This window comes from Leguminivora glycinivorella, chromosome 2, assembly GCF_023078275.1.
Source record: "Leguminivora glycinivorella isolate SPB_JAAS2020 chromosome 2, LegGlyc_1.1, whole genome shotgun sequence".
NCBI classification, from domain to species: domain Eukaryota; kingdom Metazoa; phylum Arthropoda; class Insecta; order Lepidoptera; family Tortricidae; genus Leguminivora; species Leguminivora glycinivorella.
In genome coordinates this window covers 11127712-11416069 of record NC_062972.1, presented here as the reverse complement: position 1 = coordinate 11416069, position 288358 = coordinate 11127712, and the positions used below count along the sequence as shown (strand labels likewise).

Below are 288358 nucleotides of genomic sequence, written 5' to 3'. Positions count from 1 at the left end.
CATTTGGTCTGTGTACCTATCATTGAAGGGTAATGCCCTAATCGCCACGCTGGGCAGGCGGGTTGGCGATCGCAGTGAGTTGCTAAGAGAACCAGAAAATGCTGCTGCCCATTTCCTGGTTTACGGAAGCTTCAGATCTTTTACCTCTTATATTATTAGTCGCCTTGTACGACACCCGAAGTGTGATGGGTTGGTGCTATTCTACTCTGCCGGACACCACACAGCAAACTTAAAGTCGCCACAAGCTTAAAGTCGCTCAACGTGCTATGGAAAGAGCTATGCTTGGAGTGTCTCTGAGGGACAAAATTCGGAACGAAGTGATCCGCCAGAGAACCAAGGTGACCGACATAGCTCTGAAAGTTAGTAGGTTGAAGTGGCAATGGGCTGGCCACATATGTCGCAGAACCGATAACCGCTGGAGCAAGCGTGTTCTGGAGTGGAGACCGCGTCTTGGTAAACGTAGTGTGGGACACCCTCTGGCTAGATGGCGGGATGATTTGCATAGGGGGGCCGGCGGAAACTGGATGCATAAAGCAGCAGACCGGGCTCTGTGGCGTACCTTGGGGGAGGCCTATGTCCAGCAGTGGACTGCAGCGGGCTGATGATGACACATCACAGTGAATTGGTGGTTTACTTTAACGCTAGTGACTGTCAATGATTACTCACGTAAAGTATTGTTTTCACTAGAGACTGTCAAATAGTTCTGGTTCTATTGACTTCATACAATCAGAAAGAGAGCGCCTTAGCTGTAAAGTTAGGAACGTATTGAAAACTCGGAGTAAACACGTTAATAACTTATGGTACCGATGAAAATTTTAGTACGTGAGCGTTTCCGCTTGGAGCGCTGTTCAGTTTTTCCATACATTTTCCGTAACTCTCACTGAAAACGTAACGTATTTTTTAACTCAAAAAAGTCATGGTAAGGCTACAGAATTATAATAAGACACGAACGTCGTTAAAATCAGCGATTCGATTAGCGATTCCGGGCTTTACGTACGTGAAAAAAACTGTCACAATAAAATAAAACTTATAATTATCCTTATAAAGTTGAGCGTTATGTATTCCAAACTTGAAAAATATAGATATTAAAAAGTTTTACTTAAAAAGGTTTTTTTACAACTGCTGGCATTTATTTATTTTGATATGTCGTAGGTACCAAATAAAATGATCGGGGCCGATTTTTGAGTCTCACGGCGTTCGAATTCAGAAAATTGTCACTGAAAATAATAGGCAATTCACCGTTTTCAACCGGTATTTTAGTGACAGCGTGACAGTGAGACTCAAAAATCGGCCCCCTGCCGTTGGACGGTGAAATTGTTCGGTGCTCGCCCAGCCGTAGAGCGTGGACGTCGTGAAGAATACAAAACAAGTCGGGAGAAATTTCCACTAATGCTTACGGAGTTATGCTTTTATTTCTTTTTTCTTATAGTTCTGAAGTGCTCTTGACTATGCCCTAAGAATTGATTATGATGGAGTATGCATCTATTTCATTTTCTTGAAGTATTTTCGAGAGGTTAGTCAAAATTGTCTACAATACTATTTAGAAGAAAAGCTGTTTTATTCATACATATATATTAAGTGGATTCAATTATTCGCTTTATTAATTTACAAAATACTTCATATCACGGCACCAAAATATGTAAATATATCTTACCTACGTGTAAACGTATGAGATAGGATTAAGAAAGTTCTCTTATCCACATGGAAAGCCCCGCGGCACGTAAAGCAGTTCATCTTCAATCCGGATATATTCTTGCAGTGGACATATAGCGCTGTATACGACAACTATAAACGCTTATTACTAACTACAATTGCAATGTAATTGAGGCAAACTGTTTCGTATTAGTCTTCATCTACATAAATAAAGTCGGTCACCCGATCTGCGCCTTGAGAAGGTTTAGCTAAATTTACGAAACATTTATTCATTGTGTTACATTAGTAAGGAAAAGGATTTATTTCGGTTTGCATGGCGTAGTAAAATATTCACAATATAAAGGTCAAAAGGTCGATAGTAAGTAAACATTTCGTTAGAAGTCTAAAAGCATTAATTCCTTGAAATACCCAAGTAAAATGAAATATTGAAATATTTAAAGTCACATACGAACAGGTCAGGTCGAACGCGATTAATTAACATTATTTTCACCACACCAACTGTTAAAGACTCACTTTGCTATTCGAAAACAGATAGCAAAATTGCATTTTATCCACGAGTGCAAAGTAATTTCATACAAATTTTAACTTGATGTCATAAACGAGCTGGTAGATTTTAGATGTAAATGATGATTTTGAATCATAAATATTTATGATAAATTCATTATACGCGATTTAATCCGTTTCCATAGTTTTATTTCATGAGTAACTATCGCGGTAACCGAGGTCATAAATATTTAATAATTTGATGCATTTGATTTAGTTTCATGTTTTTTTTTAATCAGTATTTTGTTTCTGTTGATGTGGTGAAAAAAATTGTGTTTCACTCGGTGGCAAAGTTTTGTTTAACCTACGTGCCTTAAAACCCTCGCAGCGCTCAAGATTCCACTTTTTGAACCATTCGCTACGCTTGCGGTTCAATATTGGAATCTGTCGCTTGCTAGGGTATCAATATTGGCACGTGCGGATAAACAACAACTTTGCCCTCTTGTATAACAAATAATTGTATACCTTCCGCGACCGCGGCCAGTGCAACCTGGCCGAAACGTTGGGAAAAAAACCGGTCAAGTGCGAGTCGGACTCGCTCACCGAGGGTTCCGTACAAACTTTAGTTAAATCATCAAAATAGTTGAATCATCAAAATGATATTCATAGAACTCTACAGACTTGATTCAATCCCTCAAGACTCAATTTCACACATAACATGTATATTTTATTACTATACAATGTTATTGTTAGACAACGTTCAAATAAAATCAAGACTATTCGACTTCAATAGTTTACGACTTACGACATATCGCAAGGACGCTCTTGAACCGAACTCTCATTGTATCAGGAAAAACGCGATGTAGGTAATGAGCGTTCAACGTATAGCGACATCTATCGGCAAATTTAGTAAACTAATGCGCGCGAGCTAGTATGGAAGATGATTTTTATGGGATAATTGTTTATTGCGTGAACCGATTTTAACCATTTTGCCTCTGTTTGAAAGCAGGTAATTTCATTGTTTGAAAAAATACAGGTATAATTTCATTGTTATTTACGAGCCTGTTAAAAAATAAATAAGGTATAATAAACAATAATTCCATGAAAAATAATTATGCTAACTAAATTACCTTAGGGTGTTGAAATTGAAAATGTAAATCTGAAAGGTTTTTATAAATAAAATAAAAAGTTTTCAAGATACGTGCACAATTTAATTTTTCCTGTAATATTCATTATAATAGCCATGTTTGTGAAAATTTCATAAACGTATGTTGGTAAACTTCGGAGATAAGGAGGGAGAACGGTATTTTTTTTACATTTTCGTTTAAAAACAATTTTTTTCCACAACCAAAAAAATATAAAAAATAGTTTTGATATGTACAGTTTGAGCTCTTTGTAACGATACCCCACTTCACCAAGTTACTTGAAGTTTACAGTTTGCCCCCCTTTCGTTTTGGCCATTTTCTGTAATGAATATTAATAAATTCAAAAAAATAATACTTTCAATTTGTAGAGGTTAACGATGTTTATAAGTATTCCAAATTTCAAAGCGATAGCATAAGTAGTTCTCGAGATATTTAATAATGTGACAGACAGACAGATAGACAGACGGACAGAGCGCCGCCATAAGGGTTCATTTTGTACCTTTTTGGTACGGAACCCTAAAAAGGTAAAATATTGTTTATTAATCTTGTTCTACCTGTATGTGACTTTAAATATGTGTACAAAGCGCGAGAACTTAAAGTGTCATATTGAAATATGTCATTTAAAAAGCATTTACTAATATTTTACTAACATGGACGATGTTATCAGTACTACAAATAGAAGCTAGAAGTGGGAGTCACTAAGCAGTATGTTCAAGAAAATTCTACGAGATCAATAAGTTTTTATGTTACCATATCGAAGGTAAAGAGAAAAGTGGAGAATGATAGTTATAAAAATGTGGACAGCAGTGTTATCAAAACTAATTTGTAGTGAAAAGTGACGAAATGTTGAAACGGACATTCATGTCCACCATTATTGTGCGATACCGATGAGAAAGTGAAAAGTGCGAACGTAATAGTTTCATAGAGGATAGTAGGGTAAAGACTGGTGAAATGGACTCCGATATAGACATACAGACGTTTATAAACTGCACGCAACAAGTGCTGCGGCGGAACCGAGCGTGGGACGCGCTCAACGTAACGCAGCTGCTGGATCTCCTGCCCAGCCAGCTGCAGGAGGACGACACACTCAAGTAAGTCCATGTTACGTATTATCTCTCGGTGCGTGAGCTTCAAAAGGGCCTTCGTATTTTAGAACGATTACGGCAATAGGCTCTCACACACTTCGCAGATAGATTCGGCCCGCGTTAATGGTTAGAAATGATGATTATCAAATCCTTACAGTCTTTTCTAACACGTAGGTTTATAAAAACCAGCCTTGAGAATTTAAGGAAAGTTAGTTTTTAATAAAAACTTTATAGCAAAAAAATGGCCCACGGGCCGAACCAGGTAATATACAGACACTAGCTTTTACCCGCGGCTTCGCCCGCGTAATAAAAGTATTCATTAAGATTTTCATTTGAATCCTTAGGTTTCTCTGTAGGTATATTTATCTGCGATTATTTCGATTGCACATAATACTTTTGCTTGCAATGATTGTAGAAATATTACACATCGACCACAGCGTAGGTAATTCTATATACGCTGGGGAAACCTTTATAAACATCCCACATAGCCCGTATTTCGACACTATGATCGGTGGGTAAAAAGTACTTTTTTCTATTATCCCTATCGCTATCGCTATCGCAATCGCTATCGCTATCGCTATCGCTATCCCTATCGCTATCCCTATCCCTATCGCTATCCCTATCGCTATCCCTATCCCTATCCCTTATCAAGATGTTTAATGATATAACACTTTAAGTTCTCGCGCTTTGTACACATATTTAAAGTCACATACAGGTCGAACGCGATTAATTAACATTATTTTTACCTTTTTTCCCAACGTTTCGGCCAGGTTGCACTGGCCGTGGTCGCGGAAGACTGACGTCCCAGCAAAATGTCACCGGAGATGTAAACAACACAAAACTACCCGATATTAATTTATATAAATGTTCGGGGTAGACAAATAAATATAATCTACCCGCTTTTAGTTAATGTTTATTTCCCACCATGTTTATTTTAAAGGTAAAAATAATGTTAATTAATCGCGTTCGACCTGTATGTGACTTTAAATATATGTTTAATGATTTCTTATCAAGTGCTAAAATATAAAGTTTCATGGTTTTATCTTTTAAAATTAAGAAATCCCATAGAAACTTTCAACCTCTTTTTCAACCCCTTCATCCCTTTTTTTCGAAATAAAAAGTAGCCTATGTTTTGTCTCAGGGTCTAAAGATTGTCTGTTCCAAATTTCATCAAAATCGGCTGCGTAGTTTAACCGGGAAAGCGTAACAGACAGACAGACAGACAGACAGACAGAGTTACTTTCGCATTTATAATATTAGTATGGATAGTATGGATTAAGACGGGAGCGAAAATGATAAAATGGAAAGGAGTCCCCCCTTTCAATTTGGGAATTTCAGTTAAATATACTAGTGTTATTAACTAGATTTATCGAAAAAACAATGTCCATTAAGAACAACTCAGTTAAAAGATATTGCGAAAAAATCTTTAAAATCGAGGTTCCGCTCTCGACTGTTTCCTCCTTCAAAACTAATGTAAACGGAACGAAATTTGAGAATCTGAATAACAATGAAATAATCTGTGTCGAACCGTTTAGATTTTTTGGCTGATTGTTACCGATCTTGAATATCACACCTTTTTTTAAGCCATGTTGAAAAAGGCCGTTTTTAGAAATTTGGCTCTAGCGTCTTTTAAAATAAAAATAGCAAAAAAATCAAAACGGTCTGACACAGATATAAATAATTATAATATGTGTTGAAAAAATCATTGCTCTATCTTCAAAAACCAGGGAGGAAATAGTCGAGAGCGTTAAGTGGTTGGTGCAAGTGGGCCTAAGAGAGATAATAGAATGGGCTTGGCAGAACGTGCTTTTGTTCCATTTCTACAGCTACTAAATAAATATCGTGAAACAAGAAAGACATTTGAAATACCTAATAAAACTATGAAAAACATAAAAGAGGAAATTAGACATTGATATTTTCTATGAGAGCGTATTTTATTGTGGCATTTTCGGGGATGCTCAAATAGAAAAAGTAGTTTAATTTGATGACTGATGACCTATTTAATATATGTTTATTGACTTGCATCAGTTTTAGTATATAAATAAATTTGCAATTAATCAAAACCAGCTCTAGAGCAAAACCTAGAGCGGTGGGCTTGTTTTGATAAGGTAAATACAGAATCAAATATAGGAAAAGGAAAATGAAAAGGACTATACCAAATATTAAGAAAGACTTAAATTAAAGACCTAAATAATTAGATAAGTTAGTAACGCGAACGTGGTAGACACGTTGTAATTATGTTGTATTATGTTATGCCCGGGTGGTGTCACGTCAAGACGTTCAATGTCAAACTTTTCGAAGAACTTCAGTCTGTTTTTTTAACAGATTACATTTCCTCTTGAGACGTCTCTAGTAGGTGTAAAGAACACAATGTAATGCGAGGAAAAATATCGAGCACCAAGAGAGTTGGCTTTTATCCTAATCAAACAGGTGGGCCACAAATTGCCTTCAAGTTTTGTGGCTCTTTTACTGCCTTTTCATGAGACGATGCGTTGTTCGAACTCCGGGTGCTACACAAAGAAATCCCTTAGAGGTCACTCGAAGGGCGAGCCACTCCTTGGTACCTATAGCGTAACTTGTTTGAATATCGCCTTCTCTAGGTCAGTCAAATTTTTCAGAGCAAAATTCCTCTTCTTGGTTGTATTATGAAAGCAATTGCTGTTCTAACTGTTCTTGTTAGTTAAGCCTCTGTAATTTATCTTTAAAACATTACGCGCTTAATAATAATATAGTACATTACGATACAAGTGCGTAAAAAAGGAAGTTCGAATCGAAACGAGTGGCGATAAATTAAAACACGACCGAAGGGAGTGTTTTAAATCGACACGAGTTACGAATTTCCTTTTCGCACGTGTATCGTACGACGTTTTTCAGTACAGATGAGCCTCCGAAGTTTCGACTTGGCATAGGTATAATGAACCACTTCTCGCACTAGTGCGTAAAAAAACACCATCTGTACTGAAAACGTTTTCACACGGTTTTCTACTACGTTGCTCTTCCATGATTATTAACATTATGCTGGACTAGTGTCCAGTATGCTGGTGTAGTTACCAGACATAGTATATATACCTAACTAAAAATGGATTACGCATTAAGGTGTTTAGTATAGTGTCTACCAACGTGTTAAACATATGACATTATATTTTGTTTTTCGACCAAGCTAAAGGTGAAGTATATGCCTAAGTACTTAAATAATCATTAAAAAAAGAAAACACAGTACCAGTAAACACAGTAGCTCATACATAACACTCCGAAACATTTGTTAGTAGAGTTTCTTGACATTCCAGGTCTTTTCTTTAGTACTGAACATGTGGAGGAATTTACGAATGGTCCGTAGAAAAAATGCCACCCTTTTTTACGGTTTGTCTCTGCCAGCCGCAGCGTTTATAAAAGACCTCAGAATTTTCAAAGCTATATTATAATGCTCTTTTGAAGTACGGATCCTATCTTTTAAAATATTTCCGCAAAGTATTAAAATATAATTACAATCTCAAGTGCCTACAAAGTTAGGTAATTGAAATCTCAATATAAGAAAGAGGATCACTATATTATATTCATATCGTACTAGTTACATATCTACTTGCCCACTCTTTTCAATAAATTAAATTAGATTTACCATAAATTAAACTTTGAAACAACTTTCTTATTAAGTCAACATACACACGACACGTGGAATTGAACAACTTCAAATTGAAGAGAACATGAGAAGGTCGAAAGATTTTAATCACTCATTTGTGAGGTTAAAAGAATTAAGGAACAAATGATAAATGAGTTGCAGTAAATTTCGGGGAAAAAATTATTATTTTTATTAGTTGAATGTATATTCACTTAAAGAGTAAATATCATTCGTAAACTTTGCACGTTAAATAATTTTTTGTCATTTCTTTTCTATATATCTCAAAAACCATGACCATGACATTTCGTCACTACTTTAAAAAAAACTTGTATCTTCGTCTGTCAATGAAAAGAAAACTGTAGTAAGTATGTATGGAATGCATATAGACTTACTGCGTTTTTACTTTGAGGAACAGAGTGAGATACGAGATTTTTTAAAAGTAGTGACGATTTGCATTAACATTTGATTGATTTGATTTGTTATTACCAGAGGGCGGAATTGCTCATGGCAAAAATCAAACGTCAATAGAGTTGGAATGTTAAATTTTATCGATTGATTTGATTATTTATAATTACAATTACCATTTCTGTCACTTTTGAAAAAAATGGTTAATCCAAAACGAAAAAACGTCAACAAATGGATAAAGAAGTACGTCGAAAACAACTCAACAATGTACTGATAATTTCAGTGTAATCGATAGTCGATAGAATTTAACGTTCCAACTCTATTGACGTTTGATTTTTGCCATGAGCAATTCCGCCCTCTGGTTATTACAGACTAATTCAGTTAATGTCATAGCTAACTAGTATGATTTTCCTCGTTTTCAGTTTGGCATTGGTTTTAGGGACATCTGATATAGACTTCTAATTACATAAAAACCAAAAAACAAAGTTCTATACCTTTGCTTCTTGTAATAATTAATTCTTTATTCAAGTAATTAATTAACGTGTATAATTCTTTATTTTTATTTATTTATTCCTTAAATTAACACTAACGCCTAAACATGCCAATCATACAGTAGGGTATAAACATGATATTTAAAGTCACATACAGGTCGAACGCGATTAATTAACATTATTTTACCTCTTTTTCCCAACGTTTCGGCCAGGTTGCACTGGCCATGGTCGCGGAAGACTGACACGTCCCAGCAAAGTGTCACCGGAGATGTAAACACCACAAAACTACCTGATATTCATTTATATAAAAGTTCGGGGTAGACAAATAAATATAATCTACCCGCTTTTATACTCCTATTTTTAATTAGCCGGAATTATTGTAAACAAAAGTGTGGCCGGTGCTATAAAAAATTTGCACCATTCGAGGTATTAAAATTGCCGATATTTTACAGGTTTAATAAAAATCTTTACATGTTCCACTACACAAATAGTGACTCTTTTTAAACGAAAATAAATTGAAACACTAAACGTTTTGGTATATTTATTGAAATTAAAAAGCCGTTTTTGTCGGGTAGTTTGTATATTGCACTGATATTACTGTGGAAATGTACCTGGGCGACCAAGTAGCGGGCCGCTAAACATTATTTTTTAGCAACTTTTGAGACTAGGTGGCAGTGATTCTTAATTACTAATTAAAACCGTCTTCTTCAAATGCGATGGTGGTAATAAGGTGGTTATAAATTAAATTATTGGTTTTGTGAGTATCTGATATGACAGGACATCGTCTATTTTGGACCGATTTCTATATTGACTTGCATTGGATCATAACATAATATAACAGTCATTGTGTTCGATCGCTTCACGATTTTTTAGTATGTAATAGAGTGATCGTTAATAACTAGTTGAAAGTAATTTGATTTTCTCTCGGCCCTTACTTTGAGAACCCCTGACTTGAGCTGCACGTGTTACTTTGACAGTGACAGCAGTTTGTTTACGTTTATTCCGTTCAATTCGTAATGGGACTATAACTAGTATACTTATAAAACATATCAAAGTTTATTTCCCTAAAACTGACTCTACCTTTTTTGCATCGCATCTTACACCGCGTACACTCATGCACTCATAGTTGCAACATCTTCCTTTCGCACTTTCGTCTATCTTCTTCCAATGAAGTTATGATCTTTTCTTCCATGTTTGAACATTTGAATCACTGGTCCCGTCATGTTGGCGATAATCTATACCCGACTTCCGCGCACTGTTAAACTTTTCACTGGTCCCCAGGATATTTTTTAATTTTTAGGATATTTTTTAATTTCGATCGCCTCCCTTACAATTATTGCGTATTTGCGTTGCAAATAGTGTGTTCGACCTGTATGTGATTTTAAATATGTGTACAAACCGCGAGAACTTAAAGTGTTATATAAACAATATAAACATGATACTTATATACTTAATTGGATTGAACTTGGGGTCGCGATAGACTCCAAGTAACGAGCGCTGAGCGTAAGGAATTGCGACTGCGTGCTGTGAAACATATCTGTAAAGAATATATTTGTGAATGATTACTTTTTTATAAGGGCAATGTGGGTAATTGTTGCCCAAAAGTAAAGGGCGTAGTGTCGATATGAACGCATGTAAGTATTAAATTCACGTGTTTGCGCAAATAGTAATAATAGTGAGTGCTTGCATTCGCCAACAAACTGTCATACAGTTTGGCGAAAATACTATAATTAGAAGAATACTGTGTAACCTTTTTTGAGTAAATAAATTAAAAAAAAAAATCAGTTAATCACACCTAGACACTCTTACACATAACTCCGACCGTGTTTCGTTGCTTATTTTGCAATTTAAGTGTAAGTTTAATAAAAATCAAGACCGAATAATTTCAGAAACTTCTAGGATGGTAAAATAATCTGAGGAGTATACCTCGTTTTTATTTTAAGGGCAATAGGATCGATACAAATCGTTATTTTTTTCTTGTGTTAGTAAATAGCTCGTAATCTCATATATTATGATTTCCTAGAATATCTTTAACATAAGTCGTACGTTAGATAGAACATTTAAAAAACATTAAACAAAAACACAAATAACGAGGACAATCGTGATGGGGTCAAAGTCGCACCCAGTATTAACATTAACAAATTAAGCGACACTGACCGATATCAGGTTCTTTGTTTATTTTAGCTACATCTACATACCCGGGTACATAGCCATATGCACAAACGCTTTCTTTATCGCTTTTCCGTATTAGCGCGGTGCGACGACAGAGCCAGACAGCATTTCGATCGACGTCTATCGTCAACGATTGTTATTTTGGCTAGGCACTCTGACCGATATGCAACGACATTTCCCTTTATCAACGGCATCGATCGTAGCGCGTAGCGTTGGGACCGAATGTGTTAATCTTTTTGCTGACATTTGGCTTGACATAAAGTCAGTAAAGCTCGTACCGCGGCCGGATGTATTGTGTTAATAAGCGTTGTTTTGCGTGCAATTGATTAAGTAACTCATCAATTGCCATATAAATGTACCCTAAAGCTAGACAATAAATGTTAGAAGAACAAGTCCAAGAACTTGCCATGAGAACATTCGCAATTAGGAAGATTCTCTTGGGTGCATTAGTAAGTACTAAGTAACGTGATTTTTTATTTTGAACAGGGAAACACTCGGCAACTGCATGGGGCTGGGCGAGCGACCCTACAGCCCGCCCTGGTGGGGGCAGCTGGCCTGGCTAACGGTGTTCGCGGTCATGCTCATGCTAGCCGTACTTGGAAATACTTTAGTCATATGGATTGTACTCGGTAAGTCAGATAAGTACTCATTGAACCCAATAGAAAATGAGATGAGCTTAAACCTCACTCTCCATCCTTTATTTCCTGCAATGATTCGCTGACGAGACCAAAGTGCGCTCGGAGCCATAATATTAGGGTAACACGTACCTACAGCTACACACTCTTGGCATTATTTTAAAATGTCTGCTCCAGAACATTACAGTCGTTGTGGCGGAAATCGGTCAGGACAACATCATCTTCACTCGGTCAGTCGGTAGGTATTCTACTTATTTGCATAATATGTTTTTTCTACTCGTCCACTTTAATCTGTCAATTAGGACACCACAGACTAAACTACAAGTGCTGACTTTTCGGTGTTAGATAGTCTTTGACACTTAGTCAACTATAATATTTCATTACAGTTCACTTTTAGTTAACTGTAATAATTTCAAAAATAGAACTTCATACAAGTTCTTTACTAATTTGCGATACCTGGCAAATTTTTCTGCATCTGAAACATGTTTTTTTTATCTATCGCGTTATCGACCAATCAGAGACGGTTATTACAAACAATTGGTTGCCAGGTAATTCGATGTTGATACAACGGTGAACGACGCTATTAACATTAATTTTAACTTGAATGATGATATTTTTCGTCCATTGATGATGAAGATGATGACTCATAGAAAAAGTATTGTATAAAATAGTGATATAATTAAGCTTTTCACTCTCGTACCGTACTATTAGGCCACTCAGCAAGCTTCGTGGCCTAAACATGGTACTCGACTGAAAAGCTTTGTATTATATCACGATTGTATAAAATACTATTGTAGCTTTTCAAAACGCAAGACTCCATGACCTTATGCTTCAATTGCGATGAAGATAGCGTATAAGACATTTTGACTATGTCACTAAAAAGATCCTTCTGTACTCTATTTATATGAGAGCTAAAATGTGGTTATCCATTAGTTTAGCTCTCATATAAATAAAGTTAACAAGGAAATAGAATTACTGTTCCAGCTCCAGTTATTATCATTAAGCCAAAGCCAAGCCACGGTTTTCTCTTTGAGGGTACATGGTTGTAACTAGGTACATTTTCTCATTAGTTTTGTATAGCAGTAGGTAGTTGGGTTAGATTTATGTTTTCTGATATATCTTGCACATATTTTTTTAGGAAGGTTGAACGTTCTGACATGAAATCTGTTATACTTTTCATTAAGCACACAGCTACGTTTGTATTTTATTTAAAACCGCTCGGTATTGGTACAGGTACAATTAACTGTGGTATAGGTACAATTAAGGAACAAAGGTACAATTAACAATGGCCACAGCTACTGACAGCATTCTCTAATTGTTTCCCAAAAACTGAATAAGAAGTAACTTTTTCAAATAATTAATGAAGGTGTTTTTTCTTCCTGGTACACGACATCGACACTTAGTGCCTCATTAAAGAAACTTTGAGCACCTACTGCCCACGTGTCTGAGTATCAGAGGGCGGAATTGCTCATGGCAAAAATCAAACGTCAATAGAGTTGGAATGTTAAATTTTATCGACATTTTCAGCTATCGATAAATTCAGTCTCCTTTTACATTTCTGACTTTAAACCTCTTTAATTAGCTATTCGACCATTTGATTTTGACCTCTTTGATTAGATTAAAAGTAAATTGTATGACATATAATTACAATTACCATTTCTGTCACTAGTCCTTTTGAAACTAATTCACGTTTGAAAAAAATGGTTAATCCAAAACGAAAAAACGTCAACAAATGGATAAAGAAGTACGTCGAAAACAACTCAACAATGTACTGATAATTTCAGTGTAATCGATAGTCGATAGAATTTAACGTTCCAACTCTATTGACGTTTGATTTTTGCCATGAGCAATTCCGCCCTCTGCTGAGTATACACGTGGGCAGTAGGTGCTCAAAGTTTCTTTAACCTCAGTGGGCAATTACTCAGTACTAATTAACATTATATTAAAGGCATGCTATTAAAGCACTGAAGGCAGACGAATTTAACTTGAACTGAACTTAAATACATAATTTTGTGTAGGTATATACAGAGTGGGGCCTGTAACAAAGGCGAAGAATTTAACTGTAGGCTATTCTCCTTATACTGATCAACATTTGTTCAGTGACTTTTAAAAATTATGAAGTCTTTAAATTTTTAATTTTTCATACAAAATAAATATTAGCTTCAATGTACGCCATTATTGTTGTCATTGACGTTGTCTGTCACACTTTAGACTTAACAGAATTCGCAATACATTACCTCTTAGAAAAAACTTTCAAGGGTGATAAAAATCAAAATATAAGTTATTTTTAAAAGTCGCCGAACAAATGTTGATCAGTATAAGGAGAATAGCCTAGAGTTCAATTCTTCGCCTTTGTTACAGGCCCCACTCTGTATAGGTATATTATTTATTTATTGATTGCCTAGATCATTATTAAGTTATTCTGTAAAAATGCCATAGGAATAAATAAATAAAATAGCGTGAAACTACGTCTAACCTAAACTACGACGAAACCTAAAATACAGGGTGTAATCGTTAAATGTAGATTGACCAGCCGATTATTCAAATTTTAATACGCATAAATCCTATAAATCCTATCCTGGTTTCACTTAAAAATTACATCCTGTATACCCGGCTAGTCTTTTATAAAAAATGTTGTATTCTATATAGTCGTCTAACCTATCTTCTGACTCATTACCTACATCGACCGTCCCCATTGTAATATTTTCTGCAAACTACACGTTTCGTTTTCCTCACAGCTCACCGACGAATGCGGACAGTGACGAACTGTTTCCTCGTGAACCTAGCCATCGCCGACCTCCTCATGGCTACGCTGAACGGCGCGCCTAACTTCGTGTTCCTGGTGACCGCGCACTGGCCGTTCGGCGCCGCCACATGCACGGCCAGCAACTTCACGGCGAACCTCACGGTCTCCGCTGGCGTGTTCACGCTAGTAGCGATTACGGTGGACAGGTAACGGTTGACTTTTAATAAACAAACTGTTTCCTCGTGAACCTAACCATCGCCGACCTCCTCTCCTCATGGCTACGCTGAACGGCGCGCCTAACTTCGTGTTCCTGGTGACCGCGCACTGGCCGTTCGGCGCCGCCACATGCACGGCCAGCAACTTCACGGCGAACCTCATTGCACGGTCTCCGCTGGTGTGTTCACGCTAGTAGCTATTACGGTGGACAGGTAACTGTTGACTTTTAATAAACAAACTGTTTCCTCGTGAACCTAACCATCGCCGACCTCCTCATGGCTACGCTGAACGGCGCGCCTAACTTCGTGTTCCTGGTGACCGCGCACTGGCCGTTCGGCGCCGCCACATGCACGGCCAGTAACTTGACGGCGAACCTCACGGTCTCCGCTGGCGTGTTCACGCTAGTGGCGATTACATTGGACAGGTAAGGGTTGACTTCTAATGAACAGAATGTTCATTGTAATAAGCTGAAAATATTTGTGTTGGCATATTAGTATAGTTGATAAAGCGACTACATATAATTATTTTAACTAGGTACTTTTCTACAACTAGGGAACAAATCAAATTATTTTACTGATTTTTTTTTATTTGTTCTTTTTTCAAGTAGTCACACTACTATATATAGATTATAAATTGAAATAGGTATCATATATGAAAGAAAGTTGCCTCGTAAGCTGAAGACCCGGGTTCGATTCCCGGCTCGGCCACCAGTGGGCCTTGCCGTTTTTTCTTTCGTGTATGATATCTATTTCAATTTAGGTACTTTTCTGTTATTGTGAGCAACTGTACGAATATTTAAGACATAAACGTAATATACCTCGGTCAGTCAATCTGAATCTGAATTAGTACCTGTCTATCGGCATTGAAATTCAGAACCTATTTTTATTTTTCCAAATTCTCCTTAGGTTTTGTTTTTGGTGTTATATTTTCTTCTTATAAATATGCGAGTGTTACCAATAGCGTAACTCTATTCCATTTTTTCTACAATAAATGAGGCATGATAAAAATATTCATTTTCTTGCCTTTTGTTCGTAGCGCGTGACTTGGAATATTTCAGAGTACATTTAGACACAAAACACGTGTCATTTTGAACAAACAGCGCCAATTTATTGGGATGTGTCGAGTTCCAATACAGTTCCCGCGATCTAAGAACAAATTAAATTACTTTCATAGAAAATATTTTAACTTGTTATTTTAGGGGGTTAGTTCAAGGATGGCCAGAGGGCGCCACGAGCCTTCGGAAATGTCATATACTTAGAAATTTCGACCCTTGCTTTCGTGGACCGATAGCCGAGTGGTTCTGGCATTCGCCCGGTAAGCGGAGTACGCTGGTTCGATTCCAGCTCGGAGCACTGGAGGCTTTGGTCACTTTTTCTTTGTATATGACATTTATTTAATGTTTAGTTCCCGCGATATGACTTCAATTGCCCTGACATCTCGTAAATACATATGGTAGGTACGGTTTTGTGCCCGTCGTTGTCTATAAATTATACCGAGTTCGACCTGTAACTCGACTATAAATTTAATGGCACGTATTTAACCGGGCGACTAAATAACCATAGAAATGGGTATCAAAAATAATAGTTTGGCGACTAAAATGGGGCCTCAAATTATTTAAATATGAGGTAGCATTTTAATGTCATTACGGCTACGGTTTTAATCAGACGCGAGTACCAAGTATTTATTTGGCAACTGAATTATTATATTGGAAACAATTTAAGAGATACAGTTTAATCGGAAAACGGCTATCTGTTAATATTAAATATACAGTTCTTTTAAAATATTTATATACCAAATTAACATAAAAAGTACATTTAAAATTTATACATCGGCACTCATCACCTGAGCTGTCATTTTAATAAAAAAAAGAATTCTTATAAAATATAATGGTCGACAAAATATTATACTTATGGGTAAGAAATTAGGTGTTTGGGAGTGCTGGCAACCTCGACTCTATACAATGAATTTAACTTTTCATGACGTTTACTCTATCGAATCTAAGGTCGGTCTTACGCAGTCTTAACATCACTCTGAAAGATTCATTTTTTGGCAGGAAAACCTTACTCAGAATATGCCTTTTCATAAATCGTTCCGCAGATTTTATAATATCGAATCTTATGCTGGCATAATGTTAATGAGCAAAATAATCTTCTAAATTAAGAAAATTTCCGTAGATTTTTGTTTGCATAATATTTAGGCAGTAAAAAGTTGTCCATCTTCTTCCTATTTTTGTTTTGATAATGAGGCTTGCAAAATACCTAACACTTTCCTCGCTTCGCTCGTCGTCGTACCTAACGGTGCCTCTGGGACTGTATTTCATTTCCTTTTTGCTATCGTTGTTTTGTTCATACAAAGTAGCTATAAGAATTATGCCATAGCAAATTTGGTAGGACTTAATATATTGTACTAAAAAAATAATCTAACCCTAACCCACTTTTCTGCTAGCAGAAAATAATTCTGCTCTTGTACCTCTAATATTATACTACACGATTATCACGGTATTTTTTTAAATACCATGTCGGTGTTAAACAAGCATACGATCAGCCTGATGGAAAGTGGTCACCTTAGCCTATGGATGCCTGCAACTCAAGGGATATCATATGCTTACCGACCCATTAGAAGGTTATACACTCCTTTTTGCTGTGTACTTATTATAAAATGATATGGTACGCGTTCCCTTATAGAGATATTTAAATACTACTCGTGGTTTACGGGTCGCAAATACGATGTTTGAATAGAATAGAATAAATTCCATAGGATCTAGAAATTATGGTGTGTTTAAACGTCCCATATAAAATCCCCATAGAGTAATTAAGCACACCATAATTTCTAGATCCTATGGAATTGCTTAATGCAATAATTATGGCATATAGGGAAGCTAATCACCTTTCAGTAAAAAAATAAAAAAAATGCTAATATACAGGAACTTTCGAGAAAAAAAATCAAAATCGAAAATGACTAATTTGGTTCTAATACCGATATGAATGATGTTAGGACTGTGGTGATTATTCCATACGATAGTATATTGCTAGTTCTATAAGTTCTCTTAAAAGTGTTTTTTGATAATCGATACCGTTCTCAGGATATTTTGAGTTTTAGTCAATTTTCGGGTACATTTACCCTAAATTTCAAAAAATAATTTCTCGTAAACTAGTCATATTTGACATTCGGGAGTTTTAGTCGTAGCATTGTTTTGGTCTAGGTTACCGGTTTTTACAATAAAAAGACCATGGTCAAGAATGAGGTCTGATCCCACACTGTGGGCGGGTGTCATTAATTTCTTAAATATTTCTGGAGTTCAAAGAGCACATTGCTCGAATTTTGGCGCACATTTGGCACATTGCTAGCACTAACTCCTGACGTATACCACACCAGGATTGCTTGATGTACACCCGCCATTCTGACGCTCACGCCAATTATTATTTTAGTCGCCAAAGTATTGTTTAATGTTCCTCGGAAATATTTTTGTCGCTTGAAATTTGCTGCCGTTTTTTCAATAATAATGATGCTTAATATTTGAGGCTCATATATTTTTTTTGTCGCCACAATATTAAAACACAGCCAAATTATATTATTGTATGCCCGACTTCACTTCCCGTTTAATATTTTAGTTGCCCGGTTAATTATATGCCAAATTTAATTGTGTGCTGTACCTACTCCTCAAACCGCCCAACAGTCGTACAGTAAATTCAAAAACACTCTAGATTGTGTACCAAAATCCACATAATATTGAAAATAATAAATGAGTAAGGTGCATTAGGGTAATTCCGAATGATAGAAATGTTCGGGTAATTAATTTCGAAAGGGAATCTTGATATGGGAAATAATGGTGATTTTTATGCAACTTTCGAAATTAGACGACTTTCGGAATTACCCTTATGCACCTTATATAACTCATTACATTTATTAGATAATAGAAAATATAAATCGTAATATCATCTCGTCAAATCATTTAAAGTTTATAAAATACAAGATTAGTTATACTTGCAGTGAACAAAAAGTTTGCTAACTTTTTCTATTCTCCAAAAAAGTTAAAAGGCTTTGATTATATGACATAGTAATATCACGAAAATGTTTGCTCCTTTTATTTACACATATCATGAAGGTTTTCATTTCAGCCCCAATGACAGGATAAGCTGGTATCACACCTCGTGGCCGTCAATTGAGGCTGTACTAAGTATTAAATATGACAGTCGATATTTTTGACGTAACTGTGAGGTATTGGCATTTCACGAGTAGAATTAAATTTCTGACCAAAAGGTAAACAGGAAACCTTCCATTGCTTGACAATGTATTTTTAATTAGATGAGAGCCCCTTAGCCACCATGCAGAAAATTAAGATTAGGGGCAATTATTAGATCTTTGAAGGAGAAATTCCATTAATCTAGGAATCCATTTTCATAGCATTCATAGGGAATGCTATGAAAATGGATTCCTGGATTTTAAAATAGTCAAATGTTTGATTCTTCATCCGAAATATTTGTATAACGTCATACTATGCATGGCTGCCATCTTAGATTCCAAAATAGTCGTCTCTTCCGAATTTCGGAATCCCGAATAGTTTTTAAACGTCATCAATGACCATTTATATTACAGAGTAACTAAGTGGCCTTTCAGAAAAATCAACGTTTTCGAATTCCTTAGAGACATTTATTTATGATAATCACAAATACGTTGTTATATCCTACTTCCACGCCGACGAAGCTGCGGCAAAAGCTAAGTATTTCATAATAATACTTTGTGCCTGAGCGCTCATGTTTGCATTCTTAGTAACGCTTGGTTTACGCCTTCGAGTTTTGGGGGGACTTAAACCTTCAAAATGCCCGAATTCCTAGAGCTCTTTCTAAAGCCCGAGTCTTAAAGGCTAACTTTTAAGACCTCATTTAAAGCTTGAGTCAAACCTTTAAGGCTCGGGTTTTAAAAGCTTTAACATTAAAGGTCGCATACCTTAAGTTTCTAGGGTTCTATTTTTACATTAAGTACTCAAATATTGTGAATGTGTGCATCAGTTTACCTAGATAACAGGGTTTCATAGCAGACCAAATATAATGTACCACCTGTATAACCTATGAAAGCAATAAACATACTGATTATTGATTACTGATTAATATCTCAACCACAGTCGTTACCAGTAAGGAAGCAATCATTTGCCAAAAAAAATAAGACAAACTCTTATGTGTCACAGTCAAGTCACGACAGTTTATATACGATCTGGGCACTCAAGCCCTTTATGGCAATTTCTGCATTTGGCAAAATTTCCAAAAACTGGATATGATAGCAGGTATTACTTGCATGGTGAAGATCATAAGTATTTGATACTTATGATACCTGCTACGATATCATTAATATCATAATTCATGAATGTGCACGGGAAAACGTCCCACTTTGTCGATTGTTATAAAGCCGCTTTGTCAGTGCTTTGTTTATTCATACAAGTAAATCTCGCCTTAATGGTAACCGACAAAGTGGGACGTTTTACTAAACATACTCACATTCTTGAAGGTAATAGTAAAATTATTGCGTAGTACGGCCATTTAAAGTCCGAAAAACCGGTTAAACCGGTTTTGAAGGTAAAGGTTCGGTTCTTAACTGGTTTTTAAAGTTAACCGTTTTTTGCATTCCCTACTTATGAAATTACTCTACAAATATTCCACTTTATATCTTTGCGGCCTTTATTCTGTAACATATTTTTACAGATGACTGTACCAAGTCAAAAGCTTTAAACTTAAAAAAAGGTGTAGATAGGTTTAAGGTGTTCTCAGAATTTTCACAATATCCTTCTGTTAAGCTCATTATCCGAATTTCCGTGAACATTACATATGCATATACACATATTCTACTTCAGAAGTTTTCCAGGTTTGTTTATTACATATTTGGGTCAAAAAAATTTATACATATAACTTTAATATACTTAACTTATAAACATACATATAACTTAATCCAGTGACGTAGTGTCAAAAAGTGGTGTTTCTTAGAATACGACTCGAGAAGAATATATCGCTGCCTGGCTTTCTTATATCACTGTTCAGAAGGAATCATGGGACCATAGTTAGTTAAAGTAGAATCATAGTTAGTTAGCTTGAAATAAACCGTTCAACATAAAAAAAAACTTTTTTACCTTAATTCTATTTGCTCGTGTTACTCGTTCAGCTCGTACTATATCAACAACTACAAACCTGTGAGTTATATGCCTCATTTATTATATTATATTTAAATAATTTTGATAAAATATATAAAATTAAAACATATACAACTGACGATCTTAGCAGAATGTTTACGTTAGTACTAAATTAGTATATATTATGAAGTAGCTCCTTTCAAAGGTCTATGTGACATGAAAGAAAGTTGATGACTTCGTATCACAGAAAAGCGTCCAGCCGAAATTTCTCAATTCGAAACGCCGCGCCAGTTGACATTCAATTGCAAGAAGAGATAGATATCTACTATTTCGTTTCGTGAGTTTCGTGATTTGTGCCATTCGGCTTTTTCTTGATTGGATTTTCTAGGATGCTTTTCTTCTTCTAATGATCGTATAATCCTTCCGGGAGTGAAGATATTTATACATACATGTATACTTCTCAAGGCGACACGAGATATTGAGCAGAGTTGGTACTATGAATCAATTACCTTACTCGATAAAAGTAAAGTTTTGGAAAATGTATTGGAATTTATAGTTCTAGGTGCTGGTTTCTGGCTACTTAATTTAGATGTTAAGCCAGTGGTGTACAAACTTTTTTCATTGCGGGCCAAAATCTGAAGGTATTTTACACCAAAAATGCAATATTACTACAATAGTTAGCCCCATATCACACAATTTTTAAGCAGTAGCAGGACCTGTGGAGGGCTTAATAATAATGTCCGGCGGGACGGACTTTGCCCATCACTGTGTTAAATTGTAATAAAATTATTCCTTTGTATTTGTAAACTAAATAATTTAATTTATCAGGAATAAAGGCATACGACATAATAATACTCGTAATAGTCCGTCTGGGGATGCCGTTCCCTATTTCTTTACATTTTCATGCCGATCTCGCTATCGAGAAACATATTATCCTCATGGTAGTTACACGGTTTATGGTTTATATGAGTTATGTGTACGCGCCCACAAAATTGTGATTACCTACGATGGATTAGGGAGCTTAAGACTTATGGTTTATGTTCTTCTATGCTTCCTTGACAAACATATAATGTTCCTGTTACATTGTATATGTACATTGTAATAAGTATAGTTATTATAACATGGAAACCGTTACGATTTGGTCAAATATGACAAGGTAACCTTTTAACATGATTCGTCCAGTATTAGTATCAATAGATTAACTGGACCTCTTTTTGACATTAATGTAAAATACCCTATAATGGACGGTGATACCATTATGGACAAAAACACAACTCCTTAAAAATAAGTATCTAATATTAGTTTCTAAAACTGACGGCAATGTACCATAAACTAGAGTCATGGAGCTGTTTAATTTTGAAGTTTCATTTAATTCGGTTATTTCTGAAAGATTTGGCGGCAAGATAAAGTCATCAGTTTACTGAAAAACATATCAAGACGAATTCTTAGTAATGTTGCTAAGAGAGTTGAGTTCATGTATAAAATAATACTCGGTGTAAACTTGAATGAGTTTTACTTACTGTATTAACCATGAGAAAAGGTATAAAACATACTAGTTTGTTGCTTCAAAGATATAAAGAAATAGTGTTATTTTGCGAGTGTCCATTACTGGAACCGGAAAATTGCATACCTCCTATGATGGACAAGGAACAATTTACGAAACCGAAATTTACAAGAAACAATCCCATGTTAAAATAACCCAAAGTAATTTTATTTGGGGTATATAGAATTGACTCATTGAGTATCAGTTGGCTTTAAAAGTAAAATTTTAAACTTATTTCACTGTCCATCCATGATTGGAGAAAAAACACATAGTTTTAATTTGTTAACTATGAAGAAACCAATAGGATTATCTATTCTTCAATACGCTTGAAATGTAAAAGAAGGACAAGACATTCACAAGACAAACACGCTTAGCGGTAGAAATTTTACACGTATCAGTGAAATATCAAAAATAGGCAAAATTGTATCTTAAACTGTCCATGATTGGGTCCGTTACCTTACATGACAAGTACAATAATAATTTATTTGGTAATAAAACTAAATATCAAATAAATAAGCTAACTCCAAAAATAAAATAAAAAACTTAAAATTAAATACATATTAGCCCCCCGCGGCATTGTGCCAAGGATGCTGGCGCCATTCCCTCGCTGAATAAGGATAAATTATATTGAGTTATTCAGTTTACTAATTTGTTATTAATTTATGCTACTTGATATTTATATAAATTTCTATGTATTTCGTAAAATTAGGCAAATTAACCGAAACTCCCGTGTCAAAAATTTTGACATAATTTTTTTATTTTGTTACAAGCAAAGTTGATAATTTGTATTTATTAGATATATTGTATTGGTTGTGGTTCAAAATTAAAAGTGATGTTTAATTGGCTAACTACTTACCTAACCTTTGTATTTTATCGAATTGCACTGAATCGATGACATTAAGGAAGCACGTACACGTACAGCTGCACTTCCAGGCTGCGAAACAGCGCCATCTAGTTTTAAGGCTAAAAGGACCATACATTTCAGGGGTACGTTATTTTGTATGGGCTTTGCCTCCCAGTATTATGTATGGACCTTTTGTTATTAATGAATTCATATATTAATCGCCATGCACTTTTGCAGCTCACTGTACATATCGCTGCTGTACGTACATTGATTAGACCCACGACACGAATTTCACCAGAAAACAGTACCTATCTATATGTATGTACCTAATGTTATTACATAGTATATGATAATATAATTATGTTAATGTGTTTATACAGATACGTGGCTATAGTGAAGCCCCTTCAGCACCGGCTCAGCCGAAGCGTCGCGCGCGCGGCGCTCCTCACCGTATGGTGTGCTAGCGCCTTGCTGGCCCTACCGAGCCTGCTGTACTCGGACACCTACAAGAAGAAGTAAGTTTACAATACCTGCAGGGCTAGCACATGATAGACACGATTAAATCGCCGCATATTGACATATCCGCCCTTATATCATTAATAAACACAATAAAGGTGAGCAAATAAAGGTGCTGAGTCGGGACCATTTCGTGGCAATTATTATGTATGTACCTATATTTTTGTGTTGTGTAAATAATTTCTGTTTTCACTTGTCACGAATAAATGATTTCTATTCTATTCTATTCTATTCAAATCATGTGACTGCGAAATACTGTCGCGCCAATCATGTGCTAGCCTAGCTGCGCAGGCCAATAATAGTTCAGTTTTACGCACTAGTGAGAGAAGTGGTTCAGTTCTTGTCAGGTCGAAACTTCGGAAGGCCATCTGTACTGAAAAACGTCGTACGACACACGTGCGAAAAGGAAATTCGTAACTCGTGCCGCTTTAAAACACTCCTTTCGGTCGTGTTTTAATTTATCGCCACTCGTTTCGAAGTTCCTTTTTTCGCACTTGTATCGTAATAGGTATACTATATTAATCGTACTGGTATGCACTGATAGTATTTTATTTGTATAAAGTGAAACCCAAAGTTGTTGGCAACACCATTTATATTGAGAAAATGAAAGAAAGAAATTCCAAAGTTGACAACCGAATTTTGTGAAATTAATATATAGTGACTCGCCAGCATTTAATTTCGAAAATCCGCTTGCCTTTTTAGGGATCCGTAGTCAACTAGGAAACCTTATAGTTTCGCCATGTCTGTCTGTCCGTCCGTCCGTCCGTCCGTCCGTCCGATAATCTCAGTAACTGTTAGCACTAGAAAGCTGAAATTTGGTACCAATATGTATATCAATCACGCCAACAAAGTGCAAAAATAAAAAATGGAAAAAAATGTTTTATTAGGGTACCCCCCCCTACATGTAAAGTGGAGGCTGACATTTTTTTTCATTCCAACCCCAACGTGTGATATATTGTTGGATAGGTATTTAAAAATGAATAAGGGTTTACTAATATTGTTTTTTGATAATATTTATATTTTCGGAAATAATCGCTCCTAAAGGAAAAAAAAGTGCGTCCCCCCCCCTCTAACTTTTGAACCATATGTTTAAAAAATATGAAAAAAATCACAAAAGTAGAACTTTATAAAGACTTTCTAGGAAAATTATTTTGAACTTGATAGGTTCAGTAGTTTTTGAGAAAAATACGAAAAACTACGGAACCCTACACTGAGCGTGGCCCGACACGTTCTTGGCCGATTTTTTTAAATAAAATTGCTTTTGTGTGAATAAACATGACATTGATCTGATATCCAAGTGACCTTGAAAAGATTTTCCTACTTTGAATGAGCGCTCGTGCAAATGAGGCCTAAAGGTATCTCAATATCGCGTCGTGCAACGTTGTCTACTGCCAAATTCATGATTTCCTTATTGTTACACTCGAGCTCACAGAGTAGTAATAGAACAGAGGGAGTCTCACTGAAGACCGGCTGTGACCCAACAATGGCGGACTTTTTTTTTTTAATTTTATTTTATGGCTTGGTGGCGACCTTTCAAGCCAGCAATGGCAGACGGTTTGCGATGTGCAAACACGATTTAAAATCAAAATAATTATAATTCAGGTCAAAAGAAAATCAATTCTTCACTTAATTTATCAAAAATTAATTATTTTACTTGAAACTTAGAAATATCTTGTTTTTAATAAATAATAATGACTCAGTGCGCCGTGTGCAAACACTATTTAAAAAAAATACTGGTCACACTCTTGTTTTGCAGTTTGTTGGTTTACGATTATGAACATTAATTAATATTGTGATTTGATTTTACGCATAATAACGTGATAAAGTATTAAATTACGCATGAAAAGTTGCTCCGTATTTTTTTTTCTTTCGATTGTTGTCATTTTTACACAATTTGACAACGGATGTAGGCATATTTTCTTATTTTTCTGGAGATGTTTTCGCCACGGACACCTCGATCCGACTGACGGGAGATTAGTGGATGAGGTCATAGACAAAGCTATCAATGTGGATGATGGAATCACAAGTTTTTCTTCGGAGTTATCCGTCCTTAGAATTGTAGGTTCATGCTCGAGCTATAAAGATTCTTTATTAAAAAATCGACCATAACTCCAGAAGTATTAGTCCGATTTCATTTTTATTTTTTTTAAACGAAAGCTCTTTTTGTGTACCTAAATACTTGTCATATTCATTGTTTCGCTAAATTCAACCATTGGTTAGTAATTAACGAAAAATATAAAAAAAATCTCTTTTTTCTAAGACTTTTTGTCAAAAATCATGTTTCTACAAAATACCTTGCATATTCTAATAAACATTTAAATGCAGAAAAATACTCATTAATAACCTTTAATTTGATGTATAAAAGATACAGATTTAATTTACAAAAACACATAGAGGCTTAAATTTAAAGCTGCCTTCGTTGAAATTCACCGTTGCGCATACAGTACTAAAAGCTTAAGGTTGGAGTGCATACAGTACTAAAAGATGTGTGCAGCTGGGGTGCATACAGTACTAAAAGATGTTATAGGTACAAATATACTGTTTTTAGTTTGTTTTAGCAATTGTACAATTAGAATAATAGTTTTGAACATGATAGTATGTAGATATTCGAGAGTACTAGGATAAAATTTGTTTAGATACCATATTGTGCAACACACCTCAATGATAAAAATTAAGTATTTAAGTGTACTAGGTATATGACTATGACTAACATGTGTCGAGACTGTCAAGATAGAACCATTAACCTTTTGACCGCCACGGACGGCCACGGTGGTCACCGGAAATTCTTGCCAAGGACGCCAACGATACGGACATACGGACGGATAATTTCGCTCATATATTCGCGAATTCGCAATGCAATTCTATTGCGATTGTGCCTGGGAGACGGAATACTCCGTCATCATCTTGCGTTTAAGGGTTAAGATCGTATTCCGGATTGAAAATCGTTCTGCATTCAAGGACTCTCAGATATGAAAAAAAAAACCTACGCACGAGCGGGTTAGTGAAGAGCACCCCCAGAATTCGGGCAAACTTTGGAAATGTTCTTTAGTACAGCATTCCTCACCTATATTTCATTCAGCAGCATTCATTCCTTACCTATATTTTACCGATTACTAAACAACGAAGTCGTGAAATACCGGATGGACAAACTTTGAGACATTTATCACCGCTTAAAGTAGAGCCAAATATTATTAACATGACTGTATTGTTGGTCATTACCGAACGAAAAACGTTAGAAGACGTTAATAACAGACGTTTTAATTACCCACGTGAGTTGAATTTTCATAAAAGGTGTACCAAAATGCGAATGTTTCTATGCAACCTGCTATTGAATCAGAAGAAAAGTTAGCACCCGTATCGACGAATCTCAATTAGTAGAGAGTAACTCCGGGGTTATGCAATCTGGCCAAGTTTTTAAACAGTAAGGCATTTATTAAAAGCCTCAATAGGGATAATAGATGTATGAATGTATGCCTCAATTATCTTCGATATGCGGATAACATCGTCATCTTCAAAGAAGCACATGTTTCCCGTCAGATGCTGGAGGAACTGTATGCCGTCGGTGAGTGTTGGGTTAAAGTAGTTAAACATATATGTACAAATTGAAAGTTACGGCAAGGACAGGCTTATCCAAAGCTCCATATTTCAGCCTTTATAATAAGTAACAGAGGACAAGTTATCTGGAACAACAAATAAAGCTTGGGTTAAGGAATGCCATAAACGACTAACGGAGGTAAGTCATAATAACAAAATCATCCAATGGACCAAAGGACACAGTGGATCTCGAGATGATGATGCGGCCTACGAGCTGGCCAGGCAGCTGGGGTCGACTGCCGATTCTCCCGATGCCCTTCAGCAAGGTATGCTCAATAGGAAACTATACACAACACACTGGCAAAACCAGATCAAATGCTGCAGTCAAACAAGCCGAGCCTAGCATCAATGGAAAACTCACAAAGACGCTCCTTCAACTAGGGAAAGTTATTTAACAAACATATTTTCATAACAGATGCTATGAACATTCCCCTGTGACGAGGGTGCCTCTCACCTGGTGATGGAGTGAGCAGAGTGGCTCCATACAGGAAAAAAACATCTCGGATCCCCGAGAGACCTCTCCAAAGTTCTCCTACTCAGCATTAAAGGTCTAATAGGATTTCTCGAGGAGATAAGCTGGCAGGACTAGCTAAATCCCCCACATCACGCAAAATAGGCACAAAACGTCGGGTTGTGGCGAACCATAACACAATACAGAGACTTGGGTCGGCCTCGCTGCCGGCGGAGATCACACGGAGGACTTGGATGCTTTTTGTAGGCTAAAGGACGTATTAAGGGCAAGGATACCAGTCACTGAAGACCAACATGTTTGATCAGTGTGTAACTGGGTACTTCCCACCGGGACATAAGCTTGCGAGACGTGGACACTAACAATGTACTAAATGAAGAGGATAAAAGTTGCATATAGAGCACAACACGTTCGGTATGTCTTTCTACGATGGAAGCGAAATGAGATGATGCTGATGCGGCGACGGGCCAGAGTTATAGAGATCGCATTGCTTCTCTAAAATGGGCTTGGGCCGGGCCAGGGCACGTAAGTCGTTATTGAAGGTGGAATATGCGTGTATTGTTTTGGAAACATCGCTCAGAAACAAGACCTGTTATAAAAGTTAGGAAAATTAGGAGAAAATTAATCTGTTACCTGTGATTGTCTTGAAGGCTTGATATTGGTGGTATTGGCTCTACAATCTACATTAGCGGTAATAAGTAATATATTTATATGCTTAAATTAAGGTTTATTCGGTAGGTACCTATATCACGTTGTTTAGTAGTCGGATACTTCATAGATATGCCTTATTAATGCATTATAGTGCATTTCTCAAGACTATTTTTCTTTTGGGGTGTGTTCTTCACCTTTTGTATGCAAGGATTACTTTAACTAAATATAAGTTTTCTCGAATACGGATCAGAGTTTCTGCATTCGAGGCTTAACTTTTAAACGCCAAATAGTGAAAAAGAATATGTCGTGCCCCGGACACCAGACAGACGTGGATCGCGATTATTTGAGCAAAATTAGGCGTTAAGAAGGCCCGCACGGGTCCCCAATGTAATTGGCAAAACTGATGGCCGTGGTTGGCGTCCTTAGGAAGCATTTCCAGCGACGGCCATATCCGCCCATGGTGGTCAAAAGGTTAATGTGATGAGATAGGACCTCAACTATGTCTAGTTTATTTATTTTGTATTATCTCGGTTGGTTGGCGCTGCATCACTAAAGAAATTTTATACAAATATCTAAAACTGTACTTTACCTATGACATATTTTATTATATTCTTAAAGCTAATGGATTTCGGATACTATAATGTTCAGTTCTTTTCTTAATTTGTAAGTACAATTGCAGTAATATACTAAAAACAGCATATTAGTAAACTACAACTTCGACCTGAAGCTTTTAGTACTGTATGCACAACGGTGAATTTCAACGAAGACAGAATTAAAATTAAGCCTCTATGTGTTTGTGTAAATTAAGTCTGTATCTTTTATACATCAAATTAAAGGTGATTAATGGCACTATTTTTCTGCATTTAAATAATAATTAGAATATGCAAGGTATTTTGTAGAAATATGATTTTTGACAAAAAGTCTTAGAAAAAAAGAAATTTTTTTTATATTTTTCGTTAATTACTAACTAATGGTTGAATTTATCGAAACAATGAATATGACAAGTATTTGAGTACACAAAAAGACCCTTCGTTTAAAAAAACAAAAATGAAATCGGACCAATGCTTCTGGAGTTATGGTCGATTTTTTAAAACTCAATATCCGCCATCTTGGATTGGCGGCCATTTTGTTTAGCTACCATTTTGAGATGGCAATCATGGTTTTTTAACATCCTTATAAGCCTACCTAACTGCTGTAAAAAGGAAACTTAGTACCCCCAAATTATACCGACTTCTTCACTGGCCCATGGACTATTATGAGCACCTCCTATGTATTCATAAACATTTAGAATGGAAAACGGATCTAAGGGCGTTCCCTGCGCCTATGAACTTCGATTTGAATTTGGATTGATATTATGATAGTTTCTAAAGCCTATCATATTAACAAGATCTTCTTTTAACAAAATAGTTTCTCAAAATATTTGGCATCAACGTTGGACAATTTTGGGGTCAAAAACTGGTTTTTTGGTCATGACTTTTCAATTATGTACTTACCTAGTTTAAAATTAAAATCTCTCTTAAATTTTTAGAAAAGTCAAAGGTAAATCCAAACATGTTGATTTATTTATTAAGATAGTGTTTCCGAACATCCTAGTGCAGCCATGCCAAGTGCGAATTTTTTTCGCACTAGTTTGTGTGATTGTGTCCGAACGGCCCTCGCAGTACTCAATTTAAAGTCGTTCTAGAAACATCTCCCGAAAAAAAAAATTTGAGAGTAATATGGTAGTTTGTGTCGAGAATGGATGTTATAACACAACATATAATAAAAAGAAACCGCCCGATATTACATTCCACGTGAATGTATAGAGTTTAAGGTGATATTTTTACGAAATAGTAAATACTAAAATTGAAATTTTCGTCGTTCGCCATTTCTTATAAATGTTGCCAGTCCAATGATTTTTTTTCCGCCAAATGATGTTTAAAATATAAGTAACAACAATTTTAGGTTCTTTGTATGTATATTTAATGAAATAAATTTTGAAATGAAAAAATGTTTTTCTAAGTTTAAAGACAAACATTTTGTTGTTTTATCGAAATTCTAATTCTAGCTAAGAATTATAGCATAATAGCACTATAATAACACTCCCAATTCGTAGATGGTAAAAACAAATCGATAGCATAAGTAGAACAGTTCTTAAGATATTTAGAAATGTGACAGACAGACAGACGGCCAGAGTCGCACCATACCAAAAGGGTTCCTGTTGTACCTAGTTACTTTATATACCTAACAGGTAACCAACCAGAAATGTATCTGTATAGGCACTCAATAAATTAATTTCAACCATTACTTACAGCATTTCCATGGAATACGCACTAAAATTAGTAATTAATTATTATAACCAAGTACAACGACTTTTTAAAAATCCCAACTTCGAGCGAAATCCTTTTTCTCTGGCAACATTTTTTATATGCATGTGTGCGTGGGGTGAACGTAAAACAGGAGCGTTCCACGCACACATCGATCGGGTTTTGGCTTCATTGTTGGCCGATGAGTTGTATAGAAACTATATTTCTATGGTAACACCCTTCACTAAAATTAAATTTCGATAAAAGCTGTTTTTTGAACCATGTTTAAAAAACTCATATAATAAAAAATATTGTGTGCTACTCTGCGGCGGCGCCAACTTAATGAAATTCAACTAATTATATGTTAAAATGATGTTCGTAAGACGTACAGTGTGCTTCCGCGCTCGGCGCGATTTGCTCTGGGTTTCAATAATTATTATTAAATTTATGCCCCTGTTGTACACTCCGCTTTTCACTTCGATTGCGAGGAATTAATTATATTTTTCTCGGCAATTTACACCACGAAATTATCGTAAAGCGAATGAACATAATACATTAACCAACTCCCGCCAACTTTTTTTTTTCAACATGTGATCAGAGTTTCAGACGCTTGGTTTTTTTTGCCAAGTCAAACATTTTTTTAGCGATAAGTAATCGAATCCTATTTTATTTGATTTACTAAATTTAATGAAAGAAAATACGGAAATCTAATAAATTGTAGCAAAAATAAAATTTTGCAATATTTTTTAACTGTTTGTCTCTTGAGACCTTAGTCTTAGGCCGGTAACAGACAGTCTTAAAATTCATAATTTGATAAAATCATAATCAGTACAAAAATCAAATCGAGTGCACGGAGTTCCATACAATTTCGCGACTGTCCACAAACACTCTTGTTTTTTAAGATTATGAATTTTAAGACTGTCTGTTGCCGGCCTTAGGCAACAGACAAGAAAAGAACGGCTTAGAAAAGATTTGTATGCAAACTGACACTGACAGATCTGTCAGTGTCAGTTTGAACTGTCAGTTTGCATACAAATCTTTTTTAAGATTATGAATTTTTAAGACTGTCTGTTGCCGGCCTTTGACTAAGGAAATCGGTCTCAAGAGACAAACAGTTAAAACATATTGCGCAATTTTATTTTTGCTACAATTTATTAGAATTCCGTATTTTCTGTCATTAAATTTAGTAAATCAAATAAAATAGGATTCGATTACTTATCGTTAAAAAACTGTTTGACTTGGCAAAAAACCAAGCGTCTGAAACTCTGATCACATGTTGAAAAAAAAAGTTGGCGGGAGTTGGTTAATGTATTATGTTCATTCGCTTTACGATAATTTCGTGGTGTAAATTGCCGAGAAAAATATAATTAATTCCCAGAGCAAATCGCGCCGAGCGCGGAAGCGCGGGAAGGAATATATCTCCCTCTGGCTTACCCATAGGTACACCTCCTTACATACTATCTCATACCGTTCAGGCGGAATGCGGAATTACTGAAAGTACATAAATTTACTAAGTTAGAGTGATTTTTTCAATACGTACATAATAAACAGCATTGGTACATCAATCTCCATAAGAAAAAAGTAGATGATGTAATTTCTATCTATGAGAACTGAGAGCATGCTCTGCAGCGGCGCCACAATAAAAGCCCATTATTTCATTTCCTGCTATAGGTACAGTCATAACATTACACGTACATACTGTACGTCTTACGAACATCATTTTAACATATAATTAGTTGAATTTCATTAAGGTGGCGCCGCCGCAGAGTAGCACACAAAATATTTTTCTTATTTTTAAGTATGGGACATTACGTTTTTTTTTTGTTAGCCTATTTGAGTGTCCCACTGCTGGGCAAAGGCCTCTCCCCTGGCTCTCCATGACTCCCTGTTCTCTGTTTCTTCCGGCCAGTTCTTCAGAAAGGCGTCAAGATCGTTTTGGCCATCTTTGCCTGGGCCTGCCCGGCCCTCGCTTCTTCGTCGGCATCCACTTGGTGGCTATGTTAGCCCACCTATCCGGATGCATGCGATAGACGTGGCCGGCCCAGTTCCATTTAAGCCTGGCGGTTTTTTTGCCAACATCAGCAATGCGAGTTTTGGAGCGCAGCGTAGTGTTTCGGACTCGATCGGTCCTTACGTATAGGAATAAATTGAAGAACCGATGGCCATTGGACTTATCTATCTGTAGTGCAAATTTTGGAGTTTCAACCCAAAACTTGTCAAAAATCGATGAAAACCGTGTGGAGCCCCTTAACATGTTACATACTAAAATGGGGAGAAACATGACTATATCTACACGTGTCCCCTTTTAAATAAAGTACCTTGTACCTACCCTATCTCCAATTTCCACTGGATAATTATTCGGAACAATTTATAATATAACAATAGCGGTTGAATTGTGCATAGGTACAGTCAACGTCAAAAGTAAGCGATCAAAATCAACGTTTCAAAACATCTTCTAGTATGACGTGCTAGATGTAACAAGTTATACCAACGTGTCAGTTTAAAATGATGTTTTAATTAGTCAAAAGAAAATGATCATAACAGCACCGACACACAGAAACGAAGTGACAAGTCAATGTTTCAAATCGATATAATAATACACAATGTCATATCAGTCGAATGAGGAGGCACACTGACAATTTATTTCCATTCGGCGCCTGTGCAAGTGTCTAGGCATGTCACTGTCATTCATAGATAGATAGATAGATAGAATACTCTTTATTGGCACACCTCAGCAAAAGATACAGTGGAGACAAAACAAATGATTATAAATAGAGGCAGACAACAGGCGGTCTTATCGCTAAAGAGCGATCTCTACCAGACAACCTTTGGGTAGCGGAAATAACAAACATAATCAAAAAGAGTAGGTGCTTCGAAATAAAAATCATAATTATCATATGTGTGAGAGAGAAAAAACATATCATCTTCTCGCTCTTACGTATGAAATGCATTATCAGAGCAATGGACTAATAGAGTTGCGCCATCTGTCATAACTTTTGAGTGTGGCTCCTCATTGTCAAACATTCTGAATGAAAGTTCGATAAAAAAAGGATTTATTTTCAATTTAGCCAAAAATCATAATTATGTAACCTTATTTGAAAACCTTAGCGGACATGAGAGGTGTCATAGTCGTGTATCACGTTTGTCTCACGAATGTAACTGATATAGACCGACCGAACATCTGACTTGTACTCCGAGGTGTCGCGTAAATCTGTATTTTATAGATATTATGTAATCATAATCACTAGTCACTTTAATTTGAAACACTCACAAATTACTTTAACAGTTTGAATGGCATGCCACTTAATTTTCTAGAATCAAAATAATTGTGGTCGCTTACTTGTGACACTTTATTGCTAATAAACTATAATAGTCAGTAACATTTGACTTAAATTATTTTATAATATATTATTTTGGGACCCTATTTCATCAGTTTCTTTTGCTGTTGACTGTACATAGAGAAGGTCTTTTGTCCGATTTAGTAACATATAGATTTATAAATGATTGGAGCTATTGCTTTCCAACGATGTGGCTTAATGGACTATTATTTACTACTTATTTTGTTGTTTTCGTGTATACTCCTATTGTGTGTCGCTGCGTTGGTGACTGATGATCTGACATGTTAATTATTTTACGTACCCACCTATGTAGCTGCATAAGTTACTTTACAAATAATCAGAATTTAAAAAGTGTAATGTAAATCTTAACTAGCTAATTTATTAAAAGTTTGAAATATTATTACTGTCGTGTAGACGCTTCTTATTTTCGATTTTATAAAAAGACTGAAGAGCTGCTACAAATAATAAACGATAATTTCAGATTTTTGGTAATGTCAGGTTAATTGAAACAACCATAGAATAATCTTAAGTAGCCTATCTCAACAAAAATAACTAATAATCTACGGAAATTGAATATCCTTGTTATTGAGCAAAAAGTTATTTGAACAAGAATCCACTTAAGCGACTAAGCTTACAACAGGCTTTGCAGTAATAAATGAAAAAGCTTTCCTTCCGAGGCGTCCAACTTTAAACAAGCTTTCACTCTAATTTGACTGTTCAAGTTAAAATGTCGAATAAAATTTAAAAGTAAGTATTTGGTTGTTTTGTTTCTGAATGAGGAAAAGTGTTAAATTAGATCACTTAGACCTTCGATGGGACTGGGACTGTACAAGCGTACAGTGCACGCCGTGCACGGTGTACGTTTGTGTAAAATACGAGTATCATATAAATATGGTACGTTCAAAATTATTACATTTAAAATTATTCAAAATAATTTAATGTAAATTACTAAAAAATACATTTTTCACAATGTTTCCTTTATCTGTGCTATAAAACGTTGCTCGCGTATATTTAGAGTGGAAAAAGAAAAAACATACATAATTATAAATCTTTTGGCCGCTTGTATGCCGCCCCGGGTAAACTTTCTAGTGTGTGGGGTATAACCTATTAAAACTAGGTACCTACTATAATTCCTTGCATATGGGTTCTAGAGGCGTGGTGTATAATTTAATGTAAATATCGGAATAGATTGAATAATTTTAATTTTTATGTTTTTTGACTTTTATTTAATACTAGCTTTTACCCGCGGCTTCGCCCGCGTAATAAAAGTATTCATTAAGATTTTCATTTGGATCCGTAGGGACCGTAGGTTTCTCTGTAGAAAAAAAAAAAAAAAATCAAAATAATTTATTCAGCAAATAGGCCACAGGGGCACTTTTACACGTCACAAGTACATAGGTATTTAAAAAAATATTTAAAATTGAGTTGAAATTACAATTGATACTATTATATACTAATTCTAAGTTCTAACTAAAGTTAACTCTATACAATTAATTAGAGATGTAGAAGGTCTCTAAATGTCGAATTACAACCAAGAACTACACTAAATTTTAATATAAAAAGTACAAATACAAAAAAAAAAAAAGTCTAAAATTACTTTAGAGGTGCAAATGACTCTAAATGTCACAACTAAAAATAAAATGTATATCTACTTAATCTAATTCTCCTTAGAGATGTATATGGTCTCCATGAGTCAAAATCATATATTTAAAATATTCACTAAAAGAAAGGAAACAAACGACAACCGAACAAAGTGTCCTAATTTAATAAAAATTAGAATTAAAGTTACTAAGTTATAACAGCCCCAGTAAGCTTAAACAGACCGGTCTTCACAGACGGCACCCGTTCACGAGTATGACGCGTATCTCAGCCATCGCCTCCCTCAACCTTTATTCGGGAAGGTGGCGACCCGATCAACGACGCCACCGAAGCAAAGACTTTTAAGTGTGCATGACATGTTCAAGCTGCCAGGCTAAATTAAATATTCAAATAATAAAACATAGCTGTAAGACACTATATTCTGTGCTCGTATGTTACAAAGGAAGGAAATATAGATTTATACAATAAAATTAAAGTAAGATAAACATTAAACATTAAACACATAATCTTGTGTAGGTATATTTATCTGCGATTATTTCGATTGCACATAATACTTTTGCTTGCAATGATTGTAGAAATATTACACATCGACCACAGCGAAGGTAATTCTATATACGCTGGGGAAACCTTTATAAACATCCCACATAGCCCGTATTTCGACACTATGATTGGTGGGTAAAAAGTACTTTTTTCTATTATCCCTTACAATTTTTTACATTTTGCTTATACTTATCGCAAACGTAATCTTCAAGCAAGCAAACAACGATCGTCTTAGAGCACATTGATTGTAAGAGACCGCCGACCGATTATCCGTATCCCTCTAACGATACCCATATTATCCGTATCCGTATCCGTATCCATATCCGTATCCGTATCCGTATCCGTATCCGTATCCGTATCCGTATCCGTATCGCTATCGCTAACGCTATCGCTATCGCTATCGCTATCGCTATCGCTATCCCTATCGCTATCCCTATCGCTATCCCTATCGCTTTCCCTATCGCTATCCCTATCGCTATCCCTATCCCTATCCCTTATCAAGATGTTTAATGATATAACACTTTAAGTTCTCGCGCTTTGTACACATATTTAAAGTCACATACAGGTCGAACGCGATTAATTAACATTATTTTCACCTTTTTTCCCAACGTTTCGGCCAGGTTGCACTGGCCGTGGTCGCGGAAGACTGACGTCCCAGCAAAATGTCACCGGAGATGTAAACAACACAAAACTACCCGATATTAATTTATATAAATGTTCGGGGTAGACAAATAAATATAATCTACCCGCTTTTAGTTAATGTTTATTTCCCACCATGTTTATTTTAAAGGTAAAAATAATGTTAATTAATCGCGTTCGACCTGTATTTGACTTTAAATATATGTTTTATGATTTCTTATCAAGTGCTAAAATATAAAGTTTCATGGTTTTATCATGTAAAATTAAGAAATCCCATACAAACTTTCAACCTCTTTTTCAACCCCTTCATCCCTTTTTTTCGAAATAAAAAGTAGCCTATGTTCTGTCTCAGGGTCTAAAGATTGTCTGTTCCAAATTTCATCAAAATCGGTTGCGTTGTTTAAGCGGGAAAGCGTAACAGACAGACAGACAGACAGACAGACAGACAGACAGACAGACAGACAGACAGACAGACAGAGTTACTTTCGCATTTATAATATTAGTATGGAAGTATGGAAGTATGGATTATGAATTTTATTTTTATTTAATTTTTAATTTTTATTGACGATTTTTAATGTTTAAATTCTGTTGCTTTTATTATATTTAATTGTATTCTTTTACCTATGGGTTTTACCTGAAATAAAATTTTTGAATAGAATTGAATTGAATAAACATATGGATCATTCTTCAGTTAATTCACTTTTTCATTGTCTTAATACTTTTAAAATAGCGCAATATGATAGTATCGTCTTTGTGCCCACGCATTACAAAAAGAAATAAATTAGAAGTCCTTTTTTTATATTTTCTTTGCTTAACGAGCAATGGTTAAGAAGTTAGAAGAAAGATGCCCTTGAAAACATTTGGCTATTTGAAGCTGCAAAAACGCAGTCAGTGTGAACCTTTAGAATGACGCACAGACTTTTGACAAAATGTTCATGAGATGGGCGTACTGTAAGGCCCACTTGCACCAACCGCTTAACTCAGGGTTAGTGGGCTGTCAACTGTCAAATTCCACAAAAAAACGGTTGGTTAACCCTCGGGTTAACTCTCCATTTTCGTTGGTGCAAGTGGCCCTAGGGGTACTAATGGCCACTTGCACCAACGAAAAAGAAGAGTTAACCTGAGGGTTAACCCACCATTTTATATGGAATTTGACAGATGCCAGCCCACTAACCCTGAGTTAAGTGGTTGGTGCAAGTGGACCTAATAGTATTTGAAGAACGATTATGTAAAAGTGGGAGTCGGACATCGGGGAGGGTTCTTATAACTAGATAACATTGCTGTAGAACATAAAGTATAAAAATACCGAAAAGGGTAAACTGGATTGTGGTAGGTACAAACAAAACTTTTCCGCTGAATAACTGGACGTAGTTACGCAATAACGTTCCAATCCATCTGAAATTGTCATTGAAATGAGAGACTTTTGTTTTTCATACAAGGTCTAAAACTTAATGACAATTTTATGTGGATTGGAACGTTATTGCGTAACTACGTCCATTATTTACTGTTACCCGAATATATTATAGGTAGGTAGGTCCAACAACCGCAAATAAGATTGTTACAAATAATATTTCTTTTGTGATGTAAATTTAGGTATACCTTTTTACCGTTTTTAGAAAGTTTTGTTAACTTTGTTTATTTTGCTTTTAATACTAACTTAAAACAGTGTTAGAAGTATATTTTGCTTTGACTATAAAATATACTTTTCCCCTCACTAGCTCGGAAACACGTGTTTTGTCCTTTAATACCAGCGGGTAAAAACGTATTTTATCCACTAGTGGGTAAAGTAATTTGACCTTGAATAAAGTCAAATTAATTGCTTTAAAATTGATAAAAGTAGGTGAATCTAGTAATAAAGATGATTTACCACCTGTGGAACTACTGGAAGCAGTGATAAACGCATTTTTTGCGTTGTAGTTTCCTCGCTATAGTGAGAGGAAAAGTTTTGTGCTACACTCGGGTGCAAATGTATTTTACTTCTCGTGTGTTAAAAAACTCGCAAGTTCAGGATTCTATTCTCGAACCACTCGCTTCGCTTGTGGTTCAACTATAGAATCCTTTCACTTGCTCGTTTTTCAATTCCACACTCGGCGTTAAAATACAACTTTGCCCCCTTGTATAACAAATAACTATTGCTTCTTGGCACTAACTGAAATCATAGAATGTTATGTATGTGTGCTTCCTTATATGACTTTTAAAAGTAAAGTTAAAAAACTATTTTATTTTCTTACACGTAGGTATAATATAAGGTATTCTTTTTTTTCTATAACTTCATTTTTTATATGTATGATAATGATAATATTGATAATATACGTAACAAGATATTTTTATCACCATTGATTTTTATAGGCAATTTTGCGTCCCACTGCTGGGGGCCGATGTTTGAGTCTCACGCGTTCGAATTCAGAAAATTGTCACTGAAAATAATAAGCAAGTCACCGTTTTCAACCGGTATTTCAGTGACAAAATCCCGTATGCGAGATTCAAAAATCGCCCCCCTGGTCAAGTGTCTCCCTTTATTCGGGTTGCATTACGGTTTCATACATATTCGAGGCCGTCCTGCTATCTCCTTTTTTGCATATGAACGTAAATATTTATTTTTATAGCGTAAGCAGCGTAACCAAATTTTGTTCAATTTCATGTTATGAGTTACAATGTACACCACAGATGTCATATATACCATAGATCAAGCAAACGTATCTACTTAGCGTGTCAAATGAACTCAGTGAAATCCACTGAGTTGTCCGTCTTTACTCGCAGCTTGCAGCTTTCGGGCGTCAATTTTTGTAAGTTGAAGTCAACCAAAACATAAAAAATGCCTCGTTACGTGATATTCAATTGCAACAACACAAAAATTATGAACAATCAAGAGCCTGAGACATATTTAAAATTACAGGCAAGAATCAACTTCAGTACAAAATTTGACACGCTCGGCCCCTATACAAATATATGAATTTGTTTCTTCTATCTAAATTAAGTTCTGTGATGTACACGCAATTTAAAGGACTACGTCGCAGTAGTAAAAAATACTATAGGTATTCTTTTTTTCTTAATACCTGGTGATTTCTCTTCACCAATCAATTCAAGCGAAGAGAGATGAATATCTATCTATAGAAAGAAAATCAAATCATATGTATTTTATTGTACTGTCCCCTACTCTGACTACGTGGGCCGAACGATGATGGATAAAAGTTATTATAGTCTCAAACTCTCAACTTTGTTGATCTTTAACCATAACATTGCATATAATACGATTCAGAGATTGATAACAAATTTGAACTTGAAAATATCACAGATTACTATAGAAGCCAGTTTAAAACCTACTTGGCATTTATTTAACAAATTAAGCAACCATCTAGGATAAAATGGAACTGAATACCTATTTATAGGTCTCTGGGCGGCCAAAAGATATCACAAACAAAATATGTTTTCTCCTTTTGTAAATTTAATACTAACGCTAGTTTTGGGAAAAGGATATAAATAATATTCCCTGTTGCATTTAAGGTCAGAGTTTTGGCTAGCTCCACATTTTTATGCTAGGAGTTTTACCTATACTATACCTAATCTGCGTTGAAAACATGTTTCTGAGTATGTAGTATTGTAATAATTAAGACATACGAGTAGTTAACAACTTTCCTCTTGAATCACTATATATATAATATTTTTTAAGAAAAAAAAAAAACCGCCACTTTTGTGGTTCTGGTGAAAGGTCCTTTCGAATGTTGGATTATGTAGAAATGTGTAGGTATTTTTTAAAACTGCTTTTATCTTTGATTATTTGATGGAAACACAAATGAATATACGTAAACCGTTAAGGTTTGAAGAGTTTCCGCAATTCCTCATGAATCCGATATCCGATTATAAGAAATCGAGCTTGACAAAATTTGAAAACTCAATATGTAAGCTTAACAAAGAGAACAAATCTCCTAACAAATAAATGTCACTGTTCTGAACTTAAATGCAAGCTGTTCTTATAAAAATACCAAAGTCATTATAAGCGTGCCGTTCAGATTTGAGGAGTTCCGTTCTGCCTATCATCAGCAGTTCCACTGCACCAAATGTCACTGTTTCGTACGTAAATGCATACTGTTTTAATAAAAACACAAAAATCACCATATGTATGCCTTTCAGATTTGAGGATTTACCTCGATTTCTCCAGGATCCCATCATCAGAACGGGGTTCTGGTAAAAATGGGACAAATCTCTATGCATACAAATTCAATAAAAAAAATCTAAATCGATCCAGTAACGAAGGAGATATCGTGGAACAAACGTTAAAAAAAACAAAAAAAAAACATACAGACGAATTGAGAACCACCTTGCTTGAGATTTGGGGTGGCGGTTAAAAAATTCGCATCAAAATCTGTTGCGTAGTGTTAAAGATACAAGCATACATAGCGACAGACAAACAGCAGCGGGATGCAGCGCTGTTTAAAAATATGTAGGGACTAACATATTGCTAGTAATTTAGAAAGAAAGAAAGAAAGAAAATAATTTTATTCAGGACGTTAACAATATTCCCTACGTCTATGATACACATGGTTTCCCCTCAGCATTTTGTCAAGTTACCTACCAGGTAACTTGACGCTGGTCTTCCGTGGAGACCTGTCCAAGCGATCGCGTCAGTACATATTTATAACAAAAATTAAACTTATGAGATCTGCAAATTTAAGATGTAATTTTCGTATTTAACTTTAAAAGACAACATAGACATATTGGTGGTGGACAAATTGGAACTAAAATATTATTAAAATAAAAAAGCGTTTTATTTCTTGCAAAAGTAAATACATCTAGTGTTACAGTTTTTCCTTTAATGGTTCGGTTCTGTTGCAAGAACCCCAGTTTGGGTATAGGCCTCCTCCAAACGGTTCCATCTCTCTCTGTCTTGGGCCACTTGCATCCACGAAGGGCCAGCGATTTTGATGATGTCGTCTACCCACCAGTGTGTGAGGTCGTGCCCTGCGACGTTTACGAAAATATTATTAAAGGTACTTAAATAATTGCACGCATCAAAGGATTTTATATTATTACCACACAACCGAGTTCTATTCCTAACAGGAAAAAAGATAAAAATGTTTATTATGTTAATTTAAGGGTAAGTACCTACGTAACTTTGAACTTAGCGGTGAAAGGGCTCATTAAAAGTTTATAAACTCCAAACGTGCTCCAAACAAATTACTCACGCCTGTAGACACGAGAAAAGTGTTTTGCTGAGACTATTTTTAAAGCCTTTATTTAAAGTTTCTTCGATATAACTAGAAGATAATACAATTTTTTTTGAGTAGACGTCCAGTTTTATATTTCAAAGGAATGTATGTAGACCCTACTGAGATGGCAACCCATATTCCACATACGTGAATACGTGCTTTACTAAGTAGTTATAAATAGGTGATTAAAATTGCCATCGGTTAAAAGTAATAAATTTAAAATGGCTAGCCGAAAAAAAAAGGGCGGCAATAAAAGTAGAAAGCAGGCTGTTTCCCATTCTCGGATTGCTCAATATTTTAGTTAAAAGATATTCTATAGAAATTTAAAAACAAAACCCATTATAAGATTTATTTATGAGTTTACTGGAACAACAGAAAAACCGCTATCGCACAATGCACACCGTACGCCAAACCTATAACGTAAGCATATTCTAATATGGTATATTATTCCATACAAAGTCTACTCTCCTTGGTAAACTGTTTCCAGGACATCTGGAGCCCATGTGTCAAGGCATTTGACCATGACCGTACCACTCGTTGCAAAAGTGACAGCGGGGGGTCCCTCAAGCCCCTGACCACGCCAAACGAGACAACGTGCACCGCTGCAGTAAGAGAGAGCGAGACAGCGCACCAATCAGAGCCTTGGAAGGGACAAGATCCCATTGAAGAAACGTGTACGCAATCGGATAATTGTAGCGACGAAAACCTTATATTATTGTTAATAAGGTTGACATTATCGTAACTAGAAGTAAGACCCAAGTCTTTCCAGCTTTGTTAAAATTTGTTCCCTGATCATATATAATTGTAATAATTGTTAAAGATTAATTTAGTAGTTCTTTATAGTAGAAAATAAAGCCAGTGGTTCCGGATCCGGCGATAAACGAGCTAAGTACCTCTTTTATCAAAACAGCGTCTCAAATTGTATTTTAAGTAACACAACATATTTTAATTATCTTTGTTCAAGTGCAAGGCAAGTTCAATTCTTGCGTTATAATCTGGATTTATTGTTGGGACAAATTCTATAACCTCGTAGTGGTTAATTAGTATTTTAAAGTAACTGTATAATGTTTCTTCAGTTTCTTTCAGCTTTGTGTTACATATCTTGTATGACATTTTATTGATGAATATTAGTGCGAGTTCGAGCCTCGCCACTATGTTAAATATATTCCATATATATTTGTTGAAACCAGGATTCGAGTTCCTGGGATATCTAATGTACCTAAATACATTTCGTAAAGGATTGAAACGAGACGACCGATATTATATTGTTATATCCTACAGGTTAAACAACATGTGCATTTATTATAACTCAAACTGTGTTTAGAGTAAACTGTCTTGGAAATTCTGTTATTACAATTCCTAATGAATTATTGTATTGTTGTATTAACTAGAACATATAGATGTTATGTAGACATTGTATGTAGACGTTACATTAATAAGGCGAAGTAAGGGTTTTAGCGGGTTTTCCCTTACTTCATGAGCCATTGACTTAATAGATTGTCCCCGCAAAGGTATGGGCTATAGGTTGACTTGTATTGTATACACTTTTGGTTATTAGTTTATATAAATATTTCAAGTGAAAAAGGCCTAAATTGTTTTGCTCACTTACGTATTTCTGTAGTGTATTCAAGTTTGCATTCATAGATTATTGATTTCATTTTATATAACGAATGCCTTATAGATTTCTTTGATAGGAACGCCCATACCTTAATAAATTTGCGATAATATATTTCAATTTTATAAATCGCCATGTGCCTTTCCTTACAACTACCCCATATAGTAAGCTCAGACTCCTTAGATTCATCTACACCTTAATCAATCTAATTTATTTAATTCTCTAAAGCCTTCAGCATGGTATTTTAGGTCCCCCAATACCATTACACGTGGCGCTCGTGACGCAGGATCTAGTGCTTGTGTCTTAAATAATTTACAAAAGACACAACTAGAAAAGAACTTCTAACTTTTAAAAATTAAACACAACGTAGGAAACCTTCAATTTTATAAACTTAATATGACGATCACTTCGATTACCTATGAAGAGTCTGAGAGGGGTGTTAAGTTGCTGTATAAAGTGCTATAATGATTTGCAGTTTTAACAATATTTGTGTATGTAGTTTGCTGTAATGTTTTACAACCAGAAATTCCAAGACAGTATACCTACTTTTATTCCGTTGAATTTTATTGTATATCTTTGTGTGTTTTGTGTGCAATAGCGTGTTTTGTGCTGATATTTAAATAGCAGGAGTCAGTTGTTCCCGCGATTTATATAACTTAAAATCAGTAATCTAGTATCAGTTTTAGAAATATGTTTAGTTGTAACTAAAATGTAAATGACGGTCAATAATCGGGATAATGTTACCTGGGCAGTTCGAGATTATATGGCAGGTTATTATATAACAAAGCGTGTCGGAAAAAAAAAAATTGACCGTATATCGGAATACATATAATAAAATAATACTAATTTTGTCAAGACTGGCGTGGTATATTATTTTCACTCTTGGTGATACAGATTATGATTTAATATTGGCGATTAATATTATAATAAATATAGCTTGCAGTTAGTGAATTCGAACAAGCTACATTAGCAGATAAACCTATCTACTCGTAGTTCAGTTAAAGGAAAATTTGATGATACATATTATGGAGGCTTGTGACAATAAAGAGAATGTCAAATCGGTGATTTGTGATGATAGATAGGTAATTACCAAGGTATATTTCTAGTACCTACATATATAGATGTCGTAAATAGTAACGTTCAAATGTTAATGCTTTTATTAAAGTTTGGAGAAACTAAGAGATGATGACCAATCAAATGGCAGTAGGTACTATATAAACATTTTCCGTTTACGAATCTAGATTTGATGACATTGAGGTGGATTATAATTTCATTTGCAGCTTACCTATAAATTATTCCAACAATGTAAAATCCCAAGTAACAATTTCTGGTCCTATAGTGGTCGAGAGCACCAAATTAAATCACATTAAATAGTCCTATAAATAGTCTATATTGGTACTGTAGAGCCGATTTGGCGCAATTATGCAGCCATATAGTGATATAATAGGGCTATAGCAGTATCATCCGTGACGTTTAAGGTCTATAATGGTGATGTGATGATGACTATTGTGCTAATTTGTTGACATAGAGGACACAGTAACGCTATTATAGTATCAATTTATGCTATAGTAGCATTTGAGATTCCGTTATACAGGTTTTTTGTTCTGTAATAGCAGTTGCCGTCCCTTTTAATGCGAATGAATGAAATTTCTAAAATAATTTAATGTGTGTAATATTTAACAAACGAGGAACTTTATGAAAAGTGGCGTGTGAACTTGTGAAGTTTAGTGTCAATCAAAATAATTTGGATTTCGTATAATTCCATCATTACTGCAAAAAGGTATGCGATGGAAATTTTACCGTTAAAAGAATATTAGTTTAATGGAGTATTTTAAGTGGGCCCTCGATTTATACCTGTTTTGAATAAAATAAATAAATATAATTTTATACAATAAAATTATTGGCACCATAGTTTCTACTATGGATCCAAGAAGTAAAACATACGCTTTTATAGTTCGACTATGTCACTTATCATACGCATTCACTGCCATAAGCCCGCCATTGTGGATTCAATTAGGGTTGCATGAGACTTTAACTATGATCCAGTTTAACTTATAAGTTCTTTATATAGAAAACAATACTTGTTTTCAATGTTTTAGTATAGAAAGATCTTCTAAACAATTTTTTTTTATAAAACATATAGTAAACTCAGCTATAGCGCTATTGTGTTTTAAAAGAGATACCGAAACCATTATTCCACAGTTCTGTGATATAAAAGAGTAATTGTGACGTATACGGCGATGAGATATAAAAGGCATTAGAAAACGACTATTAACGCTTTTCAAAGCTATATAAACGTATCCTGAAAACTTCATTATACAGCAAAATAGCTCTATAATGGTATTCATATCACTACTACAGTGTTAAATACTGTAGCAGTGTTTTCCAAAGCCACTATATCCCAAAATAGTGGTATATTTAGGTTTTAATTTCTGTTAAAATACGACTACTAAAAATACTATAAGCGGCTTGTTGGGAACCTTAATAGCGCAAATTGATAGCATAACAGTGATTCCTAACACTATTATACAATAATATTGTTCTTTAGTAGGTTATTTGATCCTGTTATAGACCAGGCCTATAGCGGCTGTATAAAATGGTGATATAAACGTTTACATCACTTCCTAATAACACCTTTTAGCTGTATAACACAACAACTATAGCGGCTTGTCGGGTATTTTAAGTGGGCCCTCGATTTATACCTGTTTTGAATAAAATAAATAAATATAATTTTATACAATAAAATTATTGGCACCATAGTTTCTACTATGGATCCAAGAAGTAAAACATACGCTTTTATAGTTCGACTATGTCACTTATCATACGCATTCACTGCCATAAGCCCGCCATTGTGGATTCAATTAGGGTTGCATGAGACTTTAACTATGATCCAGTTTAACTTATAAGTTCTTTATATAGAAAACAATACTTGTTTTCAATGTTTTAGTATAGAAAGATCTTCTAAACAATTTTTTTTTATAAAACATATAGTAAACTCAGCTATAGCGCTATTGTGTTTTAAAAGAGATACCGAAACCATTATTCCACAGTTCTGTGATATAAAAGAGTAATTGTGACGTATACGGCGATGAGATATAAAAGGCATTAGAAAACGACTATTAACGCTTTTCAAAGCTATATAAACGTATCCTGAAAACTTCATTATACAGCAAAATAGCTCTATAATGGTATTCATATCACTACTACAGTGTTAAATACTGTAGCAGTGTTTTCCAAAGCCACTATATCCCAAAATAGTGGTATATTTAGGTTTTAATTTCTGTTAAAATACGACTACTAAAAATACTATAAGCGGCTTGTTGGGAACCTTAATAGCGCAAATTGATAGCATAACAGTGATTCCTAACACTATTATACAATAATATTGTTCTTTAGTAGGTTATTTGATCCTGTTATAGACCAGGCCTATAGCGGCTGTATAAAATGGTGATATAAACGTTTACATCACTTCCTAATAACACCTTTTAGCTGTATAACACAACAACTATAGCGGCTTGTCGGGAACCTTAATAGCGTAAATTGATTGCATAACAGTGATTTCTAACACCATTATATAATAATATTGTTCTATAGTAGTCATATTTGATCCTGTTATACATCAGGCCTATAGCTGCTCTATAAAATGGTGATATAAACGTTTACATCACTTCCTAATAACACCTTTTAGCTGTATAACGCAACAACTATAGCGGCTTGTCGGGAACCTTAATAGCGCAAATTGATTGCATAACAGTGATTTCTAACACCATTATATAATAATATTGTTATATAGTAGTCATATTTGATCCTGTTATAGACCAGGCCTATAGCGGCTCTATAAAATGGTGATATAAACGTTTACATCACTTCCTAATAACACCTTTTAGCTGTATAACGCAACAACTATAGCGGCTTGTCGGGAACCTTAATAGCGCAAATTGATTGCATAGCAGTGATTCCTAACACTATTATACAATAATATAGATCTATAGTAGTCATATTTGATCCTGTTATAGACCAGGCCTATAGCGGCTCTATAAAATGGTGATATAAACGTTTACATCACTTCCTAATAACACCTTTTAGCGGTATAAGCTTATAGAGCTAAAAGGTGTTACTGGAGGCTTTTATACGACAAGCGGTCACGCCGAAAACCTTTATACGACATCTATAGTAGCTTTTGGCGTCGAAAACCAAAATTATAGCACTAAAATGTTACTTGGGAATATACTATGTATGAATGTATTTTGCGTAGAGATATAGATATGAAGTTATTTCAAATATAAAATATGTAGTATGTATGTTTGTCGTAAAGATTTTGTTTGAGATACACGATATTGTTTCAATCGTCAGTTACCGATATTTATCGATACTAGTTAATGGAACGAAGCATTTTAAAAAGCAGGTAGAATATTATTAGTTATAACCATGCATTGTTTATCACAATAGATAAAACAAGAAAAAAAAAGAACAAGTGTTCGGACGGTTTACTTGGTTCCACATTACCTGGTTTGTTGCAAGTTAATGTTGCAGCTCGATTTTCGATTGTTTATGTTATCACGAAAGAATTTCCAATTTAATAATTAAAGTCCTAAAAGTTTGGTTCTCTTAATATACATATAAATAAATAACACATTTAGAACAAATAAGTGTAGAAACACGCGATGTTTCAGTTGTATACCTATACCTATTTATGCACTCAGTACCTATAACGTTGTTGTACCTCTCGACCTGAAATGAAAGATGCGATAAATACTCGTTTCGAAATAAAAGAGTAAAACCTTATAAAACACATTTTAGGAACAAAAATAAATAAGTACATAAATATTTTGTCTAAAGTGTTGTATTTCAGGCAGAATGCGTATTAATAATGATGAGGACAATTATTACTAATCGTGCAGGTTTCAATGGTTACTGTAAAAACAAAATAAAAGGTATACCATGTTTTGCATTTTAAAATTGAATTTGCAATTATTTTATGAAAAGACTTGAAAAGAAAAAGTACATAAATCTTGCAGTTATTGGTTGGACAGACAAAAGATATTTTGTTGCAGGATAGTTTCAGTATACCTAACATACCTGGCTTTAATAGGCGACTAAGACCGATCCTAGGAAAAGACTGGTGTGAATTGTGGTAGTTTTGACGCGTCTAGAGGCAAGACACGACGCCGCTGTATAGCCGACTGTGGACGGTCTCGACAACGCCATTTGGGTTGACACAACTTACGAGATTGATTCGAGAACCACTGATTTATTTTATCGTTTCCTTATAACTTTCTTTTCCGTGGTTCAATTTCTTAAGCTTAGAGTTTGTGGGTATTAGTTTGGGGTTAAATTAATATTATTATACTCAAGCGGTTAGGAACAAGATTAATTGCCAGGTCACACCTCTGTTATATGACTTGCGTAGAACAACCTGACTTCACCATACCAGAGGCGCCGGGGTTAGCCATAGTGGCCACTCAAAAAAAAAAAAAATCACTGGTATACCGCCTAACATCTATGCAAGAAAAAAAAAACACATAGTGCGCTTGCGCACTTGCTAACCCCCATGCGATACGATGCTACGTAGCCATACACACATTTATTGAACTCAGGCTCTACGTGGGTAGCAGACGGGATCAGTTTTAGAAGCTTTGGCACCTCAGGGCTGCCCTGAGTAGTACATCTCACTTACGCTTAGGAAGGACTGTTTCTACGCCTCCGCTCACGCTGGACGCAGTGTGACCCGAGAATTAATTCTCTCGTCTCAGACGAACGCGTTTTATAGTAGATCAGGCTCTGTCCGTGAGGAAGTGACTCTGAGGTGTGTGGCTGAGGTATTTGTCTGTCCAAACTTTACTAAATAGGGCCATAATACCATTACATGACGTAGGTATGGTCAGGCCATTGTCTGTTCAAATCATTATTTCATAACAAAAGTTCAATTGCATCACTTATTAACAAAAGTTAAAGTGAATTTTCATTTAGCTGGCATCACTATCATAATACTATCTAAATACCCTAAAGAACAGAGATGACAAAGGGTTTTATTTTATGACAGCTATACTCAACAAATTTAATGATGTAAATAAATGTCCCTAAATAGAAAATAGACATTTATTATGCCACAATATAAATTATATGACACAAAATTATTTTGATCAGTGTAATTTGAGATGCGAGATCTCTTGACGACAACATAGGTGTTATTTACATATGTAATAATCTACTACAAGCTATCAAGTATTATTGAAAGTTGATTGTAAATTGTAATCAATAAACTAGAGGTCTTATGTGTGAACTTTGTGTGGAAAATCCCTGGCCAGGGTAATGCGTGGTTGTGAAAGGAGATGTGTGATTGTAACTTATTAGTGTCTTGAGAAGGTGACGATGTGTCGATTACGAAGATTGTATGGTGATGTATGAGTCAAGAGATCTTGTTAACACAAACTGAAGTCTACTCGGTTAACGTGAACTTTAGATAATTTTATGAAAACGCATAAAGCTTGAAATACAAGATACAAAATTAATTCAATTTCATTAAGCAAATAACGTTCTAAGATAGGCTATCATTTGTGCAAAGAGACATATTATTATGGTTAATCAGTAAGAGGCAGTAATTGTAACGGTCTAAATGCAAACAATAAGATACTATAAAAATTGTTATATTTTAAAATATTAAATTCATTATTATTTTATTATCCGTGCCCAAACGTCAGGTAGTTCCTTCAGAAGTATAGGCGCCAGCGCTAAGATATTATTGTTATTGGTTTATTGCCCATTACAAGTCTCATAGTGTGGTTTTGTTAGAGAAGAAAGAAGCATAATTAACTTATTTAAAGCTAGCTTCCGTTTTGTAAATATTGGGACAAAGACGCGAGTAACTATAGCAGGTTAGCACTATAGACAAATGCGCTACCATTTCGCGGATTAAAAAGTAATTATCAAGATTTTGAGTGTCATGAATGTCCGTAAAGCAACGTCTGGATTCATGCATAACTATTGAGCTACCTATTCCTATAAAATATGTAGTGACAAATGTTTACATTTTTTCAAGTTCTCGTATTCATGTTATATAGGTTACGTAGAAGACGGGGTAATTTTGTTCGACTAACCAGAGAGGGGCGTGAGATGGCAACCCATATTCCACATACGTGAATACGTGCTTTACTAAGTAGTTATAAATAGGTGATTAAAATTGCCATCGGTTAAAAGTAATAAATTTAAAATGGCTAGCCGAAAAAAAAGGGCGGCAATAAAAGTAGAAAGCAGGCTGTTTCCCATTCTCGGATTGCTCAATATTTTAGTTAAAAGATATTCTATAGAAATTTAAAAACAAAACCCATTATAAGATTTATTTATGAGTTTACTGGAACAACAGAAAAACCGCTATCGCACAATGCACACCGTACGCCAAACCTATAACGTAAGCATATTCTAATATGGTATATTATTCCATACAAAGTCTACTCTCCTTGGTAAACTGTTTCCAGGACATCTGGAGCCCATGTGTCAAGGCATTTGACCATGACCGTACCACTCGTTGCAAAAGTGACAGCGGGGGGTCCCTCAAGCCCCTGACCACGCCAAACGAGACAACGTGCACCGCTGCAGTAAGAGAGAGCGAGACAGCGCACCAATCAGAGCCTTGGAAGGGACAAGATCCCATTGAAGAAACGTGTACGCAATCGGATAATTGTAGCGACGAAAACCTTATATTATTGTTAATAAGGTTGACATTATCGTAACTAGAAGTAAGTTGGTTTAGTAGGGATTTCAGTCAACACGAGGGATGAGAGTAGCAGGACACTCTGATTTTAGACTCGAAGGGAGACCCAAGTCTTTCCAGCTTTGTTAAAATTTGTTCCCTGATCATATATAATTGTAATAATTGTTAAAGATTAATTTAGTAGTTCTTTATAGTAGAAAATAAAGCCAGTGGTTCCGGATCCGGCGATAAACGAGCTAAGTACCTCTTTTATCAAAACAGCGTCTCAAATTGTATTTTAAGTAACACAACATATTTTAATTATCTTTGTTCAAGTGCAAGGCAAGTTCAATTCTTGCGTTATAATCTGGATTTATTGTTGGGACAAATTCTATAACCTCGTAGTGGTTAATTAGTATTTTAAAGTAACTGTATAATGTTTCTTCAGTTTCTTTCAGCTTTGTGTTACATATCTTGTATGACATTTTATTGATGAATATTAGTGCGAGTTCGAGCCTCGCCACTATGTTAAATATATTCCATATATATTTGTTGAAACCAGGATTCGAGTTCCTGAGATATCTAATGTACCTAAATACATTTCGTAAAGGATTGAAACGAGACGACCGATATTATATTGTTATATCCTACAGGTTAAACAACATGTGCATTTATTATAACTCAAACTGTGTTTAGAGTAAACTGTCTTGGAAATTCTGTTATTACAATTCCTAATGAATTATTGTATTGTTGTATTAACTAGAACATATAGATGTTATGTAGACATTGTATGTAGACGTTACATTAATAAGGCGAAGTAAGGGTTTTAGCGGGTTTTCCCTTACTTCATGAGCCATTGACTTAATAGATTGTCCCCGCAAAGGTATGGGCTATAGGTTGACTTGTATTGTATACACTTTTGGTTATTAGTTTATATAAATATTTCAAGTGAAAAAGGCCTAAATTGTTTTGCTCACTTACGTATTTCTGTAGTGTATTCAAGTTTGCATTCATAGATTATTGATTTCATTTTATATAACGAATGCCTTATAGATTTCTTTGATAGGAACGCCCATACCTTAATAAATTTGCGATAATATATTTCAATTTTATAAATCGCCATGTGCCTTTCCTTACAACTACCCCATATAGTAAGCTCAGACTCCTTAGATTCATCTACACCTTAATCAATCTAATTTATTTAATTCTCTAAAGCCTTCAGCATGGTATTTTAGGTCCCCCAATACCATTACACTACTCACAAAATACAGTTTTACAAACTTGTTACCTCCATGTGTTCTAAGGGTATTTAAAGACAGAGCGACAACTAAGTGATCCAAGAGTGTTCCTATTTCAATAAAATCTTGTCATTAAGTGGAGTAGGTAACATTATTTTACTCCTATCATTCATGCCTAAAATCTTCATGTTCTTCATGTGTTTGTTTGTGATAGGAACCTGCTTGAGACTGAAATTCTGAAACATCTTTTTGTCAAAATCCTAATTGTTGATATCACGTTGATACGATTGTTCGTTTCCTAATAACAAATGTTTTACAGGTATATCAATGGTGAAAGAGAAATATGCTTCATTAAATGGCCAGACGGTAGCTATCCAACATCAAAGACGGATTATTGGTAAGAAAATAAAATATTTATATAACTTAATTTATTCATAGACGCAAATACCTACATTGTTTGTTTTGTTGTACCTAGAAGCAAACGCGAACACTGCCAAGTCAGCTAGACTCCTGCGGGTAATAAATTCATTCAAGTGACATTGAAAATCTTTTGTTTATGGCCAGTGTCTCCTAAAATGGTTTTATTTTGAGATAAAAAACGTATAATTTACAAAAATATAGTGCTTAGTAAAGGTAACGTTATAGGTTCTATCGAACATTCCCTATACATATAATTATGTTCGTATGATTTCGCCCCTTTAACGCCCGTTAAACGTATAAATATTTTTCACACTGGAACTCACTGTATTAGAATACATTTCACTATGACACATAATGCATTAATGTTGCACATCTATTAATTTGTATTAATCATATAATCGCGCGCCGTGTCAACTCTTAAGTATCTCCTAATTAACAATTTGGTGCTAGGTGACGGCGCCCTTATGCTCGTTTATATTCAGATCGTTTTATTTACACATGTAATACTAGTAATAATCAAGTCCGTAATTATTATTTAATGGTACTTTATCACGTATCACCTTACACGTGAATAAAGTCACACGTGTAAGGATTTATTGGTTGCTAAAAGGTTATTGCTCAAATGCTCATATGAATTGATTTGCTGTGCCCTTGCAGGGCGTCACACACGTAAGCTCTGATATACATATTAATATGTAATGTTATGAAATAAATAATTAGATTTAACCTAATACAATTTTCACTCATAATTTTATAGAGTAATTTTGTACGTGGCTGGCATGCCAGTAGTGCAAGCTACGGGTACGGGTATGTGTATCGCAGACCTAATACGTTTTATGGCCTTGGGCTCGGTGGAGTCTGTCCCATTTGAGCTTAAGACTTATGTTAGTTAGTAGTGTTAACGCTCATGTTCTTCTACAGCTACAACTTAGTGTTCCTGGGCGTGACGTACGTGCTGCCTATGATCGTGATGGTGTGGGCGTACGCACGCATGAGCGCGGCGCTGCGTGGGCGCGCCATCGGCGAGTGCACGCACCACCAGATGCAGGTGGTCAGAGCAAAGCGGAAGGTTAGTTGTCATTCAATGTTGCTATATATCTGTAACCTAGTGTTCCTGGGCATGACGTATGCGCTGCCTATGTTTGTGATGGTGTGAGCGTACGCACTACACGCGGCGCTGCGCGGGCGCGCCATCGGCGAGTGCACGCACCATCAGATGCAGGAGGTCAGAGCCAAGCGGAAGGTTAGTTGTGATTCCACCATATTCTACAGCTATACATATAACCTAGAGCTCATGGGAGTGACGTAAGTGGTACCTATGTTTATGATGGTGTGAGCGTACCTATGCACTACGCACACATGAGTGCGGCGTAGCCCGGACGCGCGCAATCGGCACGCATCACCAGAGGCAGGTGGTCAGAGCCAAACGGATGGTTAGTTGTAATTTATCTTTTACCTACACCAAGAACCTACAGCTCTTGGGCGTAACATACGTGTACGTGCTACCTATGTATGAATGTAATGGTGTGGGCGTCGGCGCACGCACACACAGATGCAGGCGGTCAGAACCAATCGGAATGTTCGTTATCATTAAATTATTTGAATTTAATTGAACCCCTGTTTTTTGTTTTCTATTATTTGGTAACCTACTACGTGAAAATGCTTGATAACCCTTTAATGTTTACTGTAGTCAAATGGCTACAACTGAAATGGCATATAAGTCAATGTCAATTATAGACTGACGCATCAACTCAAAGTCTTATAAGTATGCGATGTTTATATTTTGCACATTAGACATTTCAGAACTAAAATAAAGGGTACCATATGCATTTAGGACGATACGGTAGGGGTCAATTCTCCATACAAACGCTCTCGACTATTTCCTCCCTGGTTTTTGAAGATAGAGCAATGATTTTTTCAACACAGATTGTTTTTATTTTTATCTGTGTCGGACCGTTTTGATTTTTTTGATATTATGCTTTTTGAAGACTCTAGAGCCAATCAAAAATTTCCAAAAACGGCCTTTTTCATTGTGGCGCAAAAAAGGTGTGATACTCAAGATTGGTAACAATTAACCAAAAAAGCTAAACGGTCCGACATAAATTATTTCATTGTTATTCAGATTCTCAAATTTCGTTCCGATTGATTAAGTTTTGAAGGAGGAAAGAGTCGAGAGCGGAACCTCGATTTTAAAGATTTTTTTTAAATATCTTTTGGCTGAGTTGTTCTTAATGGACAATTTTTTTTCAATAAATCTAGTTAATAACACTTGTATTTATTTAACATTATTTAACTAAAATTCCTAAGTTGAAAGGGGGGCTCCTTTCCATTTTAGCATTTTCGCTACCGTATCCTCTTAAGGGTTATAGTTTTGAAACCTGACATGATACCTATTACATTCCAAAACAAAGAATCTTCAAGAAAGTTATTCATTTCGTAGACAGTTATGGTAGTTATGTGACTTAGACCTTAATCAAACTTTGATTAAACTATTAATAAATGAGAATGACAGACCTTCATCCCATATTAATTTGAATTTAATCATAACATTCATAACTACATTAATATCAATGTAAGATTCTGTAATATATGCTCCTAAGTATTTCTTGGTTCAAAGTAAACACGGCAAACGAAGACTGGCACTTCGTAGAAATAAATGTCCTTCCCAAGAAAATGGCTGTGAGGGCCATAAGCAGTGCTTAATATATAGTAAATATTTGATCTGCCTTAACGGTGTTTAGATTGGAAGAAATCTAAAAACACGATCACTTAATAATTGAATTGAATACCCTTCAGTACCTACTTAAATCGACATTTGTCTAAAAATTTCACGCGGAACATCCATATCAAAAAGGAACTAGTTTAATCCACTAACCACTGAAGCTCTATTTCCAATGACAATCAAAGCTCTTTCGTGGTTCAATACTGTTCAGACCGTTCATAACTCACGCACAACATCACGCTTTCCGTCCTGCTTCAACTTGCCCCGCTCTCCCCAACTTTTTTTGCCAGGCTAAAGAGACAGCGGATCTAAAGAATAAAGCTCGATACCTTTTCAAAATGTTATTCACAAATGACTGGACTATCAATGAACAGACAGAAGCAGGATCTGATATTTTTCTTTTTACCTAAGGGAATTTTTAAAACGTTCTTAGGTAACTTTCTTAAATAACTAGTCATTAATAATTCAATGTCACGCTCACCCTACTCTAATTTAAATTCCGGTTGAATGGTGTCCTGAACTTTAGCGGTCTACAATCACGGCAATGAAGTCTGTAAAGTCCCGTTACTTTATTTACTCGTACTAAGTAAAACTTTGCCGAACGAATAAGATCAGTCGAACCTACGCAGTCGAAGATTTGCTGCTGAAGTTTTGAGAAAGAATCTCAATAGGTTATCGGAAGGTTATGGCTATATTGTTATTAAAATTCAATTGTTATAGCCAATTGTTATAGCCACTGTATCATTTTTTATAAATATCACCAGTTTCTTTTAGACCCAATATAGCCAAATTTATGATAATATTTAGGGTGCCGGTGCTGCGGTTACAGAACCGTCAAGTTTTATCTTTTGTATAAAATGGGGTGAAATTTGGCAACAGGAACTGAAAAACGAAGTGATTTCCTATCTTCCTAAACAAATACAAAAAAAGGAAAATACTTTACTGCGATGGAAACCTTTGTCACACAAATACGGATTCTCTGATGCGAAAAATTACAGTATCGGCCCTGTGATAGGTTTTATAATAACTTCTCAAGCTAGCCGAAGATAATGGGTATAGAGGATTTTACAAAGAGAAAAATTCAAATCAAAAGTAGGGTAAAATTAAAAAAAATAAACAAAAGGTAAAATTTATAATAAAATTGTATTGACTGCTACCTCTTTGCCCAGGCACAGGGTTAAAATATTTAGAATCTCAATTTTAACAGCAGACTGCAGACCCATATTCTTTAGGCCCACTTGCACCAACCACTTAACTCAGGGTTAGTGGGCTGTCGGATTACCATTATCTTGCATAATTTTCTTTGTCATATTTTACCTTCGCATAATAACGCTTGGCAGAATCCTCTTTTCGCAGAATGACTTTTTGCATAAATTTCTTGGCATACTGTCATTTTGCAGAATTATTTAACCCTTAAATGCATGGTGATGTATATATGCATCATATATTTGATGGCCCGTGGCTCGATATGTAGCTATCCAAAATCACATTTATTTCTTAATTATTATTCATTATTTATTACTATTTAATATAAATTTTTTTTTATAGCCTACTGTAGTGTCCCACTGCTGGGCAAAGGCCTCCCCTCGCTTCTTCCACTCAACCCTGTCATGTGCGTAATTTTGCCAGCTTGGATAAAATGCGTTCAAGTCGTCCCGCCATCTCTTTTTCGGTCTGCCTGAACCCCGGCCTGCACCCTCCACGGTGTTCCGTGGGTCCCACTCGGTAACCATTTTGGCCCACCATTCAGGGTGCATGCGGCAGACATGTCCAGCCCAAATTAAATAAATTAAATAATATAATGATTTACTATTTATTATTTGAGGATTAAGATGAAATGGCGGAAAAGTGTGAAAAAACAGGACGATGGCGATTTTTAGTATGTGATTTAGGCTGATTTTTTCGGAGTTAACTTAATTAGTTTATGTTTAAACATTTTATCATAAAGGTTTCACAAATAGTTAATAGTAGTAATTTTTTTAAAATAAAACTTACCAATTACGATATATTTATATAAATAAGATTTGGCCTATTTAACTTCTAACACTAATTTAGTATAAAAATCGATCATAAATATTTTTTTTATTATTTATCCCAGAGTCACAAAACTATTGTCTATCACATATATTAATATCTCGTTAAAAGAAAAATTCATGCATTTAAGGGTTAAAGCAGAGTAATACAATAGCATAATGGTAAATAGTATAATAGTCGTATTTATAATCGATTAATTGTTTTGTCGAAAATTGTGTCGCATTCTATTGGCTTCATTCTGTCATTTCGCACAATTGTCTTAGGCAGAATAATACATTGGCATAATGTTGATGCGCAGAATAATGCCACTTATGTTTTATTTATTTTTTACATTAAAAAGGAGTTTCTGGTTTACTCACTGTCAACCTAACACGCTCCTCCTCGCTTCGCTCGTCGTCGCACCTAAACCGACTCTGTGACATATAAGATTTCTGTGCCGTGTGAGTATTTTGTCTGGATAGGGATTCTAACCTAATCTACATTTCTGGCAACATGTCAAAATAAATTCGGCGGATCGTCTATTCGGTGCAAAATAAAATTACAGTCAACAACATGAGTTGGTATTATGCGACATAAAATGCTGCAAAAGTAAAGTCGACGATATTAACAGTATGCTATTACTAATTCGGTGAAATGTAATGTATACTATATACAATGCTGCTATATTAAAATCGACAATATTAGTATTCTGCTATCCAGAATTCTGCCATTCAGAATGCGATGCGATGCGATATGGCAGTTATGCTATTTATACAATTATGCAAAAGTATCATTCGGGTAAAAATGTTTCTGCGAAAACTGCTATGCCAAATGTATTTCGGACAATCGATATTCTGCAAGATAAAGGTGTTAGGTTGACAGTGAGTAAACCAGAAACTCCTTTTTAATGTAAAAAATAAATAAAACATAAGTGGCATTATTCTGCGCATCAACATTATGCCAATGTATTATTCTGTCTAAGACAATTGTGCGAAATGACAGAATGAAGTTAATAGAATGCGACACAATTTTCGACAAAACAAGGCGCAACATTACTGCAGAAGACGTAGCAACCACCGGAAATAATTCCCATAAAATGTTTATTAATGAGCGTCTGACATATGAAAATAAACAACTTTTTCGTGCGGCAAGACAACATTCCAAGGCATGTAATCATAAATACTGCTGGACATCTGCAGGATCCGTGTACGTCAGAAAACACGACGGCGCGGCTGCCATTCGCATCCGCAACCATCGCGACTTGGATCGTGTCACCGGAACCTCTAACAAAGAATCCAAGAGTACGTATGAACCTCCTGATATCGGATACACCCTGGACGATACGGGATTTCCTAAGGCGACGACAACAGACCCTACAGTTCAATCCGAAGAGTAATTCGTATAATTATACTAATTTCGTCTACTTTAGTTTTCTAGTTATACTTAACACAATATGTCGGCAAACTATGCCATTTTTATTTATTATCTGCATAATATGCGTATTGATTACACAAATATATACACACTCACATTTATTTAAACACTCACTACACTCTTTCACGCATACTCACACATCACACATACACTACAATAGACAAATACATATTGAATGTCATAGATTACAATATTTTTCTGCAAACACTTCCGCCGCAGCAACACCACACTAGTCACGCTCTTGCTCGCCGCTTTATACAGCCATGGCCGGACTAGACCTAGGAAATGAACTTGACAACTCCTTCCCTGTAAACTGTTACGTTGCTGATTCTGCGGAGCATTGCCTAAACATCATAAAGCCTAACTTCTCTATGAAATTTCTTACATTGAATATTAGAAGCCTTCAGCATAATTTTGATCAATTCATTGTGACGTTCAACCGGCTAAAGATAGATTTTGACGTGGTAATTTTGACAGAATGCTGGCTGAAGGAGGGCTCAGTTGTAGGCCACCTCGATGGATATACTGCACATCGCACTACGAGATCCCACAATCAAGCTAGCGGAGTAGTAGCTTATGTAAGGAAAACCCTTAACGCGACTGTCACCGAACCAATTATACAAGATTCAGATAGCCTTTTCATTGATGTTTCGAACCGTTTTTCTTTGCTAGGTTTATATCGTTCTCCTTCTTTTATAAATCCTACCCCATTTATAGACTCTTTGGATAATTTTATAAAAAATGAAACTCACCGCTCTAACTGTTTTATAGTTACGGGTGATATTAACATTAACATCAACTCTCCCTGTTCTGATACATATGCTTCCGAGTACTTATGCATGTTTGCTAGTCTGGGATTTTCTCCTGCAATTGATAAACCAACAAGGAAAAACTCTTGTCTGGATCACTTCTTTGTGAGGTCAGCTAAGGAATTTACATCAGTGGTCTGTGTTTCTGATATAACAGACCATGACCTTATTATGATCGGTGTTTCGCCCCATAATAAGGTCAATATTAATAAACCATCTAGAATAGTCATTAGTCATGACATTGAAGCCATCAGAGTGCAACTTCAAGAAGAAAACTGGCAAGCGGTCACCAGTAAAACATCTGCTACCGAAGCTGCAGAAGCGTTTTTCTCCAAATTATCTTACTTAATTTCAAAGCATTCCTCACAAAGAAGAGTAAGTAATTCAAAACTAATTTTAAAACCCTGGATGACACCAGGTCTGATCAAATGCTCTAAATTAAAGGACAAACTACATGTCGATTGCAGAAAAAACCCCGACAGTGAAATTGCTAAAATAACTTACAGTAGATACAGGAATTTCTATATTAGTATACTACGAAAAACCAAGGACGATTATGACCGGAAACAACTTTTAGAAAATAAGAATACTCCAAGAAAACTCTGGAGCACTATTAGAAACATAGCTCACCTTAATCGGGACAAGCACACACCTCATGAATTAACTACAATCAAACCTAATATAGCGGACTCGCTAAATCACACCAATGAGTTCTTCTCATCTGTAGGTAAAAACTTAGCAAATGTTATACTCTGTGAAAAAAACACGACGGAGGCCACCCTTGCGTCCGAAGTTGCGTTACCCAACTCCCCCCTTAGGTCTATGTTTTTACATCCTACCGACGATTCTGAAGTAGAGAAATTAATCATGTCACTAAAACATGACTGCGCATCCGGTATTGATAAAATTAGCGCTAGTATGTTAAAACATCTAAAGGACTATGTTGTCAAGCCCCTCGTTCACATCTTTAACCTCAGCATCTCAACGGGCATATTCCCGGAAGGCTGGAAAGTAGCAGCAGTAGTTCCTGTTCACAAAGGTGGTGACAAGTACAGCCCTGGGAATTACCGTCCTATTTCTCTCCTCAGTAGTATGTCAAAAATGCTAGAAAAAATAGTAAATAATCAACTTGTAAATTTTCTTGAATCAGAAAAACTGCTCTCCCAAAGACAATTTGGTTTTCGGAAGAGCAGATCTTCTGAACAAGTAGCCACCCTACTAGTTAACCTTGTGTCGTCGTATCTTGACAGAGGCGAATCTTGCGTTGGAGTTTTTCTAGATCTGGCTAAGGCGTTTGACACTGTCTCAATCCCAATACTACTTAAGAAGCTAGAACTGCTGGGCATTCGTGGTATAGCATGGAATTGGTTTAAAAGCTACATTACAAGCCGGAGACAGTGTGTGAGACTCGGCACCCTACTTAGTGACTCAACTCCGATAACCTTTGGTGTACCACAAGGCAGCATCCTCGGCCCAACCCTATTCCTAATTTACCTCAATGATTTAATCTCCTTACCGCTCAGCCACGCTGAAATTATCTGCTACGCAGACGATACTGCTCTGCTGTTCCACGATATCTCCTGGGAGCGTTGCTTTGCTGTAGCTGAGGCAGGTTTATCTTTGATCGCCAAATGGCTTGCAGACAACCTGCTCTCTCTTAATACTTCAAAAACGAAATATTTATGTTTCCATAAAACGGCTTCTTCTGCCCCCAGTACTCGACGAAACCTCACGCTTTACTGTGACAATTCTACTACTCTCTCTCAAAGGACACGCGATGTAGTCAGTAACAGCAGAACCATAAAGTACCTAGGCATTACACTCGATGAAAACCTAAATTTCAAAAAACACATCGATGTCCTGTCGTCAAGAGTCAGAAAAGTCGTTTTTATTATGAAGCTATTGCGAAATTCTGCTTCAAAGAAGCTGCTAAAGCTCATTTACATATCCATTTGTGAATCGATCCTATCGTACTGCATTGGCGTATGGGGTGGTTGCTCTAGCTCTGCGCTACTACCCCTTGAAAGGGCCCAAAGGTTTGTGCTTAAAGTCATGCTTGGAAAGCCCCGATGGTTTCCAACGGTCACTCTTTATAAGGATGCGGACGTCCTCAGTGTGAGGAAATTACTAATACTTCGCGTCTCAATTCACACACATCGAAAAACTATAAATTCTGAAGAATACACCTCATTAATCCGTAATAGAACCTTTAAAATTCCTATTCCCACCACAAAAACAGTGTTCGCTAGACGTTTCCCTAATGGTTAAAAGATCTTAACTATAGGCAAATTGAAATGCTGCTGAAAGTCAGCACCTGACCGCTCACAAATGTACACACACCCACACACACACACACACACACACACACACACACACACACACACACACACACACACACACACACACACACACACACACACACACACACACACACACACACACACACACACACACACACACACACACACACACATACACACAGACACACACACCCACACTCGCACACAGTCACACACAACTATCTTATTGTTAACGCATAATTTTAATATTACTAGAATACCAAAATGTTATGTTCACCTTATTTTGGCTGCCACGTGACAGGCTTAGCCTAGTGTGGGGCCACGGGACAAATAATGTACGATTGTATTAATTTCTTTTAACAATAAACTATTCTATTCTATTCTATTCTATAAAGGGAACCCGTCAATCTGTCAAGTTGTTATCTGTCAAGTTCCATTCGTTGGTACAAGTGGCCCTTACATATGTAAGTACTTACTTAATATGTTAAACTTGTTCAATATTAGCTTGTTCTCTATTAGCGTCACGTGCATGAAACCTGTATCACAATGTATCAAAAACTATCTTCTAAATATGTCTGATAAAAGCGAGATAAAAGTGCAGTGTGATACTATACAGCACGACCACGGATGATTTTATTAATTCTGATGTGGTACAAATTCACGAAAAAAAATGTACTTTTTTGTACTGACATTTAAAAAAAATGTACCCTTATGATTTTAAAGTTTCGACATAGGGCCCGTGGTCGTGCTAGGTAGGTACTTCCTGGCACGACCACACTATATTTAATGAGATTTTAAATTTCTGTTGCAGTAGAAATTCACGAAAAAAAATTTACTTTTTTGTACTTACCTTTTAAAAAAAAATACCCTTATGGTTTCGGAGTTTTGACATGGGGTGTGGTCGTGCTGGATAGGTGGTACTTCCTGGCACGACCACACTATATTTAATGATTTTTTTAATTTCTGTAGTGGTACAAATTCACGAAAAAAAATGTACTTTTCTGTACTTACCTTTTTATAAAAAGTACCCTTTTTCGGAGTTTCGACATGGGTTGTGGTCGTGCTAGATAGGTACTTAGACCGCACTAAGTTTTTGAAGTAATTTACATAGTACAATTTCAAAACAGTTTAGTATTCATTTCAAAATTAAACATAAATATAGTGTGGTCGTGCCAGGTAGTACCACCTATCTAGCACGACCACACCCCATGTCAAAACTCCGAAACCATGAGGGTATTTTTTTTAAAAGGTAAGTACAAAAAAGTAAATTTTGTTTCGTGAATTTGTACTGCAACAGAAATTTAAAATCTCATTAAATATAGTGTGGTCGTGCCAGGGAGTACCTACCTAGCACGACCCCGGGCCCTATGTCAAAACTCCAAAATCATAAGGGTACATTTTTTTTAAACGTCAGTACTAAAAAGTACATTTTTTTTCGTGAATTTGTACCGCATCAGAATTAATAAAATCATCCGTGGTCATGCTGTATAGTATCACACAAAGTGCAGACGAAAAAGTATTTGGATAGGTTCACTCAAGCGGCCATTTCCGGTGTTTTCCCATGAACACACATCAAATGTTTCGAGCAGTTCCGGGCATATCTGCCATCCAATTGATACGATAGAAATATCCATACTATATTATAAATGGGAAAGTGTGTGTGTCTGTTTGTTTGTCCGTCTTTCACGGCAAAACGGAGCGATGAATTGACGTGATTTTTTAAGTGGAGATATTTGAAGGGATGGAGAGTGACATAGGATACTTTTTGTCTCTTTCTAACGCGAGCGAAGCCGCGGGCAAAAGCTAGTATGTATATATTTTGAAACTAATAAAAACGCGTCAATTACATTTCCTTTAACTGGCAAATAAATATCTCTTAACTATATAAGTACAAATGAATGTATATGCGTAAGTAGATGCCTACACTCTAAAAAAAATTTGGTTGCTCCTATCAATATTTTGATAGTCGTAGTCAAGCATCTTGATTCCATACGAGCCTGATAAGATCTTAGACAAATCGAATAAGGTAATTTTGATTGCTCTTACTTTTGCAACGTAACTGAATCGATTAAGATCTTGTTCAATAATTCCATGAAAAATAATTATGTTAACTAAATTACCTTAGTAAGTTCAACTAAGGATTGAATCAACCTATGTTACATAGTTATGCCTAACAAGTTCATAATTGATTCAAGGTGTACAATGGTTAGGAATAACAAAACACCTAAGTTATTAGTTCAATCATACATTCCCTTGTTGTTTTTAGTAATTTGAATTATATAAGATCGTAATTGTAGTAATTAACTTAACGTCAACTAGGAGAAAACTGCTCTTAGTTGGTCTTCATTTTTTAGAGTGTAGGAACAGAAATATATTTTCCATCTGCATTATTTTTGTCTTCATCACAATTATTACGAATTCATTCGCAAGAAATACATATGTGTATACAAAGTCGTTTTTATGATTATGTACGTTTACCTATTTAGTGCCTACACGAGAGCAGTTACTTTATATTTAGAACGCGCATTAGAAAATTTATAGCTTTCGTCTGTAAAAGACACATTTATATAATGTATTTAATATCTGATTGTATTAATAATACGTTGAATTCGCAAAAGGATTTAATTAAGTGCCTAAAAAAATGTAGGTGTGTCATTCTCTGTTAATATTGCCTGCATTTGGGTGTAATCGCCAGGACTCTTTTGATATTGTCGCAACCATTTTGTATGGGTTGCGGCAATATGGCAGGCATAATTACAACGACCATGTACAACGTATATACATGTATGTTACGGTGCGTGTTATATCTTAAGAAAAATATTTAGAATTATCTGCTGATAATTGATAAAAACGTTAGATACTATCCACTGATTTTTTTACAACAATATTTAACATTTTTTTATAACAACGTAGGTACATAATTTTAATTCAGCACGATGTAACCCGTAGCACGCTCTTTAAACACCGTCTCATAGTTTCTCTTTCTCAGGTGGTACGAATGTTCGTTCTGGTGGTGATGGTGTTCGCGCTGTGCTGGCTGCCGTACCACGCCTACTTCGTGTTGGTGTACCACCACCAGCGCCTGGCCTCGGCCCCGGTAGCGCAGCACGTGTATCTGCTATTCTACTGGCTCGCTATGGCCAACTCCATGTTCAACCCTCTTATCTACTACTGGATGAGTAATAAGTAAGTTCCTCAGCATATAATACCAGCCCCTCTCTAGTACCGCGGACGTGTCGCAGCCTCATTTCAGATACAGTTGTCGTTGTGTGCGTGCATGATGACACGATTCGCTCTTCGTTCGCATGTACAGTCAATCAATTGAAATCCTAGGCCACTGTAGAACTATGTCATAGTGACGTTATAAATCAGATTGTAAGAAATAACTTACTGGTTGTAGTGGCCTAGGGTTCCAATTGGTTGAATGTACCTTCAGCATGGAAATTATGCGAGTGTATTGCGCAATAAGAGCGACTTACAAGTCCGTGGTTTCAAGGACTTACGTCAAGCATATTCAATACAAATCGCCCGGTATGTCAGATTGCCTTCTATATATATGGTAAGTACTTACCTACCTACCTCAGTGCTCATTTACACGGTGCTCAACTCGCACGCGATTTTACTTACATCGCGGACTGTTGAGTTTACATTGAGTTCAGCCAGCCGATCAAACACCACACTGTGATGAACCTCTCGTGCGAGATCTTGTACCGTGTAAATCAGCCCTAAATGCACATTTATTCGTGTTTGATCTTCAACAAGGTGAACACCGTGGGCGGGTTAAGTATGACCGAAATTGCAATAAATGACGAGTAATAAAATTGTGCTATATTGTAAATGTATTGCTCGGTAGCTTTTGAAATCAAGTTGCCTGTTACCCACATAGGTACTTGTAAATGGGTTATTATTAGCACGCCAGCTTTATTTTCATATATAAATTAAAATTCAAGCTCTTATCGCAACTTAAACAATTGTTTATTTTAGTTATATAATTATAAGGTTTACCTAAATCAAAGTTATTAACGGTTTTTTGTTTATTATCAAACCGTATTCTATTTGTTCCAACACGTGATACAGTATGCTTATATTGCTCTCCAATACTTCTTTTACCGTCGACTGACTTGATAAATGGTAATCCTTGATGATGCCTCCGACGTCGACGTATTGGAAATAGCTAATAATACAATATTGTATTGAATCTCATAATGTTTTCTTATTAATTTGATGCGAAGATAGTACTGGCCAATATGGAGGTATATTTTAAGATAAAAGGCTTGAATATAAAAAGGGCAGAATATATCTAATGTTTTCTAAGAATATAACTAAAAGACGTACTATAATACGTGAGTAAGTATGAGTTTATCACTCAAATATGAAATATTTACTTTGAGACTTTTGTTTAACATGCAACTTTTAGCAAGTCGATATTTACTCCTGGCCAATCTGCCTACAAGGGACCGGTTTGATAAGGGTAAGGTCTTATTGGTTTGAAGATTAAAATAGTCCATAGGAGATAATATTATTTGACCGAGATAAATATTAACTTTGGTTCAATATTAATAAAGTTTAAATTATTCAATTAGTTTACCGTTGTTCACCAAACGTTGTTTACTACCTATCTTAGAACAATTCATTGAGAGATTTTATTAATGTTCATATGCAAAATGAGTATGTACACGTACAGTTAAGTGTAAAAATATGGGTGTACACGTCTTACTCAAAAATATGTCCCATAGTATCTTAGTCTGGTGTAATTAGAGCGTAGTACCATATTTATGAGACGATTTTTTCGGTACATATTTTTGCACTTGACTGTACCTACGTACCATGGTCTGAGGTAACAAACTGCAACATAGCGAAGTTGTTTTGTTACAAAACTGCATTTTAAAAATATAAACGTCTTCCTGCGATTCAGTAGTTTAGAGCCGGAAATCATTTTCGATATAGGTTACTAACTATCTGAAACTGCTGAGAGAAAGCGACGACAAACCCTTTATAGGGCACTGGTCTCAAAAAAGACCACCCTGTATGACTATCTTTTTGTATTTTTTTCTTGTACAGAATTTTTAGGACTACAGGATGGCGATGATGTTTGAACTCACGATTTTTTTGAGTCTTGCCCGTTAAAGGGTTAAATAATATACAAAACCCTTTTTTAAATCATATTAAAATGTCTTTCAAATAAATTTCTCCTAACAGATTCCGGATTTACTTTCGGGTGGTACTTTGTTGGTGCTGTTCTTCAAAAACCAAGACGCCGCCAGAAATGAGTAAACAACTCGAAATGAACAAGTCGTTTTCAGGTAAGAAAACATTTTTGGAGCATTATATATTTTGCTGTATTAAATTAATATATATTGCTATGAAAGAAAATAATATAAGTATATTTAAAAATATGTAATGATGGGACCGACCTCACTGGATATATATGTATATTTCGGTTTACTTGTTTTGGGGAGGGCGGCTTCTCTTCTCTGTATAAATAAATATTTATCTCATTTCCTGTCACTCACAAATTATTTAATCTAATTAAATTACTTTATCATATAAGCATATTTTGCACATTGACATTTTAGCGGATTGACGGATATTTTTAAATTGATACTTCTTTAGATATCTGTGTCATTAGGTCGGCAAAACAATTATATATTAAGGTTGAATGCCTATTATTACCTAAATAAGAGCGAGTTATTTGCCAAGAGTGGCACTGAAGCTTTAGTAGTTTCATGTGTTCTGCCTACCCCTTTATGGGATACAGGCGTGATTGTATGTATGTATGTATAAGAGCGAGCGAGATGGATGGACATGCATTATTGAAATGTATTTCTTACCTAATATTTATTCGTGTGAGGACTCATAAAGTCAAATTAGATGCAGGTTACTTACGGCATTACATAATTAATGTATTTTTTTTTTCTTTTAAATTTACGATATATGTACATACACTATCATAATTGTTAATGACGATGTAAGTAATCATGTTTTAAACGTAACAAAAGTAGTAAAACACAATAAAAGTTGTCGAATATTTATGGTTGTTTAATGTATTATATTACAGGCACGGCATACTATACTATAAGTATACCGTGCCTACTAAGTACTTAGTACAGTCACCAGCAATTAATATTACACTCGTATTACTCTTCGAAGTTCGCAAAAAATATGTGACACGCTCTGTACAAATATAATCGTGTCAGATATTGTAGAGGCCTTCGTTGTTTAACATATTATGTTGGTGACTACTTGTACCTACCTACCTCTATACCTGTACCTGGTGTTGGTACCTACGGAGGTGTTAACCCTTAAATGCATGGTGATGTATATGTCGCAGTAAGATAGATAAAGCCGTTATATAGTTATAACCCTAGGAATATAATTATACGTCGTAACATAGTTAAACGAAAGCGATTAATTGCTATCTTACTAGGAATATAACTATGATACGTTACTAGTTTAGTCATATACTTATATGACTGGATTAAGTTTAGTGAAATGATTGTAGGTAGGAGTGCGGCGGTGCGGCGGAGGTATAGTTATAACCCTAGGGATATAATTATATGCCGTAACATAGCTAAACAAAAGCGATTACCATCTTACTAGGAATATAATTATAATACGGTATTTAAAATTGCAAACGGGACGTAATCGCGTATTACTATGTATTAAGTCCCGTTTGCAATTTTAAATATGTGTAGAAATCGTGAAAGTTTAAATCAGTGTTTTATAATACGTATAGCGGGACGATTTGGAATAACAACACCGCCACTGACGTTAGAACAAAGTTTATTTGGATCGAACATAGTACACAAGGTTTGGTTACTAAACAAACGAATCCAAGCTATAGGTATTAGTTAAAACGTAACAGTTAGGGCATGCTCCCGGTATTTCCCGGTTCTTGATTTTCCGGGAAATACCGGTAATTTTATGGTGGCGAAAGAACCGGGACAAAAATTTAGGAACCGGTGCTCCCGGTTCTTTTCAAAATATCCGATTTATTCATTTTTTAAATTGTATCTGCATTTGGATTTGTGCGATGGCAGTTTTAATTTAATCTGACAAGATAAACATGATATTTATCGCAAATAGTGCAATTTGCAGCACTACACTGCTACAATTATACTACTGAACTTAATCCAGTAATATAACTATATTACTTAACTAGAGACGTATTATAATTATATAACTAAACTAGTAACGTATTATAATTATATTCCTAGTAAGATGGTTATGAATCGCTTTTGTTTAGCTATGTTACGGCATATAATTATATCCCTAGGGTTATAACTATACCTCCGCCGCACCGCCGCACTCCTGCCTACAATCATTTCACTACACTTAATCCAGTCATATAATTATATGACTAAACTAGTAACGTATTATAGTTATATTACTAGTAAGATAGCAATTAATCGCTTTCGATTAACTATGTTACGACGTATAATTATATCCCTAGGGTTATAACTATATAACGGCTTTATCTATCTTACTGCGACATATATATGCATCATATATTTGATGTCCTGTGGCTCAATATGTAGCTATCCAAAATCACATTTATAGCTTAATTATTATTATTTAATAAATAATTAAATAAATTAAACAATATAATGATTTATGCGTTTATGAATTACCCCTTTTAACAACCGTGCAATAAGCCTAAATAGTTGTTTAACTAAAACGTAGATCATCAACGATTTAAGGATTTTTTATGAATAAGGCCGTTACTATTTATTATTTAAGGATAAAGATGAAATGGCGGAAAAGGGTGAAAAAACAGGATGATGGCGATTTTTAGTATGTGATTTAGGCAGATTTTTTCGGAATTAGTAATTAGTTTATGTTTAAACATTTTATCATGGGGGTTTCACAAATAGTGTACCTTTCTAATAGTAGTAAAACTTACAAATAAAACTTACCAATAATTATATATTTATATAAATAAGTTTTGGCCTATTTAACTTCTAACACTGATTTAGTATTAAAATCGGTATTAAATATTTTTTGTATTATTTTTCCCAGAGTCAGAAAACCGTTGTCTATCACATATATTATTAATATCTCGTTAAAAGAAAAATTCATGCATTTAAGGGTTAAATAAGTATGACCACTTTCAGCATCTGTGCCACTGCGGCACTCAATATTTACAACTAGTTACTGAATAAATAAATAAAAATCCGTTTTGCTGTTAAATGTTTGCCAATATAATTATATTACTCGTACCATAAATATATATTCAGCCAAAGTATTTGATACAACCACATTTTAAACCGAAGTGTTTGTTTTCCATCATATTGGGAACTTGTGTACCCAGTCTCACTGGTTCATTATTATATCGCTCAAAACATAATTTTGTTTGCGCAGTATAAACAAACCCTCTTCCCTTGAGTGTGTTTGCCATAAAAATGGTTTTTTATTGCGTCAGCTTTGTTCTCATTTAATTATCTACAATTTATTCGTGTTTCACTACAAAATTCTCAGAATACCTAGATAACAGCTTAAATAAATAAATACTTATACGCCTTTGTTATAGTGATTTTTTTTTACAAATCTGGTATTCATTTATCTAAAGTATCAAAAAACTATTCAAAATAACAAATTATTTTTTAAATAACCATGAATCCGACATTTAAAACTGTTAACACAATTTGTTGTTTTTCTTTGTTACTACAAAACAGTTAATGTGGTTTTCAATTCGTCTGTATGTTTTTTTTTTTAATATATTTTTTTAATGTTTGTTCCACGATATCTCCGTCGTTACTGGACCGATTTTAAAAATTTTTTTTGATTGATATGATACAGATTGGTGCCATTTTTCTCAGAACCCATTTCTGATGATGGGCTCCTGGAGAAATCGAGGGAACTCCTCGAATCTGAAAGGCACACATATGGTGATTTTTGTATTTTTTAAGGAACAGCATACATTTACGTACGGAACATTGACATTTGGTGCAGTGGAACTGCTGATGATGGTCAGAACGGAACTCCTCAAATCTGAACAGCACGCTTATAGTGACTTTGGTATTTTTATAAGAACAGCATGCACTTACGTCCAGAACAGTGACATTTGGTGCAGTGGAACTGCTGATGATGGTCAGAACCGAACTCCTCAAATCTGAACGGCACACCTATAGTGACTTTGGTATTTTTATAAGAACAGCATGCACTTACGTCCAGAACAGTGACATTTATTTAGTTATGTTTGTTAAGAATATTGAGTTTTCAAGTCAAATTTTATCAAGCTTCGATTTATTATAATCGGATTCATGAGGAATTGAGGAAACTCCTCAAACCTTAACGGTATACGTATATTCATTTGTGTTGCCATCAAATAATTAAAGTATTAAAAGCAGTTTTAAAAAATACCTACACATTTCTACATAATAATCCAACATTCGCAAGTAGCTTTCACCAGAACCCCAAAGGCGGCGGTATTTTTTTCTTAAAATATTAAATAATATCTACTTAAGTATTAGTATAATTGTGTACCTACAATCCCACGCGAGTAAATAAACATTACGGTACAAGTCCGGAAAAGAGGAAGTTCAGTATGAGTTGCGATAAATTAAAACAACCGAAGGGATAATGCTGGTTACGAATTTCCTCTTCGCGCGTATATCGTACGACGCTTTACAGTACATAATTATGGCCATTTATATTTTTGACATACCTAGTTGCGTAATGAGCTTCTTACTTAACTAGTACGGAAATACAGCGCCATATGTACTGCAAATTGACATATGAGTATGAGCTTAAAAGCGGTTTAATAAAATCCTTGCAAGTGCATTGAAAAAAAAGGTTTGTCTTTAAATTCGTCGCTGCGCGTGCAAATTTCGCTATGTGTTTTAACCTACTTTACAGGAGACACAAAAAACTGTTTATTTCGGCAATTATTTAACATAAATAAATCAATATTTTTATGGCATAAGTATTTTCACTTTTGCATACATTAAGAAATTACTTGAAATTATATTTTAGTTATTATAAGGTTAAAAAAATATTTTTTTATAAATATGATACATAGCGATTATAATTTGAGTCGTAAATAACCGGTATGTATCTTACAATCACATAACTAGATTTTATTCTTAAGGAACAAAATACAATTTGTGCACTTTATCGTCACATAGTTATTTAATCATATGATTTGAATTAACTATGTTGTTGTTTATTTGTAATTTATCAATTCGTTTTCGAATAAATTATTTCAGAAAAACCACGATTTAATACTATAAGCTACACAATACTATAATAAAAAACTCGATTTAATTAATATATTACTTTACTACCAATATATTACAACTATAATAATATATTTATTCCATTAATTTTTTATGAATGGAGGTTATTTCAGTTACAAAGTTGCTCAATGTGGTATTATGTAAACATTTACGTATTGAATAAGTTTTCATTATGCATGTTTAACTTGAAAAAACCGGATAATGCTAGTCTGGCCCGAACACCGAAGGTTACGTGTACATTTTACTATTTTTTTCTTACAACTATACATTAATAATCATGTACTGATGTATGGTGTAATACGATTTATTTTCCAAATTTTATAGTTTAGGTCAACCGGAAGAACCCTATTAATTTTGACTTCCTTGAGAGTGTAGATTTTTTTTCAACTCAATTAACCTACGTTGTATTTACTTAGAAATAAGGTTTTTTCAAGCTTCAAGGAACGGTACAGTACACTTGAGTATAGGGTTTTTCCGAAATAAAGAATATTGACAAATAGATAAACGGATAGACAAGAAAGTACATAATTGTAAAAGGGTTCCATTTTTCCCTTTTGATCCGAAAAAGATAAAAAATCTTTGTCATTCAAAACTTTATGTGATTTCTCAATTCAGCTTTTTTTCATTTATTAAACATTTCATTTTCATTAATTTATTGTAAAATGTTTCCAGAAAGGATAGGTAGATCTTATCACACAAAATTTCATACAAAACGATGTCTTGCCACTTCAAGGCAATGATAAATTACTTGCTATTTTTTTGAGTTACTTAGCATAAATTTATCTTATTTCGATAGTTTGTAATATACGTTTACACACACTGAACCCTACACGAAATTTGTCAGTATACTAAACACTATAAATTTCTGACAGTTAATCTTAAAAATCAATTTGAAATGATTTATTTTTAACTAATATTAAAAAATAACTATTCGGTCAGAGTGAGTACTTTCAGACATAGTCTCAATAAAAAGGGAAACTACACTCTGTCTCATTTATAGAGGTTATACTTGACGACAAACCCAGCTACCATACACCATTTAAACAAGTTTTAAGAGATTTTTATAAGAAAAGCCTGCTATGTGACGCAAAACACACGATCTGGAAACATATACGATTTCTACAAACAGTACTAAATTATCGCTATGTATGAGATTGTACAAATCGGGCACAAACATCTAACACATCTTATTATACAATATTTCCAAAAATATAGCTAATGTGTCATAATTCACATAGCAGGCGCAATTCCAAAACTGCTGTTATAATATGTAACTATATTATTATAGGTGTCAATTTTAACTCTATCGGATTATCGTCCATTACGGCCAAAGTGCAGTAATATGATAAAAAGGGCACACGAGTGTTATTTATTGACTTATGAGCTTAAAATTGGTTTAATAAGATGCCTGTTACGAGCAAACGTGTTTAAATCCATACTAATATTATAAATGCGAAAGCAACTCTGTCTGTCTGTCTGTCTGTCTGTCTGTCTGTCTGTTGTTACGCTTTCCCGCTTAAACCACGCAACCGATTTTGATGAAATTTGGAACAGACAATCTTTAGACCCTGAGACATAACATAGGCTACTTTTTATTTCGAAAAAAAGGGATGAAGGGGTTGAAAAAGAGGTTGAAAGTTTGTATGGGATTTCTTAATTTTAAAAGATAAAACCATGAAACTTTATATTTTAGCACTTGATAAGAAATCATTGAACATCTTGATAACGGATAGGGATAGGGATAGGGATAGGGATAGGGATTGGGATAGGGATAGGGATAGGGATAGGGATAGGGATAGGGAAAGGGATAGCGATAGCGATAGCGATAGCGATAGCGATAGCGATAGCGATAGCGATAGCGATAGCGATAGCGATAGCGATAGCGATAGCGATAGCGATAGCGATAGCGATACGGATACGGATACGGATACGGATAATATGGGTATCGTTAGAGGGATACGGATAATCGGTCGGCGGTCTCTTACAATCAATGTGCTCTAAGACGATCGTTGTTTGCTTGCTTGAAGATTACGTTTGCGATAAGTATAAGCAAAATGTAAAAAAATTTAAGGGATAATAGAAAAAAGTACTTTTTACCCACCGATCATAGTGTCGAAATACGGGCTATGTGGGATGTTTATAAAGGTTTCCCCAGCGTATATAGAATTACCTACGCTGTGGTCGATGTGTAATATTTCTACAATCATTGCAAGCAAAAGTATTACGTGCAATCGAAATAATCGCAGATAAATATACCTGCAGAGAAACCTAAGGATCCAAATGAAAATCTTAATGAATACTTTTATTACGCGGGCGAAGCCGCGGGTAAAAGCTAGTATATAATATATTCAAAGTCTACTACGTACTTACAGTATATTTTAAATAAAATACTTTACAGATGAATTTTAAGTTTTCAAGATCTTCTGAGACTTCGTTATTTTATTTGCTGTTGTAATATAACAAGTTAGTGTCAGCAGTTTTTAATTGGATTTAAACTGGGAGGTTTAATCTTGTGTCGGTTAAGCAAATTACTCGGTTAGTTATTACTCAGGTACAATTTGTAATTTCGTAGGTACAACACGGTGCTGGGGTAATTAAAATTCTCCTCCGCAGCTTGCTCAAAATGTATCTTAATAATTATGACCCGAGCAAACCTAAGTCTGGCTGAACTTGTTAATACCTACCAAGTTTGTTATTGAAGGCAGCGCACCTTAGAATATTGTAGAAAGTTATGTAATGGAATCTCTTCTGGTGCATGAAGCAACTTTATGAATTCACACGTTAGTAAGCCTTTCTTAAGGTAGTGTTAAGATTGCAACTGCTGCACGGAAACGAGTGTTTATACCAGGTTTTTACTAAATTTTCCTTATTAAAATTACTTGAACCTTCTAATAGTGACAGCTATGCAGTTATTGTACCTATGTCATAGCAGTTAATAGAAATTTGACAGCTTAGTAATCAATGTATCAAAAGTTGATGCAATCACTGGAAACGAAACGGTCAATTACATAGATAATTGAACCGTTGTGTTTCTTAAAATTGTAACAACGAATATCTAATTTATTCACAAGTTTGAAACACTTGATTTACGCAACACAAACGCTCGCTCTTTAAAAATTAGATTATGAATATCTAATTTTTTCACAAGTTTGAAACATTGATTTACGCCACACAAACGCTCGCTCTTTAGAAATTAGATTATGAGAATGAGAGTATATGGATTTCCATCGAGTTACAATCACTCTCAAATACTCCGTCCTTGTCACGTTTAAATAGTTACCTAACTTGCTACCAATCTCAATATACATAGGTACTCATTTAGTAAACAACCTAAATTATCAGACTTAGAGGTATAGTTGTAATAAGCTTTCCATACTTGTTCCGTACAAAACTCGTGCGAAGAGGAAACTCGAAACTCGTTTCGTCGTGTCTTGATTTATCGCCACTCGTTTCGAACTTCCTCTTTTTCGCACTTGTATCATAATTTTGAATAACATTGTTGTAGGTTTATTTACTCGCGTGAGATTGTACCAGCACTGTTTAGGCTGCAGTCGCTGCATTATGCAATAGCACTAGTTCAAAATATTTCAAGCTGAAATTCACCCCCTTGTTCTCATTCACGTACTACTCTCGTTTTGAACAGCTGCCTCGGCCGTTTGGCAGTGTATGTTAGGCTTTAATAAGCTTTTAACGAAACCGTACAACTGCTAAATACCTGTAATGGTTAATTTGATATTCGCATGTAATATTAGGTTTAATAACCATTCCCCAATTTCCCATATTATATAATAGGTATTAAATATGTTCCTTGTAAGAATGGGTTTTAATAATCTGAACCATTTTACCTCGGTACCTCGGTAGGTGTATACAATAAATATAATATTTACTACTGATATAAATTTAGTAGATGTAATAAATCCCGCAAATGCCAGGATCCCGCGGGACTAAAAGTATCAATTCAGTAGAATACCAAGTTGTATTCCTCACGCGGGATTGCATTCCCTAATGTCATTGCAAGTTAAGATTGGCTTTTACTTTTACAAAATGTACAAAATTATGAAAAACACAATCTATTGGTATGCCAACACCCGAGTGTGACCTACTTGCGTGGCGATGGACGGATGTGTGTAAGGTATGCCTGAGATTTTGTGATTTTAATTTTGAATTTTAATTTTATTTTTAGTTTTATGTACTTATAGTAGTATGTCATCGTATCGTTTAAAGTGTATTTAGTCTTGTAACTGTAATACTGTGTAAATATTGAATAAATGAAATGAAATGAAATGTATAAATAGGTACGTACATCACCAAGATCGGTATTGTAACCAAGCCAAAAATCATCTTTACGTACCCTATAAAAGCGAATAGGTACTATTAGGATTTTTACTTTTATTGCCCTATAAATTGATTTCGTTTGGCATTTCCGAGGCGTGAAATGAAATACTTAGAAGGGGCTAGTCGCGACCGGGTCACGCCTGCCTCAGAACGTGTCATAAGCTCCTAAGTGTGGTGAAATAGAAAATTAACCCTGTGACCAGATGGTCACCCAGACGGGTATTATACTTATCTCATTACTTTTCACGTCACTGCTTATCAAAGACATACCTATGTAACTCCGTATAGACGGATTTTTTATTATATTATATTATATGAGCCTCTTCCTCAGCACATTTGTGTGCGTGTGGATTGAGTGAGCACCTTCCAAAAATAAAATAAAATAAAATATGCTGATCATTTAGTAAAAGTTCTAAAACAATTGTAAAACGAATCTCTGAATTTGTAAAAAGATAAATCAAAGTTCTCACAAACCACCAATGAAAACAGTGAATGTATTCATTTAACATATAATATTTATATACTAACATTTAGTAAAAAATATGCCAACCTACCTCTATAAATTTTAGATTACCTAGTGACGTATTTAATTTTTTACAAATAGTTTCTTATGCTCACTCAATCCTCACACTTTTGAAAAGCCGAATTTTGATGAAAAACATAAGATTTAGACCGCTATTATATGTGTATAGTTTAGTAAAAGTGAAATGGGAATTTGTAAAATACAAAACGAACCACTAACGGGTCAGGTTTTTTTATAATAAATTTTTGTACGAGTAAGTGAGTGAGCACGTTAGTCCACACGTTTTGAGAAAGTTAAAAATGTAAATATCTTAAGATTTATAGCACCACAGACACTCGAAAGTACTTCAACATTTAGTAAAATTTTTACTAAATATCCACCATCTAATATTTCATATCCGTTGTCTGGTTTTAAAGATATTCAGATATAACTTTTCTCGTACAAATGTATCAAGTAGGGTGACCACACTATGTCGGCTCCTGATTTTCCCCGCTTTCCCATTGTCATATTGAGATCTGGGGAGTTTCGTTCAATTTTGATAATAGTTTACCGGATTTGTAAGTGGGAGCGAGAAAAGAATAACTATTTCTCGCTCCCACTTACAAATCCGGTACGCTCATCTGTTAGCGCGATTAGATTACCAGGTTCTGGTTTCTTACTAGTGAAGATGAAGAATATTCTTTGTTTCTTACCAATTATCATTCATGTCCTTTTTAATGCATGAATGTCGATATGGTTATTATCCTGACGTGGATAAAAATTACACAATACACATCATCATTAGGCCAAGAACATAACCTAAAAACAGTTTGCAGATGGAGAATTAATATGGTATTAGTTTAATATAAACTATTATCAAAATTGAACGAAACTCCCCAATCTCAATATGACAATGGGAAGGCGGGGAAAATCAGGAGCCGACATAGTGTGGTCACCCTACATGATACATTTGTATGAGAAAAGTTATGTCTGAATATCTTTAAAACCAGACAACGAATATAAAATATTAGATGGCGGATATTTAGTAAAAATTTTTACTAAATGTTGAAGTAAACTAGAACTTTCCTTTGCTAATCCGCGAATAGATAACGTGCAAGTCAATCAGTGCTAACCTGTTATAATTACTTGCGTATTTTTTACATGCAATTAATTTTCCCACCCTCCCACCGCAAAAATAAAAATAAATACGCAAATAAATATAACAACCCACCACCAAATATACAAAACTCGACACGTGTTTCGCCTCTCTACGAGGCATCCTCAGGAGCTGATGTTGACGGTCCGAAGTCCCGCAACTGACTGATCGTCCCCAGAATGGTCGGCCATATTTATACTTTGTCCACCCCCCCTACCAAGCAAGTTAGATGGAAAAATTCGTAATAACGGCGATGACGCAACATTCAACTGCTCATTAAGGATTAACCCCCTATTGTTGTACCTAATTATCTCCAACTGTTCTAGAACCCCCAAACGCAGCCCTTTCTCACATACATGTAAAACATCAAAAGAATGATTCTCTGATACAGTATGGTCACTCTCTATCAAATGCTTTGCAAAATTGGATCTCTCTGGATGGTTGTGCCTGTATGATGCCATATGCTCCTTATACCTAGTAGTGAAATTGCGGCCCGTTTGGCCCACGTACACTTTGTTACAAACATCACAGCTCAACTTATAAACCCCAGATTTTTTCCCTTTCTCGATCCTATCTTTGCCGTTACAAAGCTTGGAGCGCAAAGTGTTATTTGTCCTAAAGGCCACAGGAATGCCGTTTGACTTCAAAATCTTATAAATGTCCTCTGACACTTTGCCAACATAAGTAATGCTCGCTTGACACCTCTTAACCGGTTCAGAAGGACGTGCCGCATACAACATATTGTTAACCATAACCATTCGCTTCTTTCTGATGATGCCATCAACGATTGATTTATCATAACCGTTCGAAACTGCCAAGTGGTAAATATTGTCCAATTCGGCTCGATAGTGTTCTTCAGAAAGAGGCACAGACAACATCCTATGCACATAACAGTGAAAAGCGAAAGCGAAAAAGCGAAGCGAAGCGAGTGAAAGCGATCAGTCAGTTGCGGGACTTCGGACCGTCAACATCAGCTCCTGAGGATGCCTCGTAGAGAGGCGAAACACGTGTCGAGTTTTGTATATTTGGTGGTGGGTTGTTATATTTATTTGCGTATTTATTTTTATTTTTGCGGTGGGAGGGTGGGAAAATTAATTGCATGTAAAAAATACGCAAGTAATTATAACAGGTTAGCACTGATTGACTTGCACGTTATCTATTCGCGGATTAGCAAAGGAAAGTTCTAGTTTACGATTAACATGGATTTCCGCAAAGTAACGCCTGATTCCATCGATTAAATGTTGAAGTACTTTCGAGTGTCGGTGGTGCTACAAATCTTAAGATATTTACATTTTTAACTTTCTCAAAACGTGTGGACTGGGTGAGCACTTACAAAAATTTATTATAAAAAAACCTGACACGTTAGTGGTTCGTTTTGTATTTTACAAATTCCCATTTCACTTTTACTAAACTATACACATATAATAGCGGTCTAAATCTTATGTTTTTCATCAAAATTCGGCTTTTCAAAAGTGTGAGGATTGAGTGAGCCATAAGAAACTATTTGTAAAAAATTAAATACGTCACTAGGTAATCTAAAATTTATAGAGGTAGGTTGGCATATTTTTTACTAAATGTTAGTATATAAATTATTATATGTTAAATGAATACATTCACTGTTTTCGTTGGTAGTTTGTGAGAACTGAGTGAGCACATGTTAATGATTGTATCTTTTGATTTATCTTTTTACAAATTCAGAGATTCGTTTTACAATTGTTTTAGAACTTTTACTAAATGATCAGCATATTTTTTTTTATTTTCGGAAGGTGCTCACTCAATCCACACGCACACGCACATTTCAGATGGATATAGTTTTAGTATTCTAATATATCTCTCTTTCTTATCATCTGAAAGTCTGTTTGCCAGTCGGCAAAGGCCTCCTCCAGCCGCCAGTATAGACGGATAAAGTCTAAGAAAGAAACGTACCTCAAAGTCATAGAGAAAAAGGTACGGTGGCCTAGATGGCGTTACACCTTTGGGGAACGCTCGGCTAGATGGCTCTAATATTAATATTTGTCATTTTAACACATATCAAGCTAACAATATGGGCCAAATTGTCAAAACTGAGGTTCAAAAGTTTTAAGCTTGTGTCGAGAGATGGCAGTCTTTGCACTGTGATTACATGTTTTACTTTGACAGTAACTCTCTATAATATTCGATCATCTTTGCTGCTTATAAATGTGGCGATTGCGTAGGGACGTAGGCCTATACACCTATACAGGTTCTTTGACAACACTCATCTAATTCTGCACAAAATAATCTGACCCCTATATCTTTATATTATGTACCTACACTACGTCACTTGACCAGTGTAAAAATGATTTCAAAATCCTAAATTGCATGATTTTCACATTTTTTTAAGTATACAAATGCACGTAAAACGATTATGGAACAGAATCTGCGAGGATAATTAATTTTCTTGCAATAGTCGTTAAAAGTTTTATATAATGCCTCGGTCGGATGTGGTAGTAGGGAAGGAATCTTGGGTCAGCTTCCAACTAAAACTGACTTGTCTATTTATAGCAGACTTTCCAGCTTTTTCAAGTATCTAATATTGTAGTATCAACTATATTGTTATTTTAATATTGATTCTAAGAGCTCACTGCTTTAATATGACCCATCTATTTAGAGGTATTATTGCCAAAAGTCACAGTACTCATAAAATACTTGTAAGATGGATGTTAGGTATGTACCTATGTACATTCATCTTTATTTTAGTAATTAAGTACCTAACATTAAAAACGTATTTTTGGACATTGGCAGATAACAATAATAACAATAACAATAACAATAACAATATTTATTTTCAAGAAGTACATAATCAAGAAACATATGCAATGGCCCCCACACTAGGCACAGCCTGTATCGTGGGGACCTGAACCTCAAGAGAGTAAGTAATAGCTAGGACAACGAAAGTATTAACATAAATATGTTTACTATAACAAAAAAAAAAAAAAGAAGAAGATATTCTGTAGGTACTCAGTTTGTGTGTGTGTGTGTGTGTGTGTGTGTGTGTGTGTGTGTGTGTGTGTGTGTGTGTGTGTGTGTGTGTGTGTGTGTGTGTGTGTGTGTGTGTGTGTGTGTGTGTGTGTGTGTGTGTGTGTGTGTGTGTGTGTGTGTGTGTGTGTGTGTGTGTGTGTGTGTGTGTGTGTGTGTGTGTGTGTGTGTGTGTGTGTGTGTGTGTGTGTGTGTGTGTGTGTGTGTGTGTGTGTGTGTGTGTGTGTGTGTGTGTGTGTGTGTGTGTGTGTGTGTGTGTGTGTGTGTGTGTGTGTGTGTGTGTGTGTGTGTGTGTGTGTGTGTGTGTGTGTGTGTGTGTGTGTGTGTGTGTGTGTGTGTGTGTGTGTGTGTGTGTGTGTGTGTGTGTGTGTGTGTGTGTGTGTGTGTGTGTGTGTGTGTGTGTGTGTGTGTGTGTGTGTGTGTGTGTGTGTGTGTGTGTGTGTGTGTGTGTGTGTGTGTGTGTGTGTGTGTGTGTGTGTGTGTGTGTGTGTGTGTGTGTGTGTGTGTGTGTGTGTGTGTGTGTGTGTGTGTGTGTGTGTGTGTGTGTGTGTGTGTGTGTGGTGTGTGTGTGTGTGTGTGTGTGCGTATGTGAATAAAGAAAATCATTTTAGAATGTTCTCTGTTTCTACATAATCCAACGAGAATAGCTTCCTTTGGATATGCCTTTTTGCTTCAGATGGGTTGCAGTGTCTTATATCGCAGTTTTTTATTAAATTATTATATATATGCGGAAAGAGGAAACCTGAGAATCTCATCGCAAAAGTAGATCTAACAAGAGGTATAGGGATTTGGTAGACTCTCTTTTGGGACAAAGCTAATTTGTCAGAAACAGACTCATGACAGACCATCGAGTGTACATATAGGGAAGCACGCAGTAAGAATAACCTACGAACGCTTAGTACGTGTGCTTTTGTGAAAAGTTCTGTAGTAGAAAATCGGCGGGGCAATCCCAAAGATACCTTCAGAACAGCCCTTTGAGCTCGCTCTAAAGTAATCATGAGCCACCCCATGCGAGTATGCAATAGTTTAAAACAGTCTGGCATAGAGCCATGTACATCATTCGAATCAGGTGAAAATCCCCAACCTCTCGTAAGATTTTCAGGGTATATATTAGTTTGCGAACCCTACCAGCCGTCACTAAAATATGTTTTTTAAAATTAAGGTTTTCGTCAATTATAACGCCCAAATATCTGAGTGAACTGGTTCTATTTATAGTGGCACAAGGACAGACGGAAAGATGAGAGTTAGGTGATGCTATGCAAGAGTGGCTGTGGATTTTAAGACATGAAAAGGCGGAAGGAGGATATGATGCAGCTGTTTTATGAAATCCTATGAATTTAGTTTTGTCAGCGTTCAGAGTTAAAAGATTTTGGTTTAGCCAAACAAATAGCTGTTGCAAACCTGCCGAAGCCAATTCATAAGTATCTCGCCACGAGTCAGCATGAAACACCAAGGCTGTGTCATCGGCATAACAGAAAAAATCACAGTTTTTGAGCTTTAGGGACATGATGTCGTTAATGTAAGAAATAAATAATGTAGGTCCTAGTATGCTGCCCTGAGGAACGCCGAATGATACAGGTTTCACAGTGCTCACGACGTTACTGATTCTTATGTGCTGGCTTCTACCCGTAAGATAGCTAGAAAACCAATCCAAAGATTTGCCACGGATCCCAAAGGCTTCCAGTTTTCTTAGTAGTATTGGGATTGACACCGTGTCAAAAGCTTTCGCCAAATCGAGAAATATACCTATACAACCTTTGCCGTCATCAAGATGTGAGACGACAGTATCGGTCAATTTTTTTACAGCTTCCTCGGTAGATTTCCTTGTCGAAAGCCAAATTGACGGTCGGAGAGGAGTTGATTTTTTTCTAAGAATTTGACAAGACGCTTGTTTACCAGACGTTCGAGTATTTTGGAATAAGCTCCAAGAAGTGAGATCGGACGGTAATTGTTCGGAGTATTAGTAGGCCCTCCTTTATGTACTGGAACTACTGCCGCAGTTTTCCAATCCTGGGGGAACGAGCCAGATGCGAAACTAAGGTTGAATATCGACGAAAGTGGGAGAGATACAATATCACCAATATATCTCAAAAGTAAGTTACTAACACCATCTTGACCAGCGGCACTGTTAATGTCCAGTCTGTCTATAAGACTTTGAACTTCGTTCGGGTCAGTAGGTTCAATACAAAAGGAGCCAGAGAAGCTATTATTTTTCGCAGTGACTACTTTCGACGCTAGGTTTTCTTGACTGGTGTTTAGTTTCTGAAGTATAACCTCAGCTAGTTTTGAGCCGACTGTTGAGAACTGCGTGTTACATACGTCAAGGGACTCGGAAATTGTGGGTTTCATTTTAAGGAGATCGTCAGAGGACTTAAAGGTTGCATTGCTATGTGTGATACGTCTAATTGAGTTCCAGATCTTTTTAGGGCAGTTTTTATGCTTGGCTAATTCTTGATTGTCATATTCAGACTTTAATTTTCTGAGAAGGGATCTATGAAAGTTTCGGTAGCGAGTATATACTAACAATTTGTACTTATTAAAAGGGTCTTCTTTATTAGATGGTTACAATTTTTTGTTTTATTATATGTACCTACTTGTAAGAGGGATAACAGTATCACATCGTCATCATCATCATATTCGTAGATTTCACGGTACTTTTTTATTTTATTTCATAATTATACACCGTTATGATTGAATATATCTTGGAAGTACCGTCAAATCTTGGGATTAGTTGTCAAAGCGGACCCCAGGCTCCCATGAGCCGTGGCAAATGCCGGGATAAGGCAAGGTGGATGATGATAATTTAATGTATCTAACTATTATTAGCACCGCGTTGAGCCTCTGAAACAACACACAATTTGTCATTTTTTGTGTAAAACAGCGTTTCTTAAAACGAGCTTGGCAGTGAATCATTTTCGTCGCACAATTTTTTACTGGCTAGTTAGCAAATAACGTTTCTAGAATAAATTTCACGGCGATTGTCCCTTGTTTCCATTTTGTGTTTCATATGCACTTTCCTTCGTTTTTACTAATTACTTTGTAATTACTTACTACCCTGTAGGTACCGAAAATGAAGGGAGCAGTTGCGTTGCGAATAGACCATGAGACCACACGTTCTGTGGATGCGAATCAAAAAAATATTAATATATTTATTTCAGGCGAAGGATATTCTTAATGTAAAGTTATCATACCAATGTGCTAAAATTGTACATTCCTACAAATCCAACAAGCCCTTAATAATACACTTTTGCCTGTAGGTACTTACCTATGTAGGTAAGTTAAAACGACAACCTAAGTAACAACTATATAGAATAGGTACAAATTCCAAATCTTTATTAAACATAATATTGGGTAACACTTTACATCCCATGTCGTGTGTATATTCCTTTGGGATCGTTTACTCAAGTTTTGTTTCAGTCAGCCAGAGGCACTTTCGCGACGCCTCGTTCTTCAGCCGCGTATGACACTCGCCCCGGCGGAGCAACCTGTCTCGGTCGGTTACTCCACGCGGTATGTATCTGACATGATTTTGCTTTTTTGTGGCTTTTGTAGAATCATGTATGCCGTCGCTTGTTTTATTGTTTGTAAGGCAAATCATGTATAGCAGGGCCAATCTCGACTGCGGCGGCCGTAACTGATCCATTTTTTCCATTATTAGACTAATGATGTTGAGTTCTACATGTATCCACTAAACACGCCTACCATTTAGAACCGGTGGACACTCTATTTAATAATGATAATTTTTAAGGAAAAAAGCCGCCGCCTTTGCGAATGTTGGATTATGTAGAAATATGTATATATGTTTTATCATTTATCGCGCGACCATGCTTCCCGTGCTGAAGTGGATAGGAAGTAGGCATTAGTACTCTTGAATATTATGATTTCCACATACATATTCAAACATAACATTAAAGAATAATTATTGGATTATATTGGGTTGGTAAGAAAGTAATGAGCGAATCATAACCAATATTGTAATTTTTATTTAATTTATTATTTTAATCATTTATCAAAAATTTAACGGCCTTCGTTATCTACTACTTGTCTCCATCGTTCTGGTAAAGAATGAATAGTATCGGCGAAGAAGTTCTTAGGTTTAGATTCAAAAAACTCAGCTATATACTGTCGTAGATGGGCTTGATCATCGAACTTTTTTTCATTCAAGGCATTGCTTAGCGATCTGAACAATGCGTAATCCGTAGGTGCCAAGTCTAGAGAGTACGGTGGATGAGGTATCACTTTCCAACCTAGCTCCAATAGCTTTAGCCGAGTCACTTTTGCAATGTGTGGGCGAGCATTGTCGTGTAAGAAAAAAACTTTAGCATGCTGTTAACGATTCTGACAGATTTTTTGGTTTAAATTTTCAAGCTGATTACAGTATACTGATGCGGTAACAGTCATTCCACTTGGTAGGAGTTCCCAGTGAATAATACCATGAATATCCCATCAAACGGACAGCATAACTTTTTTCGGGTGAGGCTCTGTTTTTGGTGCCTCTATTCCTTTTTCGTTTGGAGCTAGCCACTGACGTTTGCGTGTGTGATTTATATATAAGACCCATTTTCCATCTCCAGTGATAAGATGGTCCAACCAGTTGAATGTGCGGCGAAAAGACAGAAGTTGTATGCAGATATCGGCACGGCGGTTTAGTTGATCTCTATCAAGTTCGTGCGGTATCCAAACACTGTATTTGTAGTTTTTTCCCAACTCGTGTAAATCTGTTTCTATAGTGACATGAGAGCAGCCTAACTCGATAGCAAGAGTACGACTCGTTAGCCTCGGATCTCCTTCAATTAAGGTTTTTAATTTGGCTACATCAATCTTCACCGGTCGACCAGACTTAGGTTGATCTGATAATGAAAAGTCGCCACTACGAAACCGCTGGAACCATCGTTTCGCCGTGGCCTCAGACACAACTTCAGGAGCAACACGCTGACATATATTACGCACTGCTTCGGCGGCTGAATGGCCAGACTGAAATTCGTATAGTAAGCAATGCCTTACATGCACTTTTAATTCGTCCATTTTCTTCCTTTTATTAGCTCGGCGACAGCTAGTGAATGACTGACGAGAAACTGCGCGACTCGCCCTTTATATACTTTCGACCATAGAAGATTTTAGAACTCTCTCAAAATTTTTATGTGGAATTCAATCGATCGCTCATTACTTTCTTACCAACCCAATAGGATTTTTTTAAAACTACTTTTAATGCTTTAATTATTTGATGGCAACACAAATGAATATACGTGTACCGTTAAGGTTTGAGGAGTTTCCTCAATTCCTCATGAATCCGATAAATCGAAGCTTGACAAAATTTGACTTGAAAACTCAATATGCTTAACAACCATCACTACAATAGTATAAAACAAAGTCGCTTTCTCTGTCCCTATGTATGCTTAAATCTTTAAAACTACGCAACGGATTTTGATGCGGTTTTTTTTAATAGATAGAGTGATTGTAGAGGAAGGTTTACATGTAGGTTTACTGTTCAGATTTAAGGAGTTCCGTTCTGATCTTCATCAGCAGTTCCACTGCACCAAATGTCACTGTTCTGGACGTAAGTGCATGCTGTTCTTATAAAAATACCAAAGTCACTATAAGTGTGCCGTTCAGATTTGAGGAGTTCCGTTCTGACCATCATCAGCAGTTCCACTGCACCAAATGTCACTGTTCCGTACGTAAATACATGCGGTTCCTTTAAAAACACAAAAATCACCATATGCCTTTAAGATTTGAGGAGTTCCCTCGGTTTCTGCAGAATCCTATCATTAGAATTGGGTTCTGAGAAAAATGGGACCAATCTGTATGCATATACATTCAATCAAAAACATTTTTTTTAAATCGGTTCAGTAACGACGGAGATATCGTGGAACAAACATAAAAAAAATTAAAAAGAAACAGACGAATTGATAACCACCTTCCTTGAGAGATTTGAGGCGGCGGTTAAAAAACATACAGACGAATTGAGAACCACCTTCGTTGAGAAATTTGAGGCGGTGGTTAAAAACATCGTACAAGAAGGAAAAAATGGATCAGTTATACATATTTGCCTCCCAGTCGTGATTTGCCCCGCTGTACCTTACATAGGATTTATCTTTCTTATACCTTTAAAGGAGCAATTCTTGTATATTTATTTATCTATATATATTTACCGAAGATCTCGGAAACCGCTCTAACGATTTCGTTGAAATTTGTTATGTGGGGATTATCGGGGGTGAAAAATCAATCTAGCTCAGCCTTAGATCGCGGAAAACGCGAATTTTCGAGTTTTCATGCGTTATTCTTTCGAGTTAGTAAACGCAAAATATGATCGTTAATTTTGCCGGCCGACATCGGTCGTCAGAGGTTGGTCTAATGTTCGCAGGCTCATCGCGGGTGTCAGGGTTTCGAATCCCGGCCAGAAATAAAGTTTTTGTTTTTTTTGTATTTATAAGAGTTTTTTTATCTTAAGATGTGATGAAATAGAACTTTTTTGATTAATATGGCCAAACTGAAAAAAGTTAAAACTTGAACCACAACACAAGCCTTCCTGAGCTTACCGTGGGGCTCAATCAATATGTGTAAGAATGTCCTATAATATTTATTTATTTATTTATTTTATATGTATTAAACTTTTTATCAACAAGTTGATACATACATACCTACACGTTTGATTTAATTATATGTAACCCGCATAAAATAATTGAGATAAATATTTAAAAATAAATAGGTATTTACTATTTATCTACCTAAATTGTGGGCTCAAGTAGCGCGACAACATTATCATAATGTTGATATACCACTTGAAAAGACAAGACTGGAATTGACCCTTTTGTACCTGGTTGAACAAAATAACGGTATTTCTTAGACGTACAAAAAGATGGCATGAAATGATGTTTTGTAGATTACATTGCAAGAAATTGACAAGAAAAAGGGATAAAAGCTACGTTTTATCCTGACAAAAACATTAATTTGTCAAACAATGGTTGAAGTCCTTAGGGTGCTTAGGGATTACTGATTTTTTTAACATTCTGCTTGTGTATTTTGCTCAACATAAATACCTCGTTAAGAAAATAAATTTTTTTTTTTTTTTTATTGTTTTATCAAAAATTACAATTTGGGTACCTTACATTAATGTTTCGCCAAACTGCGGAGCAGTTTGTTGGCGTTGCGCTCAATCTATTTCTATAAAGTAAAGGTATGTAGGTACACTATTTGTCCAGTAACAGGTTACTTTATGTTAAGTAATGACAAATTACATTTAAAATACTTACTTATGCTTTCATATCTTAATCTTATCATGCGAGACAGCGTAGCTGTAAACTTAGGTAGATACAATAATAAACAAAAACAGAAAAATAAAATAAAATAAAAAAATTAATCTTATGCGACGAGTCATTGGAAGACTCAGTTAGGTATACTTATTTTTACAATTATAGGTAGGCACTAGCTAACATCCGAAAATAAGTAAGGTGCTTAATAGTTAACTTTCATATTTTTGCAGTAAAATTTCTTTCAATTTTGATTTTAAACTACCTATACTGATTTTAGGCGTTCTCAATAGAAAAGAATATTCATTATAAATCTTGGGTATCATATATTCTTTTGCTCTTTTCCCATAATAATTTTTTGCTGATGGTTGTATTAGACTCGGCTTCATAGCAGACCTAGTATTCCTTTTACTTATTTTCGGCAATTTATAATCATTAGTGTAATAACTATTTAATACATTTAGGTATATAGCTTTACAGTGTACGGGAAGAATCTTGCATGTTGAGAATAGTACATCATAATTATGCCTGTGTTTTTTCCTAGTTTTATAACTGACTAAATATTTCAACAATCTTATCTGAAGCAGCTTTATTTGATCCAAATATGTTTTAAAAGTAAGTCCGTAGCAGCTGAGTCCATAGCTTATTAATGCGTCAGCGAGTGCGTGGTAGACAATGCGCAAAGTGCGTTTGTTTACAACTAGATTTAGATGGTAAAACTGACCTAGAATTGACCTGAGCCTATTGCATAGTTGATTAATGTGAGGTTTCCAATTGAAGTGCTTGTCAATTAACAATCCTAAATACTTAAATTTATCTACTACTTCTAATTTCTTACATGTACAATTAAAGTTGTTATTATGAAAACATTCATATGAATGCCCTATGACATTAATATCTCTATCTGTTACATTTTTTGCTACTCTGTTATATGGTGAAAATATATGCATACATTTTGTTTTATTTAAGTTTAATATTATTCCATTGTCATGGGCCCATTTCGTGACATTATCAAAATCCCTCTGCACTTTGTCCACCATTTCAATAACGTCCTTGCCGGCGAACAACAGGCACATATCGTCCGCATACATGTAGACCGTGCAGTTTTGCACCACGTTGGCCACGCTGTTCACATGCATGATGTACCCGACCGGCCCATATACAGAACCGGTCGGCACGCCGAGCGTGACGTCAGCGTCCGCCCCGGACTCCCCGTTTATGGCCGTGCGTAGGGTCCTATTGCTTAGGTACTCACGCAGCCATGCGTTCGTAGGCCCCCTTATGCCACACTCATCCATCGCCTGCAACAGCTGCTCGTGATCCAAAGTGTCGAATGCTTTTTTGTAGTCAATAAATAAAGCAATTACCTGTTGTCCGCCGCCAAGGCTTTTGTTAACATAATTAGAGAACTGGGTCAAGGCCGTCGCGGTACTCCTTCCCCTCCTAAAGCCATGCTGAGCTTGCGATATTATATTAAAATGTTCTAAAAAAGAGCTCACTTGTTCTACGACAGCTTTTTCTACAATTTTATTTATAACAGGTAGGATAGCAATTGGCCTATAGTTCGCATAATCTAAATGAGAGCCCTGCTTGAAAATTGGCCTAATTAAGGATTTCTTTAATTGTTCTGGATATAAACCTTTTGACATACAGAGATTAATAAATTTGGCTAAAACTACGCTTAAGTCCTTTTTAACATATTTAATGTCCTGTACTCTAATCTTATCAATACCAGGTGCTTTGCCATAACTCAATTTATCAATAATTTTTTCGACATCGCTGCCATTTACATTTTTAAATCTAAAAGACACATTACTCTGGTTTACATACGAATTCCTATCTAGGAACTTGTGATTACAATTATGCTTTAAATTTACAATTTCCTGGGTAAATGTCCTTGAAAAGTGGTTACAGATATTTTCAATATTATCAGTTTTCCCTAAATATTTCATAATCGTGCTGTCTACATTTCCCTTATTTCGACCCATCCAATTATTAATTTTGCCCCATATTTTTCGAAAGTCACCCTCACACTTCATAATTTCATTTTGCCTAAACTTGTTCTTAGCAGCATTTATAATTTTATTTAATTTATTTCTGTACCGCGTGTACTCAAGTCTTAAATTCATATTTTTAGGGTTGCGTTTCCAAATTCTAAATAATTTATCTCTCTGGTCAATCATACTTTCTAGCCCTTTATTTATCCATGGTTGAGATTCTCGTTTATTTTCCTGTTTACATTGTGTTAATGCCTTATTATAAATGTTGCTAAAAACAATACATATTTTCTCATACAGCATTAATGGACAATCTATTGTTAACATGTCAGACCAGTTAATTATTTTCAGCTGATCTACTATTTTACGGTTATTTAACATATAACGGCACTCGCGCACATTCGGGTCATTATTGCTTGCAACTATATCCAGACGTATACCTATCATGTGGTGGTCGGATAACTTACAGGTGAGCATGTGTGCGGCGGCGCGCGTTACACTGCGCCTTCGCACCCATGCATGGTCGATGCACGACGACTGTAGCATTCCATCAACTATCGCCTCGCGCGTTATCTCTGTTGACGGAATAGCGCACTGGAGACCGTATTCACACAACATGGTTTTGTATTTTGTAACAATGGTATTCATGTCGTTTGATAGATCTAGATTCATATCCCCGATAACGATTACGTCCTCATTTGGGGTGATCTGCTTGAGTAGGTCTCTTACTTCTTCCACAAACCTTAGCTTGTTAGAACTAGGCGGTCTATAAAAAGAGAACACATGAACTATTTTATCCTTGATCCTTAACTTTCCATGTAACATTTCCGACGATATGGTATGCTTTTTATCCGCAGTAAAATCAAGGTTGTTTTTTGCATATATTAATAATCCCCCTCCTCTACTTTCTTCTCTCGTGTTAGAATGCAAATTATATCCTGGTATAGAATAAAATGACAGTTCTTCCTCCCTCACATTTACTTCAGATAATATAACTAAGTCTATTTTGTCGTCACATTGTTTCAATAAGACAAGGAGCTCACCAAACTGCTTTCTGAGTGACCTAATATTCAAGTGTATTATATCCAACTCCTCTGTTTTATTCGTGATATTATAACTCCATAGCGTTCTGCTATCGTATCTAATATATTCCATCTCCTCATCTAAAAAATCGAAAGTTCTGTTCATCACAAAATAAATATTAATACCTATTGAAAATAAAGTAGTGTGTAAGCGCTCAGTAATACTGTTTACTCTGCGGTATTTTCAATGTTATCAATTAGGACTTTAATGTCCTCTTCAGACTTTATATTATAAATTTTCTTTTCTGACTCACTCTTCCTCACTAATATGTTAGACTTCTGGAACCACACATAACTATATGTAGGCTTTAGCTGGTTCTTGGCGGACCAAAATAATTGGCGTTTGAACTTAGTCATATCCTCATTGATGTAGATCCTTTTTGTATTATTATTTCCAAATACTGCACCGTTAGTGAGATGGGTCTTGCGCTTGTTTATCCATTGGTCGCGGGCCGCCTTGGTGCGCATAGTAACAACTATCGGCCGCGCGCGGGCCTGTTTATCGCTGTGTTCTGCGTCTACCTTCTTCTTCGGGGCACCCACTCTACGGATTTGCTCGATGTCGTCGGTTTTAAGCTCCAACTTTTGGGCAATGGATGCTACTACGCCTTCCAGCTTTTCATTTTCGACCTCATCAACGCAGGCCAACTCAATTACTTTCTCCTTCTCTTTTTGTTCTAGTATTTCTACTCTCTCCTCCAGTGCGGCATTACACTTTTGTAGATATACATTTTTTCTCTCTAGCGCGATAATTTTATTTTCTGCTTTTTCTTTGAACTCCATTAGCTCCCCATAACGTTCGGAGTACAAATCTATCTGCTCCGACATCTCTTTCAACTTATTTTCAATGTTGAAGACTACCTCTAGCTTTTGGTTTACCTCCTTCAGTAAGGTCTCCACCGTGAGGTTTCCAGGTTCCAAAGAAATTCTGGGTATTATAGGTGAGCCTCTATTTACACACTCTTTACACATATCTTTTGGGCCCACCTTCTTCGCACATTTCTTATGCAAATATCCATCACATCCTCCTTTGCACTTGATGGTATCTTCCTTCGAAGTTGACACAAACGCTTTACACTCTTTACACTGCACCATTACGTATAATTTACCGTGCACCGTAAACAAACTAATAGCAATTATCAATGCGTCCACACTCAGAGCGCTTCGAGCGAGTACTTTCAACGGCCTTTTGCATGATGCCATAAAAAACATGTGTGCAAAGTGCCCTTCATACATATTGATACCAAGCGTCATCTTTTCGCAAAGTTCTTACTTGAGTGAAGCATAAAAATAAATCAATGATGGTAGAAGTAGAAAGTATTCGAAATTGTAAATGTATAGGATAATTAAATAACCCGCTTCACTAGACTCATTCGATTATAATAATGTCAACTTAATTTGATAACTAACTATATTGATTTGAATATCCACAAGCGAAATGCATTACTGCAGTTTTAATCAAATTTGAATTGCCATCAGAAATGTACAGTACAGTTATTCACTATCTGATTTTATTAAAATGAAAATCTGATACTAGTAATAATAATATCTGACGTTTTTGGATCCAGTGATTCTCGTAAAATAGTATAAAAATGTGCTTTTTTGATATTAAAGGCTGAAAATGGAACTGGAAATAACGAAGGTTATTTAAGAGTCGTCAGTATTGCGGAGTTTTAAAAAAGTGAATTTTAGAAGTTATTTTTGGATTTACTAAAATCATTTCAGTGTTAAAACTTTTTCAGAGAATAGCGATAGAAAGGTACTATATAACTTATCATATACTCAAGCACTGTAGGTATTATAAGTACCTATGTTGTCTCTCTTTCTCTATCTCTGTTTTGTAATGCCGTTAAATATAATAGCAACAACTGAAAATCTTAATCCAAATGTGTTTTTTTTTATACATATAGGAACGATTCCTTACAAAATTCGATTTTTGTTTTGAATAGAATATGTATAAATTATTCTCACGTGAATAGTACGACATTTTTCAGTATCTATGACCCTTTAAAGTTTCGGACGGACAAAAAAATTGCGAACTAGTGCGGGTAAAAAAAAACTTATTAATCTATCATAAAAATAAAATGTTATTACATCTATCAATGCGGATATTTAGACAACGTCCCAAAATCGCCATCAAACAGGCGCTTTGCTCTGAGTAAAGATATTTTTTGAATTAAGTATATTTACATTATTAAAATCATATTACCAAGGGCCAACATCGGCAGCGTCACGCAGTTTACTTTGCATAATCTTTTCTCTTTTATGAAACCTTCGTCAAGCAACGTTCCCCTCTACCTCATCACCATCAATCAGCACATTTTTTGCCTGGCCTACAATAAAGATACTTACCGTTTTTAATTATTACAGATTTTCTTAAATGATCGTACCGTTTCAACCGTCCCCGCGGCCTTCCCCATCATTTAAATTTTCTTTCTAAGGTGACATCCTTGAAGGATAACTCTCATTAAACCGGGCTGTGACCGAGCCGGAGTGCCCTTTGCTTCATTTTCCATATAAAGCACCTCATGACCACCGAAGCCCCATTAGGCCTGAAATACACAAGCGACGCACGACATAAGACGTGGAACGGACGCGCTTGCGTGTCTGCGCCGCGTCGCTTGAGTGTAATTTAAGAAACGTCTCCTCAGTACATTTTGTATAGGGAAGGCTTAAGACTCAAACATAAGACGTCTTACATCTTATAAGGCGTAAGACGTTAGACGCGTCTTACGTCTTATAAGGCGTGAGTCGTAAGACGCGTCTTATGTCTTGCGTCTTACGTTTTCCTATACAAAATGTACTGAGGAGACGTTTTTTAAATTACACTCAATCAGCGCGGTGCAGGTACGCGTCCGTTCCACGTCTTACGTCGCTTGTGTGTATTTCACGCCTTATGTAAGTAACGAAGTGTTGGACAGTCCGACCCGCGTCCGGGCTGTTTGAACAAGAATCATTCTTGAACAGCGTATTTGTGTCGCCAGGGCTCTCAAGAGACACAGCAGTGGTGACCGCAACCAACGGCAACGCTGTGAGGATGAACCCAACTGGCGCGCGAGATGCCGACAGCGTTTGCGACGACCCCCTGTAAAGACTTGTAGTGCAGTGCCTAGCTTAGGTGACAATCGTTGACGCTACGTGGCGATAGAAATGCTAACTACGAAATGCTAGCTAAGCTAGCTACGATACGCTTACGATAAGCGTAAGTAAAATTTTATTGTGACTTTTAGCTAGGGTACCTAGCCTGTTAACAATACTGATGGTCTACCACGAACCACGTTGGATGTGTTTTCTGTAAATTTAATTCATTTTTAACTGAACAGGGAGGCAACACCCCGAACGTGGTTCACGGCAGGCCCTTTGCTACATTCTACGTTATTTGATACGCGCGATTATATTTTCGTGTTTTTATTTTATAATTCCATGATAAATAACGAGCCTTTGGACACAGTATAAAGCCGACTCAGTAGTTAATCTACCGCGATCGGTATTTGGCTCTGTCGCACGCGCCAAGCGCGACCTTGGCAGCGCCACGCAGCGCTGCGCTTACTGACGCGACCGGCATCATCCGGTTCTGCATGTACTCTCTGCACCTCGCTCGCGCAGAGCGCTACTCAAGAACTAACCGCGCGGCGCAAAATTTGTTAGAAGAATTATTACTGAGTCGTCCTTATACTGTGCTTTGGACTAATGACCATTTGACTCATATTAACTGTCAAAGTTTCATTATTTTAAAATCAACCGTGGCTATAATATATATATTATATAATAAGTTGCGCAATATTTCATATATTTTGAGTTGATTTCTTTGGAATGACTGTTTGCACTCGTTGTAGTAGGTACTCGTACATATGCTTAAACGAGAAGAACAAGCAATATCAAAACAAACCATTAAAATTAATTTCTAACATGTTATTTCATTTCAAGGCGTAACGATGTAAGTTGTCATTCAATGTTACCAGCTGTCGCTTACCAAATTTCCATTAGATTACTTTGCACACAAAAGGACAAAGTGCTACTTTTCTCACGGTTGTCAAATAAAGTAGGACATTTTTGAGTGAACACGATATTCTCATAGCAATCTGTAAAATATAGAATAATATTTTTACACATGTACACAACTGCCTATGTATAACTTTCAAATTACATCTAAAATCTCAGTTCTATAACTAGTATAGGTACCTCTTCGTTAGGTATCTACCTACATCAATTGACAAATTGAATAAGCAGCAACGAGTAGATAGACAAACAGGCACATAAGTTCAGAATGTATTGAATGGCAGATGGTATATCAATATTGGCACGTGCAGTTAAACAAAAATTTTTCCCCTTTAGAAAACAAATAACTACTTCGCTACGCTCGGGTTCGTCTGAAGAATTCTGCGCTAAGTTCAGAAGAAAACGTGGGCGTAACGCCGTAAACATGGAAAATTTGTTCCCTTATGATACAATTAATCTGCCGATATAATTATACCTTCATTTGGAAACGATTTAAAATGGATATCTATTTTAGAGCACATAACAATCGCATTATGAAACTTGTCCGCCTCGTGAAATAAATGAAACCTAGATAAATCTGTGTAACGATGTGATATAAAAGATGTCTACAAAGTAGATGTGCAACCACAGTGCAAATGGATGTTCTTATTTAAATATAAATCATTACATATTTTGCATACTGACCAACGATTGTTGACTTCTATATTTTGTACAATATTTGTAATAAGGTGTTACCTATATTGTACCTAGTCGCGTAATCAAATTATATTAACAGATCCGATTACGATTTACTCGGTACGATTAGAATACGCCTCCTGTATATTTTTTTAACATCATTAGATAATCATAATAGTTTTAAGACTAGAGAATATGCAAGTTATAAATGTGATACATAAATTCTTCATGAATGGTTATTGTATTATACTGTATCAGCTGCAAAAGTGCATGGTGAATTTATCAATGAATTCATTCATAATTTCTCCATACAATTTTGCAACTTACTTCATTGGTGATTAGAATTAAGTAAAGATTTAACGTTTCAATACTCACACTTAACCGTTAAAACGCAAAGACAATATAATTATTATGGATGCGCAGAACTCGCCATGATGTAAAATATATGTGTAATTTATTTGATATAATAGTTACATAATTATAAGTTAGTAAGTAATTATCTAAACATATATTTACGTGACATAATTTTATTATTTAATACATTGTTGTTCCATTTCCAGTCTTTTTATTGAAAGTTTATTGCTTTAATGAGTTCCTATTATGCGGACGACTGAGGCAATTTACCCCTATTCTAGGTTCCCCGAACTATTTAGGTATGATACGTGGTGTGTCCCATAATGAATTGGCCTGAACCAGGTACTATTATGCTAGCGAAATGAAACTGATATTAATTTTCAATAGAGTAATTTAAAATTAATATAATGTAAAACAACTTAAAATGTATTTGAATAAGCAACTCTACTCACTTATAGAGAAGTAGCATGAAGTTTGGTCTTCAAAATTACCGAAAACTGCCGCCTCTAGGTTTTTGACGTGTATATAGATATCGAAGAACAAACATTAAAAAATATACAGACGAATTGATAACAGAAGTCCATTTATTTATAAACAACATAAAAATAATATAATAAACACTTAAATTAAAACTTACAATAAAACTTATAAATAAAATATTTGGCCCAGGTCTTGCTCGTTGGGTAAGGTGCCCAGAAGGCTGGCCGCATTGCCCCGCTGGATAGCAATGCTGATCCGCTGAGCAAGGTATTGACCAGCCCTCTGGTCACCAGAAGCGTCTATAAGGCGCTTAGATAGCTCCTTGTAGAGGCAAAACGCACTTGGCCCCCACGGCCCCATTGATAACATAATCCAACATTTGAAAGTATTTATCACCAGAACCACAAAGGAAGGCGGTTTTTTTTCTTAAAAATTATAGTCAAATCAGCTTCTTTTAATAACTGTCAAAACGAATTTGAACGGTTTGCTAATATGAAATTAAATATGAAATCGAGTTGAGTGACGGTACAGTCACCTCATTTAATTTATTATTATTTTATTTAAGAATGTCTGAATTAAGGACGAATTTCAGTTGGAATTTCTGACGAAAACTAATACTATTCATCTATTCTATAGAGATTCTTCCATTGTGTCTGACGTTGCGTCCACGAAGCGAACGCTCGAACAGCTGAAGTAAGTACCTACACCAGGTGTTGGAAAGTTCTACACGTAATACGAATAATATTTCTGTCTGTGGCGCAGATATCAGTTAGGCCATTCATATCGTTTGATTAATGATAGCCCATTTTCAATTGGCTAGAACACTCGTAAACTTTACTTACTATGCAAACTGAATACATACATTAATAAATCTCAATATATAATTTCGGAATTGCACATAACGAAACGCTACTAATTAAGGCAGTGGAAGACCACGAACAAGAAAGATAGGCACAGATGTAGGTACTGCAAAAAGATTTGCCTTCGTATTGTTACAAAAACGTACGAACGTGTCAGTACGAGACATTGACTGAACTAGCGTGACAAATAAGAAAGTTTTCGGAAAAATACGATGGAAACCCTTTTCGCACTACATATGTATTTATGTAATACTGTTATACTAATTCTGTCACGAGATAGAAATATATTAACTACAGATATAGTGCGAAATGTTTTTCATACTGCAGTGTTGTTGTTGTAATACAGTGGTTGCATGAGAATTTATTAAAAGAAGACAAGATATAAAATTGCCTGAATTTTTAAACGAGATTCTGATTAACTTTTTAGCTATTTCATACAATATCTTGGTAAGTAGCACAGCAAACGGTGAACACACTCAAAATGCAGAAAGGTAAGCAAGTTATTTAAGACATATTGATATAATACTACCGACAAAAAATAATAATATTTGTAACTTTTGTAAAGGAAGAACTTACGAGTTAATACCTCTACATAATATATTTAAATACAAAGCCCTTCATTACATGGAAGTAACGAACCAGCAGGAGAATTTATAATACGAGTATCCTCCCAAGTAAAGCAAAATATTTATTATTTTGTTACTCTGTATTAAATAACTGATTTGAATGAATATGAAATAAACTATGTAAGATAAAAAGAAAAAGAGAATATAACAAAAAATAGGTCAATTGTATTGTACATAGAAGAGTTATATTATAAAATAAAACGTATCTTATCTACGTCTACCACATATTTAATACACAGATTCTACACGTCGTCGTCGGCCTCATTCACTGTTAGGGCCTATTTACTTACACGAATGCAACAACTGGCATGCCAGTTTCATCATATTGCGGTAATATGCGTAGTACGTGTTACTCTCTCATAGCATCTACCCAGCTACGCTGTGCTTACGTTGTTTCATGCAGTTAGGGCTATTTACGTGAAGTGAAAATTCGCATACAAGTTTCATTACTTCGAAGCATTTGATTGGTGCGCTGAATTTCATGTAACCGCAACAGTCCGCAATGTACCTAAAATCGTGTTAGAATTTACGCGCCGTCTAAATGAGCCTATTACATCTCCGTGTTCAACGGGCTTAGGACACACCGGACAGTGGGATTATTCTGGTAGCAATGGACGTTGACAGCGGATAGGTCATATCAATAACGGATTCAAAACAATCATAATACCCCTCGGGTTCTAAATTTAGCCCATTTACTTCTTATTGTTATGACACTACCTTGACACCAAGACCAACATCCACAACCGCATCCGCAGTGCATTTAACGCGTGCCAAAATGCTATGTTATGACAAATGGTTGTTCGTTTGGCACACACCAATAAACTCGACTGGGTAGCCATGAAATTATTGTTACATAAATAACATGTACCTTTTAAGAAATCAATAATGAGATTATTTTGAAAACTATCATAAATATCAAACACTCAAGCGTTTTGGTGTCAACTGTAGGTAAGCTTACAAGAGATAAATATTAACTACAAAAAAGTATTCTCTAAAGGTTCCATTAATATTAAAAGCCGTAAATTTCAGTTTGTTTCTTATGTATACGTTTACCGTTCCGCGATCCCTGATGAATATTCATTACAATATGCAGCACAAAAGGCGCAGAAATAGAATAAAGATACTAAAGCAAACAACATGAAACATAATGTAAGACCTATTTTACAGCCATCTTACTTTTTAATTCTCTTAAGTTTAGAATAATTCGACGTTTAGGTACCTAAATTTCAAGAGCAGTGTACAGGCAGAATAAGCTATTTCTGCATGAAATTTGCAATGCCAAATTGCCATCATTAATGCCAGACGCTCGCTCACTTTGTTCTGTTCAAGCGGCTACAAAGATATTTCACTTAGATGGTTTCTATCTATTATGTTTATCTTAATCTATTGTAAAAGGTCGGTGATCTATTTTACCTCTAAGAATATTTTTTGTGGATACATTGTACATTTTCTATACGGATTCCATTCTTCATTCTTACCTTGGTGAAGTACTCTTAACAGATTTTACGAAGGTTCGAGAAGCAAAACGACTATTATGGTACCATTAATCTTTCTTAGCGACGTGCAAGAATGTCACAAACTGGCGGATAGCCATTCCACTTGGCACGCATCTGGAATAGTGCGCAGTGATACTGATCTACATGGCATTTAATACAATTAATCGGGCAAACAAAGTGTTATTCTTTATTTAGTATTATTAAAACTAAGTTGTCTCTCTAATCTTATGTACCCACCTGAGAAACTAAGATTTATTGATGTGTAATATTTAATTTCCAGCAATAAAGCCTGCTCAGACCGTAAAAAAATAGATCGTAGATCTCAAGAGAGATAGAAAATATATTCGATTTAATGGAATTAAGAGTCAATAGAAGACGGACTGCAAACGTATTTTTAGGGTTCCGTATTTTGCGACTCTGTCCGTCTGTCTGTCCGTCTGTCACATACTCATTAGAATTTGACAAACGATACGTCATTCGAATTGTCTTAATCGTCCGCTGGTTATAGGCTATATGACGTCACCGAAAAGGAAACATGGCGCCCTCTAGAGGTCATAAAGTAACGAAGCAAAAAAATAAAATGAAGTTAGGATGACATGTTGTATATCATTTGAAAGGTCTTGATTAGCACATTTCAAATATGTATATATTATTAGCTTTTATTCCCAGCTTTACTTGATTACACCTGATAATTCATTGATTTCTCGGAAAAATTTACTATTTGCAAATCCGCAACGCCGACTGCGTTTACACAAGAAGGCTTTTGCCAAAGAAACAAATTTGCCTGCTTTGTATATTAATTTTATTAAAGATTTGCAATATTTTTTCGACCTAAAGCTCAATTTCGTACAGCAAATTGTCATGATAAGAACTAGATGAAGTTTGACGCTGTTTTGACATTCTGACGTGTATCATAGACTGCAGGAAACCCTAGACGAATGGTATGTTACGTCATCGTGCCAGAATGACTTTCTACTACGACCATATATTATTGAAAGCTAGTTAATCATCTAAAGTTATTATAATTTTCACAAAGAGAGAAAATACGGTACCACGATACTGATTGCCAGCTATAACTGTCTCTATCAGTATACGGTATGCTTTATGAGGTTGTACATACCGTAGACGCGGTCCTAAATCTACTTAAAGAGTCCTTACAGAGTTACGTCCTAAACCAACTTAAAGAGGCCTTCGGCGCCCTCATAGGCTCATATTTAATGTGTCACGCAGTCCTAAGCTCTAACTTAAAGTGTCAGGCGAAGCCCGGCGCACGCGCACCTAAGCCGGGCGCCTTCGGCGCCCTCTAACTTAAAGTATCGGGCGAAGCCCGACGCACTCGCGCCCAAGCCGGGCGCCTTCGGCGCCCTCTAACTTAAAGTGTCGGGCGAAGCCCGACGCACTCGCTCCCAAGCCGGGCGCCTTCGGCGCCCTCAAACATAAAGTGTCGGGCGAAGCCCGACGCACGCGGTCCTAAGCCGGGCGCCTTCGGCGCCCTCAAATTTAAAGTGTCGGGCGAAGCCCGACGCACTCGCTCCCAAGCCGGGCGCCTTCGGCGCCCTCTAACTTAATGTGTCGGGCGAAGCCCGACGCACGCGGTCCTAAGCCGGGCGCCGAAGGCGCCCTCAAACTTAAAGTGTCAGGGAAAGCCCGACGCACGCGGTCCTAAGCCGGGCGCCGAAGGCGCCCTCTAACAAAGTGTCGGGCGAAGCCCGACGCACTCGCTCCCAAGCCGGGCGCCTTCGGCGCCCTCTAACTTAAAGTGTCGGGCGAAGCCCGGCGCACGCGGTCCTAAGTCGGGCGCCGAAGGCGCCTCAAACTTAAAGTGTCAGGGAAAGCCCGACGCACGCGGTCCTAAGCCGGGCGCCGAAGGCGCCCTCAAACTTAAAGTGTCGGGCGAAGCCCGACGCACTCGCTCCCAAGCCGGGCGCCTTCGGCGCCTTCGGCGCCCTCTAACTTAAAGTGTCGGGCGAAGCCCGACGCACTCGCTGCCAAGCCGGGTGCCTTCGGCGCCCTCTAACTTAAAGTGTCGGGCGAAGCCCGACGCACGCGGTCCTAAGCCAGGCGCCGAAGGTGCCCTCAAACTTAAAGTGTCAGGGAAAGCCCGACGCACGCGGTCCTAAGCCGGGCGCCGAAGGCGCCCTCTAACTTAAAGTGTCGGGTGAAGCCCTACGCACTCGCTTCCAAGCCGGGCGCCTTGGGCGCCCTCTAACTTAAAGTGTCGGGCGAAGCCCGACGCACTCGCTCCCAAGCCGGGCGCCTTCGGCGCCCTCTAACTTAAAGTGTCGGGCGAAGCCCGACGCACGCGGTCCTAAGTCGGGCGCCGAAGGCGCCCTCAAACTTAAAGTGTCAGGGAAAGCCCGACGCACGCGGTCCTAAGCCGGGCGCCGAAGGCGCCCTGAAACTTAAAGTGTCGGGCGAAGCCCGACGCACTCGCTCCCAAGCCGGGCGCCTTCGGCGCCCTCTAACTTAAAGTGTCGGGCGAAGCCCGACGCACTCGCTGCCAAGCCGGGTGCCTTCGGCGCCCTCAAACATAAAGTGTCGGGCGAAGCCCGACGCACGCGGTCCTAAGCCGGGCGCCTTCGGCGCCCTCAAATTTAAAGTGTCGGGCGAAGCCCGACGCACTCGCTCCCAAGCCGGGCGCCTTCGGCGCCCTCTAACTTAAAGTGTCGGGCGAAGCCCGACGCACGCGGTCCTAAGCCGGGCGCCGAAGGCGCCCTCAAACTTAAAGTGTCAGGGAAAGCCCGACGCACGCGGTCCTAAGCCGGGCGCCGAAGGCGCCCTCTCTTAAAGTGTCGGGCGAAGCCCGACGCACTCGCTCCCAAGCCGGGCGCCTTCGGCGCCCTCTAACTTAAAGTGTCGGGCGAAGCCCGACGCACGCGGTCCTAAGTCGGGCGCCGAAGGCGCCTCAAACTTAAAGTGTCAGGGAAAGCCCGACGCACGCGGTCCTAAGCCGGGCGCCGAAGGCGCCCTCAAACTTAAAGTGTCGGGCGAAGCCCGACGCACTCGCTCCCAAGCCGGGCGCCTTCGGCGCCCTCTAACAAAGTGTCGGGCGAAGCCCGACGCACTCGCTGCCAAGCCGGGTGCCTTCGGCGCCCTCTAACTTAAAGTGTCGGGCGAAGCCCGACGCACGCGGTCCTAAGCCAGGCGCCGAAGGTGCCCTCAAACTTAAAGTGTCAGGGAAAGCCCGACGCACGCGGTCCTAAGCCGGGCGCCGAAGGCGCCCTCTAACTTAAAGTGTCGGGTGAAGCCCTACGCACTCGCTTCCAAGCCGGGCGCCTTGGGCGCCCTCTAACTTAAAGTGTCGGGCGAAGCCCGACGCACTCGCTCCCAAGCCGGGCGCCTTCGGCGCCCTCTAACAAAGTGTCGGGCGAAGCCCGACGCACGCGGTCCTAAGTCGGGCGCCGAAGGCGCCCTCAAACTTAAAGTGTCAGGGAAAGCCCGACGCACGCGGTCCTAAGCCGGGCGCCGAAGGCGCCCTGAAACTTAAAGTGTCGGGCGAAGCCCGACGCACTCGCTCCCAAGCCGGGCGCCTTCGGCGCCCTCTAACTTAAAGTGTCGGGCGAAGCCCGGCGCACTCGCTGCCAAGCCGGGTGCCTTCGGCGCCCTCTAACTTAAAGTGTCGGGCGAAGCCCGGCGCACGCGGTCCTAAGCCGGGCGCCGAAGGCGCCTCAAACTTAAAGGTCAGGGAAAGCCCGACGCACGCGGTCCTAAGCCGGCCGCCGAAGGCGCCCTCTAACTTAAAGTGTCGGGTGAAGCCCTTAGCACTCGCTTCCAAGCCGGGCGCCTTCGGCGCCCTCTAACTTAAAGTGTCGGGCGAAGCCCGACGCACGCGGTCTAAGCCGGGCGCCAAAGGCGCCCTCAAACTTAAAGTGTCGGGCGTAGCCCGGCGCACGCGCTCCTAAGCCGGGCGCCTTCGACACCCTATAACTTAAAGTGGCGGGCAAAGCCCGACGCACGCGGTCCTGAGCTGGGCGCCTTGGCGCCCTCCATCCTAAAGAGTCGGGCGAAGCCCGACGCACTCGCTTCCAAGCCGGGCGCCTTCGGCGCCCTCTAACTTAAAGTGTCGGGCGAAGCCCGACGCACGCGGTCTAAGTCGGGCGCCGAAGGCGCCCTCAAACTTAAAGTGTCAGGGAAAGCCCGACGCACGCGGTCCTAAGCCGGGCGCCGAAGGCGCCCTCAAACTTAAAGTGTCGGGCGAAGCCCGACGCACTCGCTCCCAAGCCGGGCGCCTTCGGCGCCCGCTAACTTAAAGTGTCGGGCGAAGCCCGGCGCACTCGCTGCCAAGCCGGGTGCCTTCGGCGCCCTCTAACTTAAAGTGTCGGGCGAAGCCCGACGCACGCGGTCCTAAGCCGGGCGCCGAAGGCGCCCTCAAACTTAAAGTGTCAGGGAAAGCCCGACGCACGCGGTCCTAAGCCGGGCGCCGAAGGCGCCCTCTAACTTAAAGTGTCGGGTGAAGCCCTACGCACTCGCTTCCAAGCCGGGCGCAGAAGGCGCCCTCAAACTTAAAGTGTCGGGCGTAGCCCGACGCACGCGCTCCTAAGCCGGGCGCCTTCGACACCCTATAACTTAAAGTGGCGGGTAAAGCCCGACGCACGCGGTCCTGAGCTGGGCGCCAAAGGCACCCTCCATCCTAAAGAGTCGGGCGAAGCCCGACGCACTCGCTCTCAAGCCGGGCACCGAAGGCGCCCTCAAACTTAAAGTGTCGGGCGAAGCCCGACGCACTCGCTCCCAAGCCGGGCGCCTTCGGCGCCCTCTAACTAAAAGTGTCGGGCGAGGCCCGACGCACGCGGTCCTAAGCCAGGCGCCTTCGGCACCCTCTAACTTACAGTGTCGGGCGAAGCCCGGCTGCGCACGCGGTCCTAAACCGGGCGCCTTCGGCGCCCTCAAACTTAAAGTGTCGGCCTGTCGGGCTTCGCCCGACGCACGCGGTCTTAAGCCGGCCGCCTTCATTTTTTTTTTTGCAGTCCATCTTAAAAAAGTATATTCAGAGAAAACACACTTATCTGCACAAACACCTTCAAGGCTATGGCTTTATGAAAATGTTGATTGTTTCTTAAGCGGATTCCAGCTCAGAACTAAATGCAATTTCATTAGGGTCTTGGCAATGGCTGTGCCAATGGAGAACTTATATAAACCTTTGCCAAGAATAGAACGTTGAGTCTCAAGCCTCAATTTTAATGTCGCTAGGTACCAATTATTTTAGAGGTTTAACCTAACCCACCTTTTGCTGTGAAGGTAATCGTTGTGTTCTTATCTAGCCTAATCCATTTATGTTACACAAAGCGAGTAAGCACCCTCCAAACATACTTATTTCTAAAACAACGTTCTAAAAGGTCCCGATTTAAAAAGATGGAAGTGTTCTGTGGAACTGTGGAAGTGACGCTTTTTATCATTAAGTATTCCTATTGTGCAGCCAAAGATGATTTATAGAGGATTTACTATCTTCTTACTAAGAATCGTACCTCATTTTTTTAGTGCCACCTATTAAATACTATCATAACTACACTGATGATGCTTACAAGTTTTGTTTTAATGTGTATTGACGTAATATCATGATATTAAAATAAAGAAGCACGTGTTCTAAAAAATAAAAACACGCAACTATATATGGGGAAAATATGATTTTGGCCACTTCTAGGCTGCGAAACAGCGCCATCTAGTTTGTTGCCTAAAAGTCCCATATGTTTCAGGGGTACGCTTTTTTGTATGGGCTTTGTTTTTCCCGGTATTATATCGTCCTTGTGTGCAGCTTAAAACGTTATACTTAATAATAACTTAATAAAATTACGGTACATTACCCATATTGTGCAGATTCCGGCGGACCCTTGCCCTTGATCTTGTGCTCATCTCAAAACTCAATCGATTGTGTGATGCTAAAGTAAAATCAAGTAACTACCTAAGGGCAGTTTTGTTTGGTGTATGACGTAGGTGTTAGGTAGATACTGTGAGCCCTGTTTCTGAGATCAGTTTTGAGATATGACGTGGGGTTCATATGTCCTTATCCGTCAAACACAGCTGGGAAATTGTAGTTCAAGATAATTATTTCAATAGATTGTGTTCATGTGTTCAAATATTTTCATATTAGTTGAGAAAGGGTTTATTAGGGGGGGGGGTATTAGGGGTTTAAGGGTTTTAACGACCGGTCTGGCCTAGCGCGTAGTGACCCTGCCTGCTACGCCGCGGTCCCGGGTTCGAATCCCGGTAAGGGCATTTATTTGTGTGATGAGCACAGATATTTGTTCCTGAGTCATGGATGTTTTCTATGTATATAAGTATTTGTATATTATATATATCGTTGTCTGAGTACCCACAACACAAGCCTTCTTGAGCTTACCGTGGAACTCGGTCAATCTGTGTAAGAATGTCCTGTAATATTTATTTATTTATTTTTTATTTTTTTATTCGAATTATTGTGAAGACTTAAAGAGTAAAATAAATATCGTGACTGACAAATGATCATTTTGAATCATAAATATTTAATAAATTGATGGATTTGAGTGTATGTTTTATAGTCAGTATTTTGTTCGTGTTGGTGTGGTGAAAAATGTTTTGTTTCACTCGGTGGCAAAGTTTGTTTAACCTTAGTGCTTTGAAACCCACCACTTGGATTCCACTTTTTTAACCACTCGCTACACTCGCGGTTAAACAACTTTACCCCCTTGTAAAACAAATAACTGTAAACAAATTGATGAACGCAAATTTCTATAAATTATTATAGTAATGTTCCTGGGTCGGTATTTGATTCTATGGTACTTCATTGTTTAAAGACATTTCTCTATTAACGATCGAACCTATCGTAGGGTTATTAATATATTAACCTGTTCTATTGTTGGTTTTCATGTCAAAATAAATGTAGCGTTCGTTTTCGAACGAATGAATATTGTCAATACATTTTGTTAGTATTAAATACCCTATCTTCATCCACTTTATAAAACAATATACGACGGATATAATCCTTTTAAGTTTAAATTGTAAATTGTTAAAATAAATCACGACATGGAAATAATGGGCGCCATATGTAAACACACAGTCTGTATGTTTAATTAATAAATTGGGTAAATGTGTAAGAGGTCAATATTTTAATTTAACATCATATATTTTAATTGTAGACAAAGGAAAACTTCATAAGGAAACAGAAGTAATCCCAATAAAAGCTAATTTCTTTTCTGGGCTGAAAGGTCAAATTGCAGGTGCTTTCAGGAAAACTAATGCCTCAGTAGTGGGTAGACCATTTCTTGGGATTAGGTTGTCAGACCTCGAACTATTTTAGAGAATCTTAGCTATTACCAAGAACGTTTAATACTGCACGGGAAGCATGGTCGTGCGATAGACGATAAAATATCAGGCCGTCCCTATCGCACTTACAAATAGTGCGATAGGGACGGCCTGCTATTTTATCGTCTATCGCGCGACCATGCTTCCCGTGCTGGACTGACAAAGCCCATACAAGCCTTAAAACTAGATGGCGCTGTTCGCAGCCTGGAAGTGGCCAAAATCATATTTTCCCCAAATATTTTTGCGCGTTTTTATGTTTTATAAAAATGACATATTTCTTTTTTTTTAATCATGATATCACGTCAATACACATTTTGAAAAAAATAAATTTGTAGGCATCATAAGTGTAGTTATGATAGTATTAAATAGGTGGCGCTAAAAAATCGAGGTACTACGATTCTTTGTATGAAGTATGTCAATCCTGTATAAATAATCCTTACTATTACGCTGACGCAAAAGGTGGATGTAGAGATATTGCTAAAAAATATATGTTATACCAATGGTACAATGCCTAAAAGTAGGTATATTAGTAGTTATATGATATCTTTTAGGTTATTTTCTTACTCTATTACTCGTACTTCTCGCTCCTTCTCTAATCTCGTTGTCTAATAACCTAACAACAAAATTAAAATGTTGAAAGAACTCCGACATACTGGACCGATTTTCATCAATCATGGCTTCTTAGCCTTGTGAGTGTTCTTACACTCCCGACTAATTCAGCTTTCAAACAAACAAAACTAAATCTAAATCGGTTCATCCGTTCGGGAGCTAAAATGCCACAGACAGACACACACACAAACAGACAGACAGACAGACAAACGAACAGACAGACACGTGAAACTTATAAAACCCCGCCGTTTTTACGTCGGGGGTTAAAAATAAAATAAACTTTGGTGTTTCGGGGTTCCAGTTATTGCTTATAATCAGGCGACCTGTCTGTTCATTTGCCTGCCATCGCATAAATTAACGTGTTTTCCCCGCAACCTGAGTGGTGATTCGTTAAGAATATTACCCCTGCCATTTCTTGTCGTAAATGTCGTAAAATTAGGTATTTTGGTTCAATTAGGTATTTTTCCCTCACTAGCTCGGAAACACGTGTTTTGTCCTTTAATACCAGCGGGTAAAAACTCATTTTATCCACTAGTGGGTAAAGTAATTTGACCTTGAATAAAGTCAAATTATAACTGCTTTAAAATTGATAAAAGTAGGTGAATCTAGTAATAAAGATGATTTACCACCTGTGGAACTACTGGAAGCAGTGATAAACGTATTTTTTGCGTTGTAGTTTCCTCGCTGTAGTGAGGGGAAAAGTTTTGTGTTACACTCGGGTGCAAATGTATTTTACTTCTCGTGTGTTAAAAAACTCGCAAGTTCAGGATTCTATTCTCGAACCACTCGCTTCGCTCGTGGTTCAACTATAGAATCCTTTCACTTGCTCGTTTTTCAATTCCACACTCGGCGTTAAAATACAACTTTGCCCCCTTGTATAACAAATAACTATTGTTAAACGCGACCATTCATTTCAACTCAATATCACTTCTTCTTTAGCCTCAATCACTATCGTGATTGTAATATATCATTTCACTGTTTGAGCAATTTCATATCCTCTACTTACACGCTTTCGGAATACAAACGTATTATGTATGTATATATGACTTGTGTTACATATTATAAATGACGTAGACAAAACAGTGTACTACTAATATACCTAAACTAAAATTTGAATAGTGTAGCACGCAAGTTTCCCACGCGTAACGCAGGTAGAAGGTTCCGCCGGCCCTTCCGATTCCAACGGTACCGCACCATTTTTTCTACATTGCGATGGCCGGCCACTGCAGATGCGCGGGTCCAGCGTCCCGTTACTCCCGTTACACCCCCTCCACGCGGGGTGACGCCACGCCGCAGGAAGGAAGGAAGCGTCGCTTTCACCCACGCCGTCGGGTGGTATAAAAGCCCGCCGGGACACATCCCAAGTCAGTTGACATCCCAGTCTGCTCCTAACTAGGACCTTACTCTAGGCCTAAGATAGCTCCTTGCTAAGTACGGAGAAAGCCCGTTCCGATCACACATTGCGTAAACCCCTGCGTTTGGCGTAAGGTCGCAATTCCGATCACACACGGAGAGTCTTCTACTAGCAAGGCGTGAGCCCGGTTCGGAGTACGTCTCGTCACGTCACCTCTTTTCGGTACACCCGCTACCGTCGCGTCCATAGTCAAAGTGAAGTTCAGTGAAAGCAACAGTGTACAGTGCTAGATATACCACTCACGGCATTCGTGTTACTTAGTGTTACTAGACTACATTGTATAAGACTATTTGTGTAAACTTGCGTGTAACTCTTGTGTTGTCTAAATAAATCCAATTGGAATCGTTGTTGTTGTTCTGTTAAGCCAGGCCTGAACCCTCACCATCTTATAAGAGTGTCGACTTATTGGGACCCTCAACCCAATTAGTCTGCGCTCGGTAAAGGGAACAACATCACCCCTTTACCGCCTGTCACAACTGGCGCCCAACTAAGTGGCCCTGGCTTCAGAACCTAGAACACGAGCACAACACAGAGCAAAGATGGCCATCAGCATGACCGAAGAACAGCTCCAGCGCATCATCGCAACTCTAGCACCGGCAAGCAGACAAGGTTCATTCGCACGATGCAACGCAGTATACGACGGGACCGGCGATAACGAGACTGTAGAGACGTTTCTCTCAGCCATCAAGGTGTACAAGAAAATCGAGAACATTGACGACGAGAACGCTCTCGAAGGGCTTACCCTCCTATTAAAAGGAGATGCCGCTGTCTGGTGGGAAGGCGCTAAGTCAGACGTCAAATCCTGGACGGATTTTGAAGATCGGCTTCGGCACGCGTTCGCACCGAAGATACCAGCGGACATCCTGTATCAGAGGATAATAGAACTCAAGCAGGATGCGAAAACCCCCACTGAGAAGTTCGTCGCAAAGAAGAGGGCACTCATAGCCCAGCTGCCTGCACCAATCCCACCGGAGACCCATCAACTCCATATGATTTATGGTCAGCTCCACTTGAATATACGGGAAATGGTGCCAAGAAGCGCTTTCAAATCGATCGACGAACTTCTGAAACTCGCACGGAGCGCTGAAGAAATCCTATTGGAAAAGAAGACGAGCTGGGAAGAAAATGTTGCCTCAGTACCTTCAAACAATGAACGGAACACTTCAGGCCGACAACGCTGCGAGTACTGCGATAAAAACGGGCACGCCGAAGAAGATTGTCGCACAAAGAAGCGGCAACAACAAGAGATGAGCTCAACTGCAGGGGGAGATGCGAGCAAGGTTGCTCCATCAGCACCGGTTGGCATCATTTGCTACGGATGCGGCAGACCTGGCGTCGTTCGCAGCAAGTGTCCTAATTGCTGCAGAAATGCAAATCCAGGAGACCAGAGCGTCGGTCTATGTTCTTGGGCCCCAAGCGTCCCTGGTGAAATAGGGCCAAGCCCTACAAAAGTTGAATTAGGCTACACGCTAATTCCCTCAACGGAAGAAAGAAAAGAAGCATTAGACAAGAATAGTCAGGAAGCTTTGAAGTTGCAGCCACGTGATCCAGCAGTGGTCATTCCAGCTCATGCTGAGCGTGCTAAACTTGCACCAAAACAAGATAGCTCTGACGTAAAGTCACAACGTCAGCTCGCATCATGCATAGTCACTCGGAATAGTGACTGTCCGGAAAAGATTAAACCTCCCCAAGATGCAGCGTTTGCGCTATATCATGAAGAGGTGGTGGCCCCTACGGAACCACCACTCCAGCCACTCAAAAACTTCAAGAAGAAGACTAAGAAGCCCAAGGGGCATGTAAAAGCAAAATCGATGGAAAAGAAGAAGTGCTACCTCGTGCTGGCTCCTCGCCGGGACGTCGTCGGATCCAGAGGGGGAGACTGTAGCACGCAAGTTTCCCACGCGTAACGCAGGTAGAAGGTTCCGCCGGCCCTTCCGATTCCAACGGTACCGCACCATTTTTTCTACATTGCGATGGCCGGCCACTGCAGATGCGCGGGTCCAGCGTCCCGTTACTCCCGTTACTCAGGAAGGAAGCGTCGCTTTCACCCACGCCGTCGGGTGGTATAAAAGCCCGCCGGGACACATCCCAAATCAGTTGACATCCCAGTCTGCTCCTAACTAGGACCTTACTCTAGGCCTAAGATAGCTCCTTGCTAAGTACGGAGAAAGCCCGTTCCGATCACACATTGCGTAAACCCCTGCGTTTGGCGTAAGGTCGCAATTCCGATCACACACGGAGAGTCTTCTACTAGCAAGGCGTGAGCCCGGTTCGGAGTACGTCTCGTCACGTCACCTCTTTTCGGTACACCCGCTACCGTCGCGTCCATAGTCAAAGTGAAGTTCAGTGAAAGCAACAGTGTACAGTGCTAGATATACCACTCACGGCATTCGTGTTACTTAGTGTTACTAGACTACATTGTATAAGACTATTTGTGTAAACTTGCGTGTAACTCTTGTGTTGTCTAAATAAATCCAATTGGAATCGTTGTTGTTGTTCTGTTAAGCCAGGCCTGAACCCTCACCATCTTATAAGAGTGTCGACTTATTGGGACCCTCAACCCAATTAGTCTGCGCTCGGTAAAGGGAACAACATCACCCCTTTTACCGCCTTTCACAATGTAGAAAATTAAACATTTGCTTTCATTTAAATGTTTAGTCTGTAAAAATATTAATGGAGTATTTTGGACCAAATTTCAATTATTTATTTGTACAACAAGGAGTACCACCAAGAAGTGAAATTTTCTACAATATAACAAACAATAAATATGTGGACGTCCGTCCCGTGTGATGGATTAAGAATTAGAGCAGCCTCTTTCCTGCCGTGGACGTCGATCACCGGCGAGCGATGAGCTGGCAACCTGTGACTGTACTGTATATACTATCACTGTAATATCACAATTTCATGCGCGGATCCAGACCACGTGACCCCCCCCCCTGAGGCCTGGGCCTTTACCACGTGATCCCCCCCCCCCCCCTGGGCACGAAGCTGGATCCGCGCTTGCACAATTTCGTATACTGACATCCCCTTAATTACCAAGAGTGTCGCGGAATCTTGAGCAGTTTCATGGACGGCTTATCCCGTTTGGAAATTCAGGCGTGAGTTCATGTACGTATGTATATAAATATATGAAGGAGCACGCATACAGTAAATAGTTTATCACTCTGTTTTTTTTTTCAGTAAGCGTGCCTCTTGAGAAATAAATAAATAACATAGGTACATTAAATATACACAGCATATTTATTGTGGCACCAGCTAGGACAATCATTACTATTACATAATGGAGAAAGGTCCCAGGCAGACAGACATTTATATGCGAGAGGTATCGTTTCAAAGCTAATTAAACCTACTATATTTTTTTTAAAACAACTATAATCATAAAGGTAGCTGTTTAGAAAATATTTGAAAATATGTGTTTTATAGACCATGAGTCGCACAAGTACCTACTGGTAAAAAATGCTTCTTAATCAATAAACAACAACTTTTCCGGAATTGATGTTAGTATAAGATTTACGCGGAATTTCGTGCGCTTTCTAATAACATAAGTTTTATTGGTGTATGATATTATATAACCAAGTAATTACAAATATGGTTAAGTAGGGGCCACAGCGCCCGGTCACGTATGGATGCTGACCGTCGCCAAATTTTCTATATTTTTCAGATCCTGTTTTATTTAACAGGAATCTTTTGAAAGCATATTATGCGTACTATCATTAGTTCTCAATAATTTTAGTTGTAACTGTAGTAGCTAACAAAATATTTGAAAATATGCAATGGAACCGATGTGAGTAAAACATGCTTCTAGCTCAATGAATTATATTTTTTCCGCAATTCATATAATAACAAAATAAACGGCGAAATGTATGACCTTTTCAAATAATAAGTTTTGTCAGTATTGCATAAACAATTAATGTTAATTTATCCATCATACTCACTGCGCACCGTCATATACATGGATGACCATTTTCGTTGCCGTTTTCATAATTTTTAAGATTGTATCTTGGTGCATGACCAATAAACAATAACTTTACCGCAAATAATGTTATGATAAGATTTACAGGACATTTCATATACTTTCTAAAAATATAAGTTTTATTGATGTATGATATTATACAACCAAGTAATTACGAATTTGGTTTAGCAGGTGTCACTGCACTAACCGTCGCCTAATTTTATGTATTTCTCAGATCCTATTTTAGCGATCAATTTGTGAGAGGTATCATTTGAAAGCATATTATGCGTACTATCGTTACTTTTTGATAATTTTAGTCGTAATTGTAGAAGTTTACAAAATATTTGACAATATGTGTATTTTTACTGTATATGAATAGCATTCGCACTGATACGAGTGAAACATGCTTCTAGCTCAATAAATTATATTTTTCCGCAATTGATATAATAACGAAATGAACCGCAAAATGTATGGCCTTTACAAAAAATGAGTTTTGTTAGTTTTGCTTAAACAATTAATGTTAATTTGTCCACCATACCCACTGCGCACGGTCAGTCGTCATATAAACGGATGTCCACCGCCGTTGCCTTAATTTTTTCATCATGTTACAGATTTTATTTTACTGATCAATTATATTATGAATATACGATTTATAGTGAAATAAAATCTGGAAAATCATGAAAAAAGGCAACGACGGTGGACATCCATTTATATGATGGTGCGCAGTAGGTGAGCTGAACAAATTCAAATTAATTGTTTATGCAATACAAACCAAACTTATTTTTTGTGTAAGTCATACATTTTCCGTTTATTTTGTTATTATTTCAATTGCGGAAAACTATAATTTATTGAGCTAGAAGCGTGTCTTATCAATGCCAATGCTATTCATGCACAGTAAAATACACATATTAATAATCAAATATTTTGTAAATTTCTACAGTTTTGACTTGAAATATTAGAAATAAAGATAGTACGCATAATATGCTTTCAAATGATACCTCTCACAAATTTATCAGTAAAATAGGATCTGAGTAACGTAGAAAATTTGGCGACGGTCAGTCAGCACCCAATATCGTGACAGGGCGCAGTGACCCCTGCTAAACCAAATTCGTAATTACTTGGTCATATATTATCATACACCAATAAAACTTATATTTTTAGAAAGCGCATGAAATTTCGCGTAAATTTTATAATAACATTAATTGCGGTAAGGTAATGGTTTATTAAGTTAGAAGCATTTTTTATTTGTATATGTGCAACTCGTGCTCGAAAAAAAAACTCATGTTTTCAAATATTTTGTAAACAGCTACCTTTATAACTATAGTTATTTAAAAATAATTATAGTAGGTTTAATTTCCTTTCAAATGATACCTCTTACATATGGATCCGTAAAATAAGAACTTAAAAATATTGAATACTTTACTACGGTCAGCGCTCATTTTTATGCGACCGGCGGAGTGACCACTACGAAACAAAATTCGTAATTTAATGGTTATAATATCACTTACCAATAAAATTTATATTTTTAGAAAACTCATGAATAGTCGCGTAAATTTTATAATAACATCCATTGCGGTAACGTTATTGTTTATTGACTTAGAAGCATTTTTTACCAGTACTTGTGCGATTCATGCTCGATAAAAAACACATATTTTCAAATATTATGTAAACAGCTACCTTTAATACTATAGTTATGTGTAAACAATTATAGTAGGTTTAATTATCTTTCAAACGATACCTCTCACATATGGATCCGTAAAATAAGACCTCAAAAATATTGAATACTTTACTACGGTCAGCGCCCGTTTATGTGTCCTGGAGGATAACCCTTGCCAAACAATATTCTTAATTACATGGTTCAATTAAAGTAGGTTTAATAAGCTTTCATGACACCTACTTAGTTTCTCACGAATAAAATGTCCTGTACGGTCACGGACTTTAATTGTTGATCCACTTTTAGCTCATTTTATGCTGGACAAGTCATAGTTAAACATAGTTAAGTTATGACGTTCCAGTATAAAATGACCTAGACGTGGATCAACATCAACAATTAAAGTCCGTGAGTTTACCTACGACATTTGACTTACGTATAAGTGTTACCAGGCACTAAAATTGGTAGGTATTACCTAAACGTAATAGTAATCTTTCATGTTGATATTTATATGCTATATACAAGTAACAACAGCTAACTTTTAAATCTGAAATAGTCCGTTGAAGCATTGTACAAAGATTTCTGGAGGTATTTCTGATGTGTTCATGCGAGGAACTTGTCAATGACTAAATAAAACGGAACTATTAATTATTATACTTATGACGAGAGTACTCCATCCGTCCTTGCGTAGATAGCAGGTATTTTACTCTAATAGGTAATTTATCATAACACATATTCACTGAAATTTATGGCGTGCGAGCTCGTGTAGTGGCGGTTCAAGAAAGTAGGTGTCGTAGAAGTTGACTGTGAGATATGGGTAAAATTCGTTAATTCGTTTTACGTCGAAGAAAGTCGTCAGTTAGTTTTATGAGTGAAATTTAAAACTGAAACATTATCTCTAACCAATTCCGGAATATATTCTAAAACGAATGACGAGGTTCACTGACAATTAATCCCGCCAGGCGGCGCCTGTGCAAGTGTCTAGGCACTCATTCATATGTGAGAGAGAGAAAAAACATATCATCTTCCCGCTCTCACCTATGAAATTCTTTATCTGTGCATTGGACTAAAGGGTGGCGCCATCTGTCATAACCTTTGAGTGTGCCTCCCAATCCCAAGCCTCCTCAATAATCCTACCAATAATCAAAACGTAGTGATACAATACTCTTTGCATTGTAACCAATGGTCAATTTAAAATTTGAAAGAATATTGTTTGACATGGTGACATCAATCTATAAATAAACATGTCAAATTAAAATTAAAATAATATTTAAGTACTTACTTATTTTGGTGCAATATACAAAGATAATCAATCGAAAATGGTTGGAAACTAATAAGGTATGTTTTCAAACGGACCAGGACTGTATTTGGTAAAGGTAGGAGAATTTAGAATGAAGTGCTAACAGTGAGAAATAAAATTACAGATTACAAAGGTTTTGAAGAAAAAAGGAGAAAATGCAAATACACTACAGAAGATAAATAAAGGAACAAGGAATATACTTACAAGCAAATCGTTAAAGTGGAAGCGAGGTAAGGGCTGTATGTGCTTAATTATTACATATTAGCTAAGTGTATTTTTCTACAAAGCGATTTCTATTAAACATTCCTATAGTGATCTACGTATCTACTATGACTACAACTTTTCAAATACCTACAATGGGCTATGGCAGGCGGTCGGACTAGTAATGTGATCCTATAAACGTTCTGTTTCACCTAGTCTTTCTTCGTAAAATTGAAAATCAATTTAGATCGCCGTTGCTGATATTGACAGCTTAGAATTATTATTCCAAGCGGAGTGTACCTATTTTAAAACGAGGTCACTGGGAAAAATGTTACACGTTGGCTACACGTGTGAATGAGTGACACACAGTCATTTGTATGTATTCTATTTTTTTTTTAATATGTATATATTAAAATTTATGTCACTTTCACCGTCATGAAGGTATATTCGAGCATAATACGTGAGATACATATCATATTGCTATTATATAAGGACTTATACGGCATAACTATCGAGACGGTCTATACTCCAATTGCTAATTCGAGTCCAAAAAAACTACTACGATGTTGCCACTGCAATAAAATGTTTGTAAAATAGTATAATCCTTTTTTATAAAAACACACGCCAAGATAAATTATTTATTATTTATTTCAATCCTTTGATTTATATATTTAATAGTCTTTTATTATTTACATAAATACTAGGTCGCTCGATTTTTTTTCTTTTTTTCCGTGATTTTTAGTTGTAAAGGTGGTATTGCGCTTGTATCGCTTCAGGTATCAATAACATGAAAAGTATTTTGACAGTGACATAAGTGACATTGACGTATATGTCGTAGTTTTTTGGACTCGAATTAGCAATTGGAGTATAGGTTGTTACTCGGTTTTCAACTGAAAACAATTAACAGAATCATAAATAACATTTAATTCATTTGACAATTCGTTTTTTAACTTGGTACTAAAGTACCTTTTAAAACAGAAAACCTTCTTTTCAAGGGCTGATAATCTTTAAAATCACTTTCATTAATTTTCGGTATAGCATTTGTCTGATCAGCGATATCCATAATGCTGGTATCGTTATGACGAATCTCGTTATCCGGAACTGTAGCGTTATTAATTATATTAAGTTCGTCCAAAGTGTCAGCCAGCTCATCTTCGCTCACTTTTCCACTATAATTTTTGTTGTCAATTTCTAACTTAATGTCTTCTGGCGACTGAGTGGTGGTACCTTCTGTGGTAGGAGTCACTCCATTGTTAGATAAGATATCATCCTCGGGGTGATATGGATTATTGTAATCGGAAGCAGACTTTCTGAAGTCGTTTGCAATGCTTTTAAATACAGGAGACATTACGAATGTCTTCAAAATTTTAATAGCGTCATCTGCTTCTATTCTTATTTCAATTCCGGTACAAATGGTATATTGAATAAAGTAGATAAATACTGTAACAAACATCAACCACGAATAATACATATTAGCATTAGTTAAGGTGAGTTTTAAGACCCAGCAGATACAATACATGTAAAATTTCAAATAGGATAAATAAGTTTAATAGTAGTCATTACATATTACTCAATACTCTCACAGGAAATTTTATTAAAAGTCAGTTCAAAAATACTTACGTAATTGAATTAATTTTATCATGGCTTGGCACGAAACGACACCGTCATGAAATACTTTATTTTATGGACAACCGTAAACGCTCGTCGATACGTAGGTATATCATTATTTGCATTGAAAGTACGAAGAAAGAATCCAATGGGTATTTAAAATGTTTATATATAATAATTGTCAAAACGTGATTTGTTTTAAATGCTTACACCAAGTCCCAACTTTACTATTTTTGTTGTATTTCTTCTTTTTCTACGCGTCACATAACATCATAAGGCTAGGATCACAAGGAGAAACTTTTTTCCGTACAACTGGTTGGTTTCTTAATTTTTTATACTGCCAGTATCCAATCTATAACACATCGAGGACGCAATTTTACCATTTGATACTCAAAATGTGTCTCCGATAGCAGTGCATTAGTATTTTGCTTGTTGTCATAAAATCGCCGTTCGATTAAATCTTATACGTATACGGTGCACATACGAGATAAGATGAAGCCGTGTAAGCCTAGCCTAAAAAATCTATTTCAAGCACAATCGTTTTCATCTAAAGTAATAAACTCGAAAAGGGTGACCAACAGTGTTTTCAACTTGAAATACATATACATATGTAAATAGTATTACCTGTTTCAACTACTAACTTAACGTAACTTTAAGCGCTGGTGGCCCAGCGGTAAGAGCGTGCGACTTTCAATCCGGAGGAAGTCGCGGGTACGATCCCCGGCTCGTACCAATGAGTTTTTCGGAACTTATGTGCGAAATGTCATTGGATATTTGCCAGTCGCTTTTCGGTGAAGGAATAAATCGTGAGGAAACCGGACTAATTCCAATAAGGCCTAGTTACCCTTCGGGTTGAAAGGTCAGATGGCAGTCGCTTTCGTAAAACTAGTACCTATTGACAAAACGGACCCCAGGCTCCCATGAGCCGCGGCGAATGCCGGGATAACGCAAGGAGGATGATGACCGGTTTCCACTTATAAGTATTTTTATTTATCGGTCTTTTGATCCCTAATCAACAGCGTAACGGTTGGTTGATGATTTTTAAGACCAATTTAGTCTTACGCCTCAAGAGTACCGAGCCGTATTATTCCCTTTTAAAGGGTATAATAATAATACAAAGGGATACTCTACCAAGTGTAATACGGTCCAATGCCACAAGCCAAAGGAAACCTAATGGATGTAGAGATAAATCCCCCGCCGTTTCCAACTTTCCAATATCCCCGTATTGATTATGTAATAACCACTTTCCTGTTTTCATTCACGAATTTCTTAGACATATTGTTTTCATGTTGGTCACACGAAGTTAATCGGTATAGGTTTAATAGTGTGCACGTGACAAATATCAGAGCAGCCATAAAAGAGAAATCCAATTCCGCACGTGTGTATGAACAAACAAAGTAGAAAAGTTCTCTGGACGTAATAACTACTTTGAGGGAGGAAACAACATAGGTATATAGCGCATCGGGTGAAGTTAGCGTTAGAAGATGTATTATGGCCATTGTGCGGGTTTTTACCTTGTATTCAAATATTGTAACTCAATGATCTTACCCATTGCGTTTTATCTTAGTTTGTTCAGTGTGTAAATTAAATAAATATGACTCTTCCCAGAACATAAAAAGTACACATGGGTATGGGATTATTGATTTACATTTTGTTTATCAAGACAATGAGAACATTGACCATACGAGTTTAATATAATTCCGCCCGCATTGTAATGTAGCACACGAGTAACTTTATTCCTTATTTTCCTTGATTTCTTTTTTCTTAAATACTTTATTTTTTTTAAATTCTGTATTTTTTTTGACGTAGGTAAAAACGTATTTATTTTTTTACAAGATCAACTTGAATAAATACATAAACAGGCCAAATACATCAACACGCACGAGTGATCCCTTAAAGGGTCTCATTTTTGCTTCTAAACGTGCGACGGCAAACCCGCCAGTTATTTCATCGGAAAACCATTTACTTGGAGTAAGGGTCACATATTATATTTAATCAAAACGAACGTTTCTGGGAGATCGTTTACAGAAGGTTTGTTCAAACGTTCACATAATAGGCCCTCATTACTGAAACGGGAATGTACCCAACTGTACCTGGATTGATCAACTTTTTGCTTTTATTCTATGTTTACATGTGGCTAGGGGTCCAATTTGTATGGTATAAATATAAAGAGTCGCTAATTAACAGATACAAAACACATAAAAGCCCAAACTACAGGATAACAATTAATAAAGTACGAATCCTAACAAAATTTAAGTAGCAGGTTGCCCGTATCTTCAGAGGGAACCTCAAACCTAAGAATGTCCAGCGGTCGCCCGTATCCCTCGCGAGGGCCGTTGGTACTTAAATCAGATATTATTTAAAAAATAAAAAAAGTAGGTTCTTGATGTTGTAGTTGGCAAAGAGCTGGAGTATCGATCTAGAGAATGTTGGATATAAGTACCGACCAAGGCAGTATTTTTTTAATTTTAGTTTTTAAGCATCGGTCCTAGACATTTTTGCTTGTTCACTCTTCATTAATTCCGTCTCGTTCGCCAGACCACAACAATAACATCATAATATTCATAATTCATCCGGTATTTAATGTCATTGGTTTGTAATGAACTTTTTTGTAGGTACTTACGAGTACTTACTAATACTCGTACTAATTATGCTTAAGTTGAATGGTTTAAAACTGCAGTAAAATGTGTCTTTAGATATGATTAACCAAAAAAACACTGGTACCGTAACCATGGCAACGTGTACAGAGAAACAGTAGAGTAATCCACCACGACAATATTGCACTCAGATTACATGTCTCCGCAACTGAAATCACAAATAGTCATACTTGTTATGGAGAATTTTTGGCCAAAAGATGCACTTTTGGATGGAAGCAAGCCGCTTTGCATGGTGATAGTAGACATCATAGTAAACGATTTTTTCCGAGGATATCGAAATTTCATCCCTTAGGAAGCCGAGCGTAGCGAGGTGTTTTATGAAAATGAAAAAAATTCTATCTTTTTATTGTATCGTCCGATTTTGACAAAACGTATCTCAAATGAAAGGTATTGATTTGTGTAATTAAAAAAAAATACAAAGAAAAAAAATTTGAAAGAAAAGTAAGAAAAAAATAAAAAAAGTAAATTTACGTCTCGCACTGAATAACTTCAAACAATGACAGACAAAATGTACAATGTCGATATACGAGTTTTTTTTAATCGAAGACAAATAAATTTTTAGTTGAAAACTGAAGACCGCATCGAAATCAGATAAGCATTTTTAAAGATACAAGTTGCCAAAGTTGGGAAAGATCGCTTTATATGGCCACTTTGAAATTCCTTTGCCAGAAAGTCAGAAATAATATGTTTTTCTGACACAGAAAAATACATAGTAACAGTACACATCAAAATAAAATTAAAAATTCCGAGGATATTATAATTTCATCCCTTAGAACGACGAGCGTAGCGAGGTCGGTTACGAAAACCGAAAAAAAAAATCTCATGTTTTGTACGTCGTCCGATTTTGACAAAACATGTTTCATTTGAAAGGTATTGCTTTATGTAACTTAAAAAAAATATTGAAAAAAAATGGGAAAAAAATGAAAGATTTTTTAAAAAAAAACCTTAATTTTCGTATCACACTGAATAACCGCAAAAAATGGTAGACACGGTGTATAATTTCGACATATGATTTTTTAAAATTAAAGACAAATAAATGCATGATTATAAACTAAAATCCGAATCGAAATCGAATCATTAGTTTTTAAGATGCAAGTTGTCAAAGTTGGCTTAGTTTGTTTATATGGTCGCTTATAAATTCCTTAGCCAGAAAGTCAGAAACATTATATTTTTCTTACAGTTAAAAGTATGCATAGGTAATAGATATCATTATAAACATTTTTTTACAAGGATATAAAAATTTCATTCCTTAGAAACCCTAAGAAAGACGATCCAATAAAAAAAACTGCCTTTTTTTTGTTTTTCGTAACAGACATCGCTACGCTCGGCTTTCCAAGGGATGAATTTTTTATATCCTCGTAAAAAATTGTTTATTATGATGTCTATTACCTATGCATACTTTTAACTGTAAGAAAAATATAATGTTTCTGACTTTCTGCCTAAGGAATTTATAAGCGACCATATAAACAAACTAAGCCAACTTTGACAACTTGCATCTTAAAAACTACTGATTCGATTTCGATTCGGTTTTTATTTTATAATCATGCATTTATTTGTCTTTAATTTTAAAAAATCATATATCGAAATTATACACCGTGTTTACCGTTTTTTGCGGTTATTCAGTGTGATACTAAAATTAAGGTTTTTTTTTTAAAAAATCTTACATTTTTTTTCCAATTTTTTTCAATATTTTTTTTTAAGTTACATAAAGCAATACCTTTCAAATGAAACATGTTTTGTCAAAATCGGGTGACGTACAAAAAAATGAGATTTTTTTTCGGTTTTCGTAACCGACCTCGCTACGCTCGTCGTTCTAAGGGATGAAATTATAATATCCTCGGAATTTTTAATTTTATTTTGATGTCTACTGTTACTATGTATTTTTCTGTGTCAGAAAAACATATTATTTCTGACTTTCTGGCAAACGAATTTCAAAGTGGCCATATAAAGCGATCTTTCCCAACTTTGGCAACTTGTATCTTAAAAAATGCTAATCTAATTTCGATGCGGTCTTCAGTTTTCAACTATAAATTTATCTGTCTTCGATTAAAAAAATCTCGTATATCGACATTGTACATTTTGTCTGTCATTCTTTGAGTGAACGGTTTATACCTTCACAATTTAATTTATTCAGGATATTTTTCATATTTATTAGACTCATGATTCAAAAGTTATAGGGGAGGGCACAATCTTCACAGTCGACTACTTGGCCTGGAATGCTGGAAATGTTTAGGATACAATTTAGTAGGTAGGTACTTGAGATATTTTTTCTTTATATCAACCAATTTTATGTACAATTGGGTATCTATAAATTATTGATCTACACAACCTTCAGTGAATCATATTGTAAACAGAAAAAAATACCAAAATAAGATGAAACAGATGACTGAAACATAGATATATTAGATTGAAATTTAACGTGCACCTGGGCTAGTTTAGGCAGACGTTCGTGTTATGTCAAAAAATATCTGCAGAAGATGATGATGATTTAATTCATCAAAAGTATCGTAGAAAACTTGAAAAGATATTCTTGGGATAGACTTAGTTATGTACAAACATAAAGTTTGTAAAAAAAACTGTAAATTGCTCGGCAGTTTACTTCAAAATTTGAACACGAGTTTTTGCATACTTTAGTAAGTTGGGCAAGAATCTACTAATGTTATTATAACTTTGTCGCTCTACAATTTTAACAAATGAAAAGAGTCTTTTACTCGTTATTGCTTTAGAAATCACATACTTACTTACCTAAGTTGACATAATAACTATTATAGATTTAGATTTCGTTATTTCATGATAAAAATACACTATAAATTTGCTACATGTCAAAATTATATTTTCACCACACCAACTGGTAAAGGCATTCTTTGCTATTCGAAAACAGATAGCAAAATTGCATTTTATCCACAAGGGGGCAAAGTAATTTCATGCAAATTTTAACCCGATGTCTTAATATGTCTGCTAGATTTTACCCTATAAATGATGATTTTGAATCAAAAATATTGAATAAATTGATGAATTTGATTTATTTTGATGTTTTATAGTCAGTATTTTGTTCGTGTTGGTGTGGTGAAAAATTTTGTGTTTCACTCGGTGGCAAAGTTTGTTTAACCTTCGTGCCTTGATACCCTCGCAACGCTCAAGATTCCACTTTTTGAACCACTCGCTACGCTCGCGGTTCAATATTGGAATCTTTCGCTTGCTCAGGTATCAATATTGGCACGTGCGGTTAAACAACTACTTTGCCCCCTTGTAAAACAAATAACTATTATCTTCTCATCATGGCCGTCAAAAATTACATAATAAATTCTAAAGAAAAATATTTGTGTCTCCCAATAGGGATCGTCATTTCCAAAGAAAGAAAATACACATGCCAAGCTAAATAAATTAAGTTACAATATCATAAAAATATCACACAGCAAGAAAATATTATAACAGAGAAAAATATCATAATGTCATCGGTCATTAAAAATTCAAATCCATGTACTCATTTACAGAGTACAGGGGGTTATCTAACAAAAGGTTTCTCAATTTGCGCTTAAATGCTTCGTCTCATGGCTCATTTCTCAGATCGGCAGGTAAATGCTCGTAGTAAGTAGGGCCGATGACTCGAGGGTTCTTTCTTAAAAGTGCCATGCGACAGGGGACTGTTCTCAGACGCCCTGTAGATCGAGCTGTTTGCCCGGAAAGTCAATGCGTGCAAATTGGGATATATTATGTCTAAAATACAGTAGTACGTCGAACAGATATTGTGAGTACCTAGTGCGTCATTACCTATACGTTGAGAACCGAAGAGCTCTCTACAAGGGTACCTGTCTCTTACACCGGCAAGTGTACGTATTGCGCGTTTCTGCATTACAAGGACTCTTTTTGCATCAGTTGAGTTGCCCCAGAGCAGTGAGCCGTATGCCATGATAGAATGGAAATGCGCAAAGTACACCTGCTTTAAGGCTTCTGCCAAAATAAGAGCCTCAGTTTTCTCAACGCAAACGACGCACCACCCAACCGATCACAAAGATTGTCTACATGGCACTTCCAATTTAGAGTATTGTCAATCAGGAACCCTAGAAACTTACTCTCTTCGCACATGGGCATTGGAAAGCCATGTAAGGTGGTGGTTGAACCTTTCGACCAGAGAAATTTGGAATAGTTAAGTAACAGTCCATTTGCTGAGAACCATGACTGCAATTGGTGGCAAGCGTCAACGTCATTAATTTCTATTGCCAGCTGGTCATAAAAACTTGCACTAACCAATACAGTCGTATCATCCGCAAACAATACAGGCAAGCCAGCTTCAATGTTCGACGGTAGGTCATTTACAAATAACAAAAACAAGGTATTTCCAAGGGACGAACCCTGTGGAATACCTATATTTATGTTAGCTATGTCAGACTGAATTCACTTGCCGTCATTGACTAATTTCACGACTTGTTTGCGGTCTGACAAAAAAGAGGTAAACAGCTCATGAGCTGTACTATTTATTCCGTACATCTTCAATTTCATAAGAGTTATACTAGGCACTGCCTTCTACCGACCGATTTCATTGATCATACATTCAATATACCTAGGTCTCTCTCACACACAGACACTAGACAGGCAGAAAGAGACACAGAAGTAAGAACAGAAGTAAAAATAATTGAAAATACAGCAAGTAAGTAAGGTATTCCTATTTATTTAATACTATTTTTTTGTCAAAACAATCCTGAATGCACATTCGTAATCATAGAAACATGTATATAAACTTATGTACAGTAACAAACATACACGCAAATATGGAGCCTCCTCTTCTTGAGGTTCGTTTAAAAGAATAACATTCAATTCAATACCTATTGTCTAAATATGTACAAATTGAAGGAGTCTAATAATATCATTTTTGAATGTACATAAAACAGATATTTAATTTTAACATATAATTAATAAATATGGCGTGCAATGAACTTTTATATTTTTTATAGGCCACTCAAATTCAATGTATTCCAAGTTGAAAGCATTAAAATTGGAGAATGGAAATATGGCTAATAGCACGTTTGCAAGTCATCCTTATGAGATATATATTTATGTTCATTAGTATAGTGTATTCACAATGCACGTACTTTTTGTACTTAAGTAGCACCTTTTTCACAAAAATGTAAGTAGCAAAAAACATTTACACCAATAAATTAAAAATATCAAATGGCTCACTTAACACACATAACGTCTATATGTACATAACGTCTATATTTTTAAATTATCTGTATGGACTTAATGTATTTTATTATTAAAAGCAATATTGTTATAAATATCAAAAATAATCTCGGTATTTGAAAGTACCACTATGAATGCAACAATAATATCAAACTTATTTATTATAACAAAATTTCGTAGGTAAACATGTAGGTACTTTTTTCTTCGAAAAAAACAATGATTAAGGTAACATATTTTGAGGATCGGACCAATTACTTAAAACTATTGGGTGGTACTCCCAAACGTCGACAGTTGATTTGTTTTGTCAAAAAAATAATCACAACCATTAGGTAACTTAGCGTTTCAATAAATCTAGGCACATTGTATCCCTTAATAGGAAAAAGTTCAATGAGGTCTATTGGCATGTTATTATTATATTTCAACTAACAATATATATTATTTAGTGCAATGAGCTGCTTCGTCTTAGAAAAAATATTAATCAAGTTTTCATTTGAACGATCCAGTGGCATCCTTCCATAATGAGAGATCGATAGCTGGCAAGTGGTCGCACGGCACTAGAGGGTTCCTGCGGAAACACAAAGTAAAAAATAATTGTAAAGTATGCACCTAGGTGTATACATACACAGGTGTGTTATTATGATCAACAAAATATCGTCATTCGCCTGCCCATTAATTTGGGATCGGCGCATCACGTCTTCCGCTCCCATACCTTCCTATCGTCCGTCATATTCACTTGCATTCACTTACTTTATGTTATTATTATCTTTGAATACTAGGTATGTGTAATATACCTGTACGCATGTGTCTGTAAAATATTTAGATCGATATAAGTATACTCTATAATATGAAACATTATCTATCTACTTCCCACGTACCTAAACAAATCGATAGGCAGTACCAAACAGTTTCATTTGTTTATTCGGGCCTTCAACATAACAATAACTGAGGCATAAGAGTTTTATTTAGTATCGTGAATTTGCTTAAAGATTCCATCGGTCTATACACGATTATATTACAACAATTGAAGTTAACGGTGATAATTTTCAAGCAGAACTTAACATAAATGTAATTATGTTAAGTTCTGCTTGAAAAATGTACCTATGTAGATATTTTTTGGCAAATAAACGATTTGTGATTTGTGAATTGGATAAATATGTAAATCGTATTGTCATATGATCAGTCTAATACTAACCGTTTGAGAACTTTAAATACGCAACGCAATAATGATTTATACAAACCCGCTTTTCTCTCCGTTTTCTTTAACAAAACTAAACACTTCAATACATTATGAAAGACTTATAAATGTATAAAAATTATTGGCTTCTGAAACCCGGAAAATGGCGGTACAACCTTAATAAATTCTTGTAACCTTAGATCGCTTTAGATAAAAACGAGCAAAAACACAAAGATCTAGCTGTTGGTTGAGTACTGTTGGATATAAAAGTGGTCCAAATATCATCCCTTTATCATCACGATTTTGAAGAAATATATATTACTTAAGTATATTCTTCTTCGTCTCACGTCTCCAAGTTTGGTTCTTAACGTCAACAAACTAAATCCAATATATAAACAATTTAAGACTGAGGTTTATTGTGAACGCACGCGCACAAATTTTCTATTGAATTGAAAAGTCGCACGGTGAAACATTTCTATTCTCCGTCTCTGGAATTTGTTTTGAACTTTAAACATTTCTAAACGAATACGAGACTTCAAAAACTGCAACGAAACAAGGATTAGATACAACCGGGTTTTAACTTGCTGCAAAATAGAGATTAAATTGCAATACAAAAAACGATATTAACTAATACATGAAACCCGTCGTTAGTTTCGCTTTTGACGCATAATCAAAGAAACATCTTATTAGGGATAAACTAATCATTATGTGAGTAGTTTTAATGTGTTAAGTTCCTATACTTAATTACTAAACTTTTAAAATAATGTTGCGTGTACCTGACTTCTTTAGAACCTCTCCTGACAACGATTTTCTACCTATATTTAAAATTATAATAATTGTTATTTTTATCGCCAATGTAAAAAGTGCTATAACTAAGAAAGAAAAATATCTACTTATTATTATTGAAGTTCAGAACTTGGTTAGAGACTCCAGTCACGCTACGTTATACCTCCGAGTATTACTGAAGTATCGGCTTGATTCAAACTTTCTGTCAAGAGTTATGTTTACTAGGTACAATACGATACGGATTGGATATTTTAGTGTCAAACGTGATGTTTTTCCAATCCATGTCGTGATCAATGCAAGGAACTTGAAATAGCAGTGCCAAATTTCTATTATATTATGACGTTTTATTACACTGCCTCCCTTAGCCCTATTCAACTCGTTTAAAAAAAAAGTTTGCTAACATTGACTCTAAAGATTATTTCAATACTTTCATTAGAAAATTTAATACGGAACCCTAAAAAACCTTAAAATCAAGCATCGATATTCGATTTCCCCTATTTAACAAAGCAAACAAAATAATGCTTTAAAAATACAAAAGTGGTGTATAATTACCCAGTATAACCTTAGCCTATCCAACCGGTGACACTATATATTGACCTGCACGGGAAGCATGGTCGCGCGATAGACGATAAAATATCAGGCCGTCCTTATCGCACTTACAAATAGTGCGATAGGGACGGCCTGCTATTTTATCGTCTATCGCGCGATCATGCTTCCCGTGCTGGGGACCTCAGTGGGTTTTTAATTCGTAACTTGCAAAAAAAATCGTATGTCCTTTGTCCTGCACATTGGACTAGATGAGGTTATGTAGCTTGTAAGATAAATTGCCAAGAAAAGTGGCAATCTCATAATAGTCATAGTAAAACTGACCCGATTTTGATCAGTTCGAAGGCCTTGGGCTGCATGATGTGGATACCGTCGACGTTGTCGCATAGCACCCGCGCCATCGAGGCTCCGTGGCGAATGCTCTCCAGCTGACCTGTTACAGGGAAACATAATTTCATTTAATAATTTTTTGATTCAAATAAGCATGCCCTAGTGCACAAAATTAGTGTTTTTATTTATATGTTTGTGAAAAAATACTCATAATTAAAATTGACACTGATCATGTTCATGGGCTTAGAAACATGGGCTGGTTACTGCTACTCAGCAAAGGCGCAGTGCTAAATACATTTGTCCGAATAATACGGGTCGTTAGACTAATCGAGCAATTTACTAATAGGTATATGTCCCCCCTAGGGGACCCCCCAATTAGGGAAAGTTGTTAACAAAAATTAACTCACTGTCAGTTTTGTGACGATAATTAATTCAAGTTTACACAGAGTATTATTTTTTTATTATTTTATACATGAACTCAACTCTCTTAGCAACATTACTAAGAATTCGTCCTGATATTTTTTTCAGTAAACTGATGACTTTTATCTTGCCGTCAAATCCTTCAGAAATAACCGAATTAAATGAAACTTCAAAATTAAGCTGCTCTATGACTCCTGTTTTTGGTACAATTTTGGTTCTAAGTCTTGTAGGGTGGTTGGAATAAGACGCCAAGTAGGAACCAGTTGTTTATTGGTTTAACTTCCAATATTACAAATAATCATCATACAAGTGGAGTACCTAGCTAAACATGAGTTGAAGGTCCTCAGGGACGACTACTGCAAGACCAAAGGCCAACCGATTATGAAGCTTATGGGCGGTCCGTGTAGACGGTCTCGACCCGTGCTTCATTTGTTGGTTGGACTTGGGGCATAGCAGAGGCCGTCTCCCAAGCTAGACCACTAGCTAACAACTGACTGATCGGCGGCCGCGCGGCGCCTTTTATTACGGTTTCCCCGCCGCCTGCGCTGCCTGCGCCGCTCGGAGTACTTCGCGCGCGCTCGGGCCGGTCGATCCGCTGAGCGCGACGGGTGATGGTGTGCGAGCGAGAAAGTATTCGAGCCCGCGCACTCGTGCGTGGTAATGTTATTCTGTCTCGCTACATTCTCCCCCTCTGGTACTCTTTAACGTCCCGTAAGAGTACCAGGAATAGCAGGAGTTGTTGTCTCTCCCTCTGGTACGTGAGTAGAACAAATTCTTCAGTTTCGTCATGTTACAGAACTGCTTGATAAGGTTTTCTTCGGAACCCTCCCCCTGGAGTGAAGCTGGTCCGATAGTGTCCATAGTGCAATTCAACTCTGTATTGATGTATCTGAAGATTCTTCCGTTGCTACCTCCTTTGTAAATAATTCGCCACTTACAGCCTTATTGTAGGGTAAGAGCGACTTTTTTTTTCGAGTGCGGGTAGTTTCCATTGTCGCAGGTCCGACAGTACATTTCATTCATGGGCCCTACTTGGGCGAAAGTTATGATCGGGGGCGGTACGCATCGGCATTCTCACCCCTTACTTTGTCGATAGACTAACGGCTAACCGAATATGAGCTTATGGGCGGTCCGTGTAGACGGTCTCGACCCGTCGTGATCATTTGGTGGTTAGGCTTGAGGCATAGCATGGGCCGTCTCTCATGCTTGACCGGTAGGTCACAACTGAATTAGTTTGTCTTGCTGCATTCTCCCCCTCTGGTACTCTGTGACGTCCCGTAAGAGTACCAGGAATAATAGGATCCATGTAGAGCGAATTGTCTTCCAGTTTCTCTGAGTTGACGCAGCATTGCTAGTGAGGGTGTTCGCCAGAACCCTCCCCCTGCACCAAAACTATACTCGTAGAAATTGCGTAGTTTTTGCCTCTTGTAGTGATTTTGTTCCCTCTTGACTTTTCCATTGTCCTACTTGTTTTTAAGTTGGGCGCCAGAATGTAGGTTGGTTGGAATAAGACGCCAAGTAGGAACCAGTTGTTTATTGGTTTAACTTCCAATATTACAAATAATCATCATACAAGTGGAGTACCTAGCTAAACATGAGTTGAAGGTCCTCAGGGACGACTACTGCAAGACCAAAGGCCAACCGATTATGAAGCTTATGGGCGGTCCGTGTAGACGGTCTCGACCCGTGCTTCATTTGTTGGTTGGACTTGGGGCATAGCAGAGGCCGTCTCCCAAGCTAGACCACTAGCTAACAACTGACTGATCGGCGGCCGCGCGGCGCCTTTTATTACGGTTTCCCCGCCGCCTGCGCTGCCTGCGCCGCTCGGAGTACTTCGCGCGCGCTCGGGCCGGTCGATCCGCTGAGCGCGACGGGTGATGGTGTGCGAGCGAGAAAGTATTCGAGCCCGCGCGCTCGTGCGTGGTAATGTTATTCTGTCTCGCTACAGTCTACATTTAGTACACCTACCTACAAGGTTAAATTTTATTATATTCCACTACCTAGGTTGTCTGGAAGAGATCGCTCTTTAGCGATAAGACCGCCTCTTGTTTTACCTCTTAAGTTGTTGTGTATACTTACTATATTGTTTCCTGTATTGGGGTGTGCAATAAAGAGTATTTGTGTTGTATTGTATTGTATTGTACAATGCCGTCAGTTTTTATAAACTAATTTTAGATCATTATTTTTAAGAATTTGTGTTTTTTCTGTCCATAATAGCATCATCGTCCATTATAGCATAGTTTACATTATATGTATCTCCGTAAACTTTACAATAATATTGTAACTCTGTGATAAGAATAACAAGTAGCCAAGTAAACCGTTAAGCAAAAAGTTGCCCCTTTTTTGAGTGAAGTGCTGAAGTGTACGGACAGCCCTTGTTCGAATCGCTAGGCCATGAAATAGCTAAGTACTTATCATAAAGTCTAATATGGTAGTTTGACCGCGTTTTGTCCTTTTTCTTTGTCGAGTTATAAGAAAGGTGAAATAATTTACCTTTTCATTAAATAATTCATGGAATTTTGGAATTTTAAGTTAATTTTAATAATTATTTACCTATTATATAGGATTGTTGAATTTAAAATATTTATTGAAGCCTTAGTGTCCTAATATTATCATTAGAAATGAATTGTTACTATATTATAAGCAAGGTTTATAATACTAATAAAATGAAAGATTATTCAAATTAAACAAAGTTAAACAAGTCATTAAGTTAGAAACCTTAGAAAGGTATTCCAATGTTATTGAAATTGTTTGCAAAGCCCTAGCTGATAGAAATAAATGATATTTTTCTGGTAAATATCACAGTCATAACTATCTTTACAAGTTTTTATCTAATTTCTGTGAGTTAAATGTATATACATCATTGACCGTCTATACAAACATTTTCTTTAGATGGCCTAACTGATAAAGACAAGTTAACTTCTAGGGCAAGGGTTACAAGCCTCATATCGCGGTTGGCGGCGCGTATTAAGATCACTTCGTTTGCTTCTAAGTAGGGTCGATGTTTACTATCCGCGAAATAAGTTTTGTTATCCTTTCACCCTTTTTAATTTAATATGTTTATTATGTTGAGTTGAGACTAAAATTATATTTGGTAATACATAGAAGCGGGGTATTTGATGTTTTATAGTAAATCAAGGGCCAGTAAGCTCCGAGCTTTGAAGAAATATCTTCGTTGGTCTTTTTATATTAACCCGAGCCGACTGAAGTACTTTTCCAGACTGATACAATCTAGTAGGTACTTCAAATTTGATCCAATTGAAGCTCTTACTTACTTATCTTCATTTGATAGCACAACCTTTTATGCGACGCACTTTTTCCTGCGTTAAAACGAAATCTTTAAAAACCAGTTTTAGTCAAACATGCCTATTCTATTACAAAGATAAAAGTAATTTTCGGCATTGCCTCAGTAATCATTCAGTCATTAAAAACTGGTTCTTTTATTTTTATCGTTATTTGTTTTGTTACCGTCATGGTTTATAATATAAGTACCTAAACAAACATTCATCATATTTCTAATATGTACTAGTTGTCACGGTATCCCAAAACAGTTGAAAGATAGGTAAGTAAATCTTTTGTGCGATAACAAGCGAAGCGAGAAGAAACATATTAAGTTAACCATGAATTGATTTAAGTTATTATTGTAGCACATTCTTTACTGAAAGAGCACTGAAATATTAATTTCAATCATCAGTTTCTTGCAAATAGCCTTGAGTAACAGAAAACTGTTAAAACTAATTTTCACCGAGACCATAAAGGAAAACTAGTTTTTAAGAACCCGTCACACGTAGGATAACATATCACAAAGTTTAATAAAAATAACTGAATTTCATATATCGAAATCTGAATTGACAATCTCATTTTATCGCAGACAATCGTTCTTAGTTTATGCTGTACATATTGGTACAAGAATTTTGCGTTGACTACAATTGTATCTACCTATTTGTATTTTTCAGTGACCGAACTTTTTAAAGGTCCCAGCGGTCATTGAGTTCATAATACATTTAAATGAAGAATGAATGAATGCAGTCATACTACTCAATCGAGTGAAACTAATGGGATTACGGCTGACCATGTGGGATTCCCTAGGTTGATGATGATGAAACCTATGGTTTATACACTAAGATCCCTCTGTCGTGGTCTCCTCGTTAATAGGCACGTCGTAGGTCACGGGTACGCTGAAGTACTCTTCCGCAATCTTGTTTTAATTACCATTACTAATGTAGGTACACTCATAATTAGTAGGTAAATAGCTAACGAGTTTTTTAAGCGGCTGTGTGGAAATGTATGAATTCTATTCTTCTCTTCCTGAATAGGGTACACATGCAGCCAAATGCACAAACGCTCACGATAATATCTGTTTCGTAAAAAATATCTATCTCTATCGCTATTGCGTATTGGCGCAAGAGAGCCAGACTGCATTTCTGTCGGCGTCTGGCGTCGATGATTGCCATTCGGCTACACCGGCTGACTATAAGATTTGCACCGAAATACCTAACAGGGGTTCCTTAACTCGGTTTAAATAGTAATATTAGACAATCAAGAACATAACCGACTTCTAGTAAATTATTCTGAAACCCGACACTGGCAGTTTAATTGAATCTTTTGTTTAATTTGATCAGCGTCAAGTCAAAGCACTGAGATAGATATTATTTATTTCACTGCCTATCAAGGGAAACACTTTGCGTCAATTGGATTTAAAGTTTCCAAACTCAATTTTGTAACTTTCAGATAAGTTTTTATCTTATTCCAGAGTACATTATCTCAAAGCTGCTAAGATCTGCCCGAATGTCACGTTTTTATTTAATTTAAGTACTAATTTCAAGTTTAGTACCTACTATCGCCGGTAAGAATTTGGTGAAATATCTGAGTGAACTCGGAGAAAGCATAAGTTAGCGATAAATTGCGAAGCGACGACCGTGACCTTGTGTGGGAGTAAAGACTGGCTGGATTTGTGTCGTACAATAAATTATATTTTACAACTCTGTTAAGTTCCATAAACACATACTTAGCTACATTTTATTGGCTTATATATTATTCGTAAGGACGCGGTACGGGCACAAAAATAGTGCCAGCACAGCGGAGCCAGTAGGTAGGTCCAGACAACCAAGCGTGCAATGTGACCAACTGGCGCTCAGGATTCAAACTCATCAACTCATAGCGTTGTATTCATCCCCTAAAGCATTAAACGATAACGTCAAGTCAAGACTTTGAGAATTGCCTTTTGAAATTTTTGGTTATGAGTTCACACAGCTGTTCCTAATTGCTCGTTCTGAAAGGGCACATCATACAGTTGTGCTTACTAGGGGTCAAAGCGGTGACGGGGTCAGCGCCATTTTCGTCGAAGTAGCGGTCTCCGACGCGCGTGCGTTAAAACTGCTCAGTCAGGATACAGAGGCAGGTGGGTCCGGCATGGCAAAGCGTGTTACAGCAGTAGCACGCTTTGAAAAGGCCCATCAAATATTTGTGCTTACTTGGCGTGAAGACGGTGACGGGGTCAGCGCCGTTTTCATAGTAGTAGTGGTCTCCGACGCGCGTACGGTAAAACTGCTCAGTGAGGATACAGAGGAAGGTCGGGCCGGCCTGCGCGCCTGGCACGTTACGTTCCAGTGAGCCTGCCACCACCATATCTGCAGGTCTCGTTTACAGCTGTCACAGTACTAGCACGCTTTGAAAAGGCCCATCACATATTTGTACTTACTGGGGGTGAAGGCGGTGACGGGGTCAGCGCCGTTCTCGTAGAAGTATCGGTCTCCGACGCGCGTGCGGTAGAACTGCTCAGTCAGGATACAGAGGAAGGTGGGGCCAGCCAGGGCGCCCGGCACGTTGCGCTCCAGCGAGCCCGCAACTACCACGTCCACGTCCGCGGGAGACGCGTACAGATGTTTCAGAATTAATACATTCTGAAACAAAAAGAAACTGAATCACAGAAAAAAGTACAGCCTATTTATTACGTCTCACTGAAGGGAAAGGAATCAACGCGGAACATTGGATTAAGTATAATATGTTTTCCTTAGACATTAAACGAGTCATACCAAGAAAACATGTCAGCGATGTTGGCAGCCCCGCCGATACAAATTTTATTTACTTATTAAAATTGGCATAGCATGTTTCCCCTTAAAAGCTTTGATGTTCCTTTGAGTCAGATAGTTGGCAATTAACTTTTTCAGTACCTATGCATATAAGATAAAAATTTTATTAATGTAAATACTTCGCGTGGAAAATACTGATTAAAATATTTCACTGAAGATTTTAAGGCGTTTTCTGACTAATTACTATTACATAGGTCATCATCATCATCATCATTTCAGCCATTAATCGCCCACTGCTGAGCATAGGCCTCCCTTCGTGTACGCCACTCATCCCGGTCCTGGGCTAATCTCATCCAGAAGTGCCCCTCAGTTTTTCGAATGTCGTCCACCCAACGAGCCAACGGATGCCAGGCGCTTCTTACATCCGATAGCGGCCACCATTCGGTCAACATTTTGGTCCACCTGCCATCACTCTGCCTGGCAACATGCCCCGCCCAATTCCATTTGAGTTTGGAAATGACGTCACCCACGTCCCGCACCTTGGTGCGGCGTCGGATCTCGACATTCCTCACTCGATCTTGGAGTTTAATGCCGAGCATGGTGCGCTCCATCGCTCTCTGTGCTATAGATAAATAAAATAACATAAATAACTAAACAAACCGTAAACCGTATTTATAACAAAACATAATAATGGCGGTCAGATTGAAAAACCTTATCAGTGTTTATTGTCACTTTGCGATGACACCTTAAGGTGCCAGGTGCTTATCAACCTTTTAATCTGGCAGTTTCGCTGTTTAAACATGTTATTTTTATTATACAGACTGACATATTACCGATGATTATTATAACTATATGTACTATACTTACACCTTCAAGTATCAAAGTATTAGAAGCGCTGTATTTTCGCACCTATAGCGGTGTGGTCTATCGCTTCACATTTCCAAAATAATCTATCTCAAATTTGCTGCTGTACAGATTTGAACCTTACAATTATCAGGATACAGTTGCTTCTTGTTGTCTTAGCGCGTGCAAATACAGAAGCTCCCGCTCAACACAAAAGGAACAATACCTTTGTTTAGAAACGTTCGTTTCAAAAAATTCATACTATACCCGTATCTTATGCACAGTCTTTTTATTGAGCGTCCATGTCTCGGCACCATATGTCATGGTAGGCAGGACAAACTGGTTTAAGAGACGAGTCTTCAGGCATTGTGAAACATTATTTGACTTAAGGATGTCCGCTAGTTTGTACATAGGTAATAGTTTATTACACTGTACAGTGTACATTGCACAGGGAGGAGAATAGGGACTATATTTTTTTGGCACAGCGGTTGTTTACTATCTTCTGAGCAAAGATCAAATGTATGAGGGTTTGCCCAGATTATATTTAAGAATAGCTACCTTATTCTGTGTACGGATAAAGCAAACATACGTAAATACCAACTTTTTATTTATAGCGTTTCGTCGTAAAATACAATGCCAGCCACATTGTTACCATATTGTTATGAAGCTTTATCTGAACCAACATGTTCAGCCCATTACAATTATGGATTCAAAGCGACGGTGGCGTGGAGATATTCCAATGTAAGAAAAAAAGGGGTTTTTCCTGAAAATAAACCAACCTATGTATTTACAATGGCTCCAATAAAAATTGCCTCACTTAGATATTTGGAAATAAATGTTTACTGAAATAACTTACGTTAGGTACTTAAAAACGATCGCAATAATAAAATCTGTACTTATAATCTACCTACCTCTCGACTGAGACCCTTCACACTGTGGAGTGTGGGGTGTAAGATACCTTTAATGAGGCAAAAGTGCTGATCTTCTCGAACGTAAGTAACTCGATTTTGCGTAAATTGTCGCTTCAATCTTTTTCCATTCTTCAGTCGCTTTTGCAGGTTTTTTATTTAGGGCGTGTTTAATCCAATTATGGAGATTGGAATGACATTTTGTTTGATTTGGTAGCTACATAATATCAATTTTGCCGTTGTAAATTTGTTTTTTCCTTAAACTGTATTGCCACTGAAGATTCAGAATTTCAGAATGAAAGTCAAACAACTGAAGGCCATTTGTCCGTGTAACACCAGACAAGCTCATTATACTCGAGTGAAAATGTAAAATGTATTTTTATTCAAAAATGGGAATCTGCAGATGATTCACACGTTTACAGCAGACTGCTCCCGTCTCGGTGCCTTCTGTTGGCTAAACGTGCTCGAAGCGGCGATCGAATTCATTTCAACAAGATTTTTAGCTATAAATTATTTTTCACCTCACCAACCGGTAAAGGCTCTCTTTGCTATTCGAAAACAGATAGCAAAATTGCATTTTATCCACAAGAGTGCAAAGTAATTTCATACAAATGTTAACTTGATGTGTTAAGCTGGCTGTTAGAATTTACTTATAAATGATGATTTTGTAATCCTAAATAGTCAGATGTTCGTGTTGGTGTGGTGAAAAATTTTGTGTTGCACTCGGGGGCAAAGTTTGTTTAACCTTCGTGCCTTGAAACCCTTGCAACGCTCAAGATTCCACTTTTTTAACCACTCGCTACGCTCGCGGTTCAATATTGGAATCTTTCGCTAGCTCGGGTATCAATATTGGCACGTGCGGTTAAACAACAACTTTGCCCCCTTGTAAAACAAATAACTATTTCACTTGAAACCTATAAAATTCATTATACTTAATAGCTTTAATAATGCTTGCACAAATAATATAAATTTAAAAGACTTAATTAAAAGAGAGTCAAGATTAAAGTATACAGGGCGTTTTCTGAAATACTGATTCTCACTATATCTTGATTTATTGCGTTAGTCGAGCTTATAATCACTTACAAATTCAATCCTGGAGGGCGATTTTTGAATCTCGTAAACGAGATTTTGTCACTAAAATACCGGTTGAAAACGGTGACTTGCTTATTATTTTCAGTGACAATTTCTGAATTCGAACGCGTGAGACTCAAAAATCGGCCCCCTGGTGCTAAATATTGAGATGGATAGTTTTGTTGATTTAGCATAGAATGTGCCCGGGAACACCAGGTTGTGGTGGATTTAAATATTTTATTATGAAAACGCATAGCTTTGACCGCAAATGACCCATAAATACGAATTATACCACGTAGCTGGCAAGTCCGCGAGGTTGCGGCCGCGCTGGATGTTGGTCGCGCGGAGGTCGCCTGCGACCGTGTTGTTACATCTAACAATGCGTTTAGTACAGCCGATATAGAAATCTTACCTTCGGGGATATATAGTCAGTCATATCGTGGAAGGTGCGGGGCACGGGGAGCCCGCACGCGGCGCGCGTGGCCACGTAGCTGGCGAGCCCGTGGTCGCGGCCGCGCTGGATGTCGGTCGCGCGGAGGTCGCCTCCGACCGTGTTGTTACGTCTGAATAACATTTGTTTAGTAAATAAATGTGAATTATACATACATAATAATAAATAATTACATTTAAAACTCGAACTAAACAAAACCTTACATTTGAACATTATAAATTCGCCTAAACCAGTCTCCATCGACATGGTACAGAGGATGTTGCCCCTATGGACCGCCAGACAGTTTCTAGGCAAAGAAATCTCTCACCCTATAAGTAATAATCGTCTGAACCGCCTATCATATGGACCGTTCTTTGACAAATACTCACTGAGACAAAAACGCATATTTGAGGCTCTTAAATGTTTGTAAAGACTCTTAGAAACGAGAAACGTTACTGTTCATTATGATTCTTAAGACAGGCAGAACACTTGATGTTGGGACATTGCAGCAATTTATTTAGCCCTTCAGATAGTATAGTATCATCATTATTTTAAGCGTACCTACTTGTAATCACACAGTACCATTTCTATACGACTCGTGTTTCGTAGCAACACGTGTTTTCCTCCCCGCCAAATTGTATTTTCATTAATATGGGGCACGGGTTTATTTACTTAGGCACTATCAATTTGCATTGCAAGGAGAGTGTTTGTCGTAAATGGAGAGATCGGGTTGATAGGCCCTTCGCTAAAAATTTTGGCCCAATTAAAAGTTACCGAGCGTTTTTATATATAGGTTACACAACCCTCTAATTTGTCAATTGTTTAATTAAAAAGTTTTCAGGGCATGTTTCCAATTAGCTGAGTAATGGAGAAACGGTGAAGATATCTGAAATTGATCGGCAACTCCTTTATCAAATTGGACTCGAATTGCGGGTTGTTCAGACATAGGATAAAGGGGTAATGGAATTATCGGTTAGCACCTCGCTAAGCGTCTTTGGGATTGAAAATGAAAATGAAAATGAAATATTTATTTTTCAAGTAGGCATATTACAATGCGCATATGAACGTCAAATAAAGCTACGCCGGCTCTAACCCTACGCCTCAGCCTCGAGAAGATTTCAGTCCCTCCTCAGTTGGGAGGGGGGTATCCACTATGGGACCGGCAAGAAACTCGGCGGGCAACTTCTTTTCAAAACATTACATCTTATAACTAACATGCATTAAATAACAAGATACAATTTAACCTGCAAAAGTATTCATCAAAGAATATGAACAGACTAGGTACTCTATGGAAATTAATTTCAATAAATTATATTATTGCTTAATAATACGTCGTTCTTCTTCAGAGAAAACATATCAAATTGTCACAGAAGAAAAAGATAATATGAATCTCAATGTCATTAATTATGTAATTTACCTACACAACATAAAATATAAAATATTTGATGTGCTTTCTTATTTGAACTGTGTCCTCTATACATAATACAATTATTTTAATTGCTATTCGTTTTTTGTAGTTTCTGGTTCGGGCCATGCATGTTTGTCTGTCAAATAGTCCTCGACTCTGTAATAAGCCTTTAACATCAATGATTTTTTTAAGTAGTTCTTAAGAGCTGGGAGGGGTAATCTCAAAGCAGTGTCAGGTAACTTATTATAAAAATGAATGCATTGCCCAACAAATGACTTCTGTACTTTACGGACACGAAACTTCTTTATGGCAAGCTTATTTTTGTTTCTAGTGTTATAATTATGGATATCAGAATTCTTAGTGAAACAGTCTAAATTCTTAACAACATAAATTATACTATCATAAATGTATTGGGAAGCTACAGTTAAGATATTAATTTCTTTGAAGAGTTCTCTTACTGATTCACGTGTTCCTAAGTTGTAAATAGAACGAATGGCTCTCTTTTGTAATACAAAGATAGTCTGTATGTCAGCTGCTTTGCCCCAAACCAGAATACCGTATGACATTACACTGTGAAAATAACTATGATACACTAGGCGAGCTGTCTCAACATTAGTCAGTTGCCTGATTCTCCTAACGGCGTATGCGGCTGAACTTAATTTGCTTGCTAGTTTCCTTATATGAGGACTCCATTGTAGATTTTTGTCCAATGTTAAGATTATTCGGTTTATTTGAAAATTATGCTGGTAACGTACAGTAGGCACCTTAATACTCATTTTGTGAATGAAATTTCACCAGACCAGACAAAGGAACCAGAATGTCTTAAACTTAGGTAACTTAATTTAATACTTCTTAATAATGGTGTAATTGTCATGGCATTTTGCTGAAAATGTGTGACTAGTGTGGATAATTAATTCCAAGTTTCCAGCGCTATTTTATTTCAATCCAATTCTAGAAACTCAGACTCAAGCTGAATTAAATGATGATGACTGATGATGATGATGATGATGACTGCTTTCTTGTCACAAAATCCTACTCGTCGGAGTGTTCGTTGTTCGAGCAATTATGTGGCCCTGGTAAAAAGGGTTATAAGTCTCTCGGAGCTCAGATGAAAAAGGATATAAGATCCACATAACACTTACGCCCTTTTACACCTGAATTGCGGGAGACTTGTACAGCTTTTACAAGGTCTATAAAATTAGACTCTGATTCACACTATTGGTATAACAATATAAGCGATTCACGATTACAGGTCAGAGGTTCTACTATAGTAAGTAGATCCTCTGACCTCCAATAGACTTACTATTCTATGACTGTCTATTTCACCGAACATTGTCCTTAAATGTAATCAGGAATATACTGTTTAAATCTTTCGGTTACCTCAAGTTGTGTGTGATACATACACGGTGGTGTATGTATCACAAAGCAAGTAAGCAGGGCCGAAAATAGATATACAATTTTGAGAGCCGGAAGGCCCTCTGTAATAATACCCTTAATACTAGACCCGGGCGTCCGCCAGAGTTTATCGATGGAATCTGAAGCGATTAGGTACCTAATAGGTAGAGTTTTGTAAGATCTGCTATACATAGCCTCCTAAGATCCAAAGTCCTGCATGTAGTACCTACGTATAAAATTTAGTTCGGTTAAATAGGTGTCCTAAACTTTGAATGCTTTCTTCTTTCATCGTGTTTATTCTACGAGTACATTAGGGCGTAGGGCTCGAATCATACTCTTCCACAGACTTCGGTCCGGCTTGGGAAACTTCGTCCTATTCCATTCCCAATACACTCAATTATAACAATAAATTCAGGGCGACCATGTTTGAAACTTCGAATATGGTCCCGTAAAAATTGGTAAGTCTAGCCAGTTAGCAGCATTACTTAGTATCGATTATGGTCCAACTCTTAGACGCCGAGAACAATATTTATAAGACCGTAAGACATATTAATGTCAAACATAACATGAGATCACGACAAGGCGTAGTGTAAGTTGTTACCCTTGCAATTCTAATACTTAGGTTATACATATAAATCAATAATGTAATAAACTCGGCACTTACTTGAATAAGAACTGTGTAATCTCACTGGTCCAGTACTGGTCGCTGAAATCCTGCGGTTGCGTCGTCAAACCCCGAGCCAAGTCCTCGAAAGTATGGCCGACTTCCAGAATCAGGGGACGGTTGAACCAGTCGCTCAACCGTACTGCGCCTAGTAGTTTTCGGCTTTCAGATATTAACCTGCATGATAATAGAAGAATTTATAGAAGCGCTGGTGGCCTAGCGGTAAGAGCGTGCGACTTTCAATCCAGGTCACGGGTTCGATGGCCGGCTCGTACCAGTTTTTCTCAACTAAATGTGCGAAATGTCATTTGATATTTGCCAGTCGCTTTTCGGTCCCCAGGCTTCCATGAGCCGTGGCAAATGATGGGATAACGCAAGGAGGATGATGAATATTAAAAAGATCGTGCTAAATTTGGAACTGTAAGTTTTATAAATAAACTATTATTTTATTACACTGTTATAATAATAAGGTTTCGTTAAACTGCTTGGCGGTTTATTAGCCAAACACCAATAAAATGCGCTGTTTACTGAAAAGGCCTAGTTTTGGTAATTTATTGTTTTCGTAGGTAGTGTTTAAGCACGGATTCGGGGCCAAGAAGCTATAAAACTGTACTGTTATAGTCCAAGATGTGAGCAAAGCAGTAAAAAGGGCTTATTTGGTATATCCTATACAACTACCCATTAATAATAGGCCAAATTTAAAATAATTATATAAACTAAATTAAATAAATGAAACGCGATAATATCTATTTTGAAAAAAAAAACACGTATCTTCTTCCGTCATTGAAAAAACAAAAGTGGGCATTTTCGCGAAAAAAGATTCAAAACCTTTTTTTTTTTTCAAATTAAGTGAATTTGTTGTTTTTCCCGCTCAGAACCACAAGCCCATTTCAATTCTACTAGGTAAAAATAAGCTTCCCAAATTAAATTTTTCCACTTCGTTACCATTTTTCAAACACTTAGTACAGCGGTTACAAAGTGGAAAGTATGCGAAATAATAGACAAGTTTGGGACCATTTTTTGTCTCTTGTTTTTTGTCCCGGATCGAAAGGGCTCGTGATTCTGAGTGGGAAAGGCATAAAATTTACCTACCTTAGAAAATAGTTATTTGTTTTAAGACTGGGCAAAGTTGTTGTTTATAACCGTACGTGCCAAAATTGATACCCGAGCAAGCGAAAGATTCCAATATTGAACCTCGAGCGTAGCGAGTGGTTCGGAATGTGGAATCTTGAGCGTTGCGAGGGTTTCAAGGCACGTATTAGGTTGAACAAAATTTGCCAATGAGTGAAACACAATTTTTCACCACACCAACACTATGAAATCATTTACTGTAAAACATCAAAATAAACAGAAACCATCAATTTATTTAACATTTATGATTCAAAATTATCATTTTTACGTGAATTCCAACACCCAGCTTTGGACATGAAGTTAAAATTTACATATAAATTACTTTGCACTCTTGTGGATAAAAAGCATTTTTTCTATCCGTTTTCGAATAGCAAAGAGAGCCTTTACCAGTTGGTGTGGGTGAAATAGTTATTTGTTATACAAGGTATTTTAATGCCGAGTGTGGAATTGAAAAACGAGCAAGTGAAAGGATTCTATACTCGCTTCGCTCGTGGTTCGAGAATAGAATCCTGAACTTGCGAGTTTTTTAACACACGAGAAGTAAAATACATTTGCACCCGAGTGTAACACAAAACTTTTCCCCTCACTACAGCGAGGAAACTACAACGCAAAAAATGCATTTATCACTGCTTCCAGTAGTTCCACAGGTGGTAAATCATCTTTATTACTAGATTCACCTACTTTTATCAATTTTAAAGCAGTTAATTTGACTTTATTCAAGGTCAAATTACTTTACCCACTAGTGGATAAAATGCGTTTTTACCCGCTGGTATTAAAGGACAAAACACGTGTTTCCGAGCTAGTGAGTGGAAAAATATTTTTGGTGATTGTTCTCGCGAAAATGCCCACGTAGTAACTATACGTACTGTAAATAGCCGCGGATGAGCGTGTGGAAATGCCTGAAGGCGGCGGTTGCGTGCTCGTCGAGGACGGACGGGTCCACGTTGTGGTTGTAGTCGTTCACGTACCCTTGCACGCCCGGGTAGATCAACTTGTTCTTTATCATGTTCTCGTGTCCTGTAGAAAAATACTTGTCATTACAAATTGCATAGCAGATCGTTGACGCTAGGCATAGCTGGGCATTAACTCGTTAATCCGTTAATCGTTAATTAACGAAGTTAACATTTCGGATTAACTTTAAGTTAACTTGAAAAAATGTTAACGGACTCGTTAACTTCCGTTAAATTTCTCCGAGTCCGTTAATCGTTAATCTAGTAGGGCACAGGCGCCATCTGCGCTGCGAAAAACACGTTCTGAACGCTACTATAAAAGCCCAAAGTACGGCAAATCTTATGATTTGCCGGTAAATCCTAGGTTTTACCGATGTCGATTGCTAAAAGTCCGAAATATTACCTAAATGAAGTCGGTTAAAAAGTATTCTTCACGTGGATTTGCTTTTACTAACTTTGATTCGGTGAAACCTAAGCTTTACCATGGCGACTGTTGTAGTGATGGGGCAGCAAATTCGAGCCCTATTTACGACCACATTCGCTTCCCTAGCCTCTACCGCCCAAAGTGCCACAACAGTCCCGTCACCGCCAGCATCTCTCCTGACACAGCTCTTGGCAGTAGCTCAGGCGATCACTGCCTTCCACGTGCAGCCTAGAGTTCAATAGGCTAGCTGTACTTCGGCCTTTTACAGAAATATAATACGTTATAGTGGATACTGATGCAACTAAATATTTAAATAAAGAAAAGTTCTTTTTTTTTCACGTGTTAACGGATTAACGATTGACTTTAACTTTCGTTAAATTTGTCGAAATGTATCGCTTTAACGATTAACGAAGTTAACTATTTTTAACCGACTTCAAAAAAGGAGGAGGTTCTCAATTCGACTGAATGTTTTTTTTTTTTTTTATTATTTTTTTTTTGTATGTATGTTACTCGATATCTCCGAGAATCGTGGACCGATTTTCAAAATTTTTTTTTTGATCGAACCGGTATAACCCCGAGATGGTCCCATTGGCACCAAGTCAGGGTCTGATGATGGGATCCTGGAGAAATCGAGGGAACTCTTCAAATGTTATAGGCACATGTAATGTTTTTAGTCTATTTTTCAAAGGTACACCAGTATTTTCGTCTGATGGTAATAATTTTATGTGGCTGAGCTGATGATGGAAGGTCAACTCCTCAATGGTTAGGAGTTAAAGGATAATTCTTTCACTACTGTACATGTATTCGGACTGATACATATAATATCACTAGGAACCACTAAAAATCAACAAATAAATAAACTTTTTAACAAAAAATAAAACCGCCTTCAAAAATAAGCGCGTTACAAAACACGGAGAAACTAAAAAGCCAAAAATAATAAACTTTTCAATTCAGATTTCTTATCGTATTGCAATAAGCTAAACATCCAAATTATAAACAAATCAATTCTTTTTGGAGTCGGTACCAGCCTGTGTATGGTTGGGTAGGGCAAACAGGCAATAGCAAGGCGACGAACAGGTCTGGTACCGACTCCAAAAATAATTGATTTGTTTATAATTTGGATGTTTAGCTTATTGCAATACGATAAGAAATCTGAATTGAAAGGTTTATTATTTTTGGCTTTTTAGTTTCTCCGTGTTTTGTAACGCGCTTATTTTTTTGTTTATTTGTTAAAAATTAAACTGTACATTATGCAAAGTAGTACGAAAAACAAAGCTCTATCCCAATTAAATAAAGTGCCCGGTTGTTTTCATATGATCGACGCAGCCTTGAACGCATTGAACAGAATGGAAGGAAAATTACATTTGAAATGAATTAATTTAATAAAATAGATAGGTACGTGTATTGTTTTACATGGTGAACGCAGCCGGAAGCAAATTATTTGTTTCCATTCCGTGATCGTATTCATTCATCGCTGCAAGTATCGTAGGAAAAAACGGGGCGCATACTTAGGTAATAGTGATTAGGCTTGGTCATTAGGCCATATAATTTATTCATTCGCATTATTTGAAAAAGTACAGTACGCTAAATAATTTCGGACAGTGAAAAGAATGGCCCATAGGCTAGTTTACTAGTCAAATCAATTTCTTTTTAATAAATGTCAAAACCATAATATGAAATCGTGAAGAGTGTGAATGAACGCCACGGTCAATTCATTTACTTTATATCTTTCTCTTTGACTTATTAAATAGAAATTATGTTTAAAAATAACTACTGTCCATGTTTTTCTTTGGCATTTTTGCGAAAAAAGATTCAAAAACTTTTTAACTAGCCCTTTCGATCTACTAGGCGGAAAAAAGCGTCTCAAATAAAATTTTTCCACTTCGTTACTATTTTTCAAACACCTTGCACAGCGGTTACAAAGTGGAAAGTATGCAAAATAATAGAAAATTTTAGGACCATTTTTTTGTCTCCCGTTTTTTATCCTAGATTGAACGGGCTCGTGATTCTGAGTAGGAAACACATAAAATTTACCTACAATAAAAAAATTCTTTTGGTGATATCTTGCGAAGATACCCAGTAGGTACGCAAAATAAGTTCGTAACTTCGTACAATGTACAAAATGTCACAGCTTACCAAGGAAGATTGGCAGATATTCATAGTAGTTGATATGCTGGTATTGGGCGACGTTGATGCGGCGGGCCTCCTGGAAGATGGTCTCGTCGCTCCAGTGCGGGTTGAGGTGCGCCAGCGCGTCCGCGATGCGGTTGTGCTCGCGCAGCAGCACGATCTGCAGCACCGTCAGCTGCGGGTTCTGGTTCATTCGGATGTCACCTGGTAACAAGGCGAGTATTCGTAATGTGTCAATTTTATAATGTCTTGTGAAAGTTATATTATGCGCCTCAAAGCGGAAAGTATTTATGTACCTATAAATAAATGGTTGGCTATTAGGTCATTGACGATGACATCACAATATCACATTATAGTATATAGCTACAATTTTAATACTAACTTAACCCAGCTAGTGGGTATTAACGTGAAAACTCGTATGTGTATGATAACTCTAACCAAAATTGGCCATTATCGGGACTCGTTGTGTAACTGCTCGGACTCACGGCCTCCACCCAGCACCGTCAGCATGCGCTCCTAACCCTCATACTGGTACATAACTGCCAAGTAGCATAGCTCATTCTGACCCACATGCTTCACATACCGGCCACGTAGCAGGGCTCGTTGGGAGACTGCGCGGGAGGTGACCGTCACGTTGGGGCCTGCGGGGGGTACTCGCGGGTTCCACTCAGCACCGTCACCATGAGCTCCTGACCCACACACTGACACATACCGGCCAAGTAGCAGGGCTCGTTGGGTGACTGGGCGGACTCGCAGGTGACCGTCACATTGGGGCCTGCGGGGGGTACTCGCGGGTTCCACTCAGCACCGTCACCATGAGCTCCTGACCCACACACTGACACATACCGGCCAAGTAGCAGGGCTCGTTGGGTGACTGGGCGGACTCGCAGGTGACCGTCACGTTGGGGCCTGCGGGGGGTACTCGCGGGTTCCACTCAGCACCGTCACCATGAGCTCCTGACCCACACACTGACACATACCGGCCAAGTAGCAGGGCTCGTTGGGTGACTGGGCGGACTCGCAGGTGACCGTCACGTTGGGGCCTGCGGGGGGTACTCGCGGGCTCCACTCAGCACCGTCACCATGAGCTCCTGACCCACACACTGACACATACCGGCCAAGTAGCAGGGCTCGTTGGGTGACTGGGCGGACTCGCAGGTGACCGTCACGTTGGGGCCTGCGGGGGGTACTCGCGGGCTCCACTCAGCACCATCACCATGAGCTCCTGACCCACACACTGACACATACCGGCCAAGTAGCAGGGCTCGTTGGGTGACTGGGCGGACTCGCAGGTGACCGTCACGTTGGGGCCTGCGGGGGGTACTCGCGGGCTCCACTCAGCACCGTCACCATGAGCTCCTGACCCACACACTGACACATACCGGCCAAGTAGCAGGGCTCGTTGGGTGACTGGGCGGACTCGCAGGTGACCGTCACGTTGGGGCCTGCGGGGGTACTCGCGGGCTCCACTCAGCACCGTCACCATGAGCTCCTGACCCACACACTGACACATACCGGCCAAGTAGCAGGGCTCGTTGGGTGACTGGGCGGACTCGCAGGTGACCGTCACGTTGGGGTCCTGCGGGGGGTACTCGCGGCCTCCACGCTTCAACGTCGCCATGCGGCCCCCGCGGTTCTCCCGCAGCGGCGCCGCCTGACCCACGCTGCTGCCGTATATTTGAGACAGGTCCATGTACGCCGTCACTACTGATAACTAAACAAATAAACAAAAAAAAGTAAGTACATATATGTATTATTCATATTTAACCTAAATATGACTAAACTAGCTTTTCCCCGCGGCTTCGCTCGCGTTAGAAAGAGACAAAAAGTAGCCTATGTCACTCTCCATCCCTTCAACTATCACCACTTAAAAAATCACGTCAATTCGTCGCTCCGTTTTGCCGTGAAAGACGAACAAAGAAACAGACACACACACTTTTCCATTTATAATATTAGTATGGATACGAGAATACATATATGCCTTTCAATTCATAATCGTGTAACATATCACCGTAATTAATTAGATTAAATTTAATCTAGATTCCTAGACATAAAATAGACATTAAAATAATTGTTAATGTAACATTGAAATAAATGTATTTTGATTCATTTCTAAAATTAAGTCGAATATTACTCAAGAGCTCTCGCTTTTCGACGGTGATGTTTAAATATATGATATTCATTATATTCTGTGATATTCATAGCAAATCAGCATTCGCACGTGTCATTCATACGAATACACCTATAGCTACATATTTATACATTGCTTGAAGGTTCAATTCCCTGCTATGAATTAATTGTTTCAAGTTTATTGACATGTATTTCGGATCTACCGCAAAAACATATGTAGCTTTTCAACAAACAAAGTACTTAAGCTTTAACCTGAGTATGAAAATCTGGCAAAATCATACGGCTTCGTTAGGGATAACAACACTAAATCCGCTTACAGACGGATTTGATAAATATTTTAAATAAGCCACGAAGTTTTAGAAACCGCATCTAAGTCCAAGTGAAAGCTAAGTTAAGCCTAAAAGATATGTTTTCAATATCAATATTGTTATCAATATCATTTTTATATTATGTTTTAATAATTAAATGTTTGTATTTTTAATACCTATTGTAATTTACCACGAATAAACGATTTCTATTCTATTATATTCTATTCTATTAGTTCAAATCATTATTTATTATCAAAAATACTTAAATAATATACGGTACATTAAAACTCGCAGTACAATTTACATTTAGTCGCAATTAGAAATTATATTATTTGTAAATCAATTCAGCTCTAATCTCGTCTGTCATTAGTAACTTCTCGCACAGGTATAGGAATAATTTGGATTCATTAAGGAATATTCATTAATGAACCGCACCATTATCATTTTGCCCTCGCATTTATACCTGTCATTACTTGAAACTGTCATATCTAAATACTAGATACTAGGTGGAGTATAAGTATCGCGCAGAATTCTGCGTAATTAGAGATCACCACTGGCTTATCTTGACGGCTTTCGTGACCTACAAAAATCTAAATTTCGCTATCTATCGCTATCCGCTACTCTATCCATATTGTAATAGAGGGGCAGACAACGAAACTCCAATTTTAGCTTTTCGCGTCAAGCCTCTGTAAACAAACCACCTTGATGCTTCAATGTCATAGTGAAAATTCAATGATCTGTTTTAGGCATATCTGTAAGTTACTCTATGACTTAATATAATATATGTGCCTGTGCTACACTCTGGCGGCATGACAGTTATACAATAAGTATTATAATTAGTGTAAGTAGCAGGATTGGATAATGCCAGCCAGCCATGGTCTCTTGTGGAAGAAGTTCATACACTGCGTGCCGTAGGGCGCATGCCATACCCATACTCATACAGCAGGGCGATCCCGTCCCTGCGGTATGAGTATGGGCCGGCACTGCGGGTTGGTAGCTTGTAAAACATTTGATAATGTACTACCGGGGTGGCAGGGGCATTTGGAAGCGTGCAGCTGCGGGCTCTCGGGGAGATAGTGCGCACGAAGGTCATGCACTGCGTGCCGTAGGGCGTTTGCACGGGGTCGCCCCGCGAGATGAGGATGAGCCGACACTGCGATTGGTAGCGTGTAAAGGGTTTGATATTGTCTTACCGGGGCGGCAGGGGCATTAGGAGGCATGCAGCCACGGTCTCTGGTGGAGGTGGTGCGCACGAAGTTCATGTACTGCGTGCCGTAGGGAGCGTTGCCGGGGTCGCCCCGCGGGATGAGGATGAGCCGGCGCTGCGGATTGGTAGCTTGTAAAGGATTTGATATTGTATTACCGGGGCGGCAGGGGCATTAAGAGGCGTGCAGCCACGGTCTCTGGAGGAAGTGGTGCGCACGAAGTTCATGCACTGTGTGCCGTAGGGCGCGTGCACGGGGTCGCCCCGCGGGATGAGGATAGGCCGGCACTGCGGGTTGGTGGCCGAGTCGGGCGCGAGCCGCCCGTTGTCGTCGCAACACGTCACAGGTTCTTTGTCTGAAACATTTGTTAATATAATGAATTTCTAATTATAGGATTAGGCGGACATTTGTGATGTCATCTCTCGCTATGTAAGGGATACGAAAGAGACGCTATCACGCATTTCGCCTATATCTGTGGACGCAACATAATACCAGATCTTCCGTTTCAAAGAAAAGCAAAAACACAAACTCAGTAAAAAAAACTTCACAGCAACAAAAACAACAACAACGCTTTTATAACAAACACGAATGGAAGTTTAGGTGTACCTACGACAGACCATTTGTAAATAATTATTTTAATTTTATCAGTTACAAATGTTTGTCTTATAGCTTCTAAGTAAACAGAAGCTTACTTAAGTATTTAATAAAAGTCAGGAGGACAGAAAAATGTACACAGTGTAAGGTAGTATATATGCACACAAATAATGTTAATGATAAATGAAACTGTTTAATATCTACGCTATCAAACCTTCAAAATCGAATTAAGAAGTACCTAATACATATATAACAGCTCAGCATTTCTTCGGTCATACTTTCGCCGTTATAATTCAATGATTTAAAATATACACAAAAGTCAAGTAAATATTCAATGCGTAATCATTCAAACGAACCTAAACAAATAAAGAAGCTGCGGAAGCGAACGAACTGGAAGTCAATTAATTTGCAATCAGAGGCGGCGCCTAATCCCGGGCCGATACAGACCCACTACTATGAATTTTCGACTTTGGAAAATACGTTCATTGTATGGAGAAAGCGAACAGCGCACTCAAACAGTTCATAGAACCTAAATTTGTAAATTACATACACTTTCCGTGATATGTAGGTACTTACGTTAACAATTTTGTTCCAATCCGCACTGGGCTAGTAGGGACTATAGCCCGAGCCACAGATTATTATTATGTTACTAACGTAACAGATCCTTCACTTGCCCGCAAAATGACAAATACCAACGGTTTTTTTTTTACTAATACCAATAAGTTACTACATAAAACTCAGAAGAATAGTAGGCACGTGTCACGCTCACGCTACTGCACAGGCGGGCGCGTGGCGGCCCTCGGCCATTTGTTACCTCCAAGCAACTGCTAGCGGGTAGGTAGGTACTTAACGCGCGTCCGCGAGCGAGTGACGTAGGCCTGCCCGCGTCCTCAGCGTGACAAGAGGCCTGTGCCCAGCAGAGGGACGTATTTAGGATCATTTTTTTTACGCTAAAGCGTAACTTGTTCTATAACATGAAAAGCTCATAGTAGCGGGGCGCTGAGCCCCTATCGGGCGACAGCCCTAAGACGCCGGGTAAAAGAAAAGCTACCAAATTAGGGCACATTTACACAGAGCGTGAACTCGCATGCGAATTTCATTAAATTGCGGCATTTGACTGTTAATGTAGGTAAAATCGCTTGTAAGTTCGCGTGACGTATAAATGGGCCCATAATCAAGGCACACACACACAAAAAAACACACGATCACACATAATTACTGTTAGATGTTGTATTGGAGTTTCTTGTATCGTTGCCGGGTTCTGAAATATAAATACAAAATCAATTGTCACAGTAAGAGCTTCGCGCGAGTTTATCTATTGGTGGAAATGTACGTATGAATTCGCATTTAACAATATTAAAGTGTAAATACGTTTTTTTGTCGTTTTATCTACCGTATACCTACTGACAATGACGGTACTGTATTTATTAGATGATCTTTTCTACATAGATATTGCCCGCTATCCTGGCTCGAGTAACAGATCGAGTTGTCATTATTATATGTCTCTCCAGAGGATGGAGATATTTCGAAGAAGATTTTATCTTCATAATTTACCATCATTTAAGGAACTTTTGTTTATCTACGCATTTATAATAACCATTTTCAGAGAACGTTCCTCTTAAAATTTGTATGAGCACGCCTGCTGACGATGTTTATAAATTATACTTAATTCATAAAATAAGCACATGCCATTCCATGATTCTGACAGCTTAATCTGCCACTAATAATTCTATGAATATATTTTACCACTATGCAAAGAACTTCGTAAGAATCATGTTCAATTTATTTGGCAAATATTGCTAAAGATAAATCAAAAGGCGCTTCTAAATCTTATGAATAATTAAGCAGTTAATGTTTGTAAAATAAGTTTACCTAGTCTACTAAGTTCTCTTTTTGTTGTGTGTTATGTGTGTTTGTTTTTGTAAAATGTACCTAGCCATGATACGAAAACTTGTTGTAAATAAAATGTAAATATACTTGGTTTAAAATGTAAACCACATTTTTTTAATTACTATGTAGGACAGAATTATCTCAGAGCGTATTAGCATAATAATAATTATATTTATTTTTTGTTAGATGCGGATACGTGCCTGAAGAATTATACTTCAGAATAATTTTAAAGAAAAAAATCGCCGCTTTTGGGGTTCTAGTGAAAAATACTTGCGAATGCTGGATTATGTAGAAATGTGTAGGTATTTTTAATGTAAATCTTTGATTACTGGTGGAAATACAAATGAATATATACCGTATACCGTTAAGGTTTGAGGAGTTTCCTCAATTCCTGATGAATCCAATATTCGATTTATAAGAAATAGAGATTGACAAAATTTAACTTGAAAACTCAAGATTCTTATAACATAACAAAGAGAACAAATCTCTTAACAAATAAATGTCAATGTTCTGAACTTAAATGCACGCTGTTCTTATAAAAATACCAAAGTCGATATAAGTGTGACGTTCAGATTTGAGGAGTTCCGTCCTGATCATCATCAGAAGTTCCACTGCACCAAATGTCACTGTTCTGAACGTAAATGCAAGCTGTTCTTATAAAAATACCAAAGTCATTATAAGCGTGCCGTTCGGATTTGAGGAGTTCCGTTCTGATCTTCATCAGCAGTTCCACTGCACCAAATGTCACTGTTCCGTATGTAATTGCATGCTGTTTTTGTAAAAACACAAAAATCACCATATCTCCTTTCAATTTGAGGAGTTCCCTCGATTTCTCCAGGATCACATCATCAGAACTGGGTTTTGATAAAAATGGGATCAATCTGTATATATGTCGCAGTAAGATAGATAAAGCAGTTATATAGTTATAACCCTAGGAATATAATTATACGTCGTAACATAGTTAAACGAAAGCGATTAATTGCTATCTTACTAGGAATATAATTTAAAACCGAAATAAATTACACATATGAAAGAAAAAGTGACCAAGTCCTCTGGTGCCTGAGGCTGGAAACGAACCAGCGTACTTTCCAATCGCGGGAAATGCCTCTTAATCCGCTCGGCCACCCAGGTCACAGCTGTCGAGGTCGAAATTATCTCTCATATGAGTAATCTATACAAGGACTCGTAGCGCCCTCTGTCCACCCCTAGGGCAGAACGGTATGGTTCTTGCCCCCCGTGTAAACCAAACTCAGGTTGGTTTCGACACAGCTCGAGAGAGCCTCAGGCACCAGAGGACTTGGTCACTTTTTCTTTCATATGTGTAATTTATTTCGGTTTTAATTTATATACATAGTAGTGTGACTACTTTAAGACAGCACAGGTTGAAATATTTTCAATAGATTATAATTTAACTTGTGTTTATTAGAAAGGAATATAATTATAATACTAAACTAGTTTAGTCATATAGTTATATGACTGGATTCAGTTTAGTGAAATGATTGTAGGCAGGAGTGCGGCGGTGCGGCGGAGGTATAGTTATAACCCTAGGGATATAATTATATGCCGTAACATAGCTAAACGAAAGCGATTCCTTACCATCTTACTAGGAATATAATTATAATACGTTACTAGTTTAGTTACATAATTATATCACTGGATTAAACTTAGTCTAGGGATATAATTATAATACGTCTCTAGTTAAGTAATATAGTTATATAACTGGATTAAGTTCAGTAGTATAATTGTAGCAGTGTAGTGCGGGGGTGCAGTGGAGACGGGGGCGGGGGCTTACCCGCTACCACAAGGCAGTCGTTCGGCATCAGTTGTCGTTCATGTCACGGTTGCGTTTTCGTGCATAAATTATTTATTGAATTTTCGAACTATTTTTATAGTTCTAAGTATACCAAAAAAATTCAAAAACACCCTTATGTCGCGACTCTATCCGTCCATCTGTGTGTTTTGAGAGAATAAGCACATTGAATTGGAAATAATTAACAAATTCTTGCCCTAAACAATTGTTCACTGTGGTTTGTTTACGTTATATAAGGAAATAAATAGTACCATGGTTTCAAGCAATGTTGCAAATTACAGTAGGTATTTGCGATAAATATCATGTTTATCTTGTCAGATTAAATTAAAACTGCCATCGCACAAATCCAAATGCAGATACAATTCAAAAAATGAATAAATCGGATATTTTGAAAAGAACCGGGAGCACCGGTTCCTAAATTTTTGTCCCGGTTCTTTCGCCACCATAAATTTCCCGGGAAATCAAGAACCGGGAGCATGCCCTAACTGTTACGTTTTAACTAATATAGCTTGGATTCGTTTGTTTAGTAACCAAACCTTGTGTACTATGTTCGGATCGATACAAAATAAACTTTGTTCTAACGTCAGTGACGGTGTTGTTATTCCAAATCGTCCCGCTATACGTATTATAAAACACTGATTTAAACTTTCACGATTTTTACACATATTTAAAATTGCAAACGGGACTTAATACATAGTAATACGCGATTAAGTCCCGTTTGCAATTTTAAATACCGTATTATAATTATATTCCTAGTAAGATGGTTCTGAATCGCTCCCTTATATCCCTAGGGTTATAACTATACCTCCGCCGCACCGCTGCACTCCTGCCTACAATCATTTCACTAAACTGAATCCAGTCATATAACTATATGACTAAACTAGTTTAGTATTATAGTTATATTCCTAGTAAGATAGCAATTAATCGCTTTCGTTTAACTATGTTACGACGTATAATTATATTCCTAGGGTTATAACTATATAACGGCTTTATCTATCTTACTGCGACATATATATGTCGCAGTAAGATAGATAAAGCCGTTATATAGTTATAACCCTAGGGATATAATTATTTGTCGTAACATAGTTAAACGAAAGCGATTAATTGCTATCTTACTAGGAATATAACTATAATACGTTACTAGTTTAGTGATATAATTATATGACTGGATTCAGTTTAGTGAAATTATTGTAGCCATGGATTACGGCGGTGCGGCGGAGGTATAGTTATAACCCTAGTTATATAATTATATCACTGGATTAAACTTAGTCTAGGGATATAATTATAATACGTCTCTAGTTAAGTAATAAGTTCAGTAGTATAATTGTAGCAGTGTAGTGCGGGGGTGCAGTGGAGACGGGGGCGGGAGCTTACCGGTCCGCTACCACAAGTAAGTCGTTCGGCATCAGTTGTCGTTCCCGTCACGGTTGAGTTTTCGTGCATAATTATTTATTGAATTTTAGCCACTTTTTCTGTGATATCGTTATGTTACGGCATATAATTATATCCCTAGGGTTATAACTATACCTCCGCCGCACGGCCGCACTCCTGCCTACAATCATTTCACTAAACTGAATCCAGTCATATAATTATATCACTAAACTAGTAACGTATTATAGTTATATTCCTAGTAAGATAGCAATTAATCGCTTTCGTTTAACTATGTTACGACATATAATTATATCCCTAGGGTTATAACTATATAACGGCTTTATCTATCTTACTGCGACATCTATATAGATTCAATCGAAAAAAAAATTCTAAATCGGTCCAGTAACGACGGATATATCGTGGAACAAACATAAAAAAAATAAAAATACAGACGAATTGACAACCACCTTACTTGAGATTTGGAGGCGGCGGTTAAAAAGGGCGTAGTAATATGTTTTGCCACTGTTACCTTACTGTTATTAAAGCTACATCGAATTGTTTTGGGAATATAAGATAGGTACCTGACGAACACACACAAAATACGTGAAGCCTTAGTTGACTAATTACAGGTAATCCATAACAGTATTTTCTGACACATACATACATACAAATCTGCCTTGAGAATTTAAGGAAACTTAGTGTAACAATGTTTACCTAGTGGCCGAAAAATAGTCGTCGGGCCGAACTATCAAATATGCAGATATTAAAATGCCAATACCAACTCTACATTATCCCAAAGTTGTGAAAATAAGGAAGGTCTGGCAGCTTGGGGATCTGGTCCATTACACACACGATACGTTAATGGATTGGACATGCCATCAAGGAAACGTATGTCATGTTGATATTTACGAAAGATAACGCTCAACGTGCCTATCCAAGATGCCAATGAAATCGTTTGCGTCGTAGCAAACGAAACAGTAATCTTCAAGAACAAGAGACTAGCATTTTTAAATTTGTTTTGGACCGTAAAGGCGATGACAAAATAGAATGCAGGAAATGAAATGCTATAAGTATAAACGTGAATAATGTATGGACATGTTGTTTACCTTTCTGCAAAGTTTTATCGTGTTATTGGCCCCCAGGTATACCAACAGTTTAATATCTCTTGCAATAACATATTGCAACTATTGCAAGCAACTGTTAATGAGTAATAAAGGCAACGTTATATCATTTAATAAAGACCGAAAACAAAATTATAAACGTCATTTTAAAGTTTTCTTTATTTCATCTGCGAAATTATTAGATATCGTTTATTATATTTGACGTCGTCTGAGATTATTACACGTATAATACCTAAATAGCTACTTAAATCCAGCTTTATTAAAAGCTTCATGTTCGACATAAGGTACTTTCGAGGATTATTTTTGTCGATACAAAGTTAATTAACTGGTATCATGGAACAAATGTAACTTTGCCAATCATCATTAATCCATTTTTAATCTAGATTTAACATAATTAACTTATGTATAATCGTATTATCCTCGTTGATATTTTTACTTTAAACACAAAGAAATGCATGTCAATCGGCCAATCAACGCGCACCAGAAGAAGCTCAGTTACCATTCTGTCCCAATAGGCTGCCTTGGACCGGTTCAATTCAGGTAGAGTAGCTACACTACAAGCAAACGCATTTGCTTTGTTTTTTTACTAAGAATTTTATTTTCGATAGCACCTAAGTAATAATAACTTAGACAAATGATGCTCACTACAGCCTTGACTGAATAATACATACTGAAGTATCTACCTGCCAGTTTTTTGTAACTGTTATTTTCTACTGCTCAAAAGTTAAAAGGATGTTATAAGAAGTTGAGAAAAGTTTAGATGTTCACTGTATTTTACCATAGTCGTGAAAGTTGCTTATTTTCTTCTAGAGGTCTCCGAGACCCTAATTCGCTTTAACTATACCGAGTAAACTGATACCACTAAAAGTACCTAAACTTACCTTTCTTTTTCCGACGGACACGGCGAAACTATAATAGTTCCTAGTTGACCCTCAAAATAATTCTTTTGAAGATAATAATTATACCCTATGTAGAAGGTATACGTACCTTAAAGTTCAAGCACACAAGCTCACTTAATTGAAATAGAGTAAGTATAAGTACGTAATATACTTACGAGTCTGAGTAACTCCAGCCGTAAGTGACATGTCGTGCGTGATGATCTGGCCCCACTGCTGGGAATTCAAGGTCCACACTGGGTCCACGAGGTTCTTGTCGGGGAACAGTGTCAGACTGATCGTACGAGGGTTCGGAAGCGGCTGCCCTGTTGTGGACACCGGCCAAGCGCTTATACCTGCAAATAAATTTAGTAGGTAATCTTTTTAATAATAAAAAATATTGCATTATAAACGCATACTTAAACATAATTATACCGTGTACAGGCGTATAAACATGGTCGCGCGATAAATGATAAAACATCTGGGGCCCATTTCTCGAAGCTACAAGTCACAATTTACAAGTGGTTGTGAATGTCTAATATGACAAGTTGGAAAGATACTTCCGCTTGTAACTTGTAACTTTCAGTTTTGAGAAATGAGCTCCTGGCCGTCCCCATCGCACTTAGAAATAGTGCGATAGGGACGGCCTGATGTTTTATCATTTATCGCGCGACCATGCTTGCCTGCCTGAATACATATATAGGTGAAAGGTAGAGCTGGAAAGTGGAAATCAGACACCCAACAACGGTCTGTTTCACGGACGGCTCGAGGAGAAGCTCGACAAAACTAGCAGGAGCGGGGATAGTCGTACCCAAAACAGGAGATAAGGTCTCAATACCGTTGGGAAGATACGCAAGCGTGTTCCAAGCAGAGGTGTATGCAATAACGCAATGTGCGACGCTGATCAAAGAAAAACGACAAGAAGGTGATGTAGCCAGGCCGCATTAAACAGAACATCTGTTACGTCCTCGCTGGTGAGAGAATGCAGGGAAGAGCTTAATGCGGTAGGGGAGAAGATAGAGGTCACGGTAGCATGGGTGCCGGGACATCAGGGAGTTGTAGGCAACGAGAAGGCTGACGAACTGGCAAGGGCGGGGGCGGGAATGGAATATATATTGCCTGAACCGGCATTGCCCATGTCAGCGGAAGTCACGAAAGGAGTAATAGACAAGGTCAACGAAGCAAAGGCACAAAGGGAATGGGAGAACGAGACTGGATGCCGACAGTCGAAGATGATGATCAAAGGCATGGATCATAGAAGAACCAGGTATCTGCTGAATCTAGGTAAGAGCAGTCTGAGAATGTTGACAGGTATAATCACTGGGCACAACACTCTCAACAGACACCTCAAGGTAATAGGAATAAGAGATGACGAATCCTGTCCACACTGTGGTATGGAGGAAACTAGCCTACACTTGTTAGCGGAATGAATTATGTATGCGGCACCGCGATACTCAAGGATGTCGAACTAAAAGATGTCCTTTCCTTCTGCAGGAAAACAAGAAGATTTGAAGAAGAAAGTGTGGGAATGCTGCCGGAACAGTAACCTGTAGCTCCAACTCCAGGGAATTGGGCTGAATGAACACAACAAGTGATCGACAGCCCGCCTGCTTCCGGCCGGGCGTCCCTACACTACATCTACTACATCTACATCCTTGCCTGCCAGTATACATTCATTATGTTAGGTATTTTTTCCAATCAGTGTAAATTGGGCAAAGACGGCGGAGAAGATTAATAAAATAAATTGGCATTAAGGTACAGCGGGGCAAATCTCAACTGGGGGGCCAATGTAGCTGGTCCATTTTTTTCCATGTTTTACAATGTTTGCATTATTAAATAGAGTGTCCACCGGTTATATGGTAGGCGTGTTCAGTGGATATATGTACGACCATCATGGTGCAGGACACCGTCGTGAGTGCAGACTTCTGGCCGAAGGGCGTCGTCTTTCGGCGGTTCCGGGGCAACCTGCCGAACCCTACGCCGTGTCAGACGACGCAACGGAGCCACGCTGTTACGTCGTCGCCTAAATAGAATATTGTTATTTTTTTCGTCTGCTTATGATGTGTTTATTTTTTCTTACTTTTTAACCGACTTCAAAAAAGGAGGAGGTTCTCAATTCGACTGAATGTTTTTTTTTTTTATTATTTTTTTGTATGTATGTTACTCGATATCTCCGAGAATCGTGGACCGATTTTCAAAATTTTTTTTTTGATCGAACCGGTATAACCCCGAGATGGTCCCATTGGCACCAAGTCAGGGTCTGATGATGGGATCCTGGAGAAATCGAGGGAACTCTTCAAATGTTATAGGCACATGTAATGTTTTTAGTATATTTTTCAAAGGTACACCAGTATTTACGTCTGATGGTAATAATTTTATGTGGCTGAGCTGATGATGGAAGGTCAACTCCTCAATGGTTAGGAGTTTAAGGATAATTATTTCACTACTGTACATGTATTCGGACTGATACATATAATATCACTAGGAACCACTAAAAATCAACTGAGCTGATGATGGAAGGTCAACTCCTCAATGGTTAGGAGTTAAAGGATAATTCTTTCACTACTGTACATGTATTCGGACTGATACATATAATATCACTAGGAACCACTAAAAATCAACAAATAAATAAACTTTTTAACAAAAAATAAAACCGCCTTCAAAAATAAGCGCGTTACAAAACACGGAGAAACTAAAAAGCCAAAAATAATAAACCTTTCAATTCAGATTTCTTATCGTATTGCAATAAGCTAAACATCCAAATTATAAACAATTCAATTATTTTTGGAGTCGGTACCAGCCTGTGTATGGTTGGGTGGGTCAAACAGGCAATAGCAAGGCGACGAACAGGTCTGGTACCGACTACAAAAATAATTGAATTGTTTATAATTTGGATGTTTAGCTTATTGCAATACGATAAGAAATCTGAATTGAAAGGTTTATTATTTTTGGCTTTTTAGTTTCTCCGTGTTTTGTAACGCGCTTATTTTTGAAGGCGGTTTTATTTTTTGTTAAAAAGTTTATGTATTTTTATGCTTTTATGTATTTTTAGTTACACAGTGCTTTAGTTTTTACTGTCATGGTATGTAACGTATTTGAAATAAATAAAATAAATCATAGTGTAATAATGGATTAGTTACAATTGCCCCCAGTCGAGATTTGCCCCGCTGTACTTTATGAATATATACTCTGTTTCGGAATGTTCACAAATTACACGTGTATTTAGTAAAATACATTCAATATTTCGATAATAATCGTTAGAATTCCAATATTTGTACCTATTACGCTTTAGCGAACACGCAAAAGATGAAAGACTTACACGCGGATACCCGACGCATATGTACGGCTTTCTCATTAAAGTGTACGAGTAGTGTACCTATACCTACATAAGAACCCGTCTACTAGTAATAAAGGCTTGGTAAGGTAAATTTCCTACACACTCTTGACCTATTTCACTTGAGAGATTGTTCTTCATTAAGGGAAACCAACAATTGTGCGTAGTTTGCTAACTATTCAGAACATTTTCATATTATCATGTGAAGAACTTCCTTCAAGAAAAGTGTTAGTTTAGGTATTACTGTAGCTAATCCGTTTCAAATTTTATTAAGAAATGTAGGTTACGTTGACCGCTTTCCATCAAGCGGGCCGTATACCTGTTTGCCACCGACGTGATATAAAAAAAACCTATTATGTGTTAAAAAGATACCCAAACTATGTTTTACCAACTATTTGGGATATTTAATATTTATTCAATGGCAAAACAATTATATACATTGCTGAAATAATAACAATATAAAACTTTAAAAATACTTAGAAATAACTAAACAAAACTAAATTAATATTACAACTAAATATACTTAACCGCTTAAAAATAAACCCATTTATAAAAAGAAAATTCCATCTAAAAGTTCCGCCTGCGGCATGGTGCCCATTATGCTGGCGGCATTTCCTTTCTGTATCGCCAGGGAGGGATATGGGATATGTAGACCAGACCATATAAGCAACTTTACTGGTACCGATTCGTACCTACTGTATTTATCTTAGGTGTAGGTATCAGTCGAACATTCAACATTGACTTTCACAAAATAATTTAATTAAGCCTGCGATAAAAAAGATACGATTCAATAAATACAACCATTTCAGTCGCAAAATCTTCAAATCAGTAACTAACTGTCAAATGTGACATAACGCGTGGTAACGTCGTGCAAACAATGCGACCGTATTGTTACAGTAACAAAATGTAGTCGTCGTGTGCACTCGTTACGGTAACAAAATGTGTACGAATTTGTGGCTGTCAATGTCACTGTCAGAATGACTTTTAAGGACACTTTATTAGTCGACGTTTGCACACATAACGGTAACAACATGTGGACGAATTTGTGGCTGTCATTGTCACTGTCAGAACGGTTTCTGACAGTGACATTGACAGAATTTGTACACACATGTGTAGGTCTGATTACCGAACTGCTCCTAAACCAATGTAACCGCAAATGACAATCTGAAATACGAAGGTTTCTCAAACTTTCTTGTGAAGTTGTGGACTGGTTGCTTTGAATCATTTAAATATGAGCGAATTAAATAATAATAAACGACGACGACCATTTAAGCACTCTTCGACATTTTATAGAAATGTGGGAAAGTTAAGAAAAGTGCAGAATGATAATACATATATAATTTTTAATTCTTATTGATAAAAATGAAGTGCAGTGTTGCTTTACACAATAAAAGTAGGAATCAAATGAAATAGAGTATTTACTGTGATATTAATAGAATTTCTGTTGCGCAATGATAGTTTTTTTTCAGTACAGATGCTGCTTTTTACACGCAGACTCACGCAGTAGTGCGAGCAAATCAAGCAATGATTCATTTCTTGTCTGGTCGAAACTCTTAGCTTAGATTTAGGTACTGAAAATCGTCATACGATACACGTGCGAAAAGGACATTCACAACTCGTGTCGATTTAAAACACTCCCTTCGTTCGTGTATTTATTTATCGCTACTCGTATCTACAAGTATTTTGTTTGGGTTACAAAAAAAAAAACACATTATTTACTCTACTACGTTTTATTTATGTCTCTTTAACATTACAAATTTGTAGACACTTATCTATACAAAAATCTTGACAAAAGAAGTACAGATCGCTGAAATTAATGTTGATAGTAATATTAATGACGACTACTTCAACAAGTGTCAATTGTGAAATGCCGCAAAATACTAGTTGCTTTATAGAAGACCATAATAATATGATCCCCGATCCTTTACAACCCAGCAGCTCGGTACGCACGTTACGTTTTTTTTTTATCTTCTTTAGTGAGGGCAACTGAGTACGACGGCATATTTAATTGTTTATAAAGTTTGAGGATACCTGGAAAAAATTAATACAAGAACTAAGCCATTTTGAAAATAGCTTTCGGTCACGCGTGTACGCTGCGACCATTTTGCGACCGTTTGTCGACCGTTTGGTGACCGTTTGGCGACTGTTTTTTACATGGAATATTACCATCTTAATCCATATTTTAACAACTTTATTGGTTTTCTAGGCATTATTTTTAATATTTCAGTATAGTATATGCACCGGAGCACTAAAACTTCACCAATCAATATACATAACACGCAAACACCGAGTAGTCAATAATATTATTACTGGTTAAACTGAGGTAAATTGATGGCGCGTTGATAAATTTAGACTTATTTTATGAAATCACTCGAGCAATTTAATTGGCCATGGTAATTAGCCCACATTATATTACAAATGCAAACAATATTTATCTTTAACAAATTCTTACGCCATTACATTTTAATGTCAAATGGTTTTATTTCTTTTTTACTTTGACGTCTCTGACAGTCGCCATTTGAAAAGAATGAAATGAACGAATGATTTTGGGAAAGTAGTCGCCAAACGGTAACAACGTGTGCACGCGTAGTGCACACTTCTGTCACTTCTGTTACCATTTGTGCCTGTTACCAATCGTCCCCATTTGGGTCGCCGCGACTAAACGTCGACCGTACTGCGACTAAACATTGAGACCCGAAGACCTGTGTGTACACAAAATAGGAGGATTTGCGTAGGAACGGCGACCGATTATGGTTATATGGGTAAACGTACACTAAAGTATCCAGCCGATAAAGTTCATTTGTCCCTTTCTATCACACCAATACGTCGGAAAGGGACAAACGAAATTTATCGGCTTGATAACTTTAGTGTACGTTTATGAATAACGGGGTAAGTAAGTATGGTAAACATCAGAAAGGGTGAGTAAAACAATCTGCAAGGTTCTAAGTTTTACTTAAAGGTTTTTTTAATCTAATCCAAATTTGGTTATGGTAGCTGAAAAAGTATACCTACAGAATAGTATAACGCAAGTTTCTAGCGGGAAATTACTAAATAAATATTATTTAGTAAATACATTATCTATTGTTGTATTTAGGATTTACCGAACCAACGTCGGTGTAAGTCCAAAGAGAACAATATTTATTAACATTTCGCTATTACCAATTGGCAGCTGGGATTTTTCAAGAGATTTTGGCGAACTTCGGTCTTTTACAGTAACATAATAAACTTACCCAAAAAATTAATAGTTGATAACTGATGCAACTAGCTACAGTAAAATTATTTTTTATCATGATTAACGGATTATCGATTATAAAGTTAACTATTTGATTAACGGTGCCCAGCTATGAGTATAATTAATACACTTAATTGTAAAAATGTAATGTATACGGATTAATGAATTTAATATAGATAAGTAATTATTGATATATGGCAAAACGAAGGAAATTGTTTACACCTCCGCAAATAAGTATCTAATGATAATTTTTAATTTACCATGTTACTTCACGTACCTAGGTACTTATTTTAAAAACCCTAAAAATGTGTAATGAGTTTCTGCCACAGACCACCATGTGGTTTCTGCATATATTGCAGAGACATTGCAGAGAGCGCACGCGGACACCGGCGCGGCGCCAGTGGACGCGTCTGTGTGCGTGAGCTAGGTATGCATACAACTACAACTGCTGTAGGCACCGCCCCCCTCAGTAGATCAATGCGATAACATCGATTTAAACTTCCCTAGCATCGTGGCGCCCACAATACAAAATTTTTGCTAGGGAATTTTGATTCTTATTGTACTTGAGATTGAATTCAATTTCAGTTATTCGAAAAATTTTAGAAACAAAAGAAATTATATTTTATTTGTTTACATGAGAGTTAAAATTCCATTGAAACCATTATGTACTTTAGAAAGTACATTCGGCGCCACGAGGCTAGATACACTGTCACCTACAGTCCGATCGCTTAGTTGCAAATGTGTGCGTCTAGTTGACAAACGAAAACTTCGCAATGTAGTAAAAACTACTTTCATTTTTTTACAAAAACAACGTTATTTCTTAGTAATTAAAGTTCAATTTCAAATGCAAGCAATTGGCGTGCACACTTACGCCGTGTCTTGCGTGGGCGACGGTCGCGCGACCGTCGCCGTCACGTCTCATCGCATCGTCTACTTCCATATCGATAAGGTTTGATTTCGTATGCGTCGCATCGCCGTCGCGCGACCGTCGCCCACGCAAGCCATCGGCTTATCAGTCGCGGTCGTCAGACGCGTCCCATAATTTGTTTCAAGCTTTATACACAAGTTTTCCTTTCAATAGCAATAGCTAACGTAACGCTTGGCTTGAGTAATAAAAACTGTATAGTTAAATTAATAAAATATGTATAAGTAGGATATTGAAATCTTCTTTCTTCGTTGAGCCATCACAGCTAACTTTAACTTACAAACGGTCTTAAGCACCTGCACTTCTGAAGGCGCTTAAGTCATTTTTGCTAATAAAAAAAAACCACAACGTTCTATGAACATTGGTCAAGTGCGAGTCGGTTTTCGACTTTTCCATACAAAGAACTCATGAGCGCCTGAACGACTATAATGGCAAAGTTAACGTTTCGCACTTTCAAGACTTTACGTATATATCTCGGAAACGATAAGAGATAGAGCAAAATGGACTTCAGATTTGGGCTTTCGGTGGCACAAATTTTATGTTTTCGTCAACAGACACCTATTTTTGGACCGATTTGAATAAAATTTTGCTCAGTCAATTTATAAACAGTCTTAAGCGCCTCCTTTTTAGTAGGAACTTAAGTCATTTTGTACAAATGAAAAAAAAATTGAACAAGTTCTAAAAAGAAAAAGACAGAAATGAATTTCTTTATACCTGTCCAACTCGCTTACACAATTTTAAGACGTTTAGTAACTACTTGCAGCGGCAGTGAGTGAAATTCGTAATCTGAGTTTTTTTCTCTTAAGTCCGACTTACGATTGACTGTAGATTTCTAATAGGTTTTCCTGTAATCTACAGGGAGAGGGCTATCTCGTGTATTTTTTTGAAAATTTTACGCTAAGTAGTTTCGGAGATAAGGGGGGGGGGAATGGTAATTTTTTGCTTATTTTCTTAAATTACTTCTAAATTACCAAAACAAAAAATATAAAAAAAATATATTTCAGATGCTGATAAAATGCTCTTTCATTTGATATGTAACACAATATAGTTTTAATAACTTTGATTTTTAATTTTCAATTTTACCCCCCAAAAGTGACCCCTGTGATTAAATTTCATTTAATTAAATTACATGTCCGTCTTTATCCTATAAGGGTTCCGTTTTTCCTCTTTGAGGTACGGAACCCTAACAAAAATACTGTTTTGGAATATTCAGATCAAATCAATTCAGATGCAAATTAATGCTCGTTTTAACGTTAATTTGGCTATTTAAAATTTGCAAATGTTTCTGGGAAAAATAGGTGAGATATTGATTTCGATGGCAAAATTGACGAACGACGAAGAACGATTATGAGGACAATTGTCTTATTATTTCATTATACGGATTATACCGAATCGAGTTAATGTAGCAAATATTTTTGGACATATTTTTTTTTAATATTTATAAAAGATTATTTTTCTTTATAGTTCCTACAGTAATTAACCAATCACGAAATGTCCATGTCAGTAATATCTACTATTAGTATATTACGAGTTATTTACATTCATTTGCAATATAAATTTAGGTGTAAATTTGGCACAAATATAATAAAATTATACTTAAATTCCGCACAAAGCACTGGTGGCTTAGCAGAAAGAGCTCGGCTCGTTACGACTTTCAACCTTGGAGGCCGCGAGTTCAACCCCGGCTTTTCGAACTAATCGAGTTTTACGGAACTTTGTAATAAATCAAATTAGATATTATTGTCAGTCACTCTTCGGTGAAGGTATCCGTCGCGAGGAAACCGAACTAAATTCAAAAAGGCTTAAATTTCTCTCTAGGTGGGAAAATCAGATGGCAGTTGCTTTGATCAAAAACTATCAGCTAGGTCAGATCGTCGAATTGCCAAAGCGAATAATAAAATGTATATGAAATTATTTTGCACTCTTGTGCTGAATGCAAATTTCTCATCCGTTTTTGAAGAATCAAGAGAGCCTTTTACCAGTTGGTTTGGTGAAATTCCATGTCTGTTTTTACTTACCGTCAGCGTAATTGAAAGGCAGTAGTCGTCCATAGGGGGTCTGGGGCATGCCCCACACAGGACGCTCGAGGTTATTGCAGGAGCCGTCGATGCTTCGGTACCGGGACTTTTCACAAAACGGCGGCGCGAGCCCACATGTCTGCCCTGACACATCCACGCCATTTCCCAGAGGAGGTGGCGGATTGTTGAACCTGTATGTACATCAACAACGTTTTAATAAAAATACATCAATTACCTCTTAGTACTCCATTATTTTTACTAAAAGCGTAAATAGCGAAAGAAAATTCAATTCCAAAAAACCTTCTCACATCACTCAGTCAAGCTACCTAAGTGGAATTATGTACCTAGAAAGCTCGGTGCTCAAAACATAATCTTTTAGAAAAATCAAAGTTAGTTCAATAAGAAATGGATCGAACTACCAATACATCTTCACTTTCCACTTCCGCAATCTCGAAGTACGAGAGCAAACTCAATTGTAAAGTAAGAACTGTAAGAAGCGACTCTGCAAAGCGAAGGAACCACTCGCAATTCCAAAGTATACTTGAACATTTAAAAGTTGTAATTTAATTAATTACAGAACTACTGATTAACTTGTTTGTTAGGTGTCTGCGACTTACGAGCAAGGGACGTTTAATTGTTTAAAACTTAATAGCGTATTTTGCTCGTGCCAAAAATTTCACTGTATACCTACATAATACCATGCACTTACTAAAATATATGAGTCAAGTTTTGACATAATAGGCGAGGGTGTGCCTGTGAGCTTAATAAAATATCCCTCATGTTAACCTAGTAGGTCTTAAAATGCCAGACCACGTCTTTCGTAATGCAAAACATTTGTTTTATTTAGAACAATGGTCATGCTACATGCTGTGAGAAGTGTTTCCATAATGTACCTAATTGCTTTAAACATCTGGTTCCCTTTTGAAATTTCTGCATTCCATACAATAACTCGTATGGTACCTGCAATACAGCCACGTGAACGTGAATTGTGGCATAAGGGAGCAAAATCAGATTTTAATGAAGCGGACTAGCATTGGATTCTGAACGGGATGAAAGACTCAAAAATATAATTCTGAGATGACGATCGGTTTTAGATCGGTCAAGGAAGAAATAATGTTGCGGCTATGTTTCAAATTAAAATTAATATTCACGGTAAGTTTTTTACGCATCTACTTATTTGATCAATCATATCAAAATTGTAGTCGGTTATCGACATAATAATAATCATATTTCGTTGTATGATACTTGTCCTTATTTAAAAAAATAATATATTAATCTCTACCTAAGCATCATAAATTTTAAGATTCCGTACTTCAGGTCTCATAAGATGTAGCACGCAACATGCATCTTACCTACGTTGGTCTAACATAGGTACAGTCAACCAATTTGAATCATAGGCCACTGTAGAACCATTGCACATTAAACGTCAATGTGACTTCTTATGGCAAATAGAACACGACTTAAATGAGAGAGGGTTCTATAGTGGCCTAGGATTCAAATTGGTTGACTGTACCTATAAATAGGACACAATACAAAACATGAGTTTAAATATTTAACTTGTTATCAAAGCTGAGTTCATTTAAGTCGAGGAATCCGCACCACTCGAAATCCACCATATGTTTTATTCAATAGGTATAGATATCCCTGAAAGGGTACACAAAAACTATTTCCGGTTACATCCCGAGGGGTTTCAAGGAAATAAGTCGTTGCACAGTGAAACATTTTCCGTGTGAATTATTTATAGGGAACATCTTGCAAGTGTATTTACGTTTTAGTGCAGTGAGGAGGCACTGAAAGGTTAACATGTCGCCACTACAACCGCAGGACATAGTAGTAACTCTTCTAACAAACGTACGCTGCGCGGTATGTGTACAGTGAGCTGCAAATTAGCATGGAAAATTATGAATTAATTCATCGATAAATTCGCCATGCACTTTTGCAGCTAAAAGTACCTAAGCGAACAAGAATGAATTTTCTCATCCACTTGCATGTGTCGCGTACGTACATGACGCGCATAAATATATGCGCACCGCGCGGCTTGCTGTTTTGCTAGTCTTAATGCGCAGGAGTTCAAAGAAAGAAAAAATCTTCGACAAAATGTGTTCTGACATTGAAAGCAGGCGGTTATCGTGGCGCCACCTGGCGTCAGTTTTCCTCCTCATAGGGTTAGTTACAAAGGTACAAAAAGGGATTATTAACCTGCTTCGTGGAGTGCTGGCCTGATATCCTGACGAGGCTGATCCGCTGTTGACAGAAGGGAGTTAACAACACATCACATGCAATACCCAGTTAAAGGAAAGTGCAGTATTTATAGGATCAATATGAAACCTGTTGCAGACACAATTATCATATGTTTTTTTGTAAATTTTAGTGATTGATTATGTAGCTCTAGGATTCATGACTCGATTCAAACATTAACGTACGTCAAAATTAGCTCTAGGTATGATGTCGATCGACTATGTCAATATCAAAAATGACGTTGCTTCGCACTAATAAATATTCACTTTTGACACAGATTTATAAAATCCATATCGGATCTAGAGCTGGTTAAATTATGTATCTTAAACTTCGAACCGGGTCGTCGATATTAGGAAAAAATAATCGATTTTCTAATATACCCAACATTAAACTTGATATTTTAAATACATATGTGAGTACACATAAAACAAACAACACAACTATTCCCTGCTTGATTTATTTATATAACGCGGCAGCGGAACTATTTAGCATCGACATTAAATTTGTTTTATTTCACAAAATTAAAGCACAAAGCTTACTTATTTCGATGTTTTGAGTATAATTGTTATATAATCTTCCAATGTACTAAGAAAACAATCTTGTTTGTCTTTTAACATAGCCTTCGTTTTGACTGCCGTAATTAAGTACACGACTTTATATGAGTGTATCTTATTCCGGTATGCCTATATAAAGTATATTAAAATATAAAAACACAAAATAAGGTATAGAGATCCGACTATTATGTTTTTCAACTTCCTTAGTTAGCTAAAAATCTTTATACCGCATATTGGTTTGTCCGTCAGCCCGTCTGTCCGTCTACGATTTAGCTCAATCATTATTAGTACTAGAAAGCTAAAATTTACATGAGGATAATACATAATAGGATAGACATACATAAATATAAAATAGTAAAAATTAGTCAGACAGTCAATCTGTGTAAGAACGGCCTATAATATTTATTTATTGAGTACTATTTACTTATATATACATACTTGAATAACGTATCACCACCATATATGTATACGGTGTAGCTCAGTGATCACCAGTACCAAAAAACTGAAATTTTCACGAGTGCCGTGCAGTTTTTATATCCGGCAATAGCTTCTGGATTGAAATTAAATTTTGAAAAAAAAAACCCCGACATTGTTAAGCGTTTTTCATCAAACATGGCTAAGAATACTCTCGACTAATTCAGCTTTCAAACTAAAAAAACTAATCTAAATCGGTTCATCCATTCGAAAGCGATGCCTTAGACAGACAGTAAAACTTATAACACCCTGTCATTATATCATACAATAGTTATACCGTAAAATATCATATTAATTTCCCATCCCACCCCAACCCATCAAAACATTGCCAATTATAAAAAATACACTCTGTATAAGCATCTATCAAAACGATATGAGCATTTATATATTTACGTAAACAATATTTTTAATTCGTTTTTTACATTATGCTTCAACAACGTGGACTTTAAAGGTATCCCGTATTAATTTCGCTAGATAAATTGCTGCATCAAAATAATTGTGTCCACAACGTGGCGAGAGAGAGAACGTTGGTCCTTCACAACGTTTAAAGAATGTTAAAGTACATTTTGTCGGTCATTCTTTTAACATTCGGTGCTCATGTACGTATCACTTGTACGTAATTTCATTTACACAGTACAGTGAGTATATTGTATTTATAATATAATGTATTAGTAAGGACAACTTTAGTTGACACCTAGTGTAAATCTCATTCGAAAACGCAACGTAACGTAAATTAACGTAATGCTTTTTCTTATGCCTAATTTGAGTTTTTTGTATCGGAGTTTGTTTTGTTTTGAAATCACAGCGTGTTTATAAAAATAAATTCGATGATAAAACTTTTCGAGTGAAATATACACTTAGGAGCTCTGATTGTGGCGAAATTACATTTACGATTCTGGAGAGCTTACCACTTTCTTGATACTGTTTGACTAACGACCCAATTTATCCAATTGTAACAATTTTTCAATACATATTTATTTGATCAAAAACGTCACTCATGACATTGACAGACTAGTATTGTATTGTAGCCTGTGCCCTCTTAGTATAGAATCATTCTTCGTTTTTTTTTAGAATTTACATTTCTACCTTATCCTAAATTGTGTATTTCGTATATTTTACACTGTACATACACATTTTAGGTGTAGCAAAATCCCGAACTTATGATTAGTCAACATATTAAAATGTACATTATTTACAATATAAAGATGTTATGTACCTTAAGTCGGTTTGTTTAACACCCAGTAGCAGCCACCTGTTATAATGTGTTTTCTGTTCCGTGGCGTAAACAGCTAACAAATCGATTTCACCGATGCTTGAACAATACCTACAGATAAAGTTCTATTTCGCACCGGACAAATTAAAGTTTGAGCTTAAAATAAGGCAAACTTACACCCTGGTCCTTTTGAATAGTAATTAAACCTATACTTAAATACCTAATTATACTTTTTTATATTGTCGGTTTTTCTCACCCATATCCGTTTACAGGCAACCTAGCCAGCAAAGGGGTGTCCTGCAGGTAAAGCACTCGCCCATCCCCTGCCGAGGCTCCGCTGTAGCCCTGGCCGCGCGCAGCGCTGCATAGCGCCAGAACTATGGCGAAGACCCTCGCCATTGTAACTAAAACAAAAAGGAACGTAACTTAGTAAAAGGGAACAAACTTACCAACTAAACTTAACTTAAAAATATTCTCCTTCAGAAGCAAACAAATGGGATTCCATTCGGGTACTTGGTTGCAGATTTCAGAATATAATCTGGTGGGAACAGTAGTCAGACTAGGCTGTTAGTGTTAATGTTAAAGTCGCAAGTATGTAACTTGCGACTTTAACATTAACACTATCCAGAAAACATCACACGATATGGACATAACATTCACACTATACACTTTACACTTGTTTCCGTTTTAACGTTATATAAATCGTAATTATATAAGTAATTATTTAATTAATCTATTGTGATTGTGATCTGGGTTCCTGCAGAAAATCAGTGCTTCGGTCGAAAGAGCGAAGCGTATCACTGAGCCGCGACCCTTTTGTCCTGCTGCAACGCACACAGTTCGTATTTTCTTTTTTATTTTCTCTTTTTATTTTTTTTACTGTTATTGTTTTTACTGTTATTCTTTTTTACTGTCTCAATTGTATTTGTATTGTATTGTGTGTGTTTGCACTGTTCTGTCTATCTATCTATCTTACCGCCAAACATTTTATGCTACACAACTAATATCTAAAATATTGACATGTTTTCAGACTTTTGAAAGCAGCTTCAATTTTCTATAAAAGTGTCGACCTGAATGAATGTCACGTGGCGTAACTGGGTTAAAAAGGAAAATGTATTTCGTAACTAACATTTTATACTTAAAACAATTTCAATAGTTCGTATTACGTTTAAACAAAAAAATGTAACTAATTAATAAATTCCCTTAAATAATAATAATATGGTGTTGCGGCAGCTTGGGCCCTGCCCCGCTGCTGGCGGCACAGGTACACTGGTACAGGTTAGGTTTTTATATTGTGTTTATATATTTTGTAAGTTGGTTTTGTATTTTACTTTTATAATCATATTATAAAATACCCTAGCCTAAGAGTTAAAATAAATAGATAATTCAAATATGGTGTTGCATATATTTAAAAGCAATTTTCATAATTACCTTATTATGTTTTTACATAATAATATTTGTAAAAAAGTTTTAAGAACATTCAAATCAATATAATTAGTTAAGTAGGTATAGCTTTTCGACAAAGACCTTTAATATCACATTTTTGGCAGCCATAACGTAATTAAAAAAAAAACTGCGATAAAAACTGCTCTTTTAGCAGCTTAACCAGTTATTTATCTGAATAAGTTTTAGCGTTATTTTGTATTTTGAATAAGTATTTGACAGGAGACTAATACCTATGGTTTGATTTTGCATGATTTTTAAAATTTGTATATAAATTCGCTTAGCTTGTCAAGTTGCTGAATATTCTCGAAATGATTACTTTCACTTGTTGTTTTTATTTGTGATGTTAGTTATGTGTGTGAATAATTCACTGTTGTTGATCTGTATTTGTGTGTGTCTTTTTTTGTATTATTTTGCCATGAATAAAAAATATTTATATTTCTATATTAATTTGTGACGAGAATTAATGTATTATTTTCATAATATTTAGTCTCAGTCTTATAATTTTCCTTTTGTCCCCATCCCAAAATGCTAAATTAAAATTAAAGTTCAATAAAACAAACGATCTACGGTTAAAATGTAAACCCGTCGTAAAATTCAAAGTTTAGCGGTTAAAGCCGGGCGTTAATGAGTCGGTGGGGACCGGGGACGATTCTCGGCGCAGGTACCCATATAAAACGGTTGGCTGCAATTCCTAGTTAGCTCCCGTAATGAAATTTGCAGGCATTGTGTTTGGAGCGTTGAGCGTTCGGACGTAGACCCCTTTCAGCGATCAATAAATGCGTAGCACGTTAAACATTTTACAGTGAAAAGCTCTGTAAACAATTGAATTGAGAAACATATCTTTTTCCCCAACTGAAATGAAATGTTGACCATGACACCGTACGTAATAACAATAGTCTTCAAAGTCTCGCGTTTCAGGCGGAACAAAACTTCGTTATGTTTAGCCGTGAAAACTGTTACTTCCTTCCCTGCCTCAGCAATAATGTACTTTTGTAGTCAGATGAATATGAATACTGTCTCAGCTTTAATATTGTGGAGCCTTGCTGAGGATTTTAGTATGAAAATAGTAACGACATTGACTCCGTAGATAAAAAAGTAACTTTAGATCAAAGAAGACTATTCTTATGAATATATTTATGTAAACGCAAAAAGATCATTTTAAAGCATAAGAAAATTTCAAAACGTGACGATATTATGGCTGTTGTAGCTAAAGCTAAAGCTAAAGAATTCCCCTAAATAAATAATAACAAAATAGCTAGTTATCGTTTTACCGGACATTACCAAACCTTTTAACACATGCAATGAACACAATCTGATTAAGACATACGAGTAGGTAAGTAGTTGTTACTGTAGTGGGAGAATGTTGGGCAACTTAGATTACCTTTATATATTTATACACGAACTAACATTAACAAACCAAAGAGACGTGTCATCATATTAATAGCGGTTATACAGTGTACATTTATAAGTATACATATAGTATAGGTATACCGTTATATATATAGTGGGTCTGTAAGGGCAACTACCATATTTCAAGCTGCTACGCGTAAACGGTCTTAGAAGACTTTCCTTTGTTTTCATCTTAGATCAGCATTGATTGCAATGTGTTACAAATGATTTACCTATTGTTAATATGAATTGGAAATAAAATGTTTTATTTATTAAGTTACCTATAACAAACAGCACAACTTATAAAAGTTATATTTTAAAGATCGCTTACATTTTACTGTAAAATTGTTAAGCTTGACTATAAAATTAAACAACGTAATAAAATTTTGTACTTACCTTCTGCTCTGAGTATAAACAAAATTTACCTAATTGTTCAAAAATGGATCGTAACCGTAAATTATTTGTTACCACACCACATCCTACATAAGTACTCTGTTTACTCTTGATCAACTGATATACGAAACATGCAGTTTGTTAACAAGGCTGGCAAAGTAATAGCTGTTTAAGTGTTAAGTGTTTCTACAATAGGATTTGTTTAGACTGTTTCACGAAGTTTTTTTAAAGATAATCTTAGGAAGGTTAATATTTACTTTTGTCTTTTAGGAGTTGTGAACAAATTAGAGTACTTAAATTATTAATTCAATGCCGGAAGGGTTAGGGAACATATTGTGAAGTTGTTCACTTCCGGGATCCGGCCCACGCATAACACATGGAGCCGACTCTAAAACATCAATCAAACCAAATTCCAAACCGTGTACGTTAAGTTAATCAATATTTTGATGGAAGTGATTTCAGGAAGTAGGTAGGCATTTCACTGACTTTTGATGGATGAAGGGAATTACACAAGGTCTAGTTCGACAAAGTTTCTGAAATGTGACATGTGATAATAACTTAATTTTCTGCCTCCTACCTGTTACTTTGAGTATGATAAATGACTAGTGGGTTGTACCTCTATATTGTACTCGCAAGAAATTACAATATTTTTTGTAGTACAAAGTGAGTTGTTTTTTTTTTCAACAAGGTATGCAAGGCACGAATACAACATGTTTTTATTGAATTCCGTTAACTTTAAGGGAAGGTTCTTTAGATCAAATGCAATTAATTTCTCCAAGAAACTAGCGTCTTAACTCTTAAGGTTATCGAGTTATTAAATAAATAAAGATTATTACTGAACAACCTTTACCAGTTCCTAATGTTATTTGTTTTGACATGTGCCGTCAATCACTTGACACTAACTTGGATGTTATTCTTAAGGGTCTCTCACACTAATAAATTCATTTATTATGTATGAAAATAATGAAAAAATATTTTTGCGAAAGTTATATACAGGTTGGTTCCTGATAATGAATAATGAATTCCTGATAGCTACGTGTCGAATTTAACGGAAAACAAAAACAACACGGTGTATAGTAAAAAAAAAAACTTTTTATATATCATCATCCTCTGTGAACATGCAAATTGTAGTCCCTTATTTAGCAACCGGTGTTAAATATTTTAAACATATGTTACGACCAAATATCCAACGAAATCCCCCTATACATATAAATAATAATAATAAATATTTATTGGGGTGACCCCGCAGATCAACAGACCCAAACTAAGGATGTCTGGTACTATGGGTGCTTAGACGACGATATACATACCTCTACTTAATATATACATACTACTTATATAGATAAATACATAGAAAACAAATATCTACGTTCTTCACACAAATAAATGCCCTTACCGGGATTCGAACCCAGAACCACGGCTTAGTTAGCAGACAGGGTCACTACCGACTAGACCAGACCGAAATTTAAGTGCTGGTATCTTTAAATGCACCTCAGTATGGTGCAAATAATCAGGAAATAGGTATTGCCCAACAGTCTTGCTTTAATCTAATTTTCATACACGGGCCACACCGGTCTCCCGGTAGACCAAGTTACTGACGTAGTAACTTTACTAATTTAAATGTGTTCAACTGGTTGAACTGGTGACAGGGTTGTGCTCCATGTTATCCTAGTAATTACGACGTATATGAAGCTTTATAAGTACGACTGCGAGAGTGCCATAGTGCTCTCACTAAATACTCGTGCGAGATGCTAATTGAGCGTTAGAAAGGTCTAATTCTTAATCGACTCATTTACACTTCAGTAATACAGGTACATAAATCCTTTTGAGGCATATCGAATTTCCTATAGTGTGGAGTCAACGTGCACTCTAAATATTAAATAATAATAGAATTCTCGGCGTAACATTCGCTTCGACGCGACGAGGAATTAAAAAATATTTTCAGTAATATAATAATACTTTTATATAAGCCAATTAAAAGTTTAAACAGTTTTATGTTCAGTGCCCTCTTAGTAGGTACCTATAGGATATATTTATTTTATAGTTGACAGCTGTCAAATGTTATTTATTAGGATATCGTCCCACAAAGTTCACTATAACTGGTTTTGCACCGTGCGTTGTTGTTTATCCCACTACTCCCTTCGCACCTAGCCAATCATATCCCCCACCCACATCAATCTCAATTTTTCATCCGGCATTACCCAACCATCGTGTTTGCACAATATTAAACAATCTTAATCTTACTTTGTCATTCAAGCCTAATGCGAACAGCAAAGTTGTATTCAAATGGGATGTAACTGACAGCAATCAGAACTTAGAATGATTTAAGACAGACGTCTACACCGTGTTTCACTTAACACTAAAAACCTGAAAACAGTTTGTTCAGAATCGAGAGTAGAATCGATTGATCTATATCTTGATGGGGGTAATATTTTTATTTAAATTAGTATTATTAGTTATTTTTTACGTGCCCATTCTATTGTACTCGTAATACAACATTGTGTATATCGCATTGCTAGAGGTTGTTTACCTTTTTTCAGTATTTAGGGGTATTAATACTGGCTGGTTACTTGGACGATTATTTTTTCCGCTACTAGTTTGACATTGTTTGTCAGTTTAATCTTAATGTTTATCATAAGTCATAACAAATTGAACTCGTACCTAATTACAACCTTGTCATTTTGAATATTGAGTTTATTTGCTTACTTCGATTACTTGTCCAATTTGAAGTTTACTGTGACAAAGATTTAAAGTGTTTTGCAGTGACATCTTAGCTGTCTATTGGTAAACCTTATGTCGTTGCAGTAACGTACACAAATAAATAGTCTTATGGTTTATGATGGTAGTTAGCAATTATTTTATTGAGTGTAGAGCTAAAAGTCAAGTAGAGCTGTACAGAAAATTAAAAATTCAATTTAAAAAAAAGTAACGATCAGATTAAAAGATGAATACTCTAGATGAGTTTAAAAAAATAAAAATCAGTTGGGGTGTCTGAGGTTTTGAGTGATACCGGAAACACCGTGTATAGAAGAACCCAGATTCTGCTTAGATAACTGGTAATTAATGAAACGCACTGTCAGTGAAAATTCATTACATGAATGGATTCTATTTACTAAAGGGACTTGCGTTCAAAATAGATTTGTAGTAGACTAAAAATACGTAAGTTGAATATTCATGCTCTTAATGTACCTACCTTTGTACCTACGGTATTGACTCTAAAAACTAACTACCTTTAGACATGAAATATTTGGCATGCATTATTCTATAGTTAAGTAACTACTAAAACTCTAGATAGAATGAAGTAAAAATAACCCATCATATTTGTATTCATTGACTGACTTTTGACAAACCTTTTTCTTACAGTCTAAATCAATAATAGCGGATGAAACAGCACCAAAAGTTTCTGACATCCTGAATATCTTTTCTAACTACAGGGCCCTGGTGGGAAACTACCTTAAATCTTTAAGCTGGCTCATTTTACTTAAAGAAGACATTTCTTTATTTTTTAAAAGAAATAAAACTGCTTTCTGCATGTACCTACAGTTCGCGGCCGGAATTTTTTAAGTACGTCCCTTTTTATTTAGAGGTTACAAACTGGTAGTTACTGATTTTTATGAAGCGTTATTTGATCCGCTGTACCGTCAACTACAAAGAGATGTATCCACGTTAGTCTTACAAAATGCAGGAACTTTTAGTATGCAAAAAATATTTACCCTTTCTTCGTGACATTTTCAGTATCTATGTCATTACAAATATAAGTCATATTTCAATATTCTAAAGAAATATATCCATTTTAAATAGTTTGCCAGACGCCAACAAAGAAGTATTATTTCTCCAATAACATGAGATAGATGTATGCAATGACAAGTCTGCACTGCTTTCGTGAGTTGTCAGTGTCATTCAGACCTCAAAGCGATCATTGTAATCGCACATAGGTCAAATCTTCTTTATAACAGGTTACGGCACAGACATAGACTAAGAGCTGGCTACGGAAAAAGGCATGAAATTTATAGAGCCATGAAATCCGTCTCGTTAATACCCCTTACTATCATTATCAATAAATCCGGGCGCCTGGCAGCTGTTTAGTGATTTTTGTGGAAGCTACGTAGGAAAATAGGTTTGCAATTTAAATTGCAATTCAAGAAACTAACTAAAGGAATTTCTTGGCTATATAAATTGCATACTTATTTTCGTAGCTAGCTCATACGCCCACCGCTGAATGTATTAATAATTTTACACTTACTAGACAGATTCCATGATTCTATAAATTGCATACCTTTTCCGTAGCTAGTTCTCCGTCTATACGTTTTTTTTTAACGAATTGAAATGGCGAACAGAATTAAGACGCAAGAGGAGTGGTTAATTCTCCACTTACAAACGCTACTATTTCCTCCCTGGGTTTTGAAACTAGAGCAATGATTTTTTTTAACACAGAATATTATTATTTTGAATATCGGTGTATCGGACAGTTTTGATTTTTTTGATATTTTTATTTTGAAAGACCCACATTTTCAAAAACGGCCTTATTGATTATGGCGGAAAAAAAGGTGTGTTATCACAGAATATATAATAGTACAAGTACAGAAGGCCCACTGCTTTGATGTTCACGAAATGCCGCCTTTTTAAATGCCTACAAAATTCTAACAAAGAAACGAGCCGCACGTGCGCAGCGTCGGATGATAGGGTTGCCTATGGATTAAAACGAATTAATTCTCAGATAAAATGTTATACTATTTATTCAAGTCTTGACTACATTCTAAGTATATATACAGTATTTATATATTTTTGTTTAAGCCTTCAGCATCACAGGCCTTATTGAACATTTACGTGGGACTTAATCAATAAGATATGTGTAAGATTGTCCTATTTTATTTATTCATGATGTCTATTTAACTAAGCATTATTAGCCATTCCACACGTGGACATCGCATATGAACCTTAAAAAAAACTCGCGACGTAAAGTAACAATAGAAAGTGCGAACGTGCGTTCCGTGAGAACGCGCGCCACCCATGATTAGGCCGCGAACTCGCGGCCGCTAGCATGTACTTGTAGCGCGGCGATAGAATCGCGGAGTGAGCCGCCCCTGGTGTTATTCAAATTTAACGGAGGGGCCTTTGCTTGTGACCTTTCCATTTTAGCACTTTAGCTCCTGATGCTTCTTAACAAACTACGCAAAGAAGACATTAATTTTTTGTTTTCAAATTTGAAAATGTCTTGTTTGGATTCTGTTCTGAATTTAAAGATATTGGCTACTTTTTTTTGTAACATTTGGAGTTTATCTTCATTTGTCATTACGCTGAGATAGGCAATAAAAGAGGTTTATAAGTGTAAATTAAGAGGAAACGTAGTCGTATACATCATTGTGGCATATTAAACGAATCGATGATTGTGTAAGCTTTGTTGGATACCGAAAATGTCATGAAACATGGGTAAATATTTTGATTTCATTTTCCTAAAAAAAATTAATTATAATTTCGTCTAAAAAAAATCATCATGTGCATTATCACATGTCACAATAACACTCTGTCATGTCAACAATTGTTTGTTGTAAATGTCGTAAAGGTTCGGCGGGAAAACTGCACATGTCATTTATTTTCAAACTGCATCTAATAAATTAGGACCTTATATATCTATAAATCAATTGTTTAGTTATAATACTTTTATTCTTTGTAATGTTTTTTTTTAATGTTCTTATTTACTGTTTTTTTTTTTATTATTTAATTTCATGACGCACTGGATTTATCTGTAATGTCATTAAAATATGTTTTCAAATAAATAAATAGGTATAACAGACTCAGATTGAATTTTATTTAGGTTTGTATGGTTACAAATATTTATCAACTCATAATCACGAGTGTGACAGATTAAACTACTCATAATTTTATTATAGTTTATGCAACTTTACTAACGAACTTCAATGCCGTCACAAGTCGCATGGCGGCACTCGTATCTAAGCAAATCAGCTAGGGAGCTAGAAATACCTAAGCAATTAAAGCTTACGAAAGTGGATGTGCAGTGGTATGAGTGCATGAACAATATGGGTTCCTGCACACTAATTATTAGCTAATTTAATAAATGAATTAGTGGTTAGGGCAAAGTTACCGTCAACAATGTTCTTAAAATGGAGATACTCATCTTTATTCTTTGGGCTGCTCCAAATTCCGGCATGATGACATTTCAACGTAGGTAATTTTACTGTGTTTATATGTATAGATATTATAGCGCTATGGTTGGTTAGCCCTTTGAGTAAAATCGTGAAAGTAAATCTTCGTTGCAAATTAGCATATTATTGGGACATAGATTCGGGGTAAATATAAACTAGTCTAGCAGAATGTTGTGCCGATTCCGTCTCGCTGCGAGTACGGCATTACAATATCCAGATATAGATATTGCAAGCGCGAGCTGGAAGCCAGTGTTCTCGATTTAGTCACAAGTGAATGCAGTTAAATTCCCACAGTTATAGCTAACTACACGGTTACCTAAAGGTATCGTAAAGTGATGCCAGATTTTACTTTCTAATGAAATAACAAAATTAATTTAATTTCGTAAATTAATTTGAATAACAAACTCCATCTTTTTAATACTTTTATAAGGTAACAGTCGAAGTAAAACTGGCTATCCCCCTTTTCTTACTCATCACTCATCAATTCCTTGATACTTTGTAAGACTCTTGTAAAATACACACTTACACTTTTTTCAATTAAATTAATGCTTCAGCGATTTATTATTGAGAGGAAAATTACGTAAAGATGAGATAAAATAACAGTACGTAAAAAAGTCAGTAGTTTATTTTAGATCTGTTAATTAGTTAAACAATTTTTACCGTGGGGGCTGTTTTAGCCCAGTTATATGTATCTTAGCTTTATTAAGCTTGATTAAAATCATTAAGCCATTTCTCTTATAATATATTCATAAATTCGCACCTTTATTCCCTACATACATAAATTATATACATACAACCTATATACATACATAAATTCGCACCTTTACTCTCTAAAGGTGTAGGCTGAGCAGCCTGAGCATATCAAACGTGACTAGTCGTGGTGCAACTATAGATAGAAAAGGAAATAGTGATTGCAAGTCACTAATCCATCACCCACATCGCAATGAAACCTCACTCACAGTCGACTTCTATGATATTCTTATCCCTTAACCACACGAGGTTTTCCATAATCAGTCCAATAATTGCACATTTGATATGAGAAAATAATCCATTCATGTACAGGGTGTAAACCTAATACGGGAGAACCTCTTAACGGTGGTGAGTATAGGACATAAAAAATGGAATTAGATAAGTTTTACTTAAAATTGAAATATTTTTTTTAGCCATACAAAATAATTCGGCCCGCAACGTAATGCAAACACACTCGCGTTAAACGCTCGTTGACAGTTGTCACTGATTGTCATCGCAACCACATTTACAGTACATTGCTGCTGGGAAATTTTTCAAAAATTCATTATGGGGTGAAAATTAAGAGTAACTCAAAAACACCTCTTAATTAATGATAACAATATTGAATTATATGCCTGGTTTCATTTATCGCCCTTATTAGGTTTACGCGCTGTATATTTCATATCTTTCACCAGCCTATGTCAAACGTGAAACCGCGCCAAGATCTAATCTGTAATCTGTTGGCCGTTTGTCAGGGATGTTTTTGAAAGCACCGTGTAATTATTCTTGCACGAAATTGTCTGGAACCCACACAGCTCTGCCGAGCCAAAAGCGTAAACAACAAACAAGGTCCCAGAGAACTGTAAACGCCATTTAAATTAGTGTATTCTAAGGTTTGAAATAGCGTTGTCGGAGAATAGACTTTCTAATATATTTCAGTATATTTTTAGAAATACGAGGGTCTAAGTAGATACAATGCCCGCATTCAATATTTTCAGCTTTTATTTCTACTGCATAATGAATTAATGATTAATAGGTACCCCCACCCCCATGCATACAAATTTGTATGCAAGGAGGTCTACTTTTCTCTGCAGCTGACTGTACCTACGGTAGGGCTTGTCATATTAAATATATTTTATAGTATATGTATAAAAAAATATAAATGTTATATGTAATTATAATATGATTGAAAAGCATGTTGCAAATTACATTATAACTTATTAATTATTATTTTAATGTCTGGGGGCTCGGCATAATGTTGCATTAGTCCAACACGCACTTTTTGTTGTACAATAGTTCTTGGAATATAATATAACGAAACCGTTTAACCACATAGTTTTCCCGAAACTGTTGGGTTTGTGAAGTTAGGGCTTTTAGAGTTAAAAGCCTGGCTTAGCATGAGATCTTTTAACTTTTTGAGAGGGCGAACCTCGGTTTCGTTTCAGCAACATGTTACCTACATGAATAAATGAACCGCCTTTAACATCGTCACATAAAAAGGCCATGAAATTATTATTTTACTCGTACTTCATAAGTAGCAATCATTTTCCGAGTTCCAAATTTTATCTAGCAGTTTTTTTAGTTTACAACTAAAATATGACTGTGACATGACATAGGTACGGACACATAATTAAGTAGACGGAAGACGGACAAACATAAAAAACTAAATTTTGATCAAACACAGTTAGTAAATGGCGACACTGAATCCTAATAAGTGAAACAAGTAAATAATGAATTTATTTGATTGATGATTGTAATTAATCATTCATGATAACTAATAATAGTTTATTTTAATATTTGTTATGACCTTATATATGGACTATATATTGATTTAGACTAACACGATTTGCACTCATAATTTTAGAACAAAACGGGACTTAATCGCGTAAACTGTTTACGCGATTAAGTCCCGTTTTGTTCTAAAATTATATATGGACTGTTTAGCCGCAATAAACGTTAAACAATAATTAATCATTTACAATGTTACTATGTTGTGTAATTTATTAGGTAGATACTAAGCTAGAGTTCAGAAAGAGAAGAACTTGTGAAATGTATGGGACTCTATAACATTCTGTAGCTCTCCTCTTTCCGCAGAGACATCCACTTTGACATTAGGTACCATTGAAAGTATTTTCAGTGTTAAATTCCAAAACTGCAAAAAATTAAGTTATTTATATATCTCTCTATACACGTATGAACCTCTAATATATATTTGAGAATTGTTTTCTCTACCAATCCAAATGAAAATGACTTCAAATTTTTTACTTAGAACTTTTATACTTTATTACATCACAAAAACGAAATACGGTCTTAAATCTGTCCTTACTCGACATCTGCAATTTCAAACACAAGAACTTTTTAAAGTAAAAGTTTTCGCTAACGAAATTAATTTATCCCATACGTTTTATATGAATATACTTTCGGTAAACTTTTTAAATAAAACTCACCATTCGGCTCTCTAAGCAAAGCACAGAGAAACGTTGCAATGACATCGATGTTTTACGTATATTATTTTAACTATCTTTCATAAAATCAGGAAACAATTGCCTATCACGTGTACTTTTGCAAAAAGGAAACATACTTTAAGAGTTATTAAATCTTAATTCGAACACATTTATTTTTAAACTAGCTTCAAATATAATTATACTTATATCTATAATATTTAACCCTTTAACGCTCATTTTTTTTTCTGGTTTTAACATTCTTTCCCTCTGATTCTATACATCCATACTAATATTATAAATGGGAAAGTGTGTGTGTCTGTTTGTTTGTCCGTTCTTCACGGCAAAACGGAGCGACGAATTGTCGTGATTTTTTATGTGGAGATAGTTTAAGGGATGGAGATTCGAGTGACATAGGCTACTTTTTGTCTCTTTCTAACGCGAGCAGAGCCGCGGGGAAAAGCTAGTATACTAATATAAACTTACAACTAATATACCTAATACAAATATTTTCGCAGTTTTTCCACCACCTTTAACATTAATTTATAGTGTTCGAGGAAATGGCGGGATTTAGCGAGCTATGTTAGAATTCCTTTACTCTAAAAGCGTGACGATAAGAGCGTTTTCACATTATCCGATCCGATATCGGAAGTAGGAAAGATGTGGTGTGGCGTAGGGGTGCGGCAAAGATGGCGTCTTTAATATATACATATAGGAAAAAAACTAATATACAAAAAATAAATAAATATTATAGGACTTCTTACACAGATTAACTGAGTCAAACGCTAAGCTCAAGAAGGCTTGTATTGTAAGTAATCAGACAACGATATAATATAATATACAAATACTTATTAACATAGAAAACATCCATGACTCAGGAACAAAGATCTCTGCTCATTACACAAATAAATGCCCTTACCGGGACTCAAACCCGGGACCGCGACTTAGCAGGCAGGGTACTATGCGCTAGGCCAGACCGGCCGTAACAATACGAAGGATATCGGTTTTACATCCGACATCTGGCTGGATATTATGTGAAAACGCTCTAACAAATTCTTCATGAACAGATTTATTGGCTATTTTATTAGACCAAGAACAAAGCGGAAAGTTGTTTGTGGCATATACGACCATTGTTGCCGCGGATAAGCGACAGCGTCATGATCGCAGGAGCCTTCGAGAGGCGATTGTTTTATGACCTTACAGTTATATCACGCAAATTATATGATAACTGGTTACTTACAATTTGCTTTAATTGGCGAGATTTTAGGGTAAGTTATTATAGTTTGATTACAGTGAAGGTTAAAGTTTTATCGTGAATAAAATGGTGTATTGGGACACAACTTTTTAAGGCCTGATCGGAAATATATGATTATTGTCAAGAGTGTGCTGTTATTCTGATGTACCTTTGCGGTGACAGTTCTGGTTAGAATGAAGAGCTTACTATACTGTAGACGAGTTTCTTTGTGGAGTCAATTAATTGTCTTGTGTGCTCTATTATGCTTAGGTTCTAAATTAAATTTTAATTTGTTATGATTGTAAATGTAATTTATTAAAAATGTGTAAGCTTTTTACCTTGTAAATAGGTATTTTTAGTATTTAATTTTATTGTGTATTATTGTTTATAAGATTGACCTGAAAATATTTTTATCAATAAATAAATAAATCAATCAATCAATCAAAGAACTAATAAAATCTACGATGTTTGTTGAAGTACCGTTTCGTATTTAAGCATCACACATACCACCTTAATTACCTTAGTTAAAACGAGACCGTTTCATTTAGCTAAAATACTTTATTTACTAAAAAACAATGGGTATAAATTGCCTATAAATGAGTCAGATTTTTGCAAATGCCTATTACGCCTACTCAAGAAGTGTTGATGTAATACATCAGGAATACCAGAAATATCGTCAAAATGTTTTGTGGAACAACTTTGCCCATTGTCATTTAGGTTATTTCCTATCACGGCGCGTGCTGCCAATGACCATTATATTTACTGCACCATTCTCCGGCATTGATATTATTTCACAGACACAATCAAAACGATACTAAACGATGTTTGTGCCATTTGTTATTTGTTTGCGTGTTATAAAAGACACAACGCTGTGAAAAACAAAAATTAAGGCCATGCATCGATAAATATTAGGATTTTAGATTCACTGGTGTGCTTAGCCCCGGAAACCTAGAGATCTGATTTTTGGATATGTATATCTTGACTATATGATTGAAATTTTTGTACAGCTCGAAACACGAATGCTTACAATTTTCTCGATAGAAATTTAATCCAAAGTAAGGCCTTAATTTTTCGTTTAACTAACATTGTGAAAAAAATATGCAACTTTAATCAGTCTAACCTACTTTAAAGTGAAGGTTTCCAAATTATCTAGTCTCTCGTAGAAGGAAATATTTTTTATTATCGTATATACAAAGATTTATCATCATTTACGATATCATGAATTCAACAGAAAACGGCCATTTTATGCGGTTTCGTTTCTCTTTCTTTCATACGTCAATCGTATACATGTGTCCTTATTGTCAAAAATGTCAGACGGCCGGCGGGCCTCGAGGAGGCAAGACCTATGTCAAATCGCGCAGCGTTTTTGACAATTTATAATTACGAAAATTTGGACGTAGTTTAGCGAAAAGGATTTATCTCCATAAAATTGCCATTGAAATGAATGACTATTGTTATTGTCAGAAAGTTTAAATTCTATTGGCAATGTTTGTGGGTTAGATCCTTTTCCATAAACTACGTTCATTTTGTATATTTATTATATATACGCATGTGTGCGTATTGCCAAAGCTACGTCAAACTCTATACTATTTGAGTTACAAGATGCTATGAAATTTCGACAGGAACCATAATGTGTCCGTGGCCCTGTGGTACCAGCCATCAGCTAAATATGCTAACTTCTAGGTGATTTTTTTCCATTTTATTTCGAAATTTCTACTTTTTGTTTTTTTTTTTTTCTTTCTTATTATACCAAATAAATTATAAAATAAAGAAATTAATATTAATTCATCTTCAAAAGAAGAAAACCTTTTCTGAGGGAGCCTAACCTAATGTATACAATGTTGTTTTGTGTGTTGTACATAATTTACACAATTATAAGTGAAATAAAATAAAACAAAAATAAAAAAATACATTCATTGAAAAATAAGAATAGATATTGCAATAAAAAAAAATTACAATGTTTAAGTTGGTTGGCCACGCAACGGGATTTGAACCCACAACTCTGGAGTGAAATCCTTGTACATATTGGATTGGACTGGCCCTGCCGGCCTGCTAAAGCTGATGTCCCTTGTTCGAATCCCGCCAAGGGTATTTATTAGTGTGAGGAGTACTTACAGATATTTATTTGGCTCATTTTCTCATTTCATCATCTCCAAGGCCATTTACATAAACGACTCATGGTTTTATACGTACTGATAAGTTGGATGTGTTTCAGTACAATTTTAAAATGTTAAATCTGCCGTTTCGGCTTGGCTATTAAAACATAAGTAATTATGTCGTTCTCTGCTATAATTCTTTGATATTTTCTACTTAGTACGTACTTCGCTATCAAACAACCTGTATGGTCTGTGCAGTGATCTTTCTGTTCTGCGGTTGTCTGTGATTAAAACTCGTTGACGTTGGTATGTCAAAATATTTTCTGTAGCTTATGCTAAAAATACAAAAGATACAAAAACAATGGTATAAGAAAGGGAAAAGACAGACTCCAGGTACATGGTTATTTTTTAAATACATCCAGCAGCGGGGCAGGCAGGGCCCAAGGTGACCGACCTACGCGCCGTGTACAGGAGTACCGCCTTCTGCATCTCACCCCTAGCGAGTGTCGCTCACTTTTGCCTATGAGATCGTTCGCCGAAACGACGATGATCGTCGAATCAACCAAGTATCTCGACCATTTTCGAGAACTGGCGCAGGTAAGTACCTACTTGTAGTACGGTACTTCGCGGTCCACAAGATTGTATGGAAAATACTAACTGCTGGTGAATTATCCTAGTTATGAGGTCATGTCTGTGCAATGTGCCCGAGTGACTCACCGGGATAGTGTCCGACAAATGTTATTATTATTGTTTATATATAGCTAAACTCAAGCTTAATCCAGAACTGTAAAATAAACCTAAGAATTGGCTTTCTCTTTTTTAGGGTTTCATACCAAACATAGGCACAAAAGGAACCTTTCTGGTGCGGTTCGGCCCGTCTATTTTCTGCGTGTCCGGCAAAATACTCGATGACTCTATGTCTCTTACATAGTTTCTCTTAGTGCGTTTTCACATCATCCGTTCCGATATCGGATGTCGGACCCATCCCATGTCCCGTATATTTACGCCACCATCTTTGATTTTTTTATTTTGAAATCTTTCCTACATCCGATATCGGATCGGATAATGTGAAAACGCACTTACACACTACTTTACTTTTTAAGTAAGTAAATAAGTTAATCTTCTTTATTGCCCCACAAAGATAACAGGTTTACAAATTTAATAACAGAATTACATTGAAAATAAAGGCAGCAACAGGCGGTCTTATCGATGTATGCGATCACTACCAGAATTCCTTATTAGGGTAGCACGAAATAAAGCATAGTTTTGGTATTTCCGATGAACTACAGTATGGATTCTTCCAAAAAGGAGTGTACTTAGTTTCTAATGGGTCGGCAACGCGCATGTGACACCCCTTGAGTTGCAGGTGTCCATAGTTTCCGGTGACCTCTTTTCCTCTTACCTGCCGCCGACGTGGTATAAAAAAAATTGTAAAAGGTAATTTAAATAATATAAGGTACCTAGTTTTAATTATCAATTTTAAAAACTTGTGTTTTTAACCAACTTCCAAATTTCGAGGAGGTTATCATTTATCAATTCGTGTGTAATGTTTGATGTTTGTTACTAAGTAGACAGGTTTCGATTTTTTTTAGTGTATGTACAATTGTACATATTATTGAAAGCCAGTTCTGATAATTGGATTCTGGAGAAATCGAGAAAACTCCTAAAGTCTGAAAGGCGCATAATATATAGTGATTTTTGTGTTTTATTAGAACATCATGCATTTCCATTCAAAACAGTCACATATGGTGAAGTGGAACAGTTTATGATGATCAGAGCGGAACTCTTCAACGACAAATTTAACGAGTTAAGTTTTTTAAGCACTTTGAGGTTTCAAGTCAGATTTCGATCATGCTGGAGTTTTGCTGATCTCTTTTGGATACCAATCCATGAAAGATCAAGGGAACTTCTCAAATTTGAACGGCACACTTGTAGTGACTTTTGTATTATCACCAAAGTCTCTCTAATGTTTTGGATTATGAATAAGGACAAGGGCTTACATTTGACGAAGTGGAACTGATGATGATCAGAACGGAACTCCTCAAAAACGCATAGCTCGTGTTAAGAGATTGATGAAAGAACTGCTGATGATGATCCGATTAGGAGCCCTTCAGTGACACATAGCTCATGTTAGGGATTTGCTCATTTTCTCATTTATGCGTTTGTGTGTATGTAAATAAATAAATAAATAATAAATATTAGGAGATACCTTAATACACAGATCAACCTGGCCCCAAACTAAGCAAAGCTTGTACTATGGGTGCTAGGCGACGACGATATACTTAATTATCCATACTATCCATCCATCCATCCATACTATCCATACTAGTCCATACTAATCCATACTAATATTATAAATGCGAAAGTAACTCTGTCTGTCTGTCTGTTACGCTTTCCCGCTTAAACCACGCAACCGATGTTGATAAAATTTGGAACAGACAATCTTTAGACCCTGAGACAGAACATAGGCTACTTTTTATTTCGAAAAAAAGGGATGAAGGGGTTGAAAAAGAGGTTGAAAGTTTGTATGGGATTTCTTAATTTTAAAAGATAAAACCATGAAACTTTATATTTTAGCACTTGATAAGAAATCATTAAACATCTTGATAAGGTCGAACGCGATTAATTAACATTATTTTTACCTTTTTTTTTTGTGTGTCGTGCGGTGGGAAGTAAACATTAACTAAAAGCGGGTAGATTATATTTATTTGTCTACCCCGAACATTTATATAAATTAATATCGGGTAGTTTTGTGTTGTTTACATCTCCGGTGACATTTTGCTGGGACGTCAGTCTTCCGCGACCACGGCCAGTGCAACCTGGCCGAAACGTTGGGAAAAAAGGTAAAAATAATGTTAATTAATCGCGTTCGACCTGTATGTGACTTTAAATATGTGTACAAAGCGCGAGAACTTAAAGTGTTATCTTGATAAGGGATAGGGATAGGGATAGGGATAGCGATAGGGATAGGGATAGGGATAGGGATAGGGATAGGGATAGGGATAGGGATAGGGATAGGGATAGGGATAGCGATAGGGATAGCGATAGCGATAGCGATAGCGATAGCGATAGCGATAGCGATAGGGATAGAGATAGGGATAGGGATACGGATACGGATACGGATAATATGGGTATCGTTAGAGGGATACGGATAATCGGTCGGCGGTCTCTTACAATCAATGTGCTCTAAGACGATCGTTGTTTGCTTGCTTGAAGATTACGTTTGCGATAAGTATAAGCAAAATGTAAAAAATTGTAAGGGATAATAGAAAAAAGTACTTTTTACCCACCGATCATAGTGTCGAAATACGGGCTATGTGGGATGTTTATAAAGGTTTCCCCAGCATATATAGAATTACCTACGCTGTGGTCGATGTGTAATATTTCTACAATCATTGCAAGCAAAAGTATTATGTGCAATCGAAATAATCGCAGATAAATATACCTACAGAGAAACCTACGGATCCAAATGAAAATGTTAATGAATACTTTTATTACGCGGGCGAAGCCGCGGGTAAAAGCTAGTATAAATATATACATAGAAAACATCCATGACTCAGGAACAAATATCTGTGTTCATTACACAAATAAATGCCCTTATCGGGATTCGAACCCGGGACCGCGGCGTAGCAGGGTCACTACGCGCTAGGCCAGACCGGTCGTCATCATTTCATGTGTCTCTAAACATTAAAGTTTATTATTTCTTCAGTATCGATCGCAGTCGCATGTGCGTTTCGTGTATGAGGTGCCTGGCTCGCTTTTATGTAGTGTTATATAAATCCGGATTTGTGGCTAGGTCCGTGTTATCAAGGTCCGGGTACCCAAGTTTAATATGTCCGGATTCACGGATTCTAAGTACAGTCCAGTTTGCTTTCTACGTACAGTAGAATGGATGCGTTTTTAATTTTATAACAGTGAGGAATGTAAATCATTCTGTAAAGGACGGGTTCGGTACCTCGGCAACTTAGCACTGCCGGGACTACACGAATACACAAGCAGACATTTAGAACGGGTACCTTTTTCTTTTGACAGAGAACAGGTCTTGGTAATCATAACTATCTAGGAGGCAAACGTTAATTAGTTTTCTTACTTTCATTTGATAATCCGGTAAATTTTTTTTGCAAGGTTCAGGTGTTCCGAAATAGAATATTCATTTATTTTCGAACAATACTATAAGGCCCAGAAACTTCAAGCTACTACGTCTTTTAATATACACATAGTTTTAAGTAGAGGAGTTGAGTAGTTTTATGTGCTCTGCCTACCCCTTCATGGGATACAGGCGTGATTGTATGTATGTTGTATGTATGTATAGTTTTAAGTTTATAGTTTTAAGCACAATGTTAAAAGCATGGAGTAGAAGAAGCTCATGTGTTAAAGAATGGTACTTATGTGGTAGCTTTTACATGTGATTAGAAGACTGTAATCAGGTCCGACTAAACAGGTTCGTCCTTGCCACTAAAAAGCGCCGTGATGTCATCGGATAGTGACGGATGAGAGAGTGTTTAGAAAAATGCAATAAAAAGTGTAGAGACTTGAATATCGACCTGTGGTATACTGACGTATGTGATATCTGCTGATTCCCGAACCGTTACCACTTTTTATTTATTTGTTAGGTAGATAAGCGACCAATTATATATACCTACTGCATTTTTTTCTATATAGAGGTATATAGAAATAGGAATCGAAGATGGTATGGAAAATATCCTTGTACTGCATTAACCGTCATCTTCATAACTAAAACATAAATCATGTCTGTAAAAGTATGTAAGTAAGAGGAATCTCTGGGCAACTTGCCCGGTGAAAAACCAAAAAGCTATTTATTCTATAGTGCGTTTTTAAATAGTTAAGAGACAAATATTTACATGTTAATAAATATTTTTAAGAAATTTCACAAACAACGAATGGGTTTGTTTCTACAGGACGACGTGTAACCATCATCATTTCTTAGCATAAGGAGTATACGATAAGGCATAACATCGCTTCTGGTATTTGATAGGTACTAGTACTACTTAGAAGGATTGATCATTACTAATATGTAGTAGACTAGACTGGTATGGTGAAGTTAGAGAGTTACTTCAGATAATCCTCCTTCCAAGAGAAGGTCCTCTTCGATAGTACTAGGAAACCTTAGGCTTGGTCCATTCCTTGGCCAAAGAATTTAGCGAGTAATATTGATGTAATAGGCATAGTTGACTAATTACTCGTACTTCCCGTGGGAATTCATTTTGGTGGATTATTTGGTTATTTTTAAGTTAGTCTATATTTACTGTGTACCTAAGTTTTTATTTCAGATACCATCAGTTAAAGGATTTTATACAAATAATGCATAATATTTATTAGTTCATTATATCCAGTACACGTCATGCTAAACGAGCATAAGGTACAAAGTAAGCGTAGGTATATATAAGTCTGTATTATGATAAACTTTTATTTCATATATTAATTTCCACTAATTTTTAGCCACTATTTATAAAACTGAACAGTGTAGTTCCTCTAGGTTATGATACACATCTCACAATATAAAAAAAAAACTAAACAAAATTTCTACCTTGGTTATCAATTTAACTAAATAATTTAGGTTTTTTTTATTTATTTTTTTATACTATGTCGGTGGCAAACAAGCATACGGTCCGCCTGATGGAAAGCGGTTACCGTAACCTATGGACGCCTGCAACTCAAAGAGTGTCGCATGCGCGTTGCCACCCCATTACAAACTTGTACACTCCCCTAAATCATACTATACTAAAGATTAAAAAATAACTTTGCTAAAAAACCTTAGTTAACGTTCTATATTTCAAAAACTTTAATTTTGTTTTATATTACATCAGTTTTATTCTAAATATGATGGTTTTGTTAGGTTATTTTTACAGCTTCAGGTTTTTTACTAATCTATCACATAAAACTTGTCAGTAAATAAGTTCGAATTTTGTACTTTTTTAATGAATTATGCAATAATTAATTGAAATACGGTTGTACTCACGTTATTATATCGCTATTGCTGCGACATGTTTCGGGCCAATTCGGAGGCCCCTCTTCAGGCGTATAGGAGTTCACGCGACGGCTAGACTCCGCAAACTGAACGCGCCGCTCGCCGCTCCGCCCGCTGCGCGCGCGCTGATAGGACGGGGGAGGGGGGCGCAGAGCAGTCTGCTGCTGTAGTTGTTGTGCGCAGCGGGCGGAGCGGCGAGCGGCGCGTTCAGTTTGCGGAGTCTAGCCGTCGCGTGAACTCCTATACGCCTGAAGAGGGGCCTCCGAATTGGCCCGAAACATGTCGCAGCAATAGCGATATAATAACGTGAGTACAACCGTATTTCAATTAATTATTTGAATATGTCTCACGGAAGTTTAACGTGTAGAATTATGCAATAAAGTTTACATAAAATAATATTTACAAATATACATACAATCAGCCTGTATCCCATAAAGAGGTAGGCAGAGCGCATGAAACTACTCATGTTTCTATGCCAGACTTGGCAAATAAGGGGTTGAAAGGAAACGAAACTCTGACAAAATGTAAAATAAAATAATCATCAGTTGATTTACCTTGTACGTTAGTTTGAGCTAGCCAGTGCGTTTATGTTTAATTAACAGTTTTAAATTAGTCTTGACTAAACTGAGCTTGGCTTAAAATAATAAATAAAATTAATACCTTTCTGATGGATTGGACTTTGACTAAGGGGATTCTAATGTCAGCAGAGATAGGTACTCTATACGTACTACATAGGTACTACCTAGCTGTGAAAATTGATGAACATAATATGTTAATGACTAAGGATCTATCTACAGCTTCAACTACAGACAGTTTTTGAATGAAAGGGTTCATAATACCTAGATTTTTTACTATGTTTATGGGACAACATACGTATTGTCTGAAACCAGTTCTGGTAACAATAGGCTAGTTTCCTATACTCAAAATAAAATATTTTATGCAGTGCACGAAATAAAGCACCACATAATTAGAAGAAAAATATGGACAGTAGTTTTGTTACAACATAATTTCTATTTAATAAGTCAAAAAGAAAGATATAAAGTAAATGAATTGACCGTGACGTCACTCCTCAGTATTTCATAGTAATTCCATATTAGCAAATCGTTTTGACAGTTCTTAAAAAGAAGCTGATTTGACTAGTAGGAAACTAGCCTATTAGCATTCATAAGTCATAACTACTTATTAATTTGGGCCTCAATCCTCTGTTCTTGAAATTATCGTCCAGTCGTATCGAATTCCTCAATAATTTCACACCCTATTTTTGTTGTTATAAAGCCTCTCTCTCTTTCAGTTCGATTAAAGATATTTTTTTATGTTCAGCTGTTTACCTGATTTGACATCTTTGTTTTAAAAACGTGATTTTTCTACCTACTAAATTTCTTTAAACTTTCAGTTAAATGTCAACAATCAGGACAAGGTTTCGCTTTCATCTTAGCTGCAGAAAGAGGAACCGCCGGACTACCCGAGACGTGTTGAAGATCCACCTTCTGAGTGAGAAAAACTGAGAGAGATACAGATTCTCTCAAGACATATGAATATTCTACACGGTGTTTTCTTAGTTACGTTAATTTTAAGGATGCATTCCTATTATTCCTAATCTTATAATATCATTTACTTGGCACCCGAGCTTGCCTACGATTTTAATTGGATTCCAGACCATTGAGGTCAAATGGATTCTTGCAATTAAAAATCATCAAAAAAGAAATTTGCACATAGCATACCTGTATTCTTCATCTCCTTGAATACATATAAAATAAAACAACATAACTACCAAATTGTTTATTTCAATCACTTAGTTTCAGAATTACATCCTTATTTGGTTATGCTTGGCATAGTTTGTATTATACATTATACACAGTAATATATTTTATCTTGTACAGGTACTGTATGTATACCTCCAACGACTGAGACAATACCGCCATTTAATCGTTATTCTTTATTTAAAATGTATATTGATTCACGGTGTCCTCATAAGTGTACACAATCAAGATACTTAGCCCCATTGAGTGAGTGTTTTTTGTGAAATCCAATGTTTGTAGTTCTTTAAATATATCTATGGTTTATTTGACTAAAGGTAACAATATTTGAGTAAAAAAATGTGTGACCTTCGGTTTTTGGAATGATTGCTGGTACCACATGAGACCGCTAGCCTCGCACAGAGGTAAAAGCACAGAATGTATAATAGTACAAGTACAGAAGGCTCACTCCTTTGATGTCCACAAAATGCCGCCATTCTATTTTTTTACCTACATTAACAAACGGACCGCACGCGAGCAGGCGACATTGAATTTTATTGCGCGGCGCGAAAGTCGTCACCAATGAATGGGCCGCGAATTCGCGGCCGCCGACATGTACTTGTAGCGCGGCGATAAAAGCGCGGAGTGAGCCGCCCCTGGTAAAAGTAAGAAAATACTATAAAAATCTGTTATAATTATTTATTAACAAACAGACCTTTTCAACATAATAATATGTAATAGGTAGACATATTAGACTACATTTATTAAAACCGGCCAAGAGCGTGTCGGGCCACGCTCAGTGTAGGGTTCCGTAGTTTTTCGTATTTTTCTCAAAAACCACTGAACCTATCAAGTTCAAAATAATTTTCCTACAAAGTATTTATAAAGTTGTACTTTTGTGATTTTTTTCATATTTTTTAAACATATGGTTCAAAAGTTAGAGGGGGGGGGACGCACTTTATTTTCCTTTAGGAGCGATTATTTCCGAAAATATTAATATTATCAAAAAACCATCTTAGTAAACCCTAATTTATTTTTAAATACCTATCCAACAATATATCACACGTTGGAGTTGGAATGAAAAAAAATATCAGCCCCCACTTTACATGTAGGGGGGGTACCCTAATAAAACATTTTTTTTTCCATTTTTTATTTTTGCACTTTGTTGGCGTGATTGATATACATATTGGTACCAAATTTCAGCTTTCTAGTGCTAACGGTTACTGAGATTATCCGCGGACGGACGGACAGACAGACATGGCGAAACTATAAGGGTTCCTAGTTGACTACGGAACCCTAAAAAGTAGGTTAGGGGAGACCGGGGATAGTTGACTAACTTTTGGCTTCAGCTCATATATCTTTGATGTTTGAATCAATTTAATGAAAATAATTGTTGTTACAGATAGAAGAACTATTCGGGTCTCTAAACCCTTTATTTTTGACGCAGGTATTTATTTGCAATTATAACACGTATCTATTCGATTTTCTAAACTCCAGACTCTTAGTTAACCTACCCCATCTTCGGAGTAAGTAGGCTAGGATAATTAATGTAAATAAAGAAATTATAAATTTAAATAAAATTTAAATATAGCCGGGGGCGCCACCCGGGGGCGGGCGAGTGGTCTAGTGGTAAGGACGTTAGCCGCGTAAGCTGAAGACCCGGGTTCGATTCCCGGCTCAGCCACCAGTGGCCCCTGGTGGGCCCTGTCGTTTTTTCTTTCGTGTATGATATCTATTTAAATTTATAATTTATATATAGTAGTGTGAACTAGTGTGACTACTTGAAAAAAAAAACAAATCGAAAAATATTCAATAAAATAATTTGATTTGTTCCCTAATTGTAATGTAAATTGTAAATACAGAAAATTTATAATTTACAATAAAACAAAGTGTACGTAATGTTAGTAGCTTTTATCGAATTACAAGACACACAACACAACCTTCAATCAATTCAATCAAATGAATTTAAGTGATACCATACGGGACCGCTAGTCTAAAATGGGTATATCTGTTATAATCATAGTACCAGGTAAGGTACAGAGAGGCAAATCTTGACTGGGGTGAAATTGTAACTGATCCATTTTATATTATGATAAAAAAAAATCTGTGTATTTCTAAGAAACGTTTATTTATTACATACATGATGATGAGTTCTACATAGATCCACTGCACACGCCTACCATATATGTATAAGCAGCGGGCCGGCTTTTGAGTCTCACGCGTTCGAATTCAGAAAATTCTTATTTTCAACCGGTATTTTAGTGACAAAATCCCGTATCGCCCCCAGTGGACACTCTAATTAATAATTCAAGCATTGTAAAACATGAAAAAAATGGACCAGTTACATTTGCCCCCAGTCGAGATTTGCCCCGCTGTACCTTACATTAAAAAATCATAACAGTAAGCGCATGATTGCATAATTAATCCATACTTCCATACTCCATACTTATATACTTATATACTTATAATACTTATATACTTATAATATTATAAATGCGAAAGTAACTCTGTCTGTCTGTCTGTTACGCTTTCCCGCTTAAACCACGCAACCGATTTTGATGAAATTTGGAACAGACAATCTTTAGACCCTGAGACAGAACATAGGCTACTTTTATTTCGAAAAAAAGGGATGAAGGGGTTGAAAAAGAGGTTGAAAGTTTGTATGGGATTTCTTAATTTTAAAAGATAAAACCATGAAACTTTATATTTTAGCACTTGATAAGAAATCATTAAACATCTTGATAAGGTCGAACGCGATTAATTAACATTATTTTTACCTTTTTTTTTGTGTGTCGTGCGGTGGGAAGTAAACATTAACTAAAAGCGGGTAGATTATATTTATTTGTCTACCCCGAACATTTATATAAATTAATATCGGGTAGTTTTGTGTTGTTTACATCTCCGGTGACATTTTGCTGGGACGTCAGTCTTCCGCGACCACGGCCAGTGCAACCTGGCCGAAACGTTGGGGGAAAAGGTAAAAATAATGTTAATTAATCGCGTTCGACCTGTATGTGACTTTAAATATGTGTACAAAGCGCGAGAACTTAAAGTGTTATCTTGATAAGGGATAGGGATAGCGATAGGGATAGCGATAGGGATAGCGATAGCGATAGCGATAGCGATAGGGATAGAGATAGGGATACGGATACGGATACGGATAATATGGGTATCGTTAGAGGGATACGGATAATCGGTCGGCGGTCTCTTACAATCAATGTGCTCTAAGACGATCGTTGTTTGCTTGCTTGAAGATTACGTTTGCGATAAGTATAAGCAAAATGTAAAAAATTGTAAGGGATAATAGAAAAAAGTACTTTTTACCCACCGATCATAGTGTCGAAATACGGGCTATGTGGGATGTTTATAAAGGTTTCCCCAGCGTATATAGAATTACCTACGCTGTGGTCGATGTGTAATATTTCTACAATCATTGCAAGCAAAAGTATTATGTGCAATCGAAATAATCGCAGATAAATATACCTACAGAGAAACCTACGGTTCCAAATAAAAATCTTAATGAATACTTTTATTACGCGGGCGAAGCCGCGGGTAAAAGCTAGTAATATTATAAATGCGAAAGTAACTCTGTCTGTCTGTCTGTCTGTCTGTCTGTTACGCTTTCCCGCTTAAACCACGCAACCGATTTTGATGAAATTTGGAACAGACAATCTTTAGACCCTGAGACAGAACATAGGCTACTTTTTATTTCGAAAAAAAAAGGGATGAAGGGGTTGAAAAAGAGGTTGAAAGTTTGTATGGGATTTCTTAATTTTAAAAGATAAAACCATGAAACTTTATATTTTAGCACTTGATAAAAAATCATTAAACATCTTGATAAGGTCGAACGCGATTAATTAACATTATTTTTACCTTTTTTCTTTTTTTTTTGTGTGTCGTGCGGTGGGAAATAAACATTAACTAAAAGCGGGTAGATTATATTTATTTGTCTACCCCGAACATTTATATAAATTAATATCGGGTAGTTTTGTGTTGTTTACATCTCCGGTGACATTTTGCTGGGACGTCAGTCTTCCGCGACCACGGCCAGTGCAATCTGGACGAAACGTTGGGAAAAAAGATAAAAATAATGTTAATTAATCGCGTTCGACCTGTATGTGACTTTAAATATGTGTACAAAGCGCGAGAACTTAAAGTGTTACCTTAATAAGGGATAGCGATAGGGATAGCGATAGCGATAGGGATAGCGATAGGGATAGCGATAGGGATAGCGATAGGGATAGCGATAGCGATAGCGTTAGCGATAGCGATAGGGATAGGGATACGGATGCGGATAGCGATAGGGATAGCGATAGGGATAGCGATAGGGATAGCGATAGGGATAGCGATAGGGATAGCGATAGCCATAGCGATAGCGATAGCGATACCGATAGCGATAGCGATAGCGATAGGGATAGGGATATAGGGATACGGATACGGATTCGGATAATATGGGTATCGTTAGATACGGATAATCGGTCGGCGGTCTCTTACAATCAATGTGCTCTAAGACGATCGTTGTTTGCTTGCTTGAAGATTACGTTTGCGATAAGTATAAGCAAAATGTAAAAAATTGTAAGGGATAATAGAAAAAAGTACTTTTTACCCACCGATCATAGTGTCGAAATACGGGCTATGTGGGATGTTTATAAAGGTTTCCCCAGCGTATATAGAATTACCTACGCTGTGGTCGATGTGTAATATTTCTACAATCATTGCAAGCAAAAGTATTATGTGCAATCGAAATAATCGCAGATAAATATACCTACAGAGAAACCTAAGGATCCAAATGAAAATCTTAATGAATACTTTTATTACGCGGGCGAAGCCGCGGGTAAAAGCTAGTTAATTATAAAAGCTATTACTTCTTCTTCCTGCCAACTTCCATCCCTGCCATATTTATTGTTAATAATAAGCAATTATCATCTTTTTTTTTTTAATATTACAGCAATTTATTGTTGTGATTAGCAATATTCATTTCAAAATTAAATTCCATGAATTTGGACATACGACGTAACACGGGTACACGGACGTTCATTACATGGACCCTAATTCGGATCCGTGTAACAATGAAGGGACCGCAAACTCAACGTTCTTTCTAAGAATGAAAAGAGATTAAATCGCGTATAATTAATTTACTTATAAATATATCCTGATGTTTTCCGACGACGACATTAAAAGCTAGTTTTATTTCATGAGTAATAAATAACTATCGTCCTAACCGAAGACAATATAATTATAATCTAATGTAAGTCTATGTTGATTGGTCTTCGCGTAGTATCTGAGGTGCCAGTGAGTTGAGGTGGTGTCCAGCCAGAAGTTGAATTTCTGAAATGTTGCATTTGCAAAAAAAAAGTATTTGCAGCATGTTGTGTTAAAATGACGAATTTGCATACCTAAAGATGAATTTTCTTAAATTTCAATTGGCATGAAGTGGCATTTGCAGCTTGTTGAATTTGCAAAAAAAAACTTAATTTTTCCCACTTCGTTACCATTTTTCAAACACTTTGTGCTGCGGTTACAAAGTGAAAAGTATGCGAAATAATAGAAAGTTTCGGGACCATTTTTTTATCTCTTGTTTTTTGCCCCAGATCGAAAGGGCTCGTGATTCTGAGTAGGAAAACCATAAATTTTACCTACCTTAGAAAAAATATTTTTGGTGATTATTCTCGCGAAAATGCCAAATGTTAATAATGTACCTACTATTTCAGTTCTTACATGTATGGTGTTTTTCAGAACAAGTTCGCATACCAGGCTATTTCTGTCAGGTCGAAATTTCAAAGGGTCATATGTAGGGTAAGCACTGAAAAACATCGTACGATACACGTGCGAAGAGGAAATCCTAAACAAGCTGTCAAAAAATCGACACGAGTTTCTGTACTTGTATCGTAATGTAGGTAGAAATATGATGGGAGCCCTGAAGTCTTCGATGTAGATGCTGGAGACTGCCTTGTCACCACAAGGCGGCGGTTGCTCGTAGAGGCGGTGGAGATGCGGCGACCGACAGTAGCCCGTAGAACGGCTACGGTGAGGACAAGATGTCCCGCGAGGAACGAACTATATACCATTCAGAAATAAAACATAAGGGACAACTGTTCGAGAAACATGAACATTTTGAATTAAAATTTTATTAAGTCTGATAAAAATATGTAAAGTAAATAAATGAGTTGGCCGTGGCGTCAGTAGCTACTCAGTTGCTTTTGGCAACTCTAGTTACTAGCTGTCACCTTTAATTTGACAATAGAGTCCATTGATCATTTTAGAACAATTGAGTGAGACTCAATTTCATATTAATTCCGTATCAGCAAAAAGTTCAGAAAATTAATTTTGACAGTTATTAAAATGAAGTGTTTTTTTCTTGCAAAATCTGTAAATTACGCCAATTTTCATTAATTTCAAATCTAGAGGTTTCCTTAGATCGTTTCCGTATAGCATCACCTGTATTCGCATAGTGGCATAGCGAGATCTGCCGTCGTATCATGCTGCCAATTTTATCACTTATCCACGTGGATAAAGCATCCGTCACGCTTTAGCAAGTATGTCAGTGTGAGAGTGACAGATGTCTTATCCACGTGGATAAGTGATAAAATTGGCAGCATGATACGCCGGCTGGTAGCTGCTGCGCCACGGGTGTGAAAAATAGAACTAAAAAATGGTGAAGAGGCCGGCTGTGCAATTCCCATTAAGTTTGTACAGTTGGATCACGTCTCCGATTTGGATAAAAATTGGTAGGCTGATAGAGTCCATGATGCTGAGCAAGAACCTTCCTTTGTTGTTACCAGATTTCTATGCATTTTCGGTAACAAAAAAGGAAAGTTTCATACAATCAATCTAGGACATTTTGGGAAACCTAGTGAATCTTGCTCAGCATCATGGACTATCAGCCTACCAATTTTTATCCAAATCAGAGACGTGATCCAAATGTACAAACTAAACGGGAATTGCGGGGCTAGTGACTCGCTGTAGGTACGTAGTGCGTTTTCACATTATCCAATCTGACATCGGATATATGTAGGAAAGAAGTACAAGGAAAAATTTAAAGATGACGGCGTAAATATATGGGATATCGGTCCTACATGTGATATCGGATAGGATAATGTGAAAACGCACTTACCTACATCACGGGTCTAGCAGTGTTGCAGAACGTATGGTATATTCCAAAGGGTAAGTAAAGTAAGTATTGCAAAACAATAAAAAAAATACAACGCGATTTAGATACCTAGGTAGCAAGGAAATGTCATTTGTAAGAGGGGTTAAATAAACTACTTAAACCTATACCCAAGAATAATTCGTTAATATAGATATTATAGCTGTCTCTATAAATCTCCTAAGGCGCATAATATGGAGTGTAGAAAAAACTCCATAAGCTATAGTAACAAAATATTCATTATCTTATTAAAGAAGGACCTAAATGAAATTTTCTTCTGAAGAGCAAGGTCACATGCTGAAAAAAAATATGAACATGCACAAGTAACATCATTTCAGTTGCAGAAATCAATAATAGCAGGCTGCGGTGACTGCTTACTATCAGAAGGGCCACAGTGTCGTGGTTTTTGCGTTATAAAATTATTTTTTATACCTATTATTCTTGCCGGGTCAGCAATTGAATGGTCTAAAATTTCTGTTTCTGCGCGAATCGGGATCAAGGTCCGTTCGTTTAGGTGGGCGTCGACGGACACACTGCGTTAATTAATTGCAGCAAAAACAACATTTCGGCTGTTCTTATTGGAGCCGATTATTTGCGCAATCTAGACAATTGATTTAAACCTTTCGTGAAGATCATATTATTATGAAAATGAGCCAATACTACAAATATTGAATTAATCGGAAAGGTATTTCGATGTTTAAAATTCCCAGACGGTAAAATTAGGCAAACTAAAATTAATACTTTTCACCTCACTAGCTCGGAAAGGACTTTTTTATTCTTTAAAAACACATAGCAAAATCGCATTTTATCCACAAGAGTGCAAAGAATATTTGAAATCAGAACGTATCATTAGTTACTTTTTTAACTTTAATTTCTTGTAAAGGCATGTCCTAGATAGGACAATTTTCTCCCTGTGCTTAAATTTTCTTAACATATCATGTGATGCGAACGTAAAAACAATTTCATATCGGATTGTATCCGACTAAAAACATAAAATTCAAACAATTTTAAAACATGATTTTACCATAAGACACTTGAAATCGTACAAGAAATTGTATTTTTGACTCTTCCATTGTACTTATTCAGAACGCACCTTAAGTAACATTGCAGTCTCAAAACGCGTGAAACGGAACGCACCCAAATATATTTGTCTTCTTGATTCTTAATTTGAAACTTTTGTGGTGTCGGTCGGTGCTTCGTGTAAATTGTAATAAACGCAAATTGACTTATTTCTGTGCAATTATGTTCCAGTTGTTTTTATTGCGTGTTTCCTCGCTTTAGTGAGGTGAAAAGTTATGTGTTACACACGGGATGCAAAGTTATTTTACCTCGTGTGTATTGCAACACTTTCTACGCTCAGGATTCTATTTTTGAACTACTCGCTTCGCTCAGGATTCTATTTTCGAACCACTCGCTTTGCTCGTGGTTCAACCATAGGATCCATTCGCTGGCTCGTAGTTCAACCCTAGAATCCATTCGCTAGTTCGTGTTGCAATTCCACACTCCGTTAAAATACAACTTTGCTCCCTTGTATAACAAATAACTATTAAAGCTCTTCGTTGTAATGTGAGTTTCATTTCTACATTCAACATCAGTAACATCATACAGTGATGGTAGTGACAAGACTAATGAGTATAGATATGTTAGTGAAACATCTACTCTTCAAATTAAATTTTCAGGTGTTCATTGAATCATAAAGGTACTCTACTAACCCAATTTATTTGATTAGTAATTTTAATTGTATAATCAAAGGCAAGATCAAGAACATTGTCAAGTTTATAAACGATCTATTAGATTTTCTTTGACTCTAGAAATAAAAAAGTAAGAGTAATTATTAGTAATAAATAATAATTACTTCATTCTTTAGTCTTCCTTAATTTATATTACATTTTAATGGTAACATCGTTCTAACCAGATATTGAAAATTTTCTGTATGTATATCAGAAGAAAATACGAGTATGAATCTTAATCTAACCAGTAACGTAACATCGTTCTAACCAGTAAGTAAGTAATATTCTAAATTTTCTGTATGTATAACAGAAGAAAATACGAGTATGAATCTTAATTGATCATCTTCCGTCCTAGAAAATGCTTTTATAAAATTCCTGTATTTTTGCTATGCTGCAACGAAAATCTTAGAAAATTTCCGATTTCGATAACGCGATTGCAAAAAGTTATCCCAATAGACAATCGAATCAAAAGTTTGACATATCGGCCTCGGTTCAACTCACCTTAATGGTTTGCCGCTTGCACAATAATAAAGTTTAATAACTGCATGTGAGTACATGATAACACTCTATAACGATTATATTTCATGTTGGTCATTACCTTTAATGGAATTACTTTATCTCGTTACAAGTTTAAATTGTTCTCTTGTTGATCTTTTTTTTCTATTTCGTCAATGTGGGATTATATAATAATTTGGTCATCTTTGCTTTAGACAGGGAAATTGTAGAATATAAGTACATAGTTTGACTGTGTTAATCTAATTGGATAAAGATAATGAAGTAGAAATGTCATTTTACTGAACGCAATACAATATTTAAATAACTGAAATAAAAAAAACGAAGTCCTTGTCGCTCGGCAGGGTGCCCAGAAGGCTGGTCGCATAGCTAAGTAAAATAAAGGCCAGCCCTTTAGTAACCCTGTGTATTAGGCGGTGTGGTTTAAGCCAGTTTCAATGCCAAACGTCGCTAAGTAGTATACTTTTAAAGGCAAGTATTTATAATAAACTTGCGACGTTGACGACAACGAGGCTTTTGACTGAGTTGGAATATGGGGGCAAGAGGTATTGGTATCCATGCAGGTCGAGTCCCCCCAGATAAGTGACGCGCGTATATAAATTATATATCATATTTTTAAATGGTTACCTATTTATCTCAATAGGTACTTCGCAAAACATTAGACTAGAATATTACACATTTATCAGGTTACCTGGAAGAGATCTCTTACAGAGATAAGTTCGTTTGTACGTCAATTTTGTAACCCTACTTTCGTACAATATAGTCGAAATGAGTACTACTGAGTTATGTACTACAGTCATTTTCAAATGACCTTATCTGGTCCGTAGCACGTTGCCCTAGCAAGGCCAATAAATAAGGATCTAACTAGGTTCTGTTTATTATACAAAATGCTTAGTTGCGTCGCTTAATACCCTAGAATTAGTACCCACAACCCAACACAAATCTCTTGTCGCGTTTTAAGCTCATAGTACAAAATATCGTTTACACTTTAGATACATTATAGTTTACATTATACATATATAATTCTATATATACAAGTAACTCTTAAATACTTGTTACTGAAATTCGGGTTCAATATTTGCAATATAAGAATTGATCTATACAATAAGCTTGGATACCTAATAGAATTTCATTTGTTCAATGTTTGATAGAGGTAGGTACATACTCGTATCTAAATGGCATGAATAGATAGTACTAATGTACTCGTAGGCCCGAATACACGTTGACAAGGAATCTTTATGACTTTTATCTTTTTTTATCGTAGGTATTTTAGAAAATGCCATTATAATAAACATTACAATTATTTACTAAAACAATAACATTCACAATACGTTTATTTAGCTGACACACTGAGTCACAAATGCATACGTTTAAAGGAAAAAATAACAAAAAATATTTAATTAATATTTGTTTGATTAACGTGTATTAATTATTTATTATAATTCCCACCTTTAGTTTCGTGTTTGTAATACAGACAAAACACGTTTTTCCGAGCTAGTGAGGGGAAAAGATATTTACTAGGTACTATAAGCGAAATGTAATTAGCTGACTACTAAGATTGAATACTTCAATCATTTAAAACTTACACAAATATAAATTCGGCTTGAGAGTAATGATCTAATGATACTAATGAAAGAAGAGTAATCAAGTAAAACCATGCCATTGGCAAAGTGTACCTAAACGATAAAATGAAATCGGATCACGTTAACTAAGCATTCTTGTCTCCATATCGTGACCGTGCCATTATAAAGGTCACCGCTCACTGAACCCGCAGTGTGAACCCTTTGTTACGCCACGTAGCAGTTGCTTTAGTTTTAATTGGACGCGGATATGGGAACCAAACCGGTTCTGATACGCTCGGAACTGTTGCTTTCATTCATTAGCTAGGCTACGATACTAGTTTTACTACAAATTGCAATGTGAGTCAAGGCCGCTTTTTATAGGCTCCATCGTGTGGAAATATTACACGCACGAATAAACTAATGTACCTACATACACCTACCCCTGAGAATACAGTTGACGACGTGACCGGTTGACAAAATAATGTCATTATTTGGGGTCCGTGGGGAAAAGTAAAGTAACTATTCCATATTGTTAATAAATACGAATAAATGTACATATCAACATACTGCCATAATGATACACGATACTTATATAAAATAAATATTTCAGTCGTTATAAAACGTAACGTAAAGTCTTTAAAAATGAACGTTTAATGTAATTTGCTGCTTATTAACTGCATACAGCGTTAGAAGTATTAGAACCCATTTCCACCGCGCGCGGTCGCGTACTCGTATGCGAGTTCTCACACCGTACAAATGGGCACTTGCATTATATATGTATATTATGACTGCAACTTTTCTTTACAATGGAATGGAATGCTGTACACACACAGAGACCGACGATTTCGATGAAAATTAAATAATAATGTGTTTTCAACGATTTTAATCCAAGAAAGAGGTTTGCACGAACAAACAAATTATAATGTAAATGTACTAGTAAAACGACAGGAAAAATTATTGAAAATAATCTGCGTTCTGATAAACGTTGGTGATTCTTATTGTTCTTTTATAGTCGTTTTTTCCGTTCTGAGTTTTCCTTCGGGTCAAGGATTTTTTCAAGGGTCCAGGTCACTGACCAGGTTACTGCAAAAGGCACCTTTATTATTATGTATGTATACCTACGTAGGTAATTAGGTACATTTTGTACCTACTTTTTATAACAAATCAAAATATATGAGTATATCACAATACATTGCAATATATTAAAATCGGGTCAGCTGTTTCAGACAGACGGATAAGCCTCATTGTGCTCTTATAAGAGTTTCGTATTTATTTTCCAGTCTGTTCGAATGATTTCTAGATAAAGTAGGTTAGTTATAGGTACTTATATATTACAACAGTTGTTCTATGTAATTAGCACAAAAATTAAATTTTTAAGTTACAACTTAATTTTAGGTTTACATTTCTTGTTTTCCTCTCTCAGAAAACTGGATTTCACCATTTTGTGAAGTCGAGTACAATAGAAGTCGGCACGCCAATTGTTGGGTTAATTTATGAAGATAGGGTAGAAAACATTCGATTGTTTACGAAAGGATTCCAGGTTGTTTATGGTCTGCAGTGTATGGTTTGTGTTTCGTATTTCCAAGGAAGTAAGTGTTAGTTATAGATACAAAATAGTACCTACATTACGATACAAGTGCGAAAAAAGGTAGTCGGAAACGAGTGGCGACAAATTAAAACACGACAGAAGGGAGTGTTTTAAATCGACACGAGTTACAAATTTCCTTTTCGCGCGTGTATCGTACGACGTTTTTTCAGTACAGATGGCCCTCCGAAGTTTCGACCTGACAAGAAATGAACCACTTCTCGCACTAGTGCATAAAAAAGCACCATCTGTACTGATAACAATGTTTTAACATCGTATTTAGGTATATAATCCGTGAAGACAGCTTTAAATATCCCAACAAAACCCCGTGGCAGAGGTAGTTCACTTTCTACCTGGTGGACTAGAATCGAGAAGGATCTAAAAGCCCGGAACATCTCACCAACGACAACCCAGGACAGACGGTCCTGGCGCCTACGTACAAGGAGGCCCGACCCCAATTGAAAATGGGAATGTGGCAGGAAGAAGAAGAAGTATTTAGGTATATAATCCGATCGTAATACCCAGCAGATCGTATAGTTCCTGTGGTTCCTTAGACGGTCTCATACTTAATCAATAGTTATGATAGGTTCATTGAGTTGCTTCAGATCAGATGCTCAAAACAGGGCAATAGGAGACTCGCGTATCGATTCAAGGAAACCCTAAATACCTATAATTTGAATACCTGCCGAATCGTGTGATTAGAAGTTTCCATCATTACATACATAAGGTATAGTATAGCCTGACAAGATTTTATTTGACCCTGAAAGAGTGTCGCTACAAACCGCTTTCATATGGCAATAATATGCGGACGTCATATATAATGGGGACAGCGTGTACTGGTTTCGCGTTAATATTTGTAGAAAATGAAAACAGGGTTTTGAGAATCAAAGTTTAATAAGCAAGCAGAGAATATGTAAATATGTAAATATTCGCTGCTTATTTCCGCACAGCCTATCTATGAATCTTGTGCCTTTATCGAAGTCGTCGATGTTTATTTTCTTTTTGCGTGGGATCTTGTTTTATACTGGTGTCAATGATGGAACGGCCTTCTTATTTCTATAAATATGTTTTCACGGCAGAGCTACAGACACCTTAAATAAGAACAAAAAATATATTAAGCTAAATCGAAACCAAATAATCAGTACAGGAGAACCGTACTATAAATTGTCAGTACCGGACATGTCAACAACCGATTTCGGAACATTGTCGTCGAAATACTGTGAAATCCTTCATCCTTTTTTGTTGTTAGCTTAAGTATGATTATTTTCATATTTTTAAATATTATTTTGGGCATATTTGCGATGAAACCGTTAGAAAATTTCAAATATTTACCTTCTCGTTTACATCACTGACATTCAATGACTTTTGACGACGGGTGTCAAATATTAATCCTTGTCAGTAAAAGAAATTAGTTCAGCTGAAAATCCGCAACGTGGCGAGGGTCAAATGAAAACTTGTCAGGCTATAGGTACACTCACATTTATGTAGCACCAATGGATTAGTGGTGAAAAGGGGTCATCTATAAATAGAGTATTTATTATCTGAATCTGAACTCGGATCCCATTTCATTTAGGTAGGTACCTAACTCGTATTTAAAAGAAATGTAAAAATAATTGTTGAAAGTGGAGCCTCGCGTGTAAGTATCACAAGCATATGACTAATAAAATATCATCATTCGCATGCCCTTATCCCATTTCTTTGGGGTCGGCGTAGCATGTCATTCTCTTCCATACCTCTGTATAACCCGTCATCTTATCATCCACTTGCTGCCGTTTCATATCATCTTTCACACAGTCCTCCATCTTTTCTTTGGTTTTCCTCTCCCGTTTGTTCCTTCCACATATGACTAAAAAAATAATTACAGGTAATAAGTAAAAGAAAATTACAACATACAACTTCGGTAGTAGGTACTTGAGTCATTGTGACTTTCAAATTCAGTAAAAGGTAGGTTTTTATATAAACTACTCAATTGTGTATCTATAGATAAGAACTTGCACCCAACCTTCGGCGTAGCGGAAGCGATCATGACATTCGACACGGCCTTTTTGTATAGATTCGAACCTAGTCATGTTTAAAAGAACAATTCATTATTTTTGGACTAGCATTTACCCAATTATTTTTAGCCCAAATACGTTTTAATTATAGTACTTTTCAGGGCTACCTTCTTTATTCATGTCATACCTACCTTGTATTCAATACCTATATTAAAGAATGCATGTTAAGGCCAGTTTGCCTTTCATTTTACTTAAATTTTAACAAACATGTACAAAAATGTAGGGTGAATAAGTAATTAAGTACCCTATACTTGCCAGAAAGTCAAAGAGCAAGGAACCCTTTGCCTGGCTGCACGGATTACCTATAGTTTTATATCTGCAGGTGCCTCTAGATTTACTACTAACTAGCTACCATTGTAACAATAATGGATTGGTTCTACAATTTAGCTTCACGAATTTGGTAGTGCCCACACAATATCCGAAGCCCTTGTCAGTGAATATGTATTTAATATCAAGATCACGTGCCTATTTTAAATTACGTGGTACGATAACTTGCATAAGAGTTTCCTTACATTGCGGAATGCTATTTTGTACCTACTGAATGTTATTTAAGGTCAACAACAGTCCGCAATGTACTATAAATTCGCATGAGAGTTCGCGCGCCGTTTTACTATAGTAACTTTTTAAGAAAATAAAAGCGACTTATATTGGGGAGGCAGGTGATAGATGCTTGAAAATGTTGGATTATGTACAAATTTAATATTTTTTTCTATTTAAAAAAATGCAGACGAATTGATAACCTCCTCCAGCTCCTCCTTTTGAAATTTGGACGCGGCGGGATGTCAGTTAAAAACTTTTCCCCTCACTAGCTCGGAAACGCGTGTTTTGTCCTTTAATACCAGCGGGTAAAAACTCATTTTATCCACTAGTGGGTAAAGTAATTTGACCTTGAATAAAGTCAAATTAACTGCTTTAAAATTGATAAAAGTAGGTGAATCTAGTAATAAAGATGATTTACCACCTGTGGAACTACTGGAAGCAGTGATAAACGCATTTTTTGCGTTGTGGTTTCCTCGCTATAGTGAGGGGAAAAGTTTTGTGTTACACTCGGGGGCAAATGTATTTTACTTCTCGTGTGTTAAAAAACTCGCAAGTTCAGGATTCTATTCTCGAACCACTCGCTTCGCTCGTGGTTCAACTATAGACTCCTTTCACTTGCTCGTTTTTCAATTCCACACTCGGCGTTAAAATACAACTTTGCCCCCTTGTATAACAAATAACTATTAAGAGAAGGGCTAGATATGACGGCTGCGGCTGTCTTAATGTTATTTATCTTGTCTAAATTTATGCTGTTTGCCCTTTTCATAATTTCCGGGCGCTCTTGGAACAGGAAACTGCTAGAAAAATCGAACTATGCAGCGCTTATTAAAGATTCCTAAGTAGTCCGCTGCTGTGCAATCGATATGATATTACCTATGGATATCGTCTGCACTGTGTCTGAAGGTATCTAAGCGTGCTCACGTGCTGACTTCTATTTCTTTTTACTAGGCAAACGTGGATATAGTGTGACCATGTGAATTTGACCATAACTGTAACGCCAATTAATTTTTTCGCAAACTTGAAATTACTGAATTGAAATGATTGGAGCAAGGACGATATATACCGGGACTGACAAAACCCATACTTAAAAGTGAGAGATGGCGCTGTTTCGCAGCCCGGGAGTGGCAAAAATCATATTTCCCCAAATATTTTTAGCAGGTATTTTCATTTTTTATAAAGAACAAATGACATATTTTTTTATTTTAATATCATGATATCACGTCAATATACACTTTGAAAAGAAGAAATTTGTAGGCATCATCTGTGTGCATGATAGTATTTTATAGGTGGCGCTAAAAAAGTGAGGTACGATTCTTAGTTTAAGATTGTCAACCAATTCTATATAGATAATGAATAGTTAGTAAATCATCCTTGGATCGATTGGTATATTAATTTTCATAACTTAGTCCAAACTTAAGTGAATAACGGCGTTCGTATCCGTAAGACCTACAATATCCGTCAAACCTTGATTCTTGGCGAGAAACAGATAAATATTTATATCAGAAGGACAAAGTGCCCTTGCAACAGAAGGATAAGGTTGTGTACACATGCGCGTCGATTCCTAGAAACACTTGTAAGTAGTGACAAGTTTAAGTTAGATTTCTATTGGAAAAGTTTACACGCCACGTGTAATACGTGGGATGCGTTTAAAGGCCTTTTTCTGATACCTATTTTCTGATTATGAGTAAATCTTTTATATCGAATATGCTATCAAACGACTCGGCTCTAATTTTATTACGTCTTGTATCAAAAACATTTTGTTTAGAAATAATGAGTCAACTTGGATCTTGAAATACAAGAAATACAAGAGTAGAGATTCTTGATTTTTAATTTAAAATGATATTATGGAACTCCCATTTTAGAACTCATAAACCAAAGAAATTAAATGTTCTAAGATTAATTTACTTTGACTTTCCAAGTTAAATGATATGCTAACGCCGTGTCTTGCGTGGGCGACGGTCGCGTCTCATCGCATCGTCTACTTCCATATCGATAAGGTTTGATTTCGTATGCGTCGCATCGCCGTCGCGCGACCATCGCGCGACCGTCGCCTACGCAAGCCACGCCGTAAGCCTTTTGATGCGATTATTACATGTATCACATGGGATTACTCTACCCAGGGATGCGTTGTGCTATTTAATAGGCTTACAGCAATAGTTTAATCAAAAGGTAAGTCCTAAGAAGGTTTTTAATACCAGAATTTTATACCTACAAAGGTAATCATTTTAGAATATATTTCATAATCACATCACTCGTAATAATATGCGTACGTATGCCAAGAACACCAGAAAACAGTTTTTTTACAACATAATGATATTAATGATGTTGTAAATGTTGTAATGGCATAAAAATGTTATAATTAAAAAAAGTCCACTTAGAAAAAAGGATAAATTAAATAACTGAAGTATAACTAAAGTATATTAGTATAAATTAAAAAAACGTAATTTTTAAGACGATACAGGAGGGGTCAATTTTCCATACAAACGCTCTCGACTATTTCCTTCCTGGTTTTTGAAGATAAAGCAATGATTTTTTTTTTCAACACAGATTATTATTATTTTTATCTGCGTCGGACCGTTCTGATTTTTTTGATATTTTTATTTTTTAAAGGCGCTAGAGCCAACGAAAAATTTCCAAAAACGGTTATGGCGCAAAAAAGCTGTGATACTCAAGATTGGTAACAATTAGCCAAAAAAACTATACGGTTCAACACAAACTATTTCATTATTATTCAGATTCTCAAATTTCGTTCCGATTGATTAAGTTTTGAAGGAGGAAACAGTCGAGAGCGGAACCTCGATTTTAAAGATTTTTTTCTACTCCGTGTTGTTATTCGTCATTTACAGTGTCGTGCATAGATCGTTAAAACCCTACATAAAAGATGCCCGACCCCGCCCGGCGACCCGCGCACCCACGCATACGTTATAGCTCTTAAAGCATTGTTAGGAAGCCTTTAAGGGATATAGCGTGGGTGCGCGGGGCGCCGGGGGCTGGCGACGTCGCGGGGGAGTACGAGCGACAGGGTGAGTGCTGAACCGAGTGGAGGCCGACGCGTCAAAATACAGGAAATAGTGCGAATTTCACGAAAGTTATTCCAGGAAACTATTAAAAAGTAATTATTTTTAAAAACCGGGGCTTAATCGCGTATAACTACATATTAAACTGACCTCCAACGTTTCAAGGACGGCGTTGTCCCCGTGGTCTCGGAGAAGACTGGCTTGAAATGACATCAACACCTTCTGACAGCCGCGTGAGTTTTTCGAACTACCCGCACTTGGTTTTTATTATCAACTTGAACTGTTATCGCACTAGGGATGTTACTCTGTCGACATACAACACTGACGATATTCGATTTAACGACTGTCGATATTATTTTCGGCTTACACTTATTAATGACAGGATTCCATGTGGATGAGATCCTAAAACCTTCGTCCCGATTGAAATTGCGATGTTTTTTGATTTCAATGGCTTCACGCAATTTTCTACTGTAGAAATGGCGTTCCGTGGAAAGGACTTTAGGGTCAGTTGTCTCATCGCTGGTGAATAGAGCGTATGATCTGTGTGACCCTGAATATTTGAAGGATGAGTTGTCACATATTCAGGAGGTGCTTAGAAGGAACGGGTACAAGAATAAAAAGTGGCAACCTAGACGGAAGGCAAGGGGGAAACGTCCTGAGGTGTCCAGACAACCGGCATTTCTGCCGTATGTTAAAGGTGTGACGGATAAGGTTGGTACAGTACTTGGAAAGTACTCTATAAAGACGGTGTACACGCCATTATCCAAAGTTGCAGGAAGCCTAAGATCACCTAAGGACGTTATACCGTTTCAATCACCTGGCGTTTATAAAATTGATTGCAGTTGTGGTAGCTCCTACATTGGAGAAACTAAGCGCACCATAGGAAGAAAGGGTAAAGGAGCACATCGCGGCTGTGAAAAATCGTCAGGTCAACAAGTCTGCCGTGGCTGAACATTTGTTAGAGTCAGGGCCAAACCACTGGATCGAACTACATGACCCTAAAGTCCTTTCCACGGAACGCCATTTCTACAGTATAAAAGTGCGTGAAGCCATTGAAATCAAAAAACATCGCAATTTCAATCGGGACGAAGGTTTTAGGATCTCATCCACATGGAATCCTGTCATTAATAAGTGTAAGCCGAAAATAATATCGACAGTCGTTAAATCGAATATCGTCAGTGTTGTATGTCGACAGAGTAACATCCCTAGTGCGATAACAGTTCAAGTTGATAATCAAAACCAAGTGCGGGTAGTTCGAAAAACTCGCGCGGCTGTCAGAAGGTGTTGATGTCATTTCAAGCCAGTCTTCTCCGAGACCACGGGGACAACGCCGTCCTTGAAACGTTGGAGGTCAGTTTAATATGTAGTTATACGCGATTAAGTCCCGGTTTTTAAAAATAATTATGTGTAATAATCGTGAAAGTTTAAATCAGTATTAAAAAGTAAGTGCATGGTCGTAGAAAAAGTATTGTATGCAACGGTGTTTAACTGAGTCAAAAAATACTCGTGGCGTCTTTATTAACAATTTTCGGCTTCGCCTCAAATTGTTACTCGCACCACTCGTCTTTTTAGGGTTCCGTAGTCAACTAGAAACCCTTATAGTTTCGCCATGTCTGTCTGTCCGTCCGTCCGTCCGTCCGTCCGTCCGTCCGTCCGTCCGTCCGTCCGTCCGTCCGTCCGTCCGTCCGTCCGTCCGTCCGTCCGTCCGTCCGTCCGCGGATAATCTCAGTAACCGTTAGCACTAGACAGCTGAAATTTGGTACCAATATGTATATCAATCACGCCAACAAAGTGCAAAAATAAAAAATGGAAAAAAATGTTTTATTGGGGTACCCCCCCTACATGTAAAGTGGGGGCTGAATTTTTTTTTTATTCCAACCCCAACGTGTGATATATTGTTGGATAGGTATTTAAAAATGAATAAGGGTTTACTAAGATCGTTTCTTGATAATATTAATATTTTCGGAAATAATCGCTCCTAAAGGAAAAAAAGTGCGTCCCCCCCCCTCTAACTTTTGAACCATATGTTTAAAAAATATGAAAAAAATCACAAAAGTAGAACTTTATAAAGACTTTCTAGGAAAATCGTTTTGAACTTGATAGGTTCAGTAGTTTTTGAGAAAAATACGGAAAACTAAGGAACCCTACACTGAGCGTGGCCCGACACGCTCTTGGCCGGTTTTTTGACCTCACTTAAATGCCAGTTGCATAAAATACTATTTCGCAATATCTTTTAACTGAGTTGTTCTTAATGAACAATTTTTTTTCGATAAATCTAGTTAATAACACTAGTATATTTAACTAAAATTCCCAAATTGAAAGGAGCCCCCCCTTTTCATTTTAGCATTTTCGGTGGTATAAGTTTGACGTGTCTGTCTGTCTGTCTGTCTGTTTATCTGTGTGCGTCTGTCTGTCTCTGTCTTCCAAACGGATGAACCGATTTAGATTTCGTTTTTTTTTAAACTGAATTAGTCGGAAGTGTTCTTAGCCATGTTTCATGAAAATCGGTCCACTATGTCGGGGTTTTTTTCAAAATTTTTATTTCTACAACAAAGATAAAATTTATTTCCAAATTATATGCCATGGATGGTGTAAGCGATAAATATATCGGGAATAAATTACGGACACATTAGGCTCGATCCAAACTTTAAGGTACGTCAAACATTCGCTCTAGGCACATCTCGGACACTGGCGATCAAATATATGAAAGAGGCGCGTTCCTAGCACACAGTCTAAGCTCGTGTAGGTGAACGCGTACTATGCTTGTATGAGTGACATATGACAGGTCGACTGTTCGCGTTTTTGACAGGCGGTAACTGTCAGGTAACCGAGAGGGGGTGGGCGGCACTTTCAGTGGGGAGCGGAAGTGGCCATACTGTATGATAATACTCTTTATTATACTGTGCTCTAGGTATGATAGGAATCATACAGTGCGTAAACGTAATAAGGGCGATAAATGAAACCAGGCATATAATTCAATATTGTTATCATTAATTAAGAGGTTTTTTGAGTTACTCTTAAGTTTCAGCCCATAATTAATTTTTGAAAAATTTCCCAGCAGCAATGTACTGTAAACGTGGTTGCGATGACAATCAATGACAACTTTCAACGAGCGTTTAACGCGAGTGTGTTTGCATTACGTTGCGGGCCGAATTAATTTGTATGGATAAAAAAAATATTTCAATTTTAAGTAAAAGTTATCTAATTCCATTGTTTATGTCCTATACTCACCACCGTTAAGAGGTTCGCCCGTATTAGGTTTACACCCTGTATACGGCATAAGAGTTTGCAAGTAACGGCATTTTTGACACTAACATATCCGATTCAATTGTATCTAGAGATAATATTTGACGTTATTAGGTACGTCTAAGATTTTGAATTGGGCCGACTGACGGTGCACATGATCATATTCAAATAAGACGCTCTTACTCAAGACCAGCGTCATGTTACCTGGTAGGTAACTTGACAAAATGCTGAGGGGAGACCTTTTAGTGACGTTAATATAATACCTATTAATGTGTATCATAGACATAAGGAGTATTGTTAACGTCCTGAATAAATTTATTTTCTTTCTTTCTTTTCTTACTATTTCTCGCTTAAAGAGAAGACTCTTGCCTTGCCTAAATATACTTACCCTTATTAGTTATTTAAACCACAAAAAATGGCGAGCAATCAAGCGCTTCATGGCTATCGACATACATTGTGATTGTGGAATAGTGAGGTGTACGTTTTCTGATATAAATGGGCAGTGGCATTATTGGCCGACATAAGCAGCATTAATTATGTACTAACAATAAGTACGAGTATAATATTATCATAGTATATTTAATTTACTACCGCAGTGAACGTGTCAGCTTGCCACCATTTAATACGTGAACTTTATTTTAGCACTATTTTACTGCTCTATTACAAATAATGTTTATACCGATCTTGTCACTCAGTGAAACAGCTAGTACCTGATGTACTTAATTACTTACATACTTTTTGGTTGCATGATTTCAATTCCTAACTATGCTCATTTTCATTAAAATTATCATTTTTGGCCCCTACTCGACCAAAAATAGTAGAAATTAAAAAGTGGTAACATTGTAGTGGCATCCCTTTCAAATCAATATGTGTGAGAAAACGGCACGACACTACGATGTTGCCACTTGTATTACGTCCACCCAAAGTTCTGTATCGCGAAGAAACGCTGAACGTTTCGGGTGACATTATCTCCACTTCCCATTCCGGACAAAATTTATGATGGTTCCACGCAGTCATCACGCTGATGAATATTCATGAGGGCTTGCTGCAGCGATGCACACGAGCGTGCCAGGGTGCTATACCGTCGCGTTGCGAATTCTATGACTAAACCGAGGTAAAAACCACTTATTTTTCCTCATTTTCTTAAGTCTGCTTCATAAATACCAGCCAAATATGAAATCGCTCACGGAAACTTCCTTAAAATTTGAAAATAAGCTTCTATTATTCCTTCTCATTAGTAGAATTTTGAAAACATTGAATATTTTCACTGCAATAGCACTTTTACAGCTGATAGTACATTTATTAGCCTTGATAACTAAATTATTTTACATTTTCGTTTTTGGACTTCATGGGTAGGCCTTGTACCAAACACTCCAAAATAGGCCTAATATTTTGGGCTAGTCCACCTACTCGTATTGCCAAACTTTATCAACTCAATCAATGCTTTTATTGGCAAAATAGAGAGTAGGCATTAAAATGGCTTAGTCACTCAATAAAGGGAAATTGCAAACTGCGATATATGCGGATTTCGACAGATTTTATTGACGAGCAAATGGCGTTCATATGGTTTGCATGTATGGAAAAGGAAATGTTAACTTCTGAATGGCTTTTGATTTCATTTCGTAACACTTTTTTTTATAACATTATGTAATTCTGAGTCACATGTATAAGAGTACAATAATATTCTGGTGACATCATTGCCCATGTTACAGATTTCTCTTATGTATTCATTTTTGTTTTTTTATTTTATAAACAAGCATCAAGCAAACACTAAAAGAATTTTAGTACCTATACATAGGTAGGTCATAGGTAAATCATTTTAATAGTACCTATCAAAGAAAATATCACACAAAGTAAACATACCTACTTTGCTCCCCTCTGGGCAACTATGCTCCAATTCAGTAAAATTACTTAACGATGAATATAGGTAAGTATTGCCATTCTTCACAACTATCTTAGTCTCGTGTTAGCCAGAGTAGGCTAAACTCGACACGTAGTGGTGTTTCCCACACTCACCGCTGGTCTCGCGCACGTTCTTACCCCTAGTTTTAATTTATTTCTTTGTTATTATTTAGAACTCGTAAACCGAATTAAATATTAAATTTAAATAATCTTAAATTTTGGCGGAACCTCTTAATTATTTGGAGCAAAGGAAGGTATCAATGCGCCCTTTAGTAAACCGTGGGTAAAGCAAAGATACCCCAAACAAAAGGTCTCATTGTGTCATTTTTCATTGTTTCAGATATATCTAAAAGCAATAATTTATTTTCGCGAAAAAAATTTGACCAATACGAGTAAATATCAACTTATCAATATTTTATAGGTAACTAATGAACAGTTTAAAAAATATTAGTATTTTCCTAAACGTGGAGCAAATATTGGTGCAAAGTAGGCACGTTTTACGTTCCTCTTTGATAAAGCCTGTAATATTTTATTTTTACTTTACTTGGCTTGTGTCTTTGTGAAACCTATAGTACAACTTTTGTTAGAAAAGTATCGCCCACCTATTTCATGCTGGCAGCTGGAATCATGTATGCACGGCCAAATTGAGTCGATTCTTTATTTGACTCGTACGGAATCCACACTATCCACTGGGAATAAAATGTTTTTCACCACACCAACTGGTTAGAGGCTCTCTTGATTCTCGTAAACTTATGAGAAAATTGTATTTTATCCACAAGTGCAAAATAATTTCAATCAATTTTTTGCTCCATATCAAGGATGATTTATATAGGATTTACGGTCTTCAGCTTCTAGCGCCACCTATTAAATAACTACACTGATGATGCCTACATTTTTTTTTTAATGTGTATTGACGTGATATCTTATTAAAATAAAGAAATATGTCATTTGTTCATAAAAGAAATAAAAACTCGCAAAAATATTTGGGGAAAATATGATTTTTGCCACTTCCAGGCTGCGAAACAGCGCCATCTAATTTTATGCCTAATAGCTCTATACATTTCAGTGGTACACTTTTTTGTATGGGCTTTGTCAGTCAGTATAAGAGTACAATAATATTCTGGTGACATCATTGCCCATGTTACAGATTTCTCTTATGTATTCATTTTTGTTTTTTTATTTTATAAACAAGCATCAAGCAAACACTAAAAGAATTTTAGTACCTATACATAGGTAGGTCATAGGTAAATCATTTTAATAGTACCTATCAAAGAAAATATCACACAAAGTAAACATACCTACTTTGCTCCCCTCTGGGCAACTATGCTCCAATTCAGTAAAATTACTTAACGATGAATATAGGTAAGTATTGCCATTCTTCACAACTATCTTAGTCTCGTGTTAGCCAGAGTAGGCTAAACTCGACACGTAGTGGTGTTTCCCACACTCACCGCTGGTCTCGCGCACGTTCTTACCCCTAGTTTTAATTTATTTCTTTGTTATTATTTAGAACTCGTAAACCGAATTAAATATTAAATTTAAATAATCTTAAATTTTGGCGGAACCTCTTAATTATTTGGAGCAAAGGAAGGTATCAATGCGCCCTTTAGTAAACCGTGGGTAAAGCAAAGATACCCCAAACAAAAGGTCTCATTGTGTCATTTTTCATTGTTTCAGATATATCTAAAAGCAATAATTTATTTTCGCGAAAAAATTTGACCAATACGAGTAAATATCAACTTATCAATATTTTATAGGTAACTAATGAACAGTTTAAAAAATATTAGTATTTTCCTAAACGTGGAGCAAATATTGGTGCAAAGTAGGCACGTTTTACGTTCCTCTTTGATAAAGCCTGTAATATTTTATTTTTACTTTACTTGGCTTGTGTCTTTGTGAAACCTATAGTACAACTTTTGTTAGAAAAGTATCGCCCACCTATTTCATGCTGGCAGCTGGAATCATGTATGCACGGCCAAATTGAGTCGATTCTTTATTTGACTCGTACGGAATCCACACTATCCACTGGGAATAAAATGTTTTTCACCACACCAACTGGTTAGAGGCTCTCTTGATTCTCGTAAACTTATGAGAAAATTGTATTTTATCCACAAGTGCAAAATAATTTCAATCAATTTTTTGCTCCATATCAAGGATGATTTATATAGGATTTACGGTCTTCAGCTTCTAGCGCCACCTATTAAATAACTACACTGATGATGCCTACATTTTTTTTTAATGTGTATTGACGTGATATCTTATTAAAATAAAGAAATATGTCATTTGTTCATAAAAGAAATAAAAACTCGCAAAAATATTTGGGGAAAATATGATTTTTGCCACTTCCAGGCTGCGAAACAGCGCCATCTAATTTTATGCCTAATAGCTCTATACATTTCAGTGGTACACTTTTTTGTATGGGCTTTGTCAGTCCCGGTATATATCGCCCTTGCTTCATAGCGAGGCATCAATTATCACACGTGCGGCAAAGCAACGAATTTGCCCCCATGTAAAACAAACACATAACTATTATTTAATATAACGGGAGTGTCGAATAAGATATCACGATACGGTATTATTGTAGGTAATCCGGCGAGTTGTACGCACGAGACTTTACACGCGAAATCACTGCACAATATCGAAGCTGCGAACGCGTTCCGTAAGTACGAGTACGTCGGTGAAATTGAAATGACTAGACTTTGATCTAACTAAAGTACCAAGTACCAACTTTATCACACTTTGGACTCGATATTAAAATTACTTTGACGTTGTAATTTATAAGTGTGCAAGTGTGTGTGTGGTAGGTATAGGATACAGACGCCCTTCCGAATGTGGCTGCGGTTTTGGTAAAGGTACGTGACGGGATATCTGAGGCAATTTGATTATAGCTTCGCATTTCGATACTCCGGCTTACGAAGGTGGTAACGAACTCTAGTAATGAATTTGGTAACCAAGCACAATTAGACTAGGCATTGCTGAACAAACAATTCAGTTCTGATCTGAGAGTCACGCGAGTGTGATGAAAAGTTAGAGAACTTTTTATGAGACACAGAACACCCACCAGATTGGACCCCATCAGATGACTCTGAGCATTCCGATCAAGGTCATTGCAAGATCCGGGACGTCTTCTTTGACGAAAATGACTTCGAGCACATCTCACAAATTGCGAAATCTAGAATCAACTAAATGAGTTCACCTTCTGTGTAAGAAGCTTGGTTTCGCGTGCCGATGCTATTCACTTCGTTCGAGCCCTAATTAAGGTTACACAACCATCATTAGAATAAAGACACTGTGCCTTTGATATTTATTGTCTCTGTGTAGACTTATCCTACCTATTATTCATTCATTGTTGTGATATAAGTAATTCTGATCTTTCTTTAAAAGTTGAGAATGATAGTTATGGAGACGCTTAAAATAATAAAAACACATATTTGAAATCACCGCTTCTTCTATATTAATAAGATTATATAAATATAAATAAACTATCAATGGCAATGGCAGTCTGGCGAAACTATCAATGACAATTTCAACCATCAAATGATATTTTTTATACGATATTTATTAAGACTTCAGCCAAAATCCAAGGTTTCAGTTATATTGAATCACATAATATTTGGTGTGAATTGAGAAATTTGTGATACTTCTAACACATCACACACTAACACTTTTTTGTTTTCCATTAAATTCGACAAATCGTTAGATTCCCATACTTTAAGTTAAATCCGAAAAAATAAATTTCTCATCGTTTTCATACATAATAAATTAATTAAATAACTGTGAGAGACCCTTAAAATTCCATTAAAGTCAGTGTAAAGTATCTGATGGCACATGTCATAATAACACTATGAAATTATAAAGGTACGTACTACACGTTGAACCATTAAATTTATTTTTTTAATAACTCAATAACAGTAAGAGTCACGACACTCGTTTGTTAAAGAAATTAATTGTAATTGAGAACCTTCCCTTAAAGTTAACGGACATCAATAAAAACAAGTTGTATAATCAATCAATCAAACAAACAATTATTTATTCGTGATAACTACAAAAAAATACACAAGTAAGAAAACAGAAACAGCAAATAAAAGAAATTAAACATATACGTTACCACGAAATGGTCTCGACTCAGCATAAATGCTAACCCGAGGGTCAGCGCGCAGCGTTGGTCTTCCGTTGGGACCATAAATACTTTTCTCTTCACAATTTTTTATATATGATAATAAACAGCAATAGAGTTGGTACACTTGGTACATATATTATATAGCTTCCGATGTATGGATGATATACTACTTACTTATACCTATTTACTTATACATTCAATGGTTACCGATTATTTTATTACGTCTTGCCCGGTTAAGTAACGATCTTGTCAGAATTACATCTAATTTAATGGGTACCTGAGTACGTGCCTACCTTTAATTAGTTATTTCTCGGGTAATTACCTTCGATCATTAAATCTACGTATTGAAACTACCTACATAGTTTATACATATATTGATTGAAACTAACATTATTTTGACATAGTCATTATTTAATTAAAACGGTACTTAATCGCACAACACTTACGTTTATATTTGGCCCGACGTTTCGGAAGTGACATTTTTTTTATAATACTTAACTAGGTATCTGACGATGACGGTACATTTCATACACTTATTCAGCCATTACATTTATTCTTTAAATAATTTAATAACAGTAAGTGTTAAAACATTAGTTCCTCAATGGAATTAATTGTATAAGACCTAAAACCTTCCCTTAAGATAAATGGAAATCATTAAAAAGAGGGTGTATATAATAGTCCACTTTTAACACTTCCGATATCGGGGCCTCAGTAAATTATGGATGCTTTTACTTTTATGGGCTCTCGTGTGGCTAGCTCGACCGAAGTTACAATAGATTTGGAAAGACGCATTAAATCTTTGTGTTGCTGGTATTTGGTACCCAACGTTTTCATAACTTACTTAAATAAGAAGAAGGATCGATAATTAAGCTAATTGATGTGAGAGCTCACTGAAACTTTAATAAGCCGCCCGCTGAAATCTGTTGTCGGATTACATCCTATGATAATAGTCCCGAGAAACGCACCCACACCTGCCGGCCTAGCCGAAGAGTTAACGCGTCGTGTCGTGGCGATCGAAACGTTGTCTCTGTCATGCCATTAGGCCATTACAGACGAGCGATAGGGAGAGTTAGCTACGAAACGCTTAGGTACGGAATTTAAGCAATTATGACGCCGGTTAGATTCTGGCAACGGATTTCATAAGTTTATACAGACAATGACATAATATCAATCAAGGATGATTTATATAGGATTGACAATCTTCATACTAAGAAACGTACCTCAATTTATAGGACCACCTTTTAAATATTATCATAACTACACTGATGATGCCTAAAATTTTTTTAAGTGTGTATTGACGTGATATCATGATATTCAGAAAAAATAAATATTTGTTCTAGTAATATATTGGGTTGGCACAAAAGTAATGAGACACTTGGTTTACGTTTTATATTTTTTATTATTATTACAATACAAAAAGCTTAGTCGATGATGTAATCACCATTAGCATCTATGACTTCTTGCCAACGATCCGGCAAAGTTTGGATGCCTTTCGCCCAGAACTCTGATGGCTGTGCCTCGAAAAAGTTGTTCAACTCCACCTGTACATCATGGAAATCATTGAATTGTTTACCCCGCAAATGTCGTTTCAGGGCTCTAAACAAATGAAAGTCTGATGGTGCGAGGTCTGGAGAATCTGGAGGCATAAGGTGGGTGGGGTATAGTCTCCCAGCCCGTGGAAGGTGGTCGACACCGTGATGTCGGAGCTGAACACCAGGCGCATCGTTCTGATGGACCAGGTGTCAGCTGACGTCATCAGGGAGGCCGGCTACGTTCTTCACTCGGGGCTCGACACCAGCCACTTCAAGCTCCTGGAGACGGGGAAGGAGCGTGAGCATGAAGAGGCTGGGGTGGAGCCCGGCGCGGACGGGGGGAGGGGGACTCGGTGGCCAATGAGGCTGCGGGCGCCGCGGGGGCGGCGACGGGGAGGCCCCGGAGCGGGACGCGCCGCCTGGCGCTCCTGCGGAGGTGGCTCGGGACCGGTCAGAGGCGGGGGAAGTGGTGCTAGTCGGGGAGAGTTTCGCCGGGCTGCGCTGGACCCGAGAGTCGTCACCGATCCTATCGGTGACGGGCTCGGAGGACCTGCGCGGTCTGGAGGAACTCTACCTGGAGGGCACCACTTCGCCCATGTCCTGCGACAACACGGTCCAGGAGGCGGCCGCTGATCTCAGCACCGCCAAACACTAACCGCCGTAATGGAGGGGCTAAGGTGTGTACAAATAAACTTACAACACAATAAGGCCGCCACTGCCCTTCTGGCTAGGCAGCTAAAAAGCGACAAGTTCGACATTGCTCTTATTCAAGAACCATATATTTACAAGGGAGAGATAAGAGGCTTAAATGGTACTGGCGGGACGATACTGTATATCTGCCCCGAGAGTAATATGAGGACATGTATTTATGTTAAAACCGGCATTGATGCTATGCTTCTAAATGCTTTCTGTTCCAGGGATCTGACCACGGTCAAGATCCTGAATAAAGGGGGGTAAGGCACTAGTCATCTCATCAGCCTACCTTCCCTACGAGGCGGCGGATCCCATCACCACACAACTGCGGGATCTTGCTGACTACGGCAGCCGGGCGAACACTGACCTGATCATCGGCTGCGATGCGAACGCACACCACGTCATCTGGGGAAGCTCGGATGTCAACAGAAGAGGAGAGAAGGTACTGGAATTCCTGGTAAGCTCTTCACTACAACTCTTAAATAAAGGCAATGAGCCGACATTCGTCAATGCTAGGCGAGGTGAGGTCATTGATATAACGCTAGCGTCCAACAACGCAAGTAATAAAGTTAGTTCATGGCATGTCTCTGGGGAGATTTCTTTATCGGACCATAGATATATATGCTTTAGGTATACCACTAAAATCAAAGTAGAAGTTATACTAAAACGGAATCCCAGGAATACCAACTGGTTATCGTTCAAGGATGACCTTAAGGCGGACCTGGGAAACCCCAATGGTAAGCTAAACTCTATTATTGACATAGAACTTGAAGCTGACAAAATAGGGCAAGCCGTCCATACGGCTTGGACAAATAACTGCCCGGAAAAGAAAATCCTGGCGAAGAAGGTACCCTGGTGGAATCCGGAGATAGCAAAACTCAGGAAAGAAACTAGGGCTGTCTTCAACGATGCCAAAAGAAGTAATGATTTTGAGCTCTACGCGCGAAAACTCACAGAGTATATAGATCAAGAGCCCAGGCCCGCCAGACCTTCCTCAAATTCTCAAGGATGAAACTTTGGGACAATGTAGAGTTCACATCGGCGTTTAATGTGTGCATATTTTCTAGTTCGGCCCATCGGCCAATTTTTTGCTATCAAGTGATGAAGGTGAAAAAAAAAAGTGCTTACTTTCCTTAAATTCTCAAGGCTGATTTTTATATATGTGTTAGAGCACGTTGTTAGAAATTGGTTATCATCAATGCCAGACCGTTTCCGCCGGCCATAACTTTTGCCAGACGCGACAAAGTTGGCAAAAAACGACTCTAACTTACCTCATTTTCTCAAGCCTGATTTTGATATATGATACGCAGGGACCTATAACTAGACCGTTTGTAAGCAGCCAGACCAATCGGATGGACCCAACCATCCGCCAGACCGACTTAAAGTTTCGATATGAGCATTAGTAGAATTGAAATATTCCGGGTCTATAAAAGCTAAAAACTTGAATTTTCTACATTAAGCTACGTGTATATTGTATACTTGACGTAATAAGCGACTTTCAAAAATTTTACTTCTAAGGAAATAAAAATATGAAAGTTTATATGTGGTACAAGATTAATTTTAAGCTATGAATTTTATTTACACTGCGTAAGTACATGTGTATTTTATTATAAATATAACTTTTACCAGACGCGACAAAGTTGGCAAAAAACGATTCTAACTTACCTCATTTTCTCAAGCCTGATTTTGATATATGATACGCAGGGACCTGTAACTAGACCGTTTGTAAGCAGCCAGACCAATCGGATGGACCCAACCATCCGCCAGACCGACTTAAAGTTTCGATATGAGCATTAGTAGAATTGAAATATTCCGGGTCTATAAAAGCTAAAAACTTGAATTTTCTACATTAAGCTACGTGTATATTGTATACTTGACGTAATAAGCGACTTTAAAAAATTTTACTTCTAAGGAAATAAAAAAATGAAAGTTTATATGTGGTGCAAGATTAATTTTTTTAAGCTATGAATTTTATTTACACTGCGTAAGTACATGTGTATTTTATTATAAATATAACTTTTACCAGACGCGACAAAGTTGGCAAAAAACGACTCTAACTTACCTCATTTTCTCAAGCCTGATTTTGATATATGATACGCAGGGACCTGTAACTAGACCATTTGTAAGCAGCCAGACCAATCGGATGGACCCAACCATCCGCCAGACCGACTTAAAGTTTCGATATGAGCATTAGTAGAATTGAAATATTCCCGGTCTATAAAAGCTAAAAACTTGAATAACGAATTGAATTTTATATTATAAATAACGTAAACAAGGAAAAAACAAATTGGTGCAGTGCATTATAAATTAAATATTCAATTCAAAGAAGTAAACAATCAATGTTACAACGGTATATAACTAAACGAATTTCCTTTCTCCTACAAAACATGGTAACATACCTAAGTGACGAACTTTAGAATTACAAGTTTAGGAAGTTTAAACATTTGTACTCAATACGAACATCATCAACCCCGTTATAACCCATGTCGGAGATGCTGAATTTTCAGACACGAATAAATTTTTGGCATTCTTCAAATACATGTATGCCGTTATAAAAAGTTTAGAATACTTTACGTGTGTACACAACATATACACTTATACTTTCCACCTCATTTTAACTGAACTTATATAAAAGCTTAAATAACTTTTGTAGTATGCGAGGGATTTGACATTATATGCAACATACACATAGTGCCTTTATACATAGTGTGAGGTCCCTCGCCCACAAATTAAAAAGGATCGATCTTAAAACTAATTTTAAACCACCTTGTTCGACGACCGAAAAAAAGTTTAATTTACTTTTCTTCTTTAAATTTATAATAAAATACACATGTACTTACGCAGTGTAAATAAAATTCATAGCTTAAAATTAATCTTGCACCACATATAAACTTTCATTTTTTTATTTTCTTAGAAGTAAAATTTTTGAAAGTCGCTTATTACGTCAAGTATATACAATATACACGTAGCTTAATGTAGAAAATTCAAGTCTTTAGCTTTTATAGACCCGGAATATTTCAATTCTACTAATGCTCATATCGAAACTTTAAGTCGGTCTGGCGGATGGTTGGGTCCATCCGATTGGTCTGGCTGCTTACAAACGGTCTGGTTACAGGTCCCTGCGTATCATATACCAAAATCAGGCTTGAGAAAATGAGGTAAGTTAGAGTCGTTTTTTGCCAACTTTGTCGCGTCTGGTAAAAGTTATATTTATAATAAAATACACATGTACTTACGCAGTGTAAATAAAATTCATAGCTTAAAATTAATCTTGCACCACATATAAACTTTCATTTTTTTATTTCCTTGGAAGTAAAATTTTTGAAAGTCGCTTATAACGTCAAGTATACAATATACACGTAGCTTAATGTAGAAAATTCAAGTTTTTAGCTTTTATAGACCCGGAATATTTCAATTCTACTAATGCTCATATCGAAACTTTAAGTCGGTCTGGCGGATGGTTGGGTCCATCCGATTGGTCTGGCTGCTTACAAACGGTCTAGTTATAGGTCCCTGCGTATCATATATCAAAATCAGGCTTGAGAAAATGAGGTAAGTTAGAGTCGTTTTTTGCCAACTTTGTCGCGTCTGGCAAAAGTTATGGCCGGCGGAAACGGTCTGGCATTGATTAAAACCAATTTCTAACAACGTGCTTTAACACATATATAAAAATCAGCCTTGAGAATTTAAGGAAAGTAAGCACTTTTTTTTTTCACCTTCATCACTTGATAGCAAAAAATTGGCCGATGGGCCGAACTAGAAAATATGCACACATTAACCGCCGATATGAACTCTACATTGTCCCAAAGTTTCATCCTTGAGAATTTGAGGAAGGTCTGGCGGGCCTGGGCTCTGGGTCTAATAGCAAGGCAGTGAGGAAAGCGAAAAGGAAAGCGTGGAAAAACCACTGCGATCAAATCGGTTCCATTCCGGAAGGCATGAGACTCACGAAGGCACTAGCCACAACGAAGTCAGTCCCACTCACCTCTATTAGAAGGAGTGATGGTGGAATGACTGAAACGGGGCTAGAGACCCTCAAGGTGATGTGTGCCACACATTTTCCAGGCTCGATAATAAATCAGAGTGTACCAGACGACGAACCAATTAGTGTTACGGAACAGTGCACTCGCACGACCAGGCATAATTGGGACACGTCGAAAAAGGTAGTAGACCACAACAAAATACAATGGGCATTATCGACATTTCAGCCATATAAAGCCCCGGGGCCAGATGGAATCTACCCCATACTACTACGAGAAGGCGCTAACGTACTTATACCCCACTTGAGTAGACTGTACAAAGCGTGTATTGCCTTCGGACATGTACCACGTGCATGGAGGTTAGTAAAGGTAACATACTTGCCCAAACCAGGCAAAGAGGATTACACAGAAGCCAAATCATATAGGCCCATAAGTCTATCATCATTTCTCCTTAAAACTTTGGAGAAACTGGTGGACAGACACATCAGGGATGGTCCGCTCAAGAGACATCCACTACACCGCTTGCAATGTGCATACCAGCCGGGCAAGTCCACGGAGACAGCACTACACCTGGTGACAACTAGAGCGGAGCAGGCCATAGAAAACAAAGAACTATGTCTTGCTGCATTTCTGGATGTCGAAGGTGCCTTTGATCGCACCACATATGGTGCAATCAATAATGCTGCACTCAAACATGGCATAGAACCTACCATCTGCCGCTGGATAGGTAATATGTTGAACAGCCGGCTAATTAAGTCCTCCCTCATGGGGGAAGAATTACTAGCCACAGCAACAAAAGGTTGTCCACAAGGTGGGGTTCTCTCTCCGACTCTATGGAGCCTGGTAGTGAACTCACTTTTGGAAGAACTAAATAGGGGCCCAGTATATACAGTGGGTTATGCAGATGATTTAGTGATACTCATAAACGGGAAATTCCCGGGAACGGTGTCAGAAATCATGAATACAGCACTGAGGCAAGTGGAGAGGTGGTGTAACCACCAACAACTCTCCATCAATCCAGGCAAAACAGTGGTAGTACCGTTTACCAGGAAAAGGGCCCTTACTGGCATGGAGCAACTAAGGCTCTATGGAAGGGTACTTGAACTTTCCAATGAAGTGAAATATCTAGGGGTAACACTAGACAAAGAACTGAACTGGAAAAGACACGTCGAACTGACCACAGCCAAGGCACTTAGAGTGTTTGGAATGTGTAGGTCAGCTTACGGCAAAACATGGGGTTTAAACCCAAAGGTACTAAGGTGGATCTACACCATGATGGTGAGACCTATAATCCTGTACGGAAGCCTGGCCTGGTGGCCAAGGACATTACTGAGCACATGCAAGGATGTCCTCATGAAGGTACAAAGGACAGCATGCATGGCTATAACGGGTGCGTTCAGAACGACGCCAACAGCAGCATTGGAGGTACTATTGGATCTCCCGCCGCTACATCTAGTGATACAGTCTGAGGCACTGAAATCGCTACACCGGCTGGCTTTAACAGGCCTCTGGAGCGATAGCATGCCGAAGACTAAACACACAAGCATGGAATACAACAATTCTATGGGAAGGCTGATGAGTATGGGCTGCGACAAAATGCAACCGAAATTCATCTTCCACAAAAACTTCAAAACCAAAGTCCATACTAGAGCCGAATGGAAGGAGGGTCTGGAGACACCCACCCCTGATGACAACACCATCATCTGGTATACAGACGGGTCCAAGATGGCATCTGGTACGGGCGCAGGCATTTATGCAAATGACTACAGTGGTAGTATCAGCATGGGCAATTATGCCACGGTCTTCCAAGCCGAGACATATGCAATAATTGCCTGTGTACATGAGAATATAGTTAGACAAATCCAAGGTAAGACTATCTATATACTCAGCGACAGTCAAGCGGCACTCAAAGCCTTCACATCGCCCAGAGTTACCTCTAGACTGGTATTAAACGGCATCCAAGCTCTTAACAAGCTTGGAAGGCAAAACAAGGTGCAACTGGTATGGATACCGGGGCACGAAGGCTTCATTGGCAATGAAAACGCTGATGAACTTGCCAAGGCCGGATCTGAAGACAACTTCATAGGTCCGGAACCTTATGTGGGCCTTTCACAAGGAACCATCAGAATGGCTATGAAAGACCAAACAAAGGCTAGTCACCAAAAAGAGTGGGATGCCCTGGTTGGTCTGAAGCATTCAAAGCTCTTTATGCAGAGGGTAGACTCTGGATGGAGCAAAAAGCTAGGGAAGCTAGGCAAAAGACAACTCCAAATTATAACGGGGGTGTTCACAGGCCATTACGGGGTCAAAGGAATTTTGGCCAAGATGGGACACGCCGACAACACTGATTGTCGCATGTGTGGCGAAGAGGAAGAGACCGTCAGACATTTAATGTGTGAATGTCACGCCCTCGCCAGACAAAGAATGAAGAACTTTGGAGCAGGCTACCTGGCACCGAAGGACTTCAGAGAGCTACCCATGAGCCTCATCATCCGATACGTGGAGATGGTCGAGAAGCTCCTGAATAGCTGAAGGATCTTAGGATCGTAGGGGGTAATTGCACAAAAGATCCCGATGGGTCGAAGTGTATCCGTAAGGGCCCCCGCAGATTTAAGATAAGATAAGATAAGATAGTCTCCCAGCCCAAGTTCTGCAGCTGTTGGCGAACGGTAGATGCGACATGAGGTCGAGCGTTATCATGTAGTAAAATTACAGTGGCTCGTCTTCGTCGTTTTTTCTTGATAGTAGAAGATAGTTCGGTGAGCTGTGTTGAATATTTGTGAGCGTTTACAGTTTCATTGTGTAAAAGTTCATGAAACAGCATGCCTTGCGAGTCCCAGACACAACAAAGCAAAACTTTTAAGCGGTTCTTTTGACTCAGCTTCGGTTGAGTTGGTGGCGTTTCTTCTCGAGGCAGCCAAAAAGCACGACGTGTATCGTTCTCACAATAAATCCATGATTCATCTCCCGTAATGTTAAGAATCTCATAACTTCACAAATTATTTATATAATATTTTTTAAGACAATGTTAAAAATCTCATAATTTTACCCAAAGATTGATATATTTTTTGTATGTTGGCAACCCCGGCGGCGCGAGCGCGGGCTGTCAGTTAGTTTTTTCGGCGTAAAGAAGTGAACTTTGTTTTCTGTGACGATTCGTAAAATAATAATAAATAGCACGAAGGACCCCTTTTGGAATCTTAATTACTATGTTGGTAAAAATTCAGAAGTGACATAAGTTCTCAAACCCACAGAATTGTGTTTTGTAAGTAAAGGATCAAGGACAACTTGGTATGTAAGAATTGTTTTTCTTTTCAATCTGAGCCGGCTTGCTTCTCATACGATTTCGTACTTAATTATCGATCGTAGTTATCGGGGGTTACTGATATACTGAACAATTAACATAAATAACATGTTTTGTGCCCTGAAAGCAAACAGAAAATGTCGTAATATTTGAGGTTATTTGCAAGAAAATAGTTATGTTCTACTACTAGCTCGGACAAACTCGAGCCTCGATTCAACATAAGGTGTATCAAGTAACTTGTGTTATTGTTTACGGGTTAAGATATTCTCGTAGCATAGTAACTAAATTACGTAGAAAAGTCACCCACGAATATCGATAATATGTGTAGCAAACTGAGCGTGCTCTACCTATTCATTATGTTGAGAAACATGGTGAATACAACAATAATCATGTCACTATTAGCAATGATTTATATTTAACTTTATTTTCATTAGCACACTTGGTAATAACCGGCTTTGTCAAAGAGTTCTTTCCTTTCATATTGTTGTTCGGTAGTAGCCTACTTTTCAGTTACGGCCTTGTAGTCAGTGTTACATACCAAAGCTTATTTGTTATTAAACCATAATTGTAATATTCTTACACACTGATTTACTTTAAAATGGTTAATAATATCATTGATGAATGTTGGATGATTGCAATTACAGCCATACAATTTATCAATGAATAAAACACATCAGGAATGTAAAATGCTCTAAATAATGCAAATGAAATTATATTGAGTAAATAAATCACAACATGAAGTCCTCTGAGTTGTAATAGATAATAAAAACTGTATCTGCATAGTAGCCTGCACAATGTGCCAAGCGTACATTATCTACTTAACTGTCATTACAAAAACTTTAGAGCTGCATATAGAGCTCATATTTATAGGGTTTTAGCATATATTTCGGTTAAATTGTTATGATTTCATAATAAAAATACAATAATGATAAATAAGTTCTTATGAAATCCGGTTATTCAACGGGCCAATTTGGGCTAATGAAATTTTGCTTGCAATTGCTACCTCAAGATGCTAGTGTACAATTTTTCAAATCCTAAATAGTATTTGAGATGAAGGAATATAATTTAATAATCAACGCAAGACAATCCGTTACAAACAGTAGCATAGCGGGAAAGTGGCTTACTCGTTGGTTATTGATTTGGTTTTGTTAATGGTGGCTTCACACAGTTTCAATTAAGTGATTCTGCCAAAAGCTTATGACATTATCATATAATATATACGGATCAGTTTGACAGTCCAGCGAGGTAATGTAGCCAGCGCCTGCGACACCTTACCGCAGGGACTTTTAGTTTTAGTTTTTATTTATTTACTTATTTCTATATATAGGAATTTTTACATTTAACGTTAATATAGAACTAAAATAAAAGTGACTAGTTATACTTACGAATTATTCATCAGAATATTTTAGTGGATTAAACTGATCAAGTACTTATTATACTAACTACATTCAATAACTAGTGCTTATTGGGTTTTATCATCCTCAACTCAAAACAATAACAAAAAAAATAATATATTTTACATTCTGACATTAAAATTCTAAGGGTTAAACTTTTTAACTGGTACCTAAGGGTTAAATTGATTTAACATCAAGTAGTTTAAAATAAATCTATACCCGTCAAATAAAATTTTAGTACAACCAAACAATCTGATACAAATTGTTAATCACACATATACGGGGTGGGTCATAATGCGTTTATACATGGTGACCCATATAGTTCCCATGACTATAATAAATAAGGTTTTTTTTTGATCACACAAACAGGGTGGGCCATAATTCATTTATAAATGGTGACCCATATAGTTCCCATGACTATAATAAATAAGGTTTTTCTTTAATCATGTATATACAGGGTGGGCCATGATGCGTTTGCACGTGGTGACCCACTTAGTGCCATGTTTATACCTGATACGAATATTTTTTTTATCGCACGTATACAGGGTGGGCCATAATGCGTTCATACATGGTGACCTACACAGTGCAAATGGTTATACTGAATACAATTCTTTTTATCGCACGTATACAGGGTGGGCCATAATAATACGTGAAAACAAGTAGAGATCGTTCAAGTTCGTCTGAGCGCTATAGTCGAAGGAGAAGTAATTCTCGAAAGCATTTATCTAGTAGTAGTGAGAGTAGTAGTGACTTTCATGATAAACGTCATAAATATCGACACCGTCATATAGTTCACAATGTGTTTTAATTTGAGGAAATTGATTGTTCTTTTCTATATTGTTAAATTGTTTTGAATATTGAACTGCTTAAGTTTATGTGAAACTGTGAAGTTGTTATGTTTGTGTCTACTTATAATTGTTGAAATTTATCTCAGATAACACCACTACAGTTGTACTGGATGAGGCCGAAGCCCTTTTGTGGCAAGCGGTAGCCAGTCATTTCATCATAACGCTGGACGAGGCCGGAGCCCTTGTGTGGCAAATGGTAGCCAGACATTTCATCATAATGCTGGACGAGGCCGAAGCCCTTGTGTGGCAAACGGTAGCTAGACATTTCATCATAATGCTGGACGAGGCCGGAGCCCTTGTGTGGCAAACGGTAGTCAGTCATTTCATCATAATGCTGGACGAGGCCGGAGCCCTTGTGTGGCAAACGGTAGCCAGACATTTCATCATAATGCTGGACGAGGCCGGAGCCCTTGTGTGGCAAACGGTAGTCAGTCATTTCATCATAATACTGGACGAGGCCGAAGCACCTGGTGTGTGCAAGCGGTAGCCAGATTATTTAGCTTATACTGGACGAGGCCGAAGCACCTGGTGTGTGCAAGCGGTAGCCAGATTATTTAGCTTATACTGGACGAGGCCAAAGCACCTGGTGTGTGCAAGCGTTAGCCAGATCATTTAGATCATACTGGATGAGACCGAAGCATGCGCAAACGGTAGCCAGTCATCTCACCGTAACACAGGACTGAGGCCACAGCACCACCGGTTGTGTAAGTGGTAGTCTGACATTCTATCGTTAACGTTGAACGACACCTAAAGGTTTATACATGTTAGGTGATGGTAAACGGTAAGCAGACTAATCAGTATTATATTCAAGAATGAAATTTCAGAGTTCATATCGTCTTGAAATTCTTGAAGAATTTAACATCTTTATGGATAACTTGATGATGTTTCTTTTAATAATATAAATGTTCATTTTAGAACTTGATCTGAACCAAGTGACATGTTCTCGCTTAATTAGGTATTCATCTTGTTTGATTTTTGGACATTTTGACATTATACACCACGAATATGTTATTATTTTATTTAGTAGGTAATTCTATTTTGCAACATTTGTTATTCTATCCTAAAATGGGCACACAAGAGTACCTTACTTCAGAGAAATTTAACTAACGAAGAGGTTAGATAAATTTCCTTAAATTCGTGTTTTAACTGGACGGAGACTGAAGTAGCTGGTTACAAGCGGTAGCCAGATTGTTATTTTTCTAGAAATAAGTTGGAACACTGCTTGCGCAAGAGCACTCGTGGTGTCCAGCCCTGAAAGTTGTTACTTACTAATGTTGATCATGTCATGACGAGACGTTCGTTGCACAGAACTAGGGTTTGCAATCCGGATATTCGAATATCCGAATTATTCGAATATCCGCCAATATTTTTATCCGAAAATATTCGAATAATCCAAGTGAAATTATCCGGATAAACGGATAATTTCTATAAACATTATTTTTTATTTATAAGTAATATATTTAATAGATAGACGTCACTGAAACCAATTTCGATCAATTCTTAATACGGACAATGTTATTGCTAACAAGTTAACACCTATTTATCTTCAAAATCAAACTAATATTTACAAAACAAAGAAAGCATTCGTGGACAAGAAGTAAGCAGAATGCCTCACCCCACGCACTCAGTTCTTATCAAATATTCGATTAATTGGATGATTTAAATAAACAGAAAAACGTTCAAGTATTATTTTTTAATATGAAAACGCTACCCCAACCTACTTTCATTACTGCTAATAGCTAACGTGAAGTTATCTGTAAAATCGTACTTAATAAGGGAGATTTATACCTAGATTTCCAATTCCCTTGTTTTTTTGAAATTGAAATTTAGCGCCTCACTCCGAATTTAGCTATTATCAGTTCCATGGCAATTTAGTACGCCAGAATTCCCTCCACTTCACTAAGAAATATAAGGCATTTTCCTTTTAAGTCCTTAGTTACATTCATACACAAAAATCGGTCTAATTACTACTTACTTATACTTTGAAATCTTAGTCGATCTACTGATCAGCTTGGAAACGAAAACCCATCAAATTGCTGCCGAGCAATTTGAGGCATTTTGGATTTGAATATTTAAATAAGTTCGCCTTTGTACCTCCTCCTTCTTCATTTTTTTAAATTTTATGTCTTGTATATTTTATGTTGGTGGTACAATAAAGAATTTACTTACTTATTTATCACCTCTCCCCTTCCATTGGTACTTTGGTACCAGCCACTGTGCAACTAAGGTCTAAAATTATCCACACCTGGATAGGAAGTGTCTTCGACTAATTGGTCTTCTCATTTTTTGGTTATTCTGTTTTGAACGAGTACCTATGCTCAGTTGCTCATTCCTGTTCTAAGACCCTAACCAGGACGCTTTTGTTTAGAGCCTACGAAAAGAGTTTTCAACTTTTTATATTAAGTATCCGATCCGGTCCAAGATGGCATCTGGTACGGGCGTAGGCATTTATGCAAATGACTAGTGACTACAGTGGTAGTATCAGCATGGGCAATTATGCCACTGTCTTTTAAGCCGAGACATACGCAATAATTACCTGTGTACATAAGAATATAGTTAGACAAACCCAAGGAAAGAATATCTATATACTCAGCGACAGTCAGGCGGCACTCAAAGCCTTCACATCGCCCAGAGGTGACTCTTGACTAGTATTAAACGGCATCCAAGCTCTTAACAAGCTTGGAAGGAAAAACAAGGTGCAACTGGTATGGATACCGGGGCACGAAGGCTTCATTGGCAATGAAAATGCTGATGAACTTGCCAAGGCCAGGTCTGAAGACAACGTCACAAGGAACCATTAAAACGGCTATGAAGGACCATACAAAGGCTAATCACCAAAAAGAGTGGGATGCCCTGGTAGGTCTGAAGCATTCAAAGCTCTTTATGCGGAGGGTAGAATCTGGATGGAGCAAAAAGCTAGGAAAGCTAGGCAAAAGACAACTCCAAATTATAACGGGGGTGTTCACAGGCCATTACGGGATCAAAGGAATGTTGGTCAAGATGGGACACGCTGACTACACAGATTGTCGCATGTGCGGCGAAGAGGAAGAGACCGTCAGACATCTAATGTGTGAATGTCACGCCCTCGCCAGACAAAGAATGAAGAACTTTGGAGCAGGCTACCTAGTACCAAAGGACATCAGAGAGCTACCCATGAGCCTCATCATCCGATACGTGGAGATGGTCGAGAAGTTCCTGAATAGCTGAAGGATCTTAAGATCTAAGGGGGTAATTGCACAAAATATCCCGATGGGTCGAAGTGTATCCGGAAGGGCCCCGCAGATTTAAGATAAGATGAGTATCCGATCTGATCGAGCGAAGGACCGACTCCTATACATTCTCGAAATCATTTGACATCCTTCCTATATCCGATATCGGAACGGATAATATGACAACGCCTATAACCATCATCATATCCAATGATGTTGTCTCACGTTCCACTCTACACAAGCCATCCTCTCTACCATCCATTTCCAAGGTAAAGGTGTTGTCAGAAAAACTTCTCGTTATACCTAACACCTAACTAATCACTACTACTTACTGTCTTATATCGACAGCTCACTATCTGATTGCAAGATTCTAGTCATAGAACTAAAGATAGAGAGCTAGGTGTGTTTTAATTTCTACAGTTTGCTGATTTACGCAAAAAATAAATAAAAATGTAGGTAAATTTCGCATTATGGCGCTCATCTATCTCAGCCGTTATCAATTCCACGCTTATACGCACCTGTAACATTAATTTTGTTCCATTTAATAAATTATCCGAAATTATCCGAATTATTCGAATATTCGAATAATAAAAATTGTATTATCCGAATTATTCGAATATTAAAAATCCGTCGGATAATGCAAACTCTACACAGAACATAATGTCTCTGATTTGTTATATGATTATTTTGTGTCTTTCTTCTTTCTTACAAGCCGGCAAGATATTTCCTTAAACAAGCGGATACGATGGGCTATTGTGTTTCTACCATTATTCATTTTGGATGGATCCTTGAGGTGGACAAGAATTCAACGTTCAGTTGTATAAGTTGCTGGCTGAAGGGGGGTGAAGAAAAAAAAAACATTGGTCGTAAACGCTGAGACTGCATGTTGGCTTAGCGCAGGACGTTTTCGTACTATTTTATGTATGATAATCTACAATTTTAATTTTGCGTCCATAAAAAGCTTAAATTCTATGATATTGAAATATCGACTAATAATACAATATTTAGGAATATCGACTGAGTCGCAGTTTTAAGTCTTTCCCTTATAATTCGAATGCTGCATACTGTATGGTCATTTTTCACTGTAAGTTAGCTTAGTTAGCATATGAAACAAACTATTTTCAGAATTATTTGGAGGTACACCTCCTAAAGTAAATTTAATTTTATGTCAAATTTAGATACTCAATTTGCTGTTTTTTTTGTCTGATATTTTATTAGGTTAATTTTAAATTGCGGTTTTCGTATTTGGGATTTCCTTTAAAAACCTCGTATTACTAGTAAATTTAAAGAACAAAGATAAAACACTTTTACATAGTCATGAAGTAGTGACGAAATGATAATATTTTATATGAAATGCGAAATGCAAAAAAAAAATCTACAACGGAAATAAAGTTTTGGGCATTATAACGAGGCGAGTTAGATCTATATACTATCGGAGATCTGACTTTTGGTACTTAAATATTACTTGCAATTTACAGGACATTTGTTATTCGCAAAATTTTTATTATTTACGTACATTACAAAACCATTACTTAGAATAGCTTCTGTCTCCTTGTAATTAAGTGATTGAAAAGTATAGGTGAGCTTTTTGGGCTCGTTGATTGATTTGCCTTTCAGATGACAATGCTTTAGCATTGCATTGTAGGCGTAATTCACTATAAGTAAGCATAAAACTGCTCTAGTATCAGCTAGCTTAGCTCGTATTTTTATACAAATTACCTATGATTAAGCGATAATGTGATACCTTTTGTTTGAGAGTGGCACATTTGAACCACACTTGAAGAACCACATCTACGGGACATACTGGTATGGCCGCATTAACCTTACATAAATATATTAATACTAGTATTACCTGTGACCATTTTAATTAACTCCATAGTTATTATAATATACAGTGATTTTGCGTATCTGCACGTAATTATGGCACTGATGTAGTTTTAGTTTATTTATAGTGTATTCATAAAATATAAGTGACTTGAGTCATATATGACATCTTAAACAATTACTATTTTATGTTGATTATTGATACGATTCGGGCTGCCACGTGACAGGTTTAGCCAAGTGTGGAGCCGTACGATATTGATATCATAGTTTTTCAAAATATTTCCTATTAATAAATTATTCTTATCTTTACAATAATATTTCAAAAAAAAAAAAAAAACTTCCTAATTTACCCATCTATAAAGATCTTGATCTAGAATCTATTTTGTATAAAGGGCTCTAAACTGTTTGAGAACACTCTGAGGTTCCCAGAATCGTAGATATTATCTGTTGGACGGTGCAATAATTTAGTTGCTGTATGATTTATTATCTGGAACTAATCAAAATTTAGCAGTTGATTCAGATGAGCTGTATCCTGTTATAGAATTATAATGTATTTATTTACTTACAATTATGATTTTGTTTACACTAGTGCTTAGTGTTTACTTGCATAGAGGTTGATAAACTTACTATTTATTAAAAAAAAAAAAGTGTATAAGCTACGTAGATTTTAATGAACAAACGGGTCTTAGGGTCAATTTATGTTGGGTTTGTGCTACGAATGGCTGTACTAGGTACGGTTCTAACTCGTGACAACCTCGTTGAAACAAATGGAATCTGTTTTAGCTATAGGTAAAAGCGTCGAGACTTCATTCCCATTATAGTTATTAAAAATTAGGAACAACATCTTATAGACTGATTCCGTATGTTGTAATATTCTAATTTTCAATAATAATATCTGGTAATCTACACAATTTTACATCCTACTATGATCACTGAATCGGAATGAAGACTTAGGATATGATACTTGAGCTATGGCAGATATTAACGACCCATGCCTGTAATTATTCACTATGGATGTGAATACACGCAGTTTGTTCTGTATAAATAATACTTTAGCACGTTGGAAGATGTCAAGAAAGATACCGATTTTGATATGCTTATTGCACATGTGAAAACCATTTATGGAGCGGTAATCTCTATCGGCAATATCGGCATCGCGGTACATTTGATGTACAACGATCGTACTTTTTCATCATTTTTATTCAAAGCTGAAGACAGACGCCTATCCGTTAGACTACTTCTCTTATTGTATTTTTTTTGTAGTCGAGGTGACGAATGTAAATTGGATGCATATTTCACGATATTGTAGTACGTTTATAAGACTAAAAGCACATCTCTTTAACTGCAAAGCGCAAGATTAATTAGAAATTATATTAAATAAGCTATAATGAAACAAAAATAAGATCACATAATTAAATAAGTATGTGATAGATTTAAATGCACGGTTACTAAATTTATTACAACTTATTTGAGTTATAAAACTTATTTTAGCTGTCAAAGTAACGGTCCGTGCAATACAACTCGTTTGTTTATTATGATTATTATATATGTTGTTGTGTGTTCTTTGTAAATTGAGTCTATTTAGTTTTAGTAATAATTATAGGAGAGATATTGTTTTTGGCACAAAATTATATAGGAATGTAACGTCTGGGAATGAACAGTTGCGACTAGAATCTATTTTAAAGTTATAGGTTTATATTATATGCACAATGAGGAATTCCAATGAGTGATTAATTTAATATTATGCAATAACCTACTTTAAGATTGGGATATGTAAATCTGATGTTATATATGCAATATAAATATCTGTGTTTGTAAAACAAGATGTAGACTATAAGAAATTCAAAATAATTTAGCTGTTACCATAAAGGGCGTAAGAAACTATGAGATTCATTTAGCAAGAAATTCCATCTTGTGTTTTTCTCTTATTTTTGTATCGTCAGAATAATTTCATATTCAATTTAATGTTGTTCCATTGTTTTAATGTATGTTTTTAAATGTAGTTCCAGCGTTCCAACTCTATTTAGCAAGAGAGAAAACGGGAAATAGTCGTGTATTAATTATCTGCTAAATTAGATGGAATACTGAGTGCTCTTTCTCGTTTTAGAATAAATTTACCTAATATGTCCCAAATAAGTTTGTAAAATGTGGATTCAGTGCAGCTCAGCAAAAGAAGGTCGTTATACTGCTATCGCGCAGGTATAATACGCTATAGGCTACAAAATGTCCAACGAATGAGGACATTCTAACAAAGCAGGATGGCCGAGAGGGCCAGAGGTACTTACAGTTGAGTGGCACTGGATGTACAGATATATACATATATATATACATATATACAAATATTTTTTCTCTTTCTATTCACTGTATTGAGTCATTTATGTAGTGGTTCGTCGCTACCTACTAACTTATCCTGATTGAATTACTAACCTGACATAATGGCTTGATTTGTGAATAGCTGATACTAGACCGATTGTAGAACATTTTAATCCAGCTGGGTTCGAGTGATCTCAACTAGTTTTTTTTATATATTAGTTTTGTTCAAGGGTACGTTCATCCCAAGTTTTCGGGTAGATTACAACGTACAAGTTAATTTAAGTTAATTTTAAAAATAATTGTTAGAGCTTGTTTGATTCCTTTTATCCATGTGTTGTGCCTGGGACAGGCACTGGGTCAGGATGGTCGACTGTTAAGAATCTCATAACTTCACAAATTATTTATATAATATTTTTAAGACAATGTTAAAAATCTCATAATTTTACCCAAAGATTGATATATTTTTTGTATGTTGGCAACCCCGGCGGCGCGAGCGCGGGCTGTCAGTTAGTTTTTTCGGCGTAAAGAAGTGAACTTTGTTTTCTGTGACGATTCGTAAAATAATAATAAATAGCACGAAGGACCCCTTTTGGAATCTTAATTACTATGTTGGTAAAAATTGAATGCAGGTGGTCGCCCAGAGGGTGACTGACTTTCAAGGCTCCTGTCTCCTGATTTAAAACGGTCAAACCATCTGGACACCGTGGCATGGCTTGTACTTCCAGAGCCCAATGCAGTGTTGATATTGTCAGCCGCAGCCCGCGCACTGTGGCCTAACAAGTACTCGTATAAGTAAAGTGTTCGAACTTGTCGCTCGTCCATTTTATTTCAATCTAACTAAACCAATCACGAGGGCGGCTTTATATACCCTCACATTAGAAGTACCTAGAATGTTCTACAACATACTAGAATATTATCGAAAACAATTAACTTAAGAGAGGAAATGTATAGAGTTTTGTAGAGTGTGTCATTACTTTTGTGCCAACCCAATATTATAACACTCAAAATATTTGAGGAAAATATGATTTTTGCCTCTTCTAGGCTGCGAAACAGTGCCACCTAGTTTTTAACCCCCGACGCAAAAACGAAGGGGTGTTATAAGTATGACGTGTCTGTCTGTGTGTATGTCTGTCTGTCTGTCTGTCTGTCTATCTGTCTGTCTGTCTGTCTGTCTGTCTGTCTGTTTGTCTGTTTGTCTGTCTGTCTGTCTGTCTGTTTGTCTGTTTGTCTGTCTGTGTGTGTGTGTGTCTGTCTGTGGCATCGTAGCTCTCGAACGGATGAACCGATTTTGATTTAGTTTTTTTTTTCTGAAAGCTGAGTTAGTCGGGAGTGTTCTTAGCCATGTTTCATGAAAATCGGTCTACTAGGTCGCGGTCGGGGGTTTTTTCAAAATTTTAATTTTGTGGTTAGGTTATATCCCTAAAAGTCCTATACATTTCAGAGGTACACTTTTTGTACATAATATTGTAAATTCTATATAAATATTTTAATTGGATATAATTGTAACGGTTTCACCAGTTACTCATATATTGGATGCTCCATTTTTAGGATTCCGAAGGTACCACAGAAGGAAAAGAACGGAAAGAGATTCATTTCTTCCGATTTATAGATGATATAGGTACTAATTTATACATTCAATGGTTACCGATTATTTTATTACGTCTTTGGATCACTTTGTTTTCCGTCGCCGCATTTAGATTAGATTAGATATATTTATTTCACAACATGATTACAGTACAAATTACATTTATGTCAATTTATAAGAATCTATATTGTGATCGTCAAAAAAGTAAAAGAAAATAGTATCAATATAATTAAAATAAGTTAAATATACAGAATATGAAATGATCACCAATTTAATATGGAACAATTTAATTTATATGGAACCCTGCGTGTGCCAGTCCGACTTGCACTTGGCCAGTTTTTTTGTCAAGTGCCTCTGCTCCTGCCTAACTCACTTCGTTAAGTCAAGCTGCCAACTTACACAAAGGGACTATTAATTGTATAATTATAAATGAATAGAAGAGGAAAGTCTATTATAAAGAAGCTAAGAAGTGAACAAACAGAATTTTTCGGCGTAATTTCGCGCCACTCCAACAATATTTTTTTTTAATTGAGCAGTCATCACCAGATATCGGATATTTGAGTGGTATTTACTATGTATGAATAAAAGCTTACATTTAATTTAGCTACGTCTACGGTTGACGAAACCTTGCCGGAAATAGTGAACGCTCCATTTTTGTTTTGATGAAAAATTCACTAAGTAATGCCATTTGACTGTAAACCAACTCGAGTATCTAACTCGTCGACAATTCGTAACATCGACAAACTGTTGTGAAATTACCCATTAAATAAAAATAAATAGATAACAATAATGTATCAAACTGTAAAGTACATTCTATTATACTTTACAAGATCCCTTACAGTCGAGTATTTTTTAAATTTTAGGAATCTAACGGAGAATATTGTCCGACAACATATTTTTGAAGGTACTTAAAAGTTTTCAAGTCTACTTATAATTTTCGCGTTAACAAATAAAAGTTTTTTCCATAAGAATAATAGTAGAATTTATGCTTATGTATACAAAATAGCTCAAACGGGACTTAATCGCGTAAAACTTATACATTTATATTTAACCCGACGTTTAGGACATGACATTACGTCCGTGGTCACGGGAAGACTGGCTGGGAGTTGTATCAACATCTTCTAGCTGTACGAGTTTTTCGAACTACCCGCACTTGATTGTCATTAGTCACTTTTTCGCTAGGGTTGCCACTCTGCCTACATACAACACTCACGATATCCGATGGTATGGGACCGGAAGTTTTCTCACGTTTACACTGGCTAATCACCGAATTCCACGAAGATATAGTAGTAACGTAAGGGTTCCAATTGGTTGACTGTACACTCAGCGTCAAAAACATTGTGAAGGCCAAAGCGCCAAATACTTATATAGAACATTCTTTTGTTATCATAATAATAAAGATCTGTTCCGTTATATTTGGCGCTTTTGCCGTCACAATGTATTTGACACTGTCTGTACATGCACATTGCACAGGTACCGGTAGGTATAGGGTTCAACCATTAATTACGTTGCAGGTATAGGTGGTGGCCAAGGTGGTAGGCAGGCCAAGTCAAATAAAAAAATAAGAATATTAAGTATTGACAGTAATAAATATCATCTCTAACAAAAATAAATTAAGCCCGTTGGCTGCGGTTCAAGGTAGGTATAAATAGAATCCGTAACTTTTAGATTTAAATCGCCCTCATAACGAGACTAAGTAATCCCATCAAAAACAAAACTTGTAAAAACACCAAGTCTTCGCAACTCAGTTCTTCTGGCGTAAAAAGAGTTGAGATCCCTGTAATACCAAGTCGGTTAATTTATTCAGTCCCTACTTAAAGGACCTTCTGCCACAAGTTATTACGTAGTTTACCTATAGCTAACCTAATAACATATTACTCATAGCGATCATATCAATATGAAAAATATTTCAAGTTTTAAAGAAAATGGACTGACTTGGCATTTGGCGGAACCAGTAAACGCGAGCGAAGCGAGCGCGAATTTTTTTCCTATTATTGACTCAATTTATCAAGACTCAACCCGCTAGTGGAGAGGAAGGGGGAGATTATATAAAAGCCCTTGGCTTTCATATAGGCCAAATATACTTATAGGTCCAGTAACTCTGTCAGCATGCCCATTTCGGTGGTTTTTTTTTCAGTAGGTCCCTTCGGTTCCCTAGTGTGCTCATCATCACGCTTACGCTCCTTTGACTCTCTGAGACGTTTTGCGCCTTTGGCGGCTTTAGCTTTATGGAGAACTCCACTTCGGACTGTATTTTAACTATTTGGATTACGACGTAACTTTGTAACTACGTAACTTTATTTGATGTAAGGCAACACCACATAATTGATACAATTTCAATAGAATAGGTATTGTCTTTCAAAGGTTTGTCAATGACTAAAATCCTCCTTTCATGGCACCTTAGCAGCAGCAAGCGCCTTATGAATGTTGTACACTGCGACATTTTGTTACATCGTTCCACAATCACTTCAATATCTGAGTTAATTCCTGACACCTCTCGCTATTTTGGAATATGTGCGCGCCCACGCAATCTAAGTAATACTTTTTATTTGATTTTTTTTTTCACATGTACGCCGGCTACGTAGGATTTGGCGCCTAGAGCGGTCGCTCTACTTGCTCTTCGCTTAATCAGCTACACATTCTTTCACCCTAACCCATTGCAAATTAGTTGAAAAAATGTACACATATTTATGATCTCGACTGGTACTACTATTAACGACTTAACGAAACATACAAGTTTTTTTCACATTTGAACATATTATTTAGGTACGTATTATTTAATTGCATTTTACAACACACTGATTTATTCACTGTAATTACTGCACATGTAACCTTGCAATCCTATATATTGATATGGGATTACAAAGTTAGTTTTGCGGTCGGTGATGTAGGAAAACTGATTGTTTGAAAATTTCGTTTACACAGACATGTATTCCCAAACAGGGTGGGCAGAGCACACGAAACTACACTTTTCAGTGCCACCGTTGGCTAATTATTAAAGGGTTGTCAGCCTATTCGCACACATCACAATGGCATCCATATCCCATAGTTGACTTCTACGACTTCCATGTGAGGAAATGGGGTTGTGAGATTTTTAACCCATCACCACACCGGGCATCTGTATAAATTTATTATTTTACATAGATTATGTACCTGACACTGATTTAGGTATTCACTGCAAATCAACTGCAAATATAACTTGGTAATCCCATATATTGATATAAGATTACAAAGTAATTTATGCAGTTGATGTATCTACAATATTTATTGATGGTCCTGTTTCATTTTCCTTTATCGCTATTGGCCGCATTGTTTTTGATCTAACATTCGTATTATAGTATTTATATATGTACGGTATATTTAGGTTTATTTTAATTCCTATTTATGTATGTTTATTAGTATTAAGATTATTTGACGTTTTCTATCACTCACTGCATCACCTACTCAAATCAGTTGTTTTTTGTGTCTTGTCTCCACTACCCAAAGGTTGTCTGGAAGAGATCGCTCTTTAGCGATAAGACCGCCTGTTGTCTACCATAGTTAATTAAAGTTATGTGATGTAATCTTGTTATATTGGTGAACAATAAAGAATATTTGTATTGTATTTGTATTGTATCTAAAAACCTGGAATGAAATTGCAACATTTCTTAATTTTTGTGTGATCTATACACTAAACACATATTGTATTCTAAATTTGAAGCTTCCAAGTGTACTAGAAGTGTCTTATTATCATTGATGATCGTGTGTCAGTCAGCCAGTGAGTGACAAAACTAAGAAACTTTGGCTAGTCATTATTCCTAAACTATTGGTTCAAATTTAATGGAATTTGGAATATACCGTGTTTATACAATGACTACTTAGGTGCTGAAAATTGAGGCTTCTAGTTTTATCCAGAACGGAGTAACAGTAGTTTGAAAATGGTCTGAAATGCTTCGAGAAAAGGATGGTACGGCCGTGCCTCTTTTTGCTCGACTTGGCGGGGGCACTGCCGTGCCCCCAGATTTCAGCCGCCTTTGAGCGCCTCGGGAAATTAATATTTTGTTACCGAAACTTCAGCTTCGTATTTCATTGTTGTTAAGAATAATCCGGCAGTAAAATATTTAGCTTGTTTACATTGTATTTTGGAGTTAAATAAAAGTTTTAAAAATATACATATACGTAGGAACATTCCTGTGATTTATTTATTTAAACCTTTGGGAAACAAACAGGCAAATACAACACATAAATAGTAAAATCACAATACACATACACAAGCCACACAGTGACCTACCACTAATGAATGAATACATAATTAATTATAAATAAACAGATCAGATTTATTAATAAACCCTGTGTTAAGTAAATAAGGTATGTGTTGCTTAGTTGCACAGTGAGAGTTAAACAGTAACTAAATAATGTTTTTTTAATAATGTTCGATACAGCATTGAAATAAAAAAATAAGATACTGAAAGCAACCAACTAATCAGCTCCTATCACAACGCAAACGAACCAATATACAAATAACATAATGCGTTAGGGCGCCGTCCATAAGTCACTCTCAATTTTAACGTGTATCGGCTCACTGAATTCCAAAGTGTTTTCCTTAACTTCCTCGGCGACTATTCCCAGCGCGTTTGTCCTACCAAACGCCTCAAAGCCAGCTACATACCTACCTACTAATAGGTCAACACATAATATATCTACAATCCAATTTATAAGGTTAACTGATAGGTATTAGGACATCTGAAGGATGAAGTTTATGATATTTACTTATACATCTGATTCTGATTTCTGATTCTTGGTAGTTTGAAAGTATACGTTTGAAAGTCCTGTCAGTTTATTATCGGAATGGTCTTCGTACTCGTACGCGCCCGCTGCCTGTGTGTACTTAATCCAGACGCCGAAATATCAATAAGGACATACAGTAGAAACCCCTAGTGATACACAAGTCGGCAGTATTAGCAAGCCTATTTACGATTAAACAAAACCTAGACGATTATTATTGTAATAACAAGCACTCAACAGTAATATTTCAACAGTGTCATGTCATGGGTTACTCTCATCTCTCATACCTCCATACTTTTTAAAACGTAACAGTACCTAGGTATGGAGACAAACGATATACATACATCATAGTAGATTTGTACTTTGTATAATTTATTGAAAATAATTTCCAATTTTCCTAGTCGGTTAATATTTTTTGATGAACACTTGCATGTTAAATTGTATCTTGTTTTTAATGCATGTTAATTATAAGATGTAATGTTTTGAAAAGAAATGGCCCGCCGAGTTTCTTGCCGGTCCCATAGTGGATACCCCCCTCCAACTGAGGGGGGACTGAAATCTTCTCGAGGCTGAGGCGTAGGGTTAAATATTACAGCCTGCGTAGTTTTATTTGACGTTCATATGCGCATTGTAATATGCCTACTTGGAAAATAAATATTTCATTTCATTACATTATAGCCATCCATCATAACAATAAAAATGCCACTAGTAGCATTTCTGTTGTATCTAGATACGATCATTCCATGAAATTTGTCACATTTTTAGGGTTCCGTAGTCAACTAGGAACCCTTATAGTTTCGCCATGTCTGTCCGTCCGTCCGTCCGCGGATAATCTCAGTAACCGTTAGCACTAGAAAGCTGAAATTTGGTACCAATATGTATATCAATCACGCCAACAAAGTGTAAAAATAAAAAATGGAAAAAAATGTTTTGTTAGGTTACCCTACATGTAAAGTGGGGGCTGATATTTTTTTTCATTCCAACCCCAACGTGTGATATATTGTTGGATAGGTATTAAAAAATCAATAAGGGTTTGCTAAGATCGTTTTTTGATAATATTAATATTTTCGGAAATAATCGCTTCTAAAGGAAAAAAAGTGCGTCCCCCCCCCTCCAACTTTTGAACCATATGTTTAAAAAATATGGAAAAAATCATAAAGTAGAACTTTATAAATACTTTCTAGGAAAATTGTTTTGAACTCGATAGGTTCAGTAGTTTTTGAGAAAAATACGGAAAACTACGGAACCCTACACTGAGCGTGGCCCGACACGCTCTTAGCCGGTTTTTAAACCAGAACTTCGGAAGTCGTGACACGTCGTGAACGAATTCGAAACACTTGAAGTTCAAGTAAGTAACGCAATTGTCTCGAGACTCAAGTCGTCGACTTGGTCAGCTCGGGATCGACACGGGCAGCTAAGCAGTGCGAATAGACACCTTATCTATTTAGTGCAGTGGCTTCCGCGTGCTTTCACTGACCAAGCAATTTCCTAATGCGCCCACCGCAAAGGGAAACCCTACGTACGTACGTAGGGTTGAATTTGTAAGATTACTTATTTTTAACGACTTTGAAATTGAAAAAGTTCTCGAATAGGTTGAACTTTTTGTTGGACTTAGTAGCGATATGCTGCCATCATCTTTTTATAATGATAAGGCATTTATCTGCCACTTCTTTAATATATCTAGGAGTTTTATAAGGCTGTTATATTTCCCATGACAAATTGAATTTCCTACTTTTCAAAGAGAACGTCAATATCATATAATTTTCGGCAAAGCTAACCTGGAGTAGAAATACTCTAAAAGCAATAAAATAATCAATAAAAGCATAATAGGCGTTTTATTACAAGGCGAGTACGGAAGGGCTTTCAACTCCGAATGTTAGGAATAAAAACAGAACCGTGCAGAGAAACGATCTGATTACGGTCTGATTGGTCTTATCAAAGCCCGACAAGCCCGCGTTAGTACCAGTCAGGTAATGTAATTAAGTATGTGTACCTAACGAACGACTCCAAAATCTCCAAATTTAACGACATGTCAAACATTTTCATAGTAAATAGTTGCGTATTGTCACCTCCATCCCCTAGTTTCTGTGACGTAATAAATGGATTGCATTCCTTTCCTCTGCTATTAAACTAAGTAAGTAGTACATATACCTAAATAGGGTTATTTTTCACGTAGTCCCACGAAAAGTCTGAATCACATTTTGAAGATCACAGTAAGTGCAATAAAAGCTTTTACTTCTGAAATGATGTTGGTGTTATTTCTCTGTTTACCTAAGATGTATTGATTATCTAACTTTAAATAGTACATTGTGCAACAAGGGAAGTAAGGAGGGCATTAATAACGTGTGTTATTATCCACGACAGCCGCAGGCTGGAGTGGATTATAGACACAAGTTATTAATGTCCTTACCTCCGGAGTTACACACAATGTTTATCATCACATTCGAGAGAAAAACACAGAGGAAAAAGTCATAAGGCAAAACCTTTAACGCAATGGCGGCGTTGCGACCAGTAGTGTATCTTGATCTACATCAGATTATTCATATTGAATCCATTGTTTTTGATAACAAACACTTTTTGAACGAAAACAAACACGGAAATACTATACACGGATATACATATAAATTCATTTCAAATGCATTTAAATGTTTAAAGAAGCATATAATTTAACTAATATTTTACTTATTTTTCATTCATTCATTCATTCTCTGTTGTACTCTCCGTTGCTAGGCAACGGTGGGCGCCTCGCGCTGGCACGCGGTCAAGCGCGAATTGAGAACATATTGTCAGATTGTGAATTATAACGATTTATCTGAGTTAAATTTATGAAATAAATGCAAAACACTCTGGAATATTTGTAAAACATAAATAAAATGCATTTTTCATATCGTATAATATTTTTTATCGCCTAATAGTCCAATTTTAGTTGTGAACAAAAATCCTTGGCTGATTGAAACATCCTTTGCCTGAAGTATTGTACGGATCGTATTCATTTTTTAAAGTAAATCCATTACACCCTTGGGAATAAAATTGTAGGTACATTATTCTTCAGTACACGTAGACGCAATGAGACCTTGAAACAGCAAATGTGATGAAAAATTACTTATGTCATTCAAAAACATTTTCCTTATTCCCACAAGAAACCTGTATGTATTTGTTTTCAAAAATTAATAAAATAAAGAATCGATAATGTCAAAGTCAAATCGGGTAGCGACAATGTCGACGACAAAATGTGACAACGAATTTAGGTTTTTTTTTCCTTATCGCATATTCATTCAAATTATGTTTAGTGCCTGCTAAATACAAAATAAACATTTCTTATTTAACTTATATTCATCCAATAGGTACTTGGCAATTCTAGGCAAATGTTAGCTTACCTTTTATTAAATAACAACACAACCACACCCACAAACAAGCAACAAAATGTAGCCTCAAATTAATGTAAACTTCAAGTTGTTTATTTACACATCTAGCAACAATAGGCAACTTGACTGTACTTAAAATAAAATATTTTCTACCATGCACGAAATAAAGCATCAGATAATATAAGAGTAACAGGGACAGAAGTTATTTTGCACTCCAATTTATATTTTATAAATCAGATAGAAATATATAAAGTAAATCAGTTGACCGTGACGTCACTCAAATCGATTTCATATTAATTCCTTATTAGCAAGTCGTTCAAAATCGTTTTGACAGTTCTTAAAAAGAAGCTGATTTGACTAGCAGGAAAGTAGCCTATTTGTGTGTACAGACATAATCAGATTCATCGGAGCGGGCAAGGCTCTCACAAATGTCTGAGCACGAATCTATTGTCAAGGTGTTCAAATACTTCTGACCACCTTGAAAGCTCCGATATATCTCATAGCGACTGCGTGTACCGCAGCCTAATGAGAAATAAAGCAACAAAGAAAAACACGCGATCCTAATTAAATATAGATCACAAAGAAAGCAAACAATTTTCTTAGAACAACGTACCTAAATCTGAAGATCAAAGACGGAATCAAGTCAATTCATAGGGCGATTTTTGAATCTCGCATACGGGATTTTGTTACTAAAATACCGGTTGAAAACGGTGAATTGCTTATTATTTTCAGTGACCATTTTCTATTCGAACGCGTGAGACTCAAAAATCGGCCCGCAGGGCTTGTATTACGATTCTAGAGCCCAAAATTATTTCAACGAAACAATGTACGGTACGTATTTTCTCCCAAGATACAGGCATTTTTAAACTGACACATGCTAGGTACGTGTGGCAGTGTGGCTAATGTTAAATAGGGGTACCTTACTACCTGACTACGTGTATTATTTTCTATTCCTAATTGTTATGGGTAAGCCCCCGCTATTGGTATGGGCGACCATTTTCCTGTTACTATTCTTTATTTGGCTATACAAAAATTAAATTTGTGAACTTAATGTATCTAATCTTGGATAAACAGTACCTTTGGTTGGATAAATAGATTAACAAAGTATTTAATCTGGACTGGACTAGGAATCCCTACAAAATTCAAAATGTCCAAAAGCGAAGGGATCCAATTACTTTGTAGTTTATTTATATTAACCGTCCTTGGTAGGTAGATACCTACACGCTTTTAACCAAATTATTGAGTAAATAAATGCTTTTCATGAAGGTATTCATACATTCCCAAAGTGCTCATAAACCAAATTATCTACTCGTACATATTGGTTTTTTGTGAAACAGGTCTGATTGAATTGAAGGAAATAATACAAACTGTAAATGAAGAAGTCCTTGAAGCGAACTCGCCAGAAATGTATCTACATCCGATAAACATGACTTGCGTTTTAGATAAGTAAGGGTAAGGTTGTTTTATGTAGTTTTAACTAAATCTCACCAGTTAATTAAATTCTTAGGCGCGGGCGTGTCATGAAACGATTTTAAAATGATGCGTATTTTTATGTAGGTGGAGCTTCGAAATTAATAAAATAAGAGTAATTTCAATAATTTGGTACTCAGTAATTTGGTTCTGATATACAGACAAACAAATGGACAGAACAAACGGACATGACGAAGTCATTCATGTCCAAGTTTCCGTTTTGCTAGTTCCGGCCGGTCCTGAACTTTTACCAACATAACGAATGGGTAACATTTTTGTTAAGGGGCACTACAATAAATATCACGCTCGAGAGCCGAATATAAGCCTGATTCTACATAAAATAACTGCGCCCTTATAAATACATGCAAACACGCCTCATAAAAAATATTATTCTTTCCATATAAATCGTAGGTATATCATATTATTGAATTTTTATTTATAAATCTAAAGCAACCTGTAATTGAAAACTTTCACCAAGCAATACACAGTATGTTGGCGTTTACATAGTCATTTTATAATTTGTAATGAGTCCACGCAATTTAATTCGGTTTCGCGTATATGTAGATTTGAATTTACATATTATGCACGAGTTAACATTATAAAAGGAATTAAATTTCAATTTTAATATTTAATATTTATTTGAGGCTTGAACTGGGTTAGCAGTTCTTAATCGTAGTCTGCACTTGCAGTATTAAAATTTAATTTCTAGATTCCAGTTTTGTACTGGAATGACTTTTCAATCGGTGATTTATGGTTATTAGATATTGCCGAGATAATAGATGTACTAAAGTAGAATACCTAATAACAATGCGATATTGTGATTATTCCCAACTATGCATTATCCATCGACCAATATATCTGAATTTTATTTATATATTTTGACAGTGGTTTATTTTTCCTCTGTAGTAAATAGTTTAGGTCTACCCGGATGAAATAAAATAGAAGGTAAGATCGTATAATCGCTGTTATGATCTACGACCACTGACAAAACAATGTATTGTCAATACAACACCATTTTAAGTATCATCGATACTAACTGCAAACAATTTGTAACATAAGTCCTTGCTGTAGAGGTAGAAGTAAGTAATTAATATTTATTTATAATTACAAATTATATCCCAAATAAATACTTAATTGTTACAAAAACATCTAAATTTTCTATCATACAGTTAAGCAGAAATAAATGTTGCCAATAATCTTCGTAACTTTAAAACGAAATATAGGCCAATGTTACTAAGTATCCATACTAGCACGTGTATCCAATAGTAGGTAAATAACTAGATATGTTGACTTATACGCAAACACTTGGCATATACATTGACCTTTCATGGACCTAATTCCGAAACAATCACCTCTGTGATGTCGACGTTCGCTCCGCAAAGAAGATATCTACCTCTAGCTAAAGTGAATACCTAGGTGGCTTTATTTGCCATGTAGGCAAGTACATACGTACTGCTTTCCATCGTGTTTCTCACTATCAGTATTTTCCTTATACGTTGCGAAGTTATTTTTGTTTTATTATGTGTTAGTATTCTTTAGGACAATACATTTATTTATTATTTATTTCTTTAAATTGCTAGAATTTTGGTACTTTCCTAAAAATAAATGCTAGTTTTACACGTAAGTAACACAAAACATATAGTTTTACTCGATCGGCTCAGTCTTAAATCAAATTGGATATTACAGACAGACGAAACGATGCACGAGTGGTCTTTAAGTAAAGGCTGTATTATTTTTGAAACAAAAGTTAACCCTAATTAGGTTTCCGTAGTCAACTAGGAACCCTTATAGTTTCGCCGTGGCTGTCCGTCCGTCCGCGGTTAATCTCAGTAACCGTTAGCACTAGAAAGCTGAAATTTGGTACCAATATGTATATCAATCAACCCGACAAAGTGGTAAAATAAAAAGTGAAAAAAAGTGTTTTATTATGGTACCCCCCCTTATACGTAAAGTGGGGATTGATTTTTTTTTTTTTCATTTCAACCCTAACGTGTGATATATTGTTGGATTAAAAATGAATAGGGGTTTACTAAAATCATTTTTTGATAATGTTCATATTTTCGGAAATAATCGCTCCTAAATTAAAAAAAATGTGTGTGTGTGTGTGTGTCCCCTCTAACTTTTGAACCATATCTTTAAAAAATATGAAAAAATCACAAAAGTAGACCTTTATAAAGACTTTCTAGGAAAATTATTTTGAACTTGATAGGTTCAACAGTTTTTGAAAAAAATACGGGAAACTACGGAACCCTACACTGAGCGTTGCCGGACACGCTCTTGGCCGGTTTTTTATGATTCGCCCTGACAAATTGACTTTAATATTGACCTTATTTTTGTATTTCTTTTTTCCTAATTAGAAGCATAGTCTTTTTTACCAAATAGTGCAATAAGGTCGTAAGTACGTATGAACACAAATTAGCTAGTCGTGACATTTTTGGAAATCAATACCTACATTTTTCCGATTCCAATGTTGCTCTAGGGAGTCGTTACCAGTGAAATCGCTCGCAGCCAGCAATATTTATATGCGGCCGAAATCAACGCCTACTCCACAATTCCCTTGATATAGATACTTTGTTCTTAAAAAAATCTCGTATGTAAGGCAATGCTTTGCCGCCAGACTGAAGCATTTATTAAATATACAGTAAACATGCAATAAACCATAGAGTACCTAACTTATACATACTATGCCTTAAAGATTTTGCGTTATATCTGGTATTGACTCCCTTTAAAGAAGATTTTTCCTGTGGCCAAGAATAGTAGGCAACTCGTTACATAACTAACTACCTTTTAATAGGCTACTTGACCCTTTTTCAAAGTATGTCTTATATTATTAATTACTGTCTAATTAAACGAAAAAAAAATAGTACCATATTTTATTACGACTTAAAAACCCGCAAAAAAATAATTTCAAGTTTACTTTTACGTGATCAGGCAAAAACAACATCAGCCATATTAATCTATAGAATATCTATGACATGACGTAAGTCGATTTAGAAATAGTACATTGTGCAACAAGGGGAGGAAGTTGAATATTGCTAACGAGAGTAAGTTAAATCGCGATGGCTTGCCGGAGCAATTTAAAGACTCGAGTTAGTAATGTTCATACTCCCCGAGTTACACACAATGTTTTTCATCACATTTGAGAGAAAAATAAGGAGGAAATAGTCATAAGGCAAAACCTTCAACCGGCGGCGTTGCGACCAGTAGTGTATATCTTGATCTACATCAGATTATTCATATTAAATCCATTGTTTTTGACAACAAACACTTTTTGAACGAAAACAAACACGAAAATACTGCATATAAATTAAATGCAACGTCCAAAAAAGCATATAAATCATATAATTGAACTAAAATTGTACTTATTTCTCATTTATTTAAATATTTCGATCTGTTGTACTCTCCGTTGCTAGGCAACGGTGGGTGCCTCGCGTACGTTTTCGGAGTCCATAATTTAAAAAAAACATACACACATCTTTAATTAAAAATACGCAGTCATCACGCACTTTTAATCCCCGCAAGCTATAAATATTGATTTCTTAAGTCAAATACTACAGAACACATATTATAACAATAACTAGATGTGCTAAATTCGATACGAGTCTAGTAGCCTATTATTTAAGTTCTAGTAAACAACTTTTTTGAAACCCGTCCAATAAGCATCATATTTTTTTTATTTTTTCAAGTTTAGTTCCAAGTTTTTTATTTTGAGTTGAATGGGAAAACCTGTTGTCGTAACAATTTAAAATATTCTTGTATTTTAAAAATTTGAGGCCAGGATTGTAATTTAGAACTTGTACCTCAATAGCAATTTAAGACATCCTAGCATATAGTGACAACAATTAACGTATTTATGTACTAGTAATTATTACCTTTTGTGGTTATTGCCACAGTAACAACACCCTGACCCGTCCCCCTTATCCACTACTTATTTCTTATCTCTTTTATTTTTAATGAAATTAATTTAAAATATTACTCTTTTAAATAATAAGTTTTTTTTTAATATATTGCCGATACGCTGGCATTAAGGAATCTGTACAAACGGATAATCACTATGCGGCGTCACAGAGAGCTTTGCTCGAGATCGATCGGTAAGCTTGTAATTACAGATTTCTTACCGAGCAAAATAGTCTCAGACGAACCACTATAAATGTGGCCTCAATGCTGGACCGAATGTATGCACTTAAATATCTCGTATACTGGGTAATATATCCTAAGCGTTCGAGGTGAGCAATGCAAATATCAGCTTAGATTACTGCAACCGGCCGGCACTCTTAGCCGCGACATCTAAACTAAGAGCTTACCCCGGATAATTGCGTAAAATATTTAAACAAAAAGCGGTTAAGATACTTTTAATTAAATAAAATAATTTAATTACAAGTAGAATTTTCTCATTACTTTCTAGCACAGTAATTACAAGATTTATAGCCCCTGTCTAACTCTTTCGTTCATTTTGCCCGACTAATTAGTGCTAAAAGGAATGAAATTGGTTTCATTGTCTTCATCATCATCATTTTGGCCTTCTATCGCCTTCTGCTGAGCAAGTACACCTCCCTCTCGTATATTGGTGCTTAATGCATGTGCTTGGTGAGTCTCATGACATAAGTGCTGAGTTATTTACCGAATTTGTTCGCGAAAATGTCCTCCCAACGAGCTAACGGACACCAGGTGGTTCCTTCATGTGAAAGCAACCATATACTTAATTAATATTTTACACCTAAATGCATGTTTTATATATGTGTCCATGTTAGCCCCCCCATACCTCTCTAGCGAAGTTTTTATTGTACCTATTCGTAACCTGCACTCCATGCAGGCAATTATGGTCGCGCGATAAGTGATAAAATAGCAGGCCGTCCCTATCGCACTATTTCTAAGTGCGATAGGGACGGTCTGATATTTTATCGTCTATCGCGCGACCATGTTTGGACTCATTCGATTCATGATGATAACTGTCTATAATACTAAATACATAGAATGTTTTTAGGGTTCCATAGTCAACTAGGAACCCTTATAGTTTCGCCATGTCTGTCTGTCCGTCCGTCCGTCCGTCCGCGTATAATCTCAGTAACCGTAAGCACTAGAAAGCTGAAATTTGGTACCAATATGTATATCAATCACGCCAACAAAGTGCAAAAATAAAAAATGGAAAAAAATATTTTCTTAGGGTACCCCTCCTACATGTAAAGTGGGGGCTGATTTTTTTTTCATTCCAACCCCAACGTGTGATATATTGTTGGATAGGTATTTAAAAATGAAGAAGGGTAACTAAGATCGTTTTTTGATAATATGAATATTTTCGGAAATAATCGCTCCTAAAGGAAAAAAAAGTGCGTCCCCCCCCTCTAACTTTTGAACCATAAGTTTAAAAAATATGAATAAAATCACAAAAGTAGAACTTTATAAAGACTTTCTAGGAAAATTGTTTTGAACTTGATAGGTTCAGTAGTTTTTGAGAAAATTACGGAAAACTACGGAACCCTACACTGAGCGTGGCCAGACACGCTCTTGGCCGGTTTTTTTGGCTCTAAGAAAACTGGTAGGTAAGCTCTTTGTCTAATCACTGAAATATGGATTTAAACATGACAAGATCCTCTTAAGCTTATCCTTGGACTTTTTTAAACCTCAACAACTAGGAAGTGTATACAATATTAAGAAAAGGAAGACACAGCTTAAAGGGGCTTTGTTAACAGAGTGCTGCGAGAAATACTTAACCTAGTCTTAAGCACTTTCTTAAAAACTTGGCTGCAAGTTATAAACTGAAATAGATATAATACACCAAAGAAAAAGCGATCAAGCCCACATTTATCTTTCGTGGCAAAACCTTGATACACCTATATTATATTCTATGTTGAGGTGCTATTGAAATGACCTATTAGGTATACCTAATGCCAGTGGATCCGGATCGGCATCCTAATTTGGCTTAAGGCGGGCATTACTTGGTTAATTTCGAAGGATTTTCTTGTTTTATTTTATACGTTTTGAAATTTGCTGGGTCAAATTATTTAATCTGACATTCTTTATTAAATTCTCAAAGTATCATATTGTGTACATAATTAACTCACAATTAAAATCATTTAATCATACCTACGCTTCAAAAAACCAATTTATTATTACACGTTATTGACAGATTTAAGATAAGTATTAGTATTTTATACAATCGTGATATAATAGAAAGCTTTTCAGTCTAGTACCATGTTTAAGCCAGGAAGCTTGCTGAGTGGCCTAATAGTACGGTACAACAATTTTTCTATGAGTCATCATCTTCATCATAAATGGACGAAAAATATCATCATTCAAGTCAAAATGAATGTTAATAGCGTCGTTTACCGTTGTATCAACATCATGGACCTTCAATAGGGACTGAGCTCACTTTTTGCCATTCTAAATTGAACTTTATCACCGGTGCAGAAAGGCGTTCTTGTCAGACTAGAAAAAGTGTGTCCACATGAGAGGGTCAAAGTTGGAGCTGTTGTCCCTCTCGCACGTGTGACCAATGTTAAAGAGATTACTATAGTAGTAGTATTTTTACCTGTATGATAACTAAGTTTATAAACTTCTTAAATTATTTTTGTATTATATCGAGGCAAGGGTATTAATACCTTGTAACGAATTGGTAAGTCATTATTATGAAGCCATAAAACCAAAGATTTGCTCAATTAAAAAAAAAACCTTTAATTGGGTATTAGTAGATTTGGTAGCAACTTTGAATATTGACTGGTATCCCCAAAGTATGACAGTGATGACGTCATTCAAATGATTTTGACAGTGGCAATAAGTGCGAGAGGGACACCAGCCCCAACTTTACCCTCTCATGTAGACACACTTTTTGGCTTAACAACTCAATCTAGCTTAATATATCTAAATCCATGATCAACATCGAATTACCTGGCAACCAATTGTTTGTAATAACCATCTCTGATTGGTCGACAACGCGATAGACAAAAAAAATGTGTTTCAGATGCAGAAAAATTTGCCAGGTATCGCAAATTCGGATAGAACTGGTATGAAGTTCTATTTTTGAATTTTTTTCTGTTAACTAAAGTGAAGTGTAATGAAATATTATAGTTGACTAAGCGTCAAAGACTATCCAACACTGAAAAGTCATCACGCATAGTTTAGTCTGTGGTGTCTTAATTGACAGATTAAAGTCGACGAGTAGAAAAACATATTTATAATGTCAAATGCTTAAATTTGGTAATATCGCCTTCGATACAAAAAATATGCAACAGGTTGATTTGATATAATTTAAGAAGCTATAAAATTATTCAAAATAATAACCGCAGAATATATATGATATGACGATATACACTTTATAAACAAGTATTTTATATTTATGTTGGAGCAACTTTGTGAGTAGGTAAACAAGTCATTATCCTTACCTAAGCTGGGACGCGGGTTAATCAATTTGGGACAATTAATTGTTGTATTCACCTCCATTTCATCGAATTACGGAGGAAATTTCCTGCGGCTTCACAAATTCCACAATAGGTATGTCTTGACGTTTATATTATTAAATTAAAACGGGACTTACGTTTTATATTTAATTACGTCCGTGGTCACGGGTAGACTGGCTGGGAGTTGTATCAACATCTTCTAGCTGTACGAGTTTTTCGAACTACCCGCACTTGATTGTCATCAGTCACTTTTACGCTAGGGTTGCCACTCTGCCTACATACAACACTCACGACATCCGATGGTATGGGACGGGAAGTTTTCTCACGTTTACACTTGCTAATCACTGGATTCCACGAAGATGAAATCCCTTGCCCTTCATTTTGATTGAAATTACGATGTTTCCTGATTTCAATCGCTTCACGTACTTTCCTGCTATAGTAAAGACGTTCAGTTGAAAGGACTTTGGGATTATGCAGTTCAATCCAGTGGTTCGGTCCTGACTCTAGCAAATGCTCGGCAACCGCAGACTTATTTATTTGTCGTTTTTTGACCGCCGCGATATGTTCTTTGACCCTTTCCGCTATGGTGCGTTTGGTTTCTCCAATATAAGAACTACCACAGCTACAGTCAAACCAAACCAATTGATTGACAACTTACATGATTTTTTTAGCCCCTAGAAATATTTTTTTTTTCAAAATGTGTAGGTATTGACGTGATATCATGATATTAAAATAAAGAAGCATGACGTTTGTTCTTATAAACAATAAAAACACGCAAAAATATTTGGGGGAAAAATGATTTTGGCCACTTCCAGGCTGCGAAACAGCGCCATCTTAAGCCTAAAAGGCCCATACATTTCAGGGGTACGCTTTTTTGTACGGGCTTTGTCTGTCCCGGTATTATATCGTCCTTGCTACGAACAATACAGTATGTGTTTTAACAATGGGTAGTAATTTCCTATATTTCCTATACTTGATATAAGGAGGCACACTCTAAGTCCTAAAAATAGTTGAATCGCTAATAACAGTTAATTCTTAATTTCATCCTGAATTACTCCATTATTATTTTAAAACCCGCCAAATATTTAAATGACAAAAATAAAGCGTATTTTATTGTACAAAACAGATTGATTGAGGTCGTAATAATTCGATTATATTTACGACACACTGGTAAACAACATTGCGCTTTAAATAAAAATATCTAATTATAAATATAACCCAGGGGTCATGTCATAATAGATGATTGGATCAAATACGATCGTCGGAAGTAAAGAGGGGGAGTGGGAGCCCAACAGGATAATATTTTTTTGTTCGCAAACCGTCGTACGATACACGTGCGAATTGGAAATTCGTAACTCGTGTTGATTTAAAACATTCCCTTCAAACGATTCGCCACTTGTTCCGAAATCCGAACTTCCGTATTTATCAGTCGGAGTAGCAGAAAAAGTAGGTACCTACCTCATACCTACCTATTATTTGTATGGCCTCTGTCTCTTTATGGTGGGTAACCAATGTTCCCGACTAAATTCATTAGCTTTACGATGCTTGGTTTACTGTTCGTAATCTGTGTTTTGAATTTTGGGACAATATCTATGTTTTGTCTCTGACGATCACGGCGCACATATAGATGCAAAGTCTGATATAGCAGCCTATGCAATTTTGATAAACTCCTCATTTCCCCTCAATGTTACAATAAAATGATAGGCTGTTATATACCTTATCACTAAGGCATTAACATATATAAGTACATCCGTAACGATAGGCGGCGTTACCACATACATCTATGAATCTATATCTTCAGTAATTAGATTACACGTGTTTACTAACTGTTACATAATTTCTTACATCTAACCGCTCATTTCCCTAAAAGAACTAACACGCAAAGTAACCGCTAACATTGAACGGAAACTATATTACGTATCATCGCATCTCGTTATAATGTAATAAACACGCAATATCCACGACAAATGAACGGGCGGAATAAGATTGATGTGGTGGATTCGGCGATCGAGAGCATGGGAGATGAGCGTTACGGACAAGATATATGTTACTCGGTCGAGTGCACAACGTTCACCCAATCAGGTGTTTTTTTATATTTTTTATATTTTTAATTAGTATTGTTACGAGTTGAGAATGTTTCAGCGTGTGAGAGACATTTTCCAATGTAAAATATTAAAATAAAAAAACGTTATTCACGCAACTCGTAATTATGCGATTTTTGATATTTTTCGGTTTACATCCTATCCAACTGTCCGTCCGTGGCATGCAAGATCTTGTAGTGTGTAAATCAGCCTTTACTCTATCATGTGGAATTGTGCCAGTCAATGTAAGCAGCACTTCAGAAATAGTCCATAAAATAATATAACTACATTCCACATTAATATTTAACCGCCTTCCAAATCTCAAAGGAAGGGGTTATCAAGTCGTCTGTATGTTTTTTTTTTTTTTTTTTTTTTTTTTTTTTTTTTTTTTAATGTTTGTTCCTCGATATCTCCGTCGTTACTAGACCGATTTTAAAATTTTTTTTTTGATTGAATGTATATGCATACAGATTGGTCCCATTTTTCTCAGAACCCAGTTCTGATGATGGGATCCTGGAGAAATCGAGGGAACTCCTCAAATCTGAAAGGCATACATATGGTGATTTTTGTGTTTTTAAAGGAACAGCATGCATTTACGTACGGAACAGTGACATTTGGTGCAGTGGAACTCCTGATGATGGTCAGAATGGAACTCCTCAAATCTGAACGGCACACTTATAGTGACTTTGGTATTTTTATAAGAACAGCATGCACTTACGTCCAGAACAGTGATATTTGGTGCAGTGGAATTGCTGTTGATGGTCAGAACGGAACTCCTCAAATCTGAACGGCACACTTATAGTGACTTTGGTATTTTTATAAGAACAGCATGCACTTACGTCCAGAACAGTGACATTTGGTGCAGTGGAACTGCTGATGAAGAGTGAGCCGCCCCTGGTTAGAGTTCCGTTCTGATAATCATTCTCATCTGTAAGTACTTCAGAATCATCCAGATTTCAAAATTGGTTCAGAAATGACGGAGGTATCGAATAACAAACATTAAAAAATATACAGACGAATTGATAACATAATCCAACATTTGAAAGTATTTATCACCAGAACCCCAAAGGAAGGCGGTTTTTTTTTCTTAAAAATTATTTTAATGTCCATACATTCGTCTCGTCACGAGTTGTTATTAAATTAATTGTACCGAGCTCCAGCGAGTCCAGCGCACGTGATCATGCGTTCAAGGCGATCGGTACGCGAAGAAAGGCGCAGTGAGTAAACGAACTCGTTTTACTCTCTTTTTACGCAACACGTTACGACGCGGGTGACGACTGTCAAGGTAACATGAATAAGTTAACCACAGCTCAAACTCAAATCTGTTGCTTAAGAAAATTGTTATCTTCAATTGGCTTAACAATACCTCCGAGCATAATGCGGCTTTTGATGCGAATCAAATGATGACAGTACAAACCAACTTTGATGTTGGAAAATACGACAAATATCGAGCTATTTATTTCCTTTATCATTGAGTTAAGACGAGTTGTTCTTGTAGAAGTTTGTAATTTGACTTTGTGAGTCTGTAGGGATTGCTATAACGAACGTAAATATATAGGTATCTCGTTTTTGATGGATAACAATATTTTCTTGCCTCATGTTTTACAGGAACATCTCGTTCAGTGTATCGAACCCCGAATGGAGGTTATCAATAAAATTGTCAAATATACGGTTTGCGCTTAGTGGTATTTCCAATACTTGCGCGAGCAGTTATAACAAGTTTTATCATCGTCGTAAAATCCAATACGTGTGTCTCATTGACGGAGATTCCTTTAAAGACATACTTGAATAAATCATAATCTTACTTTTCAGATTGTCATTAGCTATTCTCAGCACCCGGGTTATTGAAATAAATGTCTTGCCTCACCTGAAAATATTTCCTTCGCTTTATTTTCGACATCCGGTCTTGTTTACTTCGTATTTTGTAAAGATGAGATCTATAATTTATCAAATTTACTCTACTTCGAAGTTAAATATGTATGTAGGTACCTACTTATTTTCTGCAGAATCCGTATTCGCGCCTTTTATTGAAGTGTTTGTTTCCATTTTCTAGATTAGAATTTTTAATAAAACAAGAACTGACTTCTATTGGGGAATACTTATATGTGTTTGACGCAGTCAATTCAATGCAAAGTTTCAAGTGTAATAAACAAATGTCTAGATTTTATTTATTTATCTTTAATTGCATATCATTTTACACCACTACAGTTGAGCTTATGGGCTGTAAAATTAATTAGAAGTAAAGTTATGAGGATCTGAATAAGGCACCACGTCTCGTTTGAGTCCAGGTCAGACCTAAGCCAATCGAGTAATGCGATTTGGAACTTTTGGAAGTCGGTTAAATGAAAAACCCCTGAAATGTATGGGCCTTTTACGCTTAAAACTAGATGGCGTTGTTTCGCAGCCTGGAAGTGGCCAAAATCATATTTTCCCCAAATATTTTTGTGTGTTTTAATTTTTTATAAGAACAAATGACATGCTTCTTTATTTTAATATAATAATATCACGTTAATACACATTTTGAAACAAATAAAGGAATTTGAAAGAGGATGGGCACGTACCCGTAGGTACTCGACCTAATCAACCCTGAAACGCCTTGGACATGTTGAATCTGGGTTTCACCCACACTACTTGTTTGTCTCAATTTATTGCGAATGTTAGTCGGCAAAGAAAGATCCCGTTACTACAAAATTACCGATATGTTTTGGCCTTCGTCGCGAAAAAGAATACCTTATTCGAAACGAAAGAAATGTAATGACGCGTAAAAGTTGAGATATTCGACACAATACCGCGAGGGTAACCAAAACTTATATGTATTGACGCTACCTCCAAATAGTAGTCATTTATTTTATGTAAAACAGCATCGTACATTTTATGTTATAAACAATATTCAATGTGTAAATTTGTTATTATTCTCCTTTCAACCTCTAAGAAGAAAAGCACGTAAAATCTAAATCGCGTACCTACATAATATTTCTTATAATAAACGTTACCGTGAGACAATTACGAAAGCCAAGTAAGGGTTAAATATGAATTACCGTTCTTTCACAGTACCTCTTGAATATTTACGATTTCCGGTTGTGCACTGCTCTCATGAGTTAGGTTTTTTTTTGTTATGTTGAATTTTAAACTCGCGACGATTTCAACCGCGCTTTCTTGAAAAGAGTTTAAAATTCAATGCAGTATTCTGCCGGATCCAAAATAATCTTGTTCGAAATCGAAAAAGATTGCGAAAATAATTTGTTTTTTTGTTTATTAAATCATAATTCACTATATGATTTAATAAACAAAAAAATCAAATTATTTTATATTCTAATATATTCAATTATATTTTTTTTCCCCTCACTAGCTCGAAAACACGTGTTTTGTCCTTTAATACCCACGGGTAAAAACGCATTTTATCCACTAGTGCGTAAAGTAATTTGACCTTGAATAAAGTCAAATTAACTGCTTTAAAATTGATAAAAGTAGGTGAATCTAATAATAAAGATGATTTACCACCTGTGGAACTACTGGAAGCAGTGATAAACACATTTTTTGCGTTGTAGTTTCCTCGCTATAGTGAGGGGAAAAGTTTTGTGTTACACTCGGGTGCAAATGTATTTTACTTCTCGTGTGTTAAAAAACTCGCAAGTTCAGGATTCTATTCTCGAAACACTGGCTTCGCTCGTGGTTCAACTATAGAATCCTTTCACATTGCTCGTTTTTCAATTCCACACTCGGCGTTAAAATACAACTTTGCTCCCTTGTATAACAAATAACAATTATCTTGCTCGTAGGTATCTTGCTCATTCAAGTACCCAGTACCTACCGTCGCATGATCGCAAACCAACGACAAGTACTTACCTATATCACAGTATAATAAAGAGTACTATCGTACAGTATGGCCACTACCGCTCCCCGCTGAAAGTGCCGCCCACCCCCTCTCGGTTACCTCACAGTTACCGCCTGTCAAAAACGCGAACAGTCGACCTGTCATATCTCACACACACAAGCATGGTACGCGTTCACCTACACGAGCTTAGAATGTGTGCTAGGAACGCGCCTCTTTCATATATTTGATCGCCAGCAGAAAATTGAGCAATATCTTAGATAAAATAAACGAATAAAAGGTGGTTTATCTTTTAAGGACGCTGATAAATTAGTTGGACACTTGACGGCACTTATTTCGGGACAGGAGATGAAATATAACAACGAGATCTGCCGCCGGTCGTAAATAAGTACATAATAATAATTAATTATACAAGGTGTTATTATTATACATATATTTAGGTATAGTAAGCAATATTGCGACAGAGGTACATGTATATTGTATAACTAGCTTCCCGTTGAAATAAACCATGAACGATGCATTGTAAGGGTATATGCGTAATTGACGTATGCGTGCATAGCCACGATGCATGTGAAAATTGTGAAATCGTAGACTCGCACTAACTGAGGTCTTGTCTGAGTCTCTTAGGTCGCAATGACACCGTAATTTAAAAAAATGCTAGTTATCTTCATCCGTCAATATGCATTGTATATTATTATTATTATTTACATTGAAATGAAAATGTTTACATGATGATATTTAACCGTATTAAAAAAAACTATAATAAATATTTTTCCTGATAGACAAGCTTTAAAGAGATAGTTTATAATATTGATGCGTTATTAAATTTCGAAGAACTGAAGGGTTTACTGTACATCACACAACAAAAAATAAGTGGTAAAAGCGTAGTAAAGCTTCCATAAAGTCAGTGTGACATTTCATTCATGGTATTTATAAATAAGATGCGTGTTAGAAACGTTAGTAGAGCGTCATGGTCATAGAACATTACTAAAGCTGCGGAAAATGGCGAATGTCATTGCCAATGTCAATGGTAAACTGAGCGGAGGGTTCGAACTTTCTAATCGTGACGTCGTTTCCGATCGTGTTCGGGACTGTCCCTGTCCCAAACTAGCGTTGTCATCCCGTTGTAAATGTACCCGAATGCAATACACAACTGCAATTCCATCGCTACTAATTTGTAGCCTTTAATAGCTCTAATAGTGACACTGACCGAATTTCAAATATCTAAGCAATAATTTTAATAGACATGAAACGGTTCTAGACACTTTCTCTCCTTACGCGGTTAAATGTCCTGTTATTACTGCAACTGATCCAAATCGTTACGTGTCTTTTGATATTTGCATTTTCAGCACTTAATTATGTACTGAGCAAAAAATTCAATTATTAAAAATGTAAGAGTCGATTGACTCAGATCTGATAGCAGCCAAAAGCAATTTAGCGACATAATAATACATCGTAAATACTATTTTTATTTTCTGCAATTCGCAAGGCGGCTGCAACAATGCCGGTTACGTGGTGTGCAGTGCATTGCTTTGTGCACATTAAGGTGAGTTTGCAGAATGATAAGAAGTAATTTAGACTGATTAGATACGGAGCAACTAGCACTAATATTTTAAAAGTTCAATTACAAGCTTTGAGCGCGTTTTTTTGGCAAATAAAAAAATATCGCACCCTCTAGTTAAACTTTCATACTGATTACCTTCCGTACCAATTAGCAGCACTATAATCATTCAGATACCAGACAGGCTTTTTGTCGATGGGTGTCCTTTTCCAAGAAAGAATAAAACTTACCAGTATAAACTGCTAATTAACCCATTCTGTCCCTGAACAAAGAACAGTATCAAACAATAATGCTGATTTAACAATTTAGCGTAGGTATCTTATTAAACTTTTTATTTTTGATCATTTTTGTCAGAGTGCAGAGGCCAGTTTATTACATGTACATATTTATAGTATGTATCTATAATGAAACCTTTTTAGGGTTCCGTAGTCAACTAGGAACCCTTATAGTTTCGCCATGTCTGTCTGTCCGTCCGTCCGTCCGTCCGTCCGTCCGTCCGTCCGTCCGCGGATAATCTCAGTAACCGTTAGCACTAGAAAGCTGAAATTTGGTACTAATATGTATATCAATCACGCCAACAAAGTGCAAAAATAAAAAATTGAAAAAAATGTTTTATTAGGGTACCCCCCCTACATGTAAAGTGGGGGCTGATATTTTTTTTCATTCAAACCCCAACGTGTGATACATTGTTGGATAGGTATTTAAAAATGAATAAGGGTTTACTAAGATCGTTTTTTGATAATATTAATATTTTCGGAAATAATCGCTCCTAAAGGAAAAAAAAGTGCGTCCCCCCCCCTCTAACTTTTGAACCATACGTTTAAAAAATATGAAAAAAATCACAAAAGTAGAACTTTATAAAGACTTTCTAGGAAAATTATTTTGAACTTGATAGGTTCAGTAGTTTTTGAGAAAAATACGGAAAACTACGGAACCCTACACTGAGCGTGACCCGACACGCTCTTGGCCGGTTTTTAAATCTTTGGTATCATATTATATGTTACACAACAACGATTATTATGTAATATACGATAAATCATTTTTCTATTAGCACGTTTATATGCAAAAAAGCACCCTTTGATAATGCTAACAGGTACTTTTATTGATGAGCCTCCTGATAAGGGTGATTCATACGAGTTAGCGCTTTAATAAATGCGTGAAAAACAACATTTATTGATTTAAACTTAATTGTACAAAAGAAATTTTATAGTACAAAAGGCAGATTTAATGCCAAAAGGCATTCTCTATCAGTCAAACTAAAGGAGACGCTTTATAAGGTATAGCGGGCCCCATGAAAATGTCTTCACCTAAATTTTAAAACTATCTACCATTACTGTACGGTAACGTGTAAACGTCATATGCGTAATTTTTCCCGACAATCGAAGCATGGATTTGTTTCTAGGGTTCCGTACTAAAAAGGTACAACAGGAACCCTTACGGTGCGACTCTGACGACTCTGTCCGTTTGTCACATTGTTAAATATCTCGAGAACTACTTATGCTATCGATATGAAATTCGGCATAGTTATAAACATTGTGAACCTCTACAAGTTGAAAGTATTTTTTTTTAATTAATATAAATGATAGAAAATGGTCAAAATAAAAATTTCAAGTAACTAGGTCAAGTGGGGTATCGTTAAAAAATTATAAAAAATAGTTTTGATATGTACAATTTGACGATAGATGTCGCTGTACGTTGAACGCTCATTTCATTTCATACATCGCGTTTTTCCTGATATAATGAGGTCGGTTCAGGAGCGTCCTTTGCGACATGTCGTAAGTCGTAAACTATTGAAGTCGAATAGTCTTGATTTTATTTGGACGTTGTCTAACAATAAAATTGTATATTAAAATATTACTTGTTATGTGGGAAATTGAGTCTTGACTTCTTGAGGGATTTAGTCAAATCTGTAGAGTTCTATGAATAACATTTTGATGATTCAACTATTGAAAGTTTGTACGGAACCCTCGGTAAGCGAGTCCGACTCGCACTTGACCGGTTTTTTTATTGGTATCCATCACAATCAATTTTGGAATGTGTTACTTAAGTAGGTACAAACTTAACTTGCCGGGCTTACCCTGCCATGCTGGTAGAAAATTTGCAACCTTGAATATTTTCACATTCAATTAAGAAAATACGTTACAAGGACATAATTATTATTAAATAATTTACAATTTTAGTACTCGCTGTATAAAACAGATTTCCACATTGGCTTGCAACTAAAAACAAGTTAAACTGGATATTATATAAACCTTTGAGAAATATATAACTCAATCACCTTATAAGGAAGCCTAATCCTATGCCCGCCATAAATTACCTATATAATTCTTAAAATAATTAGGTGCCTAGAAATAATTAAGTCAATGCTGACTAGAGTATCTATGTTTGACTGTGCTTTACTATCTAAATGCTTGGATTCGATCCATAGGTACCGAGTTTAATCATAAGTCTGACTTGCATATTAACATTATTAGTGCAATTTCACGCGGGCTTTGATAATATTAAAGCTCCTTGCCTCAGTATGCCCAGATCTTATCTCGGAATAGCATATCAAAATTCGTATCAACATAATGATATTTACCGAAAAGCAACTGGCAGAATATCAAATGACAATTTCGGAAAGTTTCATGGTACGACTCGGGATTTGAAAGTGAACTCGGCACTCCAGGTTGAAAACCGCACCACTCTTACCGCTAAATACATACATACATACATACAATCACGCCTGTATCCCATAAAGGGGTAGGCAGAACACATGAAACTACTAAAGCTTCAGTGCCACTCTTGGCAAATAAGGGGTTGAAAGAAAACGAAACTGTGACATTGCAGTGACAGGTTGCCAGCCTCTCGCCTACGCCACAATTTAACCCATATCCCATAGTCGCCTTCTACGACACCCACGGGAAGAAAGGGGGTGGTGAAATTCTTAACCCGTCACCACACAGGTAAAATGCTAAATAATGCGTTATAAACACCTCTTATCTTCATACACCTAAGTTATATTAGTAAATTACAATTAGCTGCTGCATTGATAACTAGCCCATTATGCTAAAGTTATTATGTGTCAACATGTTTACATATGTTCGTGACTGTACCTAATTGCTAGATAACATTTAGACATCCATATCGCTTTCATTGGATTTTCCTTAACGACGACCGTAACGTAACGTAGGACCGATAACATTAAGCTATTTACAATGAGCTGTACCAACCCAGGTTTCTTTCACAACGCGTTTCCTACCCAGCCGTAACCGTGTCGAGGAAAAACGTGCGAGTGAAAAATAATAAGGCATTGTATTAGTACTTGTAACAGATAACCGCGATTGACATTGTCTCGGCTCGACAAGCCTTTGTAAGCGAATCACAGCCGGTAATCGCGTGTCCCGAAATGGAAACGATGCTGCCAGTTTCCATTCATAATAAATACATTTGATGAGGATCTTCCAAGTAGTACTGTAGCTAATATTTTACTATTGTTTAGTTTGGTACAGTGCAATTTGAAAATGTATCAATTTACTTCATTTACTTTTACCTACTTGTATAAAAGCGTAATCGATGATAATATCTAAGTACCTACTTTAATCACTTTCAGCTTATTTACATTGCATTGCCAAGTAACTATAATATTTTATAACTCACGAAAAAATTTATACATAATTAAGTAAATATTATAAAACACATATGATAAAAAAAGAAAACGGGGTAATAACGGAAGTATTTATAACTGTATTTTACTTGAAGATTATTTATTAAAATTTTATGCCAAAAAAAAAACTTATATGATAGCGATATGAGTTATATCAATACGGTTATATGAGATTATAAATTTGATAATTCACAATGTGGGCACCTGTGTAGTGGGCGTCTGGTGTAGTGTAGCACGAAACTGTAGTAATAAAGCACGCTAATAATAAGTATATGAATGAACGCTGACGTACCGCACGCACTACGTAGTATCGGAGGGAGTATACCCGTTCTTCATTCATTTTCAAAGCCTAATTATCCAACAGTTCTTTAAAAGAGATCGACATCTGATGATGAGTGTATTTAGAGCTCATAATTATAGTTTTTTTTGCGATTTGCGAGGCTCATTACCAGTGTGAAAACGCCTTTAGTCGTAAATCATTGTAACCAGATAAATCGTGTGTTACAGTCGATTAGCGACAGCTACATATGCATCTGTCAAATTCATAATGATAACAACAATAGATTGTAGCGGCCTACCGCTAGCCGATAACTGGCCACTAGCAAAATATTAACTCCAATTATAGGTAGGTACTAGTATTTACCATTTACTTTTCGTAATCCTATTACAAAGACCACACCTTTCCTGAGTCACATTGTTTTTTTATAATTATTAAAGCGATTTTTTTCATAAAGCTTCATTTTCATAAAAGGTGAAAATGACAGACACTTCACCAACAACTTAACAATACAGCACTTTTACTTATGCAAGCAGCATACAGCTTGCTGACTGGTGGGAAAAATGCGACTTACGCCACGCAAGACAAATCTGCATCGTCGCATGAGAGCCGCTGGCTGCTCAGATGGGAACACTGCCGGCTACTTGTATTGCATATATTAGGGCCATTTTTAACGAAATAACAGCAATATTATTACACAGTTATTTTTTAAGAATGTACTTATGTCAAAAATTGGCTCTAAGTAAGTAACGTTTTTACACGACTGTCCCAAAAAAAGTGTATTGTTACACTGTCATATCCGATTCATGTCGTACCAAATGCTAATGCTGGCTGTAGCCATCCTTATAAATATGTAGATACCTACTAGGTAGTAGGTAGTAGTCAAATAAATCAAGCAATATACCTCTACTTACTCTATATCTAATACGCTATATTTATGTCTGATTTTTTTTTGTCGTAAAATATGTTCTGTTAAAATACTACTAAGACTACAAACGGATAGATTTAATATTATTTGATATATTCTGTTAGTCCAATGTTGATAAATCTGACTTTCATGCGATACCAATTACATTAACTTATGAAAACATTTTTATGTTGGTAGTAAATAGGTACCCTTTAGGATATTTTAGGTATTTTATTGGGACGACTTGAAAGGTTTCTTTCCGGCCATAATGTAGCGGAAAAGTCGATAGATTGGATGAAAAAAAAAACATGAGAGCCCTTTGCCCAGCAGTGGGATAGTAAATTATGCTTATAAAAGAAGTAATTTGTCGACAAGGGCTAACGTAACTTCGGCTTTATTAAATAGACTTTTTCTTTGAAAACATCGTTAAAACAAAATAATTAATTACGAATGGACAATATGCCGAGAAATTATTTACGTAGCGCTCAAATCACATCAGATCACAATTTTGTTAAGGCGGTGTAAGTTTATACAAACTTACAAAGTTTCTGACATCTGTCTGTAGTTCAGAGCTGAAAGTTTAATTCATAACGACGCTTAAACCTAGTTTGTAAGAAAACTTTTTAATTTGATCTTAGTATTAACAGTGGGTACCTATTCCAAATTGATTCTTCGTCAAATCCATTAAGTATTTATTATGTATTTTATTATGTATTTTAAGCTTTCAAGTACTCAAGCCTTAATCTTCAGAATCTTGTTAATAATGACATTAAAACGTTTAACTAAACAAATTGTAGGTAGGAGGTGAATCTTAATGACAAGGTTCGTCATATACAAAACATGTTCGTCATGTAAACAAAAATATTGTTTGAAGTCGTTTTTTTTTGCATATTGTATATTATGTTTAGTTAGCACAAGTCTTAATAGGTAGTTCTTAATATATTTTTATTACACATGACTGCATAATTAATAGGCAATAAAGAAATACCTATCTCGAATATAGCAGATAACTATCCAAGCAACCCTAGATATGTTGTTTAGTTCCATAGTAGTCCAATCACTTACCTAGAACTAGTAATCAAAATCGAAGCACCACCACTATCGTCACACGGGAACTGTCTATAAAGGTTTGTTTACGTAGTAGTGCAGTATGCGCGATACTGCCACGGGCGGCGCGGCTTGTTGCGGACTAAGCCCTGCGCACGCGCAGGCTACACCTTTATACAGCTGCAGCGGGGATGAAGTCGATACACATAATGACAATAATTATAATTTTATATGTCATGTGACTTGCATGTGACTAATCCAAAACTAGTTGACATGAGGTCATGTGGGCTGTAGTCCTGTAGAAACAATGTTTAAACATTAACATTTTTTATGCGATTAGGCACACAAGAGCAGTTAGGTCCCCTGATGGTAAGCGATCACTGCATTCTCCGAAACTACTTAACCGATTAACTTGAAATTTGGCACGCATATGTATATGTATGTATGTATGTATAACCTGTGACCCAAAGACGGACATGTAATTTAAATTAAGAAAATTTAATTATAGGCGTCACTTTCGGGGGGGGGGGGGGGTAAAAGTGAAAATTAAAAATCAAAGTTTCTAGAACTATTGTGTTACATATAAAATGAAAGAAGTTTATATAAGAATTTCAAAAATATTTTTTTAATAATTTAATAATTTTATTTTTAGTAAGGTAATTTTCAAGTTATTTAAGAAAATAGGCTAAAAATGACCACTTATCTCCGAAACTACTATGCGTAAAATTTTCAAAAAAATACACAAGATAGTTTTCAATCTATAGATTACAGGAAAACCTATTAATCTTCAGTAAAGCGTAAGTCGGACTTAAAAGAAAAAAACTCAAATTACAAATTTCACTCACTGCCGCTGCAAGGAGTTACCAAATCTCTTGAAATTGTGTGAGCGCGTTTGAATATTACATATGAAACTATTTCGTTTTGTTCAAAATATCGATTATTCGCAAAAATGACTTAAGTTCCTACTAAAAAGGAGGCTCTTAAGCCCTTCTTGTAGTGTTCGGAACCCTTGCAACGCGAGTACAACTCGCACTTGGCTGGTTTAGTGAAATCATGAAAATAGTCCTTCCTTCGTGTTCACCGCTTGTCCCGGTCCTGGGCTTGACTCATCCAGAGGTGCCCCTTAAATACCAAAAAACCTTCACAAATTAATCACAAGAAACCTTCCTCATCATCCTCCTTGCGTTATCCCGGCATTTGCCACGGCTCATGGGAGCCTGGGGTCCGCTTTGACAACTAATCCCATGATTTGACGTAGGCACTAGTTTTACGAAAGCGACTGCCATCTGACCTTCCAACCCGAAGGGTAACTAGGCCTTATTGGAATTAGTCCGGTTTCCTCACGATGTTTTTTCCTTCACCGAAAAGCGACTGGCAAATATCAAAATAACATTTCGCACATAAGTTCCGAAAAACTCATTGGTACGAGCCGGGGTTCGAACCCGCGACCTTCGGATCGAAAGTCGCACGTCTTACCACTAGGCTAACAGCACAAGAAACCTTCCTCAAGAGTAGCCTTCCGCAAGCATAGCCATGTGCCGGGTGGTGGAAACCGCATGATAATCCGTTAAGTCGTTTTTGAGTTTACCGCGAAACAAACAGTCGCAGCGGGGTACTTTAATTGTTCTATCCTCCTAAGGACCAAGGTCCTACCTATAGTACGTATTCAGTTCGATGAAATTTAAATAATATTCAATTGGAACAGAGTCGCATTTGTTTTGTTTCATTAAATTTTCAAACAAAACCAAAAATCAATTCTATTCCCTGGACTAAAGGTTCATATTTCAGTGGCAAATTCTGGATTTTTCATTTGTATGGCTCTGGGCCTTAGGAGGCTATAAGTCGTTGGCTATAATATAGTGACAGTTATGTTTAGAGTAAAACGTACAGTTATATACTTAGGCAGTTGCGCTTCATAAGCGCTCCAAACGTAAATGCAAATACACACTTACGTTCAATCGTATATCATATTATGTTTATTGAAAAAAACTTAATAAAACAAATTATTCATATTTCATTATCAGCCCGTGCTTCGACGTAATTGCTTAACACAGAAAGAATATCCGCAACACGCACACACTGCATCAAATAGCATATTAAAATAAATAAAAATATAAAACATGATTATATTATTGTTCGAATTGGCGATCAAGAATTATTACTTACACAAAATTTATAAAAACTGAAAGATATTAAACACGAATTTCTGAGGCCAAAAAAATATAAAATGTCATATAATGTAAAATACCCTATAATGGACGGTGATGCCATTATGGACAAACAAAACAAATCCTTAAAAATAAGTATCTAAAATTAGTTTCTAAAAACTGACGGCAATGTACCAGCATCTGCTGAGTGCGGCACAAGTTAATTAGTTCTCCTTCGCCCATATGCATAATGTTTATAATATATTATTTTGTATTTATATTTGTGTATAAGTATATGTGTAATGATATAAACGTATTATTTATGTACAGTGGAAACTGGATAAGTGGAACCTGGGTAAGTGGAAAACCTCTTTAAGTGGACCCAAATTCTCGGTCCCAGTCCCTCAGGACCGAATTACCTCTATAAGAGGAATTTTGGGACCTCTATAAGCGGAATCCATTTTTTCGTAAATTTCTTATTTTTACCTCTGCAACTGGAAGCAGTCGTCTCCGAAACCTCTATGAGTGGAAAAGCTTGGCGTTATAAAATTTGTATTTTTAATAAACCACCACGAGGAGGGTAGTTTATTTCGTTAACATTATGGTTTGTGTTTAAACTATATATATATTTTGTATGAGATTACACATCGTGCAGTTTAGTTTTATCTGCGGTGAGTGCGGTGCGGTACCGTGCTGTTGGATAAGCAATGCCTAAGCACACAATCAAGTGTTTATCTCTTCGGGATAAATTAAAAAAAATCGGATTTTTTTCATTAAAGTACAATGGTTTCTCTTCCATAAATAAATATTAGGAGTGATTTTGTGTATAAGTTACTTCAAAACAAAGGAAAAATATTGTTTTGTATAACAGTATTGTAGGTTATTTACAGTATTGCTTTTTGAAGTCAGGATCACAGACCTATTTTTTGTTTATTTATATCTACATGCATATTAAATAAAATATACATATTCATTTGACCTCTATAAGCGACATTACTAGCACCGACAACCTCTATAAGTGAGAGCCTCTGTAAGTGAGAAAACGTTTTATTTGAACCCGGTTAAGTGGAAAACTGGATAAATGGAAAACCTGGATAAGCGAAACTAAACAGCCGGTCCCTTGCGATTCCACTTATCCAGTTTCCACTGTATTATATTGATTGTAAATAATATTGCTATAGTTGTCATGCTTTCTAAATTTATTTTTCTCACTGCACCCACATTCGCGAATTTCTGTTTGGCCCAATGGTTGACTGGTAGAGAATGCCTTAAGGCATTAAGTCCGCCATTTGTACTTTTTTTCAATTGTGCAATAAAGTTTAAATAAATAAATAAATAAATGTACCATAAACTAGAGTCATAGAGCTGCTTAATTTTGAAGTTTCATTTAATTCAGTTATTTTATTCAGTGATTTGGCGGCAAAATAAAAGTCATCAGTTTACTGAAAAAAATATCAGGACGAATTCTTAGTAATCTTGTTGTAGTTTGTAACCTCTTTTGTGCTGACAAATATCGTTTTTTAAGTTCTAGTTTTCTTGTTCTATTTTTTGATATATTTTTGTATAGCCGTCACTTCAAATAAAACACTCATAGCAACAACATCTCTTTTTACTAATTTTTACAAATAACTTCCGTTAGGTATATTAGTTCTACAACACGTTATCAGCACGAAAATGCTTTAATTTATAACGATAAGTTTATTGTGAAAAGTGTATTAATATAATAATGGAGTTTAGTGTTTGTGTGATTTGAAAATATAGAAATCGTAAATATGTCACACGAAACGGGAGATGCTTCGAGTGTTTCAAATTCCCATTCGAGCTCATCAGTTCCATCGTTTTGCTTGAGAAGCAAAGAGGGATAGCCTGCGTGGAAGTTTAAGATACGCAATTACCTACTTCACGAGGATTTCTGGGAGACAATCGGTGGGTACCCTAAGGAAGACACGACCCCTGCCTCAACAAAGGTACGAAAAGATGCGAAAGCCTTAGCAAAGATAGGCTTGACAGTAGATGGTGCGGCTATCACTCATGTGAGATGTGCGAAAACCGCATCCGAAGCATGGAAATCCTTGCAGAAAGCTTTTGAGGATAAGGGAATGAGACGAAGGCTTGCTTTAGAGCGAAAACTGTACAGGTTGAGTCTGTCCGACTTTTCGAATATCGAAATTATTCAGATAGTTTAAGAATTAATTAAGCGAAAAAGTTCTTCTTCTTTAACCAATAAATCATAATTTGGCTGCTAACATCTTCGCAAAATACCATGTGACATTCTAAAAAAAAATGGCGACGCACATAATGCTTCATGTCAGAAGACTGCACCTCTTTGAAATTTTTTTGTGCTTAATTCGTGAAATCAATTGTAAATATTGAGATATTTTACAATTACCATTTAATCAATCTATGATTTTATCTAATTTTGACACGAATTGGACAACAACTTTGATAATTACAGCCCGAAATGTACAAAAAAGGATGACCACTGGCGCACGGCTGGGCACTGGTGCTTTTACATTACTTACATTTTTAGGGATCCTGCTAACCCACGGAAAATGTTTACGTCCAGAGATGCAACCTTTTTTGAGAATGGTTTTACAGCGCTGAAGCAGAGGTCGGCTGAACCTGAGGCACAGACAGATTCTATCTTACTGTTTGAAGATAGAAGAGAACCTAAGTCTGAATGCTGTCATTTTTATGACTGTGACGAGAGTAACGAGCCTGCGCCGCCACCACCTTCACCGGTAAATCTAGAAGAAGATTCAGTATGTATGGAAGAGCCAGAGCCCTTCATTGAACAGAGGCTGCCTAGTGCGGAAGAAGAGCCAGTTAGTGTGGAAGAGGAATCTCTGCCTGAACCGAGATATCCTACTAGAGATAGGAAACCATCAGATTTCCTGATATACAATGTGTCGACTGACTCTAGAGAACGACTTACTATGAAGCTACTCATGCCGATGATGCAGACAAGTGGAAACATGCTATGGCTGATGAGTATCGTTCATTGAAGAAGCTCCACACATGGGACCTAGTTGATAAACCTGATAAAAAGGTCATACCATGTAAATGGGTCTACAAGATAAAAAACCGGCCAAGTGCGAGTCGGACTCGCGCACCGAGGGTTCCGTACAAACCTGCATTTGATATGAATTTCAACTTGATAGCTCTACGCGTTCATGAGGAAAAAACTAATAAGTTTATATTTATTAAAAAATATATATTTTGTAATGTAACTAAAAATTTAAGGTTTTCGGAATTTTTTTTCCTTTATGTGTGCTATAAAACGTTGCTTCATGCCAAATTTCAAGATTCTAGGTCGACTGGAAGTACCCTTTAGGTTTTGATTCCCTTGCGAGTACTTGCGAGTTTCAAAATATGCAGCTTAAATTGCTGTTTCTTTTGATTGCGTTGACATAGAAGTTTGATTTTGTTACAGCTTAAAGGTATTATAGACCTGAGTATTTGGTATGAATTTCAATTTAATACCTCTACGCGTTTATGAGGAAATGGGTAGTAAGGTTAAAATTATTAAAAAAATATATATTATGTGATGTAACTAAAAATTTATGGTTTTCGTAATTTTTCCTTTATCTATGCTATAAGACGTTGCTTCGTACCAAATTTCAAGATTCTGAGTTCACGGGAAGCACCCTGTAGGTTTTGATTCCCTTGCAAGTGTCGAAAATTTGCGGCATAAACGGCTGTATCTTTTGATTGCGTTGGCTTAGAAGTTTGATTTTTTCACAGCTTCAAGGGACAGTAGACCTGAGTAATTGATATAAATTTCAGCTTCATACCTCCACGCGTTCCTGAGAAAAAGGGTCTTGACAGACGGACGGACGGACGGACAGACGGACAACAAAGTGATCCTATAAGGGTTCCGTTTTTTCCTTTTGAGGTACGGAACCCTAAAAAAGGACGCATACGGTAACGTAACGAAATATAAGGCGAGACTCGTTGTCAAAGGTTTTCATCAAGTTGAAGGAGTTGACTACGACGAGACATTCGCAGTGATTCGTCATTCTTCCCTTCGCACTTTATTCGCGTTAGCTACAGAGATGGGGTTAAGAATTAAGCACTTGAACGTCGATACCGCGTTCCTAAACGGAGACTTGGAAGAAGAGGTTTTAATGGAGCAACCTCTGGGTTTCATCGAGAAAGGCAAGGAAAACAAAGTTTGTTTATTGAAGAAATCCCTTTACGGCCTTAAACAGGCACCACGAGCATGGAACAAAAAGTTAAATGAAACGCTTTTAAAAATAGGTTTTACAGGAACTCCTTCCGAACCTTGCGTATATACGAAACTTTTTGGTAAGGAACTCGTTATATTGGGAATATTTGTCGATGACATAATTGTCTTCTATAAAAGTGATTCGACGTTTGACATTGTCAAGAAAGATTTGTCGAAATATTTTTCTTTAAAAGATCTCGGAATATTAAAATGTTATTTGGGATTACAAGTAGAGTGCAATTCCGGCTGTATTAAAATAAATCAGCGAATTATATTCTTTCTTTACTGGAAAAGTTTAACATAAAGGATTGTAAGACTGTGGATACTCCTTTGGTTAAAAAGAATATGGAAAGAAGGAAAGATGGTGAAGTCGGTGAGTCTTATTCTTATCAGAATTTAATAGGATGCCTGATGTATCTGACGGTAAACTCACGACCCGACATCGCTTACGCTACGAGTTATTTAAGCCAATTCAATACGTGTCATACAAAGGAACACTGGAATGCGGCTAAGAGGATTCTGCAGTACCTGAAGGGCCTATTAACTATGCGTTGGTTTACAGGAGGACTAAAGAACCTTTAAAAGGCTTTAGCGACGCGGACTGGGCCAATTGTACGATGGACAGAAGGTCGTATACTGGTTACGCCTTCAAGTTGAGTGGATGCCCTGTATCCTAGCAGTCGAAGAAGCAGCCTACGGTTGCCTTATCATCAGCCGAAAGTGAATATATGGCATTAGCGTCTGCCACGAAGGAAGCATGCTATTTACGTCGATTTATCCAGGAAATAACAGGTAAATTGCATATAGTTAACATAGCTTCTGACAGTCAGAGTGCCATCAATCTCGTTCGAAATCCTGTACACCACAACAGGTTTCACTTTATTAGGGAGAAGGTCTCTAATAATGTTGTGAAATTAGAATATATCAAAAGTATATGCCTGCTGATGTACTTGGGTGATTCTTGAAAGTGTAAATTTTCCCCGTTGTGAGGAAAAAAGTACCCGAAACATTGAAATAAATCATCAAACTATATTTTTATCCTTATAGTACCACATAGTCTAACTGGGGCATGAATGCATTTTTATTTAAGGTTAGTAAAATTAACTTAAAAAAAATCAAACACCTGAAACATCAATACCCTGTTGCGTCCATTTGCCTTTTTTTTAATAAACTACTACAAAAAGAATAAGTAAGGGATTGAAATCAACTATAGTTTAAAGTTAAATCGTTACAGCATTAGTTTATGATTTCAATTAAAAAAAATGGTTCCTGTGTTTACTGTGTTTTCTTGAGCATCTGTAATGAAAGGTTTGTCCGGAGCTTAGCTATCATTCCCTTGGTGCCTCACTAAACAACGTGCATACCCCTACTTAAACACTTTTCAAGACTTTGAGCCCACCGTGCCTTATAAGCGTCCGTAACGCTCCCGACTCCACGGGGAGGGGACATGACAAGTCGTAAGAGTTCTGAGCTATGAAGGTAAATATAAGGTCCTAATTTATTAGTTGCAGATATTTTAACACATGATACTTTACATTAAAATAATTAACTTTAAATATAAATTAAGAAATCTTTTCATGTAACTTTTTTGATTTCATTTTCCTAACAAAAAAATTAATTATAATTTCGTCTAAAAAAAATCATCATGTGCTGTCTGTCATGTCAACAATTGTTTGTTGTAAATGTCGTAAAGGTTCGGCGGGAAAACTGCACATGTCATTGAAGTGGCCAGTTACAGTTAAGTGGTACGTAAAAGAGGTACTAGAATCTGTTCAATGAGTTTTCATTTAATAATCACATAAACAGGGTGTTTTTACGTAGCAAATTTGTTTTCCGTTTTCTCCAAAAAAACATCGTAAAAGCTATAATGTTTCACGGTTTAATATACTCCAGAGACCAAGTACTATCAGCTGTAAAAATATCTGCATCTAATAAATTAGGACCTTATATATCATTTCCCTGGCTGTGGTTCACTGTGATTATCATTACCCTGTATTTTTTTATATAAAATGTATTACTTGCAATAAGCGTAGCGTCTTTAGTGATAATGATAGTATATGGATGACTGCATGTACTTATTGATTATTTAGCTTTCTTCATATCAATTACAGTTTCTGCAAAATTAAGAATAAACATACGTTTTTTATCATTCCCTTGATTCTCATTCCCTGGGATTTCAAGCAGGGTAATGATAATTTTCCTAATCTTTTTGAACTAAATTAATGGGAAGTGATGCCTATTCGATAAATATGCTTATTATTAAATATAATTTCATATTTTATTACAACTATAAAGAAATTTGTATAAAAATAATTTTTAAGAAAAAAAACCGCCGCCTTTGGGGTTCTGGTGAAAGCTACTTGCGAATGTTGGATTATGTAGAAATGTGTAGGTATTTTTTTAAACTGCTTTTAATGCCTGCTTTTATTTTTACCCATACGAACTATAATAGAAATGCAAATTGTAATATGATGATGTGACGTGTAAATTATTATTTATGAATAAATGATTGAATTGAATTGAGAGGAAATGATGAATCCAATTTGTTTCAGAAATCACCTAGAATAAGTGTCAATTTCTTCGAAAACTTACGTGTTTCTGAAGTAGTTTTAATATAAAAATAATCTGCAACGCTTACTTAAACAGATTTTATGCAAAAGTTTTCTATTACTTGCAATTTAATATTTTTGACGATTTTTTAAAAATGCCTCCTTATTACCGGTTACGCGCGCTTGCGATGTCAGTACCGCGGCAGAGCTTGTAGAGGCAGGACGTATGACAGTCCGCTCCGCACGCGGCTCGACGATCGCGAAGTTATTTTGTCATTGTGTGCGGCACCCGCCGTGTCCAAAACCGCACTTGTGTGCGTGTTTGGCTGCACTGTTGCATGTATACTGCGACCGAAAACTTTGATCCTTGGGTTGACGACTTTGGTAACTAACTAATTAACTTGACTAATATTTTTAGTAGGTATTATTTATTATTAAATATCATTTTAGGTTACTGACTCGTGTCAACAAAATCTTTGACAATAGATGGTACTCAGGATCTGATGATGAAGTCAGATGGTAGTCATAGTTCTCATCAACCAGGTCTTGAAACCATTTCGTGTTTGGGCTCGTTTGATTCGCCTCAACAAGATCTTTGACAAGAGGTGATGGTACCCAGGATCTGATGATGAAGCCGGAAGGTAGTCAAGAGAATTCAACAACCAGGTCTTGAAACCGCTTCGAGTTTGGGCTCGTTTGATTCGTCTCAACAAGATCTTTGACAAGAGATGGTACCCAGGATCTGATGGTGAAGCCGTAAGGTAGTCAAGAGTATTCAACAACCAGGTCTTGAAACTCCTTTGTGTTTGGGCTCGTTTGATTCGTCTCAACAAGATCTTTGACAAGAGATGGTACCCAGGATCTGATGATGAAGCTGGAAGGTGGTCAAGAGAATTCATCAACCAGGTCTTGAAACAACTTCGTGTTTGGGCTCGTTTGATTTGTCTCAACAAGATCTTTGACAAGAGATGGTACCCAGGATCTGATGATGAAGACAGATGGTAGTCAAGAGTTCTCATCAACCAGGTCTTGTAACTGTTTGGATTCGTTTGATTCGTCTCAACAAGATCTTTGACAAGAGATGGTAATCACTCTTTTATACTCTGGCGCATCCACTGTCTCAGTGTGTCACCAGTCAATTAAAGCAGGTAGGCGTAGCGTAGAGTTGTATTTCCTTACAAAAAACTAATATATAGATGTGGACCGTCCTGTGCTCCATGCAATTAAAACAACATAATATTTAAAAACCGGCCAAGAGCGTTTCGGGCCATGCTCAGTCTAGGGTTCCGTAGTTTTCCGTATTTTTCTCAAAAACTACAGAACCTATCAAGTTCAAAACAGTTTTCCTAGAAAGTTTATAAAGTTCTACTTTTGTGATTTTTTAAATATTTTTTAAATATATGGTTAAAAAGTTACAGGGGCGGGTACACACATTTTTTTCCTTTAGGAGCGATTATTTCCGAAAATATTAATATTATCAAAAAACGATTTCAGTAATTCATTTTTAAATACCTATCAACAATATCACACGTTAGGGTTGAAATGAAAAAAAAATCACTCCCTACTTTACGTGTAGGGGGGGTACCCTAATAAAACATTTTTTCCACTTTTTATTTTTGCACTTTGTCGGCGTGACCCGCGTGACTGATATACATATTGTGGTACCAAATTTCAGCTCTCTAGTGCTAACGGTCACTGAGATTATCCGCGGACGGGCGGACGGACGGACGGACAGACTACGAAACCCTAAAAACACAATAACACATTTTAAATATAAAAAAACTACTTAAAATTAAAGAAAACCGATCTTAATTCCATTATACATATGTACCTAGAAAACATACCATATACAAAATGAAATAAAACTAAGAAAACGGATTATATTCATTATACGCGATATAATCTGATTCCATAAATTTATTTCATGAGTAACTAATATCGCGGTGACAGAAGACAATATTATATAGGTACACAATTTATTATATTATAAAAGTTTTTTAATTTATTTCTTCCAAGGCTACACACGTTTTAAAAGATAATTTTTAAGAAAAAAAAACCGCCTTGGACTGGCCAAGAGCGTGTCGGGCCACGCTCAGTGTAGGGTTCCGTAGTTTCCCGTATTTTTCTCAAAAACTACTGAACCTATCAAGTTCAAATCAATTTTCCTAGAAAGTCTTTATAAAGTTCTACTTTTGTGATTTTTTTCATATTTTTTAAACATATGGTTCAAAAGTTAGAGGGGTGGGGGGGACGCACTTTTATTTCCTTTAGGAGCGATTAGTTCCGAAAATATTAATATTATCAAAAAACGATTTTAGTATACCCTTATTTATTTTTAAATACCTATCCAACAATATATCACACGTTGGGGTTGGAATGAAAAAAAATATCATCCCCCCACTTTACATGTAGGGGGAGTTCCCTAATAAAACATTTTTTTCCATTTTTTATTTTTGCACTTTGTTGGCGTGATTGATATAAGGGTTCCTAGTTGACTACGGAACCCTAAAAACTGTGATAAGTTTAATAATTAAACTAAAAGGTCAAGTATTGATGCACGAAATCATGTATGCAAATATGTAATATATATGGTGGTATTTTTACGCAAGTATCAATAATGGTTAGTCCGCTACGCTACTGACGGCGTGGCGGTACCGACCATGAATGCTATCCCTTTCGCTCTAGCCGCACGTAAGGTTGGTTCGAAGAGGATCGCACGCTATGTCTGTACCGCAGGCTACAATCGTTATGCTTCTGGTTATAGTGTGCGTCTGCACACAGGCGCACGCCAGCGCCGCCGGCGCCGAAATGCGAGCAAGCAGATTTTTTGAAAGCGCTCTTAAGGTTTGAGGAGTTTCCTCAATTCCTCATGAATCCGATTATAAGAAATCGAAGCTTGACAAAATTTGACTTAAAAAGTCAATATGCTTAACAAATATAACTAAATAAATGTTACTGTCTGAACTTAAATGCATGCTGTTCTTATAAAAATACCAGTCATTATAAATGTGCCGTTCAGATTTGAGGATTCGAGTTCGGTTCTGACCATCATCTGCAGTTCCACTGCACCAAATGTCACTATTCTGGACGTAAGTGCATGCTGTTCTTATAAAAATACCAAAGTCACTATAAGCGTGCCGTTAAGATTCGAGTAATTCTGTTCTGATCATCATCAGGAGTTCCACTGCACCAAATGTCACTGTTCTGGACGTAAGTGCATGCTGTTCTTATAAAAATACCAAAGTCACTATATGCGTGCCGTTCAGATTTGAGGAGTTCCGTTCTGACCATCATCAGCAGTTCCACTGCACCAAATGTCACTGTTCCGTACGTAAATGCATGCTGTTCCTTTAAAAACATGAAAATCGTCATATGTATGCCTTTCAGATTTGAGGAGTTCCCTCGATTTCTCCAGGATCCCATCATCAGAACTGGGTTCTGAGAAAAATGGGATCAATTTTTTATGCATATACATTCAATCAAAAAGAAAATCTTCAAAATCGGTCCAGTAACGACGGAGATATCGAGGAACAAACATTAAAAAAAATAAAAAAATACAGACGAATAGAGAACCACCTTCTTTTGAGAGATTTGAGGCGGCGGTTAAAAATACGCCAAGGGAATGACATCAAGAATCGAATTCTCAAGAATGACCCACTTACCAAGCCACTAGGGCCTATAGTACATAAAAGGTGTATACTTAACTTAGGATCAGAAACTTAAGTTCTTGTTCTGTGTTTGTCTAGTCTAGCACAACGTCGATTAAGGGCGGCTGTTGTAGTTTGTAACCTCTTTTGTGATGATAAATATCGTTTTTTAAGTTCTAGTTCTCTTGTTCTATTTTTTGTTATATTTTTGTATAGCCGTCACTTCAAATAAAACACTCATAGCAACAACATCTCTTTTTACTAATTTTTACAAATAACCTCCGTTATATTAGTTCTACAACAAATCTTACTAAGATAGTTGAGTTCATGTATAAAATAATATTAAAAAAAATACTCGGTGTAAACTTGAATGAGTTTTACTTACTGCATTAAGCATGAGATAAGGTATAAAACATACTAGCTTGTTGCTCCAAAGATATTAAGAAATAGTGTTATTTTGCGAGTGTCCTTAACTGGAACTCGATAACTGCGTACCTCCTATGATGGACAAGGAACAATTTGCGAAACCAAAATTTACAAGAAACAATCCTATGTTAAAATAACCCAAACAAATTTTATTTGGGGTATATAAAATTGACTCATTGAGTATCGGCTTTGGAGTATTGGGTTTGAAAGCAAAATTTTAAACTTATTTCACTATCCATAATGGGGGATCCATTACTGGAGAACTGCCGTCCATGATTGGAGAAAAAACACCTCGTTTTAATGTGTTAACTATGAATAAACCAATAGGAGTATCTATTCTGTAATACGCTTGAAATGTAAAAGAAGGATAGGACATTCGTCATTCAAGTTTTAACACGCTTAGCGGTAGAATTTTTACACGTATCAGTGAAATATCAAAAATAGGCAAAATTTTATCTTAAACTGTCCATGATTGGGTCCGTTACCATAACGTCAAGCAAAATTCGCCAAAACAAATTTTTATTGGTAAATTTTTGTTTTTTAATTCATAAAATGTAAATGATATTCATAACATTAGCACTTAAAATAAAACTTGTCATTTTTTTCTCAAAAACAACTTTTTGCAATGAGTCACTAGATTATGCCCGATAATGGTATCATCGTCGTCTTCGAAAGAGCGTTTCGTGCTAAGAAATAAAAATAATTAAGTGATTGTTATTTTTTTATTATGCTAAAAAGTACCTAAGCGAAATTGAACGTGTGGTTCAATAAGTGGAATCTTGAGCGTCGCGAGGGTTTCAAGGCACGAAGGTTAAACAAACTTTGCCACTTTTTTTTGCCCTATAAAGGGTTAAAAGTAACAAACAACCCCGCTCATAAGGGTCCCCCCACATCTAGCGTCTCGCGAGCGTCGCGTCGGGCCAACTGTATGGGCAAAGCCTGACGCCACGTCGACGTCGCGTCGACGCGGCGTCTTTTTCCATACAGTTGGCCCGACGCGACGCTCGCGAGACGCTAGATGTGGGGGGACCCTAATATTGGCCACATTTTTAACCGCCTTCCAAATCTCAAAGGAAGAGGTTCTCAATTCGTCTGTTTTTTTTTTTTTTTTTTAATGTTTGTTCCTCGATATCTCCGTCGTTACTGGACCGATTTTGAATTTTTTTATTTTTATTGAATGTATATGCATACAGATTGGTCCCATTTTTCTCAGAACTCAGTTCTGGTAGTGGAATCTTGGAG

The 288358-nt window shown here is 36.6% G+C and overlaps 4 protein-coding genes across 6 annotated transcripts; 2 read left to right on the top strand and 2 right to left on the bottom strand.

Annotated features, from left to right (window-relative positions):
• The first annotated feature begins 4040 nt into the window (after positions 1-4040).
• LOC125238297 (tachykinin-like peptides receptor 86C) lies at positions 4041-95533 on the top strand. 2 transcript variants are annotated; one of them, XM_048145589.1, is made up of 11 exons: positions 4041-4372; positions 11537-11679; positions 14424-14637; positions 23533-23667; positions 52853-52930; positions 53875-54022; positions 65221-65417; positions 67431-67534; positions 84717-84732; positions 84877-84969; positions 94773-95533. In XM_048145589.1, the coding sequence occupies exons 1-11, from the start codon at positions 4233-4235 to the stop codon at positions 94918-94920; spliced, it is 1416 nt and encodes a 471-aa protein (XP_048001546.1). In that variant the 5' UTR covers positions 4041-4232; the 3' UTR covers positions 94921-95533. The 2 variants fall into 2 exon arrangements, with proteins under 2 accessions (XP_048001546.1, XP_048001553.1); XM_048145596.1 differs by lacking the exon at positions 84717-84732 and having other exon boundaries at positions 94773-94907.
• A 22018-nt stretch (positions 95534-117551) lies between these two features.
• Positions 117552-118949, bottom strand: LOC125242374. Its single transcript, XM_048151178.1, has 2 exons — positions 118301-118949; positions 117552-118120 (listed from the first exon to the last, which is right to left on the bottom strand). Exons 1-2 carry the CDS (start codon positions 118320-118322, stop codon positions 117627-117629), a joined length of 516 nt encoding a protein of 171 aa, XP_048007135.1. The 5' UTR covers positions 118323-118949; the 3' UTR covers positions 117552-117626.
• A 6645-nt stretch (positions 118950-125594) lies between these two features.
• On the bottom strand, positions 125595-274276 carry LOC125235901 (peroxidase-like). 2 transcript variants are annotated; one of them, XM_048142536.1, is made up of 15 exons: positions 274138-274276; positions 172317-172464; positions 169781-169825; positions 167582-167772; positions 158252-158428; positions 152225-152266; positions 150570-150766; positions 148284-148482; positions 146775-146972; positions 144131-144281; positions 142134-142310; positions 138649-138799; positions 135084-135285; positions 128957-129065; positions 125595-126691 (listed from the first exon to the last, which is right to left on the bottom strand). In XM_048142536.1, exons 2-15 carry the CDS (start codon positions 172457-172459, stop codon positions 126613-126615), a joined length of 2061 nt encoding a protein of 686 aa, XP_047998493.1. In that variant the 5' UTR covers positions 172460-172464; positions 274138-274276; the 3' UTR covers positions 125595-126612. The 2 variants fall into 2 exon arrangements, with proteins under 2 accessions (XP_047998493.1, XP_047998501.1); XM_048142544.1 differs by lacking the exon at positions 152225-152266.
• LOC125235630 (glycine-rich protein 2-like) lies at positions 224791-225258 on the top strand. Its single transcript, XM_048142229.1, has one exon. It carries the CDS (start codon positions 224791-224793, stop codon positions 225256-225258), a length of 468 nt encoding a protein of 155 aa, XP_047998186.1.
• Positions 274277-288358: the final 14082 nt, after the last annotated feature.

Coding starts and splice junctions, on each gene's coding strand:
- LOC125235630 (XM_048142229.1), top strand. CDS start 224,791: ATGTCGGAGCTGAACACCAGGCGCATCGTTCTGATGGACCAGGTGTCA.
- LOC125238297 (XM_048145589.1), top strand. CDS start 4,233: ATGGACTCCGATATAGACATACAGACGTTTATAAACTGCACGCAACAA. Junction 4,373..11,536: donor CAGGAGGACGACACACTCAA/GTAAGTCCATGT, acceptor TATTTTGAACAG/GGAAACACTCGGCAACTGCA. Junction 54,023..65,220: donor TGGTCAGAGCAAAGCGGAAG/GTTAGTTGTCAT, acceptor TCTCTTTCTCAG/GTGGTACGAATGTTCGTTCT.
- LOC125242374 (XM_048151178.1), bottom strand. CDS start 118,322: ATGATAAAATTAATTCAATTAC. Junction 118,121..118,300: donor GATAAAATTAATTCAATTAC/GTAAGTATTTTT, acceptor TGTTTGTTACAG/TATTTATCTACTTTATTCAA.
- LOC125235901 (XM_048142536.1), bottom strand. CDS start 172,459: ATGGCGAGGGTCTTCGCCATAGTTCTGGCGCTATGCAGCGCTGCGCGC. Junction 150,767..152,224: donor CTCCAATACAACATCTAACA/GTAATTATGTGT, acceptor CAAATGTTTCAG/ACAAAGAACCTGTGACGTGT. Junction 148,483..150,569: donor TTAATGCCCCTGCCGCCCCG/GTAATACAATAT, acceptor TTATTTGTTTAG/TTATCAGTAGTGACGGCGTA.